The sequence below is a fragment of the Ornithorhynchus anatinus genome, chromosome 11 (assembly GCF_004115215.2).
Source record: "Ornithorhynchus anatinus isolate Pmale09 chromosome 11, mOrnAna1.pri.v4, whole genome shotgun sequence".
Taxonomy (NCBI): Eukaryota; Metazoa; Chordata; class Mammalia; order Monotremata; family Ornithorhynchidae; genus Ornithorhynchus; species Ornithorhynchus anatinus.
Genome location: NC_041738.1, coordinates 37,971,698 through 38,258,228, shown reverse-complemented (window position 1 = coordinate 38,258,228; position 286,531 = coordinate 37,971,698). Strand labels below are relative to the sequence as shown.

Here is a 286,531-nt window from a genome sequence, read left to right as displayed (position 1 = left end):
CCCCCTCTCCCTCTTTTTCTCATCCATACAGACGCACCACACGCATGTGGATCTGCCTTCGTATAGACACATATACAACCGTACACATATCACATAGCTACATCAATATTCAAATATGTGCAGAAGTATGTCTGAGACGCCGGGTGTATATACACACACATAGCCAGGCATGTGTGTCTATATGCAAAGATAGATAGATAGATAGATGCCTATCTCTTAATTTATACCTATCTACATCTCCATATAAACATTCACTCTCTTCTTCCAGCAGAGGCTGTGTGCAACTACAATCCTGGGCTAAGAGAGCTGTATTCCTTCCTTAGGATTTCTATCTGTAGACCTTTACGTTCCCTTCTCTGTAGCTTTTTCGAGCTGTAGAATTGGCATCTCTCCCTGAGGTTTTCCGAATGGCAAGTGGCACCGGCTGTGGCATGCATTCACGCGGCTTCCTATGGCATTTCTCTTCCGATGTCGGCTTCTCTCTTTTGTTTGTTGTTGACTGGACTGGTTTTTTTTTTTGGAGTTAATTATAAACGAACTTGAATAGCAAACAAGCCAACAGCTTGCAAAAAAAAAAAAAAAGCCCCACACGAGCGCCTTCTGCTGCGACAGATGCCCAGATTGCCCCTGGCATGGGGAAACGGGCACAAGGTTTTTGTTGTTGTTGGTTATTTTTTTCGCTGTTGCTGTTTCTGTTGTTCTCTTTCCATGTTTCCTTTGATTTTTTTTTTTTTAAAGACTCCAGGATCCTGGCCTCGGCTTGGAACGGAGCGGTGTCATGGCGGAGACGACGGCCTTTGTCTTGCAGGGTGTGAAAGCATCCGCTGTGCTGGCTCCACTGCGGCAGAATGAACTTTAAAGGGAAAAAAAGTGATTAAAGTCAGCTCTGTGCCTCGTTGGTGGGGAAGTCCCCCAAACCCCAAGTAGCAGAGTCCCTGTGTCCGAGGAAGGGCTTGGAGTGGAGGCACCTAGTCTGTAATCCTGGCACTCGCGCCTTCGGTCGCTGCTTGCTGTTTGCTCCTGGGGGTCTGGATAATCTCCCTTAGCTTTACCGCACTGTCTGGCCCGCATACAGGGCCCCCGTAACATATACCCGCTGCTGTTATCACACGAAACTGTGGCGTTGCCACTGAATGGATGGCACCGTGCCAACTCCTCTGCCATCCGCCCTTGCAGCTTTTTTCTTTCCTCCCTCCCCTCCTCCTCCTCCTCCTCCTCCCGTCGACTTGACGTTAATTAACACACGGGTTAATTGATTTTAAAAGCCGAAGAATTACAGTTAACTTTTCCCACAGGGTAAAGACGCCAGCCGCTTGGCACGACTCTGCCTTTCGCACTGGTGCAGGGGGGCAGGGAAAAGCCCGCAGCAAAACTAGCAACTGCTGAGGGAACGATGCCTGCTTATTGGAGTAGAGCTGATAGAAGTCGACGTGGTACTGTCTCATCCTTTACAATATGTTGCCATTAGATTTTGTTATAAATAATCAAAGCCCACCCCCTCCTTTCTTCCCATGCTCCAAATTCCCTCCCTCCTGATTCTCTCCCCCCCCCCACCCCACCCAAACCCCCGCCCAACCTTTAAAAAATCAAGCCTTTTCCGAAGTTCTTCCAGGAGGAGGGAGGGGAATATCCCTCCCTTCATCCCACTTGCTTCCCCTCCAACCAGCCTGATTATAATAGAAAAAAATGAACTGGCACTGCTTGTTTTATGAAGTGGTTCCAACAGATGAGGGTCACCCCCATCTCAAACTACCCAGGCAGAGGGGAAGTTTTGAAAAGAATTCGTTTCTGATATTTTTCCCCCTGTAGCGCTGTGGGTTTTTTTTTTCCTAATTGGCTCAGATGTGTTGCTTGTGGTGAAGGATCTCAAGAAGGAGAAAGTTGGTTCATCGTAATTAAGAGCGAAATTTACCATGTGAAAGCTCTTTGTTTTTTTTTTACTTGTTTTTTGTGGGGGTTTTTTTCTTTCTCTCTCCTTCACCCCCATTCCCCTGCTGTAAATGAAGGCAATTGATAGTGCAGTTGGGGAGGAGACATGGCAAGGCTGGGAACTTACTGCTTTCACCTTTTCGTGCTTTCATTTTATTTCGTTTTGTTTTTTAAAAGCACGTAGCAAGTGAAGCGACAAGAGGAATCCATTATGCAAATCGTGTCACATTTGCATAATGTCTCATGACTGGAATATGCAAATGAGCTGTATAATTTATGAGTGCCAGTGTCTGTCTAAAAGTGTTTCCCATAATTTACAAAGTGAGCCTGGGAGACGTGAGGAAGGCAGCTCTTTCCCAGCCACCACTGCCAGGGAAGCTCCGTAAATTTTCCTCAAAGTGCTCCCTGGTAGCATCATCAGTTGCTATCAAAGAGAAATTAGAGTTCCAAATGCTCATTAACCCGTGAGGGGCAAAGCCTCTCTCTCTCTCTCTCTCCCTCGGGTTTCTCTCCATTGCTGCAAACTTCGCAGCCAACCATTTTGACGAGGGCGGAAGATTCCGTGACCAGTTCGGAAAAAGGAAGCTGTTTCTTGGCAAGCTTCTTATTCCCTTGTTTGCATTTTTGAAAACGAGGGGTGTCTCGGGGACAGTAAAGTGCAGATAGTCCTAAATTCCCATCTGTGGGTGTCTTTATCGGCGGGGGTTGGGGGGAAGGTAGGGTTGAATTTTGGGCGGGTGGTATTAACACCCACTGGGGGTCTGCTATGGAAATTTATCTGCTATTCCCTGCACATGTAAAGAGTTGAACACTACGTGCCTGGTGGATGTGTGTTGTATCTGACCCGTGCTTTCAGGAAGCATGAGCTGCTTTAGGTCTTCTGAAGAACTGTACAGGCCTGGAGGAGGGTTATATTGTCCAGGGCGAACTGGCATTTGGGGCTAGAGCTAGCAGGCTCCGTCGATAACGCCCGAGACCCCTCAGTGAGCCTTTTAAATACTGGAAAATGGTGGAATTTTTCATTTTTGTTTTTCATGTATTCTGAGGTAGAGGGCAAGTACTATTTAAAGTGTAGAATGACTGTGTTTGGAGATTATATTTTTCATTTTGATTGACTAAAACCTTTTGGAATGATCATTCAGAAGACATAAGGACCTTGTTTCGGATGTTAATCTATTCTTCAGGGGTTACTTCTGAACCGAAGTATACGCCGAGGAAATACCCCGAAGATTAATGTTAGGAAGACTTGCTATGCCGAGCCTGGAAAAAGTCATGAAATATGCTGCTGCAACTTTTGCCACAAAAATACAAATTGTCAACTCTATGGTGTTTCCAGTGACAACCTAGGGGTCCGAAAGCTGGATAGTGAAAAAACTGGATAGAAAGAACATCGACTCTTTTGAAACGTGGTGTTGGAGAAGGCTTTTGTGAATACCACGGACGGCCTGAAAGACAAACAAATGGATTTTGGAGCAAATTAAACCAAAGTGGTCTTTGGAAGACCACATGACTCCACTTAGATTAGCATATTTTGGACACATAATCGGGAGGGCTAATTCGCTGGAGAAGACACTAATACTAGGAAAAGTCCAGAGAAAATGTCGAAGAGGCAAACCAACACCTAGATGGCAAGAGACCCTAACAACGGTAACGGAAGAACCATTAGAAAGGTTGCAGATTATGGCAGAGGACAGGATGTTCTGGAGAAAGTATATCCATGGAGTCGCTATGAATCGGAAATGATTCGGTGGGGTTTAATAATAATAATAATGCGTTTGAGCCCAGGTTATCTAGCTTGATGGTCCATTTTGTACATTTATTTTGAAAGTATTGATCACAGGGCTTGAATAATGATATATTCAATGTTTCTAGTACCTGGAGCTTTTTCTTCTGATATTTATAAGATTATATTAGCTTCTTGGGAAGTAGTAAAATGGCCCTCCAATGACTGCTCTTGAGACTCACCTGAGCCGTAGTGTAGCCTCACTTCAAGGATACAGGGAAGAGGAATCTGCCTTTCCTGGAATGCTGGAATGGGGAACTAGATAACCCCCCATGTTGGGAAGAACAAAGTTATTTAAAAATACCAGGACAAGAAGCATAATACCATTCTGAGGAACCAATATTGGTAGAACAGAGGTAGCAAGGGGAAAGGAAGCCAGGGATGATGAAGAGACGAAAACTGCCTCAGAGATTATGATGAGTCTTCCATTATTCCAAGGTTTATATAAACGATTCTGGATGATAATAAGGTACGAGATGTAGCAGACCCCCTCTCAGGGTCGCACTTGGAGAGTTTCCAGTACTCTACCGGTCTCGGCTACGAGAGGCAGAGTCAAGCAGAGGCCTACCCATTCCGTTCCTAGCTTGGGCAGTGGCTAGAGAGTGAAAGGCAATCTGCTACAAGGCAAAACTCACCCACGCTGTGCAGCAGCGGCAGGAAGAAAGAGGCAGAAGATGGCAATGGTAAACCACTTCCGTACTTTCACCAAGAAAACTATGGATACACTACCAGGACGTCTGCAGATGATAGAGCGGAGCGTTCTGGGAGTGATGTGTCAGTGGTGTCTCTATGGGTCGGAAACAACTCGACGGCATAAGACAAGATGTAGCAGAGTCTCTACACTTGCTCATGAGGAAGGAGGTGATTTTGTCTTAGGGATTTGTGACTCCTTCTAAAGTCACTACTCTTTCCTCACTGGCTGTTGGAGCTCCTCAGCACTGCCCCGGAATCCACCGAAGAGGACGCTATAGACGTAAAGTCTTTTCTGTGAAACGAGATGAGGGACCTACCAGTGCAAGTCCGTATGAAATCCTGCAGTGAACCCCATCTAGCTGTTACGTCTCCAGGACAGATCAACTGAATAAGCAGGGATTAGGTAGAGCATTTCATCTTCTGTGTTGTGTGATCTTTTTATAGATATAAAACGATTGAAAGGCAAAGTGAATGATGAAACCGTAATTAGGACATTGCTCCTCTAGCACGGAGTCCTGTTTCTCAGACTGTGAATTCACATGCTTGACTCCAGGGTGGTTGAGAGACCTGATGGAGGAATACCAAGATTTTATATGTATTACTGTCATGCCATTAACTGAATTTTGGTAAAAAAATCTTTACTCCTGCCAAAGATATGCTCATCTTTCTTGAATTTCATATCCTGGAGAAATTTCACTGACTTTTCAAAATCATGTGGTGAAAGAGTGATGAAAATTTCCGAGGTGTGTCACATTATGAAAGTGTGAATAGCCTCATATTATTCACTACCACAGTTTTCCTTTTACAATACAGTAGAATGGAGTGAAACCACCTCTCTCACTGTGACTTATTTTTTATCGTATTTCTAAAACCATCAAATGCTAGAAATCTCCTTGTCAGGCTCCTGGGTCGTTACTTTGGTTGGTGGTGGATGTGGATGCGTGTGTACGTATGCGTGGGTGGATGTGTATTTGCTTTATTTGCAGATTATTAAACTGGTGAACTGATTGTAATTGAACCAAGAAAATCTTGGCCCTCTAAGGTTCTTTGAAATTGGGGAGTGAGAAAGAGTGTTTTTGACACATTGCCAGTGTGGGTGCAATATTTTTCAATAAGGCCATCTTCTCTGTTTCTGATATGAAGAGTATGAGGTTCAAATGATAATGCTTTGATTTCCCCTCTTCACCTATCTTCCTGACCTGAAGGAGTTAAACATTAGGATTGCCTTAAGTCACCCTATAGTGACCGTCCATTCTTCCCTTTCTTTTTTTTAAAAATTTCAATCCTGCTGAAACAAGACAATAAGGTGTGATTAAAAATATAATTTCTATGAATCAAGAATCACATTCTTCAACAATTAATTACTTTTTGAAAAGTTGATTCAGTTCACTGTCAAGTGACACATGCCATTCAGTTTGCAGTAGAAAGCAACCTAAGTTAAAGTTGCAGAAGCTGGTTTTGATTACTTGGACTTCCTGAAAACATTTCCCTGTGTAAGATCATATCTGGTTTTACCCTCTATGGTATTCTGAGTTTGGCTAAAAGAAAAACCACTGGATTAGAAATCAATTGGCCATTTTCATAAGTAAAAAGGCCGAAAACTATTTTACATTCTTTGAGATTCTGCAAGCGTTTTTTGACCTTAAATGAAAAATAGCTTGCATTAGAAAGAGAGGCTTGTTATAGAGGTAAACCAAAAGCAAGAAGCTGCAGGCTGAAAAAATTTTAAGCGTGATGTACCCTTGAAAATACAACATGAGCATAGTTCTTTACAGTATTTGGGTGGATTCTTCTAGAGATTTGCCCAGTGCATCAGTTATAGATAATTACCAAGAGAATATCTATTAACTTCTTTGGCATTTAGCTCCTTTTTCAGCAATCAAATGTTGGGAAATACAACACAGGAATATTATCAAAGTGCAATATTTATATCTACAATTTAGCAAGATAAGTCAAATGAAAAAGGGAAGGTTTTTTTCCAACAACTTTGAGTCAATGTCCTTGAACTATTAAGTGGTCAAGAATTCTATAATTTTATTCCCATTCATTCTCCCTGTGTTTGAGTGACCTTCGGTAAGGAACCATTCTCTTGTTGGTAGACCATATAATGATGGTATTTGTTAAGTGCTTGCCATGTGCCAAGCACTGTGGTAAGCTGCTTCAGCAGATGAAATTAAGCTCGTTATAGGCAGGGAATGTGTCTGTTTATTGTTGTACTCTCCCAACCTCTTAGTACAGTGCTTTGCACACAGTAAGCACTCAATAAATATGATTTAATGAATGAATAATCTCACCCAGGGAGTCTCTGTCTCACAAGGGGCTCACAAACTAAGCTTCATTTTCTCCATTTCACTTTTACGTTCATACCTAATAATAATAATAACTATAATTGTGGTATTTGTTAAGTGCTTACTATGTGTCAGGCACTGTACTAAACACTGAGGTGGATACAGCCAAATTGAGTTGGACACAGTCCCTGTTCCACGTAGGGCCCCCAGTTTCAATCCCCATTTTACAGATGAAGTAACTGAGGCACAGAGAAGTAAAGCGACTTGCCCAAGGTCACAGAGCAGACAAGTGGCAAAGACGGGGCTAGAACTCATGACCTCTGACGCCCAGGCCTGTGCTCTATCCACTACGCCATGTTGCTCTCTTAACCCCATTTTCCGTCACTCCAGTATTTCAATGAAAGAAAGGAAATTGGGGAATTATCATCTCTAATTCTCTCCATCGGGACTGTAAACTGGCTGTGGGCAGGGCAGAAGTCTGAGCAAATTCCTGGCTCCCCTAAACTGTAAGCCCCGGTAGTTTATAAGATCCTCTACACTATAAACTCACTGGGGGGAGGGAAGGGCAGAGCAGGGAAGCAGCATGGACTACTGGATAGAGCTTTGGACCGGGAGTCAGAAGGACCTGGGTTCTAATCCTAGCTTCGCCACTTGTCTGCTGGGTGACCTAGGGCAAGCCACTTCATTTCTCTATGCTCGGTTCCCTCATCTGTAAAATGGGGATTGAGTCTGTGAGCTCCATGTGGGACAGGGACTGTGTCCAACCTGCTTACCTTGTATCTACCCCAGCGCTTAGAACAGTGCTTAATGCATAGTAAGTGCTTAACAAACACCATCATCATCATCATCAGGATACATGTCTACCAACTCTGTTGTATCGTGCTCTCCGAAGTGCTTAGTACAGTGCTCAGTAAATACCACTGATTGAGTGATTGATGATCTTGTGATTATTAAGGCACAAGCTGGAAAGTGCTTTGCACATTTGGTATTTAGAAATATATAATTCTTTAATACTAAAAGCAGCACTTTGTAAAACTCATGCAAAATGGAAAATAATTGCAACTTTGGAAATCCTGAAATATCCTTTTCTTTGCTTTTATTTTAAACATGTATGTTTTATTTTGTTTTAGTTTAGTTCGTACTTGTTATAATTAAGCCTGCCAGATAAATGAAAAGTTTTATCTCATAGGATTCTCTGTCCAACCTGGGCCACCTGGAGCCCGGGTATTTCATATTTTTAAAGCACAGCAGATCTCCGCTGTATGTGCTTCAGTACCAAGGTAAATAGTAGTCTCAGAATCATATCATAGTGCTTCTTTTAAAATGGAATTGCAATGGGAAACTAGTGGTTTGTATATTTTGATTTATATTTTCTGTCTACTTTTAAATGATTGGGTAGTGTTCTGTGGTATTTTTGCTGACAAATGATTTATAAGAACCAAAGTTGACTCAAATTAAAAATGTTTTTTCAAAGTTTAAGAAAACTCTGGAGGCAGATATTCTGGCTTGAGAACATTAAAAGGCCCCAAACTCTGCTTTCCAAATTTCTTTTTAGAAACATGTAAAATTCTTACTTTTCTCTCCATTAGCAACTTGTACCAACACTCGTCATTTCCCTCGTCCTGACTTAGCCTAGCTACCTCAGTATACCAACTGACCATGAAACCTGATTGAAAGAGACAACTGGCTTACTTCCAAACCATCTTACTATGATTCAAAATGCTGGATCATCATTTCCATTTCCTCCTTCCTGAAGGTCACAAAATCAAAATGACTTACACGTTTTCACTGTCTTTTTCCCATCCCATTCGTGACTCTGCAGCTTTCCAGCTACCCTTCATCCTGTTTCAAAAAGGTTCCAGCTCTAATTCTTGTCCCAACTTCATTCAATCATTTTCTGAGTGTTTACTGTATGCTTAGAAAAGTGCAATACAATCAAATTGGTAGACACAATCCCTGGCCACAAGAAGCTTACAGTCGACAGGCAGAGATGGACATTAAAATAAATTATAGATAAGGGAAGTAGTAGAGTATAAGGATATGTATATAAGTGCTGTGAGGCTGGGGTGACTATCCCAGTACTCAAGAGGTTCACAGCTAAATCGGCTGGAGATGCAGAGGGGAGGGTGGAGAGGGGAAATGGGGGCTTAGAAAGGGAAGGCTTCTTGGAAGCATAATTTTAGGAGGATTTTGAAGGTAGGGAAGGTGGTGGACTGTCGGGTATGAAAGGGGAGTGAGTTCCAAGCTAGAGGGAGGATATGGGCAAGAAGTCAGCAACAGGATAGATGGGAATAATAATAATGTTGGTATTTGTTAAGCGCTTACTACGTGCAGAGCACTGTTCTAAGCGCTGGAGTAGATACAGGGTAATCAGGTTGTCCCACATGAGGCTCACAGTTAATCCCCATTTTACAGATGAGGGAACTGAAGCACAGAGAAGTTAAATGACTTGCCTACAGTCACACAGCTGACAAGTGGCAGAGCCAGGACTCGAACCCATCACCTCTGATGCCCAAGTCTGGGCCCTTTCCACTGAGCCCACGCTGCTTCAGAGAGTAGTAGGTTGGTGTGAGAGGAGCGAAGTACGCAGATGGCATTGTAGTAAGGAGATCAGTGTGGTAAGGTAGGGATTGGACTTTCCAAGCGCTTAGTACAGTGCTCTGCACACAGTAAGTGCTCAATAAATATGATTGAATGAATGAATGAACCAGGGGTGAGATGATTGAGTGCTTTAAAGCTAATGATAGGGAGTTTCTGTTGGATCTAGAGATGGATGAGCAAGCACTGGAGGTTCCTGAGGAGTAAGGACATGTTGTTGGGTAAGGATTGTCTCTGTTGCCCAACTGTACTTTCCAAATGCTCGGGACAGGGCTCTGCACACAGTAAGAGCTCAATAAATATGACCGAATGAATGAACTGAATGATTTTCCAGAAAAATGATCTCGTCAGCAGAGTCAAGTAGGGAGAGAAAGGAGTCAGAGAGGTCAGAGAGGTGACTGATGCAGTAGGCAAGGCAAGAAATAAGTGTTTGGATCAGCATGGTAGCAGTTTGAATGGAAAGAAAGGAGCAGAATCTCGAGATGTTGTGAAGGTAGGACCCACAGGATTTCGTGACAAATTGAATGAGAGAGGTGACTCTAGAATAAGGTACAGGCTTGTGAGACAGGTAGATGGTGGTGTCGTCTACAGTGATGGGGAAGTCAGGGTTTGGGAGAGAAGATGAGGAGTTCAAGTCCCTTCCCACCAACTTCCCCGCTTTGCCTGATAACCCCAGTCGAATACCGGGCCCAGGATAACACCAGACCAGACTCCACATAGCCTTAGTGATGATTCTGGTTTCAAATACATGAGGACAGGTAAGAGTCGTTCCCATTTTGCTACAGGCTTATCATTCTCCATATTAAAGAAGCAAAAGGGCTGATTCCTCCTGTTCACTCACCAGCAGTCAGGGCTGTATTATGGTTTAGAGTCATTGGAAGGGAGCGGTGGTCCTTAAGGAGCAGTTAATTAATCCAACAGTGGAATTTATTGAGCACTTACTGTGTGCAGAGCACTGTAGTAAACACTTGGGAGAATACAATACAACAGACTTGGTGGACACATTCTCTGCCCACAACAACCTTACGGTCTAGAAGCAGTGGCAGACAGTAATACAAATAAATAATTTATAATGATAATAATATTGGTATTTGCTAAGTGCTTACTATGTGCAGATCACCGTTCTAAGCGCTGGGGTAGATACAGGGTAATCAGGTTGTCCCATGTGAGGCTCACAGTCTTCATCCCCATTTTACAAATGCGGTAACTGAGGCACAGAGAAGTGAAGTGACTTGCCCACAGTCACACAACTGACAAGGGGCAGAGCTGGGATTTGAACCCATGACCTCGGACTCCCAAGCCCGGGCTCTTTCCACTGAGCCACGCTAATTTATGGATGGTCACGCTTAATGTCCAATGATGCCAGGCTCTTTCCATCAATTTTATCACTCTGGGGAAAAAAACCCCCACAGACTTCACTCCTTTAATTCTAGCTCCTTAACTACAGTGCGGCATTTGACACAATCCTCCTTCGGTAGAGAACTTGATGTTTTTCTATTTTGTGTCACCAGCAGTGAGTACGACATCCTTCAGGCACACCGATACTTGGCTTCAGTTCTCTTCAAGCTGATTTTCAATCAGCCAGTCAGTCAATGATATCTCTTGAACACATGCTGTGTGTGGAGCACTGTACTCAATGATTGGGAGCGTTCAATACAGTGTAGTTAGCGGACATACCGTGGGACAACTATCCGTTTCGCCCTACCTGAGCTGAATCGACCTTAGTGTCATCTCCGTCGCCAGTTAGGTCAGTCGATACTGTATTGCTCGAAATAACCAACCTTGTTAATTGAGAGTATCATCTCGAGAGATAAAAGATAACTGGCTGCCTATCTGTCCCCCATCCCCCCTCTCCAACCCACCCCCGATCCCATCAGTGGAGCTCAGACACTGAGTCATAGTTCTGCTCCAAATTCTGTTCTTGATTACTCTTATCCCACCCTTAAGCTCTAGCTCAGTTTCTACTCCTTCTCTCTGAGGGGTGAGATAAGGCTGACATCTTAATGGGGATTCGAGAGGTCTGCCCACATGCCGTGAAGCTATCCACCAATGAATCAGTGGTATTTATTGAGCGCTTACGGTGTACAGAGCGCTATATTAAGTGCCGGGAAGAGTACAATATAATAGAGTTGGTAGACTCCCTGCCCAAAACGAGTTTACAGTCTAGAGTCATCACCTGGCTCCTTCCTCTAGGATTGGCTGTCCATCTGGGACCAACCGCAGGCCGGTGAATGGGAAGCCTAGAGTCTCGGTCTCTCAAGCCATCTTACCATTTTCCACCAGTCTAAGGCTGTTTTGGCTTTTTTATTGTTTACTCCGGAGCACGGACCTGGAAGTCAGAAGGACCTCTGTTCTAATCCTGACTCCGCCACTTGTCTGCCGTGTGGATCTTGGACAAGTCACTCATGGGTTCGAATCCCAGCTCTGCCACTTGTCAGCTGTGTGACTGTGGGCAAGTCTCTTCACTTGTCTGTGCCTCAGTTACCTCATCTGGAAAATGGGGATTAACTCTGAGCCTCACGTGAGACAACCCGATCACCCTGTATCTCCTCCAGCGTTTAGAACAGTGCTCTGCACATAGTAAGCGCTTAACAAATACTAACATTATTATTATTAACTTCTCTGTGCCTCAGTTACCTCATCTGCAAAATGGGGATTAGGACCATGAGCCCCATGTGGGACATGGACTATGTCGAAGCTGATTAGCTTGTACCTACCCCAGCGCCTAGTTCAGTGCCTGGAATGTAGTAAGCACAAATACCATTTTTAAAAAAACTGTTGCACCCCAGTTCTCAGCTGTTTTTAGAGCTCAGTCTACAAGCTTCTTGTGGATGGGGATCGTGTCAACCAATTCTTTTGTATTGTGCCTAGTTTAGTGCTTGGTGCACAGTAAACGTTCAATAAATACCATCAATGGATTAAACTTTAAATTGTATTCAAAACACTTCACAAGATGGATATATCAAACTTAACATAACTGAGAGCGGAGCAAAGTTGGAATAAGAAGTATAGCTAGCAAGCCAGCAGCACTGAATTTATTTTCATTTTAAAGGTAACAATCAGTGGTATTCACTGACCACTTACTGTAAGTACAGCACTTGTACTCACCCTTGGGTGAGTCTTTGGTTGACACAATCCCTGCCCTCTAGGAACTTACAACCTAGAGGAAGCCAAAGAGCCCTTTCCACTCAGGACATAGTTCTAAAATGCAGGAGATGTGACCTCTATGAACCCCTCACTAAGGAAAAGTCATGTTATATGTGTCTTCCCTGATGCCAAACACATCCCAACACTTCCTTCTAACATCACGTGAAATTTTTTACAGACAGACTTGGGTTATCATAACTATTCCTAATTTCCCAACAGCATTCTATCCAAAATGCTTAATGGAAACAGTCATTGTGGAAGAAGTGAAATCTTGCTATGGGCAGGGAAAAGATCTACCAATTCTGTTTATTATACTCTCCCAAGTGCTTAGTACAGTTCTTTGCACAACTCAAGCACTGAATAAATACCAGTGATGATGATAACTGAGTATACATTTAAGGATTGTGCTCCGCCTCCGCTAATTTCAACATACACATTCATTCATATGCACCCGAACACATGAACATGCAATCCACACCTTCTGAGATCTGTAGCAAAAGACTAGTAAGTACAACTTTGTTTTGCGTGTTTATTTTAGCTCTACTTTTGGTCTCCTAAGCCTCCCGTCATGAAGCTAACCTCACCTTCCCCAGGTCTGCTCCTACAAGTGCCTCAGCTAATAAAGTGGCCTCTCTTCTAACTCCTGACATCCCAATAACTTCCAGAGGAAACTCAAGTTTCTTCCATTTAGGGAAGAAGCAGGAGTATAAGGAGCTCTCCTCTGCTGATAGCTATAACAAACTACTGTAACCTTACACATAACTGACGAGTAAGAAAGCTGGCTAGCTGGCTCTTAATCTTTATTACAATTTTTCAAGTGTCACTCTTGACCATCTTTAAGACTGCTGAAAATGGGAGTTTGGAGGACAGCACAAAGGAAAGCATATACAATTCTAGCAGTAGCTTCTCGGGTAAAGAGGGCAATTCAAGGACCTTGGTGGAGATTCCATTCACTACTGTGGATTTGCTGGAACCCTAAAATAAAATAAAATAAAATAAAAATAAACCCTAAATTCTTTCAAAAAGGTAATCCTGATTCTCTTTCATTCTGTGCACAAGTCCATAAAGGAGCCAGAGTCCCTCTGAACATTACAGATGCTTTAGAGTATTCTTCATTGTTATTCCATGGCAGGACTCTCACTGGAGGGTCAAATTAAAGCTTATTCAATCAGAACTCCAGAAACCAGTCGAGCTCGCCTGATGTTAGCCCTGTGAGAGGCTCAATTTTCCCGGCTAGGATATTGCATTGGTCGATCTTTTGTTCTCTGACTCTGCCTCATCCCAATCTGCCATCCCAGGTCTCTGTGTATTAATCATTTTTACAAGCCTTCGTCATACACGGGACGGTCCTGTAAAACACACTGGGAAATAGCGGATCTCCAAATAATGAAATTTCAGTTTCTGGGAGGGGAACTCGAGCTCCAGTGAGAACTTAAGCCCTAGCCATCAGCTTGCATGCGATCTGATAGCAGGGAATGCGGAAGCAGTTGATGGAATGTAAGACCTGGGTAGTCATTTGCTTGAAGCCCGGCTTGTGACCTTCACGTGATAATCAGCGGCTGTTTTTTTTACATCTGCCCTCTTTGGTGAGAATAACTGAGCTTAGAAACAGCTGTACTTGGTCATCAGTAACAACTACTGTAACTGTCAGTCAGTCAATGGTATTGGTTGAGTGCTTACTGTTTGATGAGCACTGTACTAAGCACTGGGGAGAATACAATTCAACAGATTCTCCAAATAGCTTGCACAGTTCAGAACTCTGGAAACCCACCCTGAAGAAGGCATGCACGCATACATGAAGGAGCGTATCCTAGTGGATTGAGCACAGGCCTGGGAATCAGAAGGATTTGGGAGTCTAATCCTGGCTCCACCACTTGTCTGCTGGGTGACCTTGGGCTAGTCACTTCACTTCTCTGCCTCAGCTCCCTCATCTGTGAAATGGGGATCAAAACCGTGAACACCATGTGGGACATGGACTGTGTCCAACCTGACAAGCTTGTATCTACCCCAGCATTTAGTACAGTGACTGGCACATAGCGCTTAACAAATACCACCCGCATAAAAAAATCATGAACCCCACATTGGCCTTTTTAACCGCACACGCAGCCATCTGGATTGTACTGTCAGTGAGGTCTTCTTGGAGGAAGAGTGACAACTATAAATATGCAAGCATCTTCTGAACTGTTTTTATCCAGTAAGGAATTTCACATTGATTAGCAAGACAAATTATGTTTTTTTTAAATTTTCAAACTTTAAAATTTTGGTTTGAGTTGTGTATTTTTTTATAAAATTGTAGAAATAGTATTCATTTGAAGTATGCCTTGTTCTTGAATACTTGTTAAAAATATATGTATATATACAATTATGAAGAATATGAGACCTTAAGAACCTAATCACCTAATTCATATTGATTGAAATTCTTATTAAAAAATGCAATTTTACATAGCAGTGTTTCTGAGAATAGAGCTATTGTTTTATTCAAAGGTAGAGTATATGGCTGTACATTAGAACCTCATCAATCACTAGCCAGAAATAGAGAGCCAGGCACAGATCACAATGTTTAAGAGCCAAGTCAGGCAGCAAGTGAGTCTGAACTGATATGAAATTAGTCCCGACACCCAGGGGACCACCTCACTCATGCCAGTTGGCTCATTTCTAATTACACAGTGTGCTAGGTCCCACATTAAGGAGGCCCTCTCATAATAATAATATTGGTATTTGTTGTTAAGTGCTTACTATGTGCAGAGCACTGTTCTAAGCGCTGGGGTATACAGGGTAATCAGGTTGTCCCACATAAGGCTCACAGTCTTAATCCTCATTTTACAGATGAGGTAACTGAGGCACAGAGAAGTTAAGTGACTTGCCCACAGTCAAACAGCTGCCAAGTGGCAGAGCTGGGATCCAACAGGAGGGGTGAACTTGGCCGGATCTTTGCCAAGTTCAACTTTGGGCCGACCTAGCCCTACGACCTAGGAATCTACATATCTAGCCAAGCCTGAGTAGTACTCTCCTGTGGACCTATACTCCTCCAGTGAAATTCCATCCAAGAAGGAATTCCACTGCGATTCCTCGAGATTGTAAGCTCCCCCTCTAGCCTGTAAGCTGCTGGTAGGCAGAGAACAGGTCTGCCAACTCTGTTGTATTCTACTCTCCCAAAGGACTTAGTACAGCGCTCAATAAATACCAAAGATTGGTTGTTGTGGGGCAGCAGTTGAAAGGACAGGCAAAGTGTATCATTTCAAAACTCGATTCGGGCCTTACCTATTAACTGGCCCAAACTCCTGGGTTTGGAAAGTTTTAATCTGTATGAGGTTCATTTTTTTCATCCAGTTTATCTTCCACCAACAGGAAAGGGTGTAAAATGTCTAACAAATCTCTGATTAATCCCAGCTAAGAAGATTACAGACTACTGCAGGTTTTATGTGACAGCAAGCTGTTCACTTATGGGGGCTGCTTGCATATTCAAAAACAACTTCTATTAAAATCACACTTACCGTGTCCAGGAGAATATCACTTGTTTATAACACAAATTTTCTTGCCAGTAAGCAAGACAGACAGCACTGGCAAGACAAATTGCATTTGGACCTAAACTGGATTTCCAGATAACTATGATTGAGATGATTTCACCTGGTTACGGACATGAGGAATGCCATGACTGGATCAAACCAATCATATATCCAGCCCAATATTTTCTCTTCAACAGTAACAACAGGATACTAAGGAGAAGCTTGTGGTGTTTCTCTTCTTGACATTGGTACCTGGCTCAGTGGAAAGACCACGGGCTGGGGAGTCCGAGATCATGGGTTCAAATCCCGGCTCCGCTGCTTGTCTGCTGTGTGACTTTGGGCAAGTCATTTAACTTCTCTGGGCCTCAGTTACCTCATCTGTAAAATGGGGATTAAGACTCTGAGCCCCATGTGGGACAACCTGATCACCTTGTATCCTCCCCAGCGCTTAGAACAGTGCTTTGCACATAGTAAGCGCTTAACAAATGCCAACATTATTATTATTACTAATGTTTACAGATGGAGCACTTAACATCCCTACCCATGTGTGTGGGTGCAACTTAAAATCCCATGTGCAATTTATAATCCATTCTCCATTGTGATCAAGTAAAAAAAAAAACTTTACCATAGAGCCACTTGCAAGAACTGACCGTATGTGCTTATGATGTGCTTTTCGTTTCCTGCATTTGATGTCATTTTTGCTTCTGCCTCCTTGTCTCACAATCCTTATGAAGCTTCTGCTCAAAGAGAATTGCTTCTTTCTTGCTCTATCTGGTGGATAGAGCATGGGTCTGGGAGTCAGAAGGACCTGGGTTCTAATTCCACTCCACCCCACTTGTCTGCTGGGTGGAGTCACTTCATTTCTCTAGCGTCAGTTACAGCATCTGTAAACCGGGGATTAAGACTGTGAGCCCCATGTGGGACATATACTGTATCCAACCTGATTAGCTTCTATCTACCCAGTACTTAGTACAGTGTCTGGCACATAGTAAGTGTATAACAAATGCCATTTAAACATAAACTCAGTGTCCCATGCTGGACTGTCTATGATAATTGACTCCCAATTGATTTTTCTTCAACCTCCATGTCCCTCAACTGGCTAAATAGAAACAATAAAGACCGTATTTAAGGATTAAAGTGGCAGGAAATGGAACTGGCACAGGAGCGAAGTTGCAAGAAAACAAGGACAAGAGTAAACCTTATGTATCCAGGGCAGAAAGCATCAAACTTATGTCATATATGCCAGAAAAGTCATTTGGACTCAAGTCTTTAAAGTAAAACCTTTCACCATTTTTTCATTTTTGCCTTTTAGTACCCTCCTCTCCAAAAGTATGCTACTCCTTTGGGATTTTAGGTTGGATCGTTGATTATCTGGGCTTCTGGAAAGCTGGAATCCAAAATTACTCTATCATGTTGAATTGTGATTGCTGCTGGCATTCCATCTTCATGGCAGAAAATAATGTTCCTTACCAGAAAAGCAATAAGGATGTGGCACTAGCTCGCCAATAGCTTCACATTTTTTCATATATAACTAAACAATGAGAAATATTACAAATCAAAGGCCTTAATACTGGCACTAAATCTATTTCCGTGTCCATTAAAAAACTGTAAAACCCAGTCAGCAGGCAAAACTGGGAGGCCTGAAAAATAAGCGGTGGGGGGTCGAGGGGAATAAATGTACCCGGCACCTTTCTTGGAGTAGTAAATAATTCTCACGGTCTTCCTGTAGTCACTGCAGGTTAGTAGTTAAATGCTGAGATCGGCCTCACAGCCTCCCCCAAATACCCAACTTTCTGGCCTTGCATACTGCCTAAGGGTTCAGTAAGTAGGTTAATGCTCGCTTTATGGTTAGCCTCAGGGTTAAAGTTCCAAAAGAGCAGAGGAGAGTTTTGCTTGGAGTGGAGGGAGTGTGGATTGGATTGTGTGTGCACGTGTTTGTGTGTGGTACCTCAAGAACAGCAGCGGTCACGAGACGATCTTCTCTGTGCTTCTTGCCTCTCCATTTTCCTACCTCTTTAATTGTTTTGGTTTTCCTCCCTAGCTATTTGTACTTTTTGTCGTTATAGCCAAACTCCTACCTACACAGAGCAGGAGGATGATTATTCAAAGATCCTAAGGTATTTTCCTTCCATTTTATCTAATAGGAGCTTTTGGCCTAATGTATTTTTCTCTCTTGCATCAGTTCCTAGTCTGAAAAAAAAAAGCATAGTGTTTATAAATGAAAGAAGAGGTGGTGGGAAGAATCAAGCTTGGGCGAAAAGGGTAAAATAATTTCTAACTTGTTACTTATGCTAAATGTATGAGGTAAAATATATCGTTATGCTGTTCCTCCCAAATTGTAAGGATATAGTCGAATAGAATGGACTTTTAAATAACACCAGTGATCTAACTGTGCTTGTCTTCTCTTCCAAGAACCCAGCTTTGATTTTCACTATGTCACTAGGATTTTCCCTGCCTCTGGGTTCGCTTTGATTGGTGTATTCTCTTGTTTCAGTGTGGCACTGCAGGGATAGAAAATAGAACAAGAAAACAGTGCTCAGATGGTATCCAAAGAACAGCTAATTCAGTAGTGCCCGATGCCCAGCTGAGGAAGACCAAAGACAATCAAGAAAAATCTAGATGAGAGGTTGGTTTCAACCCGATTACAAAAAACATTGGATTTGGTCCCAGTAAAATGGTGACAGCCCAGCTGATTGCAGCTTAATTCCATGAACTTTTATAGAGAAATCCTATTTTAGGTGGCCTGGAAGAATCCTCCTGTGCTAATTTGGGGGGGCTGCAACTAGTTTAAGAATTATCAGTGGAGGCAGAGGGGCATCTCCAGCCACCAAATTCTGAATGGTATTTGCCGGATGGTAAAGGGATTGTACAATTGGTTAACTCTGCCCCGGGTCCATTCCTTGGAGAATTTCTCATTACCAGGGTTCTCTGGCCTGAGATCTGCTGATAAAATGTGAGGTTGAACCAAAGTAGCTCTAGAAGAGTTGTCAGTGGGGTTGGTAATCAGAGGATGAAGGTGATCTGACTGTCAATGATGCTATGTAATAACAATAGAAAAATAGCATGGATTTTTGAATTTTGATTCAGCATAAACTAAAATGGATTTCACAATTGTCTTCTAGGTAAAGCCAATTATAGTTTTGTAGATAATTCTTTTTATAAATTAGATTGTATTCCCCTCAAGGACCAGGACTATGCCTTCTACTTTTATTGTATGCTACCAAGCGTGCTCGAAATACAGGCGGAGCTCAATGAATACTGATGATAAATCCGTCGAAATTCACCATCTCTCAGTAAATTAAAGCCTAATCTAAAATCAATCAATCAATTGCATTTACTGAGCACTTAATGTGTGCAGAGCACTGAACTGAAAGCTTGGGAGAGAACAATTGAGTAAATAAAAATTTCCTTGCTCTCTAAGACTTTACAATCTTACCAGGAAGACAAGGCATTACAATAAATTGCAGATACAGGAAACATTCATTCAATAGTATTTATTGAGCGCTTACTATGTGCAGAGCACTGTACTAAGCGCTTGGAATGTACAAATCGGCAACAGAGACGGTCCAGGCCCATTGATGGACTTACAGTCTAAACAACAGATTATAAGGATACGTACATAAACGCTGTGGGGGTGGAGGTGAGTACCTAAGTGCTTAAGGGGAAATTGGACTCAAGTGCATAGGAGACACAGAAGTTAGGGAAAATAGGGGAAAGAACAGTACAGAAAAGCCCTAAGTGCCCAGAACAAAAATCAGTTGTATTCATCGAGTACTTACTGTGTACAGAGCATGCTATTAAGTGTTTGGAAGAGTACAGTATGATAAAGTTGGTAGACACATTCCCTGCCCACGAGGAACTTTGTTTTTGAGTAGAAGAAACCTCCAGACTCTAAACCCCACAAGCTTTTTCTACAGATAGAGCACGGGCCTGGGACCCCGTCCTCTCCTGGTTCTCCTCTTACCTCTCTGGCCGGTCATTCTTGGTCTCCTTTGCTGGCGCCTCCTCCCCCTCCCATCCTTTAACTGTTGGAGTTCCTCAAGGGTCAGTTCTCGGCCCTCTTCTGTTCTCCATTTACACTCACTCCCTCGGTGAACTCGTTCGCTCTCACGGCTTCGACTACCATCTCTGCGCAGACGACACGCAGATCTACATCTCCGCCCCTGTCCTCTCCCCCTCCCTTCGGGCTCGCATCTCCTCCCGCCTCCGGGACGTCTCCACCTGGATGTCGGCCCGCCACCTAAAACTTGACGTGAGCGAGACCGAGCTCCTCATCTTCCCTCCCGAACCCGGTCCTCTCCCAGACTTCTCTATCACCGTGGATAGCACGACCGTCCTTCCCGTCTCTCGGGCCTGCAATCTCGGTGTCATCCTTGACTCGTCTCTCTCGTTCACCCCACACATCCCATCCGTTACCGAGACCTGCCGGTTTCACCTCTACAATATTGCCAAGATCCGCCCTTTCCTCTCCACCCAAACGGCTACCTTACTGCTACGGGCTCTCGTTATATCCCGGCTAGACTACTGTGTCAGCCTTCTCTCTGACCTCCCTTCCTCCTCTCTCGCCCCGCTCCGGTCTATTCTTCACTCCGCCGCCCAGCTCATCTTCCCGCAGAAACGATCTGGGCGTGTCACTCCCCTTCTTAAACAACTCCAGTGGTTGCCTATCGACCTCCGCTCCAAACAAAAACTCCTCACTCTAGGCTTCGAGGCTCTCCATCACCTTGCCCCTTCCTACCTCTCCTCCCTTCTCTCTTTCTACCGCCCACCCCGCACGCTCCGCTCCTCCGCCGCCCACCTCCTCACCGTCCCTCGGTCTCGCCCATCCCGCCATCGACCCCTGGGCCACGTCCTCCCGCGGTCCCGGAACGCCCTCCCTCCTCACCTCCGCCAAACTGATTCTCTTTCCCTCTTCAAAACCCTACTTAAAACTCACCTCCTCCAAGAGGCCTTCCCAGACTGAGCTCCTCTTCTCCCTCTACTCCCTCTGCCACCCCCCTTTACCTCTCCGCAGCTAAAGACTCATTTTCCCCTTTCCCTCTGCTCCTCCACCTCTCCCTTCCCATCCCCACAGCACTGTACTCGTCCGCTCGACTGTATATATTTCCATTACCCTATTTATTTTGTTAATGAATTGTACATCGCCTCGATTCTATTTAGTTGCCATTGTTTTTACGAGATGTTCTTCCCCTTGACTCTATTTATTGCCATTGTTCTCGTCTGTCCGTCTCCCCCGATTAGACCGTAAGCCCGTCAAACGGCAGGGACTGTCTCTATCTGTTGCTGACTTGTTCATTCCAAGCGCTTAGTACAGTGCTCTGCACATAGTAAGCGCTCAATAAATACTATTGAATGAATGAATGAAAAGGTAATGGGTTCTAATCCCAGCTCTGCCACTTGTCTGCTTAGTGACCTGGGGCAAGTCACTTCACTTCTCTGTGCTCAGTTACCTCATTTCTCAAATGGGGATTGAGACTGGGAGCACCACGTGGGACAAGTTGCTTGTATCCAACCCCAGGATTTAGTACAGTACCTGGCACATAGTAAGTGCTTAACAAATACCATAATTTCCCCTCAGTAAATGACTGATGCTAAGGTCATTCTCCTTTATTCTTCTATCAGTCTATCCATCAATCTAGCTAGCTAGCTAGCTAGCCACCTATCCATCTATCTCTACTCTATCTCCCTTCAGACACCAACCCTCAGCCATGAACAATTTCCAGTTTTTGCTTCCTTAACTTCCAGTCTCATGCAGTGAGCCTTCAAAAGCCATGTTGACTTACTCCATTATAAATTGTCACTATCTTCTTAAAACTCCTCTTTAATCATGACTAGAGTATTATTTCACTGAACCCACTGCCTTGAATTCACACTCCCTGTTTCAGTCTTTCAACTCCCTTGCTAAACATTTTGGCAACTCCTCCTCTAATTCCTCTATCTCTATTCTCTGTGTAATTACTAACAACTCTGAAACCTACCTAATTTAAAACTTAGACTTATGCCAGGAGCTTCCCAAGATGCCCTCTTCTCCACATCCATGCTTTACTTCCCCTATATCCACGCTTTGTATAGGGTGGAGGAGTTATCATTTAAGAGAAGATATCCTTTTTATTCCTGAAAGCTAAACCCCTCTAACTGAAGTTCAGAGCCCCAACTCCCTTCTCTGCATGAAAAGTCTTTCTTCCATAGTTCTACCTTCTCATTGGCTAGTTCCCCTTGGCCATTAAACATCCTTAAATCCCCTTGATCTCCTGACCCCCTCGAACTATTGACCATCTCTGCTTTCCTTCTCGTGTCCCAACTCCTCCGGTGTAAATCTACATCTGCCGGCTCCATTTCCTCTGTGGATTCTTTCCTTGATTTATAATCTGAAGCTGCTCTCGTTAAGGTCTCCAATGACCTCCTTCTCTACAAATTTCTCCAGCCATACTCAATATCAAAGTGACAAGACAGGATCACAAACAACAAGGTCAGCATAGTATTGTTGAAGCTCACCTCCCCACAATAGGATGGGCTATCTGAAGAGATAGATGGCTGTCAGATACCCAAACAGCTGAAAAGGAATAGCCCAAAACAGGGGATGATGGAGGAAGCATTTTAAAGAGGTGGTACAGTGAAGCCTTTATGAATAAATAAAAAACCCCTGATGTCAGTTTACAGCAGAAAAACTAATATGGCCACTTTGCAATCAAGAAAGCCGTGTGAGTACAAGTTTACCAGTTATAACCCTCTTCCTTCGGTGCTCTTTTGGGAGAATGTTGTTATACATTAATGCTCATCATACTTCTGTTCGTATAACTTATATTACTTTCACTCTTTCATTTCAAGTTAATCTGGCAAAATGAATCCTGTAGTAAACATTTTCCTTTCCTCTCTTTTTCTTTTAATGGTATTTTGTTAATTGCTTATTATGTGCCTAGTTCCTTACTAACAGACTTAATCCCCATTTTACAGATGAGAGAACTGAGGCACAGAGAAGTGACTTCCCCAAGGTCACACAACATACAAGAGAAGGAGCTGGAATTAGAACCCAGATCCTATGACTCCTAAACCCATTCTCTTTCAGCTAGAAAGTATTTGGCCAACTTGAATAGAGCGATTAAAGCCCATTTAAAATTAGCATTTGATGACACCTTTTTAGCCTACAAGGAATGTCTTTTTGCTGAATAAGATGTGAATGATAGTGCTTTGAAGTTAAGTGCTGTATTTACATATGTGGGCTAACAATCTAATTCAAAATCTTTCAGTTTTGATGTGTATCTTCATTGTTATTTAATCGAATAACTATATTTACCACATTTACATCACAGTTTTTAGTATGTTTAAATTGTTTTAGCCAAGTTTTTGGATCTTGGGAACATTAATGTTCTTTCTCAGGAAACCATTTTTGATTGAGCATGATTTTACTCAGTACTTTTTCTTGGGACAAATTAAAAGTGGTAACTAGGGTATAGCAGTACCACAAACAACTTCACTCACTGTAGAATGAGAAGAGGCTGTCGGGAAGGAAGTTAGTGGTGACAGCTACAAAGCAGGGGAAACAGCTTTGCTGCTAATCTATTAGTGGCCTTCAGTCAGTTAAGAATTTGTCAAAAATCTCAGTCTGCAAAGGGAACAGCCAGGCTTTAATGGAGTTACACTGTACCACTGAATTAAACTACAAATGTAATTTCACTGCTGGCGTCTGCATTTCCGCCATTGGCTAGAGTCACATATAACTAATGAGTGGTGAAAATGATCAGAAAGAAGTCACTACCCCAGGGTATGTACCAGACTGGAATGATGCCCCCACCTGGGTGACTTTCAATTGCATTTCAATCGTATTTATGGAGCACTTACTGTGTGCGGAGTTCTGTATTAAGCACTTGGGAGAGTACAATTTAACAATAAACAGACATATTCCCTGCCCACAACAAGCTTACTCTTTGGGAAGATAGTCCCGGAGCTACCATTCTTCCAGCATAACCCATTGTAAACTCATTCCTCACTGGATTGCAGCCTCCTTGAGGGCAGACACCGTGTCTTTTATCTCTATTGTACTCTCCCTAGCTCCTATTACAGTGTTCTGCAAACAGGAGCTCAATAAACACTATCGAATGAGTGACTGTAGATTTTTTAGGGCTTGGAAACCTCAGCTCTCCTACAGTGAGTCACAGTAGCTCACCTCAAGAACACCCAGGGGCAGCCTCATTTGCAGGTAAGACTGAAGAGTTGGCATATTAATCTTTCTCTGAAACTCCAGTTTTATTTACTAAGTTGTATTTTTATTTTATTATCCTCCTGGAAAATAAATGTAGTTTTATGTTTCAGCATTAAAAATCCAATGCGTTTTCTTCCGTGTGTATTTCTCATTTCAACTAATGAGAGCTGTCCTGGCTAAGCCCCTTGAAAGCATCTCTCAGTAGTTAATGTTAATAGAGGCACCAGAGCATTCTCTCAACTATTAATCTGTGGATAATAGAAAGCCCATTTCTTAAGTACACACAGAAGAAAGAACCGAAGAAATACCGACTATGACACCAAATGAATTGTCTTCCTCCCTCTTCTCCATGCCCTTGTAACCTAGGGCATGTAGTGCAGGCTGGCAGCCATTGCGTTACAAATTTGAAAGTGCTGGAATCTCTCAGTTCCTTAGTAGGTTGCCTGATAGATTGGTGAGTAATGTACTCGAAGAGTGCATTACTGAGCCCCAGACTAATGGCTACCTCTTGCCCATGGCCTTTCCTGTAGATCATTCATTGTGCTGCCTCATCAGCTTCCTTCCAGTCTGTGTCTGGCATGTGTACTAGCTGTTCCTAGCCTGATTAATCCCCAGGGGGTTTGCCCCTCTAATGGTCTCATAGACACAGAGGGAGCAAGTACTAGGGCTGGTGGGATGATGTCGTTAGCCTTTGATCTCCAGAATCCCCCTTTTAATAAGACGAGGAGATAAACTCACAATTTGGCTAATCTTCTCTGTGGACAAACCACTTGCTATGCCATCCTAGCCTTAAGGGACATTTATTGGTTGTTGCCAAGTCTCCGTTCTCAAAAGGGCTGAAAATCCCAAAGGGAATATCAATTATATTCAGTGTGTTGATATAACATCATCTCAGGATCCATTTTATCAGATCAGATCAGGCAATAGCTAGTTGTTGCATTTTCAGATAACTATCATCTTTTGCAGATGTTTTTTCTGATTCTAGAACCGATAAAAATCAAATACCTGGGTCTGGAATTGGCAGCTGGACAGCATTGGAGGCCCTATCCTGGCAAAGGAGAGCTATACCGTAACAAAAGGAGCAATCAGCCAGTAAAAGAACTCGATTTCTCTATTTATATGCAACAGGCTTTTAAGATACTGTTTTTATGGACCAAGTAAAGACATCATTGGAAAGTATTTTTCTGAATGGGTTCATACAGAGAGCGATATTATATATAGTAGTCCTTCGTATGCGAAGAAATCACGGCTGAGGGTGAAATTCACCTATGTGAGCACGCGTGACTGAAATGGCCAATTCGTCACCAGATGTGCATGAAAAAAGCTGTTTTTGTGTTTGGTGTGTGCAGTACCTGGCACTGGTTTTGCTTTTCCCTTTTTGTCTCCCTTTAAGGAGATTTTGATCTAAAAAGAGCTGCTCCTTTTTTTATTGCAATATGCCATAATGGTCTATCTCTGCCAGTTGACTCCCAGTTTTCAACTGGGTTATATCTTCATTTGAGGTTTTTTGTTTACTGTGTCCTTAAAATATTTCCTCTGTCCTCCTTGATTTCAGCTTCCTAAGTTCATCTCCTGGTATACCACTTGTTTGCATAACTGGTTGTTCTTCATTTCCCTTGTGTGTCCTTCGCAGTGTAGCTGTTGAGTTGAGCTTAGTTTTGATTGTAGAAGACTAACTTTGTTTTGGGGTTTTTTAGTGGTATTTGTTAAGCGTCAGGATGTACGTGCCAGGCACTGTTCTAAACACTGGAGTAGATACAAGGTAATCAAGTTAGACATAGTCCATGTCCCATGCGGGGCTCACAGACTTCATCCCCATTTTACAGACGAGATAACTGAAGCACAAAGTCATGAGGTTTGCCCAAGGTCTCAGAGCAGACTAGTGGCCAAACTGGGATTAGAACCCAGGATCTTCTGACTCCCAATCCCATGCTCTATCCACTAGGTCACGCTGCTTCTCTCTATTCCAGGGCTCTATTGTTGGTGACGCTGTCTTGCCATTTGATTTTGAGCATAATCCATAAATAACACTGATGGCACTGCTCAAGTAATTAGATGTGTTGCCTCTGGATGGTCCAGCTCTCACAGCTGCAGGAAGGTCAGAGAGCACTCTAGCTCTGTAGGTCATTAGTTTGGTCTGGAGCCTGATGGAACACTGCTTTCAAACTCTGTGTAACTGTCTTCTAAAAGATGGGCTGGTCTTCTTGACTGATTCTCCACTTCCTAGTCTATCGTTGCATCATTGGTCAGTGGGCCACCTAGTTAGCAAAATTCTGTAATAGCCTTGCCTATATAAATTTTTGGTTGTGTGTACTGCTTCAAGGGTGCAGACTGATCCATCACCTCGGTTTTCTTTGGATATGAAATAGTTTCAATTTCAATAATTTTTACGTCTTTCTGGAGGTATGCCTTTAGGGCACCATCTTCTGCCTACAGCAGCTCTTGAATGACTGTCTCTGGGACTTGGGATAATGCTTGAAGTCTCTTAAATTGAGAGATTTTCCCAGAGATGCAAAATCGTATTCTGACACTTGCACCCAGGTCTCTTATTGTATCTTCCAGCGTGGCTGAGTACATATATGTACATACAGCTGTCAGTCAATCGGTGGTATCTACTGGACCCGTGCAAGGTGTGGATCATTCTACTAAATATTTGGGTCATTAGAAGGAACAACAGAAGGAAGCACAAGTTTCCTTCCCTGAAGGGACTTATAAATCAAAGTGGGGGGAGGGGAGTAAAGTATAAAGAGGGGGAGCAGAAGGAAGAGTGGTGATATACAGGAAGTACTACAATTAATCAAGATGAAATGGCTGAATAAATAATAGCCACCCTTTTCAAACAATGACACTACTGATGGAAGGATTTTTACAGGTGTATGTGTGTGTTGTGTGTGTGTGTGTGTGAGAGAGAGAGAGAGAGAGAGAGAGAGAGAGAAAGAGACACCCGTAGGATCAATTTATTTTACATTGGGTACATGCAAAGATCGTTGCATATATCATTACAGTGCCTAGCACTATTTTCATTCTCCCTCTTGGCGTCATGACCTACTAGAAGTCTCTGTTCTAAGACAGTCATCTTCTAGTTACTGTGTCCCAAGGTGATCCGGCTTCTGCTTCTCTCTCCCAACTGTCCCCTTTGTCATTCTTTGTTTAAGGTTTTGGTTATTCGAGCAAGACTAGTAACAAAATTAAAAGGTGAGGCACCTTTTGAATTTGGAAAGTTTCAAACGGGACTAGAACTTTAACACTAATAATGGCAAGCGGATGGAGGGGGAAATAGTCATTTAAGCTTGACTAAGATTTGCCTACATATAGTCAATTTGGTTTGTCAGTCAGTTGGTGGTATTTATTGAGAGCTAATTGTGTGTAGAACGCTACCAAACAGTTGGGAGAGTAAAATATAATCACTGCCCTCAAGGAGCTAACAATCTAGTGGGGAGATGGATATTAAAGTAAATTACAGAAAGTGGAAGCAGCAGAGTAGGATATGTACATATATGCTTTGGGGATGGGGTGAATATCAAAGTGCTTTAGAGGTACTGACCCAGATGCTTTTGCAATGCAGAAGGGAGACTGACCAAGGTGGGGAAATGAGAGGTTAGTCAGGGAAGGAGGAGATATGATTTTAATGGGACTTTGAAGATGGGAAGAATGGTGGTCTGTTGGATATGAACGGCGAGGGATTCCAGGTCAGAGGGAGGATGTGGCCAAGGGTTTGGTGGCAAGAGAGATGAGAGTGGGGTAAAATAAGTGGGTTGACATTAAAGGAGTGAGGTGTGCATGCTGGATTGTAGTGGAAGAGTCACCTTAGAGTATCTCTGAATGACCCCAAAAGTCTCTCACTGAACTGATCCTCTGGTCTTTCTCTAAGACATTCCTGAACTTGTAGTTTGCCTTTGGAATAAACTCCACAATTTAGCCCCAAATTGCCCTGATTTCCCTAGTATCCTAAATGCCAGGAATGAGCTCTAGCCCCTAAGTTCCTTGTGGGCAGGGAACGTATCTACCGACTCTGATGTTTTGTATTCTCCCAAGCGTTTAGCACAGAACTCTGCAAACAGCAAGTGCTCAATAAATACCATTGATTGATTGATTGATTGACCTCGAATAAGGCGGAACGTCATGTGCGTGTTCCAATCTGGAACTTCAACCCGGAGTCAGCACGTGGAATGACTCTGGCAGCGTGAGGGCAGAGCGCGGGTAGAGCAGCTGTTCTCACTAGACTGTCGCTTCGAATGCCTGCCAGTGGAGGCTTTGCTGAAAAGATTGAGCCAGGGCTGCTGAAAAAAAATTTCAGTGGCCAGTACTCTTCATCCCATTTGCCCTACCTTTTTGGACTAAGATCCCAGGAATAAAAAGTCATCTCAGTCTATATAACCTGTACTGCCTACTCCCCTCCCCACTACTTTCCATCTAAACTTGCCCGGCCACAAACCTTCCCTTAAAAATGAGAAATTTTCTTCGCCGGCTTTGCCGTCACCTTGCTTGGGTTTTCTTTCTTTAACGAGCACAACAGCATGCGACTGCATCTTCAAAGGGGAAATTAATTCCGTCCGCAAAAGGGTCAAGTGCTAGAAAGTGCAGAGCCACGCAGTTTGCATGGCAGGATACAGAAGGGATGATGCTAATAAGATTCGAAGATGAGAACAGCAGACTGTCTCTGGGGATTCAGATGAAGGGATCTGTAAATTTTAAAAGAAATGGACTCCCAAAACTAATGATGTCTGCTTGCCAATTCATTAATAATGTGGAATGGGAAGATGGAAGCGAGATCCAGGCCATGCTTTGAAATATCAAAATGTAACTAGGAGAAAACAGTGAGAGCTCATCTCGATGGGGTCATAATGCTAGGGAAGGAGGCAAGCCAGACGGAGATGTAGTGTTAGTGCATGGGGGAAAGGAATTATTCCACCCGCGTGTGTCTATTAATGTGCGTATAGTACCTTTATCTATACCCAAATTGTTAAAAGATCAGTTCTCAGGCTTAAAAGAATGCTGCGGCACTGATTGGGCTTTTGCCATTTTCATATTTTAGGGGCATGAAATGTTTCAAGAAACGTAAAAACACATCAGAGTTGTCTTGTCCTATTTCCCCGTGGCTCTCGGTAAAGCCTGCCCTTCGCCTTTTTGTATTGCGTGCACGGAACTGAGTAACAAGAACCTGGACCTTGTTTGTAGTTAATAGTGGAAGCAAAAAAGCCTCAGGCAAAGCCTAATCAACCAAGAGCAATTCTGAGCTCTCCTCTAGAATATCTGCAGAGACAGTGCCTTTCCAAGGGCTGGCTGGACACATCGTGTGACCTTGCTGCTTTACATCATTAAAATTTCCCATTACTAGGATGGTGTTTGCATGGAGGGGCTGTCGTGTAGATATTATGCCCGGGTTTCTCCCTCCTGCGTTCCTAGTTTGCCGCTAATAGAAAATGCCTCTCTGCTTGAACAGTTCCCAGAGCTGGGAGGTGTGCAACAGCAGGAGAGTTTAGCTTTGGCTTTTATTTTGACAAAGCTATTACATTTTGCAGATTGAGGTTATGGTCTCTCCTCCTATCTTCGTATTTTATCTGCATGATATTTTCTCATCTCCCCTTTAAACCTCCATTAGTTACAACGATGGAGGTGCCAGTGAGGCAGCTTGCTTGTGAGTCTCCGCGTCGTCAGACGTTCTTTCAAGCCGATAAATAAACTGACCGAAGCGGAAGCGCTCTGTCCCACGGAAACTTTCCCGGGAGCAGCATCTCATAAAGGCCCCTCCTCGGGTGCCGGACTGAGGACTGAGCACTTGCTGCTTCCATGAAACTGGGGATCGGAACGCACTTTCGTTGTGGCGGGCCGGAGCTCCCACACCCCCACTGTTCTGGTTTCACCGGGGCTACAGGTAGCTGACCACTGTGAGAAAACCGCCCTCAACTGCTCTGGAGACATTTCTAAACCCACCATCCAAATTCCATTCTGACCTGCTGAACGCCCAGGGAGCCGCAGCTGCTGAATTTTCATGTTGAAAGTACCTACTTGATCCAACTGCAGTCATGTAGTCACTTTTCAGCGCAACTTTGATCACGTGATCTTGGTAGCTAGGCAGTTTGGCAGTAATGAATTTTTTTGGCCGGGAAAGAAAAAAAGAAAAAGCCAGATTTCAAAGGAGCGCTTATACATGCCGTAAATTGTTTGAAACAGACTGAAAATGAAGTGTCCCCTGGATTGCTATCCTCAGTCCCTAAAGCAAGCCCACGGCTGACTGGCAGGTTCTGTAGCTAAAGGAAGAGCCCCAACATCAAAGGCCAGATAGCGTGACCATTATTTTCTCCATTGGTTCCCCTACTTTAAGTGACTACAGTAAATCCTTCTCTATAAAAATCTCCTCTGAAGCTGGAGGGGTAACGTGGTCACATCCCTCAAATACTCGACTTTGTTAGCCTTCTCTTCACTACTGCCTGGCATGCTCTGGGCGCACAGGGGAGGGGAGGAGAGTGTGGTTCCCCAGGAAATCTCATTACAGATAGAGCGTCTGGTTTCTGTTTGATGTTCCGGCTTTTTACCTTGTTTTCGACTGAGGCAGAAGGAAGTCCAGCGACTCGCTTAAGGTCACACACGGTGGTGAGTCAGGAGTAGCGACCAGAGGACGCTGCCCACTGGCGATTGATGTACGTGGTAGCTGCCATGTACTGCTCACAAACACAGCAAGATTTCTCTTCTCGTTTCATCATTGCTCTTGACCAAGACTTGATTTACTGTTTTGAAATCAGTCGCTACTTCAGACCTCCAGAAGAGCTTCTTTAATAGCTTGTCATAAGAGTTGACATCCATTTGGAAGAGCTCAAATATTCAATCTCCTCTTAAAACTGCCTCTGCACTGCTCCAGAGTGCTTCGGTTTATAAACAGTCGAATTGTTTCTTGAGTGTTTGCAGAGCACTGGACTCAGCACTTGGGAGTATACAATGGAGTTAATAGACACAATGCCCCCGATGGAACTTACAGTCTTACAGGGAAACTGATCTCGTGGCCTAAAATGGATTGGGGCTTGGGGCGTGGGAGTCAGAAGGACCTGGGTTCTAATCCCGGCTCCCGGCTCCACTTCTTTGCTGTGTGACCTTGGACATTTCTCTGTGCCTCAGTTACCTCATCTGTAAAATGGGGATTGATTGGGAGCCCTATGTGGAACATGGACTGTGTTTAACCTAATTAGCTTGTATCTGTCTTACTACTTACTACAGTATCTGGCACAGAGTAAGCACTTTATACCATTAAAGAAAAAATACTAATAATTTACAGGTGGGTGAAGAAGGAAAGTGGATATGTAGCTGAGTGAGGGCCCGCGGGCAGTGGATTAAGTGCAAAAATGCTGCAGGTGGTTGCAAGAACATGAAAGGAGAGTTAGCATAGAAGTGGGAAGCATCAAGGCCTAATGGGAAGAGCACGGATCTGGGAGTCAGAGGACCCGGGTTCTAATCCCGGTTCTGACACTTGCCTGCTGTGTGACCTTGGGGAAGTGACTTGACTTCTCTGGGCCTCAATTTCCTCATCTGTAAAATGAGGATTAAAATACCGTTCTCCCTCTTACTTAGACTGTGAGTCCATATGGGACGGGCAATGTGTATGCTATAATTATCTTGTACCTCCCCAGCTATTAGAATAGATCTTGGTACTTAATAATTAAAATAGTCATTATTAAGTGCTGAGGTGGTACTTGTGTGGATAAAACTGGGAATTAACCAGGGAAAACCTGCTGGAGGAGATGTCATTTCCGTAGGTTTTGGAGATGGGGAAAACTGGATTCCGGCTGATATGAAAAAGTAGGGAGTTTCGGGTCAGAGGGAAAGGCTGCAAGTCAGAGACGGGAAAGACGAGAATGAGACGCAGTGAGCAGATATGCTTATGAGGAAGGAAAAGTGTGCACTGGGATATATTGGGAAAAGAAAGTGGAGAAGTAAGTAGAAAAAGCTGAATCAGTATCTTAAAGCCAAGGGTCAGGAGTTTCTGTTTAATGCAGAGAGAAAGGATAACCACTGAAGGTTTTTGTGGAGTTGGGGGACAAGCAGAATGGCATTTTAGGAAAATTCATTCATTCATTCAATCGCATTAATTGTGCGCTTACTATGTGCAGAGCACTGAACTAAGCGCTTGGAAAGTACAATTCAGCAATAAAGAGAGATAATCCCTGCCCATACTGGGTTTAAGGTCTAGAAGGAGGGTGATAGACATCAAAGCAAGTAAGCAGGCATCAATATAAATAAATAGAATTAAAGATATGTACATATCAAAATAAGTAAATAGGCATAAATATAAATAAATAGAATTATAGATATATGCACATCAAAACAAGTAAATAGGCATTACTATAAATAAATAGAATTATAGGTATGTTACATATATACCCAAGTGCTGTGGAGGGGGGACTGAGGGTAGAGCAAAGGGAGCGAGTCAGGGTGACGTGGATGGGAGGGGGAACTGAGGAAAAAGGGGCTTAGTCTGGGAAGACCTTTTGGAGGAGGCGAGCCTTCAGTAGGGCTTGGAAGAGAGGAAGTGTGATTGTTTCGTGGATTTGAGGAGGGAGGGCATTCCTGGCCAGAGGTAGGACGTGGGCCAGGGGTCGACGGCAGGTCAGGCGAGAACGAGGCACAGTGAGAAGGTTAGCACCAGAGCAGCAAAGTGTGCAGACTGGAATGTAGGAGAGAAGGGAGGTGAAGTGATAGCTTTGAAGCCGATAATGAGGAGTTTTGCTTGATACGGAGGTTGATAGGCAACCACAGGAGACTTTTGAGGAGGGGGGTGACATGCCCAGAACATTTCTATAGAAAAATAATCCGGGTAGCAAACAGAGTGAAGTATGGACTGAACTGGGGACAGACAGGAGGTTGGGAAGTCAGAAAGGAGGCTGATGCAGTAATCCAGTTGGGAGAGGATGTGGTAAATGATCTGGGAAGCAGGGTGAAGTGTGGACTGAAAAGAGGAGAGAGTAGATGTGAGAGACCAGCAAGGAGGCTGGGAAGTCAGAAAGGAGGCTGATGCAGTAATCCAGTTGGGATAGGATGTGGTAAATGATCTGGGAAGCAGGGTGAAGTGTGGACTGAAAAGAGGAGAGAGTAGATGTGAGAGACCAGCAAGGAGGCCGATTGAGGAGTCAAGCCTGGATATGACATCCACCTGGGCCAGGGCAGTGCCTTTTTATATGGAAAGGTAGGAGTAGATCCCAGAAATGCTATGGCCCTTCCTCAGCATCTCACCCCCTAACTGTGAGTGTCACTCAAAGCTCGGTTCTAGGCCCCCTTCTCTTCTCACTTTACAGGGAACTCATCCCTACCCGTGGCTTCAGCTACTACCTCTCTGCCAGTGACTCCCAAATCTATCTACCTCACCTGCCCGATCTCACCCCTCTGTAATTTCACACTTTCTCTTGACTCCAAAACATCCCTGATTGGATGTCCCACGAACACCTCAAGCTCAAATCCTCTCTTCCGCCTTTATGACATTTGTCAACGCTGCCATCCATCCCAACTATGAAACGAGCTACCTTGCCGTAATCCTTCACTCCTCCCTCTCTTTCAACTCCCATAGTCTGTCTCTTACCAAATCTGTCACTTTTTCTTCTGCAATCTTTCCAGGTTCCACCTCTTCCTCTCCACCCAAATGACCACCACAGTGGACCAGGAATGCATCGTTTCCCAGCTTGACTACTGCATTTGCCTTTCTCCAGGTTTCCCCTCACTAGTACAAACTCACTCTGTCAGGTTCATTTTCCCAAAACGTCATTCTGTGTTCATCTCCCAACATTTTAGGTTACCCGTTGCCCTCTGCATCAACTAGAAACTCCTGACCGTAGACTTGAAGGCACTCTCTCAGCTCTCTCCACCTCCTGCTTGTCTACCCCCTTCTCTCATTACTCCCCAGCCTTCTACCCTTCTCAAACTCGTCTTCTCACTGTGTCTTGTTTTCATCTTTTCCACCTTTGACCTCTTGCTTACACCTTTCCCCTTTCCTGGAACTCCCTTCCTCTTCAAATCTGTGAGCCCACGGCTCTCCCCATTGCAGAGCTCTTTCTAATCACCTCTCCTCAGTGAGACCATCCCCAGGTAATTTCTAGTGTCCCCACTTAATCCCTGCAAGTACCATCTCACAGCAGTGTTGTGCAAACTGTGCACTTGTGTATTCACAACCCCAGGTAGCAGTTTCTGTGAATGTATCTAATCCACCCTGTTACTTGAACATTAACTCATATACATAGCCATTTCCCTTCTTCCGCCTATCAATACATCATTTTAGTATCTGACTCCCCCTAGATTGTACACTCTTTGAGAGCAGGGATATGTCTATTATTTATATCTCACTCCCCCCAGAATTTGGTGTGTTGTTCTAGCTAGAATAAATGCAATTGATTATAGAAAGAAAAAAAAATCACAAGCATTGTCAAAGTACCAGTGAACAGATCTTTGTGCTTAGTTTTTATTGTCTGTCTTTTATATGCATATGCCTTAATGCTGTTTTTCTGAGTTACCCCTCCAAAGACAAAAGGTTAGGCCTTATTTTAACTGCACTTCTTGCAGCTTTCTCAACTCACTGTAAAGAGTACTGTGAACCTGGTGGTTGTTCAGAGAATAAAGGCATTGATGATATTTTGAGGAAAAACATACCATTTTATGTAAATCCTTTTTCTGAGCTCTTCAGGGGATCCTGCTAGTTAACATGTAGCCTTGACATTAACACTCTGTTGTATAGTTTTAGGGGCTTTGTTAAGCCTCAACATTGATATATTGATATGTTAATTTTTTCAATGGTATTTATCAAGCACCTACTGTGGACAGACCACTCTACTGTACCCAGTGGTGGGGAAAGGTACGAGGAGGATAGTCATATAGGATTCCTGGCCCCAGAGTCTCACACTCTAAGAAAAGCAGCAGCAGAGGAGAAGCAAAGATGGACACAAATGGGAAGATTAGAACAGGAAATCCAACAGAAACAACTAAGAAACAAAGACAAGATTAAAAACAATAGTCACAGTACGTTATGGCTAAGGGAGCTGTTTCCAGGCTCTTCACCTCTGCGGCCAGGCTATCCGTAGGAAGCCCAAGAGCCACTATCCTCCCAGTGTTGTAAATGTTAGGGCAAAACGCTGCAAGAGACCCATGGCTGCAGCTGTCGCTCCAGCCTCCGCCTCGTCCTTCTGGTGCGAGACAGACCTCGACCCCCAAGGAGGCAGAGGGGGCGGAGGGAGTAATGACCGTGTTCATTTAGACGTGATTACAACTCTTATAATGAGGTGATGACTGGTCATTGATGCCCCAATTGTGGAATTTTCCCCCTTCGTGAACAACAACGGGACTTGATGAATGAAAAGCACTTATTTGGAGAGATCAGTGATATGTCCTCATTTCCAAATAAGTGACAGTTCTGTCTGTCTCATGCCACCACTTGGCCAGGGGTCTGATTCTGGGTCAAGTCTACTGGCTATTGTCAGGTGGGGGCAGTATGGTATAACCCAACATTTTGAATGATGGCTTTCTTGATTACTTTTGAGCTCTGAACTATTTGTGCTGCCCTCTCTCCCACCAAGGCACCTTGGGGATTTTGAAATTGTTCCTGTCATAGTCCTTCATAAGGAACACTAGGTGCTAATTTCCTGTTGTTTCATTTATTCTGATAGCAATCAAGAGAAAAAGAAATCTCATTTCATTGTTTGGCCTCTCTTTTGTTCAACAAAGGTGAAGGAGTGAAGAAGGGCTTCCTGGCATTTTAAATGCATAGTCCCCTCTTGAGCTGATTCTTTATCTTGCTGGCCATTTCTCTGGGAAATGTGAAATAAATAAATACATAAAAATGCTTCTTTGCTAATTTCAAACGCGCTGCTATAAATTGCAGGGCTTTGCTCACACGAGGCTGTCTAGAATCCCTGGAATTGCTTGAAAACCACGTGTGGTGTCCCAGGTTGCTTTTATGCCTCTTCTTTTTAAAATTCATCTGGAGAGTATCCTTTGTGGCCCCCTTCCCATTCTTTTGGAAATATCAGGAATCCTCGTTGGTGCACTGCTTCCCTCTCTGGTCATACCGCCGTCCAGCTACGATGGACTACACATATCATTCTCCTAGTTAACATACATGTACAGATACATGTAAAAATACACTTGCATACGCAGGGCTCCCAGCTTCAACCGCAGATCTTGTCCAGATACTAATTGCTTGACCTTGAGTTTTACTAACCGACAACCTTTCAGTGACTGCTGAGTGTTTCAACTCACTGACCCATGGACGAGGAAGTGCCTTCTGGGAGTAAGTAGCGCTCTTCGGAATCAGACCTCCGCTCCGCTGCTCCCTTTCTCCTTAATTTGACAACCCGGGATTGAACCAAGAGGGTGAACAAGGAAGAGTGAGGGAATGGGAAAAGCACCAGCCTATTAGCGTTAGCATAAAATATAATAATAATGGTGGAGATGATGATAACAAAGGGCTGAGAGAGAATGGACATCTGGGCATTCAAGCTCTTGACGGCCTCCTAGCCCACTTCAGATTCAAGTGTAAGAGTATTAATAGGCTTCCAGCAGGGTGAGAATAAAGGTATGGAGAGGAAACAGCCATTGACATGCCCCTGTGCACGCTGGAAGGTAACTAACCAATCTCCAGACTCATCTTTGTATCCTAAGACAAATCTTTCCCAGCATAAGTGATCTGAAAAAGCTGGTCACAGAAGGCAAGCGTTGTTTACATGTTCTTTCATCCCACAAATGCTAAAAAGAAGGACTGAGCTCCCTCTGTCAATAGTCAAATATCAATTAGTCTTCCTATGCCATTATTTGTAGCCTGAGATTGAAGAGGATAATTGAGGGCAAAGATTAGGTAGAGTACCTTCTCTGAGTCTCATCTGATGGCTGCGTATCCAAAAAACAAGCAAGATCTTCCCCAGTGCCAAGTCATTTCCTGGTATTTTTGAAGGAATGTGAATTCTTTCAAGATCCCGGAGAACTATTTAGTGCTCTACAACCAAACAGTACACTAAAATGGCTTCTAGTGGCCTTGTTGTGCGCAGGGAATGTATCTGTCAACTCTGTTATATCATACTCTCCCAAGCGCTTAGTACAGTGCTCTGCACACAGTCAATAAACACAGTTGATTCATTGATTGGCCTAAGAGAGTCAACACACTGTCCTAATAACTACATATTTGTGAGATCCAGAAGCAGACAGCCGACAGCGAGGAAGGGAAATTCCTTCTCTCTGTCCTTTTTCTTTAATCCCCATGTCCCTGCACTGGCTTAGCCCAGGAGCGTGGGTTTGGCAGGTGGCAGGAGGATAATGGGGGTCCGTAGTTCCTCTGCCCCATATCTCCTAGCTAACACGATGAAGACCGTGACACTGCACTCCACTCCAAGTATCTTAAATTCCCTTTTTCCCTTTCCCTACTCTTTCAATATCTACAACTGTAACCTCCATTATCAAACCCCTTGTGGAGGCCAATATTATATATATTGGAAGTGAGAGTCAGTCATTCCGTCAGTCATATTTATTGAGCACTTACTGTGTGCAGAACACTTTATTGAGCTCTTGGGAGAGAACAATAAAGCAACATAACAGACACATCCCCTGCCCACAGCTGGCTTACAGGCTAGAGGGGGAGAAAGGCATTTAATATACATAAATAAATTACAGATATGTTCATAAGTGCATATACGACCGTGTGGCCTAATGGATAAGGCGTCTGATTCCGGATCAGAAGATTGAGGGTTTGAGTCCCTTCGCGGTTGCTAGAATTATTTTAGAGAAGCAGCGTGGCTCAGTGGAAAGAGCCCGGGCTTGGAAGTCAGAGGTCATTGGTTCAAATCTCGGCTCTGCCACTAATCAGCTGTGTGACTGTGGGCAAGTCACTTTACTTCTCTGTGCCTCAGTTACCTCATCTGTAAAATGGGGATTAAGACTGTGAGCCCCACGTGGGACAACCTGATTACCCTGTATCTACCCCAGCACTTAGAACAGTGCTCTGCACATAGTAAGCGCTTAACAAATACCAACATTATTATTATGATAAGTGCTGTGGGGCTGGGAGGGGTGATGAATGAAGGGAGCTAATCAGGGCAAAGCAGAAGGGAGAGGGAAAAGAGGAAAGGAGGGCTTAGTCTGGGAAGATTTCTTGGAGGAGACCCTTCAATAAGGCTTTGACATCAGGGAGAGTAATTGTCAGATTTGAGGAAGGAGGGCGTTTCAGGCCCAGAGGCAGGATGTGGGTGAGAGATCAGTGGAGAGAGAGATGAGTTCGAGGTACAGTGAGAAGATTAGCATAAGAGGAGTGAAGGGTGAGGGTTGGGTCGTAGTAGGGGAGTAGTGAGGTGAGGTAGGAGGGGGCAAGGGGATTGACCGCTTTAAAGTCAATGGTGAGGAGTTTCTGTTTGATGCGGAGGCGGATGAATACACAGTGGAGGTTCTTGAGGTGTGGGGAAACATGGACTGAATGGTTTTGTAGAGGCAGAGTGGCCTAGTGGATAGAGCACGGACCTGGGAGTCAGAAGGACCTGGGATCTAGTCCTGGCTCCACGATTTGTCTGCTTTGTGACCTTAGGCAAATCACTTAACTTCTTTGTGTCTCAGCTACATCATCTGTAAAATGGAGATTAAGATTGAGCACCCTGCGGGACATGGACTGTGTCCCACCCAATTAGATTGTATCTACCCCAGTGCTTAGAACAGTGCCTGACACATAGTAAGCACTTAACCAATGCCATTTAAAAAGCAGTGATCCAGGCAGCAGAGTGAAGTGTGGACTGAAGTGGGGAGAGACAAGAGGCACGAAGATCAGCAGGTGGCCGATGCAGTAATCAAGGCAGGATAGGATAAGTGTTTGGGCCAATGTGGTAACAGTTTGGATGGAGAAGAAAGGGTGGATTTTAGTGACGTCGTTAAGGTTATATGTTATATTGTTATACGTTATGTCGTACTCACCCAAGTGTGCTGTGCGTGCAGTCTCAGTGAATACGATTGAGTGATTGAATGAACGGTTGAACCGAATGGTGGAAGTTTGAATATGTGGGTCAAATCAAAGAAATGAGTCAAGGAGAGTGGCAAGATTATGGGCTCACGAGACGGGGAGGATGGTGGTGCCATCCCCAGTGATGGGAAGATGAGGCGTTCCGAGTTAAGTTTGAGGTGTCAGTGGGTCATCCAAATAGAGACATCTGGAAGGCAGGAGGAAATAGGAGGAGATGTGAACTTCCGGTATATTAATATACAAATAAATTCCCACATCTGTAGTGATTTACTTAGAAGATCGGTGCTACAGATGGTGGGATTTCATCCGTGTGCCTTAGGTGGTAAAAAAGATCGTCTCTTTCCCATTGTACACATGAAAAATAGAAGTGGAATTTTCTAGCCCCTTAACCATTCGGGATGAGCACTGCTTTCCGATATAGAGCTGCTAGACATCCTTGGTGTTGCCAAGAGGCACTTCTTTCTCTTCAGCAATCAGGAACCAATATTGAGCTGCCTACTTCTATAGAGCTCTAGTTTAGAGTTGCAGGGGAATGGAGAGTGAGGAAAAGGAGCATCTTGACAGCAGACTGTGCAGTTGATTGGCTTTACCTGAAGTGGCATGGGGTTTTGCTAAACCATCTGACTCTTTCGTTGGGCATGGCCTAGTGGAAAGAGCTTGGGACCGGAAGTCAGGAGACCTGGATTCTAGTCCTGTTCTGCCTCTTGCCCACTTTGGGACCTTAGAAAGTCACTTAACTTCTCCGTGCTTCAGTCCCTTCTACTTTACCCCCCCGGCTCTGCCGCTTATCAGCTTTGTGACTTTGAGCAGGTCACTTGACTTCTCTATAACTCAGTTACCTCATCTGTAAAATGGACATTAAAACTGTGAGCCCCACGTGGGACAACCTGCTCACCTTGTATCCTCCCCAGAGCTTAGAATAGTGCTTTGCACATAGTAAGCGCTTAGTAAATGCCATTATTACTATTATTATTATTACTAGGCTGAAAGTAGTATGTGGAACGGGGCCTTTATCCAATCTGATTACCTCGCACCTACTCCAATGCTTAACACAGTGCTTAACACATAGTAAATGTTTAATGAAGCCATTATTATGATGTTAATATTAATAATATGAATTCCTTCATTATAATCCCCACTAAGTGTTATTTAGAAATCCTTTTTTTTTAATGCAAGTAAGTTATCCTTGTTTCCTATAGCTCACATTCACATTGCTACTCCGTATTTTCATTCTATTTTACTGGCAACTTCAAGAAAACACTAGGGAAAGATTTTTCCCTAAATGCATTTTTTTCCCCTGTTTGAATTACAAAGAGAAATCAGGGATCTGAATATACTTTTTCTTTCTGTGTTCTGTTTGCTTTTGAGGAAAAGAGAAGGTTGCCCGAGCCCTTAAACAGTTGTCTTTGTAGATGTTGTAAGGCTCAGTGGACTTAAAGCTGGGCTTAAGTCTGGAAGGCTCAAGAATTGAGCAAGGACTTTTAGGGGTCAAAGAATCCCATATAGGCAAATGTCTCTGTTCCCACCTGGAGCTGGGGTGTTAATGTTAGTAGACAGGATGCTGTAGAAATGGGAAGAAGAAAACTACGAAAAAAGCGATATTTAAATTTCTGTGAAGCTTGAGCCCTTGTCCATCATTCTGGAATCATTACTAATATAAAGGAAACAGAAAGAGACCAGAATCCAATGAAAAGCAGTAGGAAATTGCAGAACCCGTGAAAATCCCAGCTGGTGAATACAGCGTATCCCATTGGCAAAACAGTGTGAGTGAAAATCTTTTAAACATGTATCAGCTGCAGGGGCTAAAAGTCTACAAATGTCAGATTGAGGTGCTGCTGCGGAGAACTGGGGAGCACTCTCTCTCGTCCCTCTGAGGAAAGCCTGCCTATGCTCCACTGATTCATACACCATTAGGGATGTTCAGAAAATCTCTTCTGCTATAGACTTGCTTTCCAATGATGTATGCATCTCAAAACTGGGTAGAAACATTACACTCCAGTTCCTCTCTGCCCTTCTTTGAGAAAAGAAATAGCACATCTTTGAAATTGATATACCTCAAATGGTACATTAATAACTGGCTCTATCCAAACTAATTTTGACTTTATCTTAAAGCACTAGATTCCTTCCGTGTATAGCTAACTGTATCTCAGAGGACAGCTTTATTGACTGATAACTTAAAGAAGAATAGCTTTAAGATGTCATAGTTAGAATTGGGAAAGATAATTTGTATCCAATTCATATAGCAGAGTGTCAAGGGCAAGATTTTTTTCCTACAATATACTTCTATCATTTTGTCTAGTCTAGTTTTAAAATGTCCCAAGTTATAGGTTGCTTCCACTTTCTTTGAACGTATATTTCCTTTTCTTGAAATAGATATATACGGGTCCATTTTTGGTGACACAAGGCCATCTTTCATGAGGTCTTCTAGTAACTTTTCACCGATGATTTTTATTTTAGGCCGACTAACCGTCCTGCTTTAGATACTGGGGGAGAGGGGCCGGTCCTTCCTCACAAAAATGGGATGAGGAGGATCCGAATTACTGACCCGTTTTGGCTGGGAGGGTAGAGGCGGCCCGACAGCTGTCGTGGTAAACGACAGCAGAAGGAAGGAAGAAGGAGAGGAGTGGGGGAGGTTTACCAACTAACTACTGTGCCCATTACTACAGCTGAAGTAGCCCATACTGGGAGTTTCTGCAGTGGCCAGTGGTCTTTAATTCCAGCCACATTGGAAAAAATTCCCACATACTTCTCAGCAAGATGGCAGTTGGCAGAAAAGAGTGGCTCTCTGAGTACCATATTTCCATTTATATGACTGTGAAAAACAGAAGTTTTTGCTTTCAGCCCATTTAACATTTTAATAAAAGCCTGAGCATTTAAGCATACTGAGTCTTTTAATAAAAGCATGATTGCAATATGCTTTGAGCCCCTAGCAAAGGACTAGAGGGATGAAGACTACATTCTGTGAGGGGAAATTAAAGGGCTTTTGTTTAGCCTGAAAAGGAGGAGACAGAGTGAACTTCCAGAGGGACGGGGACCATATCTAATTCTCACCTGCACATAATTTCCCAGTGCTTAGAAGAGTGCTCTGTACACAGTAAGCATTTAATAAATACAATCACCTCAATGACTACTTAACTGATTTCAGATATATGAAGGGTTCTTAGGAGGAATTCCTAGCTATATGTCCAGTAATAATAATAATGTGATATTTAAGTGGTTCCTATGGGCCAAGTGCTGTGCTAATAGCTGGGGTAGATACATCACAATAAGTTTGGCACGGCCCCTGTCCCGCATGGAGATCACAGTCACTGGGGAGGGAGAAAAGGTATTTCATCCCAATTTTACTTATAAGGAAACTGAGGCATAGAGGATTTAAGTGATTTGCTCAAGGTCACACAGCAGGCAAGTGGCAGAGCTAGGATTAGAACCCAGGTCTCCTGACACCCAATCCTGTCTCTTCTAGACCGTACTGCTCTCTTCATCAGTAATTCTTTACCTCCACCAAACTCCTTGGAAGATAAGCACAACAAAAGTTCTATTATTGCTAATAATCATCTTGGATCATTTCCCCCAGTTTGAATCTACATGATAATATCAAATATGAAATGTTTTCTAAATTCCAAATCTAGAATCCAGAAATAATAGGGCTAAAAGAGACCTTGACAAATCATCTGATAAGTACTTCTTCTCCAGAAACATGATTGACTGTGCAATCCAGGGATAGGTGCCAATTTGAGGTAGGAAGGGAAAGTGATGAAAACCCTCATTTTCCCCCTCCCCACCAACCCCGAACACAAACACCCCAAATTTGTCCTGTGGGGCCGGCCTGCAAAAGAACCAACCCTGCATTCAAAATGAAAAGTTGGGAACTGTGAATTCAAGACAGCCTAGTCCTCTTTTTAGAATACCCAAGATTGGAAAGCCTTGGTAACCTAGACTTGTGTTTTATTCTTCTGCTAGGCAAAAAGGTTTTCCCTTCAATTTCTTTATTTTTAATTTTAACTCATTTCTTCTTGTTTAGACCTCTCTGGAGATGGAGGACAACTGGTTGGGGTTCTACTAATGAAAATCTTTCGCATGCCTGCAGACAGTTGAGATGTCCATAGCCTTCTCGTCAGGCTAAACAACTATTTTAATTTTCTCTCTCCCAGGAATTAATTTCATCCCTTTAATCATTTCTATCATTTCTCTGGACTGTCTCGAGTTTCTCCTCATCTTTTTAAAGTGCAAAAGAGTAAGTCTGGACAATACTCTTGTAAGTGTCTTGCCAGTGCAGATTATGGCAGAATGTTTATTTCCCAGCTATTATAAGTCATATACATATCTATATATACATATGTGCGTGTGTGTGTATATTTACTTATATGATATGCCATGTCTATGTATGTGTATTTGTGTGTCCCAAAACTAGAATGGCGTTTTTGCTAACACATATTAATCAATCTACTCTCCCAAAAGCTTAGTAAAGGGCCCCACCCGCAGTAAGTGCTCAATAAATACCACTGATAATATTACTGACAGCATTCTGACTCCCGGTCATTTTTAACCCCAGGTCACTTTCTGCCTTATATGGCCATTCTTTGCCCATTTTATAGTCATGCCATTTGCTTTTTTCTCTTGTTCCTCTGCAATTTTATCCTGTTCTGTTCCTGTTTTTTTTTTTAATCTGTATAATGGTCAATTTGAATTTCATCCAAATTAGTAGCACTGGCAAAGCTAATAAGGATATTCTCGATTCTTTCCAGAAGATTCCTTTTATTGTATTCCTCTCACTTATTAATTTTCTATTTCTGTGGAAAACATACTAAATATATGTGCCTTGATTTCTCTTGTTTAATGCTGTCATTGTCAACTAGACACTTCCAGATCCTTTTACTCTCGACAATTTTTCCTTTATTTTAATAAGATATGATAAAAGGCAAATTTCCAGTATCACTTTATTGCAGATTTTAACCACGCTTGCTTTTTTTTTCTATTTCATGGCTTTTGAATAATAATTGGTTCTGTTAATATACCAATCACTTCATCATTCAGAGGTGAATGTCATTCATACCTGTTGATTTGACTCTGCTCATATTTTTCACAAATCTTTATAGGAAATGCCTGTCAGAAAATGACAGAGCTAGAAAAAAATTGATATGGAAAATATCTATTAGGCTATGCTGTCTTCTCTCCATTCTGAAGAAAAAATTTTTAAAAAATGAGCATCACTCTGCACATATAATCCTGAAGTCCACTGAGGCTGTGGAAGACACCTGTCCTCTTTGAAGTCTTCTTGACAACAGGAACCTTCTCTCTGATTTGGTTTCTGTAGAGTTGTCCCTTATGATTTCCCCTCACTCAACATTCCCCCTTCCTTTCTTTCCATATTCAAGGGGTTATTTATCAAGGTTCCAATGCTATTTTTCTTTTTCTTTTTTCCCCCCAAACCTAACTTGCTGTTCTAGTAGGTGATTGATTGCACTGGATCCGCTGAGGTTTATTTAGCATGCAAGGAAGCAGTTTGAGTTCAGAGTAGCAAGTGCATTAATGTAGAAACTTATTTAAAGGGACTAGGAAAAGCCTCTTGGAAACTTTAGGTTGTTTCATGTATGCCATTAAAAAAAAATTATATGTTCTTTGTGGATGAACGTGATAGTTGTGGATACTAACAGTTGCTTTTTCTCTAAATCTGAATGCTAGCCCAACCTCATACCATCATGACCGTTTTGACTTTCCTCACCTTTGCTAGGATGGTTTTAACAACTGGGTAGAATAGTCAGGGGTCCCACCAGACCCTCAGAGAATCTCTCTGACCATCCCATAGATCCCTCCTTCTCCCCTCCCCCTCTTCCACCAGATTTTCCCCCCACTGGCTACCCCAGTGAGTTTAAAAATAGCCCAGGAGGAGAAGAAGAGTTTATGCCCGCAAAAGAAGACAAATGCTTTCATCAAGGGAGGGCATTTGAGGACCAACTTAGGCCTACGAAAGAGCCCAAAAGGTTTTCCAGAGACTCACCAGGGGCCTCATCTGACCCTTCCCTCTGCATATTCTTTTCATTAAAAACTCGAAGTAGCCTCTTACTTTCTCAGGAAAGAAATAAACTGAGGGCTTCAAACCATCAATTGTGTTTCCTCAACCTTTTCTTCCTCATCCCCCACTACTCAAAATAGGACTAAAAGGAGAAAAATCAATTCTGGGAGCTCCGTGGATGTCCTGGAGGTGAAATTATTGGTGAAGGAATCACTGGGGATTAATCCCCTGGGTTCTGTCTCACCCACCTTCCTTGTTTTAACTCCTGACTTTATTGGACTTTTACCTTCCAGAAACAGATACACTTTGGATGAACTAGCCAAGTCAATTTTTAATTAAGTGGAATATCTCTAAAGGTCCCCAAAGCTTGAAAAACAAGGCAGGATGGAAAAAGTAAATCTGAGAAAAATTGGCTGTACAGGAGTAAGTGGAATAGGAAGCCAGGACCACTGGCAAAGGAATAAAGAATACCTCATATTGGAAGCTCCTGATTTTATTGGTATAGATTTGTGTAGATGTTGTTGCTAACTTCGGAAAGTTGTCGGGTAAAGCAGGGAATCAGCGAAGAACCAGAAGTAGAGACGCAGCGTGACCGAACGGAAAGAGCACAGGTCTGGAAGTCAGAGGACCTGGGTTCTAATTCTGACTCCGCCACTTGTCTGCTGTGTTACCTCGGACAAATCACTTAACTTCTCTGGGCCTCAGTTACCTCATCTGTAAAATGAGGATTAAGACTGTGAGCCCCATATGGGATATGGACTGTGTCCAACCTGATTAGCTTATATCTACCCCAGTGCTTAGTACAGTGTCTGACTCATAATAAGCACTTAGTACCATAAAAAAGCACTTAGTACAGTGCTGTTCACTCAGCAGGCAATAAATGTCATTGATTGATTGCTGTGCATAATGATTCAGGGATTTGGATATCGGCTGCTCAGGAATTAGACTAGTATTGCTCAATCATTCAATCAGTGCTATTTATTGAGCGCTTACTGTGTTGAGAGCACTGTACTAAGCACTTGGGAGAGTGCAATATACAGGGTTGGTAGACTCTGGCTACCCCAGGGAGTTTAGAAATAGCCCAGGAGGAGAAGAAAGAGTTTATGCCCACAAAAGAAGACAAATGCTTTCATCAAGGGAGGGCACTGAGGACAAACTTTGGCCTATGAAAGAATCCAAAAAGTTTTCTCTGACACAGACTCACCAGAGGCCTAATGTGACCCTTCCCTCTGCATATTCCTTGCATTAAAAACTCGAAGTAGCCTCTCGCTTTCTCAGGAAAGAAATGAACTGAGGACTCCAAACCATCAATTGCGTTTCCTCAACCTCTTCTTCCGCATCCCCCACTACTCAAAATAGGACTAAATGGAGAAAAATCAATTCCGGGAGCTCTGTGGATGTCCTGGAGGTGGATTCCTTGCCTACCAGGATCTTTCAGTCTAGGGGTTGATACAGACATTAAAATAAGTTGTGGCTATGTATGTAAGTGCTGTGGGACTGAGAAGGGGGTGCTTAAAGGATAACCGTTGTTGGACAGGGCTTGTCTCTGTCTGTTGCCGAATTGTACATTCCAAACATTTACTACAGTGCTCTGCACACAGTAAGAGCTCAATAAATACAATTGAATGAATGAATGAATGCAGCTCTAACTACATAGGCAATGGAGAAGGGAGAGCGAGAAGAGGAATTGAGGGCTTAATCAGGTAAAGTTTTTTGGAGCAGGTGTGATTTTAGGAGTGGTGGTCTGTCATAAATGAAGCGGAAGGGAGTTTCAGGCCAGAGGGAAGAAGTGGGCAAGGGTTCGGCATAAGATAGACAAGATCTAGGTACCATGAGTAGGTTGGCATCGGGGGAGCTCAGGTATGGCGGATAAAATCGAAAGGCCAGTATATTCTCTAAACTGAATACGCTATACACCAGGCTTCCGAATGTTGAAAGCGACTTTATATTTCCATCGATGAAAGTTGGAGTTTGTATTGGAATAGCAGAAGCTAATAAAGTGCCCAAAGCGAATTCACTATTTATACTGAAAATCTAGTGGCTATAGACTCTGTCTCTACAGAAGAAAAATCATTCTGGGAAGTGGCATGTAGTCAATCGCTAACTGGAGGGCAAGGATTCACAAAGTGCTCATGCTCTCTCAAACATAATACAAAGAGATGTAAGCGTAAAGCTAAGGGGATTTTGTTTAACTTGAGGTGCCACAACAGATTCATCTGTTGCAATAAATAATTCTTACACCGTTTCTTTTTGTTCATTGAAAAGCAAGTAGTACCTGTAAGTAGAAAAGATTATATCAGTTAATATCGGCTGTATTTATACTTTTATAGAGTAAATATAAAATCAGTGCCGCACAGAACATGCCATTATTTTTGGGTTTGTCTGTTTTATAAGCCGCATTCACAGTTACTTGATTTCACAACAGTGCCGGGACTTTTTTCAATTTCTTAGCTTTTGGCCAGACAGCATCTGAAATAATGATTTGCATTAATTTGGATTTCTAACTTTTGCCAGCAGGGCTCAGTTTGGCGTTAGTATTGCCTAGCCAAGGCTTACAACTCGTGATTGTACTAATTATGTTGGATATTGACCTAATCCTAGGCTCGATTTGATCGTGACCAGCTGTTATAAATACTGGATAGACTTACAACATTGGCTTCAGCGAACAAATAAAAAGCCTGCTGCTTTCCATTTGAAAGAAAGCATCTTTCCTTTGTGCTCTGGAGGTTCTTGAGAAGGAAGCAAAGCGTTTTTTTGGTTTTTATTTTTAATGGTATTTAAGCACTTACTATGTATCGGGGAATGCTGGGGTAGATACAAGCTAATCATGTTACACTCAATCCATGTCCCACATGGGGCTCATGGTCTTAATCCCCATTTTACAGATGAGGTATCTGAGGTGAAGAAAAGTGAAGTGACTTGCCCATGGTCACACAGCAGGCAAGTGGCAGAGCCAGGATTAGAACCCAGGTCCTTCTGACTCCCGGGCCCGGGACCTTTCCACCAGGTCAAGCTGCTTCCTAGATGTCAATCACCCTTCTTCACTCTGAAATAGTCCCAAGGGACTCGAAATCAGCAAATCAACTCCACCAAAGGCACCTTCTGCAATCCAGAGTGAGATCTCTCAGAAGATATTAATTACCATTCATAGTTGGAAACTGTTTTTTCTTGCGGCTGTTGTTGGCATAGGACTCCCTTGCGGTTGTAATCTGAGCCCTATCACTTTTGGGTACAGCTCCTGCATTTCAGTCTTTTCCAGATGCAGCCACACTAATCCTAGGAGATTTTGGATTCTGCGGCCGGTGTCCTCGATAGTCTCTGACCGGTCTCTCCCTTTCAGCAAACCCCCCCCTTATGTCACTTTGCTACTGCATTTCATAGACTGAGCATAGGCAGAGACTAGATACTTTAGAAGCTAGTGGAGCAGGTTTACGTAATCTGGCCATGAATCATGATGAAAACATGATGAGAGAGTGACTATCCTGAGATACGTTACATCGAGAAGGGATTTTCCAGTGCTTTTCACCATGATATCCCATTGCCTTACCGCAGCTTGAACTTCGAGAACTGAATTGGAGCCTGAGAGCCAAGTGTTGGCATATCATGGTGAGGTTTGTGTGATAAGAAGGGTATTTATAATAGGCTTTGGGGAAGTCAGGAACTGGTACACAGCCTGTATCAGAGGAAGCTCCATGATAGAAAACCCCATACAGAGGGCGAGTTCTAATTTAAGAGGATAAGAACCTCGTCTCCTGTAGAGTTCTCAGTTGGAACTATCGATTACATGATAGAACAGGGGGAGATTGACAGGACTAAAGCCACCAGTCTTGAAATCCCGTGCGGGGAAATCTCTGTCGACTAGCCGTAGCGATACGCCCTCTTTCCTAGCCTATGTTTTAATTGTGGACCTGATATAGCACCTCCAAGCTATTGATTATTTCCTGGTTTTCCATCTGCCCTCATTTTTGGATCCTGTTGTGTAGCTGCTTTGGAGGAGCTTCCACAAATTAACAGCTCAGTGGCATTCCTCCATCGCCTACCGAGTCCTAGGCACCGGACTGAGTTCTTGCCAGAGCTCAGAAATAACAAGACACATTTTCCCTGCCCTCAAGGAGATTACAGTTTGACAGGAAAGAAAGACCAAAATAATTTACAGATAGTGAAAGCAGGAAGAAGAATGAGGATTAAGCAGGGAGCGGTAGAAACACATGGGGTCGAAAGTACCGAACAAATAATTGAATATACAGCTGAATATATACATAAAGTATAGAAATAAAGCACAGGGGTACACAGGTATATCATTTTGTCACCGAGGCCTGTCAGTTTTCCTTTCACAGTATCCAAACTGCTGCTACATTCATTCATTCATTCAATAGTATTTATTGAGAGCTTACTATGTGCAGAGCACTGTACTAAGCGCTTGGAATGAACAAGTCGGCAACAGATAGAAACGGTCCCTGCCGTCTGACGGGCTTACGGTCTAATCGGGGGAGACGGACAGACGAGAACGATGGCAATAAATAGAGTCGAGGGGAAGAACATCTCGTAAAAACCGATGGCAACTAAATAGAATCGAGGCGATGTACATTTCATTAACAAAATAAATAGGGTAATGAAAATATATACAGTCGAGCGGACGAGTACAGTGCTGAGGGGATGGGAAGGGAGAGGGGGAGGAGCAGAGGGAAATGGGGGGAAAAGAGGGTTAAGCTGCGGAGAGGTGAAGGGGGGGTGGTAGAGGGAGTAGAGGGAGAAGAGGAGCCCAGTCTGGGAAGGCCTCTTGGAGGAGGTGAGTTTTAAGTAGGGTTTTGAAGAGGGGAAGAGAATCAGTTTGGCGGAGGTGAGGAGGGAGGGCGTTCCGGGACCGCGGGAGGACGTGGCCCGGGGGTCGACGGCGGGATAGGCGAGACCGAGGGACGGTGAGGAGGTGGGCGGCGGAGGAGCGGAGCGTGCGGGGTGGGCGGTAGAAAGAGAGAAGGGAGGAGAGGTAGGAAGGGGCAAGGTGATGTAGAGCCTTGAAGCCTAGAGTGAGGAGTTAATCTTGTCATCCCCTGCCTCGAATGCAGGCCTCCTCACTGATCTCCCTGCTTCCACTCTCTCCCTACTCCGGTCCATACTTCACTCGGCTGCCCCGATGAGTTTTCTGAAAACAATTCGGTCCCTGCTTCCCCATTCTTAAAAAAACCTCCAATGGTTGCATCAATCAGAAACTCCTCATCATCAGCTTTAAGGCACTCAATCACCTGTCTCCTTCCTACCTCTCCTCACTCATCTCCCACTACAATCCAACCAGCACACTTCACTCCGTTAATGCCCAACTACTTATTGTTCCTCTGTCTTGTCTCTTTTGCCATCAATCCCTTGCTCACATCCTGCCTCTGGCCTAGAACTCCCTCCCCCTTCATATCCGACAGATCTCCACTGTCTCCATCTTTATAGCCCAACTTGAATCGTATCTCTTCCAGGAAGCCTTCTCTATCTAAGCCCTCACTTCCCTGTCTTAGGTCTCGCTTCTGTGCTGCCTTTTCACTTGGGTCTAAACCCCTTAAGCACTTGGATACTCTCCCCACAGCACTTACGTACAAATCATTATACTCTGCTGATTCCCCTATCTTAATTTATTTCAATATCTTTCTCCACAACTAGACTGAAAGCTCCTGGAAGGCAGAGACCTTGTCTCCCAATTCTATCCCTCAGTGCTCCGCATACAGTAAGTGCTCAATAGATACCATACAATGATCGATTGTTTGATGTGTACCACCTTTCTGGAACATTTATTTTGATATCTGTCTCTACCTGTAGTCTGTAAACTCCTTGGGGACAGGGATCCTGTCTACCGATTCTGTTGTATTGTACTTTCCCCAGTGCTTAGTACAATGCTCTGCAAACAGTAAGCGTTCAATAAATACCTTTTTTTTCAGTATTTGCTCAGCACTTACCATGTGCCAGACACTGTACTAAGCACTTGGGTAAATACAAGATAATCAAATTGGGCATATCTATGTCCCACATGAGGCTCACAGTCTTAATCCCCATTTTACAGGTGAAATAACAGAGGCACAGAGAAGTAAAATGACTTGCTCTAGGTCCTACAGCAGACAAGTGGTGGATAGATATCAGAGGTAGGATTAGAACTCAGGCCCACTGACTCCCAGGCCCTCGCTCTTCCATTAGGCCACGCCGCTTCCCACTGATGGATGCATATTTTAGGGAGAGTAAGCAAGTAGTGATTCTTAATAATAATGTTGGTATTTGTTAAGCGCTTACTATGTTCACAGCACTGTTCTAAGCGCTGGGGTAGATACAGGTTAATCAGGTTGTCCCACATGAGGCTTACAGTCCTAATCCCCATTTTACAGGTGAGGTAACTGAGGCACAGAGAAGTTAAGTGACTTGCCCACAGTCACACAGCTGACAAGTGGCGGAGCTGGGATTCGAACCCATGACCTCTGACTCCCAACTCGTGCTCTTTCCACTGAGCCACACTGCTTTACTAAAGCAACATTTGAATCCTGTTCATGTTACTGTCTTCTCCTTCTAAACCTGGTGGTCTGATGGCTGGGTAGACAGGACGAATAACATCCTTGGCATATTAGTTTTCAGCTTTTGATGATCCTTCAGTACTGCCACAGCTGAGTATGATTTGCCATGTTCATATGAAAAAGAGGAGCGTCATCTAGAGACAAATCAAAGTTCTTCCTCATTGACCCCTAGTAGCCAGGGCACATCATAACAGGATAATTACTCAACATCTTATCTAAATGATTGCCCCGGCACGCCTGACTGTTTGCCCTTTTAGGTTTGTAACCTATTAGATGCTTTGCAAACCAATGAGGCCAGGCTAACGCAGATCTGCTTTCTCTTCATCCCCACCCTTCTCTCTCCCCCTCCCAAGAATGTGTTTTTCCACTAGAATTTGAACTGTTTGGGCAAAAGCATCAGAATATGCATTTTGATGTCCATGAAATGGACTTAACTTGCCCATTTCAGTGAAATGGTCGTAACGAAAATGTAGAGCACTAATAAATGCAAAAGTAATATGGCTTTAAACCCCATAATTTCTTATTCTGACAGTTTTATAGTAGATTGTTTATATGAATCTGTAGCTCTTTACAGGCTTTTTCAAATTTCTCCAACAGCCAGTTCTTTAGAGACTATTTAGCATATAATCATATGAAATTTTAATGAACTTGATTCTTTCATCCTTATAGAGGAGAGTGGACTCATAAATGCATGTAGGCGTGGAGGAGGAAAAAAAAAGGCTAACTCTAAGATATATCCCAAGAGGACAAAGGCTAGAGCAGGGGCAAAGAGGACACTAATCCCAGAGTCTCCCAAGACCATTCTATCTTTGTCTGGGTAGGAGACTTATGAAGGAAAACCCCATTGCTTGATGTGCCTTTGCCGCCAGGATCAACACTCCCAGGCGGTGCCAATATTTCCTGCCCTCTGCTTGGGCATAAGTCTGGCCAAAGAGAAATCAAGGAGGGGGCTCTTCTCAAAGTCCTCACTGCGAAGCGAAGGATTAAACCTGAGGAACCAACATCAAGAAGCAAACAGAAGCATGCCCTAGAGCAAGGGTCTGGAAATAAGAGGACCCGAGATCTAATTCCAACTCCTCTTGCCTCCTGGGTGACCTGGGATAAGTCTCTTAACTTCTCTGAGACTCAGTTTCCTATATTTACACTAGGGATAGATAATCCATTTCCTCCCCCACTCCTTTTTCTCCCCCCACACCCCCCACCGCCACCACTAAGCTGTGAGCTCCATAATAATAATAATCATGCTTTTGGTTAAGCACTTACTATGTGCCAAGCTCTAATCTAAGCGCTGGAATAGGTACAAGTTAATCAGATTGGACACAGTCCTTATTCCTCATGGGGTTCACACTCTTATCCCCATTTTACAGGTGAAGTAACCGAGGCACAGAGAAGCTAAGTGACTCGCCCATGGTCACACAGCAGACATATGGCAGACCTGGGATTAGAACCCAGGTCCTTCTGATTCCCAGACCTGCGCTCTATCCACTAAGGCACGCTGCTTCTTGCTTCCTCAAGTTTGCTCCTCAGGCCTAATCCTCCCCTTCACATCAGGGACCTTAAGAAGAGCCTGTTTCATGTGCAACAGGTACTTTTTCTGATCTTCTTCTCTTATATCTACCCTGATCCTTAGCACATAATTGCTTACCACAATTATTTTTGATATTATTTTCTTATTATTCGCAACACCCCCTCCCTGGACACAGAAAGGAGAAAGCTCTCCTTCTGCCCGCTCCTGAATCGTCTCCTCAGCTTCTCAGAATTACTTCCCAACAATCTCTGGAGCTACAGCAGAGGAACATTGAATAATTTTTCAAAAACAGAATGCTCCTGATGGGGAGTAGAGTATCAAACTCTGCAGGTGCCACTTAAGCATGAATGCTATTCTTGCCATGCCCCATCCCTCAACCCCTTTTCCAAGGATATATGTCTAGGACAGGACACGAGGACCATGGAAGTGTTGTATCCCAGTGACACTCATGGATGGAGAGAAGAAAGCTCCCTCTCTCAGATAAAGCCACAGAGGGACCTTGAAGTCTTCCTACTTCTGATTTCCAGGAGCTCATTCTCCCATTAATGGGTTGGAGAAGTGGCCAAATGGCATTAATATCAACCATTCTCACTGAGCCATGAGCATTACTGACTCCTTATCAGCTCTGAACCAAACCGAAATTTGGCCAGACAAAATGGCATCAGCTCTTGGGATGAAGAAAAATTTGCCCCCCGATGCACCCCATGTTCCTCAGAGTCCTCCACCAACCACCAGAGCCAAAATGCTCAGTCTCTTCCCTTGTTCCTAGGAGTGTCTTAGGCCACTGAGGCCAGCCAGGTCTGGCCAGACTTTAAGGGCTGATCTGATTAGGAACGGGCCTCCTCAACCCATACTGCCTGAGTACAGCCTCCAGAGGCCCCTCAAACTTTTCTGGGATCTCACCGGTTCAGATTGGATTTATTATGCACTTGTTATGTGCCAAGCACTGTCCTAAGCCCTTGGGTAGATACAACTACAACAGAACGTACACAGTCCCCGTCTCACAGAGAGCTCAAAAATCTACTTTGAGGTAGACAGATTAAAAGCAGCTTTAAGCAAGAGAGTCAACAAGCCACGACAGCAATATCAAGATGGGTAAATGAATAGTCCTTGGAGATGGTAGTGCTCAGATTATTATTATTATAATTATTGTTCTCCATGACTGCAAGGTAACAGTCTTTAGTTACCAACCATATCACTATCTCCAGTGTTCTGAAGATGGTATAGATAGGCTTTGGATCAGTACCCTCCTGGTTCTGCAAATCCAGTCTAAAGAAGGATCAGGGTCACGTGGGACTCACCATCGTAATCCCCGTTTTACACATGAGGGAACTGAGGCCCAGAGAAGTGAAGTGACTTCCCCAAGGTCACCCAGCAGACGAAGCGGCAGAGGCGGAATTAGAACCCAAGACCCTCTGACACCCATGCCCCTGCTCTATCCACTACGCCATGCTGCTTCTCATGAATTACTCCTGAATTACACAGTGGCTTTCATACATAAAAATCCCTTGTTTAGATCCATTACCTTGTGAAGTTTAAATTCATATGCCGTTGCTGGGAAAGAAAGGAGTATAGACTTTTAAAATTCCCAAGGGTTAATTTATTAACTCAGGGCCTACAAAGAACAAATTTTGTATCAGTGTCAAGCCAAAACTGCCAAGCATCTGCTTCAGAAATGTATGGTACTCTGATGCACTACTCATCCACTCCAATCGTTGACTTAAAAGTGGAGAATCATTGGCAGACATGAATCTATTAAGAAATCATCCTGAATGATGTAAGAATAAGACCCTTAGGACTAAATTTATTGCTAAGGGGAAAAAATGTTGCCTATGTACTTAATTATTTCAGCTTAAAAAAGAGGAAGTAGCTACAGCTACAATAAGAGGGTTTTGGGGGGTTTTAGTTTTTGACTTTTTTTAAAGAAGAAAAGCGCTAACTACTATCAGAACTTGGTGGAATTGATTCTCTTAGTAATAATAATGGTATTTTTAAGCACTTACTATGTGTCAAGGCCTGCTCTAAGCACCGGGATAGATAAAAGTTAATCAGGTTGAACGCAGTCCCCAGAAAGGCTCACAATCTCTTGTAACTTTTTCTCTAGCCACTGTCAAATAATGTCCATTTTTGACCCTAGTTTTCAGTCTCTTAGCATTTCCGGTACACTTTTCTTTTTAGACTGAAGCATTGTGTCTTTGGACTTTGCCCAAGCGTGGGGGAAGTTTAGTTTAGTACTTACTTCATTATCCCAATTTCTTGGGATACTTAGTTGTGGAGCCTACAAAAAAATGCCCATTGCTCAAGCCCCTTGACGTACTGAACTCTGGAAGTGGAATAAAAATTGGAAACCCCCTTCATAAAGAGAATTACTGCCTTGTGATTTATCTCAAATAGTACAAAATACCTAACGTTAAATGTAGTTTTAAAGTTGTCTTCAGAGACTTGAGGACTATGAAAATAATGGGAAGGAAATCAAAGCCCTTAGCATTTAGAGTGTTGTTCTTAGTAAAGGGAGTAGATGATTCTTCTAATTTGTACCATGTGTGACTGAAGACTAGATCAGTATGTCCTGCTCTGGAAGTGATAAATGTAAGAACTGGCTGAAAAGTCTGTTGGCTTTTCTCCAAAATTGTGGTGGTGTCTATGGACTAAATGTGATGTTCCAGGACTTCACTCCAAAACGAGTCATTCCTGCAAAATTTCCCTAATCCAGAGAAATTCCTTTAAATGGATATGTCCTTATATAAAAATATGAATTTTAAACATTTACATCAGTACAACTCTAAGCAGAGAGAAAATGAGAAATTAACTGCCAATACCGACTCCCTCCAGTTGTTTATTTAGATATTCTAGATTTTAAACTCATTACTGAACGGGGAACATGTCTACCAACTCTGTTATATTGTACTCTCTCGAGCGTTCAGTCCGGCACCCTGTACATTAAGTGCTCAATAAATATGATATTCATGAGGATCACTAATTGGACTGGTAAGCTCTGTTCCTTTAACAAAGGTTGGGTGAAAATATTTGTACAGTTCCAAAATGAGGACGTGTCCTGGCTTTTCATAGCATAATTAAGAACCTTTTGTGCTAAATTCTAAAAATGATAAATTTGAATGTAAACCTCCAATGACCCTCTTCTTCCCAAGTCAACAGACTCTACTCCAGTCTAATCCTCCTTGGCCTCTCAGCTGTCTTCAGCACTGTGGACCATCCCCTTCTCTCTCTCATTCACCCCACATATCCAATCTGTCACCAACACCTGCCGGTCTCACCTTCACAGTATCACCAAGATCCGCCCTTTCCTCTCCATCCAAACTGCTTTCATGCTGGTACAGACTCTCATAATATCCCCGCTGGATTGTTGTGTCAGCCTCCTCTTGGATCTCCCATCCTCCTGTCTCTCCCCACTCCAGTCTATTCTTCATTCCGCTGCCCGGATCATCTTCCTACAGAAACGCTCTGGGCATGTCACTCCCCTCCTCAAAAACCTCCAGTGGTTGCCTATCAACCTCCGCACGAAACAAAAACTCCGCACTCTTGGATTCAAAGCTCTCCATCACCTCGCCCCCTCCTACCTCACCTCCCTTCCCTCCTTCTACTGCCCATCCCGGACACTCCGCTCCTCTGCCACTTACCTCCTCGCCGTCCCCCGTTCACGCCTATCCCGCCGTCGACCCCTGGCCCACATCCTACCCCTGTCCTGGAATGCCCTCCCTCCTCACCTCCACCAAACTATCTTCCCCTATTCAAGGCTCTACTGAGAGCTCACCTCTTCCAGGAGGCCTTCCCAGACTGAGCCCCCCTCCTTCCCTCTGCCCCCACTCCTTTCCCCCCCACCCTCTGTTCTTCCCCCTTCCCCTCCCCTCAGCACTGTGCTCATTTGTATATATCATTTATTACCCTATTTATTTTGTTAATAAGATGTATATCTCCTTGATTCTATTTATCTTGATGTTGTCTTGCTTTTGTTTTGTTCTGTTTTGCTTTGCTGTCTGTCTCCCCCGTTTAGACTGTGAGCCCGTCATTGGGTAGGGATTGTCTCTATCTGTTCCCGAATTGTACATTCCAAGCGGCTAGTACAGTGTTCTGCACATAGTAAGAGCTCAATAAATACTACTGAATGAACAAATGAATGAAACATTACCTAATCTTAGCTTCACTGACACTCTCTTCCCCCAGTTTTCCTCCTACTCCTTCTCAATCTCTTTCATAATCTCCTCCTCTGCTTCCCACCCCCTAACAATGGGTGTCCCTTTACGGCTCAATTCTGGGTCCCCTTCTATTCTCCATCATACTCACCTTCTTGGAGAACTTCTTCAGCCTCCTCCCTGGCCCCTCTGCCTCCTGTTTCTCCCTTCTCTAGTCCATACTTCACTCTGTTTCCTGGGTCATTTTTCTGTTAAGTGTCTGCCTCCCGACTCCTATAAAACCTCCAGTGGTTGAGCATTCATCTCTACATTAAACAGAAAATCATTTCCATTGGCTGTAAGGCACTCAGTCAGCTCTCCCCATCCTATCTTACCTCACTGATTGCTACTCCAACCCAACACACTCACTTTGATCCTCTAACCCCAACCCACTCACTGTACCTTGATCTCATCTGTCTTGCTGTCAACCCTTGCTCATGTCCTCCCTCCAGCCTGGAGCTTCCTCGCACTTCATAGCTGATAGACCACCACTCTGCCCATCTTCAAAGCCCCTACAAAAAATTATGTCTCCTTCATGTGTCCCTGACTAAGCCCTTATTTCTTCTAGCATCACCTAGACACTCAAGTCCCTACCTCTTAAGCACATGTATCTACCCCAGCGCTTAGAACAGTGCTCTGCACATAGTAAGCGCTTAACAAACACCAATATTATTATTAATGTTCAGGCCATCCCCAGATCCATACCACTTACGTACCTCTCCTTAACGCTCTGCCTTTTCCTTCATCTGTAATTTATTTTAGTGTCTGTTTCCCCCTCTAGACTATAAGTTCCTTGTGGGCAAGGATCTTGTCTACTAACTCATATTGTACTCTCACAAGAGATTAATACATTGCTCTGCACCCAATAAACACTAAATACATACCGTTGATTGACTGATTAAACACTGAGAAATAGTTTTTGCCAAGAATTTAATTGATATTTTCTTCTAGGTATTTGCTACAAAAGAGGATGCCATCCAGCTGCAACAGGAGTTAAAAGTGCTTTGCTCTAGAATCATCCCAGAAATATTTGGAAGTAAAGAAAATCTAAGGAATGATGCTAACAATGTGTTTGATGGAAGTTATCATCAAATGTTATTTGGTGAGTTATTCTATATGTCACTTTTAGAGCAAAGTTCTGCACAAGCACCACCGACTTAGTATCTCAACTGTTTCTTTGCCTTAAATTAATTTCCTGTGGGGAGGAACATGTCTACCAACTCAATCAAATAATCATATCTATAGAGTGCTCACTGTGTGCAGAGCACTGTACTAAGCTCTTGGGAGTGTGTAATATAGCAGAATTGGTAGAGATGTTCCCTACCCACAATAAGCTAGCAGCATGGCTCAGTGGAAAGAGCACGGGCTTGGGAGTCAGAGGTCAAGGGTTCGAATCCCTGCTCTGCCGCTTGCCAGCTGTGTGACTGGAGGCAAGTCAATTAACTTCTCGGTGCCTCAGTTACCTCATCTGTAAAATGGGGATTAAGACTGTGAGCCCACCGTGGGACAACCTGATTACCCTGTATCGACCCCAGCGCTTAGAACAGTGCTCTGCACATAGCAAGCGCTTAACAAATTCCAACATTATTATTAATAAGCTTACAGCCTAGAGGGTACTGTACTCTGTTGTATTGTGCAATCCCAAGAGTTTGGTACAGTGCTCGGCATACAAGAAGCACTCAATAAATATCACTGATTAATTAAGTTGATCCTAGTCTCAGAACCCTTCGGTCTCTCCCACCAACAACATTTTTTTGGTGGTACTTGATCAGAGTTTACCATATGCCAAGCACTCTTCTGAGTGCTGAAGTTGATGAAGTTATTCAGGTTGGACAGTCCCCCTTCCACATGGGGTTCACAGTCTAAGTAGGAGGGAGTCGGATTTAATCCCCATTTTAAAGATGAGGAAATTGAGGCAGTGAGAAATAAAGTGATTTGCCCAAGATCACATAGCTGGTAAGTGGCAGAGCTGGGTTGAGAACCCAGGTCCTCTGACTTTCAGAACTGTGCTCTTTCCACTAGAGCAAGTTGTTTCTATTTATTATCCACCGTCTGCTCCCCTCTCAGCTTCACTGCTTAATTATTTAAACCTACCATTTATTCTCACCATTTCTGATTTCTCTCCTCCAATTCTTTCTAGTTTCCCCTGTCATCATTCTACATTCTTTCTAATGCATTTCCTCTAATGGCTTCCTCTTGGCTAAATCCAAAGACATTTTCTTTTGTCCTATTCTCATCCTTTCTGCCGTATTTTACTGTGTCATAAGTTCTTAGAAACTTAGAGCTGGAAAGGCATCTCAAGGGAATGTTCCATCCACACTCCTCCCCCTCTCCCCAATTCCACAGTCCCTTTCTCTTGAACTCATTCATTGGAGTAATATGTCAGATCCATTCCTTCCTCTCCTTCCCAGTGCCAAAACTCTTTTTGACCATTTGGCTTGACTGAATTTCCTCTGGCCCAGAGCCAAAAGGAGAATAGTGATGTTCCAGAGTCAGAATAGTATCTGAAACATAGCATTACTATCACCCCATTATTTTTATTACCCTATTTACTTTGTTAATGAGATGTACATCCCCTTGATTCTATTTATTGCTATTGTTTTTCTCTGTCTGGTTCCCCCGATTAGACCGTAAGCCCGTCAACGGGCAGAGATTGTCTCTATCTGTTGCCGAATTGTACATTCCAAGCGCTCAGTACAGTGCTCTGCACCCAGTAAGCGCTCAATAAATACTACTGAATGAATGAATGAATGAACCCCAGCTAGTGGTAAACATGTGGAATTCTTGATCACGGAATGTTGTGAGAACAGAGACAATCAATTGATTAATTTAAAGTATAGCAAAATCCAGACGTGAGAGGATCATAATTGCCTGCTAGGAGATGCAAAAGGGAAAAGGTTAAAGATGGGCTTAGATAGATTCATAAACAGTAAGCCCAGACTGAGGAAATGAGGGATGTTGGACTGTCCATCGCTAGCCATGAGAGGTTGGATAATAATAATAATAATTGTGGCATTTGTTAAGTGCTTACTATGTACCAAGCACTGTACTAAGCACTGGGGTAGATACAAGCAAATCGGGTTGGACACAGTCCCCGTCCCACGTGGGACTCACGGTCTCAATCCCCATTTTACAGATGAGATAACTGAGGTGCAAAGAAGTGAAGTGACTTGCCCAAGGTCACACAGAGCAGACACGTGGCAAAGTCAGGATTAGAACCAATGATCTCCTGACTCCTAGGCCCGTGCTCTATCCATTACACTATGCTGCTTCCTGGATGCCTAGGAGATACTGCATTCAGAGACAGAATAATGATGGAATTTGTTGAGCGTTTACTATGTGTCAAGCACTGTCCTAAGCACTGGGATAGATACAAACTAATCGAGTTGGACACAGTCCCTGTCCCACATGGGGTTCACAGTCTCAGTCTCCATTTTACAGATGAGGTAACTGAGGCAGAGAGAAGTGAAGATCTCTCACTTGCCCAAGGTCACACAGCAGACAAGTGGTGGAGCCTGGATTAGAACCCAGGTCCTTCTGACCCCCAGGCCTGGGCTATATCCACTAGGCCACGCCGTTTCCCATAGCAGAATACCAGTTTGTGTAGATGTTTGGTCTGATCGGCCTTTGTCATTCTTAATATCATTCATTCATTCATTCAATCATATTTATTGAGCGCTTACTACGTGCAGAGCACTGTACTAGAAGAACTTGGAGTGTAAAATTCAGCAGCAGATAGAGACAATCCCTGCCCAACAACAGGCTCATAGTCTAAACAGGGGGAGACAGACAACAAAACAAAACAAAACAAGTAGTCTGGCGCCAATATCATCAAGATAAATAGAATCATAGATATAACTCATCATTAACAAAATAAATAGAGTAATAAATAATATATACAAATATACACAAGTGCTGTGGGGAGGGGAAGGGGGAAGAGCAGAGGGAGGGAGTAGGAGGAATGAGGAGGGAAGGAGGAGCAGAGGGAAGGCCTCCTGGAGGGCATGAGCTCTACTAAATAATTTAGCTTTCGAAAGTCAGGTTTCTTCTGGAAGAGTTGAAAGCACCTCCCCAAATATTCAAAAATGTGACCAAAAACAACTTAAACATTAGGTGAATCAAGCTCAAATTATCCCACACTTGAAGCTAACTCATTGTGGGCCTCTGCCGCACAAATGAACATCTACTAATAATTATGATATCTGTTAAGTGCTTACTATGTACTAAGTACTAGGGCGGATACCAGCAAATTCAGCTGGACACATTCCCTGTCCCACATAGGGCTTGCAGTTTTAATCCCCATTTTACAGATGAGGTAACTGAGGCACAGGGAAGTGAAGTGACTTGCCCAAGGCCACAGAACAGGCAAGTGACGGAGCTAGGATTAGAACTCATGACCTTCCATGATTTCCAAGCTCGTGCTCTATCCACTAGGCCATGATGCCTCTAGCCATTTACTTCCTCTTGTTCTAAGGGAAAATGTGTTGTTTTGGAAATAAAATTGTGTACGCTCTAAGCAACTGGGCATGAGTGGGTAGGAACCCTGCTGAGTGGAACAGAAATATATTTTAAAAATGGAAAATAAATGTCATAGCTCAAGGTCGTTTAGTCCTTTGACCTGTCAGAATCCTGAAGGATGTGGGTTTTGGGGTAATGTTTGTGAGAAAAGATGCCCAGGCTATGGAATCCAGGCCGGCTCAGGCCCTCTGAGCCTTTAATTCCTTCACGTCTCCCAGCTCCTTCCCCTCCCTCCTCCTTGCCTTGTTATTTTCCTTTTGACCATTTTTCTATGCTCACAGGTCAAGGGCTTGCCCCGCAGAAAGAAAGAGCTTAGCCGAAAATTAGGAGGTTTAATCAAAGCTTTTCCAGACGGCATGAACAATCAGCAAACATTGAACTGGACAAAATGAAATGCCATTCAAATGGAAACAGCAGGAGCTTGCAGATTTCCCCAAACAAAGAACTTGACTCCAACCCATATACCACTGCCCTGCTCCACGCCCCCCCACCACCCCCCCCGGCTCCCCCCCAACCCACACCCGCTCCCACCCGCTCCCACCCCCGACCACCACCTCCTGCAACTCCCCGTTTCCCAGTCTTTCCTGTAGAGGTTGTGAATGAACTGGGGGGGGGGGGGGGGGGGGAGGGCAAAGTCACACAACATTACTTCGCTGTGCAGCCCAGATTACAAGTCATTATTCTTCAGTGACAGTATCCAGAGACCATTTGAATTCGCATAGGTTCCCCACCCTCCGTTTCTTTTTGGCAACGGTTTTCAACTCTCAGAAATTGGTTCATACTTCAGGCTACAGACGTGTCGTAATGTGTCATTTTCAGCCACGGACCGTGGGAGGGACAGAATGTGCCTCTAGCAGAGAAAAGGAGACTAGTGGTGTGTGTGTGGTGTGTGTGCCCTTTAAAGAGTTGTGGGATCCCAATCTCTTAATGTATCAATGACCAGGGTTTAGTACCGTGCCCAGAGGGCTCCCGTGTCCTGACACTGTCAGCACTATGGTTTCCTCATTAACTGTCAGAGATGGGTAATATGTGACTAAAAGATGCTGAAGGGGGAGAGATGGAATTGGCCCGGGAGCCAGAGGTTTAACCACGCTGGCCAGCGACTCTCCCGACATTTTACAGACACCCGGTGGGAACCCAGCAAGAACGTGGGCCGTTTCTTCTCCGGACAATAGAATACTCACCAATTTTTCCCTTTCAGAGCCAGGGCTGAAGAAATACACTCTCCCCCTGGAATAGAGCGTAATTCCCACTGGAATAAAAACCTATTTCCCCTCCTGAATGAAGTAGTATTTTTAGACTTTGAGCCTTTGGCTCAAGTTAAGGAACTAACGGAGACGGAACGAGTCCCCATCCCTACCCATTCACTCTCTGAAGCGGAGGCGGGCCCCACCTCTTACCAAAATGCAACAATTCTATGGATACTTTAACCTTTCATTAGAGAGAGCAGCTTTTCCTCAGTGTACTTACCCCCTCTAGACTGTAAGCGCGCCGTGGGTATTCATTCAATAGTATTTATTGAGCGCTTACTATGTGCAGAGCACTGTACTAAGCGCTTGGAATGAACAAGTCGGCAACAGATTGAGACAGTCGCTGCCGTTTGACGGGCTTACAGTCATGTCTACCAACTCTGTTAGAATGGACTCTCCCAAGTGTTTAGCACACTGTCCTGCGCCCAGTAAGCGTTCAATAAATACGATTGACGGGTTGACTGATGAGGAGCTGGGCTGCCCTCGGGATAGTTGGGGAGGAGGAAAAGAGTGCCTGAGGCCAATCCAACAATAGTTAATAATAATAATAATAATAATGCTGGTATTTGTTAAGCACTTACTATGTGCAGAGCACTGTTCTAAGCGCTGGGGTAGATACAGGGTAATCAGATTGTCCCACGTGAGGCTCACAGTTTTCATCCCCATTTTACAGATGAGCTACCTGAGGCACGGAGAAGTGAAGTGACTTGCCCACCGTCACACAGCTGACAAGTGGCAGAGCCAGGATTCAAACCGACGACCTCTGACTCCCAAGTCCATGCTCTTTCCACTCCCCTTTGACTCCTAACTCTGCTGTGCTGCTAAAGGGCTAAATCCCTACATTGTATGGGAAAAGGCACAAATTCCTGGAGTTGTGGATGCGTTTTCCAGAAGGGTGGGATGGAGTAAATTTTGGCCTAGGAGCCCGAATGGGGTTTGGCTTATTTAACCAGACCTTAAACTGAACCTATTAGATCCATCTAGTTGTATAGTGATAACTAAGATTATAAATGACAACATTTTGCACTCCAAAGATCTTCAGTAAAATATAACAACAATAATAATAATGATAATGTTGGTATTTGTTAAGCACTTACTACGTGCAGAGCACTGTTCTAAGCACTGGGATTGATAAAGAGTAATCAGGTTGTCCCTCGTGAGGCTCCCAGTCTTAATCCCCATTTTACAGATGAGGTCACTGAGGCCCAGAGAAGTGAAGTGACTTGCCCACAGTCACACAGCTGACAAGTGGCAGAGTGGGATTAGAACCCATGACCTCTGACTCCCAAGCCGGTGCTCATATAACCAGGCTTTAAATGCCTTTTTTCTCCATCCATCATAAAGAACTCTAAACACCTATTCCCTGTGCCTCTAACTAATAATAATAATAACCGTAGCATTTTCTAAGTGCTCACGGTGTGCCAAGCACTGTACTAAGCACTGGGGTAGATGCAACATCATCAGGTCCCACATGGGGTTCTTATTGTAAGTAGAAGGGAGAACAGGAGTTGAATCCCCATTTTACAGATGACACCTCTGAGGCCCAGAGAAATTGTGACTTGCCCATGGTCATTATTTAATAATACAAAATGTATTAGGTAAATTAGTTACATTTGCATAAAATGTTATTAATATGATCTTCCATAAAATAAACATCCTCAACCCTGTGTAGCATATCTCTCTTAAATTTTGCCCCCCAAGTATAATAAACACCACAAAACACCAAAGGAAAAACTTACATGATTTAGAGCTCAGGTCATAATAATGTTGGTATTTGTTAAGCGGTTATTGTGTGCAGAGCACTGTTCTAAGCGCTGGGGGAGATACAGGGGAATCAGGTTGTCCCACATGAGGCTCACAGTCATGGGTTCTAATCCCAGTTTCTCCATTTCTCTGCTGTGTGACCTTGGGCAAGTCACTTCACTTCTCCATGCCTCCGTTACCTCCTCTGTAAAATGGGGATTGAGAATGTGAGTCCCACATGGGAAGGGGACTGTGTCCACCCCGATTTGCTTGTATCTACTCCACCATTCATTCATTCATTCAATAGTATTTATTGAGTGCTTACTATGTGCAGAGCACTGTACTAAGCGCTTGGGATGAACAAGTCGGCAACAGATAGAGACAGTCCCTGCCGTTTGACGGGCTTACGGTCTAATCGGGGGAGATGGCCAGACAAGAACAATGGCAATAAAAGAACAATGGCAATAAAAGCCACTTAGTACAGTGCCTGGCACATAGTAAGCACTTAATAAATACCAAAATTATTATTATCTGACATCTCGTGGTTAGGGTTGGATATTCCAACATCCCTTACAACCTCAGCCTGGGCTTACTGACTCTACCCACCGCAATGTATAGTACAGAGAAGCAGCGTGGCTCAGTGGAAAGAGCCCGGGCTTGGGAGTCAGCGGTCATGGGTTCGAATCCTGGCTCCGCCACTTGCCAGCTGTGTGACTTTGGGCAAGTCACTTAACTTCTCTGTGCCTCAGTTACCTCATCTGTAAAATGGGGATGAAGACTGTGAGCCCCACGCAAGACGATGTGATCACCTTGTATCCCCCAGTGCTTAGAACAGTGCTTTGCACATAGCAAGAATTTAACAAATGCCACCATTTTTTTTTACTTTTACAATGCCTAGCACATAGTAAGTGCTTAACAAATATTGTTTCTATTGATAATAATAATTATTATTATAAAAGTATTTCTATTGATAATAATTATTATTATAATAAAAGTAAGCTCCTCACTAGACTGCAAGCTCCTTGAGGGTAAGTATAGTGTTTACCCACTCGACTGTGTTGTCTTCTCCCAAGTGTTTAATATGGTGCTCTGCACACAGGAAGCACTCAATAAATACTCAATAATACTTGAATGAAGTAAGTGCTCAATAAATACCAAGGGATTGTTCCATCCACACTCCTCCCCCCTCCCCAATTCCACAATCTCTTTCTCTTGAACTCGTTTATTAGCATAATACGTCAGATCCATTCCTTCCTCTCCTTTCCAGTGCCAAAACCCTTTTTGTCCATTTGGCTTGACTGAATTTCCTCTGGCCCAGAGCCAAAAGGAGAATAGTGATGTTCCAGAGTCAGAATGGTATCTGAAACATAACATTACTATCACCCCATTATTTTTATTACCCTATTTATTTTGTTAATGAGGTGTACATCCCCTTGATTCTATTTATTGTTATTGTTTTTGTCTGTCTCCCCCACTTAGACTGTAAGCCCATCAACGGGCAGGGATTGTCTCTATCTGTTGCCGAATTGTACATTCCAAGCGCTTAGTACAGTGCTCTGCACATAGTAAGTGCTCAATTAATTCTATTGAATGAATGAATGAAATACCATTGATAGATTGATGTGAAGGGTTTTCTTTTAGTTTAGAGGTGCAGACCAGCGTGCAAGCAGGGAAGCAGTGCAGCCTAGTAGTTAGAGCACTGGCCTGGCAAGTCAGAAGGATCTAGGTTCTGAACTTCGTTCTGACACTTGACTACTGTGTGACCTTGGACAAATCACTTCATGTCTCTGGGCCCCATCTGTCAAATGGGGATTAAAACTGTGAGCCCATGTGGGACATGGACTGTGTCCAACCCGATTACTGTATCTATTCCAGTGCTAATACAGTTCCTGGCACATAATAGGTCCTTAACAACTACCATTTTAACAAAATATTTATTGTACATTTGCTCGCTCTCTCTCTCTCTCTCTCTCTCTCTCTCTCTCTCTCTCTCTCTCTATATATATATATATTTATATATGCTGCCAAGGGAACACTCCTTCTTTCTTTAGCCTTTGATGTGTAAGGTAATTCTTTCACGGGGGTGCCATGCAGCATTTTAAGGTATTTGAGATCCTCTCCCTTCTCTATTCCTCATGACTCAGGTATGAAAGTAGAGTATTCTTATCGGTTTCACCGCCACTAATCATCGTCTACTTCCTTCACGCGTGCTCATTTCCCCTTATCTCAGCAGTGCACCCTTTCTCTCCCATGGGCATGTACTCCAGTAGTTATGCCCACCCCCAAATTTGTATTCCCAAGCTCCTTATTTTGTTGTGCAATTTTAGAATTGAATCTCGTGCATCTCCGGTATGGCTGAACCAGAAAGACAGAGACAGAGGAGTTGTAGCTCGGGACTCGGATTCAAAAAAGTGTGGGTGGAGGAGGGGGAGGTTAGAAAATAGGTTGTTATATCTATTGCTGGCAATTTAGATTCGCAGGCATTTCATCTGCAGTTCCCTCAAGTGTTGAATTGAATAAAAGCAGTAGCAGAAACAGAGGAGGGGGGAGTTCGGAGGAGGGGCTCCAAACACCTCCAGCTAAACGAAAAGAGACAGGCAGCTTGTAAACGAGAATCACGTACTAGGCTCAGAATCAAAACCACAAGAAACCTCGAGATCCTGTCTACATCAGGACGATACGATGCTGGCGTGAAACAAACATAACTCAAAAATCTACCCAGTGTGGGCCTGGGTAGAAGAGTGGCTAGGAAATGTCCACCTGTACCAAAAATGATTAAGGGGTTGTGTGTGTGCGTGCGGATTTGTGTGCGTGCACCCGCACGCATGCATAAATGTGAAAGAGTGCGTGCATGTGAGAGCCACACGCGACAGAATGAGGCTGGAACACATTGCCTTCTCTCAGACATGTAGTATATATGGATGAAATACGCTGAAAAAGAGAATGGCTCATTTGGATCTTTGATGGGGTTATGTCCGAGGGTATAATCCTTATTTTTCAGGCACCTAATGGTACCTGATCTGAATCCTCAAAAAGGGACTGGCAACTCAGACTCCTTTGTATACCTTTCGCTCGGATGGTGCTCAGCAGCTGCCTCCCCCAGGGTTTAAAGTGAAAAATCTAATAGATCTGAAAGATCTAATTCTTATTTAACAGTTCAAGGCAGTGGGACTCTATGTTCCAGCAAGTCTGACATAGCCGAGGTATCAAATGTTCAGGAGGAGATTCAAGATCTATATCTTCGCACTGGCCCTTTGTCCAATCTTTAGCAAATCGCACTCCAGAGGTCTAGTCCCTGAGACTGCTAACATTTGGGCAAAATAGGATATCTGATTTTCTTATTCTTTTGGGCTGGGAGGGCAGAGTTGCCCAAATCCCAGGGTATTTCAGTAAGTGGTCCTAACTAAATAGATGCTCTATTGTTGGGAATGAGATATTGATATCCATCCTCAGGGAAGGGCGGGGGTAGGGGGAAGTGTGTGTAAGTGTGTGTGTTGTGTGTGGGCATGCACGTGTTTCGGAATACTAGTCACATGCTTTCTCTGCTCACGGGGATCCATTAACGCGTAAGAGAACAATAGGCGTCGTCTCTGCCATTGGCAAACGAAGCCTCATCCCCCATTCCTCATTTAGATACCGGCCCTCTCTGTCAGTGTCTGGAATGCTGGTGCGGAAGAAAAGCTCCCATGAACGGAGCCCTCTGTGATTCCTAAATGTCAGTCATTTCAGAAAGGTCTATTTCCATAAGGTGGTAGAAAAATGGTAAACAGCTCATTTTTGCGAAAAGGGCTTCTCCCATCCATCAGGCCCTCTTTGCTTCTAACCTGGGGGTGGCAGTGGTGTATTAGCTGCCGAAGAACCTGAACGCAAGTGGCATATTGGGTGATGGACCCGTGGCAGTTCTCGATGCCTTTTGAGATCGAGGCCGTGCTTGTCAGGGCCCAGTTGGCCACTCCGCTCACGCTTGATCTTCAGGATTTGAATGCTATCGACGAGGGCCCGTTGGTTCTTAAAACACGTTACTGTTATGCCTACGGGAAGGAGTCAATTGGTAAACCATGGGAAGTGCCCTAATAATGCACTATTCAATATATCTTCCTCTGTGGATCCTGCTAATTTGCTTTTGTTCCTGGTGAAAAGCATAATCCTCACACATACAGGAGTCAGCCAAAACCCTCTCTGAACCTGGAAGCCTTATAGGTGGATTAGTACAGTATTCTTAAAGGGACACTTTCTCCCCATTTATTGGGGGTTATTATCCTTTTTTTATCTTTGATATGCACTTACTAAGTACCAGGTACTGTACTAAGCGCTGAGATGGATGGAACCAGGGCAAGCTAATCAGGTTGGACGCAGTCTCTGTCCCACCTTGGGCTCACAGTCTCAATCCCCATTTTACACTTGAGGTAGCTGAGGCACAGAGAAGTGAGGTGACCATTCATTCAATAGCATTTATTGAGCGCTTACTTTGTGCAGAGCACTGTACTAAGAGCTTGGAATGTACAATTCGGCAACAGATAGAGACAATCTCTGCCCAATGACGGGCTCACAGTCTAATCGGGAGAGACAGACGGCAGAGCAAAACAGCGAAACATGCACATGCACATCCGCTTTGCACATGCACACCCGCCTTGCACACGCACATTCACGCACGCTGGCCTCAGCAAGGACCAGGCCGCCCACCGGCCCCAATCCTCACCTAGCCCAAAGTCACACAGCAGACAAGTGATGGAGCCAGGATTAGAATCCAGGTCTTTCTGACTCCCAGCCCCGGGTTCTATGCACTAGAGAATAGTGCTTATTACAGTGTTCTGCACACAGTAAGTGCTCAATAAATACAATCGACAGATTGATTAGTTGCATCCCTCTCTTCTATTCCTAGGAAAAGAAAGGTAGGTGACTATATGGATGTTAGATGTTGCATGGGCATGTTTTATTTCACTTACCCAAATTATTTTTTCTATAATGACAGTTTCACCCCATCATCATAGGGAAGTGACTCATTAAATCAGTAGCCAGTAGCCCCCTTTCGTGCAAAGTGAAGCTCCAAAAAGAAGAGAAAGGAAATGAAGTCATGACCAGGAAACAGGTGAACTTGACCCGATGAACAACCAAAATCCATGAGCAACAGTCCTAACCGAAAATGAATAAATATGGCAAAAACAAGCCCTCTCCCCTTGTAGAGTTGCATTGGCCCTTTTTAACAAGAGATTAGACCACTTCCCCATCACTCAGAGTAAGATCCGTATGCCCCCTCCCTCCTGTACTTTTCACTCTTTACTTTTGCTTGTTATCCCTTTTGTAGGGACTGATTTTGCCTATTCTCTTGCTTTCCTTTAGGGAATTAGCCTCAAGGATGTCCCTTCCAGGAATATCCCATAATAATAATAATAATGGGATTTGTTAAGCGCTTACTATGTGCAGAGCACTGTTTTAAGCGCTGGGGTAGATATAGGGTAATCAGGTTGTCCCACGTGAGCCTCACAGTTAATCCCCATTTTACAGATGAGGTAACTGAGGCACAGAGAGGTTAAGTGACTTGCCCAGTCACACAGCTGACAAGTGGCAGAGCTGGGATAATTCAAGGAGGTCAAACTCATGACCCATATGGACCTCCTGAGAGGTTGTCTGCAGCCCATAGAAACTCTGGTGAGTGGGAGAAAAAAGAAGCAACAGAGACACTGGGCAGATGAGTAGCTTGAGTGGGATTTGGGCTGGTCTGAGTTACCTCTGCCTGCTACAGCGGCTTCTACCTCACCGTATTCCAGCCTCAGATACAGGAAGCGGTCTCTTAGCTTGTCACAATCCATCAATCGTTGGTATTTACTGAGGGCTTACCGTGTGCAGAAAGAACACTGTCTTAAGCACTCGGGAGACTATAGTATAACAGCGTTGGTAGGCCGTTCCCTGCCTACAAGAAGCTCACAGTCTAGCTTACAAGACCGGAGGTATTTGGGGGTTATGACCCAAAAGCCCAGCCTGCTTGGAACCAGGATGGACCCGTTGAAGGTCAAAGTGTCTCCGCTTCCAGGGAACCCTCCCTTCCCTGCTCCTCGTAAGGCTGGCTTGTGGCCACTTACAAATTGGGTAAGTAGCCCCCAGGCCAAAATAATTGCCTGCCCCTGATATAGATAAGCACAACAGCAGCATTAAATTCTAGTTTTTCTGTCATTGGTTTTTGTATAACATTTTTTATAAATATAGTGATTATGATTGTTTATACAATCCCCTGACCTTTCTGGCATTTTTCTACTATTATTATGATTTTATTACAATTATTCACTGCAATTCTGTCATCATCACTCTCTGAATGCACAAGCAATCTCATTCTCACACCTAGCAGGGAGAAATTAGTCCTCCATCCCCTTAAGATTTTTTTTTTCTTTGAGCCAGCTCTGGCTGCTGGCAATACAGATCTTCTGCTGCCTTACATGTTGGTGCAGGGAAGCTGCCCTAAGCCTGCTCTTTGTTTAGTAGACTCTCCAGAGACCCAAATAATTCTGGGAACAGGTTTGGGCTTCTGGTGACAAGTGGGAGAGCTATTTCTCCATAAACTAGGCCAGGAGTGAGCAAAGTACAACCCAGAAATTGCATCTCGCTTGCCAATCGATTGTATCCACCCCACCACTGTGTTCAGCCAAAGTAAAAATCAGTGTATCATCCTTGCACTGAGAATTCTTCAACCCCAAATCATTGGTTATTTAGCCCTCAACAGCTTACCAAGACATTTAAGAGGTCCCCCACGCCCAAATAATTGCACTTCTCTAAGGTAGGTATCAATGGACTGAAAGAAGATTTTCTCTTCTAATAGTAAGTGTGGTTTTTGTTAAGTGCATACTACGTGTCCAGCCCTGAATATGTAATGGGGTATTTACGGTAGAGTCAGGTCAGACCTATTTCCTGTCCCACATTGGGTTCACGGTCAGTGGGAGTAGGAGATCAGATATTTCATTCCCATTTTACAGGTGAGGAAACTGAGGTTAAGTCACCCAAAGTTACACAGTAGGAAAGTGACGGAAGTAGACTTCGATTCCCAAGCCCATACTCTTTCCTCTAGGCCACGCTGCTTCCCTTTCAGGAGAAGTGAAACTGATCTGAGAATTATCATTTTCCAGGGGCCTGGCAACCCCCAAGATCCTGCTCGTTCCGACCAAGAATTCATTTCAAACTCCCAGGAATGCAGTTCAGTTCAGGTTAACCAAGATGCCCTTCTGGTTTAGTCATACTCATATAGGCACATCCCAAATAACATGGTTTGGGATCTTTGTTTTTGTTCAAACCAGATTCCTGTTCTCACTGTATTTATAAGAGAACTTCGAGAATCACCAGGGTGAAAATTCGGGATGGAATTCCCCCTCCACTTTAGAGATGCCTACTCTGAGTTCTCACCAAATGCTAATCAAGCAATCCTCCCTCCAGGTTGAGCCTCCTCCAGAAAGAACACGAGAAAAGAATGGCTTAGAATTAAAATGGAAAGCATCATGTTTACCACATGTCTCTGTGCGTGTTGACGACAGTTTTCGAGCTTGCTTTCACATCCTTGCTCCCAAACAGCAGCCAATTAAAGCATATAAACCCTTATTACTGTAATATTAAAACTCTGACATTATCTTTCCCAGCCCAAAAGGAAGCCTTAAACTTTGTACTTAATTGATGGTTTTTACTGCAGCACAGCCAGTGGAGCCTTCCCTTCCCCTCCCCACCTCCCGGATACTGAAGCCCAGTACACTATTGATACGGTGGTTTAGTGGAACTAATTATATAGAGAACTTGAATTTTCTAGGTGTCAGAGTTACTCCTTGGTATTGTTAGAGCCACTTAAATATCCTCCTTTAAAGCATATGTCATAAGGGAGTGCCAAGACCTAGCCTGCAAAAATACTAATGGATAGTACTAGAGCCGTCCCAGTAATTACCTGCGTCAAAAGAAAAACAGCCAGGAAGAGTGTGTGATATTGGAAGTGTTTGCAAGGAGGATGGTGAGGATTTTTTGATTTTTGACTGTAGAATTGGGATAATTTTTTGGTAGCAATGTCTCTTCTCCCCTGCAATTTTTTTTTTGTAGTTTTAGTTGTCTATTTTGATTTATGGAGATTTAATGCTTTTAAACATTTGCTTTTTTTTTAGCATCTAGTGTGATATTAACTGCTTTGGGTGAATTATGCAGAAAATGCAGTAATTTTCCAATTCATATGCCATAAGCACCTTTATGCACTCATGTACACCAGAAGAAATACATGTACGTGAATATATTCCAATCCATGCTTGTCTGGATGCAGAGAAGAATCTGCAGCTCTAGTTACACCAAGCAATTAAACTCCCGACAGTACATGGGTGAAGGGGCGGCCTTGATTTTCTTTCCCTCTGCAGTAATTGCCTCAGCAATCAGCTTTGATCACCCAAAAGCAGAGGAGAGGAGAGCTGCAAGTTGACATCAGTGCTTTAAATATATATATTTACATATACAGGAGTAGAGCCAGCTTATAGCTTTTTACATAACGGGTTCTGACCTGAAACCACTGTGGCTCCATTGACACCTCATTTAATTTAATCCTTCACTACCAATGCAGAAGGCAGAGGCTTTGGAGCGGTGGGGGGAGGGAAAGAGAGGGAGGGAAGGGGGCTGGAAGGGATGGATAATAAAGCAAACTCGCTCGCTCTGTGTGAATGTCTAGAAATGACATGGAAGTAATTGCTTTTGAAAAGCAAAGCAGAAATGGCATAATTGATTCCATTTAGAGAAATGCTTAAGGGGATGGGGATGGGGATGGGAGCATTTACCCTAAACATACCATATTCTGTGCAAGAAAACCCTATTCCTTACAAGAAGAAAACTCATTTTGGTTTCTGCGCAAAGGAGGGGAAATGGGGTATGCATATTGGCGTGTGTGCTGCAAAATGGCAGGAAACAAAGGGGAAGATGATTCTCCATGCCTGGTTCGTCACAGCTTCAAACCAGCATGTCAGAAGCTGAATCAGTTTAACCTGCCCCGACACATCACCCACCAGCCTGGCCTGATAACTTGCCTTATTTTTATTGATGCAGAAGCTTACATCGTAATTCATTCCATGACACACTCCACTCATTCAGTTCATCTGCTTTCCTCCACAAAGGTACACGAAGCTTCCTTGTTTTTGCACAGATGAAATGCCAGCATTTCCCATTTTGCACAAGGCTGGAGTTGGTCTTAGCCTCCTAACTTCGTCGGTGTTTTAATTTGATCAACCATGCAAATCAGCATGTGCCCTTTAGCCCGAGGGGTGAAAGAAATCATCATCGTATCCCTGAAGGAAATCCGGCATCAGGAAAGAAACCAGGCAGCTGGATTAAAGAAAATGACATTTCATACACTCTGCTTCTCCTTTCATTTCTATTTCTTATGTTTTCCTGAGAATACGCATTGACAAAGGGTGTCTTTTTCTCAGGAAGATGTTTGGGTTCTTTTTGTCTCCTGACAGGCACTAGTAGACAGCAAAGTGAGTGGTATCAGTGATTATCGGTCACACGTCAAACATTTCGATTATTCTCGTACATGGCTAATGTCAATAGTGTCATCTTCGAACCTGAGTAACAGTTTTAGAGGAATCAATTAAAGGGCTAGTTGAACATTTTTGCAAGGCCCAAGTTTTTCGTGAACTGTTAATGTGCCCCAAATTCCTTTACCTTACCCCCTTCAAAGGGTTAAACAATTTTTTTTGAGCAGGCCTCCGAGATGACAGCAACAAATCCAGAAGAAGGTATTAAAGACTCAAGTTTTTGGATTTGTGGGAATAGCTAAGTGTACTAAAATCCACATATTTCAGCTCTGTTGAGTTTTACAGATGAACAAATAACTCATTTTTTATCAGTGCATTAAACTGGGCCTTTGATAAATTACTTTTTCCACTGGATAATGGTGCCTTACTATCTTGAAAGCGACTCCCATCTCACCAGCAGCATTACAACTACTTTGTTATTCTAGCTAATGAACAAATGATTTAGATATCTAACTTCTGCAGGACAGTTCATTCAGAGATGGTGTCCCACTGAAAAGGAATTGGAAAAATAAGCATTCTCGCTTCTGTGCCTCAGTCTCCAATTTCTGCCATGGAACTGTGGGACCATCCTGCTGGAACCTCTTGCTTATGTCAGTTTTTCTTCTACCCACCCATGCTTTCAACCGATCAGGGAACAGTCTTCCAGACCTAGTACTCTTTTTTTAGCACCATTGCCTTGACACCTGACCCTGGCCACAAAAAGCCACTCTGTTCTCTACGGTATGTTCTACTGGTAAGGGCATGGTTCTGGGAATTCATGGTTTAGGGCTAATCCCTATTACGTGAGTGACAGGTTTTAACAGTAAATCAAACTAAAAAAAAAAAGTTCTATTCCTTGAATCAACCAAACAAATCCAGTGGAAATTATCAGCTCTCCGATCTCCCCATCACCCAAGACTTGCATTCAGGATATATGAGTTGAGAATTAGTATTTTCCCCACTGGATACACCCCTTCTTGAGTAACCCTTCCTTCTCCAGAAATATGGATGAGTCTGGAGGAGGCGGGAGAGGGGAGGGGAATGGCACCCTGATACACTGGCTGATCCAGATATCCCAATGGCTCTGAGTCATGAACTATGTACTGTAAAGGTCGTGGGAATATCTATAGATATGTGCTTCTATCTGTGTGATATATTTAATAGTATGTATTTTACAGTTCAAAGAAAATTTCATGGTTAAGTGTTAATGGTTCACCAGCTCTTTTGAGGAATTAACAAAAAGGAAATAGAAATTATTGACCAAGTGAAAGGCACATTTACAGCCAACCACAGCAATACTTTTGTAACCATAAGTTTTGAGGCAGTGAAATAAAGATGAGACAGATCCCCAAGTTGCTATCATTATAGATAGTCGAGGCCAATTAAATGAGGAAAAAGTAATTCTCTGAAAATATTGACTTCTCTTTTGCAAGGATGCAGGAAAATGGAATAGATGGCCTGAAGGTGGTGATTTTTTTGGGTTTTTTTTAACTTTAGTAACTTTGACCATAATATGTGGCCACATAGGTACTTATGGACTATGACTGTTGGTAACAGATACTATTTAAATAATCACCTAGAAAGCAGTACATGTGCCAAAATGGAATAATCTAGAAATGCTTGAAGTAGACTATAATCAAGAGAAGCTAAGACCACCCTTCTTGCCATAAATTCTTTGTTGTGGGATAAGCAAGAATTTCACCATAAAATTATTTGTTGATCACCTCTTTTGTGCTGAGCACCACATGGGGTGCTTGGGAACACTTAATAGAAATAAACAGTGCGGTCTCCACCCATGCTGAGTTTTCAGCCAAATGGGAAAAGCAAACATACAATAGGGAAGAGAAAGACTATAGATACAAATGATTAAAAACAAATTCAGGAATTAGAAAAATAAGCAATAAGCAGCTGTTCATATGAGTGTTCAGGTGGCTAATGGGAAGACCGGAACAATGTAGATTAATCTGGAAAGGCCTCTTGGAGGAGATAGCATTTTGGGAGGGCTTTGAAAGAGGGGAGAGATTTGGTTTTGCAGATCTGAAGGAGAGAGTTCTGTGCAGAGATAAGACTTGAAGCACGGGTCAGTCATGAGAGAGCTGCAAGTGAGATTCTGCTAGGTTATCTTGGGAGAAACAAATACAGTGCGCTCCACTGCAGCGGGGGGAAGAGAACAGACAGGTAAGAGGGAGAGAGGTTGTGGAAAGCCTTAAATCCACAGGCTAGAAAGTTCTAATTGATGCAGATAAATGGGTAGCCATTGAAGGTTTCTGAGGAGAGGAATAATGTGTTCTGAACGGAATTTAAGGAAGATGACCTGAGCAAGTTGTTTGTAGAATAGACAGAACACCCTGTTAAAGAAAATCTAGTCATTACTATCTGGGGGAAATGTTTTGTCAGCTATTATGCCAGAGGTACTAGTGGTGATGTCAAGAGTCACCAGACACCAGTAAATAGAAGAGATGGGAAGGGGGAAAAAAAAAACAAAAACAGGTTCAGCTCTTCTCTAAAAGGGAGCTGCAGAGTCCAAAGGCTGGTGGGAAAGAAAGGTCTTTGCCACTGGATCCTTCTGATTTGTGATCCAGTCTTCTGACTTTCCAAACACATGAGACCCCAGAAACGTCCCCCTTATGACCAGTTAAAAGTTCCCATTCTTCCTAGACTCTAATGGATTGCAATCTTGTTACCGATTACAAAAAGTTCTCCGTCCTGCAAAAGTAGATATTTTACCAAGTACTATATGAATGAAAATCTGCATTCTCTTTCACTCACTGACATATAAATTGTTGTCTTGTACAGATAGGCAAAAGGTGATTGTCAAGATTTCTCTATTGCTTAGAAGTGGACTACTGTGCTGTTTACTGTTTTATAACTATCCTCTTGTTCCCTTCCTCTTTGCAAGCCACCTATTGTCAGCCTAAACCAATGATCTCCTGAAGAAAAAGGTGAAGACCTAAAATAACTTCACTTTGGCTACACAATTAATACGATTGATTGAATGAATGAATGACTACTTTAAATGTCCCTGATTCAATTCACCTTATTTATCCCCAATTAAATTATTTGTAAGCTCCTTGACAGCAGGGACCATATCTTGACTTCTCCTTTCTAACGTTCCTCAATGCTGGTACAGTGTTCTACCCACTGTAGAACTCATCCCCAGAGACCTGGATAACAAAAAAGAAAAATGCTGGATGGTGTATGTGGTAATTTAGATGAAACCTGCTAATGGAAAATATAGCGTATTGTGAGAACCCTATTCAAATGATGAGAGAAAACAAAGTTGGTGTTATAGAACATGGACATGTGGTATTCTTTGGATGGGAGTATTTGTTACAACCAGTTCTGGTGGATTTTCCCTCCTTCCAAAGGTATATCCTACAGTTCTGACTGAAATTTAGCACCAGATCATGCTGACTTGTTAAATCTCTTTATATTATTACAATCATTTACTGATATGAGAATCAAGATAGAAAGAGTACCAAGAAAAAAACTTTATTCTTGATAAAATAATGAGCCTTCCTTATTTTCAGCTCTCCTTCCCCCTTGACTTTGGTGCTTGGCCCCCTGTTATGTTTCTTTGTCCACCACTGAAAAGGCCAGTGTCCTCAATTTGTGCTCAGCTGGAGGGGGAACACTGGGCTAAAGAGGACAGGGAAGCAAAGAAATCACACTGAGCTGATATTTTCCATTATGAGGCATTTAACTGCTGTTATGGAGAAGTTATTGTGAACAGCACCTGAGTTTTAAATATGGAAAATATTCCCTGACTTTGGGACTGTCACTATTCCCAGGTATGTTAGGAGTCACCAGTATAGCAAGAAAAGTGGGAGTTTTGTCCTACTCAGTAGTTGAATTGGAAATACCCAGCTAGTCAAGGACTGAAAAATGGTAAATTTCAAAATACCTGCAATAAAAGACTCATTTGACCATTTCCCAGAAGTTCAGAAATCTGATCTGAGACTTTCATCTCTTGATTTCTGGGATGGTTGTTACCAATGAAAGAAAATATCACTTCATTCAGGACATATTTAGCCTGGGAAATGTGCTGCTATGGATTGATTCACAGTTTCGGGATAATCATTCACAATGATCAGCCCTCTTTTAAAACAGTGGCATTAACCCATCTAGAGTCATTGCTAAAATCAAAATAATTCAATGTCCTTGGGTTCATGGAGAAATTCTCACCCATCTCATGAGTTAGAGTGTTCTTTGTTTTACCTGGTGTTTTGGATTTGATTCTTAATTCAAGGGAGTGGATATCAAGATACCTGACTTCTTTTCTCAACTTTGACATTTGGGCTCTTCATGTTACCTTCGATAAATTCCTAAACTTTTCTATAGCTTAGCTGTACTTCCTAAAAGACAGGGGAAAAGGGATAAAAGGCCTCTCTTTAGGATGGTCCCCCAGAGATCAGCACTCTTCATAGGTGATCTGGAAGAGGGTTTGTGCCATAAAATCTCCAAGTTAGCAGATAACTGTAACTCATTTTAGATAGTGAAATGCCATGTAGATGGGAATAAACTGCAACAGGCCTCATAAAAGTGAGTGAGGGATTGGAAAATGGCAGATAAAATTCCATGTGAGCAGTGCAAATAATGCATCAAGGGAAAATGAATCCAAATTACTGCTATATTACTAAATCTGAACTATTAGTCATTCAGAAAAAAAGATCACAGGCACATTGTTGACTTGTTCAAAAAATAACAAAAAGTGAGGCAGAAGCCAAAAAGGCCACCGAAATGCTGGATATGATCAGAAAAGGGATAGAAAACTAAGGAAAAGGCTAAATTTTGTCACTGTATAAAGCCATGGTTTTCCCAAAATGGAATCCAGTTACCAAATTTTAGGAACGACAGAATAGAACTGGAAAAAGTATTAGGGAAGGGCAATCAGGATGATCAGGGAAATGGAGAAACTTCCTCAAGCGGATAGACTGAAAAGGTTAGGCCTCATCAGCCTAGGAAGATGTAATGCTGAAAGGGGACATGATTGAAATCCACAAAATTATGAAGGGTGTGGACAAGGTGAACGGAGAATTGCAACTCGCTTAGTTCTCCAACAGGAGAACTAGAGGACACACATGGAAGCTTGACTGTGGTGGGAAAAAAACAAACTGAAAGAAACACTTGTTCAACCAGCAGGAAGTACCCAGATGAAATTCATTACTACAGTAAGTCGTGCAACTAAGTATGTTGGAGAGATTTGGATAAATTCATGGGTAAGCAGCGCAGAACGGACTACCACATAGCAGGTTAAGAGCAGATATAGAAGGTATGTTTGATTGAACCCCTAGATTCGATGTTGAGGAGGGCAACTCCCTCACCATTCCTCCAAGCTTTCTGCTGCCACTGTTTGTCTCCACACTATCCTCACCCTCCTAAGGCTTTTTCTCATTATTCAGTGCTGTTGCAATGATGATGATGGTATTTGTTAAGCGCTTACTATGTGCAAAGCACTGTTCTAAGCGCTGGGAGGGATACAAGGTGATCAGGTTGTCCGACGTGGGGCTCATAGTCTTCATCCCCCATTTTACAGATGAGGAAACTGAGGCACAGAGAAGTTAAGTGACTTGCCCAAAGTCACACAGCTGGCAAGCGGCAGAGCCGGGATTAGAACCCATGACCTCTGACTCCCAAGCCCGGGCTCTTTCCACTGAGCCACGCTGCTAGCCCTGTCTTCCTGAACAGGCTCCCTTGGATTTTTGGTGTGGTCAGTTGTTGGTTCTCCCTCACTTCCAGAATCTCCTCCATTGGCAGGTTCTCTCCCTTCTCTCCCCTGCCTCAGTCTCCCCATTTAAGCATCCCTCAACGTTCTGTTGTGCCCTCTCTCTTCTCCTGACCTGGTTTCCCAGAGAACTCATTCACTCTCACGTTTCCTAATATTGTTGTATTGTGATTCTGACCTCTCTCTCTCTCACACAGTCCTATCCAAGATCTCCTCTGCTTTCAACTCCGATTCAGTATGCAGAGGTGCATCTAATTGGTTTCCCCACTGTAGAACTAAGACTAAAGGGCTAATCAGTGGTAAACATCGAGTGCTTTCTGTGGGCAGAACACTATACTAAGTGCTCAGGAGAATATAATATGACAGAATTGGGAGGTAGGTTCCCTGTCTATAAGGAGCTCACAGTCTAGAGGACTACCTCCAGGAGACAAGATCACTGCGGGCAGAGACTGTGTCTGTTTATTGTTATTTTGTACTCTCCCAAGCACTTAGTACAGTACTCTACACGGTACTTACTCTACTCTTACTCTACCTGTAAGCGCTCGATAAATATGATTGAATGAATGAATGAGAATGGGCCAAGAGACAGGCCCATGAACTGGGGCCCTCGACCAAGTTGTTTCGATCGTCTCATTATGGCGAAATTAGAAATCCGTGTCTTCAGCCTGACGCTCTCCCTCTTATCCTACTTCCCCATCAGTGCTTCTCTGCTGCTTCTCTGCATTTCACCCCCACCCCACCCACAAAGTTCAGGTGCCTCATTTTTTTCAACTCCCAAGCACTTTCTTATGGTATGTGTTAAGTGCTGATTATGTGCCAGGCACCGTATTAAGCACTGGGGTAGATACAAGCTACTCAGGTTGGGTCACTCCAAGGTCTGCCATGGGGCTTACGGTCTTAATCCCCATTTTAGAGATCAGGTAATTGAGCCACAGGGAAGTTAAGTGACTTGCAAAGGGTCAGAGAGCAGACAAACAGTGGAGCCGGGATTAGAACCTAGGTCCTTCTGACTCCCAGGCCAATGTTCTAACCACTAAGCAATGCTGCTTCCCAAGGTAGCCTCAGAGTAGAGCTTGTAGTGGACCAGCAGTAAATTAAACCTAGTCAGATTCAGGCCAGGCTCAGGCAGTTCCTCACAAATTTCTCAAATCGATTATTCACATACAATAATTATAATATTTATTAAGCGCTTACTATTCATTCAATCAGTCAGTCGTTTTTACTGAGCGCCTACTGTGTGCAGAGCACTGTACTAAGCACTTGGAAATACAGCAACAAATAGGCACAGTCCCTGCCCGCAATGTGCTCACAGTCTAGAAGGGGGGAGTTAGACACCAAAACGATACAAGTGGACCGGCATCAATAGCGTCAAAATAGATAAATAGAACCATAGATATATTCATGAATCTATGAATGAATAGAACTATATGCTGAGCACTTGATGAGGACAGTAGCAGACCTGTGAACACTCATGGGGCCACTTGTCATTATTCAAAAGAGATACCCCTCTTAAGAAATCAGCCATGCTGTGCCTGAAAATCTTTGAGAGATTTAGTGTTTGGGTGATCTGGACTCAAATTTTGTAAAGAATCTCAGGTTCAGGCCAGATTAGGGTCAGGGAGGACTTAGATAGGATGGGGTCAGGCCTGAATATCTTGTCTGCTCAAAGTGCTATGCCCTGAGTGGTTCTAATTCCAATTCTACCACTGACTTATTGGGTGACCTTGGGCAAGTCACTTAACCTTTCTGGCCCTTGTTTTCCTCATCTGTAGGAAGGGTATAATATGCGTATGCATGTGGTATCGTCTACCATGACTTCTCACATTTTAGGAGATCTGGGTTCAGCTTGGAAGCAGCGTGGTCTAAAGGAAAGAGCACAGGATGGAGAGGCAGAGGTCCTGAGTTCTAATCCCAGCTCCACCACTTGTCTGCTGTGTCACCTTGGGCAAGTTACTTCATTTCTCTGTGCCTCAGTTACCTCATTTGTAAAATGCGGATTAAATATTACTCCCTCCTACTTAGACTGCGAGCCCCAGGTGGGTCAGGGACTGTGTCTAATCCAATTATCTTGTATCTGCCTCAGGGCTTAGTACAAAGTCTGATTCATTCATTCATTCAATAGTATTAACTGAGCGCTTACTATGTGCAGAGCACTGTACTAAGCGCTTGGAATGTACAATTTGGCAACAGATAGAGACAATCCTGCCCACTGATGGGCTTACCATCTAACTGGGGGAGACAGACAAAAAGTAAAGTAAAGTAATGTATAGTAAAGCACTAAAGTACCATTAAGAATTATTAATTTTCAACTAAGCCTTTTCAGGAAGGCCAACTTAATATAGACCACATTTAGAAGCTTTAAATTACTCTCAGATGAAGCTGAAGAGGTGCAAGAGCTCATATCAGGAGAATGTGTTATCTGTAGCTCATTGTCACCCAAGTAGTATTTAATTTTATGTACTTGGCTCTGTATTGGATGCTACCCAGGCAGAATAAAAGACCTGGTCCCTGCCTTCCAGAGTTTATAATACAAACCATATTCAGGGCAGGTATATAGAAGAAATAATAAACGAAACCAACCTAAAGAGTATACGCTCCTTGAGGGTAGGGAATATGTCTACCAACACTGCTGTGCTGCACTCGCCCAAGCATTTAGTACAGTGCTCTGGATACAGTAAATGCTCATATATAATCGACTGATTGATGGATTGATAAAGACCATCCAGAAGGGTTTAATCCATAAGTAAATGTTTACCTTATGAGCAAGGTTCAGATTCCATGTTTTTGTGATACGCTGCTGCTTTTGTGGTTATTGATTTATTGGGTTCTTTTTTTTCTTCTTTTTTATATTTATCCCATTATTTCCTTCTCTGTGTGCCTACCTGCAATTCTTCCACTTTGAGACTGAGCCCCCTTGGGGCCAAGAACCATATCTAATTAACAACCAGGTACCTTTCCCGGGGACTTTATACAGTAGGTGCTAAACCAAGACAACCAAATAGTGATATTAGTAAGAAGGGTGAGTGAGGTCACTGGATTCCAAAAGAAGAATCATCATCTTCTGATCAGTTATGGAAAAAAACAGAGCTCCTGAAATAGGGAAGTTAGTCTGATGAACCAAAGGTTGTTTCATATCTCAGCCTTAAAGGAGTGGTTAATACATGGAGTCAAGAATGGAAAACCAGAAGAAATGGTTGGTGAGAAGCCCATTGTGAGCAGGGCAGAGTGGAAGGATAAGGAGAGATTAAATTTGCTATTTCAGGCCTAATGCCGTGAAAATCTTGCGTTTGTGTTACTAACCCAATTTTCTCTCTTACTTTACCTTCGTGGATCTGGGATTACTGCTTTTAGCGATTCAGCCTATCTGTAATTAACAGGACCCATTTCTACATTGTTCCAGACCCCTTTCGACAAACCACGAAGCCAGCCACATACAACTCTCAAGTAGAGCCCATAAAATGTCATTGAGAAATCATATTCTGATTAGCCAAAAAATCAAATTACCGAAGCCCCAATGGATATGCGTTTCAGATCAGTAAGCAAAAGATAGTCTGGCCCTAGCTGCCAGGCCGGGATTTTGCCATAGCCATTCGCCAATCAATATATAGAATTTCTTGCTGCTATTTTGCGGTACTGTTGCTGAGATTATCTTCAACTCCAAAACAAAGGAAGGAAAAAGGAGAGCAGTCCAGTCTGTAGACTTAATTCTCCTTTCTCCTCCTTTCTGTCCAGGCACGAGAACCATCTGGTCACTGCAAACGGGGTAACAGTATAGCTTATGCTGCTATTGCTGCTGCTGTGTCTGCTGCTTGCTGTTGCTGTGGTCTAGCTGTGTCTTCTCTTCCCTGCTCAGAGACAGTCATCGGGAGCTTTAGAAGTGGCCCGTCACACGGGCTTCCAAAATGAACTGTCGGGGTTAGTGACGGGGGAGCTACTCCACCTCTGGGGTTATAACAGCGCAGTTAGCTTTGGTGGATCAATACTTTAGTCTTGTCATGCTAATTGCTCATTGGTTGACATTCATGATCCTTCCTTGCTCCCTCCCTATGTAAACTCTTTACAGCTGGAACACCGAGAGGCGAAAATCCTGAATCTTCGAAGCGAGATCGAGCTTTCTGCGGGGGAAGAGGGATGGCCTGCCATCTGAGGTATCGTGGTTCCCCATTTTCTTTTCAGCCCCAGAGGTTCCGTTGGTGTCCGCGTGCAACAGGAAGAGGCCGCTGAGTCTCCCCAGTCAGCCTCTAGTAGCAACATGTAGATTGTAGAGAGGGTTACCTTTTTTTAAAAAAAAAAATGACTCGTAGCGGTTAAATTGTTCCAGCCTCCCCACCTTCTGCCCATCGGGTCTAAGGTGGCGTTGTAGCGGCTACTCTGTTTCCTCAGCAGCCTCCTCACTGCCTACCTGCAGACGGTCTTCCGTACACCCCAGCCTGCGGCAGGTCAGAGGTGCCAGGGGTGTTTCAGATCACGCCTACCATATTGGCATCCTGTCCCTGGGCTATGAGGCTTTCTCGTCTGGCTGGGGCTATCCCCCTCCGGCACCGTCGCCACTGCTAACCCCCATTCCCACCCCAGGTAGCTTCAGGCCTGTGCTAGTCAGGGTTTTGTTAAGCCGTTTAGTATTAATTGATTTTTTTTTCATTTTTTTCTTTCTTTCCCTGGGCGGGTCAATAGCTGGATGCTCAGGAGCAGAGGATCTATCAACTGCAGACCAGGCACGGGGAGACGCAGGCAGAACTGGAGCAGAAATGCAGCCGGATCTGGCAGCTTCGGGTAGGAGCTGGAGGCCACTACCAGGCTGCAGGAAGAGCACCACAAACAGGTAAGTGAAGAAGTCACTCGAGTCCGGCTCCCGAGGCCCGGCTCGGGTCACTTTCCTCATTTAAAACGGACGCTGATGAAAACAGAACCCTTCTTTTCTTAGTTGGAAGATTCAGCATGATTTCAGCTCATTCCAAAGAAAGAACTAGAGACTGGAAATGGGAACCGCAGCTTTCTCAGAAGAGCAGAGGCACTGTGGGAAACTCGGGGGCTTGGAGGTACAAAGCGGGAGAAGAAAATTGCACCGCTACCGATCGCAGACAAGGCTGCCGGTCAAACCCCGATCCGAACGGGGGAAGCTTCCAAATCCACGCCGATTCCCCGGGATGTCGATCCCCTTATCCTGTTTTCCTCGTGGGGCTGAGAATGGGGTGGCCCCGTGGAAGAGCGGAGGGGAAATCACCACCCTCCCAAAGGACAGAGCGGTCCTAATCAGTGATAACAGTGTTAAGTGGTCAGCCAGGAGATGAGGTTTGCTCCGATCTATTGATCTGTCCTCCCCTGGGATATAAATCCTTCTGAATTTGCTTTGGCGGATATAAATATTTATAATTAAAATAGCCCGGGAACCTCGTGCAGAAACAGGGAAGTGACTTACACCTTGGGCAGGCTTCAGAGCACCCTCCTTCTGAGCCCCACTTCCCCGTTTTTAGCATCCTCTCCTCCCTCTCCTCTGTTTCTGCTCCTTCCTTTTGTGCCCCATTTATAGAACCCTCTGTTCAGCCGGCGCAGCACTTCAGTCTCTATCAGAAGCTAGAAAAATCCATTCTTTCTGAATGCCGATTCCAGCTGGGGAAGGAGTGCCGCTCCCACCAACGCCTCTTCCATGGCGGTTACACAGCCCAGTGTGCGCTCCAGAGCCCAAGCTCATAAAGGGATTGCACAGGGGAGTTTGTTCTTGTGGCAGTTTGGATCCAGAAGCAAACGGGCTGCTTGGCGTGACTGGGGCGATCAGTGCTGAACCTCTGTAGGCAAATATGGGGATTTGCATATTTAAATCAAGGGGAAAATCCACAGTGCCCAGCACCAATCTAAGGGAATATCTAGTCCCTTGACAAAGCCAGAAAGAGCCCCACCCTGAAAGGATGGATCTTTGGGATCAATTTGGTAGAATCGGGGTCCACGAAGACGAAAGACAGAAATGGGGTCTCCGACGAAAGACGAGTCCAGAGTCCAGGATGACCTTTCAATGGCTTTTTTTTTTCAATTTTTACAAATTGTATTCGAAAATAAAAGGGATGGGAAAGGCATCTGGGGAAACGTTCATTGGTGCTGGGATTCTATACTTTCAGTCTACGGTGGTCATGCTACTGACACTTTCAAGTAACTGGATGGTTTGACATCTTGGGTGTGACTCTTTGTGTCCATGGATTTTTAGATTACTCCTCCTGTTGTGAGGTGATGCTCAGATGAGTGTCTTTAAATGCAGAGTGTGTGTGTGTGTTTGTGTGTGTGTGTGCGTTTGCACACCCGTGCCATGGCACTGCTACCGGACTTGGGTTTTTCATTCACATGGAATTCATGCCCGAGGAATCATTTAGTGAGCCCCGGACTTAGGCTAGCTCAAGGTGTGTGTTGGTCAGATCGTGTACGGGATGTGGCCGGAACTCATGTTTTGGTTTTCCAGATGAAGGTCTGTGCATCTGGGAGCAGGCACCTGGGTGTCTGTACGTCAATGGGAATGTACCTCGGTGCCTATGCTGAAGTGTCTCTAAATAGAGAGAAGGTTTAGAGAAGTAGAGCTGAGTGTTTCCACTCCCATTTGTTTTAACTATCCCATTCCCTCCTACACATTAAGGTTTGCCTTTTTGCTAATTTTATGGTAGGCTTGGAGCTCAAGCCAAGCTCATTTGTCTGTTTTAATGAGATTGAGGCTTAGGGGACTATTCCAATATATAGTCAAGGTTTGGCATTTTGGACTGTGCTTGCTCTGATGGTTTATATAGAGTATAAATCAAGCAGATATAATCACAATAGTCTTGGTTTAAAAATGTTTCCAGACTGCACAGCATGAGGTATAAAGCACACTGAGAGCAAAAATGGAAGAATGTTCTGGTTGGTAACTTGTATGCTCCTGCAGTTTCATGTAGAATTGGAATGCAATTCTCTTTGTTTGATTTATATGGTGACATCTAGTGACATCCAATATGCGAACAGTTTCGTTTTCTGTCTGAATAAACTTTTGACTTTAGGGGAACAAAGAAGGTAATAAGGCCATGTTCTTCCATGGTTAAGAAGAGCCCATATAATCAGAGGAATATCTATTTAGGAAGGAAAATTCTGATATTTGCATTTTTTCTGGTATTTAACAATGGAGAAGCAGCGTGGCTCAGTGGAAAGAGCACGGGCTTTGGAGTCAGGGCTCATGAGTTCGAATCCCAGCTCTGCCACTTGTCGGCTGTGTGACTGTGGGCGAGTCACTTAACTTCTCTGTGCCTCAGTTCCCTCATCTGTAAAATGGGGATTAAGATTGTGAGCCCCACGTGGGACAACCTGATTCCCCTATGTCTACCCCAGCGCTTAGAACAGTGCTCGGCACATAGTAAGTGCTTAACAAATACCAACATTATTATTATTACATTTGTCAATAATGGCACCCTTCTGAGAAATACCTATTTTTTTCCAAGATAAACTGCATTTTAGAAATCTATTTCTTTTATTTTCCTAAATATGATCTTTCTAGAGAGCATTAATAAGTTGGGTTGTTAATGTTATGGGTTAAGTCCCACAGCAGATTTCTAATCTAGGGGAAGTGACCCACTTAATACATATGGCAACAATCTCTGGCACCTTCTAGTCAAGCAGAATTTGGGCTGTTCTTGCCTCTAATCAAAGATATAAACTATTTCCTTTCTATTTCTCCAAAAACTTCTCAGGGAAATTTTGAAATGAATTCCAAAGGAGCACCCTTTCTCTCCCACTCATTTCTGCCCTCATAGGTGTCTAAGTACCCCGTGGTTACCAGCACCTTCAAAGTGGATGGATAAACAGAAGGGTCTCTGTGCATTATTTATATGTTGATTGGTCAATAAAGTACCTTCAACTCTGCTAGATCAGAGAAGAAGAAAAGGGGCTCTAAAGTCAGACTGTGATCTTTTATTTGGCTCTGCTGAACCCCTGTTAGCAGAATATCATGATGAAACCTTGAGGAAAAACTTGACAATGAACCATCACGAGAGGGGGCCTTATGCCTTCAAACAATTGATCTTGGAAAATCTGTGTATGTCATTTTGAAAGACATGGAAAAGTTCTCAATGTACAGGAAAAGCAAAGACCTTCAGTTTACAAATTATGGAAATTAAAAATTATTTTCAAGAATGGGTCCTGAATTTCTTCTAGAAGCAAGTGTAAGTTTAATGAAATCTTCATATCAATCCTGAAGGAAAGTGGCCAAATAATTTTTGGGCACTGCTTCTCTCCAACTCCCATTTCTCCATCTACTACCTTCTGGGAAATCATGATCCTGGGTCCCTTGACATGGAAATAACTGTGTTGTCACAGCTTCAGCCCTGTGACTTCTATGTAGGGTCTCTTTGGTACATGAAGATGGAAGGCCAATAGGAGCATCAAGATAAAAGAGCTTGGTTCACACATAAGGACTTTGGTAATAGCACAAACACAGTAAGAATAGCCATCCAAAACCTGCCAGGGAGAATGACTTTTTTTTTAAGGTGGAAGGGACAGAATTTAGAAGTTATCCTCAAATTGAAAGTTCCTGGATAATAGATCTGATATTCACCCAAAAACCACTGGACCCAATGGGAGGCAAAAATCTCTCAGTCTTCAGCACAAACGTTTTACTTTTCTTGAGTCAGATCAGGAACGCTATCAATGATGAAAACCCAAAGGGTCCTGTTTTCCGAGACCAGATCAGTTTTTTAGACTTGCAAAAAAGCATTTGAGCCCAGTGCAACCTCAAACCTCCCTCATTTGCACATATAAATAAACATCTATTCATGCAAATTGACTTAATTATTCATGCAACTCTTCACTCCAACTATTTAAGGCTTGCTTCTCCTGCACGAAAGCATAGGAGTCCACATAATAATGTGGCGGCTGAGCATTGGATATTCTAAATACCCTAGGTTTTCCATTGACTCTCAAATGTTTTCTGAGATTGTACAGAGAAGAACGGGACAGAGGTGAAACTGATATTAAAAGAGCAAGAACTTCTTGTTTCTAAAGACCTGTCCTGATTGTCTTCCTTTTGAGAGTATCCTCAAGGTTTGACTGCACAAAGAAGCCCGGGATGAGAAAAGCAGTCCTAGCTTTATTGGGTAACGAGTAATCAAAACCTGTTTGTGTAATGGCCCAGTTGATACCTCTGAATTCTTGGGCTCCTGCTACATGGGAAGAAAGTTAAATGGTTCAAGATTCCAAAGGTCTTGAGTACTAAGCTCGATATGGGTAGGGAATGTGTCTGTTTACTGTTATTTCGTAGTCTCCCAAGTGTTTAGTACGGTGCTGTGCACACAGTAAGCGCTCAATAAATATGATTAAATTAAATGACAGAGTGCAAACGCAATCCCATTATTTCACATTATATCGACCCTTTTACAGAAGCAGTATGGCTTAGTGGGAAAGATCCCGGGCTTGGGAGTCAGAGGATGTGGGTTCTAATCCAGGCTCTGCCACTTGTCTGCTGTATGACTTTGGGCGAGGCACTTCACTTCTCTGTGCCTCAGTTACCTCATCTGGAAAATGGGGATTAAGACTGTGAGCCTCATGTGGGTCAACCTGATGACCTTGTATCTACCCCAGCACCTAGAAGAGTGCTCGGCACATAGTAAAAGCTTAACAAATGCCATCATCATTATCATTTTGCTCTCTGTCACACTGCTTGTTAATGGCCCATGAGCCGCCAGTATTTCTGAAGCAGGCAGTGAGAGAAGGCCCTTTGCATTATCAATCTATCAACAGCAGGTGCACACCCCATTGAGACAGAAAAACTGACAGCCTCGTGGCCCTTTAACCTCCTACCCACTGGAGACCCACAGACAAAGCTGCAGGTGAGAAAAGCCTACCATGGGGTCAAGAAAATTCATTCATTCAGTCAGCCATATTTACTGAGGGCTTTACTGTGTGCAGAGCACTGTACTAAGTGCTTGGGAGAGTAAAATATAACAATAAACAGACACATTCCCTGCCCATAATGAATTTACAGTCTAGAGGGGGTGACACAACTTGATTATAATAATAATAATAATAATGTTGGTATTTGTTAAGCGCTTACTATGCGCCGAGCACTGTTCTAAGCGCTGGGGTAGACATAGGGGAATCAGGTTGTCCCACATGGGGATCACAGTCTTCATCCCCATTTTACAGATGAGGTAACTGAGGCCCAGAGAAGTTAAGTGACTTGCCCACAGTCACACAGCTGACAAGTGGCCGAGCCGGGATTTGAACTCATGACCTCTGACTCCAAAGCCCGTGCTCTTTCCACTGAGCCACGCTGCTTCTCATGATTATGTGGGCCACAGGCCTCAACTAGAGGAGAGGTTTTCATGCACCTAACCCACCCTCACTTCCTGAATTATCATCATCAACAAGATCAAAGAAGTATAAGCTCCTTGTCCTTTATAGTTATAATAATAATGATAATGGGTATTTGTTAATCGCTTACCATGTGCAAAGCACTGTTTTAAGCACTGGGGGGGATACAAGGTGATCAGGTTGTCCCACGTGGGGCTCACAGTTTTAATCCCCATTTTACAGATGAGGTAACTGAGGCACAGATAAGTTAAGAGTCTTGCCCACAGTCACACAGCTGGCAAGCGGCAGAGCCAGGATTAGAACCCAGGACCTCTGACTCCCAAACCCGTGCTCTTTCCACTGAGCCACACTGCTTCATTATCTCCTGGGGGACAGGGAATGAGGTTTGTGCTTCTGTTGTACTTCCCTATGCTTAGTACACTAAGTATGCTTAGGATTTAGCACAGTTCACTGCACTCAATATCAATGAAGCAGTGTGGCCTAGTGGATTGAGCATGGACCTGGGAGTCAGAAAGACCTGGGTTCTAATCCCGGCTCTCTGCCATTTGTCTGCCAGGTGACCTTGGGTAAATCACCTCACTTCTCTGTGCCTCAAGTCACTTAACTTCTCTGTGCCTCAGTTACCTCATCTGTAAAATGGGGATTAACTGTGAGCCTCATGTGGGACAACCTGATTACCCTGTATCTACCCCAGCGCTTAGAACAGTGCTCGGCACATAGTAAGCGCTTAACAAATGCCAACATTATTATTATTATTATTATTATTACTTCATCTGTAAAATGGGGATTAAGACCGTGAGCCCCACGTGGGACAAGGACTGTGTCCAACCTGATTATCTTATGTCTACCCAAGAGCTTAGAACAGTGCCTAGAACATAGTAAGTACTTAAGAAATACCATAATAAAAAAAAAGGTGCTCACAACTTTTGCCTCCTACAACTTCCCCTTCCAATTTTCTTTTGTGTCAATCAATCAATCGCATTTACTGAGCTCCTACTGTGTGCAGAGCATTGTACTAAGCGCTTGGGAGTGTAGGATATAGCAGAGTTGGTGGACACATTCCCTGCCGTCCCACTTTCCTACCTGTCTTCGCCCCTCGCCTCTACTTGCTCCCTCTCTCCCTACTACTTTTCACCATTTTGTTATTTTAAAATTCTTATGGTTGGAAAGTTATTTATGCAGATTGAAAGTTCAGGGTTTAGTGACTTGAGTTTTTTCAGGGAAGGTGATGTGTAAATTCCAAAATGAGGAGTCAGTATATAAAGAGAATAGACATTTGGGAAGACACAAGGAAGGAGCATGGTCCAGAGAAAAGAGCACAGGACCCGGGAGTCAGGGGACTTAGGTTCTAATTCTGGCTCTGCCATTTTCCTGCTATATGACCTTGGGCAAGTCACTTAACTTATCTGTGCCTTGGTTTTTCTCATCTGTAAAATGGGGATTCAATACCTGGTCACCCTCCTACTTTGATTGTGTCTGACCTGATTATCTACTCCAGTGATTAGTAAAGTCTTGGGAGACAGTGAGCACTTAATACCACATTATTTTTATTTGCCAAGTGGTTTTGTCGATTACTTTGTGGAGCGATTACTTTAATAGTCAAATGCTTATTCCATGGCTTTCCTCCCCAGCTTGTGGAGTATAAATTGCACCTTGCCCGGGTAGAAGGAGAAAATGAGGCTTTGAAATCCCAGAAATTTGAGCAAACAGTACAGGTAAGGTAATAAAGATATTATATTTTGTAAAACAAACTTGATTTCTAAAACTTGTGATTAGTAAAATAACACAGTGTTCCAAGGAAGAGAAAACATACACAGATCAATAGGAGTATGATTAATTGGACAAGAGTATCTCTAGATTATTAAGAGAATTTTCTTCTGAACTTATTATGCAATGGTTACTATTTTAAAATCATGTGATTTTTAACAGGGGGCTTAGAAATGTGGCACAAATTTTCAAAACAGAAAAAAGTGGACCTGGCAATTATCATTTGTTAAATGTAACCTTAGTCTGTAATAAAATAATGAATCAGCTATTAAGAGAGAAAAACTGAAAGTATGTAGAAGATAATGGAGCCAAGAGCAATAAGCAGCATTAGGAATGTATAAAGGACAAATCATTCCAGACAAATGTGATCACTCTTTTAAATCGCATTACAAGATTAATGGATGAAGGGAATGCACTAGAAGTAATATATATGGATTTTAGTAAAGCATTTGATACGCCATTGCATGAATTCCTTCTTGCAAAATTAATTCAAATTGGCAAGAAAATGTGCATGGTCACATAGACTGAAAATTGGCTGAAGGACCAGAAACCTAGAGAAATGACAAATGGCGGTTCATGGGGTTGAGACAGGAGATGGTGTCCAGAAAAGTCCCAAGGATTTATGTGCCATTTGGGATTATTTAACAACTTCACTAATAATCTGGAAGGGAGAAGGAATATTGATAGTAAGATTAAATGCTTCCAGTTCTCCTTTAATGCACGGGTTGCATTCTTGCAAAACCCCACATTAAGGGAAATTCTCATTGTAATACTCATCCTGTTTGACTTTGCTGACAGGTGCTGATACCTCAGCACATCATACCCAAATGGACTCGTGCCTGTCAGCCGGGCATTCCCTAATTTCTTATCAGTGTTCTAGCCAAATAGCGTAGTGAAAGCATGCCTTGTGACGGAACTCAATTCTCCCAAAATGTCAGGGCTAGATACCTGATGAACCCTAATTTAAGGAAAAATTGCACTGTGGTATAAATATGCAAACATGAAACCCTTTCTTCTGACATCACAGTTGCATTCTATCCAGAGGGGATTCTATTGTCAGAAGAAGGTTTCATAATTCCCCACCATCATTCTGCCCAAAACGTGTAATTAAAGTAATTTCTTGTGGAAGAACTGGGTGTCTGCAGATATTTTTAAAAATATCTTTTATTTTTAATATTTTAAATTTTATTTTCAATATTTTCAATATCTAATATTTTAAATAATGGCTCATCAGAAATATTTATTCAGCTTCATACTGAATCCAGTGGAAATCATAAAAGAAGACAGTGTTGAAAGGACAAACACGATTACACAAAATGCAAATCAACATAAAACATGCAAAACTTAGCATACTGCTCTTCATTTTTACCTCTACTGGCAACGGTATTTGTGACTTTCCACAGAATTTAGTATGGTCCTCAGTAAATACTGTTGGTTGAATGAAACAGTCATTCAGTGTAACATACCTAAGAACATAAAAATATAAAATTTGCAAAGACAAACGAAAGGACTAAGGGGATACTGGAGTGATTAGAGTAAGAGAAGCCATCAGAAGTAAGTGAGATTAATTGAGGAAGCCATCAGTCAATCAGTGGTATTTATTGAGCACTTACTGTGTGCATAGCGTTGTACTAAGTACTTGGGAGAGTACAATATAACAGTACAATATAACAATTTTCATCATGGAAGAAAAGTGTTTGACTTTGCAAGAGGGAAGGGACATGACTTGGTGAGCAGGAGAGAGAAGGCATTCTAGGCATAGAATAATGTAGAATAGATAGATAGGTTAAGATAGATCCAAGGTAGTCACGTGAGGGATACAATAAGTAAACTTGCTTGATTGGAGCAGAGAGCACAAATGTGGTGTAGCTGGGGGTGAGATCGGTTAGGCAAAAGGGAGCCCATGCCTAGGAGATTAATTTGACAGAAGGGGCAACACGGAGTCACAGAGGCTTTTGAGAAGGACAATGACCCGCTTACAGTGATATGTTTGTGCAAGTCCTATGTTGGGTGGGGGAAAGGGAGAAAATGTCAGGGAAGTTCAGGAAATCTTACTGAGGTTGCTGGACAAGACACTCAAGCCCAGGCCCTCCAAGGTAGCATTCTCTGAAATTCTGTTGACTCTGCGTGGAGGGCTCCAGAGGCAGGCAGAGATCCAAAATCTCTCAGTGCATGGATACATTTGGAACAAAGAGGTCTTTCAGGACAGTTGGACATAAACAAATGGGATGGATTCTACCCAAACCAAAATGGCATCCGACAGCTGACGAGAAAAATCCAGAAGGTGTGAGACCACTGTTTTTACTAAAAACAGTTGGAAAGCCAGTGAGTATCGACAAGCACACAAGTTATATTGACACAATCTCAGGGGAGATCGTGACTCATGGTTCAGTGAGTACTGGAAGGGTTCAGAGGGAATCGAACAGGGCATTTGAAGGAAACGGTAAGGGCAGATTAGATTACTGAGCAAATGGGAGAAGCTGGCAGATGTGGAAACTGGCAAAAAAACAAAACCAAATATGCAAATGTTTCTACACTAAAGCTAGAAGCTTAAAAGCCAGAAACAAGCAAGCTATGAAAAATTGGAGGAATTGGAACATATAGCAGCGGAGAGGTCCTTGGCATAACTTGAATCTCTGACCCTTGCTGAAGGAAGGAAAGCCATTTAGATCAAGGATTTCCAGGCCATAACCTCTGTATAAAAAGACCAAAATGTACACTATATAAGAGAAGGAATAGAAATTCCAAATCTAAACAAAAATACCATCATAAAAGTGTTTTTCAGATCCCCTAACTTGGATGAGAAAAGTCTCAGGATTGTTTAGATGAGATGGGGGAAACTTTAAAACTAGGGCAGATAGTAATAGTGGAAGACTTCAATTATCCTCTCTTAGATTGACTCAGTAACTCATCAGGGAAAGAAGTGAAGGTAAGGTTTTTGGAAGGATAAATGGCTGTTTTTCTGGAATAGCTAGTCATAGAACCCACAAGGAAAGAAAATATATTGAATTTAAAACTGAATCGAGGACAGGACATGCTGTAGGACGTATATATTAGAGCTGCAGTGCATTAATGTCCACAGCTTGATCAAATTCAACATTCTTGCTGAGGGAAGATAAAAAAAAAACCCAACAAGGATATTTAAGAAGGATGTAATTAAAAATTGGGGATCTGGGTTAGAAAAAGGCTGGAAGTGTTACTAAGAAATCAGGTGGCTTACTAGAAACCCGGAGGCTGTGAAAAGCCTGCCCCGACTAATCTCTCATTTCCTCACCCTGCTTTCCTTCCCTACTGGATCTCCTGTGTGCTTGAGTCCATACCTCCAAAACATTTTGTTACTCACTCCACCCCTTCTCCCGGCACAGCGCTGATGTACACATCCTTACACTCAGTTTCTTCCCATGACTGCAATTTATTTTCATATCTGTCTCCTGTGCTAGGAGATTGAGGAGAAGGCCCTTGAACAAGGCCCTGAAGGACAAGGATTATGTCTGCTTACTGTATTTTGTTCTTTCAAGCTTTTTGGATAGTGTACAAAGGTACAAGTCCAGGTAAAATATATGCTCCAAGACAGGTAAAAAGGCAACCCCACTAGATTATGAGATTGTTGTGTTCAGGGAATGTGTCTGTTGTTGTATTTTATTCTCCCAAGTGCTTGGTACAGTGTATTGCACACAGTAAGCGCTCAATAAATACGAGTGAATGAATTAATGAACCGAAAGGGTGGCTAACTGGCAATGTAGAAGGGGTTTGGGGAAGGCAAAAAGAGGTAATGTTCGCCTGAGAGGAGAACAGGAAAGTTCATCAAGTAGGGGAGGTGCAAAGCGGAAATTAGGTGAACTAAAAAGGTGTTTGATGAGCATATGCCAAGGTATGCCAAACCTAATAATAATGAGAAATTAATTATTTGCTCCAGTTTTTACTGAGAGCTTGGCTAGGTAACCTAAAGCCTAGCTATCCAGAAGCTTTGTGGGTGGTTTGGGATAGGAATCTGGGCCCGGCCCCTGCGGTCACTTGCCTGGTGGGGCCACCTCTACAGCAACCCCCATGACTCTACCTCCCAAGAGTAGAATAGAGGGAAGGAAAGATGTCCTGGCTGGAATACTTTCCTCCCTGGGCTGAGCACTGAGGAGAAGGCCTTCACAAGCTGGTCTGACTGAACTAAACATCCCCAAGGATGGCCCAGGTTCTAAGAAAGGCGGCCAGAGTTGTGTAGGACTTCTCCATTGCTGAATAGCTCAAGGAAAGGGGTGGGAACCCGCCACATTCATGTTAAGAAATGGCCCTGTCCTTGTCTCAAGGGATGAACTAGATCATTTGACCTCGAGCTAGTCATTTACCCTTGAGTGGCTATAAAATGGAAATCATCTTTTTTGTTGTCGTTTTTTGTTTTTATAGTACTTATTAAGCACTTGCTTTGTGCCAGGCACTGTACTAGGTGTTGGGGTAGTTCTGAGATAATCAGGTTGGACACAGTCCCTGTCCCGCATGGGGCTCGTAGTCTAAGTAGGAGGGAGTAAGGCTTAATTCCCATTTATACAGCTGAGGTAACTGAGGCACAGAGAAGTTAAGTGCCAGCCTAAGGTCATACAGCCGAAAAGAGACAGGGACAGGATTAGAACCCAGTTCCTCTGACTCCCAGGCCTGTGCTCTTTCCACAGAGCCACTCTACTTCTCCATGTACTCACCTATAAGGTGGCTGTATGGGTTGGTAGGTGTTCCAGGTCAGGAAACTGCAGAACATGGAGGCCAGAAAATTCCATGTTATGATGCCAGCTTTCTGAGACTAATTCAAACTGGGGAGGAAGGTATAAGCAGATGTAGAAATAGGGTGCTAACACGGTAGGGGAAGGCTAACGGGCTACTGATACCTTCTGGAAAAATCAACCCTTTAATAATTGTGGTATTTGTTAAGCACCTACTATGTGCCGGGCAGTGTATTAAGCACTGGGGTGGATACAAGGAAGTCGGGTTGGACACAATCCCTGTTCCACATAGGGTAAGTACAGTGCTTATTATAGTCCTCTGCATACAGTAAGCGCTCAATAAATACGATTGAATGAATGCATAGGGCTCACAGTCTTAATCTCCATTTTACAGATGAGGTAACTGAGGCACTGAGAAGTGAAATGACTTGCCCAAGGTCTCACAGAAGGCAAATGGCAGAGCCAGGATTAGAACACAGGTCCTTCTGATTCCTGGGCCCGTGCTCTAGCCACAGGGCCACATGGCTTCTCTCCCTGGTCAATACAAAACTTCCAGTGCCCGAGTGTCTCCCCCAAGCTTCTCTCACAGCTCCATTGACCCTCTGGGGATTTCCAGGGGATGCAATGACTTCTCACTAGGACTTCAGGGTGTCTTTGTTAGGGAAAGACGCATACTCTTATACTCTACATCGCTAATAATGGCAATGCCTTAAATTTGAGTAGTATTTTTTAATTTTTTTAAATGGCTTTTATGTCAGTTATCTATCTGATTTGAGCTTCGCAATATTCCTTTGAGTTGGGCAAAGCAGACCATTATCATCCTCATTCTGCAGTTAAGGAAACCGAGGGTCTTTGTTAAGAAAAATGACTTGCTACTCAGATTAAATTTGTTAGGGAAATAAGGTATTGGTGGCCGAAATAAAATCATGAAATATCTAATGCAGAGAATTTGAGCACAAGGTCCACTTCGATATAAGCCTTCTGACCGGCAATAGTCAAGAGAAGAACCTATTTCTGTTGTGAATATGGACCTAGGTATTAAAATGTGCCAAACCATCTCTTAACCTGCCCTAAACTCAGCACCTGAACCGGCTCTGTTAATAAAACAAATAGAATTAAGCTGCTCAAGTGTGGGGGCTTTGAGGATACTCCGTTCATTTCCCAAACCCCTCCGTCTGCACTGGGCTTATTGCAGTTGGGTGGTGAATGGACCTGAAGTCGCCAATGAAGTGTCAGGTGTAATTTAGCACCGGGGGATGAATTATGAGATTGCCCTTTAGGAAAAGGCTGGGAGCTCAGCCCCGCCTGTCAGATGGGGTCCCTGCCTTAGAGCAGGCTCTGCAGGTGAATGAATCAGTATTTGGCATATCAGCATTTAATACAGCCCCCATGCTAATATCTTTCTGAAATGAAACCGAGAAAGCTGTTAACCTCAGTTAGCCGGGTGTCCCCTCTGTGACCTGGATAAATCATCAGTGCAGAGGCTGCAAAGCGCTCCAGTCTCATTGCTTTGGGGAATGGATGACTGGGCGGTGAAGGGGCCAGGAGGAGGGCAGACCCTTCAACCTAGGCAGGCTAAGGCCTTTTTGGCTTTGCTTAACTGTAAGAAGAGTGTCACTCCTCCCAGTTTTCTGGTTTGACTTCTTAAAATGGGCTTTAACGATTACTAAAAAATTAAATAATAGCAGTAATGGTAATAGTATTTCTTAAGCGGTTACAAAAAAATGATTTGGAATTGAGAGCCCGTGGAATCGTAGCCAAGTAGACTTCTAATCCTCAGTGCCTTTCACTGCTATTGGCAATTTATAAGTGGATTCTGAGCAGGAACCCAACTTTCCTGATAGGTCTGACCCTGAACATGCCATTTTTTCCTCATCTTTAAGAAAGTAACTCTCAAGCGGAGAATGGAGGCTGGGCTAGGGGCAATGAGAAGGGCAACTGGAAAAATGGCCACTGGAAGCCAAGTGGAATGAAGGAAAAAGGTATGCTGTATTTTAAGATGTGTGAATGGAATGTTATTTTGGGAACTAATTTTATGAAGGAAAGCTTCTCTGAGTCCATGCCGCTGTGAGTCTCCATTTGCCAGAAATCTCCCTATGTTCTGTAAGATTCTGTGGTGGAAAGATTTCTTTTTCACTGTTTGCTCCCTCTGCTGCTTCCCCTGATGCTTATATCTTAACATTGCTAATAATGGCAATGCCTAGAATTTGTGTAGCACTTATTTAATTTTTTCTAAATTGCTTTTATATCAGTTATCTGATTTGAGCTTTCCAACATTCCTTTGAGTTGGGTGAAGCAGACTATTATTATCCTCCTACTGCAAATGAGGAAACTGAGGAACAGAGTGGCTGGGAGACTTGCCTAAGGTCACTCAGGCTAGTGATGGGGCTGGGACTTGAACACAGATTCTCTTGGCTCTCTGACCTATGCTTTTCCTCTAGATCTTACATGTTTATAATATGACTGCCCTTAGCATGTCCATAGAGCTTTACAATTATTTTCATTATGCAAACGTTTAAACAACTATTTTAACTATCGCTACAATGTGATCTCCTAACAGGCCAGGACTAGCAATAGAGGCTAGCAGACAAACAATTAGGGCCAGAATTGGTGAGTGGGAGAAGCTCTATAGGGTAAAAACAGGTGTAGAGTAACTTAAAGGGGCTATATCTTCATCTGGCAGTTCCCTTCATCCCCTTATAGTCTACAAGTTGTCACAGGGGCAGGAAAGAGAAGGCGTCCATCCATCAAAGGCATCTCTTCCTTGCAACTTTTGTCTTCACGCTTGTATTAAACACAGAAATCCACTTAATGGGTCAAGTTGACTCTCCCCAAGTTCTGCACGTGGCCTTTTGGAAGGAGAATGACCTAGTACGGCTCTGCTAGGTGACCCTGGGCAAGTCACTTAACTGCGTTGCATCTCAGTTTCCTTGCCTTTAAAAAGGGGATTCAGTACCTGTTCTTCCTTCCTCGTAAACTCTGAGCCCCATGTGGGACAGGGACTGTGTCCAACCTGATCGTTTGTATCTACCCCAGTGCTAAGTACAGTGCTTGGCAAAGAGCACGGATTTAACAAATACCAAAATTATTGGCAAAAGATCATTCAGGTAACTCACCAACCTTGCCACAAAATCAGCCACTGACTCAGAGAGAGAATTAGACCCCCTCAGGCCTGTGTCCCTTTCCAGAAGGTAAAGGTCCATGATTGCTTCCTTCTTCCTCCTCCTCCTTCTTACTTCTGCCTAATCATTCAATCCATCAGTAGAATTTACTGAGCGTCTCTATGTGCTGAGCACTATAATAGCATTTGGGTGAATATAAAAGAGTTAGAAGGAACAACTCTTGTCTTTAAAGACGTAGAGTCTAACTGGGAGACACAAATAAATTACAGATAGGGGAACTCCTCATTCTCCTACCCAAAACCCCTCCTCCCACAATGTTCTCATCCCTACAGACATCACCATCCTCCTGGTCTCAGAAGCCCACAATCTTGGCATTATCCTTGACTCCCCTCTCTTCTTCAACCTGCATATTCAGTCAGTCATCACACCTTGTCGGTTTTATCCCTACAACGTCTCTAAAATCTGCCCCTTCCGCACCATCCAAACTGCTACCCCACTGGTCCAAACACTTGACATATCCCATCTCAAAATACTGCATCAGCCTCCTTGCTGATCTCCCTTCCTCCAGCCTCTTACCCCTTCAGGCCATACCTCATTTTGCCATTGTTTTTCTAAAAAATTGTTTTGTGTATATCTCGCTACTCAAAAACCTCCATCGGTTGACCATCCATCCCATCAAGCAGGAAGTCCTTACCACCGGCTTTAAAACAGTCAATCAGCTCTCTCTCTCCCCTCTACTTATCACTGCTCCTTTTCCACTATAACACAGCCCACATGCTTCCATCACTACTTATTGTGCCTCAAAGTCATCTCTCTCACCATCGAGACCTTGTTCTTACCCTCAGCCCTGCCTGGAATTCCCTCTCCCTTTATATTTGGTAGGCCACCACTCTTCCCATCTTCAAAGCCCTACAAAAATCATATCTCCTCCAGGAAGCCTTCCCTGACTATTCTCTCATCTCCCCACCCTGTGTTCCTTCCATACTGGATCACCTATGCCCTTGATTCCATACCCCACAAGATTTTGTTACTCTCTCCACCACCTCCCTGCACACAACACTGATGTGTATTTGCTACCTTCAGTTTCTTCCCATAACTGTAATTTATTTTGATATCCATCTCCCGTGCTAGATTTTAAGATGCTTGAGGACAAGGATTATGTCTCTTTATTTTGCTCTCTCAAGATTTTAGCATAGTGCTTCCTATTGATTGATGGGGGAGTAACAGAGTATATAAAGCTAAATACATAAGTGCCGTGGAGTTGTTGTGGGGAAGGTGGTAACTGAAGTGCATAAGTGACTCTGAAGGACTGAAGTGGCAGTTGGGGGATATCAAGTGGGGAGATTAGAGATTACTCAGGGAAAGCTTCCTGGAGGAAATGTAATTTCCAAAGGCTTTGAAGTTGGGCAATGCTGTGGTCCCTTGGATAGAAAAGGGAGGAAGTCCCAGGCAAGGGGAGAGCATGAGCAAGAAAGATGAGAATGAAACACGGTGACTGTGTTAGCTCGAGAGGAATGAAGATTGAGAGCTGTGGTGTAGTGGGGGAAGAGAGTGGATAAATAGTACTGATTGAGTGCTTTGAAGCTAATGGACAGGATTTCCTGCTTGATGTGGGGAAGAATGGACAACCATTGGAGGCTTTTGAGGAGAGGGGAGACATGTGCAGATTTCTTGAAATGACTGATCTGGAAGGAACCTTGAAAGATCATTTGGTCCAGTCCCTTGTCTCTTAGGCAGGTGAATTGATCCCATCCAGATGAGTTGACTGTCTGTTCTTACCTTAAAAATAGCCAGGAATGGAGACTTCCCAATCCCCTTGGTGCCTATTTCAGTGTTTCAGACTCTAATAATCTTTCCTTGTGTCCAGTTAAATCAGCCCTCTCTTAATTCAGACCCATTTCTCTTTGTTCAAGCCTGTTTTGAGAACAGCTGGTCAGCATACTTCCCATAAAAACTTTTCATTTTCTTGGAGACAGTTGAGTCACACCTTAGCATTCATTTCTCTAGGCTAAAAAGTCCCAATTCTCACGTAGTTTGAGAGCCCTCTGAGTAAGGGATTCCCTTCGCAGGCATCCAAATGTGCTGGAATCTGAATTGCATTCACCACGGACCTCTTGTGATGAGCATGAATCAGACCTTCGTTCACATGGCAGCAGTGAACTCTTCTTGTACTTCCAGTGATCTGTGAAGTAGGCAAGGACAGAGCAAAATATTTCAGTTAGAATGATGCAGGCAGGAATATAAACTCCATGAAGAAGTTTGGCTCCCCTCCTAGAAAGGCTGTCCTAAGTGTGGACAATGATTTACTATAAAAATTGTCAATCCAAAGAAGAGCCCATTTTTAAAATTTGAACATTCAAATTAAAACCAGAAGGATTTCTGCTTGTAATTTCAATAACCCAAGTTTAACTAGACTCCTGGTACTTTTCAAGGGGGATAGTCCCCAGGACTCAGGGTTAAAAAAAGGGATTCTCCAAGAGAAAACTGCCAAATTATTCTCAGATCCAACCCACTTCATATGGGCTTTTTAGAAAAGGAATGTGGTCAACTGTAGCTTATTCGTGGTAATGGGGACAGGAATATAATACTAATACTACTGCTAATAATAATAAAAATAATCAGAATTGTGATATTTCTTAAGTGCTTACTATATACCAAGTACTGTTCTAAGTGCTGGAGTAGATACAAGATAACCAGGTCCCATATGGGGAGCACAGTCGAAGTATTGAATCCCCATTTTGCACATGAGAGAACAGAGGATCAGAGAAGTAAAGTGACTTGCCCAAGGTCACACAGCAGACAGGTGGTGGAGCTGGGACTAGAACCCAGGTCCTCTGACTCCCAGGCCCATGCTCTTTTCACTAGGTGAAATCAAAAGAAAATCCAAGAAGCCTTATATTAGACTGTAGGCTATCTAAACTGTAAGGCACTAGACTGTAAGCTCGTTGTGGGCAGGGAATGTGTCTACCAATCTTGCCATATTGTACTCTCCCAAGTACTTAATACAGTGCCCTGCACGCAGTAAGAGCTCAATAAATAAATTGATCAATTGAACTAATGGTTAAAATGGTTTCTCCTTTTGCCAGAACTTCCATACCACGTAATATATTTGCTAGATTTGAATTCCATCTCCTCTCATTTCCCTGACCATCCCTTTGATGCAGGAACTAATGAACAGTGAAATAGTCGAAAGGCCAGCAACAGGAATAAAAGGGAAGAGAAGGAGAGCATGGCTAATACACAAATTGGATGACCAAATCGTGAACAGGATCGATAACTATCAAGAGTTCCCTAAAAGAAATCCCTGGCAATGAGGCACGTGAGAAGCGGACACTCTACTCTCCCCAGATGAAAATGAATGCAGAGGGGATGGCCTGGCTTTCCACCACTTTTTTCTAAAGCAAGAAGTGTTTCTCGAGGATTTTTCACACAGAATCACCTCCCCAGGATAAGTCACTGCTGCTGGCCACAGGTCCTCGATCCCTGGGTCCCTGTTGTGGCTGCCCCACCCCACTAAAATCACCAGGGAAGAAGGGGACAGGGAGGCTCTAATTCTTGATTATTATACCTGTTCCTTCCACTCTTTATCAGCTCCGTCTTAAAGGAAATTTATTGAGCCCATCCTATGCGCAAAGTACTATATACTTTGGAGGCATTCGCAAGAAAAAGAAGATGATGTGCCCTCTAATAGGGAAGGTAAGACTACAGAAGTAGATAATTATTCAAGTTGAGTATAAAAATAGATATAAATTAAAAAACAAGTTGATCTATAAATTAATCAAAAATGAATAGAGCAATATATGAGATTGCTGAAGTGACTTAGGGGATGTCATGACTGGCAAGATTGGGGGAATAATCAGGGAATGGCTGTTTAGAAGGGCCTTGAAGATGGGAGGGCGGGTGGTTTGGTGCTGCGGGGAAGCCAAGGCCATGCACAAGTAGGATTTTAAGTAGTTTCACTCTTGTGGCTGAGATTAATAGCACTCACCAGGGAAGCCCAGGCAAAATGTCAGTGAAATTTTCAGTTTGAGTGGAATTATCATGACCAAGTGTGCAATTAGAATTGTATTAGAATTAAAACACCTTCAAAAAAAGTTACTCTGTCCTTTCTGCTTTCCTATTTTCAATGTGGGAATTTTTGTTCCCCACCAGATTGAGAGTCTTATATCCAGTCTCAGGAAAATGAAGCCTCTTCCAAAGATATCATCAGTGATCTCTCCAAGGGGATAGAGGCCCAGCTGAGGAAGGAGCTGGAGGGAGATCAGGCTGAATCGGAGAAGAGTCTGGCAGATTCTCAGGATGAACTGCAGAGGAAAAAACTCAGCAATGCATTAAGTGATGCACCATTCCATGTGGCTATGATGGTAAGTCGACCCCTGGCCCACGTCCTTCCACTGGCCTGGAATGCCCTCCCTTCTCACATCTGCCAAACTAGCTCTCTTCCCCTCTGCAAAGCCCTACTGAGAGCTCACCTCCTCCAGGAGGTCTTCTCAGACTGAGCCCCTGCTTTTCCTCTGCTCCTCCTCCCTTCCCCATGCCCCTACTCCCTCCCCCGATCTGCCCCCTTTCCCTTCCCACACTTGTGCATGTTTGTAAATATTTATTACTCTATTTTATTAATGATGTGTATATGTCTATAATTCTATTTATCTATTTTGACGGTACTGATGCCTGTCTACTTGTTTTGTTTTGTTGTCTGTCTCTCCCTTCTAGACTGTGAGCCCGTTGTTGGGTAGGGATTGTCTCTCTCTGTTGCCTAATTGTATTTTCCAAGCGTTTAGTACAGTGATCTGCACACAGTAAGCACTCAATAAATACGAATGAATGAATGAATGAATGAATGAATGAATGAATGAATGAATGAATGAATGAATGAAGTCCTTAGAAGTCCTGAGAAGCCACTCCCTTCTCATTGTTTTAGCTGATAATCCCCACTGAATAGTTTGTTTTATGGTATTAGTTAAGCACTTACAGTACAATTCTAAGCCGTGAGTGTAGGTTCAAGTTTATATCAGGTTGGAAAAAGTCTCTGCTCCATATGACGCTCACGGTCTAAGTAAGAGGGAGAAGGATTGACACTCCATGTTACAGTTGAGGAAAATGAGGCACAGAGAAGTTAAGTGACTTGCCCTAGGTCACACAGCAGGCACAGGATTAGAACCCAGGTCCTCTGATTTCCAGGTCCATGCTCTTTACACTAGGCCAGGCTGCTTCTCAATTTGAATCCACTTAACACAGCAACTCCACCCCCTGGTTCCACATCATCCTTTCACCTTTCCCTGAACCATCAAAAGGTCAGGCTCACTGGCGGCTTCTCCGAGATTCTGTTTGGAGCATTGCAAAAAAGGTAACTCCTTTCTTTCTGCAGCTCTATCGGCCCAAGGATTTCTTAAGAATTTTATCAGATTGATTTACAGTAGCTCACATGACGAAGGTCTGCAAGGAATTATCCTTTGGTCTCCAGTAAGAGTTGTTTCCCATCCTATACTGCAGCTAATTTTGAGTTCTGTCCGATGAAATGCCACTCGTGCTGTTGATTTTAAGATGGTGAGATTATTATGCCCTTTGTACCATCAACAAATAGTTATAATAATGACAATAGTACTTGTTAAGCATTTAGTAAGCACCAGGCACTGTACTGTGTGTTAGAGAAGATAAGAGATCGTCAGGTGTGACATGGGACTCACAGTTTAAGAAGGAGGAAGTAGGATTTAATTCCCCTTTTACAGATGACGAACTGAGCTTTGGCTCAGAGAAGTTAATTGACTTGCCCAAGAGCGCACAGCATTCGAGTGGCGGAGCCAGAATTAGAACCCAGGGCCTGTGACTCCCAGTCCTAAGTCTGCTTCCCCTTAAACAAATCAGAATCACCCAGAATAATAAAGAGCTCGCGACCGAGGAAAAAATGAATGGTCCTCGGTATGATGCTGCATGCCTTGGACTGTAAATATGTCTCTATTTTTTCTATCAGGTTGATGAGTTAATCCTTTACTAGCCTTGGTCTTGGCACTTCCGTAATTTTAGAAAGAAGCAGCATTTAATGAATTTAGCATTTAGGAATAAGACTGAATTGCAGAGAAGTAAATTCCTGTCATCAGTGAGGATTAGAAGACTAAGTGATACATTTTTTAAGTCATCCAAAGGGATTTATATGCATGGGTCTCAATCTTCCAAGTGGGGCAATTTGTTGAGAACAGTATATTTTCTTGAGGCTCGAGATCCATGACAATGGTTCCAATTTCCTTGTTTCCCAGTGGGTGTTGAAGACAATGGGGAAGTATAATCGAGAAATAAAGACATAACCAAAGCCACGTAATAACCAAAATCTCTTTAAATTGGGTGGCTTCAGCCAAATACCAGCTTCAGAGCATGACCGCATCTGCCGAACATGTGGGTTTTATGCATCGGTTTTGGAGTGAAGAGTAGAGCGCTGGCCTGAGGGTGGAGCTGAAGGAAGGAGATGAAGCAAAGATGATATAATAATAATGTTGGTATTTGTTAAGCGCTTACTATGTGCAGAGCACTGTTCTAAGCGCTGGGGTAAACACAGGGGAATCAGGTTGTCCCACGTGGGGCTCACAGTCTTAATCCCCATTTTACAGATGAGGTAACTGAGGCCCAGAGAAGTTAAGTGACTTGCCCACAGTCACACAGCTGACAAGTGGCAGAGCTGGGATTCGAACTCATGAGCCCTGACTCCAAAGCCCATGCTCTTTCCACTGCGCCACGCTGCTTCTCAATATCTGCACAGATATGCAGATCTGTGGTCGAAATTTTGAGTTCAATTGTCATTACATCTTCAAAATTGTGTTCAACATTCTATGTGTCCCACCGTGTGTTAGCTTCCCTGTTTTGTTTTTTTTATTGAAGACAATGAGGTCAGAGCATGTGAAGGAGAGGAGTCACAAAGAGAATGAGAATACCAGAGAAGGCTGGAGTCCTTCCACTAGGAGGTAGGAATGGAATTTGAGGAAATTGAGGTCGATGTCGTAGTGAGGAATAACAATTTCATTTATTTTCCTTAACTTTCTTTACACAGAGCTCATCATCTAAGAAGCTCAGAGAGCATAAGTAGCAAAAATTCAGCCCATCAGTCAATCAAGCGGTGGTATTTATTTAACACCGTGTGTAGAGGACTGTACTAAGCACTTGGGAGAGTACGGTAGAAAACAGTTGGTAAACATGGGGAAACAGAGATTAAAATATATTATGGATATCAAGTGCTCAGAGAGTACAAATCCCAAGGACAAGGGTGACAGAAGAGAGGAGGAGTAGGGGAAATGAGTGCTTAATCAGGAAAGCTTCTTGGAGAAGATGTGATTTTAATAATTCTTTGAAGGTGGGGAGAACATTGCAAGCGCTTAGTTCAGTGCTCTGCACATAGTAAGCGCTCAGTAAATACTACTGAATGAATTGGTGGTCTGTCAGACATGAAGGAAAAGGGAGTTCCAGGCCAGAGGGTGGACACAGGGCAGGAGTCAGCAGTGAAGACAGATGAGATAGAGGAAAGGTGAGTAGGTTGGCATTAGAGGAGCAAAGAGAGCCGACTGAGTCGTAGTAGGAAATCAACGAGATAATAGAAGAGGCAGGCAAAGTGAGTGGGTGTTTTAAAGCCAATGAAAAGGAGCTTCTGTTTAATGCAGAGGTGAATGGGAAACTGCTGGAGGTTCTTGAGGAGTCGGGAGACAAGGCCTGAACTAGAGAAATGATCCAGGCAGCAGAATGAAGCATAGACTGGAGAGGCAATAGAAAGGAGGTAGGAAGGTCAGCCAGGAGGCTGACGCAGTAGTCAAGGCAGATCACGATGAGTGTTTGTAGTGACGTAGTAGCAATTTGGATACAGAGGAAAGGGTGGATCTTAGCACCGTTGTGAAGGTAGAACCGATAGAATTTGGTGACAGACAAAATGTGGGGGTTAAATGAGAGAAATGAATCAAGGATAATGCCAATGCTACGGGTTTGGGAGACAGGGTGGCTAGTAGTGCCGTCCACAGTGTTGGAAAAGTCAGGGGAGGACACTTAGCAACAGAGTATAGCAATCACTTTCAAATCCTATTTTACCCTCTTCTGGACCTCTCCAACATTCATTTTTTCTTTTACAGAGATATGTAATGTTTTTCTCCATTTTTCTATTATTTCCCTTCTGTTTTTTTCCCGATGCCCAAATTACATTTTCTCAATCTACCCATGCCAACGTTCAGCCTTAATACATTAATTGGTTGTTCCAGACTTTAGCTTTATTAAGACTACCACTAAATTATGATTGTGATAATAATAATAATTGTGGTATTTGTTGAGCGCTTACTTTGCGCCAAGCACCGTATTAAGTGCTAGAGTAGATACAAGATGATCATTTTGGACACAGTCCCTTCTCCACATGGGGTTTAGAATCTAAGAGGAAGGGAGAACAGGTTTTGACTCTCCATTTTACAGTTGACTCTCCATTTTACAGATGAGGAAACTTAGGAACAGAGCAGTTAAGTGATTTGCCCAGGTTACACAGCAGGTAAGTCGCAGAGGTGGGGTTAGAACCCAGGTCCTCTGACTCCCAAGCCCTTGCTCTTTCCGCTAGGCCATGTGTTTCACTAATGAACAAATGAACTAATTTGGGTCTCTGAAGGTCTAAACAGACACAGTGCATATTTGTTTGGGACTCAAAATCCTAACCCTATCTTTTCTTGTCATAATGAATTGTCAGGATCCTCACCCTCTGAAGGTTTCTTTGGAAACATAGAGAAGCAGCGTGACGTAGTAGATAGATCATAGGCCCGTGAGTCTGAAGGTCATGGGTTGTAATCCCAGCTCCTGCACTTGACTGTGTGACCTTGGGCAAGCCACTTCACTCTTCTGGTCCTCAGTTACCTCATCTGTAAAATGAGGATTGAGACTGTGATCCTCACATTGGACAGGATCTGTTTCCAACCCGATTTGCTTGTATCCACCCCAGCGGTTAGTACAGTGCCTGGCACATAGAAAGCATTTAATACCACAGTCATTATTATTTGCTAATACCCCATTGTCACAAGCATAAATTTAGGACCATCTCTAATTTTCTGTGTCAAACCTCCCCTTTGTTCAGTTCCAAACATTCCAATTGGAACCTATTTCTGAACTACATACATGTTTCCCTTATTAATAACACTTTGCCAACTTCTGAATGGAGCAAAAATATTTTTTGTTTTGAAAGAAAATAGCAGGCTCCACTTTTTCTTAAAAGAACAAAAGGTTTGAATTCACATTTTCCACCAACAAAAGGACTGTTTGTCGTAAATTAGCCAGAAATAACTGAAAACCGTTAGGTTGAAGTCACACAGGCAGGTTTAATTTTGGGGGAGGATTGCATCCTCAAGGGTAACTTCTGAGTATCCATCCCCCAAGTCTGCCATAATTGACAACTGGGCTAATTTTTTTGCTCCCGATCAGATTTGTAGGGATTTGCAATTAGATTTTGTATATGCAGCAGGTAAGAATAGGAGAAAGTTTAGGGGGAGAAGAAACCTGTTTTGGCAGTAGCAGACAGCCAGTCTCTCATTTTGCCTTTTCTCTCCTAATTTGGGCAGCATTCCTGTCAGTCCCCTCGTCACACCACTAACCTTCCTGGACTCCGGGAAGTGCCCGGAGCACTCCCTAGGTCACAGTGGAGTAAGAGGACTAGCCTTTGGAAGAGCTAACATTCAGGTCCAAGTTCTGCCTTCAGGGGTCCCCGGGTGGGTGGCCTTGGACTCGCAGACTCAAAGACCCTGGGATCACGGTTATAGCGAAGCTCTGTCCCAAGCCCCCAAAGAGATTGCTTTTGACTCATTGAGTTTTAATTTAAAAAAATCAAGCCCCTCTGGCTTAGCCTCTCAGGGCTTTTGGAGAGGTAGGCAGAGCTCAGATAGGGTTTTGTATTTTGTTATTTGGGTTTTTTTTTGTGGCTACTCATGATTTCCTTGAGGGTGAGTGTGTATATTTATATGTATTACGGTACCTGGTTAATCCTGGCACCTGGTGTGTTACGGCGTCTGTGGTGCAGGGTTAATCCTCTGAACAAAATGGTTCACGCTGTGGTAGTGAATATCTATAGCCGGTTTTCGTCAAGGACGCGGATCTATTCTAATGCATGTTTGGGGGTGACATTATCGCTAAGGATAGGCAGTCGTGGGCAGGAAAGGTAGAACAAGTGGATCTGCAGATTGAAACGGTGTTTAGGGCTGGTTTCACTGCATGTGATCTCGATAAAGAAAGGGTCCTCGGGGCTGTGGGGAAATGGGCAGCCTACAGGCTGTGAGCCTAATGGACTACCAATGCTGTTTGCATAGCTTCAGAGCTCTTAGGAGAGGCGAGGACAGCTAGCTTGAATTCCAATGAATATTTACAATTACCCCGCTCCGAAGCTGAATCCAATCATTGCGCTGCAGTCTACAGGTTTTTATGCATCAAAAGAAAATGAGAGGAGAGCAGCAAAAATGGAGTTGCCTTTGGAGAGACTTATAAACACAGATCTCGACGCTTATGGCAGAACTAAAATGTTTCATTTCTGATAGGAGCAATTTATTCTTCAGGCACTCTCCTTGATATTAGAAAGTACCTGACTGGATTCTGAAGTGAAAGTGTGTTCGCGAGGTAGGTAAGTTTTAATTTGGAGCCAAAATAAAGCCATAGGAAGAATTGAATTTCATAATTTTGTTTTTCGTCTGCAAACCCCAGAGAGTTATAGGGGAAAGAACGTCTAAAGTCAGTCTGCAGACTCCTTCTTTTAGGTTTCATTTTCATCTGCTATCAAATAATTTCAGCAGAGTGTAGTTTGGGGAGAAAGCTACTGATATTTCATACCTCCAGTTTAAAGCCGCTGTATAATTGATTAGCTCTAATATATGTAATTCAGTTGTTCGTTTTTTACCATAGTTGTACATGAACCTTTCTTCGACATATGGATCGCAACACTTCAGAGATGCCATGGTAATCACCATCTTCAAGGAAAAAGGAGAGCAAACTGACTGATTGGGAAAACCAGAGGGAGGGGGAAGTCGCCCCATTGCGGTTATGATTTCTTTCATCCATTCATTCATTCAATTGTATTTACTGATGCTTACTGTGTGCAGAGCACTGTACTAAGCACTTGGGAGAACACAATAGGACAATAAACAGACACATTCCCTGCCCACAACAAGCTTACAGTCGAGAGGGGGACACAAAACCAAAGCCTTATTGAACTGACTGAGGAACATAATCAGTTGAGTGTCTACCTGGATACCAGCATGGCTGCAAAAAAAGACCTTTTTAGGGCAACAAATACAGGAAAGTATGGAGAACAACCTCAAGAGCTTTATATCACATTTATTGGCCCTCCAAAACCTTCTGATGCCATTGGCAGACCAGGGCTCTTTAAACTGTTAAACAGACATAGCTGTTTGAGGAATTCACCAAGACTCTTAATCCACTTAACTACAAGTGATTAAAATTATATAGATATATTCACAAAGAACTGGATAGAAAGATTATTTGGGGCTCTTTTGGCCCAGTGAGGTTACTTTTAACTTTCTGTAATGTCAGAGCTGGTCTGGTTAAATGCTATTAAAAAAAGAATTTGGTTGTTGCGGACGGACCTACCTGACTCTACAGATTATTTTTTCTGTTGAATTATTGGATGGATCCAGGTATTTCTACAGTGCAGAACCTCAGAGGAGATTATGATACTGCCCTGAGGAAATTAGTCAGTGGTTGTTTTAATCGATTGATGGTGTTTTTTGAGCTCTTACTGTGTGCAGACAACTGCCCTAAGCTCTTGGGAGAGTAAAAGACAACAGCATTGGTAGACTTGATCCCTGTCTTCAAGGAGCTTACAAGTGAATAAAACCGGGAAACTGCCACTGAAGGATAACAAAGCCAAAGAAACTGTGACCGTTGTGTCAATACCCGAGTATTAAATACCTTACAAAAGCCTCAGGAACCCTATGTCTCACCTTTTTATTCATCTTTGGATATCAGATGGTAAGTACCCTCTGATGTTTTCAAGTGAGGTAGTACGCATTGTACTGTTAACCTCCTGATTATACTGAAGCAGGAAGTGGGGGAACCTACTGAAACAGCTGTTTGGGAACACGTCTACCGTGGTTACTGATCCTTGGGTGAAAGTCCTGTGCATTTCTATAGAAATATTTTTGGTCCTTTTCATATTTTCTCCTGTTAAAAATCTGCTAAGTGAAGTCATAATAACTGTCCGACTAATTGCCTGCCCTACTGATCTTGGACTTCAACAGGAACTGGGTCTAAGCAGAACTTTAGCCAGAAACCCATTTTGTGAACCCGTGAGATTCTAAAGTTACCATAACATAAGAGGAAAATGGCAACCATGATGTAAGAAAAAGTTAAAGTCGTGCAGATTGATATCTGAAAGAGAAGCCCTTTAAACTCCACAGGCTATGGTATTTTCAAAAGTTTGCAAGCAGATCACTTCGACCGATATTGTTTGAATGTTCAAATATTTCCCACATGAGTAGAGGTTGCGTTATTTTAAAACTTCAAAATAATCATTCGGTGGCTTTGGAAATCACTGAAATTTGCCTTGATACATGTAAGAAGAACATAAATTTGGTTTCTCAAAGAAAGTATCTGTCCATATTTGTAATGGTAACTTCATAAAAGAAGAATGCCTGTCCACTTCCCAGGAGCTAGGATTCTTTCTGGTTCTGGCTAATGGTTTCCTATTTCCTTTAGGGCCAGTCTCTTTGTTTCCTAGGATTTTCCTCTGCTTACCTATCTGTAGAGTAGCCCAAATACTTCAGTAGCTGTTTCACAGGGATGTGTTAATAGTAGTTCCCATCGATCGGCTAATTTGTTTTTTAATCTTTCAGTTCTGGGCTTCTTAGGGGTCTTTTCATCTGAAAACATGTCATATCACAAGAATTGAAGTGTGTTTCATTTTCACCCCAGCTCCACAGCACTAATTTACCTATCCTTTACGCTCTCCTATTGCCCCTGTCTATAATGTCTGACTCCCTTCTAGACTATAAGCTCCTTTTTTTTTTAATGGTGAAACCTGTGGGGTAGATAGAAGATAATCAGGTTGGACACAGTTGTGTCCCACATCAGGTTCACTGTCTTAACCCCCATTTTACAGATGAGGTAACAGGCATAGAGAAGTTGTTATATTCAGGATTAGAACCCAGGTTCTCTGGTTCCCAAGCCCGTGCTCTTTCTAATGAGCCATGCTTCTCCTTGTAGTCAGAGTCCACGTCTACCCACTCTATGGTCTTGTACTCTCCCAAGGACTTAGGACAGTGGTCCACACACGGTAAGTGCTCAATAAATACGCCCAATTTATTGATTTTACATTCTGAGCTTGTCACCTAGCCCTGTTTGATATAATAGCTAGCTAGATAGCCGTTCATTCCTTCAATAGTATTTATTGAGCGCTTACTATTGCAGAGCACTGTACTAAGTGCCTGGAATGTACAATACGGCAACAGGTAGAGACAATCCCTGCCCAATAGCGGGCTCACGGTCTAAACAGATAAGTAGAGAGAAGCAGCGTGGCTCAGTGGAAAGACCACGGGCTTGGGAATCAGAGGTCATGGGTTCAAATTCTGGCTCTGCCACTTGGCAGCTGTGTGACTGTGGGCAAGTCACTTAACTTCTCTGTGCCTCAATTACATCATCTAGAAAATGGGGGTTAAGACTGTGAGCCTCACTTGGGACAACCTGATGACCCTGTATCTACCTCAGCACTTAGAACAGTGCTCTGCACATAGTAAGCGCTTAACAAATACCAACATCATCATCATCATCATAGATAGATAGTCCTTTCAACTAGAGAAGCAGTCTGGCCTAGAGGGAATAATAATAATAATAATAATGGTATTTGTTAAGTACTTACTATGTGCCAAGCACTGTTCTAAGCTCTAGGGTGGATACAGGGTAAACAGGTTGTCCCACGTGGGGCTCACATTTTTAATCCTCATTTTACAAATGAGGTAACTGAGGCACAGAGAAGTGAAGTGACTTGCCCAAAGTCACACAGCTGACAAGCGGCGGAGTGAGGATTAGAACCCACGTCCTCTGACTCCCAAGCCCTTGCTCTTTCCACTAAACCAAGCTGCTTTTCTGCTGCCTCTCTGCCCCCCCTTCACCTCCCCTCAGCTAAACCCCCTTTCCCCCCTTTCCCTCTGCTCCTCCCCCTCTCCCTTCCTCTCCCCTCAGCACTGTGCTCATTTGATCATGTGTATATATTTTTATTACCCTATTTATTTTGTTAATGAGATGTACATCTCCTTGATTCTATTTATTGCTATTGTTTTTGTCTGTCTCCCCCGATTAGACTGTGAGCCCATCAATGGGCAGGGATTGTCTCTATCTGTTGCCGACTTGCGACTCAGTTATCTCACCTGTAAAATGGGGATTAAATCCCCCTTCTTCCCACTTAACTGTGAGCCCCATGTGGGACGGGGATTTGTCCACCCTGATAAACTTGTTCCTATCCCATCGCTTATAACAGACCTTGATGTAGTAAAGGTTTAACAAACACTATCAAAAAAAAGACTAGAACAACACATTGCTGACAATGAAATTCACCTGTGTGTGATTGGCTGAAAAGACCAAAGCAGGACCTGCAGTCTCAACCACACTGTGCATCCACACAATGGATAGAGCCCGGGTCTAGGAGTCAGAAGGCCGTGGGTTCTAATGCCAACTCTGCCACATGTCTGCTGCGTGACCTTGGGTAAGTCACTTCACTTCTCTGGGCCTCATCTGTAAAATGGGGAATAAGAGTGTGAGCCCTACGTGGAACAGGGACTGTGTCCAACCTAACCTGACCTACCCCAGAGCTTAGAACAGTGCTTGGCACATAGTAAGCACTTAACAAGTACCATAATTATTCAATATTATTATTATTATTAATAAAGACTGTGCTGTCCTGTCTTGTTATTTGCAGAATCTGGCAATATTTTCACTTCTGCCTCCTCATTTCCTCATCTTTATAAAGCTTGTAAAGGGAGCATTGTTTGAGGGTTTATTTTACTGAAAACTTGAAATATGTCCCCGGCCTTCCTTCCTTTCAGTTTCCCAGTTTCAGTTCACCTGGGGCCTGCTTTTTGGGTTTCCTCCTGTCATCTGTTTCTTCACGTGCCCCAGCCGGCACGGTTTTATTGAGCTGAGTACGTCTTCAGGGGTAGGAAACCGATTTCGTCCCAAGAAATCACTGTTTAGTGAGCCAGTCTTGCCATTTGACACTGGGCATAGTCAGTAAGGAGCGCCGGTTGAACTGCTCAAGGAGTCGAATGTAAGGTCTGAAGGGAGCGGGGGGCCTCACAGCCGTAGAAAAAGTTAGACAACACGACAGCTCCGTAGACCTTGAGTTGGGTCTGGAGCTTGATATTATGCTGATGCCTCATTCTGTTTGACAGACTCCCAGAGGATGTGCTGGCCTTCTTAATTTGATTTTCTACTTCCTTATCTAGCGTTGCTTTGTTTGTCACTGTGCTGTGACAGCGTTTAGCTTTGGATTGCCAATCTAGATTTCTGGTTGTTTGTACAGCTTGCCTGACGCTAGCTAATACGTTATTGTGGTTTTCTTTAGACTTTTTGGCAGGCTTCAATCACTCACATGTCTTTTTAAGGTCACATCTCCTCCAAGAGGCCTGCTCCGATTAAGCCATCTTTTCCCTGCCGCCCTCCCCCTACTGAGTCGCCTATGTGCTTGGATCTGTGCCCTTTGGGCATTTGCTATTTGCTCCACCCTCAACCTCACAGCACTTATGTGCATCTCTTTAATATGTACATTATATATATAAAAATAATAAATATAGATTTAACCCCTTGACTCTATTTATTGTCATCGTTCTTGTCTGCCTGTCTCCCTCGATTAGACTGTAAGCCCGTCAAAGGGCAGGGACTGTCTCTATCTGTTGCCGATTTGTACATTCCAAGCGCTTAGTACAGTGCTCTGCACATAGTAAGCGCTCAATAAATACTATTGAATGAATGAATATGCAACATTATATTTTATACTTATATTAATGTTAGCCTCCCCTTCTAGACTGTAAGTTCACTGGGGGCAGGGAGCGAGTCTGCTAACTCTGTTGAGTTGTGCTCTCCCAAGCGCTTAGTACAGTGCTCTTGAACATAGTAAGCACTCAGTAAATCCTATTGGTTGATTGATTATTGGATGTGTATCTCTAGGGCTCAGTCACTTATAGTCATTTTTGTATTACTGTTTATAGGATTTGGAATGACGCTTGAAGCAATTTTAGTTAGAAGACTTCCCCAGCGGAACAGAAATGTGCTTAAATTCATGCTCTCGAGTTCCCTATGGCATCCTTCATCATAAACTGCTGAGTAGAGACCCTTTGAGGGCAGGGATCATGTCTACTGTGCTCTCCCAAGTGCTTAGTATAGTGGCCTGCACATCAATATATATCATTGATTGACTGATGGAATCTGACCCACGATATATCTCTGCTTTAGCCCTTGGGTGATGGGAAATTGATTGCACAAGGAACAGTGAGTTCCTTCCCTGCCAATTAAGCTGTCATGAACCAGTCTCAGAATCTTAATGGACTTTTCAGGGCAGCAAAATTCACTGAACAGTTTCCAGAGTTCAGCTAATAATAATAGCTAAGGTATTTGTTAGCGCTTACGAGGTGCCAGGCCCCGTACTAAGCGCTGGGGTAGATACAGGCAAATCCGGTTGGACACAGACCCTGTCCTACGTGGGGCTCATGGTCTCAATCCCCATTTTACAGAGGAGGTAACTGAGGCCCAGAGAAGTAAAGTGATTTGCCCCAGGGCACACGGGCGGAGCTGGGATTAGAACCCACGGCCTTCTGACTCCCAGGCCCGTGTTCTATCCACTATCCCATGCTGCTTCCCTTATCTACTACTAATAGTAGTGCTAGTTGCTGAAATAATAATAGTGGTAGTAATAGAAATAGAAGTAATAATATTTTTTAAGCACTTACTGTGTGCAAAGCACTCTACTAACTACCGGGAAAAAACACTTGGGTGGAAATTGACTTTTCATTCATTCATTCAATAGTATTTATTGAGTGCTTACTATGTGCAGAGCACTGTACTAAGCGCTTGGAATGGACAAGTCGGCAACAGATAGAGACAGTCCCTGCCATTTGACGGGCTTACAGTCTAATCGGGGGAGACGGACAGACAAGAACAATGGCAATAAACAGAGTCAAGGGGAAGAACATCTCGTAAAAACAATGGCAACTAAATAGAATCAGGGCGATGTACAATTCATTAACAAAATAAATAGGGTAACGAAAATATATACAGTCGAGCGGACGAGTACAGTGCTGTGGGGATGGGAAGGGAGAGGTGGAGGAGCAGAGGGAAAAGGGGAAAATGAGGCTTTAGCTGTGGAGAGGTAAAGGGGGGATGGCAGAGGGAGTAGAGGGGGAAGAGGAGCTCAGTCTGGGAACGCCTCTTGGAGGAGGTGATTTTTAAGTAAGGTTTTGAAGAGGGAAAGAGAATCAGTTTGGCGGAAGTGAGGAGGGAGGGCGTTCCGGGACCGCGGGAGGACGTGACCCGGGGGTCGACGGCGGGATGGGCGAGACCGAGGGACGGTGAGGAGGTGGGCGGCAGAGGAGCGGAGCGTGCGGGGTGGGCGGTAGAAAGAGAGAAGGGAGGAGAGGTAGGAAGGGGCAAGGTGATGGAGAGCCTCGAAGCCTAGAGTGAGGAGTTTTTGTTTGGAGCGGAGGTTGATAGGCAACCACTGGAGTTGTTTAAGAAGGGGAGTGACACGCCCAGATCGTTTCTGCGGGAAGATGAGCCAGGCGGCGGAGTGAAGAATAGACCGGAGCGGGGCGAGAGAGGAGGAAGGGAGGTCAGAGAGAAGGCCGACACGGTAGTCTAGCCGGGATATGACGAGAGCCCGTAGCAGTAAGGTAGCCGTCTGGGTGGAGAGGAAAGGGCGGATCTCGACGATATTGTAGAGGTGAAACCGGCAGGTCTCGGTAACGGATAGGATGTGTGGGGTGAACGAGAGAGACGAGTCAAGGATGACACCGAGATCACGGGCCCGAGAGACGGGAAGGATGGTCGTGCCATCCACAGTGATAGAGAAGTCTGGGAGAGGACTGGGTTCGGGAGGGAAGATGAGGAGCTCAGTCTCGCTCACGTTGAGTTTTAGGTGGCAGGCCGACATCCAGGTGGAGACGTCCCGGAGGCAGGAGGAGATGCGAGCCCGAAGGGAGGGGGAGAGGACAGGGGCGGAGATGTAGATCTGCGTGTCGTCTGCGTAGAGATGGTAGTCAAAGCCGTGAGAGCGAATGAGTTCACCGAGGAAGTGAGTGTAAATGGAGAACAGAGAGAGAGTGTAAATGGAGAACTGACCCTGGAGGAACTCCAACAGTTAAAGGATGGGAGGGGGAGGAGGCTCCGGCGAAAGAGACCGAGAATGACCGGCCAGAGAGGTAAGAGGAGAACCGGGAGAGGACAGAGTCCGTGAAGCCAAGGTGAGATGAGGTATGGAGGAGGAGGGGATGGTCGACGGTGTCAAAGGCAGCAGAGAGGTCAAGGAGGATCAGAATGGAGTAGGAGCCATCGGATTTGGCAAGAAGGAGGTCACGGGTGACCTTAGAGAGAGCAGTCTCGGTAGAGTGGAGGGGACGGAAGCCAGATCGGAGGGGGTCTAGGAGAGAATGGGAGTTAAGGAATTCTAAGCATCGATTGTAGACGACTCGTTCTAGGATTTTGGAAAGGAAGGGTAGTAGGGAGATAGGACGATAACTGGAGGGGGAAGTGGGGTCAAGAGCGGGTTTTTTTAGGATGGGGGAGACGTGGGCATGTTTGAAGGCAGAGGGGAAGGAGCCCTTGGAGATTGAGTGGTTAAAAATAGAAGTTAAGGAAGGTAGGAGGGCAGGGGCGATGGTTTTAAGAAGGTGAGAGGGAATGGGGTCCGAGGCGCAGGTGGAGGGGGTGGCACTTGCGAGGAGGGAGGAGATCTCCTCTGAGGATACTGCAGGGAAGGATGGGAAAGTAGGGGAGGGGGTCGGTGGGGGGGAGGGGAGAGGCGGAGGGGTGACTTTGGGGAGCTCAGACCTGATCGTGTTGATTTTCGTGAGGAAATAGGTGGCCAGATCATTGGGGGTGAGAGATGGGGGAGGGGGAGGAACAGGGGGCCTAAGGAGAGAGTTAAAGGTCCGGAACAATCGGCGGGGGTGACGGGCATGGGTGTCGATGAGGGAGGAGAAGAAGCTTTGCCTGGCGGAGGAGAGGGCAGAGTTAAGGCAGGAAAGGATAAATTTGAAGTGTGTGAGGTCGGCTTGGTGCTTGGACTTTCGCCAGCAGCGCTCAGCAGCTCGAGCATAGGAGCGTAGGAGGCGGACGGAGGAGGTGATCCGGGGCTGTGGGTTAGTGGAGCGAGAGCGGCGGAGGGAAAGGGGGGCGAGAGAGTCGAGATGAGTAGAGAGGGTGGAGTTGAGAGCGGAGACCTGATCGTCGAGAGTGGGAAGAGAGGACAGGGCGGCAAGGTGAGGAGAGATGCTATTGGAAAGACGGATGCTCAGGGGCTCACAACTGAAGAATATAAGATGGAGAGTACTGGCTACAAACACATAAGGAGCATTGAAAAAAGTAATATTCATTCAATCGTATTTATTGAACGCTTACCATATGCAGAAAACAACTTCAAAGATAAGTACAGAAAAATAAAAAATATTTATGTAAGGCCCATGAAAACCCAATACAGTACTTGGTGATTCTCCCTGCATTTTTCCTCTTTCGATATGCCACAAAGCTCCCGTCCACTGTGCCACCCTGTGATCTGAAGGCACGCTGTGATTTGGCGGGTGTTCATTCAGTGATATTTTTCAGTAGTCGCTCCAGGAGGAGTAGGATCTTGCCGATAACAAAGATTAATGAGATGCCTCAGTTATTGCCACAATCTGATCTTTCGCCTTTTTTGGGAAGTTGATGCTGATGATGGCATTCTTGATTCTCCCATGTGCTTCTGGAAGGAAGAAATCAAATCAAGTCCCTCCTCAAGTTCAGAATCTTCCCAAGTCACATTTAGACTGCGAGCCCTAAGTGGGATGGGGACTGTGCCAGACTTGATTATCTTAATAATAATAATTAATGGTATTTGTTAAGCACTTACTATGTGCAAAGCACTGTTTTAAGCACTGGGGTTAATACAAGGTAATTCCAAGTAGGGCTCACAGTCTTAATCCCCATTTTCCAAATGAGGTAACTGAGGCCCAGAGAGGTTAAGTGACTTGCCCAAAGTCACACAGCTGACAAGTGGCAGAGCGGGGATTAGAACCCATGACCTCTGACTCCCAAGCCCGGGTTCTTTCCACTAAGCCACGCTGATTCTTGTATCTATCCCAGTGCTTAGTTTGGTGCTTATCAAATATGATTATTGTTATTATTATCATTATTATCAAAAGTGCTCCATGTCTACTTGCTTTGTTTTGTTGTCTTGCCACCACTTCTAGACCATGAACCCGTTGTCGAGTAGGGATTGTTTCTATTTGTTACCGAATTGTACTTTCCAAGCACTTAGCACAGTGCTCTGCACACAGTAAATGCTCAATAAATACAATTGAATGAATGAATGAATGATTTCTTAAAATCACAAAGTTTACTTTGAATGAAACAAATAATTACATTCCTTTAGTAAATGGGGAGACTATTATTTGAAAGATGGCATGAGTTTAGACAAATTCCTTGCCCTCAAGAAGTTTACAGCCTAGCAAAATAAAATGCCTAATGCGGAATCTGTGGAGGTTTGGGTGAGATAAGATATTTTATTGACTTGTATCAAATTCCAAAATAACTGGGGTCTTATGGAGGAAATGTGTTTTCAGTTGCATCATAAATGATAGGAGAAGTACAAGAAGGTGGATAGAGAATGAAAAACTATTTCCAACATTGAGAAAATGTGTATTTTGTCTGCTGTTTCTGCAAACTATCCCTCACTATGTTCTCCTCAGAATAATATCTTGCTAATGGGCATCCATCACCTTTCCACTATACACAAAGTATTATTGAAGCATTTAGTACAGTGCTCTGCACACAGTAAGTGCTCAATAAATACGATTGAATGATTGAAGGATGTTTATTGTTGTATTGTACTCTCCCAAGTGCTTAGCACAGTACTCTGCACACAGTAAGCATTCAGTAAATACAGTTGCATGAATATGAATATCTCCATCCCGCTCCTGTGGGAATTCTTATCCCCAAAAGACCAAATATAAAACCCAATGCCTATATATTTTAAGGTTGTAAAAGAGGGCTTTATTAGACTCAGTCTACATAGTCTGGCGTGAATATATCTAAAAGCTTCAAGTTTGTCCCTCCTGGATTTTGTAACTTTTTTTTTCCAAAAGCACAATGAAATAACATTCTTTTGAATTGAGGCAGAGATGTGTTCAGCCATTATAAGCACACTAAAAAGATGAAAAGACATGTGCTTTAAGTCCATCTTTCTTCCCGTCAACCCTAGCTTCTCATTTTCGCTGTTTTTCTCTTCATTCCATACTATGAAATTTCTTCTTCATGTCTTCCTACCCTGTTTCCAGCTTCCTCTTTCTATTTCTCTCTTTATTTATCCACCGAATTTCAACAGGCTACTCCCCCTCCCCTACTACTTATTCTTTTCCTTTCTGTTGTTCCAAGCATTTTTCCATATTTTTTTTCTAGCAATCAACCCATCAATCAGTGGCATTATTGAGTGTTGACTGGTTGCAGAGCACTGTTACAAGCCCTTAGGAGAGTACACTACAGTAAGTAGATCTGCTCCCTGCCCCCAAGGAGTTTATGAGTTAATCAGGGAGAGGAACATTACAGTAAATTACAGGTATGGCTGGCAATGGAGTATAAAAATATGTACATAAGGGCTTGAGCAGTGGGGTAAGTGCCTAAATGCTTAGGGGAAAAGGACTCAAGTACGTAGGTGATTTAAAAGGGAAGGAAAATAGGGAAGGCTGATGAGAGATTAGTCAGAGAAGGTTTAGGAGGGAAGATGAGTTCAGTGTTAATTTGAGGTGACACTGGGATATCCAGGTAGAGATGTTCTAAAGCCAAGAGGAAATGCAAGATTGCAAGAAAAGAGGCATGGGCTGGAGATTTTTTTTCTATTTTTTTCCACTCTGTTATTAGTGTCCTTATTACTGTTGTTACTGTTATTATTGTATTTGTTAAACGCTAATTATGGGTCAAGCATTGTTCTAAGTCCCCTCTCAGGATCGCACCTGGAGAGTTTCCAGGCCTCTACCAGTCCCCACCGTGGGAGGGAGAATCAGGCAGAGGCCTACCCATTCCCTTCCTAGGTTGGGCAGTGGCTAGCGAGTGGCAGGCAATCTGCTACAAGTCAAAACTTACCAGTGCTGGGCAGGAGCAGCGTGGGAGAGATTCAAGGGCGGAGACTCAAGTTGACTGCGTGGAAGAAGGCGCTGGTAAACCACTTCCGGATTTTTACCCAGAAAGGTCTATGGATCCACTGCCAGAACAATTGGAGACGAAAGTGGGGCGTTCTGGGAGAGATGTATCCGTGGCGTCGCTGGGGGTCGGAGACGACTCGACGGCATAAGACGACTACAACATCTGTTCTAAGTGCTGGTGTAGATAGAAGTTAATCAGGTTGGACACAGTCCCTGTCCCGCAAAGGATTCACAGTCTAAGTAGGAGGGAGAACAGGCATTTAATCCCCATTTTATAATTGAGGAAACAGGCACAGAAAAGTGGAGTGTCTTGCCCTAGGTCACACAGCAAGCGATTGGCAGAGCTAGGATTAGAACCCAGGTCCTCTGACTCCCAAGTCTGTGCTCTCTCCACTAGGCCATGCTGCTTAACTTTTCCACACCCCTAATTATGCCCCATATCTACACCAGAGAATCATAAAAAGTTCCATTCATTCATTCAGTAGTATTTATTGAGCGCTTACTATGTGCAGAGCACTGTACTAAGCGCTTGGAATGTACAAATCGGTAACAGAGACAGTCCCTGCCCTTTGACGGGCTTACGGTCTAATCGGGGGAGACGGACAGACAAGAACAATGGCAATAAATAGAATCAATAGAATCCATGTGCCACTGTGTCTACCAAGTCTGTTATCATCTACTCTCCCAAGCTGTTAGTACAGTGCTCTGCACACAGTATGCGTTTAATAAATAAGACTGACTGATTGATTGCCCCACGTGTTTTCACTGCCATTTCATATTGGTTGGTAATACGGCCGTTAAGAATAATGGTGGAAAGGAAATGCTCAAAAGAATGGCCTCTTTCACTCCTCCCTTTCTCCCCGGTCCAAACATTTTGTTGATATCAAGTGCACTACTGAATGAGTTCTGCAAAGCTCGAATGAGGCGGAGGATTGGGCAATAACCTGGTTTATTTATTGCATGTAGATGGGGCAACTGGGTAATTCAGGCAGAGAACTCCTTCATGGAGCTAAAATAATCCATCTGGGCTGTCTCTGTGGAGCAGACAAGCTAGATACTGCTCGATCCTTCACTTCGTGTGGGCTGGGCAGACCCTGCCGTGATTCTTTTTGAGGAATAATAATAATAATGTTGGTATTTGTTAAGCGAGTACTATGTGCAGAGCACTGTTCTAAGCGCTGGGATAGATACAGGGTAATCAGGTTGTCCCTCGTGAGGCTCACAGTCTTCATCCCCATTTTACAGACGAGGTCGCTGAGGCACAGAGAAGTAAAGTGACTTGCCCACAGTCACGCAGCTGCCAAGTGGCAGAGCTGGGATTCAAACCCATGACTTCTGACTCCCAAGCCCATGCCCTTACCACTGAGCCACGCTGCTTCTCTACAGTAACTAAGCGACTGTGTATTTTCTTGACTCGCAGACTGGAGAAACGAAGACTCAGCTTAATAGAGTTGAAGGGGAAGCAGCTACTCCGCAAACCAAATACAGATTGACTCTAAAAGAGGTATGACCCGCAGAAAATGTTTCTTAATGGAGACCAGAAAAAAAGGGAATGAACCTTCCTTTTCCCTCTACATAATTTTCATACTTTCACCTTTTATAACCATAAGTTACGATTTAAAGAAACAATGCTAATCACCTTCCCAGTGCACCATTCTGTTAGTATGACTGCTATGCTGGGGTAGGCTGTTTTGAAAGATCAAACTTCAGAAGATAATTGGCCTAAATTTTCATCCCCTCACTGCACTCCAGTGAATCTCCTCCATGTGTAGCCCTCCCATTAATTTCAAAGAGAGTGTCACACATGGAAAAGATACACTGGGGTGCTGAGGGGCATGAGAATCGGGGCCAGTGTGATTAAAACTAATTCAAACATTACCTTAATATCTATATTTAGCTTACTAAAATTCTCTGTTTGAATGAGCACGTAAGCACTAACAGCTCCATGCTATAATAAATCAGGGATTGGTTTATAGATAAGAGCACTTTAAATGATTATGGCCACTCTGGTTCTGAAGGGTGGACTTGTGATGAAAGAGAGTTTAGTGTTTCTGCTTACAACGGAGTTATGCCAACCACATTGGCGTTTAAGCATGCACAACTAGAAGAAGCCATGCGAAGTACTAATTTCCTTTGATAATCCCTCAAGTGCCTGTAATGTAGGGACTACTTTCTGGGCAGAACCACTAAAGGGCATTCAGAGAGATCGCACTGAATCTGTCAGTGCAACGCTGCCTGATTTCTTTTTCTTTCCAGAAAGATGTCTTAACATATCAAGTGGATTTATCAAGTGATGATATCCTAATCTTAATATTAACAGGGTGATATGCCATCCTAGTTTTTAGAATCTGAAGGTACTTAAACCCGCAGATGCTAGCGTTTAACTTGTCCTCTGTATTTCCTGCTAGTAGAAATCATGTCGATAACTGTCCGGGCACAGGTTTAGCAAAATGGCTTTGGTGATAAATTGAAGAAGAAATACAAAATCTTCCCAGAGAAACGACCATGCTTTTATTGCTTTATACCATTATTTTGGAACGGTATCATTTTAGAGTACTTCCAGAAACATTCTTGGCAGCGCTCTCTAGAAACGTACAAAGCCCAATCTTGGTGCTAAATGTGGTCTGTGGCCACCAGAAGATCTCCACGTAACCTCAGTGGCCGCTCCTTCCAACGATATCTTGCTGCTATTACCTCCCCCACTTTACGGAAGAGAATGGTTCGTTCTCTAAACTATAGTAGCAAAGGTTTGGAGGAACTAACAGACATAAATAGACCCAAAAGAGAGGCAGGAAATGAATTTTAAAATATTTTGAATGTGTCCTGGTAGTTTTGCATTATTAGTCTGGTTTTAAAAAGGTGCAGCTGCTCAAATGTTGCAACTCCCCAGGCTGTTGGGGTCTAATAAACTTTGTGGGGTGCCCACAGGTGACAAGTGGTGGAAAGAGCCTGGGCTTGGGAGTCAGAGGTCATGGGTTCAAATCCTGGCTCTGCCACTTGGCAGCTGTGTGACTGTGGGCAAGTCACTTAACTTCTCTGTGCCTCAGTTACCTCATCTGTACAATGGGGATTAATAATAATAATAATGTTGGTATTTGTTAAGCGCTTACTATGTGCCGAGCACTGTTCTAAGCGCTGGGGTAGACACAGGGAAATCAGGTTGTCCCACGTGGGGCTCACAGTCTTAATCCCCATTTTACAGATGAGGGAACTGAGGCACCGAGAAGTTAAGTGACTTGCCCAAAGTCACACAGCTGGCAAGTGGCAGAGCCGGGGTTCGAACCCATGACCTCTCACTCCAAAGCCCATGCTCTTTCCAGTGAGCCACGCTGATTAAGACTGTGCGCCTCACTTAGGACAAGCTGATTACCCTGTATCTACTCCAGCGCTTAGAACAGTGCTCTGCACATAGTAAGCGCTTGACAAATACCAACGTTATTATTATTATAACATCACATGACCTACAATGACATTGGACCAATCTTTTCAGGATCCCTCCGCCGCTCTACTTCTGCAGGCTTCTCCCAACCCAGCTGGAACTGATCACCTGTGAATTTATCAGGGTGGGGCTCCCACTAGCAATCACTAATTCCCCTTCAGTTTGCACTTGAGTAACTGATGAGGCTGTTCCATATTGCTAGAGGGGTTGTTTCTAACCCAGGTAGGGGGTTTCTCTTGGCTGGAAGCTGGTTTAGTTCCCTTTGGTTCATTGACTTTTTTAATGGAATTTGTAAGCATTTACTGTGTATCAAACATTGTTAATTAGGTTGGTCCTTGGTCCTCATGGGGCTGTCAGTCTAAGTAGGAGGGAGAACAGGAGAACTGAGGCAAAGAGAAATGAAACGACTTGCCCGAGGTCACAGAGCAAGCAACTGGCAGAGCAGGGCTTAGAACTCGGGTCTTCTGATTCCCTAGTCCGTGCTCTTTCAACTAGGCCATGCTGCTTCTTGAAGCCACGGGCTTGGGTTAGAGGGGGAGGAGAGGAAAGGGGCAGATGAGAGGGTGGTCAACACCTGCTTCTCACCTTGTGGGTCGGGGGCTCCCCTTCTTGTTTTACTGAAGCTGATCTGGGATCTTCTGATCGGAGTTGGCGGAGGACTGTGGCTCTTACACACCTGCTGTCCCAGGAAAGAGGCCAGAGCTGCAAAGAAGGTAGGGAGTTCCATCGCAGTGGGGGATATAATCATGTGAAAAAAGAGGGTTTCTTCTAGCTGCACCTGAGGGTGGCAATGGGTCACATTGTGGGGTGTTTGAGGAGAGGGAGGGATCCCTTTACCCAGGCTTCAGCCACTGTGTTACTCTGACCTTGCCGCAGGAGAATTCCTAGGTACCTGAGCTTGAAAATAATCAGTGAAACTTCTGATACATTTGTTTTTTCATGATTTATCGTCAATTAAGAGTGCACAGAGTTCTGCTCCTGGCTCTTGCCAGCTCCCTCAGAAAGTATGAGAGAGAGTTGATTAAGCCTGTAGTAAGTGCTTAATAAACCCCACAATTATTATTATTGTAACTCCTCAGCCACACTCCTTTCCATTCCCAACTTTCACCCAGTGTCCCAAACTTCTGGCCACAGGGCAAATTATCAAGATGGTGAGTGCAAAGCTAGTTAGAAAAGAAGCCACATTGAATTTGGGGCAGGTGAAGAACGCACATTCCCTTCCTGGTGCTATTGGTCTCCCTGAGAGTTGGGAATCAGTCATTCGATCAGTCAGTGCTGAATTGCACATTCCAAGTGCTTAGTACAGTGCTCTGCACATAGCAAGCGCTCAATAAATACTATTGAATGAAAGAATGAATGGTATTCAGTGAATACTTGCTCTACTAAGCACTGGGGAGAGTACAGAACAATAGAATCGGTAGACAGGTTCCCTTGCCTCAAGAAGCTATGTTCAGGTCTAATGAATTATGAATCCCAATCTTTTTTTACCAGAAAAGAGGGTTTAGTTTTCTTTGGAGAAATACCGAGTCTTTGGATATGGTATTTTGGGAGCCACTTCAAGTCATCTTCTTTTTAATGGTATTTATTAAATGCTTAACATATTGAGAAGCAGCGTGGCTCAGTGGAAAGAGCCCAGGCTTGGGAGTCAGAGGTCATGGGTTCTAATCTCCATTCTGCCACTTGTCAGCTGTGTGACTTGGGGCAACTCACTTAACTTCTCTGTGCCTCAATGACCTCATCTGTAAAATGGGGATAAAGACTGTCAGCCCCATGTGGGACAACTTAATAACCTTGTATCTACCACAGTGCTTAAAACAGTGCTTGGCACATAGTAAGTGCTTAACCAATACTGTCATCATTAACATATGTCAAGCACTGTTCTAAGCACTGGAGTAGATACAAGTTAATCAGAAGGGTTATAGTCCCTGTCCCCCATGGGGCTGATGTAGAAGGGAGAACGAGGACCGGATCCCCCCCTTTTGCAGTTGAGGAAACTGAGGTACTGAAAAGTTCAGTGACTTGTCCAAGGTCAAACCGCAGGCAAGTGGTGGAGCTGAGATTAGAACCCCGGTCCTCTGGCTCCTAGGACCGTACTTTATCCCCTAGGCCATTTAGACTATAATTGCCAGCTATAGATATATTTCCCAGCTGTGCAAATTCTGCCAGGACCTTAAATGTAGGAGGGGGACACTGCTACCCAGCACATCCTCTGTTTGGTGCTGTGTGGTGGCAAGAGCTTTAGAAATTCATTCGCACGTACAAGAATCTGACCGCCAGCTCTTGATGGGGCTCTGCTTTTTCCCTTTCATTTATCGCGTCCTCTCTTTCTTTCTTTCTTTCTTTCCGTTTTAAATTGAAGTGATTATTGCCACCTGAAGAGCTGCAATATTTCGATGTTGTTTTTTTAATGAGTATTTTGCAGGTGACTGAGCTGGTTTCATGATATGAGGTTAATGTGCTTGCTATAATTTGTAGAATTTCTTTCTGTCATTTCCTCCACATTAGAATTTGGACATCCATTTAATCTCTGGAGGTTGATATTTCAGTATCAGCTGGACATGCAAAATGTGCTCTAGACAGACTCAGAATTTGATTATAACTGAGGAGCCAGTTCCCCATAAACCCTGAAAATTGGAAATTATCTCTAGAGCTGTTTGTTAAGGAAGTGGAAGGATAACCTTTAGGGCTCATTAAAATTCTACAGACGAAAACTCTCACACTGTTTTCCCTTTCATGAATCCTACCCTGGATTGCCAGTGCTGTGGGTGGAAATTGGTTCAGGCCCTCCCTTTTTGCCCTCCCCTTTAATCTCTTGGTCAGGTTTAGGCAGAGGTTTTACAGCCTGCAGATTTCTATTTCTCTCCTCAGGCTATGTGTTGCAAATCTAAACAAAAGCTAGTGGGACTCCAAATCTGTCACTCCCACCCGCATCACCCTCACCCCATGCACTTCCCCCGAATCAGCTTCTATCACTGGAAGGAATGAAGTCATTTGTCCCTAGGGCAGTTCGGGGATGGGGGGTTTGGGGGGGGGAGAATAGAAAGGGGGACTAATCTTGTGTTAATGTGTCTCTGTGGCAGGCAATGAAAGTCAAAATAAGAGAAAAGATGAACTCCATGTTTTATAGGCACCTGCTGAAATGCTATTATTTTTTATAAATTTATAGAACTATGTGCTCCTAATTAATTTAGAATCTGCCTGATTTATGAGATCAATTTCCTGGGGCTGTGCTGGGCAATAGGGCCTTTTCTGGGTCTCATTGGGCTATGTGGGGTGATAATGTCATGAGTAGGCTATTTGCAGAAAGTCATTTGAATTCATATGAATGCTGATTGAACCTTAAGGAGGGAATGAAGCTACTGATAGCACATAACATCAGTGTTGTTATTTCTAAACAGATGGAAAATAGTGTTTTTATGGAATTAGTATTTTAATCATATTAAAATATTTGTCCGGGAAATCTGTTTCAATACATAATACAGATCCTGCCTGTGATCAATGGTGTTGTTTCCCTCTGGGGTGTTTTCCATGCCCGATAAACTGTTCAATCACAAATCCATAGATGAATGATCAAATTATTATTATTATTTGGGTTTTTTTTAGAACACTGAAACCTCCTGTTCAGGCATTTTGTCTCTGGAGGTTCAGGTAAGCTTCAGTCCTGCTGAAGATTCAGTATGCATCTCACCCGATTATACATCCACCCAGGACTTAATATACCCGAACACTCTCATCCTTCGTGCTCTCTCTCTCTCTCTCTCTCTCTCTCAGCTCTCTCTCTTTCTTTCTCCAACACTCACGCTGCAGGAATTCAAACCACACTCACTGCAAAGAGTCTTCCTCCTCTTCATATGGGAAGCCCTAGCTGCTTATAAAATATTTATCGATGGTGACATTTACGCCCTCTTTCACACCCGGCATTTCTCGGTGGTCAATGCAATGAGGTGGGATGGCTGTTGGGTATAAATTTAAAACATGCAAAGCTTCCAAGTGTGAAATGCATCATTTTCTCACCAATCTTTCCATTTCAAGTAAAAATCAGGCATGGCTAGGAAAGAGTTGTGGGAAAGGCTAGAGCGGTCTGTTTGCCAATCTCCCTGCTGATGAGTTTCCAGTGAGCAAAATCGAGCATAATAATTTGAGAGCAAATAAGAACAGAATGGTACTATAGGTTTCCTTTGCCACAGTCGGGGCTGGGGCCCTGGTGAACCTATGCCCCATTCTTGTGACTGAGGCTGGAGCATTAAAGAAACGTGTCCCTCCCTCCTGGAATAAAGCAATCTGAAGGGCTTTTAAATTCTTGGGCTGGTATTTTTGTTTGTTTGTTGGCATTTTTTTTTCCTTCGTTTTTCTCCTCGGCCGAACACAACTAGCAAATGATTGGATCTTTGACAGAACAAAGGTATTTTTGATGGGCTCTGTAATCTGGCGCGCTAATGCGTCCAGTTCCTCATTGTCTTGCTGTCTGATCCCATCCCTTCTGCCAGACAGTCACTGCGGGATGAGTCACTTTTAATGTCTGATAATCAAGGTGAATTTTCAAAAAGCTGCCATTTTGGAATTATGCACTATATCACAGTGTCAGGGAAAAGGAGGGAAGGACGATGAAGGAAAGGCTAAGATAGACACCTACTGCTCTTTCCGCGTACTGCAAGGCCTAACAAACACCGCGCCAGAGATGTGTGTCTGGAGGGTCTGAGTCCATCAAAGCTTGCATAATGAGAAAAAGACTCCGTTAATTACAAATTAAAAATAACTTCTATGATAATGAAGATTATATGCACAGGAGAAAATGTCTTAGTTAAAACAGACCGGAGAGATGGAATTAAGCACCAGCCGCGTGGGGGTGGGATGCTGTTCCGACCGAATATATCGTGGGCCGACTACGCGCTTACATCGAAAAAGAATAGATGAAGGTTGTAGCTATCTCTGCAGATGCTGTATTGCCAGTCATTCCTATTTAAAGCAACATCAGCTAAGGGACGTTACCTGTCAGATGAATAGCAGCCCCCATCCCCCCAACCAGGGGACCTGGATGTTTCTGGAGTCGGTTAAAGGAATACGTCTCTTTGCTGAATTAGACTGTGCTATGTATATTATTATCCAAGTTAGATCCTGGAATATAAAGTAAACAAAGGAAGACGAAGTGTTCTCCACGGCCTTGACTCTTCAGAGATGCGGTTGGTCAGGGTCCACGCGTGTGAGGAGAGATGCCGAATGCTTAGTTGTAGCTAACAACATTCACAGAGAGGGATTTTTATTCTTGGGTGATTTTTTTTTTCCTTTTATAGATTGGACCTTGCATTAAATAATAACACAGTGGAGAATAAAATGATACAATATAAAATGGCCTGCTAGTTCACTGTTTATTATTCAGGGAAACGTTCGCCCCATAAATAGAATCAGGATGTTTTGACTAGGAAAATGCCGGCCTCATTACCAGCTGGGAGATGCTGGGGCGATTTAAAGCTGAAGCTTCAAAGCTTTGTCCCGCTTTATAGGAACACAGGCATTTTCATGGCCATGGCTGTTTCAGTGGCAGGTCAGGATTTCTAGGAGCTCTGCCTTCTCTTTGCAGAAAAAATAACAATTCAGAGAACTAGCCATCATGAATACTTAGGCTTTTCTCTAATAGTGAGATTTAAATACTTGCATGTCTTCTTTATCCGGAATGATGTTTACAACTGATTGTACCTTGTTAACATCCACTGAAATTATACTTTCTCAATCTCCCCTTTTTCTAACCACCCTCTCTTTAAAAAAAAAAGAGAGAGAGAGAGAACTGTAGCCAGGAGAGCATTGCAGTAGAACCAGAATACAGGGAATAACAGCCAAGCTGTTCCAGCCCTGTTTTTTGCAGGAGATTAAAAGAAATAGACCTGCGTAGCCTGGCTACGGGAGGGCACATCATCTCTGAGGAAGGGAGGAGAGTTCTTCAAATCAAACATAACAGAAACGGATAAAATGAAGAAAAATGAGAGGACATTAGGAAAAGTAAAATTTAAACTATCTGAATAATGTTCCTGGTAGTAAAAGCTCTTAGTGGGTAGAATTACCCCTCCACAAGAAAGAATTTAGGACTAATTGAAACGCATCATTCAAAAATCTGTTCAGTTATCACAATATTTTATTTTTCTATAGCACCTGTGAAAATACTTAATAATCGTCTCGAAGCACTTTATTGCCGTTTTTAAGCAATAGAAACCTGAGCACTGAATGATTAATTAGAATTTACCCAAGATATAATTGCACAAGACAAGCATGTTTTGGAAAGGTAATTTTTTCTATCCATTTTTTGGCTAGATTCTACATAGGGCAAGTCTCAATGCACAGTGCCTCCCTGACATTACAGAGATCTCCCCCTGCAAAGAAAAGCATCTCCTGCCCCAGGAACCCGACTACCATTGAGCTTACGATCTGGTGTATTTCTGGGATCTCCGGTCCCCTTCTGACAACCCAGTGGACACCCTAGGATGTCTCAGGGCAGTTCCCAGAATCCATCCAGGCTGACGGTGAGATACAGTTGGGAACACGGTACTACCGCACCTCCGGGCAGCAGCTGTCAATCAGGAGGATTCCTGGACCAACCTGTAGATCGTATCTTGACCATTAACTGCTGCCCAAATCCGCCTCGGTTTTCATCCTCAAAAACAACTATTCAACAGCTACTCTGTGAAGAGCACTGACCTAGGTGCTTGGGAGCATATAATAGCAGGGAGCATGTGTATCAGTTCTGTTATATCGTACTCTCCCAAGTACTTATAGTACAGTGCTCTGCAACACCATAAGAGCTCAATAAATATAACTGAGTAATGAATGAAAGTTACTACCCCAGCCTTTGGGGCATTTACAGTCCAATTGAATGTGAACCTATCCTAGCATTTTTAACTTGATCATGCTTGAAGACTGTAAGCCCGTCAAACGGCAGGGACCGTCTCTATCTATTGCCGACTTGTTCATCCCAAGCGCTTAGTACAGTGCTCTGCACATAGTAAGCGCTCAATAAATACTATTGAATGAATGAATGAATGAATGGTAAGAAGTTCAAGAAACAAATTCCCTTTTCATTAGCAAATGTATAAATCTACTGTACAAGTTTACTGTTCTAAGTGCTGAGGTAGATTCAAGATATTCAGGTCGTTTGCAATCCCTGTGCCATATAAAGCTCAAAATCTAAATTGGAAAGAGGAGGATTTAATCCCCAGGTGAGGTAACTGAGGCACAGAGAAATTAAGGGAATGTGTCTACCAACTCAGAGAAGCAGCGTGGCTCAGTGAAAAAAGCACGGGCTTGGGAGTCAGAGGTATTGGGTTTGAATCCCAGCTCTGCCACTCGCCAGCTGTGTGACTGAGGGCAAGTCACTTAACTTCTCTGTGCCTCAGTTACCTCATCTGTAAATTGGGGATGAAAACTGTGAGCCTCCCGTGGGACAACCTGATTACCCTGTATCTACCCCAGCACTTAGAACAGTGCTCTGCACATAGTAAGCACTTAACAAATACCAACATTATTATTATTATTAACTCTGTTATATTGTTCCCTCCCAAGAACTCAGTAGAGTGCTGTGCACTCATGAAGTCCTCAGTAAATACAAGTGATTGATTGATTAAGTGACTTGCCCAAGGTGGCACTGCAGACAGGTGTCAGAGTTAGAATTAGAACCCAGGTCCTGAAACTCCCAGACCTGTGCTCTTTCTACTAGACCAAACTGCTTCCCTGTTAAGAAACCAGTGAATTCTATGCATCTGCCATTATCTGCCATGTGGAAGATACATCATGTCCAAGGAAATCCAAGTTGAGATTGAAATGAGCTGGAAGTCATTCATCTCTTCCAAAATCCATCTGTTGCCCCTTTTTCCCAGTACTGCCTAATCAAAGTTGTCAGTGGCTCTACCCTCTGCATCTTTTCCATGGAAGGGATGCTTGTTTTTCATTTTATTTTTTGGTGGGCTATATGAGGGATTTTTAGTAAGAAGGTCAGAGCTACTTGGGAAATGAATGTTTCTTTCCTTTAGATGAGCACACCTGTCATTCCATTGCTGAACCTTCACTGCAGTTGTGCTTATTTAGTATATGCAGGTAATCTTTGAAGGTACTGTATTAAGTGATTTACAATTGTTTTCACTTGTTTTTCCCTTTGGTAAGGCCTTGGAAGAAGACTAATGTCATTAGACCCATTTTCCACATGAAGAAACTAAGGCTCAGACAGGAAGGCAGTATGTCTTCCTCAGAGTCACAAAATCATAAAATCAGCGTCATTAAATGTAATTTGAGTACGTCCTTCCTATTCCCACCTTCACCCACATTTCTCAACCCCTCTTTACCTGAAAAATTCCAGATTTGAAACACTCTGACTTAAACATCTGCTTCTGCATCCCTCTGCTTCAGCTTCCTCTTTAATGATATAGTTGCCCTTCACAATATATTCCACAATTGACTTTAAGACGTTCTCCCTTTGCCCACCTGGATTTACATATTTTCCATTGAGATATATTTAATTCAAGGTGATTCTCTATATGGATAGATATGGGGAGTTCATCATTTGTTGTCTAATGACTGACCTCAAATTCACTTGTGCTAACAGGCATTTCTTAGTGGAGGTAGGATGGAGGAAGCAGATTAGAAGTGTCAAGGTATTAAGTTCCAGATAAACAAGCGGGAAAAAGTACTCATTTTTTGAAAAGTACTGGAGCAGATGGTATTACCCCAGAGGATAGCCCTATCTTAAGCAGATTATAGATTTTCTAAGGCATTTCAGTTACTTCCTGGCCCAGTACCATCACTCAACCTCAGGCCAAAGCTTCTGAACATCCTCACCTGCATGTCCAAGTGCCTCATGCCATGAAATTGGCAGTTCCGTCTAATTCAGGGTTCTCTGAACACGCTGAAGGCTCTGTTTTTTCTCTCTAACTTCTAGTCATTAGATTTATAAAAGAGTTGAGACATTTGAAAGCCCTCATTTAAAAAGCCCCTGGTGTCGAGGGGCCCATGGTTATTATAAAGCTAAAGAAACAAGCACTCTACTGAACCACCTGATTATTTCCTGTTGTTGCTTAAATGAAGAGATTTGTCCTAATTTCAGCTTACAGAATAAGCGAGTGATGTTCAGGCTTTAGGGACCTGCCTCTCTATACTAAATTCACAAAGATAGCATGACATTAAAAGCTTGTCCTAAATTATTCCAGAAGATGGAATAAGAGTTCATCTTAATCCACGTCTTCCTGGGCTTACCCCATATCTGCATTGCTATTCTTGTGACATTAACGTTCCCAAGCATAATGTGAAAAGATTCTCCAGTTCTTGTTTCAGATGTTTTAACGCATCTGGAATGTTCACTGTTAGTTTATTTGATTCTCACACCAGAAAGTCTCCCTGTCTTCAGAAGAACCATATTAAAATAACTGTTTCTTAACCAAAGGACTGTGAAAGTCCTTATGTCATAAGTTATATTAGTTTATTTTGCCAACAATTCTTTTTCATCAAGGAAATGTATTTTGTGGTTATATCGCCCCATAAATCCTGGTATACTTTGTCATAAGTCTATTGCCTAGATTCTATTGCCTTGAGCCTCCTTTCAGTTTTGTCCCCACAAAATGACAGAATTCAACACCTAGCCTGATAGCTGGGTGGAATAGTTCAAAAACTTTAACTTCAACTGCTTCTGGTCTGAAGTATTTTATCGTATTTGTTATTCTTGTATAGAGGCATTTCATTTTTGGCCATTGTGACCTGTTTTGAGTGTGACCACTATTAACTGAGTTTTCTTCTTTGTAGAGACTCCTTGATGCTAATTTCCCATCTTCGAGGATTTATTAGGCATAATCTTCTTTGGAAAAGAGAAAAATGACAAAAAAGCAATTTCTGGAAAAGTGTCGAACCTCCTAACTGACCTGTAGAGTTGGAAATTTTTATAATTATTGTTGCTATTCCCTTTCATCTTCTGTATAATAACCCTAATTGATCTTCCAGTCATGCTCTTTGAGACATTTTGAGTCAGGATCTGCTGTATTAAAGATACAGAAGCTTCGATTTGCCCAGACAGATTTCTGCCACTCTCGCCCTGACTCAAAAATGAATTACAATTCTCTTAAACAACTTTTGAAATATCCCTGAAAATAAACATGGGCCCAGGACCTTCAAAAAATTAGGTTACCCTAAATTAAATCAAGAGCAGCCTAAATGAAATACAACAAACTCTATTTCTTCATTTTATTATCTTTTTATTTCATTTTCATGAAAATTAATATCTGAGGGGTAGATTCTGATTTTGGCTGTTGAAATGCTCTTTTATTCTCTTAGTCTGGAAATATGGTGATATGTGAGGATGTCTTTAGGAAATACAAGCAGGGCTGATGCAGTCTTTTACTCTTTTGGGAGCCTACATTTTTAATCTCTCTGAAAGCTGTTTTAAAATAAAAATTATTCCGACTCTTAAGGCATCATAAGGGCAATTTAAACTTTCCCACCTACGCACAGGTTTAATGGAAGAACAAATCCAAAGCACCATGTTAATTTCTCTAATTTCATCACAAAGTACAATGAATTACACTTGAAACTGTCCCATCGAAAGACGATGAAAAACTGAGTAAATCAGGAAAAGAACTCCTAGAGCAGTTCTCACATATTTTCAAAGCTGGATCTGCCCAACTAGATAATAAAACATTATTATAAGTAGTTTGATAGTACAGATGGGATCCTCTTACTAGATTGTAAGCTCCTGGCTGGCAGGGATCATGTCAGCACTATTATATTGTACCCTCTCCAGTGTTTAGCCCAATTCTGTGCACATATTAAGTAATAAATACCATTGATTAATTCATTGATTCCAACTGAGTTCCACTATTCCCAATCCTGGAATTACAGGTGTGGATGTGATGGAATTTTCTAATGTAAATTTCAGACAAGCCTAGACTACAAGCTCATTTTGGGCAGGGAATGTGTGAATTTCTCTTCTACTGTACTCTCCCAAGTGCTTAGAATAGTACACGTAGTAAGCGCTCAATAAACATCATTGATTGATTGTCCGGTCACAGAGATTTAGAGACGGAGAGCCTACATGAAGTGTCACTCGCACACTCTCATCCTGCCTGCCAAGCTTCCGCTGGAACAGTGGTACAACTAGAAAGGCAGGCAAAATGCCCTGAGTTAAAGCTATTTCTACTGGAGTGACCATAGCACAGTGACTGTAACATAGTGTAATCATGAATGGAATTCAATGAGAACGTACTATGTTCAGAGCACTTTCTAAGCATTTGGAAGAGTACAGTGCAGTCGAGTTGGTAGGCATGCTCCCTGCCCTCAAGACACAGTCCAGTGGGGGAGACCTACATTAAAATAAATTAGAGACAGGAAGAAGCTGCAGAGTATAAGGACATAGATATACATGCTTTGGGACTGGGGTTGAGGGGAGTATCAAAGTGCCTAGGCAGTGTAGAAGGGAGGGAAAATCGGAGAGGGTAAATGAGGGGCTAGGCAGGGAAGGGTCTTGGCGGAGATGTGATCTTAGTAGAGCTCTGAAGATAGGGAGAGTGGTGGTCTATCAGATATGAAGGGGGAGGGAGATTAATTAATGTTGGTATTTGTTATTTGTTAAGTGCTTACTACGTGCCAAGCACTGTTCTAAACACTGGGGTAGATACAAGGTCACCAGGTTGTCCCACGTGGGGCTCATAGTCTTAATCCCCATTTTACAGATGAGGAAACTGAGGCCCCGAGAAGTGAAGTGAGTTGCCCAAAGTCACACAGCTGACAAGTGGAGCAGCTGGGATTAGAACCCACGACCTGTGACTCCCAAGCCCGGGCTCTTTCCACTAAGCCACGCTGCTTCTCTAGAAGCAGATCTAGAAGGGAGATCTAGGCCAGAAGGAAAATATGAGCAAAGGGGTCTGCAGTGAGACGGGCGGGATCAAGGTACAATGTGTAGGTTGGCATTAAAGGAGCAAAGTGTGTCAGCCGGGTTGTAATGGGAACTTGGTGAGGTAGGAGGGGTAGAGCCGACTGAGTGCCTTAAAACTACTGTTCGATGTGGAAAGGAATGGGCAACCAGTAAAGGTGTTTTGAGGAGAGAGGAGACATGCATCAAACAAATGATCAGGGCAACAGAGTGATGTAAGGGCCGGAATGAGGAGAGACAGGAGGCAGGGAGATAAGCGAGGAGGCCGATGCTGTAGTCGAGGCGGATATAAGTGCTCAGACTATCATGGTAGCAGGTTGTATGGAGAGGAAAGGATGGATTCTAGAAACGTGAAGGTAGCACCAGCCGAGATTAGATGACAGACTGAATATGTGGGTTGAATGACAGATGAATCGAGGATAACACCATGGTTATGGCCTTGTAAGAAAGGGAGGACAGGTGGTGTTGTCTAGGGTGATGGGAAAGTCCAGGGCCATTGTCCCATAAACCAGCATGGGGCTTCCAGATTAGCTCCTTAGTAGCTTGTGCAATCTCTAACACAAGTTAGCCAGCTCTTTTCAGGTTTCCTTTTGAGCCTGTCCCCCATATGAGATGCCATAGGTTGTTCTGTGGTGCGAAACCTTCACTACTTAACAGTATTGGCCCTGCAGGCAATTCAAAACCTGCAAGGAGATGTAAATTAGGTCATCTCCAAGGGGACTCCCTTGATAGTGAAGAGACTAATGCCCCTTCTAGTCTCATTGCTCTTCATGGTGGTATTTGGTAGACTTTCATTTCTTTTCACCTCCAGGATGAAATGTGGTGTTTTTTGTTATTTTTACAATTGATTTTTTGTTGTTGTTGTGCATCTACCTATAGTGGGTTAGGAAGAAGACGACAGAACATTTGAGACAGAAACAGAAATGAGTCTTAATCAGAATTTCTGGTTAGATGTTATTTAAGAGGTCCTATGAGAGATTACAGTGCCCCTTTTAAAGACAGTAGAATGAAGATTAAGAACTGGGTTGAAAACTAGGTATTCTACAAACTTTCATAACTCTGAGTATGTGTTTTATACCCTCATTTTGCCTCTCTTCCTCAGTTCCCAAAATACGGTTAATAATTCTTCCTCCCTACTTCACAAGAACGATGCGAGCGTTTTTAAGAAGATGCATGTAAGATGTGCCCTGAGTTCCTTAGGGATAGGTGGCACACAAATCAAAGGCAGCATAATCTCATAGAAAGATTAGTAGGTTAGAAGTTAGGAGATCTAAGTTTGAGTTCCTATTTTGCCACCAATTTAATGTCAAAAAGATTATTCTGTTGCTACCAGTGTCCTATTTTTGTTTCCTACTAATAGGTGCAACAAAGAGCTTGAGAAAACCCTAGGCGTCGGTAGGTTTTTGCACGGAGATGTGACATGACATGTCACTTAATAATAATTGTGGTTTTTGTTAAGCGTTAACTTCATACCAAGGGCTGGGGTAAGATTCAGCATATGCAGATCAGACAGCTACTGTTTCACAAGGGGCTCACAGTCCAAGTAAGGGGGAAGCTACTTGAATTTAAAATCTATTGTTATTTATGGATAATGGTTCATTGTACTTGAAGGTGACATTCTTGGGCACTCCAACCTCAAGTGCATGGTGTGAACTGTTATTTGTAAAAATCAGCACCTTTTTTCACTCTGCCTCTTAAAGTGATCCAAATCTTTAGCTCAAGCAGAGCAACTTCATTCGTGCTCTGCACATAGCAAGCGCTCAATAAATCCCACTGATTGATTGATTCCTGCCCTTCCCCATCCCGCCCCCCTGACAGGCATATGCACAGTGGTATGTCGGTAACTATTGTTTTCTAATAGGCTTTAGTTCATCGTCATTATTAACAAAATTTATTTTGTGTCCTCTTTGTAGAGGGCATTGTACTAGGTGCTGAGAGTAAGTATAAGAGAAGCATCATCATAATAATAGTATTTGTCAAATGCTTACAATGTGTCAAGAACTGGGTAGATATAAGATAATCAGTTTGGACACAATCCCTGTCCCACATAGAGCTCAAAGTCAAAGGAGTTGGGGGGAGAACTGGTACCGAACTCTATTTTTCAAATGAAGAAACTGAGGACCAGAGAAGTTAGATGACTTGCCCAAGGTCACGCAGCAAGGCAAATGGCGAAGCTAGGGTTGGAACCCAGGTTCTCTGACTCCCAGGTCCATGCTCTTTCCACTAAGCCACACAAGGATGCAGGAAGACATCAACATGGAATAAATACACAGACTTAGAGACCTGCACATAAGTCCTGAGAAGCAGTGGTTGTTGGATGATTAAAATAGCAAAGCGTGATTCAGGGATTGTTTTTACAGTAAGTTTTTATTAGTAATCGGAAGGAAGGGAGAGACGCTGTTTGACTAAGAGCGATTAGGAGGGCATGCAAGGAAAAGAAATTGATGTGAGCAATAGCTTGCGAGTGAGAAATACGATGATGAGGATAGTTGGGCAGAGCATATAGCATGAGTTGATGTGTAGTGTGGGGAGAGGTCTTCCAGCTTCGAGGGAGCCAGCTGGTGGAGAGCCTTGAGTGCAGGAGTCGAGAGCTTAGTCAGATGGGAAAGGCAAATAGGAGCCATGGCAGGCTTTTAAGGAGACAACAGACCTTCCTCACCCAATCCACTTCTCAGAAAGATGATTTATACAGACTGAAGCTGGAGAGCCCAGCAAGGCATTTGGTACAGTAGCCTAAACACGAGGTGATGAGGGCTTGTTTTCTAGTTACTGTGACAGTGGAGAGGAGTGGTGGGCATCTGCAAATTACGCCATAGGAAAAGTCAGAAGGACTTGTGAATTAGCAAACATGGGGGTGGTGAAAGAGAGGGAGAAATGAGCCAAAAACAGCTCCCAATTACAAACATGTGGGAAGACGGTGGAGTTGTCAGAAGCATTAAGAAAATTAGGACAAGGAGAAAGTTTAGTAGCAGGGATGAGCTACTCTATTATAGATAAGACAAGCTTGAAATGGCAGTGGGGCAGGTAAATGGAAATGCCATACCCACAGAAGGACCTGTGAGACTGGCCAGATAACCTTCATTCCCAGGAGACCAGAATTATGCCACGTGCTGATTATTACAGCTCTGCCATTTAACATGGGCCTTCAGGCCCAAGCCTGAAAGAAATTAAGCCATGTCTTTAAAAAACACGAAATTCAAAATAAAACCTACAGCACTGACAGAACCACTGGGTATTTTGAAACACCAAAACGAGAAGAACAGTTATTACCCAGAAAGACCAGTGGCACTTATTGCCCACTAAATGGCCAGAGAGTTGACATCTTGTAGCACTAAGCAAAACCAAACTACCTGTCGGAGAGCAGCGTGCGGAGACAGTTGCAGGATATACTTTTTAATGGTATTTGTCAAGTGCCAACTATGTACCGGACCCCGTACTAAACGCTGGGGTAGATACAAGTTAATCAGTTTGGACACGGTCCCTGTCCCTCATGGGGCTCACAGTCTAAGTAGGAGGGAGAACAGGTTTAATAGAAGATACACATTCTTCTTGAGAGGACTGCCCTCATCAGAGAGGTGGCTTTCAAAGGTCGGATTCACACACCAGTATTACAGCAACCCTGTTGGAACATGGAACCCCATCTTCAAGCTTCCACATAAAGAGCGAATGGAACATTCTTATCTGGAATCGTACTGGAGCTGGATAGTTGAAACAGCCAGGATTGATTTGCTTGATATGAGTTTAAGGACCATTTGCAGCAAAACAGGCAAAGTCTCAATGATATCTTGAAGTTCTTCAGAAAGCTGACAAAAGAGAGACTTTGCCCAGAATGTCTGTGCTTCCTCCTTTCCTGCCACACGTTCAGCTTGTGAACCCTCTCCTTCATTGCATAAAGAAGGTGCTTAACAAATGCCTGAGATAATGATAACTTCCTTTGGGAAACCCATGCCTTGGCGTGCAAATCAAGCTAAGGGATACTCAAGCCGGAAAGATCCAAGGTTAAGAGTGAAGAAAACAAGCCAAGGGCTTCTGCACACCGTTAAGAAGCTTATCTGGTCCTGTCCATACAAGTACAGCACTTTCAAAGTGATGACGACTTCAGCCTCTTGGCAACAAGTCCTGCAGAAATACAAGGCATTTCAATATTCTCTTGAACATAACCTTCTACTATCAAAGACGAGGCCCTACAAAGCCTAGAAATGTATCAAAATGAGAGGATTTAACACACGTTCAAGCTATTGAAGTCACCAGTTGCAGGCAGAGCCTGGAAAGATAGATTACCTGTACAAGATGGTATAAGTCACGCAAGCTTTTTCTCAATACGAGATGCCAAAGGATCAAAAATGTCGCCTTCACCATCTTCAATAGGAAAGGTAAAAGATCAGACTGGCAACTCACGAGGCATCTCCCTATTCTCCACTCCTGTCAAGATCTTTTCTGGGGCCTTTCCGGACTGGTACTGAACCCACACTCCGTGGAAGCATTGGGAATCAATCAATCTTATTTATTAGGTGCTTACAGTGTGCAGAGCACTCTTCTAGTACAGTACAACAGAGTTGGTAGGCACGTTCCCTGCCCACAGAGAGTTTACGGTCTAGAGAAAGGAAATGGAAAGGCAGACATGTGTTTTTCCTGCACACCAGATGCTGTTGGAGGGGCGTTGAGACTGCCTCGCAGTTTTCGTAGACTCTTTAAAAGCATCTGACATCATCAGTACCTCTGGGCTCTGGCCATTATTCAGTACATTGTCATTCCAGGGAAGCCCATTGAAATTTTGAGTTTGCTCCAAAATGGAGCATCGTAAATCAGAGCAAAAGTGTTCTGTCTCATCTGTTTCCGATCTCTAGTGGGATAAAGCAGGGTTAGGTGTGGTGGGAACAATCCTCATAATAAAAGTAATAGTTTGGTATTTGTTAAGCATTTACTATGTGTCAGGTACTGTACGGATACAAAATTATTGGGTTCAACACAGTCTGTGTTCTACATAGGGCTCACAGCCTTAATTTCCATTTTACAGATGAGGAAACTGAGGCACAGAGAAGTTAAGTGACTTGCTCAAGGTCACGCAGCAGAAAAGGGATGGAGTGGGGATTAGAACCCAAGACCTCTGACTCCCAGGCCCATGCTCTTTCTACATGGCCTTTCTGGAGGATGCAACGAGATTTCTCTATACTGTGGTTTATTCATGCCTTCAGAGCTCTAGAAAACAACCAGCTTTGAACTCGGCAGGATATGAGGATCAATGAAAGTTCTATAAGTAGTCATTCAGTAGTTGGTTTGAATGGATGAACACACCCCAGAGGCATGTATCTGAATCATGCAGGTGAGGGTGAACAGATTTTCACAGTCAGCCCTGAGTTACGGGCTGGAAATCAGTCTGAAGAAAACCAAGGTCAAGCAAGTTTATCTGCACTAGAAGAACCCTGGACTCCGCTCAGCGTGGTCAGTGAATTCTGTTACCTCGACAGCACATTCACAATGAATGCAGTGGTAGGTAGAGAAATCAAAAAAGAGATCAAGAAAGCCATTGTATCTTTTGGAAGACTGGCAGAGTACGACAGAAACATGCCATCAGACCTCTGGCTAAACTTAAAGAACTGTAATGATATTCAATTTTCTATATTTAATCATAATCGACACCAAGTCTCCAGCTCCGCTGGCAGTTCCATCAGCCTCACTTACTGTCCCTACTCAACTGCAGGATCTCAAACAATGAAACTGTGGATTAAAGACTTCCATCGACCCCTGAAGCTGTGCTCTGAGAAGAATGGATGACAGACGACCGCCACAACATCTCGAAAAAGGGCAAATGAAAGGAAGAGGGATGGAGGAAACCATTTAAAGGCAAAATAAAGCATAGCATCAGACAATTCAGCATCACAGCTGAAATCTGGGAGACAGTTATACTGGAGAGATTAGCTTGGCCACTGCCATCAAGAAAGAAGTGGCTCTGTTTGTGCAGAATCTTCAAGAGGATCACAAAGCAAAGTGGTGAAAGTGAAAACAGCATTAGGTGTTGCAAACAGAAAACTCATCAACTGCCATGGAATGGTCTTTATCGGGCCATGATGAGAGGAAGACTGCCAGACCTACCATTTTCCAGCCGTATCCCCAGCACCGATCAATTTTCCCATCCACGGAAAAATCTTTGGAAAACAGTCAGCATGGCTGAATGGAGAGCACATGGGCCCCGAAGTCAGAGGACATGGGTTCTAATCCTGGCTCCGCCACTTATCTGCTGTGTAAGCAAATCACTTCACTTACCTGTACCTTAGTTACCTTATCTATAAAATGGGAATTAAATTCTACTCCCTCCTACTTTGACTCTGTAAGCCCCATGTGGGACAGGGATTCTGTCCAAAGTGATTATCCTTCATCTACTTCAGTGTTTAGTTCAGTGGTTGGCACATAGTAAGTACGTAATGTGGCACAGTGGATAAAGCGAGGGCCTGGGAGTCAGAAGGTCGTGGGTTCTAATTCCGGCTCTGCCACTTGTTTGCTGTGTGGCCTTGGGCAAGTCACTTCACTTCTCTGTGCCTCAGTTACCTCATCTGTAAAATGGGGGTTAAGACTGTGAGCCCCGTGCAGGACAGGGACTGTGTCCAACCTGATTTGCTTCTATCCACCCCAGCGCTTAGTACAGTCCCTGACACATAGTGCTTAACGATTACCATAATTACCATAATAATAATGGTGGTATTTGTTAAGCGCTTACTATGTGCAGAGCACTGTTCTAAGCGCTGGGGGAATACAAGGTGATCAGGTTGTCCCACGTGGGGCTCACATTTTTAATCCCCATTTTACAGATGAGGTAACTGAGGTACAGAGAAGTGCAGTGACTGGCCCAAAGTCACACAGCTGGCAAGCGGTGGAGTACCATTTACCAGGAGAAAAAAAAGAAAGGAGCTATCCATGTGTTTGACTGTTCAACAGAAGAAACAACGCCTGGCTGACTTTGATTTTGTGTGCCTGTAAACACTGTTTCTTACTGCTCTGATGTTTTGACGTTGTGCTGCACTGACCCTGTTTTCAACTCTTAGTATTCCTTTCTTGGCAAAGCTTCTTCTCAAAGAGAGCGACCCCTCCTCTATTTGTTTTCTGCTGCAGTGGTCTCTCAGCTGCTCTATCACCCCCTTTGAAACTCCTTCACCTAGTCCCCCTGCATCTCCTCACCCCTTACATGAGCCCCATTTTGGCTCACTTGGCTGCTTGGGTATCCTGCTAGCATATGTTCTCCACACCCTCATCATTTTCCTGCCTTTTACGGCACACACTAAGCCTATAAAAAAAACAAAACAACTTTGCCACCATACACATACACCACCAGTCACTGACATTTTTAAATGTCATTATTATTTTAATCTAAGCAGGCTGGGTCTTCTCTCTATTCGGGCTAGGGACCCCCTAAAGGGCTATCTGTATTCCAGATGACCCCCTTCTGCCTGTATTAGGAAAATTGGCCTAAGCAGACACACCCACAAGAACCACTGGATGAAGCTGTGTCTCCTGTCTGAGTGGTCAAACTACCTATGGCAAAGCCCGTTTCCCTAGAACCCAGGTTTAATAATCCGCCACCTCTAGCGTTGGGTTATTGTTTGTCGATTCAAGGATGCAGTAAATATTTATGAAAGGGTGGTTTGGATAGATGAGTAGACACAGGGTCCAGTATCTATTTCTATCCCATAAAACAGATGTGGAGCCATCATCGAGGATCACAGTGTAGAAGACTGATGAGCGTATTGGAACAATTAGACAGGATAGCTAAATATTCAAACAACGTGTGCCCACATGTAGAAGTTCATGCATTTTATATATCAACGCTGCCTTGATAGATCTCACAGCACGTATACATATATTAGTGACTGTATAATCGATATGTACAGTGCTGTTTATAGACAAGATAATTTTAAAAACGAGTCCTTTTCTCTCTTCGTTTCCCCCTCCAACATCACTCCCTGACAAAAGTCTGTATCTTCCCCACCCCACAGATGTCTGTCACTTCTCAAAGGCAAGCTTCTCGGAGTGAAATCTCGGCTTTCTTTGTTTTCCCGGTTTCCATTTTGTATCCTAAAATATTCACTCCAAGTTCCGCTTGACAGACGTCCCTAATCTAATCTCCACGTCTGCTTTCTAATTTTCGCAGTCAGGATAAAACAAATAGGCTGGAGTTAATTGCCGGAGCAGCGGGCCGGAGCTTTGAGCTGTGATTTATGAGCTGAGTGCAGGCGCTCTGCAACACATTTTTCTTAATTTATTTTTAATGAGTCTCTCAATTAATTTTCTTGGAAACATCTTAATGATGTTGGAGGCGGGTGTTAATGAGGTCTGCACCAGATCCTAATTTTGCATATTTTAAAGTGCCGAATGTCATCCTACACCCTCTCTTCATTTTAAGAAAAGAAATTGCTTATTGGTGAATGGAGAATTTTTTGCTCTTTATGCCTCTGTCTTTGCTTAACCTTTCAGTCTTTATGGGCTTATTGGTGTGTCGCAGAGCAAACCACAGTCTCTGGGATAACTCTCCTTCCCTCTCCTCCCCCTCCCCCCCTCAACCCCACCACCACCCCCGGTCAGCCGGCTTTTCTGAAAGCTCTGATTCTGCCAAGCTGCTCAAAGAAAAGGAAGGGGACATGCAGGGCATGAACCACAGCAAATAGGGGGGTTGCCCAAAGGAGACATTAGGACCAAAGCTGTGATCAGACATCAAGGATACAGAAGAGGTCATTTAACCCTTCCTACTCTAGACGGCAAATGCCAGGGGAAAATCAATGTTATTGAGCGCTTACTACATGCAGAGCACCATTCTTAAGTGCTCGGGAGAGTACCGTACAACAGAGTTGGCAGATATGTTCCCTGCCTACAGTGAGCTTGCGGTCTAGACGGGGAGACAGACATTAATGTAATAATTTATCATTCGTAATCTAAAGCTACGTTCATAAGTGCTATAGGGTTGCAGGTGGGGGGAATATCAAATGCCCTAAGGTCACAGATCCAAATGCATAGATGACACAGAAGGGAGAGGGAGCCGGGGAAAAGAGGGCTTAATCGGGGAAGGCTTCTTGGAGGAGGTTTAGCCTTAATAATGCTTTGAAGGTGGGGAAAGTGATGGTCTGCTGTATATGGAGGGGGAGGGAGTTCCAGCCTAAGGGGAGGATTTGGGAAAGGGGTCAGCAAATTGAGATAGACAAGATTGGGTAACGGTGCTAGAGGAACAAAATGTGTGGGCTGGGCTGTAGTGGGAGATCAGTGAGGTCAGATGTGGGGGTGCTGGTGATCCGATTGAGTGCTTTAAAGCCGATGGTTAGGATTTCTGTTTGATGTGGAGGTGGATGGGTAGCCACTGGAAGTTCTTGAGGAGTGGGGAGACACAGACTGAACATTTTGGGGTTTTTTTAGAAAAATGTTCCATGCCACAGAGTGAAGTATGGATTGGAGTGGGGATAGACAGGAGGCAGGGACATCAACTAGAAAGCAGGTGCAGTAGCCAAGGTGGGCTAGGCTAACTGCTTGGAGCAACTTGATAGCAGTTTGGATGGAGAGGAAAAGGCAGATTTTAGCATTGTTGTTGGGTGACGGTGACTGTGTGGGTTGAATGAGAGAGATGAGTCGAAGGACAACACTAAAGTTAAGGACTTGTGAGACAGGGAGGATAGTGATCTTGTTTACAGTGATGGGGAAGGACAGGGTTTGGGTGGGAAGATGAATTCAGTTTTGAATGTGTTTAGCTTGAGACGTTGGCAGGACATCAAGGTAAAGGTGTCCTGAAGGCAGGAGGAAATGTGAGTTTGCAGAGAAGGAGTTAAGTTAGGACTGGAGATGTGGATTTGGAAATCATCCATATAGAGACAGTAGTTGAAGCCACGGGAATGAATGTGTTCTCCAAGGAAGTAGGTGTGGGTGGAGAATAGAAGGGAACCTAGAACTGAGCCTTGAGGGACTCCCACTATTAAAGGGTGGGAGGCAGAGGAGGAGCCAGCAAGAGACTTGTCAGAAAGAGAGGGCAGTGTCAGTGAAGCCAAGGTTGGAAAAGTTTCAAGGAGAAGGGGGTGGTCTACAGTGTTGAAGGCTAATGAGAGGTCTAGGAGGATTAGGAAAGTGTAGTGGCCATCAGATTTAGTGAGAAGAAGGTCATAATTTCCTTAAAGAGGGCTGTTTCCACGGAATAAAGGGGGCCAAAGCCAGATTGGAGGGGATCAAGGAAAGAATGGAAAGAGAAGGAGTGGAGACAGTGGGTGTAAATGACTTTCTCAGGAAGTTTGGAGAGGAATGGTAGGAGGGAGATGGGGTGATAACTGGAGGGTGCTGTGGGATAAAGGGAAATTTTTTTTTAGGATAGGGAATACATAAGTATGTTTGAAAGCAGTGGGGAAGAAGCCACTGGAAAGTGAACACTTGAAGATGATAGTCAAGGGGGGAAGAAGGGAGCTGGGGTGGAGGGGTGCGATTTATTTAAGAAAATAATAATAATAATGTTGGTATTTGTTAAGCGCTTACTATGTGCCAAGCACTGTTCTAAGCACTACAGTAGATAAAAGGTAATCAGGTTGTGCCACGTAGGGCTCACAGTCTTCATCCCCATTTTACAGATGAGGGAACTGAGGCACAGAGAAGTAAAGTGACTTGCCTAGGATCACGCAGGAGCCGGGATTAGAACCCATGACCTCTGACTCCCAAGCCCGGGCTCTTTCCACTGAGCCACGCTGTATAAAGGGTTGGGGTCAGAAGCACAGAAGGAAGGTGTAGATTTAGAGAGGAAGTGAGATATCTCTTCTTGAGTTACTACAGGGAATATAGGGAGCATCGAAGAGGGTGGAGGGTGGGAGAATGGGGAAAAGCAAGGGAGATTTTAGGGGGATCACGCCTGAGGCTTGAAGTATGTGGGAAAGAGTACTGAGCAGGGTTTCTTGGGTCTCACTTGCTATTGAACCAGAGCTCTGGATGCCATAGTTAGCTCCTCAGAGCCCTAGACCACAAGGAACACCACCTCAGTCGAGCATTTACTGATGCCTCTGTGTGCAAAATACTATCCAAACACCTCTATGGGCTGCAAGGGGTCTCTTCCAAACTGAAAGTGCCCGTAGGCATTTCTTCTGCGTCCCCTCACCCCCTGGCCAGCTTTGGTGGCTTTAATACCACAAGTTGTTTTAACCAGACTTGTGCTGGTTTGTACTTCTTTAGACTGGGGCTTTGAGATGTCTTTGCTAGAGCCTTGCATTAACAGTATTTCATCATTAACGGTTTGTAGTGAATGCCTGTTTTGCGTGGAGGACTGTATTAGAAATATGGGCAAATAAGGAATGAACCTTGCCCTCAAGAAATTTACAGTCTAAGAGGAAAGGCAGGACAAATGCAGTAATACACCCAAACGATTAGATCTCAAGTGCAAGCGTCACGGGTATAAAACTTGTGTACAAATATATCCAAAAGACTTACTCGGGTATAAAATACATCCTGGAATAGTTAGAATGGCCAGATGGCAGGAATCATGACTACCCACTCTAATCGTAAGCTTCCGAATGCTCAGTACAGTGCTCTGCACACAGTAGGCATTCAATAACTACTATACATCGACAATGGTATGGGAAATTGGTGTAGAGGAGGGAGCCCTGCTAGGCTTTTGAGGTGGGAGGTTGATATTTTGTTCACATTCAATTTGTTTTTAAAATCCATTAAGTGGGAGATTTCTTTCTGAAGTAGAGTTCCCTAAAGTACTCCCCAGTTCTGTCTGCTAGATGTAAAGAGCAATAATGTGGGTAAAGGCAACTTAGGCAGGTACCACACTTCCCACTAGGTTTGGGAGGAAAAAACGAAGAGGGAAGGCAGTGGACTGTAGGTAGCAGTGAAAATGACTATCGCCACCCCCGCCCCCCACCAATATCTTTCTCCTCGACGTCCTCCGCTATCTGCCACGCAGTTGAACTCTTTGGAAGAGATCGGGAAGAGACCAGGTGTGAAGAACGGGGTGACAATGCCCAGCATCTTTCACTTTAACACCCAACTCTGCCCCTTGGATTGGGTAACAGCAGTGTAAAAATTGGCAGAAATGAGCTCGGAAACAGGATTATACCACAGGCAGGGGAAGTGTAGACATAATCTTGCACTGCAATGTTTGACAATAGCCTATAAGGGCATTTTATACAATTTTCAACCGGTGCCTTGAGCCTTGGGGTCAATCTGACCAGTCCTCTAACCAGCAAAGGGAAGAGACATCCGCTTCTTGAAAGAACCTGGTTCAAGCAGAGTTCCGAGATTGTGCTTTTGTGTATCGTCAGAGCCAGGTCTTTCTGGCATTATTTTTTAAAGCTTTGATTTCAGATTCTTTTCAGATTAATGCCAAAGTTCATCTAAACCGTAGAGCCCACCTCTGGCCTTCTGCTCTTTGGCCCCAACTGTGAATGATAACCTGACTTTACGTCGATAGACGTTTTTATGAACGTCTTTTAAGAACGTTAGCCTAGGGTTCCTCTGAAGTAAACCCTGAGACCCTTACCTATTATTTGCTGGACAAGAAGGGAAGGGTGGGGTAGACATCACTGGTTTGAAACTACTAATAAATACAGGGGGGGTTTAATGGTATTTTTTAATTGCTTACTATGTGACAGGCACTGTTGTGAGCACTGAGGTAGATACAAGCTAATCAGGATGGATGCAGTCTATAACCCATATGGGATTCACAGTATTATTCCCCATTTTACAGCTGAGGTAACTGAAGCACAGACAAGTGACTTTTCCAAGGCCACACAACAGGCAAGCGTTGGAGCGGGAATTAGAACTTAGGTCCTTCTAACTCCCAGGCCCATGTTTTATCCACTAGACAGTGGTGCTTCTCAGTTGATGGAATATTTCATTTTTAACCTCCTTAAATTTGAAAAATGCTTTACGATCATTTTTACAGTCATACCTGAATAGCCTCAGAAGGAAAAAAATGTCAACAATTTGCAGAAGTTGGGAGGTTTCCTACTATCTTGCAAAAATATTATCTAGGGAGGCAGTGAAGGCTGGAAGAAAGAGCATGGGACTGGAAGTCAGGAGGCCTTGGTTCAAGTCCCACCTCTGTGATGCTCTATCCTATGAACTTGGCAAGTCACAGCCTCTCAGAGTCTCAGTTTCTTCATCCATAAATGGATAAGAAAAATTGTGAGCCCTGTGTGCGAAAGGCACTATGTCTCATCTCATAACCTTGTATCTCCCTCAGCGCTTAGTACAGAGGGCTTAATAAATGCCATAAATATTATTATTATGATCATTCTTTTGTATGAAAGCTTTTTCTCTCTGAAATCAAAACTTTCATCCCATTTTTAAGAGTCACAATATGGAATTTATTTTGTTCGTAAAGGATTTTTAGTCCATTATTGAGTCTGCCTTAGATTCCATCAGTAACAAATTGTTGCCCCATTATTAACTTTGCTTTGGGGTTGAATTTACTTTTATCTCTGCTGCTCCATAAAATTCCGTTTCTGGCAGAGAGGCAGAGTACCCTATATTTGTGTGTGCACAAAAACCTATTATATTTTGCCTGCCTTCAGTCTGTTTGTTTGCTAATAAATCATTAATCAGGCACCCTATCCCTTCCCTTTATTACCTAAAAAATTTCATACTGTTGCCTTCTAGTGTAGTGAGCTATATATATATATAGAATATATATATATATACATACATATATGTACACATTTATATATTGTTATTATCTGCAGTAATATGTCCTGCTCCTGTTTTACTGTGATGTATCACTTGCCAATAAATCAATGGCATTTACTGAGCAACGTTGAATGCTAAACATTGCATTGAGCACTTTGGAGAGTACAACAGAAGCAAGATGTTTCTTTCTTCAAAGGAGCTTACAAGTTAATGGGAGAGACAGGCAGAATTTATTTACAAAAAGTGGGATCAGAAGGAAGAGCAAGGTTATAGTAGGTTATAATACAAAGTTAGCAGGATGAAATAGCTGAATCAATAACTGAATGTACAAATAAAGGTGTAAATAAATATGCATACCTACATATAGGTGGAGGACAGGCAGAAAATACATAACTGCTAACAGTGTTGGGTTGGAGCAGTTGGGGCCATATTATTCAGCAAAATAATTTTAATGTAACTACAAATATTAATAATTAGACTAGTTTGGATAGCCTTTTCTTTCAGTGGGCTCAAAGCACCTCACATTATCTCAGCTATGCTCAGCAATGAACTAGCTCAGCCGTCGTTCCCATTTTCTAGGTTAAGAGCCTGAACTGAGGACAAATTCTTCCAGCCCCATGGACAGCTAGCAAATCTGACAGATAGGAATGGAACTTGAGCCTCTTAGGTTTGGGCGGGGGGGGGTATTTAAGTACTTACTATGTGCCAGGCACTGTTCTAAACACTGGGGTAGATGAAAGATCATCAGTTTGGTCACAGTCCATGTCCCACATGGGGCTTACAGTCTTAATCCCCATTTTACAGATGAGGTAAATGAAGTGACTTGCCCCAAGTCACAGAGCAGACAAGTGGCGGAGTTGGGATTAAGACCCGGGTCCTTCTGACTCCCAGGCCTGTGCTCTATCCACTAGGCCATCCTGCTTCTCATCCCTTGGTTCTCATCTCAGTTCTCCACCCCCGTCTGCTCTTCCTGTCGGATTACCCCACTTCTAGCAGTCTCCTCTCCCTCCTCCCATGGCGAGGACAAACTCTCATTCCTTACCAAGAGATACCAGCAAACTGTTGGGTGGGAGTTTGCCCACCCGTAATTCTCTTGTTGATTTCTATCTCTGCATGTGAAAGACTTTTAGGGCTAGAAATTAACCCTGAGCACTGGGAAAGGTTAGCTATTTATTTAGGCCTGTTTTGTCACTGAGGTCATGGGACCGGTTGGACTTACTCCATCAGTCTCGATAGCTCAAAATCTGATGGTGAAGTTTGATCTTGAAATTGCCCTGCGTACTCTGAACCCTGGTCTGGGTACCACTGCCCCTGCTTCAAAGGCTAGCCTCTGCCCTACTCAACTGTACGATCTGTTGGCTCTGAGTAAGGTTACGGTAGGTTATAATACAAAGTTAGCAGGATGAAATACCTGAATCAATAACTGAACGTACAAACGAAGGGGTAAATAAATATGTATATCTAGGAACTGTTTGTTTTGAGTAAGGGATTATGTCTCTCCATGGCCAAAGCAGTTGAATGGCCACTGGTTTCCTGACAGTCTTCATTAATAATAATAATAATAATAATGTTGGTATTTGTTAAGCGCTTACTATGTGCAGAGCACTGTTCTAAGCACTGGGGTAATAATAATAATAATAATAATGTTGGTATTTGTTAAGTGCTTACTATGTGCCAAGCACTGTTCTAAGCGCTGGGGTAGACACAGGGGAATCAGGTTGTCCCACGTGGGGCTCACAGTCTTAATCCCCATTTTACAGATGAGGTAACTGAGGCACAGAGAAGTGAAGTGACTTGCCCACAGTCACATAGCTGACAAGTGGCAGAGCTGGGATTCGAACTCATGACCCCTGACTCCAAAGCCCGTGCTCTTTCCACTGAGCCACGCTGCTTCTCTGGCTGGTCATTAACCAATGACCACTAAATTCAAGAGGAATGAAAAAGTGAAAAATTTGTGCCAGTCCAAATAATGGCAGTGTTTTAATTTCCATTAGCACAGTTCTGGGGAAAAAATCTTACACCAAGAATAATTAGACCAAGGCAGAGCTCCTCTTTCAACTCCTGTGGATCCGCATTGCCTTAAAATAGAGAAGTTGGGTTTGGGTTCTAGTCTCCTCTCCCAGTAGTCTAGGGAAAGTGCAGTGGCTCCTCCTGCAGCTGCTAAATGTGTTTGCTCCTTCCCCTCCAAACATTCTCCTGGGGCACAGATCTGATGCCGTGTGAGGAAATGGAGTGAATGAAGAAGTGGGGCAATATCATAAGGGACAGTCGAGGGAATAATGTAGTGACTGTGACATAATAAATAGGATTGCCTTAGTTATTATCCCTGAAGGGGGTCGTTTGAGGTAGTGACTGCGACCCTCAAATTGGTAATTCCAAGGTGTCCTCGCTCTAAGGAAAAGGACAGAATCTGCAGTCAGTCAGTTGGTATTTACTGAGCAGCTGAGTGCTTTGAGATTGTGAGCCCCCAAGGAATAGGGACCATGTCTAATTCTCACTTGTGTATTCTTTCCCAGTGCTTAGTACAGTGCTCTGCACTCAGTAAAGGCTCAGTAAATACTATTACAACTTCTAGGCATTGTACTCGGCTGGGGGAAAAATGTCAGGTGTCTCGTTTCATACTCTCCCAAGCGTTCAGTACAGCGTTCTGCACATAGAGGGGCTCAATAAGTACAAGTGATTGTACAGATCTTCCCTGCCCTGAAACAGCCTACAGTTTAATGGAGGAAGCAGGGAAAAATCATTTACAGAGAGTGAAAGCTGGAGGATGAACAAGTATAAAACAGAAAGCAGCACCAATGCATCAGAATAAATAGGTGAAAAAATAATCTATAAACAGATATATAAGTAATATCTATAAATAAAAATACCAGGTAAATTAGGAAATGAGAGACATTTTAGCAATGGACAGGATTGGCAGCAACACAGTGATTCTGCAAGGGCAAAAAGACAGGATGTTGACCGAACGCAGCATGGGAACACTTGAAGTGAAGACAAAGATAGAAATGGGTTCTAGAAATTATTGTGAATAGCTAGATATAATAGTAATAAGAATAATAATGACAGTAATGGTAATAATATTTGTCAAATATTTACTAAATGCCAAGCCCTGTACCAAAGTACTGGGGTATTATCAGGTCGGACATGGTATCTGTTCCTCATTTGGCTCACAGCCTAAGTAGTAGGGATTCCAGGGATTTCCCATTTTATAGATTAAGAAAATGAGGCCCAGAGAAGTTGTGATTTACTTGCCCACGGTCAGACAGTGATAAGTGGCAGAGCCGGGGATAGAACGCAAGTCCTGTGACTCCCAGGCCTAGGTTCTTTCCACTAGGTCGTGCTACTAACAGCCTGCAGAAATAAATGAATGCTACGGACCCAAATGAATCCACAGAAGTCACAGGGTAAATAAGGAGTGAGAGACCCTGTTAATTTATTGTCAAGTGTTTGTGAAGGTGAACTCAAAGGAGATCAGGGAATTACAGAATTGCTTGCTTAGCTCAGTAATCTGGAACTGAATCGACAGTTAATGCTCATACACAGTTGTCCTTTGCGTTCAAAAAAGACGCTACCGACAGTGAAGTTCACCTTCGCATGTATGTGTGGTTGAAAGGCCAATGCGAACCCTCAGCCCTGGCTGCAGTTTGCACCCTGAAAGGTTAACCCTTGTATTGTCATGCTTACTGTTTGCAGTGCCTGGCACTCTTTTCTCTTTTTCCTCCTTGTTTCTTAATAAGCTTTTGCTCAATGAGAGCCGCTCCTTTCTTGATCACAGTGTGACATGCTGGCCTATCCTGAACAGTCGACTGCTCGGTTACAGATGGGATGCAGCATCGGCTGAGGCTTTGCTTTACTGTGTCCTTAAATGGTTCCCTCTGCCCTCTTGGCTTTTAGCTTCCCTATTCAGCTCTCCGTACAGAAGTTGTTTGAATATACTGCTGTCACTCATTCTCATAGGTCCCATCCAGTATAGCAATGTTTTGGTGAGCCGAATGTTGTTGTTAGGAAACTGACTTCATTCCAGAACTTCACTGTTTGTGATTTTAATTTTTTTTTAAAAAAAAGTCACTTACTATGTCCCAGGCCCTGTACTAGACTCTGGGGTAGATACGAGACAAGCAGGTTGGACATAGTCCCTGACCCACTTGGGGCTCATTCGTTCATTCACTCAGTCATATTTATTGAGCGCTTACTGTGTGCAGAGCATATTGAATATAGCCCCACCATTGGTGCTGATGGAACTGCCCAAGGAGTCGGGTGTCTTGTTTCGTACTCTCCCAAGCGATCAGCACAGCACTCTCTACGTAGGGGCTCAGTAAATATGATGGATTGATTGATAAATTGTCAGTGTGAACTCCAGATGCCAAAGCCGTAGAGAAGATTGGACACCACAACAGCACTATGGGCATTTAATTCAGCTTTGAGCTTTTGATACCATGCTATTGCCAAGATCTTCCAAAGGATGTGCTGGCCTTCTTAATTTTGTTTTCTACTTTCTTTTCTATTTTTGTGTCATTTATTAGTGTGATAACTTAGTTAACAGAATCTTGTCACAGCTTTTAGTTCTGCATTGCCAATATGAAGTTTCGGTTGGATGGGAGGCTTACCCTAGTGCGGGCCGATATATCACCTCAGTTGTCTCTAGACTTACTGTGGCGCCTTCGATTCAGGGAAGTGGTTTACGATCGCTCACCTGTGGCGTGGCTCAGCGGAAAGAGCCCGGGCTTGGGGGTAAGAGGTCTTGGGTTCGAATCCCAGCTCTGCCACTTGTCAGCTGTGTGACTGTGGGCAAGTCACTTAACTTCTCTGTGCCTCAGTTACCTCATCTGTAAAATGGGGATGAAGACTGTGAGCCTCATGTGGGACAACCTGATTACCCTGTGATCAGTGCTTAGAACAGTGCTGTACACATAGCTTAACAAATACCAACATTATTATTATTTTGGGGAGTGGCCATCTGGAATACAGTCATGTGCACACTGTAACTCGTGAATGACTCTTCTTAGGAGTTTGGATGATGCTCAAAGTATGTTGATTTGAAATGTTCATAGATCAGACACAAACTCAGGAAAACAGAGACAAATCTGGAAGAAAGATAGGAGAATGGAAAACTGAATTAATATCATTTAACAATTTGTAGTTGAATTTGTGATTCTCCTCTAACCTCTCCTGCAATATTTTTTGAGTATTCCCCTTCTTAAAGGCATGCCAACCCATTAGGAAACAAAGAATTCACTGATAGCCTTGAACATTTGATCTTGATTCTAATTCCAGTCTTATCTGAGAGTCCAAAGATGGTTCTTGTGCTTCTGAAAAGAGCAGGTTTTGAGGAGTCACTTAAAGGAATAAAAAGTGAGTCCTGAAAAGTTGTTTCATATTTGGTCCCTTGTTCGGTCAATATTTGGGGATCTCAGCAGTGTATTCTTTTAAGAACGTGGGAGAAATTGGTCCAAAATCATGAATTACACCAAGAGAAAAGCCGGGGATGGAGAAGGCTAAGGCTGCATAGCTTCTCCTCTAGACTTTAAGCTCGCTGTGGGCAGGTAATGTGTCTAGCAACTCGGTCTACACTGTACTCTCCTGAGTGCTTACTGTCCTGCACAAAGTAAGCACTTGATAAACGCCACTGATGATGATAGCTGCTCTCAGGAGAGCTCACCTGAGCTTGGTGCTCCAGGACAACTACCCCAGATACAGCCCATATGGAAGTGTAGGTTATGTAGTATAAAAGGGGAATTTGGAGGAGAGGCAAAATGAAAGGGAGATCAGAGGAAAGACCTGCAACCTTGAAAAGATTGTGATTCTTTCCTTTTGTCACACATTATTGAACCCCCTCAGGGTATTGCAGAATTCCTACTTCTCATTTATGGTCTTTGCCGCCTCCCTCTCACTGGAGCCTAATTAGATGGTAACTGGTGCTAGGGACTGTCATTCTGCCCTGAGGTCAGGTAGCTCAAAACTGACTGTTCACCTGATAGATAATACTGCACTTTCAGTCGTTGCTTCTGACACCAATACAGGAGAGCTCTTTTCTTGTATTCCTTCTTGTGAGAAGGAAAGCAACTGAAATGACACTGGTACTAATAATATCGCAAAGGAGGAAGTTGTTAATGAATTGCATAGTTTTGGATTTGTTTCCGCAGAGCCATAGGTGTATCTGATATTCCGCAACAGATAGGACATGACACAGAACAACCCAAAAAGTCAGTCCTAGAGGACAGAAGTGTTAGAAGACCCACTTCAACTAACAAGGGAAAATGATGACTAATATGATAAAAGCAAAGGGGGAGGATGGAAGTTCATCATCAGTGTGGATTAGAGAGGGGCAACAGAGAACCGAGGAGATATACAGATGGAAATAATGATTTGGGAGTCACTTGGTTAGGAATGATATAGCTGAACTGGGAATAAATAAAGTCACACTGGGAAAGAATTAAGATAGAGGGAGATCTGGGTGGTAATGGGAGAAGAGAAGAAACTTCCCAGAGGAGTATCAAGCGGGCAATCACAGTTGAGAAGATCCAGAGGAAATTTTATCCAAAGAGGAAAAGGATGCTCAGCATTTTGAAGAGCAATCAATCAGATATTTATTGAGCACTTACTGTGCTAAGCAGTTGGGAGAGTACAATACAAAAGAGTGGGTAAACACGTTCCCAGAACACTGCATTTTATCAGCATCGAAAGTATTAAGCACTTACTGTGGAAAGAGCACTATTCTAGGAGCTTGAGGAATGTACAAAAAAAGGAAAGGACTTGACCCCTATTCTTGAAGAATTTATAATCTAATGGGGAGATTGATGTAAATTAATGAACATATAAGATGCTGAAGGGGAACAATTTCAATGCTAGAGGGTAGAGTGGGGTAGAAAGTCGACTCTGAAAAATGAACCAGAAAAGATTTAGACTTGTCCGTGTCAAGAGTCCACAGGTGATTTTAATAAGGGCAATTTTCAAGAGCAAAGTGAGCAAAAACCTCATTTCAAGGGATGAAAGCAAGGGTCAGCATTAATTTAGGCCATTCTCCCCAGTTCAGTTTTAGGAAGAAAGGGAACTACTGGTGAGGCTGAGATCATTTTTGTCTGAATAGAGTCTACAACGGAATCTTTGGACAAACAGTAGAGTTAAACGAGGACAGAGGGAAAGGGGGAAAAAAGAGATCTTCCAGGAAAGTAGACCTAGAATTTGAGGGACAATGAGTGTTAGAGGCCAGTTCAAGAAAGGATGAAGCGGGAAGAAAACGCATGATGACAAATCATGGGGGGGGTATCGAAAACAAACATAACCATCAAGTACTGACAAGTACGTTTCGTCAATAATGTCAACAATCGATGTCCAATCATGAAAGAAAATCAACGCCCTCAAAACGCATTACATCAAAGGTTAGGACAGAGGTTTAAGGTTAAGAATAGTTGTTAGAAATAAGGCAAGAGATAGAGCTAGTAGGCCTTAGATAGGGCAAGGGAGAGGTTCAGGAAAATGGTTAAGATTAGAGTGTGTGGTTTGGGATAGTGCATAAACCACTCCTAGTTTAATTATCAGTGTTTATTAGATTTAGAAAATGAGGGAACTGGTCACAGAAACCAAGGAGGTTTTGTAGATACTCTCCTGTTCCGTGCTATGGACTTTGCATTTGAAGTAGGTAAAGAAGGTGGAGAAAAGAGAAATGAGTTGATTTTATTCTGGATTCACACCAGTGATTTCAGATCCTCAGAGGAAGATAAACCTCAAAAAAGAACATACTTTTAAACATCAAAACTAACTCTAGCCCTCCCCAGTCCTTGAACAGCAAAGTCTGTTCTAAATATTTCTAGAGGTGCCAGCCTGGCTCCATCAACCCTCCATTCCAGTAGAGAGCGGGGCTCAGGCTCTATGAAATGATAATGGCGGGTGGGAGGGGGCGTCTGGCTCCATTTTCCTGAGTTGCCCCACTCTGAAGGCCCATCTGTGGTACAGGTGCAATTGTAGGACCTAATCATCTCTTCGAAGCATAGGGAAGGGTAGTCCAGAATCCCCATCGATCTGTCACCCCAACACGCTTCCTTCACCGTGGCCTATCCGCAACGAGCCCGGAAGTACCCCTTCCACCCAAACTGCATCCTATCAGCAACCACGCAGAGGGTGGGTAAGACGGACAACTTCCCTAAAGTTAGCCTGAACCTAGCCTTTCTCAACTACATCCGGGGGTTGCCGATCCTCTCCGAAGGAGTTAAATGTATACCTTCTCTCCCCACGGTACATGCTTTCGATGGTATGGTCCCTTCCAGGGTAAGACATAAGCATTCAGAACGGCCTGTACGAGTATTCAGGAAGCTCCCCAAGTCACTAGTCAATACACTAGTGATATACTAGTCGATCAGGCAGTCAGTTGTATTTATTGAGAGCTTACTGAGCGCAGAGCACTCTACCAAGTGCTTGGGAGAGTACAATATAACAATATAAATAGACACATTCCCTGCTCACAGTGAGCTTACAGTTTAATGGGAGAGGCAGGCATTATATAAATAAATAAAATTACAGATATTTGCATACTTTCTGTGGGGCTGGGAGGCCCGTCAGTGGGCAGAGATTGTCTCTATCTGTTGCCGAATTGTACATTCCAAGTGTTTAGTATAGTGCTCTGCACATAGTAAGCGCTCGATAAATACAGTTGAATGAATGAATGAAGGGAGGAAGTTAAGGCGACCCAGAAGGGAGTGGTAGAAGGGGAAAGGAAGGCTTAGTCAGGAAAGGCCTCTTGGAGGAGATGTGCCTTCAGTAAGGCTTTGAAGGTGGGGAGAGTAATTTTCTGTTGGATATGAGGAGGAAGGGCATTCCGGGCCAGAGGCAGGACATGGACGAAAGGTCGGTGGTGAGATAGAAGAGACTGTAGTACGGTGAGAAGGTTTTTGAGGAGTGGAGAAATATGACCTGATTGTTTTTGCAGAAAAATGATCCGGGCAGCAGAGTAACGTATGGACCGGAGTGGGGAGAGACAGGAGGCAGGGAGGTCCGCAAGGAGGCTGATACAGTAATAGTAGGATAAATGCTTGGATTAGAATAATAGAACAACAATAATAACAATAATGATAATATGAGTCAGTCCTTGGAGAACTCACCCAGCCAAAGGACCCGGAGAGGGATAAATGTAGCCTTCTGAGCCTATTTCCTCCTCTTCGTTTAATCTGCAAGAGCGAGGACTGAAAGGCCAACCAAAAATCATATAGCGTAAGCTTTACGAGTTCTTTTTTTTAAAAAAAAAACAAACACAACCCACCACAATGAGAGAAAGGCCACTACAAAATGGATGTCCTAATCAGGTTCCGGGATTTGGGGAGCTAATTTAAGATGGAAGCTGAGGATGCTTTGAAGACTGCAGAAGGCAGTGCTTCCTATGATAGCACTCTTGAGAGTCCTATCAGCTTCGAAACCAGTAGAGGAACTGTCAATAAAGTGCTAAAACTGGCCCCAGATGTTCTCTAATGAGGATGTGTTCAGATGTTAGAGATTCCCGATGCATGTTTGATAAGGCACATCAGCCTGTCTATTAAAAAGAATGTGTATCCTTTTAAGTAGCTACAGAATTCAGGGAATTTCTTTAATGAGCCTATGTCCCTTAAAAAGGAGTTTCAGAAATGTGGAGTTCAGGCAGCAGGAAGGGTAGTTTTCCTCCACTGCAGATCCTCATGCCGGAGAGATTTGTGTTTCTGTTTCCAAAGCATTATTAGGAGCTGGCGGTGGCGTCTCTAGCCCACTCATAAGCCGTGTGCCCCAGCGCTGACTGCCAAGGGATTCGGTTCTTGGGGTGAATCTCCAAGCTTGGGGTGGCCCCGAAGGAAATTGGCAAGTCACCCTGTTTCCTTCTGTCATCTCTGTCTCTACGGCTACAAGCAAGCAGCTGCTGGTAAGAGAGAGCGCACCTGTCTGTGGAAGCCGTTTGATGTTAGGAAGCTCTGATTGTCAACAGAGCAATTTGCTTAGGATTTGGAAACAAAGGAAAGGGACTGCGCCAGTTGGAGAAGCAGTTGACACGAGGCCTGCCTGCTAGCTCCCAGCAGTCAGGAGGAGAATGAGGAAGCGAGAGATTGGCAACAGAGGTGGCTGAATTTCAGGGGAAATGACAGCCTCCTGCAGGGAAGTAATGGGATCTCTGAGACAGAATGCCAAGTCCCTACCCAAATAAACCCTTGATGTTGCTAAAGACCCCACAGCTAGTAAATGATTCTAACGTGTGTCAGTGGGGTCGGACTTAAGAAAAAGAGGAACAAAAAACCACGCTCAGTACTTAGCATGGATGAGAAAAACATTAGATAAGATTATATGAAAGCGTTTCCTGGGAGAGGGACCGTAGGTAGACTGTACCTTTTCAAGGGTCGCTCTTCTATAAATACCAATTTTTGAAGAGCGTCAGGGTTGTAACTATGGGAGATATTCATGACACCGTAAGAAGGGAGACTAAACAAAGCCTAGGAAATATTATGTATACACAGGATGCCCCGGAAATGGCTATGGTTAGTCGTCGTTGCAGTGGTTGTGATGTTGTTTACTGCTACTTGAGCAACTGGCTGGAGCAGAGATGGTTGGTTGGGCAGATGTAGATAGCATACACCTGCAGGCAGAGACTGAAGAAGGGGGACTGACTAAAAGCTCCTTGAGGACAGGGAATGTGTCTCCAACTCTGTTGTATGGTATTCTTCCAAGCGCTCAGTACAGTGGTCTGAACATAGTAAGTGCTCAGTAAATACGACTGATTGATTGCTTGATTGATCCGGGGAGGGCAGGCGCCCTAGGTTTCAATCCAGACCACACTGTTTCCTGCCAGGAACACCAGCCCGGACTAGGGCCATCTGAGGGTGCATTGGCCCAGCGCTGGAGTTTAAAATCAACCCACTCCAGAGTTATGAAGCATCATGACTTTTCAGGATCCTCTCCTCTCCCGCTTCCACCAAGCCCCGTACGTAACCTCAGATAATAATAATATTGGTATTTGTTAAGCGCTTACTATGTGCAGAGCACTGTTCTAAGTGCTGGGGTAGATACAGTGTAATCAGGTTGTCCCACGTGAGGCTCACAGTTAATCTCCATTTACAGATGAAGTAACTGAAGCACAGAGAAGTGAAGTGACTTGCCCGCAGTCACACAGCTGACAAGTGGCAGAGCCGGGAGTCGAACCCATGACCTCTGACTCCGAAGCCCAGGCTCTTTCCGCTGAGCCACGCTGCTTCTCCTAGGTAGACCCTGCTCACAGCACCGTCACATATCCACAGGGGGAACAAAAATATGCTGGTGAGAGATAGAGGAGAAATTCATTCCGCATTCTGAAAGCATCAGTGAAAATGTGCAACAGCTTTAAGCAAAAGCCTTTGAGGAACATCCATGAAATATTATAAATGTTCAGTGAGAACCATAGTCTTCGGAACCCAAGCAAGTTGGTGACTGAAGCAAGCAACCCGAGCACTGAGGGTTGAGGATGAAATAGGCTTACAAGAAAAGTTTGGTGTGTGAATGCATTTAAAGGCGCAATGTGGTTCCAAAGAACGTCCCCAACAACATTTCTGACACCTGCGGCTTGCTCCAACCAATTCTTTTCTATGGTCAATATTAAAACCGCGCCACTTTGAAAATGGAGAATTCCATTTTAAAGTTTGAGAAGAGTTTTCCTTGGCATCTATCCAGTGGATTTACAGGAAAAGGAAGGAAAGAAAACTTCCTATTTATATATACCGTGCACATGTGATTTTGACTGAACAGATAACAAGGCTAAGAAGGAAGGGTTCAAGCTTATGCAAGCGATCCTGTTGGCCAGGAGGAGGTTGTGCTCATTGGAATAGTCCGGTAAAGAGTATGAGATGGCTGGAGCCACTGATCAACGTTACTTGGGCTAAAAAACAATGCAGGAAGACGGGGTCTTTGGATAAGAATCAGTCATTCAGTGGCATTTATTAAATGTTTGCAGTGTGTGGAAAATTGCACTAAGCGTTTGGGAGAAAATAACACAGCAGAGGTGGTAGACATTTTCCCTGGCCACAAGGAACTTAGAGTCCTGAGGAGGAGATGGACATGTAAATAAATTATGGGTATGTATTTAAGTGCTGGAGGGCTGAAAGCAGGGTGAATATCAAGTGCTGAGAAGGTACAGATCCAAGTGCGAAGCCAATTCAGAAGGGAGAGGGAGTAGGGGAAATAAGGGCTTAGTCTGGGAGATACCCAGGGAGACGGCGTGATTTCGATAAGGCTTTGAAAGCGGGAGAGTTGTGGTCTGTCATATATGAAAGGAGAGGGAATTACAGGCCAGAGGAAGGATGTGGGCAAGAGGGTCAGCAGTGAGATAAACAAGATCAAGGCACAGAGAGTAGGTTGGCACTGGAGAAGCAAAGTGTGCGGTCTGGTTTGTAGTAGATCAGCGAGGTAAGGAAGAAGAGGGAGAGCTGATTGAGTGCCTTAAAGCTGATGGCAAGGAGTTTCTGTTTGATGAGGAGGAAGACAAGTAATGCTTGTTCTTAAGGACTGGGGAGATGTGGACTGAACTTCTTTTTCGAAAAATGATCTGGGCATTTACAACCAGAAAGCCTCAACACAGGAAGGATTTATTGCACTGCTAACCCAGGCTCAGAGTCAAGATCCACTAGACCTGAGACTAAAAGTTCAAAAGAACCCTCCAATAGGCCACTCCCATCTTGTGGGAGAAAATTACCAGAAACGAAGACACTTGATGATTTTGCCCTGGAACTCTCTCAGCCGCCTCAAGCAGGAGGATGTAAATATCAGGGATTCCTGAGCGTGCTTCAGCTGGAAGAGTAAAGGTTTGAGAACTCCACCGTCTATCGAAAGGGACATTTCCCAGATATGGATTAGTCATTCTCTGTACACTTTCCAGGACGCTAATTACCTGAATAACTCTAGCGGTAGGGTCAGAAGTATTTTAGAGTCGTGAGCGTCGAAATGACACTCTGGTATAAATCAAGCCAGGTTTGATTAGAAAACATATTCAGTTCCAGCCAGCAAAGTATAATTTCCCCGTCAGAAGAGCAACCCCTTCCGCAACATAATCAGAGAGAAACTGCGGTGGTTTCCAATCATGCGCCTTCCCTGAAAGAGAATGTGTGATGGCTTTTATATTAATATCCTCTTGCTCTGCAGAGAAGCGGGAGTGGTGATGAGTCTGACTGGCAAGAAGCGAGCTTTGGACTCTAAGAAAGCAAGAGTGTCATAGAGCCTCAAACCTCTCTGGCAGATTTCCTCTTTCCCCTTTCAATCTCATTCTCACTCCTAATATTTAGCTCAGAATTTTTCATTTTCTACCTGGCTGTTTGCTTTACCATGGGCATCACAAAGATTGGGAGTCCGAGAAGAAAGTCACGTGGACTCCAGCGTGGCCCTGGACTGTAATCTACGATGAGAATGCTGGGTCCTGGCACAATTTTTTTCACTTGAGACAATCACGTAACCATAATTAATGATGAAAAAGCCCAGGAACTCACATTCCCACCGTAAATTGCAGCTCAGAGCAACACCATGATCCGTGTAATTGCACTCCGAGAGACCAAGTATAAGACTCTCCTAGCTGTGAGCCCTGACTTGGCCTTTGGAGTTTGGCGGTGAGCATTGTGTGGAGAGGGCAGAGGGGAGATTTGTTGTCAAAAATCTCCTCTGACACCCTTCTCCCCTTGCTCTGAGGTTGCATTCACCCCACTTGAATACTTCCTTCTTGACTTAAGAACCCTCTACCAGTTTGTTGGGGGCACGAAATGGTCTTCCTCCTCCTCCTCCTCCTCCGCAAAGCTTCTAGGTCTAATGACATCTGTTCCTAGAATCTAGCTAAGCAGCAGCGCAGTCAGAGTGGCCTAATGGGACGAAGACGAGCCTAGACGTCAGAGGACCTGGGTTCTAATCTCGGCTCCACCATTTGCCTGCTGTGGGACCTTAGGCAAGTCACTTACCTTCTCTGTGCTTCAATTTTCTCCTCTGTAAAATGGGGACTAAATACCTGCACTCCCTCCTACTTAGACTGTGTGCCCCCCGTGGGGAGAGACTGTCCAACCTGATTCTCTTGTATCTACCTCAGTGCTGAGGACAGTGCTTGTCACAGAGTAAGTACTTAATGAATACCATTATTATTATCAAAGTGGTCACAGAATTTTAAAATATGCACCTGAGATGAGGATGCTGGTTAAGGGCCCCACTGGCAAGAAAAGAGCACAAGAAGCCAAAGTGGGGTGAAATGATACTTTCTTCACTAACCAGTGGCCTTGGAAATAATCACATTCATCACTCATGGAGTCAGCAGCCGTTACTGCCAGGCTTTTTTGTTTTCTTATGGTATCTGTTAAGCCCTTACTCTGTGTCATGCACTGTTCTGAGCACTGGGATAGATGCAACTTAATCAGATCAGGTACCGTCCCCGCCCTACGTGGGTGTCACAGTTTAAGTAGGAGAGAGAACAGGTATTGAATTCCCATTCTGCGGCTGAGGAAACTGAGGCACAGAGAAGTTAATGACTTGCCCAAGGTCACGCAGCAGCCAAGTAGTAGAACTTTATATTCTACCTATCGAACAGACTATATGGGCTGACAGATGTGTTTTTTATTCCCCTTTCTGGCAGTCCAACTTTTCTTCATCTCTATTTCCCATCAATCAATCAATCGTACTTATTGAGTGCTTACTGTGTGCAGAGCACTCTACTAAGCTCTTGGGAGAGTACAAAATAACAGAGCTGGTAGCCCACAAGGAGCACTGGAGAGGGACCTAGTCCCAGACAAATGAAATGAAATACTCTACGGTGATTTGGTATCCAGATTTTTGACCGTTAAGGGGGTCTACAACCTAAAGAAAAATCCTCAGAGGAATTAGTTTTCCTCTCTCTTCAAGAGTTTGCTCCAGAGAGCTCTCTCTCTTCCAAGTTCCAGTTGCTTGTCCTTGTCCCGCCATCCGGACAAAGCATTCTGAGAGACCTGTGCTCTGCCTTGTCTTGGATTTGGGTCGCTATTAAAGTAGGCTTCCGGGGCCTTGGAAGTGACACTAATAAGGGGAGGTCAGTGAAGAGTCAACATCGTGTAAAGCCTGTCAGCTAAGAAGGCGTCGCCTGTGCACAGGCTGACCACTGACAGCACCTGAACAGAAGCAGAGAGGTGACCTTGGATCAGAAACAAAGGGCCACTTCACGTAAACAGTGCCTGCGGCTTCCCTGAAACATCCCTCCTCCCTTCTCCCCCCTGCTCCCCCCCCCCACACCCACGAGGAGCAGGAACACAGCAAACAAAGACTCATTTGGCATTTCTGATATCATCTTTGGACGTGAAAAAGACAAATAACTTAAAAGGGGGCAGGGGAGATCGATGAAGCTGCTGGCTTGAGACTGTCCATATGAGAACTCCTGATTTATCAGCTTCATAAACACTGATAAGCTTTTGCAAGGAGTGTCATGTGGTCACCGGGCAGGAAGGCTGCTTTGGGGGAGGCTCGACGTTTGAAGGAGGTAGACATTTTGATTTCAGAAGCCTCTAATCAACTGAATAACTAGGGTTTGCTTTGTTATTACAGCGATGCTAATTGGAGTCCCAAGTTAGAGCCCCAGAGCTCTTTCTGGTGGGAATTACATATCAGCATATGCAAATTCAGAAAACTCAGTGGTAATTATCGTAGGTATTAGAACTCTGTCTTTTCTATTATTATTATTATAAAACTAGACTCCTGGTACTACAGGAGTCGTGGAGTCAGCACAGCTGTGCAGCCATTCTGGGTTGAGAAGGGCAGTCCTCCCCAGGGCAGAGGGACGTGCGGACTTCAGTGGGGGGAGGGAAGCTATTATTCTAAAAATAAGAATAATAAAGCACTCGATCAGCTCGCCCCATCCTACCTCACCTCACTGATCTCCTACTACAGCCCAGCCGGCTCTCTCCATTCCTCCAGCTCCAGCTCGCCCTCCGTGCCCCGATCTCACCTGGCTCCCCGCCGACCCCTTTCCCACATCCTCCAGCTAGTCTGGAACTCCCTCCCTCTCCCTATGTGCCAGCCCACCCTTCTCCCCACCTTCAAAGCGTTTTTAAGGTCTCATCTCCTCCAAAGGGCCTTCCTCGATTAAGCCCTCTTTTTCCCCAGCTCCTTCTTTCGGAGCCGTCTGCGACCTTCGGACATTTGATCTTTGCCCCACTCCCGACCCCAATAGCACATTCGTACGTACCTTTATACTACATTTATATAAATTTATTGTATTTATATAATTACAATAAGTATATTGTATTTATATAATATACAATAAGTATATTGTAGTTTATACTACATTTTATAAATTACGTATTCATATTGTTTGTCTCCCCCTCTAGACTGTAAGCTGGCTATGGGCAGGGAATGTGTCTGCTACTTGCGTTGCGTTGTACCCTCCCAAACGCTTAGTACAGTGCCCTGCGTATTGTAAGTGCTCAATAAATACAATCGATCGATCGATCGGTCGGTTGGCTGGCGGGTAATAAAATGGTGGGGACTCGGGTGAGTAGCTGGCCGGAATATTGGTGCTGAACGAGGCCAGATCACTGGCTGTGACTGCCTGAGTAAGATTAGAATCTGCAGGGAAATTTTATTCCTTAGCCCTGGCAGAAATTAGGAATAAATTCAATTGCATTCTGCACAATAGCTGGAAGCGATTGAGGTTAAGTGGCTTCGCTCTCTGATGTGTTAGTATTACTGAGCTCGCTCTCTGCTCATGTGACTGTGTGCAATCTGTTCTTGGAACAAGTCGTCATGGCAACTGATGATTTCTATTACAGTACATTCGAGTTCACATTCTAGGCCTGTCATATGCTTGGAAATTTCCAGTTAAAATATTTATTTATGAAAAGTAACAAAAAAAAAAACCCCTTCAAAGATGGAAAAAGAAAGAGGCTCAAAAACAGGATCGCTGCGTGTCTACAGAGGGGAAGGGAGCATTGCATGACCGTTTAGCTGTTTGCCCAAAACAACACTCCACAGGGAAAGGAAGCTAGAGAAGCAGACTTTGTTCTGGTGTCGTGAATAGGCAAAGTTAAGTTGATGTTTTGCCTGTTGCAACCTGGTTCACTGAGAGTTAGCACGTCTGAAAGCTCAGTGTCTTAAGCGACCTGGAAAAGCTGAATGTTGGCTTTTCAGCTCAGCTCACTGCCGCATATGGTTCCAATTTCATCTGGCCACATGAGGATGAACAACCCGCTGTCTAAACGAGGAAACTCCAGGAAAGGAGGGAGCAAAATTTACACTCACGGCACGAGAGAGACAGAGTGTGGGTGTGGTGTGGATGTGTCTGGGTACAGAGCTGGCAGGTGAGCTGTCTTATGGGTTTCTCAGCTGGGAGGTAAGCACTTACAACTGCTGGATTCTTCCCACTGGGGTTTGTAATCCTTCATCTAAATGGCAGGCTCCTCTCTCAGATGAAATGTGGGCGCTCTCAGGGAGAGAGGGGTGGGGACCTTGGCAACTCCAGAGAGACGTAACTGGTTTTCCAGGGACCGACCCCATAGGGAGGCCGGGACTCAATATCTACGTTACTCTTTGGGGTCCTTCACTGTGAAATGCAGTCCGGGATTTAGCAGGATTTGACAAAGGAACTCGCTGGTTCTCCTGCTTATGGAAACTGCATAGGTGAATGCCAGTTGGACAAGTATGGTGGTTTTCAAATATTTATTGAGCACTCACTGTATGAGACACCAAACTACGTCCTCGGAGGGGCCGAAATTCAGGTAGGAAAAATGAAGGCGGGAATGATTCCCTAGGAATGCTGGGAGCTTCCAAGTACACTAATAATAATAATATTAATAAGGATGGCATTTGTTAAGCACCTACTATGTGCAAAGCTCTGTTCTATGCGCGGGGGTTGATTCAAGGCAATCAGGGTGTCCCAGGTAGGGCTCCCAGACTTCATCCATATTTTACAGATGAGGGAACTGAGACCCAGAGAAGTTAAGTGACTTGCCCAAAATCACACAGCTGACAAGCGGCAGAAGGGGGATTAGAACCCACAACCTCCGACTCCCAAGCCCGGGCTCTTTCCACTAAGCCAAGCTGCTTCTCCACTACCTAACGTGGAAACCGATTACGTTTACGCGGAAAGGAAAGATTAGGAAACTTAAAAAGCAACTGAAAACAAACGAAGACGAGGCCGAGACAGAGGATCTTGGAGATCTTTGGAATGCCAAGTGAAAAAAAGAAAAGAACGACCGGTTGGCGTAGTCAGCACGATGATACTCTAGAAGTCTCTCGAAGGAAACTTCTGATTCTGGATTTTTAAGGGCAGTCTATTCTCACCATTACGGTTTGATTTTCTAATCGTGCTCAACATAATGAAGCTTGAACATGAGTCCTTTTCTGGTATTGCTATCTGCTTTGTCCACAGAGGAAGAAATGCAGATGGTGAAAGAAAGATTAAAATGGGTTTGTGAAAAACTGGGAATGAGACTCCCCTTTGCCCATAGGGATACTCAGTACTAGCTCTACAAATTAGCTTTTGTTTTGGGAATGCAGCTTTTGCGCTCACTCTTTTCTGGGTTAGTATGCGTTTCCAATGTAGGTTGAAAATAATATGCGTACGTGCATGTGTTGTTAAATAATTGTTTTTTAGAATTCAGAGTTAGCCAACCGACAAACCCAGATGTTCCTGGAAGAGAATAATGTGCATGCAGAAATCACACGTGCAACTGATTACAGGGGGAAAATTGCAGGATCATATTTTCAGAACCACATTTAGCAGTTACATCCATGTGGATCTACTGTGCAATTGTTATGCTCGCAGACGAATGTTTGCACGTGTAAAAAAGATGGGCTAAAAGATCCACATTTTAAGCTGGAGATCCAACTGCCGAAGAGTGTTTGAGTGTTTGTTTGTACAGGCTGTCGGGATTGTTCGACCTAAGAGAAAAAAGCTCTGCATGCATTAGTCGAAGCTAACAAAAACTCCCCTGTTAAGATGGAAGTTGTACCCCCAGATGTATCTAGAGTGGAGAGCTCCATGTACAGTTTGATTTTCCAAGTGTACCGGTACAAATGAGCCCCTCGTCCTTCCCTTCCATCATCCTTCATCAGGCCAATCAGCCTCACCCGCTGCTGTGATATCGACTCTACATCTGGCCAACCCACGTGCTACGAATGATGCTATCCTTTCCGGGCAACGACTGTTCTCGTCGTCCCTCAGCGCCCTGATCGCTTCCCAGCTGGCACATCTGTGATGAGGAAAGACTGCTCCTTCATCAGGCAGTACATTCTTGCCTGACGCTGGGATATCACCTTGAAATCCGGCCAGTCCTTGTGCCAAAAGTGATGCCGAGCTTTCTGGGCAAAGACAGATCTCACAGTCAGCCAGCATCACAACCGGATGGGAGACGATAAGAAAAAGGCACTTACAGACCATAAAGGCGCACACCCTCCACTCTGCCCGCCAGGAAGCCAAGATCAGGGGGTCCTCACTTCACCAGAAAGCCACTTTTCTGGATCAGGCCAAGGGAAGAACACATTATCGCCTGGATCTAGTTTGGGAGCTATCTAGTCTGTGGGCTATTGCTGAATGAGATTCACACTACCGATGTGGAAAGTCCTGACAATAAGAAAGCGTTCGGAAACAAGACTCACGGGCTCAGCGTGCAGAAGATTCACATCGCCTTCAAACCAAAGGACAACTCAACTAGAGCAAATGTCCGTACATTGCCAGGAGCTGGGGAAATCTGGCTCAACTTTCTGCTACTCCATCAATCAAGGGAGGCTCATAAACATCTTTCTGGCAACAAGTGAAATGGTCAGAGTTTTCAGCAATCCAATCAGTCTATTTTGATCGAAATGCTCCGTTCACCCCTAAATTCAAGAGGGGCCTCTGAGAACTCGCCCATCTTTCAGTGCCCAGGAATTTTCATCCGTTCTTCAAGATCCTGTATTTTCAGATCTTAAAGTTACTCTTCTACTTAGTGGAGTTGACTACAGTCCCGCTGACCTTCTAGCACAGAAAAGGTGCAATAATCTCAGAGTCCAGTATTTCTCTGGCAGACCAATGCTGTGGCTACTGCCTTTAGATAGAACAGCAGTGTCACCTAGTGATAACTCAGTTTAAATTCAGGTTGTCTTCCTGAGGGCATCCGATCTTAACGTTGGAAAACCTGGGCCGGTCAATATCGAAAATGTCATGCGGTCCGTGTAGAAAGATGTTATAAATTAAGCTACCCATCTCTGAACTACAAATCTGTCCCAGTCAGTCCAATTGAATATTCACTTAACCAAAATAAAACAATCACTATTATCTCTTCCCAGGCAGATATTAATTCTGAGGTGTTATTTTGAAGTGTCTGTTGAATGCTGCCTGGAATGGAGATTGAAACAAAAGATTACTTTTCCCAGTTGGGTCCCTGGGTTCAAACAGGTATGAATTGAAATCAGACTTCAGGAACAGCTAAACCCAATCTGTAAATGAACCAGAAAGTTAACTCCTTTTTATCCTGCGTCATAGTTTCATAATTAAGGACTTGACTCTCCTTACCTAGACAATCTTACCAGTCAAATTTCTTATTCCCCTCCACCAAGCAAACCCTGAAATTTCTCCATTTCATTCCAAAGCTTTTATGGTTGTAAAATAATTTTGAACACTTCAGTCCATATTAGACATTTCAATTCCTGCCATCCATTATTCCTTTCTCACCCACTTTCCATTTTACCTACATATAGTGTCTTTCACACTCAAAGAAGATGGCACTGCCAGTGAAATGTACCCAGAAGGTCAAGCGAGGGTGAAAAGGCCAAAACAGAGTCCAAAATCCCAGATACACCATGCTCACATTGTCTGCCCTTTGTAGTAACAGTTGCTTGCAGTGCAGTTTTCATTTTCGCCTCTTTATCTTGTGATTCTTGCAGAGCTTCTTCTTGAACTATGGGCATATCTGTTGTAATTGATAATAAAAATAATAATTGAGAATAAACTGTGACCCACACTGTGCTAAGTGCTGGGGTAGATACAGAATGTGGGTAGATACAGGCGCCTGACTGTGTCAGGAGCCAGTTGTCTAAAATTACCCAAACTAGAGGAATGGAACCTGGTACTATAATAAGAGCATAAGAACATGGGAAATATTGTCAAACCAATTTAGCCCAGTATTCTGTGTCCAACAGTAGCTTTAAAATGTCAGGAGAAACTGTGTGCTGGTTGCCCTGAATATCGAACCCAGTGATTAGAGTTGGACCATCTAACATCCCTAACTTTTTCCTTTCCATCTAGGAACCCATTATGGATTGTTTGTCTCTACAAGCTCCTCTTGAATCTGCTGATCAAACAAACAGTGGGATTTATCGAGTGCTTACTTTGTGAAGAACGCTGTACTAAGCAAAATATAGCAGAATTGGTAGATACTATTCCTGCCCTCAGGGAAATTATAATCTAGTGTTATTTTCAGGCTGCCCAACTTCCTGGGTTAATGAATTCCATCTCCTTACCACCCTCTGTGAGAAGTGTTCCCTAGTAACAGGAGACTGTCCTGGTCTGTGGGTTTGGTGAGCCAAACTTCACCCTGACCTCAACCTTCAAGATTTAGTAGATTTTAGCCCGTCCCCTCTCAACCATGCCAACACTACTGTATTGTTCTTTCCATTGTTGGGTAGGGATTGTCTCTGTCACTGAATTGTACTTTCCAAGCATTTAGGACAGTGCTCTGCACACAGTAAGCACTCAATAAACGTGACAATGAATCCCAAGAGCCAGTTCAGGGCTCAGCATACAGTAAGCGCTTATTACCATCAATTGATTCACCTCTCCCTGATGAAAAATACTAATATTTTCAACCTGCTTGTACCCAACTGTCACTTCTCTGCACTAAAGTCTATTCCCTCTTCACTGACACTTCCAGCCTCTATAACAGACTGACCCCTAATATATACATATCTCATTATCCTGCCCCCATTTATAGAATAAACATTTCACGATTTTTTAATTCACCCCCAAAGCCCCCACTCCTCCCCAAGAAATAAAACTACTTTTCAAACCATAGAAAGTAGTGTGCTTTTCTTAATAATGCGTATATACTTAACTTCAGAGTAAGGGCACCTTCTGCCTCTTCCCTTCAACCTTGTCCTATAGCTTCGATAAGATCAAGCCAAATTTTGCAGATCAAATCAGACCCACCAGCAATCACTTTTCCTAAAATCTAGAGGGGATTGGACAGTGCCCCTGAAGATGTCAACAGATTTGATCCACCACTTGTAACTTGGTCCTAATTCCTAGGACTAGTATTTTTAATGTTACAGTATTTTTTAATATATCCTTCAGAGCTAGGGGTAGCGTGCCTCATGTTTGGGTAATCAATTCTCAGAGCCAGAAACCTGGGAAACCATAAGGATTCTGAGTCCTTTTCTGAATGGGCATGGAGTAGAAAATATCAACTAGACTCCTCGGAGCGTGGACTTCAGGCCACAAACCTGTAATTGGCCTTGGACACGGTTGGACATGAAGCACTATTTCCCTGATGGTGTGACCTGATTGGAATCGAAATAATAAGGAGCCTGCACCCAAGCAGTACAAGGATTTTAAGAAATTGAATTTGAGTGAATTAAGAAACCTAGATAACAAGGCATGCAAAGGCAAAAAGTTTTCAGATCTCCAGCTGAGGTGCAGCAGTCAACACTGCCTTCCAGAAAACATGCAAGGAACAAGAAGTAGCTTGACATGGAACATGGAAGCTGGTTGTGAAAATGGAGGGGGGATAGAGAGAGACCAAAAAAAGAACCTGCGAAAGCTTCTCAGGGTTGTGAGGGAAAGAAAGGCACAATGAGTTAACAATGCCAAACAGGTTAAGGGGAATAAAAAGAGTCCAGGGAAAAAGAAACAACAGCAATAAAATAGCCCAACTAATAAATGAGGAAGGGAGTGAAATTAATGATGACTCTGAATGGCAGAGATACTGAACACCTTCTTTAAATTGGTCTTTAACAAGAAAAATAAAGAAAAGGAGCCTAGATAATTAGTGAATAATGAAGACCTTTAAATATAGATGTTGAAGTAAACCAGGTAAGGGAATACTTGAAAACATTGCACATATGCAAATCAGCGAGTCCAGATGATAAACATCCTGAGGCCTTGAGGGATTTCATTAATGAACTTACTGAACTTCTGGTCATTATTTTTGAAGAATCGCAGAGACCAGGGATTGGAAAATGAAAATATTTGACCGGTCTTTTAAAAAATAAAGGGAAGAAATCCTGATAATTGCTGTGGCTGCCTCTCCCTCCTTCCCTCCCTAGCTCACAGGGATTTGTGGGGACCAATAAGAGGATAAATGTGAAAGTGCTTTGAGCTCTTTGGAAGAAAAGTACTTAATAAATCCATAACATTATTATCTGAAAAATCTGGTATCCATCCTTAATAAGAACAATCCAAAAAGATTTAAGAGAAAACATCTGTAAGCTATTAAAAGATAATGAGCCCATAGTGATTGAGTTTACGATAGATAGTATACGAGCAGGGTACGTACTTTTTTCCCATTGACCTCCAATTTTCTGAAGAATTATCAGCATCATAGACCTGGATAGAGCGTCCAAATGTTTTTAGAACTCTGTGAACAGCTCAAGCAAAGTACACTTTAATTAGCAATGTGAGTGCAGTCTTCCCAAGGAGTTATCCGGTGTCCAGAAAGTGTCACCACTCCTCCTCTCTGATAAAATCAGGCCCCAAATTTTCTATTTCTCCAGGTGACGGGTATATTACTGAGGTGCTCTGAATGATCCAGCAATTCTCCAACTAATTCAGTTGCCTTCTAACCACTCCACTAAAATATTCATTTGATGATAGAGTCCCGCTAGTCTGCAAGCTTCTTTATTTGTTTCTAAACGGCATTTGCTAAACTCTAATCTGCCAGGCCCTGTACTGGTGGGCAGGGAACATATCTACCGACTCTGCTACGTTGTCCTCTCCCTCGTGCTTAGTTGGGTGCCCTGTTCGCAGTAAGTGCTTGATAAATTCCTCTGACTGATTGATTGATATTGAATTAGAAGAGTAAATTTATCCTGAGCTTCAGCTAAGGCAGTTTCTGGGAGGTAATGTCACCTGTGTAAAGAGCATGGGCCTGCGAGTCAGGAAACCTGGGTTCTATTCCTCAAGACATTGTCAAGTATTCAGTGCAGTGCTCCGCACCCAGTAAATACTCAATCAATACCAGTGATCAGTTGATTAGCTCTGCCACCTGCCTACCACATGGCCTTGGGCGAGTCACAGTTTCTCTGTGCCTCGAATTCCTCATCTGTAAAATGGGGGTTAAATATCTATTCTCTCTCCCACTTAGACCATGAGCCCCATGTGAAACAAGGGACAGTGACTGATCTGACTGCAGTGTAGTGTAGTTCTGAGCCCACTGCTCAGAACTGTGCTTGGCAGAGAGCCGACGCTTAACAAATGCCTCAGTTATTCTTATGGACTAAAGATGAACTTTCTAGATCCACACACTCTCTCTCTCCCCCTAGATAAGTTTTTAATTAGATAAAAATGTCATTCATGGGAAAAGCCCAAGTTTTTACCAAACTGGGGGAATAACATGAGGTTAAATTTGAATATTTAAAGGATGTTGTTCTATCAATAAGCCTGGTAACTTCTAAGCCCTTGCTAGACTTGTGGACTTGCTCGAAATCTGGGCCTAAAAGGTGCAATTTTTAAATCCAATCATTTGTTCTAAAAATATTTCCTTGTGCAGTAAACTGAGGAACAGTTATTCATACCTAAACTCTCTGGCAACGGAGACAAAATGAATAAACATTTGAAGATCTATATTTTTCCAAAATGATAGGAGAAATCGCCGTAATCACAAATACGATTACAAATGTCTTTAGTGCCTTTATCAATAAAGCAATCAATATTATCCTCTAGACTGTAAGCTCGCTGTGGGCAGGGAAAGTGTCTACTAATTCTGTTGTGCTATACTCTCCAAAGCACTTAGTAAAGTACTCTGCACACAGTAAGCACTCAATAAATGCTATTGATTGATTTATTGAGCACTTACTGTGTGCAGGGCAGTATACTAAGTGCTTGAAAGAGTACAGTATCCACGGTTAATGTTTTTCGAAGAGATTCCTAACGGGCAGCAGAAAAACACAAATAAGAACGAGGGCAGAACTGACTCAGGACCAAAGGCAATGTATGACGACCCAATAAGAAATAATATAATACCTCTGTAAGAGGAAGGCCTCGGGCAGGATGGTTATCTCGGGGGACTTCTATCAAATTAGCTGTGATCCATAAAATATCTCAGCTTTATAGGAGTTTATTTTCAAAACTAAGGAACAAGTTATCACAGTTAACTGGAAAAATAATCATGTCATGAATTTGCTTCCCCACTAGTCTTAAAGACATCAAAATGGAGGTTTCTTCCAGAGGTGCAACTCCCTGACATGATTATGTCAGTTCTCAGGATGCTGGGAAAGACTTGACCGGGTGGTGTGGGCCTTCAAAGGACTCTTCAAACCCGTAGAACAAAGCATTAGGGGGAAATGTACGGTGACAGGCCAACAGGCATTTTCATGGTAACGGTTTCTGTAAGCTACTTAAGAGATGGAGTGTTTTGGGTTTTGTGTTTTTTTTTTTATCTTCCTCTCTTCTTTAAAGTAATCCGGAAGAAACCTCCCTCTTGACTGTTAAACCACCATCCCTCTCCCTTCTCCGGTTGTCTCTACAGACCCAGCTCCTTCAGGGAGCGTTCCCTGATTAACTCTCCCTAATTTCAAGCTGCCAGTGCAATCAAATTTCTTGAGAGACTCCCAAGGGCCAAGGGGCCGAACAACACACGAGGTGCTCTGCACGCAGTAAGGGGACAATGCATGAAGAAGCCCGGGTCCCTGCACCCCCCCCACCCCACCCCACCCCAGGGAATTGACTATAAACACAGAAGGGCTAGTGATTCTCCATCACTCAGGCAAACAGATGATTGTCAGAAATCGAAGATAATCACAATGTGTCTAAATATTTCATTAGGTCAGCTGGGTATATATTGAACAAAATATCGCTCATTTGACTCTCCACTAATTCCTATCTTTTAGTAATGTGGGAAGCCTTTACCCTTTAGCTATATGACAACTCTTAATGAAATGACCAAAGCTAGCCATTCGTTAAGTCAACTCAGCAGCCAGGCTATTGACTTTCCCTATCTTGGGCTGCAAATGACCAGATCTTGAAATGAAAATTAAAATCAAACTATGAATATTTTACATTTGGCAAATGAGGCCATTCTGGTACCTATGAGGAGGGAAGAAAATTTATGAAAATAATGTAATGGAGCGGTGTTCTCAGCATTTCCCATGCCCTGCCAAATTGTCAAGGGGAGGCAAATTTCCCAACATCAAATGCTGTTCTTGGGCCCCAATGGCAGGAAGCTCTCTGATTGGCTCTTCCCCAAATATAACTTAAATTGGCTCAAAATAGAACAATCACATGCTAACCCGGTAACATTAGCAACTCTATTAAGAGCCAATTTCCAATCCACACCAGAGGGAGTAAAAGGTAATTTGCTCATTATCAACACCCTCCGGCTGTGGAGGGAAATGACTGTTCATCAGAAGGATTTTCCAACATAACAATACTAGAACCCATACATAACAACCATAGTCTTCCTTTATTTCAATGACAGGACCACTAAAGAATGAATGTTAAATGGACTTGAAATTCTAACAGGCTTTTATGTAGTTGGCCTGTTCAAAAACACGCTTACTTTACCTACTCCCTCCCTACTTCCTTACTTCATACCACCTCCCCGTTCTCTGATAATTACACATAAAACGTCCTAAAAACAATCTCATAATTTCATGAACTCAGCGACTGTCAGCACCGCCTAAAAGTCATTCAGAAATAGCAGTAATTGCTATGTGTCTCCTAACTAGGGGGACTGCGCTCTAATTTCAGGTCTTCCACTTGCCTGCTGTGTGACCTTGGGCAAGTCACTTAACTTCTCTGTGTCTCAGTTTCCTCATCTGTAAAACGAGGGTTACATACTTATTGTCCTAGTCCCATAGACAAAAGTTCCGTGAAAGCAGGGACTGTGTCCGATTTGATTATCTTGTATCTACAGTACAGTAATAAGGTGCTTGGAGGATAAAAGCTTAACAAATACCACAAATATTATTATATCATCAATCCTCAATCCTCAGAAAACCAGTTCTAACTCTTATTCAGGGTTTGATGCATCTTCATTTTGTTTTATTTTTAAATATGAGTATGATCATTATGCCTCTTGTTCTTGCCTGTCTCCCCCGATTAGACTGTAAGCCTGTCAAAGGGCAGGGACTGTCTCTATCTGTTACTGATTTGTATATTCCAAGTGCTTAGTACAGTGCTCTGCACATAGTAAGCACTCAATAAATACTATTGAATGAATGAATGAACTACCGTGTTTAAGGAATCACTATATAACCCTTTTTTAACCCAATTTAATCCAATCTCATTCATTTATTTTCCCTCCTTTTCCTACTAGTGATCAGGCAACAATGAAGAGTTATTTTTCACTCTCTTAGCATCTCAGCTTCAAAGGTGGTTAAGATGCAGTCTTTTTGCTCCCATTTTTGAGATGCCTTGTCTTATGTACCTCAGAATGAAGAGACACTCATTTCACCCAAAGACAAAATTTATTCCTAAACAATGGAATCTCTGAGTAAAGTAGTGTCTTAATGGCACTAGAGGTGTAGGTCTGCCTCTTTCCATTGTAACTTGAACGTCTTAATCAATTAAAATGGAAACTTATGGAGAATGGGGGTGATTCAGCCCAACCCATCAACACACCTGCAAAAACAAATTAGGGACTCTGGTTTCCTAAACCTTAAACTAAAGACAAATTAAACAGAGCCAGCCCTGGTGTAGAGATGGACAGAGTGTCATTTGAAGCCCACTTGGTATCTGAGCAACTCTCCTTAAGGGTGCAATGTCCACCCTGAATATCAGAGGCCTAGAAAAGGGAACTCTACTGTATTTTCTCAGGCACCGGCACCATGTGTAAGAGATTGACACCCGATAACACACACATCTGCAATCTCACCAAAAGGATTGTCATCTTCAAAGTCAGAGGTAGACACTACACACAACACACAAAATTAAAAATACTCCAAAATTAATTGTTTGTGACCAGTGTGTATTGAAAATATTGCTCCATTTAAGCACACATTTCCTTACCTATTAAACAGTCAAGCAACTTCCCTTTTATATAATATTTATAAGACCACTTACACACAACTATGTACTGTGATGTAACAGAGATGAAAAATGAACATAAAACAGGATTAGGGTAAAATTGGCTTAGCACAAGGACAGCAGAAAGGACCTGGGGGTCATATTCAACCCCAGTTGAATATGAGGCTGCCATGTAAAGATCATTATTAAAATAGCAAACATGTACCTGGGATGTATAAACTGGAGTATGATGAAGCCTGGGATGTAATCCTTCTGCTGTGCTCTGCATCGGCAGATCCTTATTAGAATACTGTCCCCAGTATTTGCCATCTCACTTTAAAAAGGGTGTGGAGAACCTAGATTAAAGGGATGGAAAAATGATTAAAGGGAAGAAAAATAAACTCTACAAGATAAAAGGAATTGAGGTGGTTGAGTCTGGAGAGGACAAGTTTAATGGATGAGTTAATAATTGTCTATGTTTGATAAGGGCTTTTTAAGAATGCTGACCAGTTCTCCATAAACAGGGAAGACCAATCCAGAGAAAAGAGCATAAATTAAAGCAGAAAAGATTTGGGTTAGACTTAAGGAAGGACTTTGAGTTAAGCCGGGTGGTATGCCTATGAAAAAGACTTCCAAGGGAAGTTGAGGAGCCTCCATCCCTGGAGAGCTTTAGTAGTAGTGTCTACTGTGTGCAAAACGCTGTACTGAGTGCTGGAAAACAATGCACGGTGGAGAATTAGACGTGGTCCCTGATCCCTAGAGGGTTCACAATCAAAGTCTAAGGTGACGGGGAGGGTGTAGGCAGCGGAGATGTAAGGAAAGATGAAATAATAAAACCCCCCAAAAATATAAAAATATTTTTTAAAATGAGGCATTGTGTTAGAACAGAGTTTTGGGCTCTTTCTGGCTCGGAGGCCAGTAGACCCAACCACCACCTTGCAAACATTCGAAAAGTTGAGACAACCTCAATTTCTTTGCTGGAGTCCCCTCGCTCTCCTGGCTGGAGAAGAAGGGGTCAGTGGCGTGGAGGTGGGCAGACTCTCTCCCGCCCAGACAGCCCCAGCGAGCCGGTGTAAAGGGGTCAGCGGTAAGCTCACGCTGCCGGAGTTTTCGGACCCTCGTGTATAGGTGTAGAAAGGCAGCCATTTGGACTTAAAGAAGGCACCACTGACCCTTAAAAGTTCACCTCTGGGTGCAGTGGGTGGCCGAACTGGCCGTTGAGGGGCCCACGCTCCCGACCACGCTGTGCCCGCACAGAGATCGTCCCTAGTTGTCAAGGGTGTGGTTGGCAGCATCGAGCGCTGGTTCCTTTCCCTCCTCGTCTCTCGGTTCTTACAGAGCTCCTGCTTGAAAGGAGCCTCTCAATCCTTCCTTGATCGCTGGACACCATCCTCTCTCTGCCCGGAGGCAGGGGACTGGACCACACGACCTCTCCAGGCCCCGTGACTCGGTTCCGTTCATTCCCTCCATCCGTTCTGGGGCCAGGAATTCCTCGGGCGTCTCCCTAGTTATCCAACCCCCAGCCTGCTGGAGGGGGATGTGCAGCAGTTTCGCCCAGGCAGGTTTCCTCCCCAGTCACCACTTGCTCAGCTGATGGGCTCTTACTTACAAAGCACTGGACTGCCGCTGCCTTCAGTCAATCCGTTTAGCCGAAGGCCTCTGATTTGTTCACATTTACTACAACACATACAGAGGGCTGGAGGATTTTTTTTATTTTTTTTTTTTTTTACTATTGATCTGGTGCTTTAAGAGGGGAAAAAAATCTCCTTGGCTGTCTAAACACTATTGATCCCTGCTTGGGAGTCGCAGCAGAAGTGTAGAAAGGGCGTGGATGAATTGAAATTTCATTTCCGACAACTTGTTCCTGTTATTTTTACCCTTTTGGACGGGGAGAAACACGGAGCGGCGGCTTCAGTCAATGTGGTCGATAGCTCCACTGAGAAACTCAACACGGCTTCTGCCAGGGGTTTGGCAATGAGACATGATGTTGGATTTAGTCTGTGTAAGGTTGAGGACTGGAGGTGAAAAGCCAGGCGGGTTTAGCATCAAGCCAAAGACAGAGTATGTGACCTCACTGGTCAGTTTCTCCAACCGGTGACCCTTCCTAATGAGGGATGCTGGGATGTACTCCGCATCGAGGGCTCAGTCCAGAGGGTGCCCTACATCCGGGAGGGTCCCCTAACCACCCTGGAACCTTCCCTTTGTTTCTTGCTGTCCGTAGGGAGAGCAAAAATCACCCAAATCTAGTGGGTGTCTTCAGAAAAGGAGCCCGATCCTACTCGAGAGGTTTTGACTTGAGAGCCTCAGAGATTTTCTGCTTTCTTGGCAGCCAGAGGAAAGACCTCCCCCACCCCGCTCTGCCAAACCCCCACCGAAAGAAACTTGTTCAGTCCTTAGAGACAAATGATTTGCTGCCAAAAGTCCAGGAGACCCACCAAGAGCGGCAATTGAGGATAACCAACTAAGAAAGCACCATCCGCGAACAAGAGAGAAGCAGCGTGGCCTAGCGGATAGGGCGCGGGCCTTGGAGCCAGAGGACCTGGGTTCTAATCCCGGCTCCGCCACTTACCTGCTGTGCAACCTTGGGTGAGTCACTTAGCTCCTCTGGACCTCAGTTATCTGTAAAATGGGGATTAAAAGTGGGAGGCCCAGGTGAGACGTGGACTGTGTCCAACCTGATTAGCTCTGCACGCAGTAAGCACTCAATAAATACGACTGAATGATTTAGCTGGTCTCTGCCCCAGTGCTTAGAACGGTGCCTAACACATAGTAAGTGCCTAACAAATGCCATTTTAAAAAAAAGGAGAAGAAGGTGGAGGCCCTGAAGGGCATCAAAGACTAGGCACCAGACCTTTCAATCAGTCAGTGGTTATTGAGGGCTTACTAAGGGCAGAGCACCGTACTAAGCGTTTGGGAGAGTGAAATGGTGATATGCAGTCGTGGCTTCGCGGCGTCATGAAGGGGTCACTGATCTTCAAGACCGGGCAAAAGGGAGGCTGGGTTTGGCTCCAAAAGCCCTGCCTTTGTTCTCGTTTTTATTAGATGTTCAAAGAACACGGGAAAGAAACAGGCCCGCTCTCACTAATGCAAACATCTGGCATTTATGTGGCTGAACACCTTTGATCCCAAAGGATTCCAAAGCACTTTACAACCTGTTTCAGTGCACACGGCTGGTGCTGCACGTTCCGTAGTTAACTTTACCAAATACTTTCCACATTTGCTTCCTTTTTGCAATACTACGGTGTTTAGAAACATTCTCTTTGGGAGTAAAATGTTCTTCTATTTTAAGTCGCCGCCTCCTTTTCCATTTTCGTGGTTTACGAAAATCTAGGAGTAGAAGTCAGGGCTACCACTGTGCCCAGCAAGAACTCCCTGGCGAGGAAATCCTTTTCTTATTGTCCATTTTCACTTTGCATCCCTTGAAAGGCCCGATTTAAGTCTCGCATCTCCTCCCTCCTGCATCCATCCCAGAGAGAGACATGAACCCTCTCTCCTCTCGGGAGCCGAGAATCTGCATTGCGGATGAGGTTGCAAATTCAGTCACAATAAACAGAATTAAGAAAAACCGTGCTGGCGTTTGACAGAAATTGTGAAATGACATTCAGAAATGTTGCTCTTGTGGAAATTACCGATATTAAAATATAAATCAGTGTCTTGTGTTTCCCGTAGCACCAGGGGCTCTATTAGGTTATGCAGTTTGATAGCTGAGCTGAACCTCAGAGACTTGACAGTTCGGTGCTGAAGTTATCACAAAGTATTTAACCCCGACCCTGCTGGAGACCACGCACCTAGCCTAATGCTGAACGGCAGCATCTGTCCCGACGGGCTCTGCTGTTCCGGTTCGGGCTCCGGCCTCCGTCGGGGACGCCGGTGGCGAGGTGGAATAGGGCTGAAGCCAATGGGTTTGAAAAGGAAGGCTCTTAGAGACGGCTCATGACTTAAAGATGCCCTTCTGGAGGAGAGAATAATACGGGTGGATTGCAAGTGACTGAGTTGCTGAGATTAGCCGCCCGGGGTCTGAGTCGAGGGCTCTTGTTACCTTCTTATCGCCCTAGGTGAGCCAGCGGGGACAGGAGTTGGAAGCAGAGCGCATTCCACTCTAGGACCGTTGACACCATCTGGAGGAAGAAACTGGCTATTTGCTTGAAAAAACGGAGCCTCGGAGCCTGGTACCGGACAATGAGCAGATGGTGGGGGTGAGTGAGAAGCCCCGGAGTCCAGAAGGATCAGAGCTGAAGTTCGGAGTGAATTTGATAAATGTCCATTCAGGGCTTTACTCCGACGAACCGTATCTTTGACATCCCAGAATTTCTCTCCTCTCCGCCTCTTCGTCTGAGTTATGGCATTCCAGTTTTAGATTTCCTCGAGCATTAGACACAGCGTACGGCCCACAATCCCGGCAGGATTAAGCTCCTGTGGGTTCCTTGTCGGCGAGGCAGGGGAAGAGGTCTGGTAAAAGTAATAAACTCAAAGCAGGCAATTTCTTTCGGAGTTCTTCCTAAAGCCTCCATCTTTATATTTGTGTGTGTAGCGGGGGTTGGCTGAGAGAAATACAAATGGACATTCAACTTTATAATAGACACCAGACAAACTAGCGCAGCTCTGTGAGCAGAGCACTTTTACGGAGCTCCTAGGAGAGTAGCATGGATTTAGTAGGCATGCTACCAACCCTCAAGGAACTTACAGTCTGGGGGGGGGAGACGGGCATTAAAAAAACTGCAGGTAGGAAGAAGCAATAAAATATAGATGAGGACATAAAGGTAACGGGAAGGCTGAATACCCAAGTCTCAAGAGCTGTACAAGTGTTAGAGTGGTAGAGAAGCAGCGTGGCTCAGTGGAAAGAGCCCGGGCTTGGGAGTCAGAGGTCGTGGGTTCTAATCCCAGCTCCACCACTTGTCAGCTATGTGACCTTGGGCAAGTCACAACTTCTCTGTGTCTCAGTTACCTCATCTGTAAAAATGGGGATTAAAAAATGTGGGCCCCATGTGGGACAATCTGATGACCCTGTATCTACCCCAGCGCTTAGAACAGTGCTCTGCACATAGTAAGTGCTTAACAAATACCAACATTATTATTATTATTATTAGTTGGATGGGGTTAGAAGGTGGGACGGTGAGAGATTAGTCAGGAAAGGCCTCCTGGACGAAATGGGATTTCAAAAGAGCAGCAAACTGGGCTCCCAGCTAAGTGGGAGGCCGGGCGGGTGGGCAGCTGCACCAGAGCGAGCAGACAGGAACGAGGAGGAGGCCACTGGACTTTATCAAGTGTTTGAGCAAGCTGGACTCATCATGAATGTGGACACGTGTGTCAGTAGATCACAAGTTCCTATAAATGAAAGAAAGTCCCAGCTTCCAACCTTAGCCAGATACCAACAGAGCCGGGGAAGGGAATCGAAATCTTGGCCGTGCGTGCCAGAGCCGCCGTGATCCAACCCGATTGGCCTAGTTCAGAGGATGCTCCTTGATCCCCCGCAGGTCCTGGTCAGGCTGTGGAGTGAATGAGGGCAGACTGGTCCATCGGGACCACCCCGGCACGAGACAGCTGACGGCAACTTCCCCACCACGAACCGTCGCCGGGATCTGTTACGATCCTAGAGTCCCGCTCAAGGCTCCCCGTGGGTCTGCACTGAGCTGCCCCGGGAGGTATCTCGACGAGATGCACAAAGCCTTCTCCCGACCCACCTGCAGCCGGGCTGCTGGCCTGGGAATGGAGTGTGGGCTAATGGGCAAATCTGGACCCATACCGCTGGACACCCAGGTGGGAATGTCAGTTTCCCAACCGGGCAGTCACTGGCATGACCGTTTCTGCACCTTCCTCAGTCCTCTCCCACCAACCGTTCTTCCGGAGGAGAGATCAACCGGGCCACAGGGGAATCCCCACACCTACCCTAGTACACAACAGCCTCGGGCACCTGGGCACCCGGCACCTGAGCCCACTGTCAGAGCAGCCCCACCAGTGACTGGGTCAGGGAGGGAGCTAGGAAGGGGGTGAGGGAGTGAGCAAGAGACCTATCTCCTAGGGCAGGAGGGTGCTGGGGGACAGACAGGCACCACTCAGTCCCGTCGGGACGTGTTACTCTGCTCCCCCTAACTCTGGTTGGCTCCCAGTGACCCCAGACCAGCACCAAACCACTCGCCGCTCCGAATGGCCTGGCCGGTTGGCCGGCCAACCGGCCAAACACTAGCAGGGCAGCCCAGCCCAGCACAGGTCAGTCCAGATCTGCAGCCTGACAAGATGGGCTGCGTGAGTCCAGCTGACCCCGGCCTTTCCAGTTGCAACCGCACTTCCATGACAGGGGTGGAATCTTCCAGCCCAGAGGGCGACAAGCATACATCCCCTTAGGGGCCCCGCTGCGCCCTCAAACTTAATGGGGGACAGAAATAACCCCCATTGCTTTGGCTCCAATGGGTATAACCTGCTTCCTTGCTACCTCGCCGCAACCAATTCAGTCACAGTAGCAGGGTCTGAGGTCTGACCCCTCGCTCAGCTCACAGTGGGCCCTCAGTAACGGCATCGAGGACTGAGGAACCGACTCTTCCCTCGGTAACAGCACCAGGGTCCGGGGACCGACTCCTCAGTAACGGCAGCAGGGACTGAGCCTCAAGAGGCCCATGGTGGCACCCTGAAGTCCTTAAAGAACCTCTCTCTCTCTCCCTTCCCAGTCTCCAAAGCCCAGCTCCAGCTCTCCCCGCAGCTAGAGTAGTCTTGGTCAGGCTAACGAGGTGGTGCCAGCCACGGACACCTAGGAAACATTTAAGACCCTGCCCGGGTACAGTGCCCACAGCATTCTGAGGCAGGGACACCCGGAGTGAGTCCTCCAAAATGACACATGTCCCTCCCCCCCTGCCTGGAACAAATATAGTACCACACTCTCTCCCGATGAGGCAGGAGCCCCGAGTCCACCTAAACCAAAATGAAAACCACCACTGGCCAGATCCAGACCCTCTGAGCCCTAGTGAGCAGAAATACAACTGTGCCCTAAGCCGGCACCTGCTTCCAAAACCACCAGCACCAACAGACTCATCACGTTCTCTCTACAGTCCCCCCAAGGCCCACACAGTTTCCTCCGCAGGCTCCAAGAGACCCATCAGCATCCCCTCCACCGTTCCCAGAAGCCGCCGGCATCTCCTCACACGGCCCCCAGAGCCCCCAAAGACCGATCGTATCTCCACACAGACACGAAACGGAGAGCGACAGGCCGCTCCGCTGACTCGCCCTGAGGCCCTGGGCTCCGCCGTGGTGGAGATGGATGCCCCGAAGCCCGCGGTGAGCCAGCTGGCCTGGGCATCCCTCCCCCCATACAGAGAGGGAGACGCTCATCTCTCGGGGGCAGGTCCGTCAGCCCCGGGCCGGCGAATTCGTTCAATAATTTTTACCAGCGGTTGGAATCGGTTCCCGTCCTCAAGGTTTCCGTGTCCTTCGCGATCCCTCGGGCCAGCGGAGCTCCCTGAACTCTTGACCTGAGCCCCTTCGCCGGACTCTGAAGGGAGGCATGAGAGTTCGAACTGTTTCTCAAGCAAACAATGGTCAGTCAGTGACTGTGCGGTGCGAAGACCTCACCTGTCGGCTCCATTCAGCGGCCGGTGCCCTCGTCCCTCTCTCCCGGGGAACGGAGGCCGTGTGGTAGTTTGCCCGGTCCTTTCTGGCCAGCATTCTTCTTTCGGCAGCAGCCAGTTCTATACACGGGCCCGGTATCCCACTGGCTAGAGCCTGAAAGCCCTGCCAGGCTGGAGTCTCACAGATATCTTCAGGATCTGGGTCAGGGTCACAAGGGAGCTCCTATACCCTTTCCTGGTGGGCAGACAGACACCCGCCACCATTCACGGCACCTCGGTTAGTCTCTGCCGGCCTCTACCCTCTTATGGCACGGACCCCCTTCCCCAAATCTCCGTAATCATCTATGATCACAAATGTCACCACCTCTGCCCAGGCCCAAATACCCCCTCCTAGGGGAGTTCCCCGGGGACCTGCTGCCTCAAAAACACCCACCCATTCCCACCAGGGCCCCCAGCCCCTGGATGGCCCTAGATGCCCCTGGGTAAGTGGGCGACTGGGGGAGGCGGCGGGGAGAAAAAGAACGAGAAGGGATGGAGTTCAGGAGGGGGAGATGGGGAAGGTCAGGAGGTGGTCGAGGCCGCCCCTGGGCCCCTTCTCCACACTCTCCCATATATACACGTGAAGAACGTTAGCATGTGCGTATCATTAAACTTTTCTGAAGGTGTGACTTTAGAGGATGGAAAAGTATTAAACTAGCATATCTGGTAGAGTTTATGGTTCATTTTGGTCCCCGTTTCCACAGCTAACCCTTAAAGAGGAACAGGTGGGGCAGCTCACAAAAGACTCTGTGGAAGACAAAAGCTGAAGCCCATGCCGCCGAGCTGAGGGTGCCCGTGGAACGAGGATCAGATCGCAACCCTTAACTTCATATGGTTGTTGGGTGGTGGATCAGAGACAGTTTTTTGGTTAATAGAGTCACTCTGTGTCTCAGGATTATATCACTAGGCACCCTGCTGCTCTCAGACTTCACCCATATAATAATAATAATTGTGGTATCTGTTAGGCGCTTACTATGTGTCGAGTACTGGGGGGCAGGTACAGGATATTCAGGCCGGGCATAGTCCCTGTCCCCTACGGGGCTCAGAGTCCAAATAGGAGGGAGAACAAGTATTTAGTCATCTAAGATATTTAGTCAGCTGAGGCACCGAGAAGTGAAGTGACTTGCCCAAGTCACACATCAGGCAAGTGGAGGAGCTGAGATCTAGACGCCAGGTCCTCTGACTCCCTGGCCCGTGCTCCTTCCATGAGACAACCCAGAATCTCATAAACCTTTGCTGAGTCGGCTACTCCCTCAGCACTGTGCTCGTCCGCTCATTCGTATATATTTTTATTACCCCATTTATTTTGTTAATGAGATGTACATCCCCTCGATTCTATTTATTGCTATTGTTTTTGTCCGTCCGTCTCCCCCGATTAGACTGTAAGCCCGTCAATGGGCAGGGACTGTCTCTGTTGCCGATCTGTTCGTTCCAAGCGCTTAGCACAGTGCTCTGCACATAGTAAGCGCTCAATAAATACTATTGAATGAATGAATACTCCAAGTGGTTTAGGAGGGGTCGGAGGCCTGGGAGAAGCAGGAATGATCAATCTGGATTCCCCTGTGGGTCCCTGCCACCTGGCGCAGCTTCCCCAAGGAGATCGTGGCTCAGTGGAAAGAGCCCGGGCTTCGGAGTCAGAGGTCATGGGTTCGATTCCCGACTCTGCCACCTTGTCAGCTGTGTGACTGTGGGCGAGTCACTTCACTTCTCTGTGCCTCAGTTACCTCATCTGGAAAATGGGGATTAACTGTGAGCCTCACGTGGGACAACCTGATCACCCTGTATCTCCCCCAGCGCTTAGAACAGTGCTCGGCACATAGGCAGCGCTTAACAAATACCAACATTATTGTCTCGCCCGTCGTTTGCCTTCCTCTCTGACCGTCATCTTTCATTTGCCGAGCACACTGTCGTGTTTCTTGGGATTTCTGGAGCTGCTAGGGAAGCTGTAGTTTTTATTTTTTAATGGTATTTGTTAAGAGCTTACTATTTACCAGGCACTGTGCTCACTGCCGGGGTAGATATAGGCCAAACAGGTTGGACACAGTCCCCGTCTCCTATGGGGCTCACAGTCTTAATCTCCATTTTACAGATGAGGTACCTGAGGCACAGAGAAGTTAAGCGACTTGCCCAAGGTCACAGAGCAGACAAGTGGCAAAAAACTATCTACAGATGGGGAGAAATAAGAGAGCGACAGATGAAAAACACCGTCTCAGCACAGATGCAGAGGAAATAGATGCTAAGAAATTCTTTCTTCCAGCAACTCAGAGTGCGGCGAGTGCAAGATTAAGGTCTACAGCGGAGAGGCAGCCGGTGGGGGACAGCGGGTTAAGCAGTTAGTACAGTGCTCTGCACGCAGGAAGCACTCATTAAACACCATTCATTGATTGACTGGTACCTCTCTCTCCTTTGGTGGAGTAACTCTCCTTCCCTTTGTAAATCCTGGTACTTTCTCTTCTTCGGCGGGAATAGTGACTTTAGTTGACTGCTGGGAAACCTGCAATGCGACCATGTCTTCCTTTAGCTTCTTGGCAGTCTTTCTTTCCTTTCTCGGGCAGGGTCATCCTACCTGAAATGGGAACCAGAGGGAGTTAGAGAAAACTCGGGCGATAGACTGCTCAGACTGTCCCGGAGACAATAATGTTGCTATTTGTTAAGCGCTTACTATGTGCAGAGCACTGTTCTAGGCACTGGGGTAGATACAGGGTAATCAGGTCGTCCCACGTGAGGCTCACAGTTAATCCCCATTTTCCAGATGAGGTAACCGAGGCCCAGAGAAGTGAAGTGACTCGCCCCCAGTCACCCAGCTGACAAGTGGCAGAGCCGGGAGTCGAACCCATGACCTCTGACTCCGAAGCCCAGGCTCTTTCCACCGAGATGGTTGTTCTTCCAAAGCAGGGCTTTGGGGAAACTGTCAGAGACAGACAGGGGGCTCCTTAGACCATAGGCCTGATCTAGAATTGATAATTTTTCCATTATTAATAATAATAATGGTATTTGTTAAGCGTTTACTATGATCCAAGCACTGGTCCAAGAGCTTAAGCACTGGGATAGATACAAGGTTATCTTTCATCTCCTCGACCGCAAACTATCCCCATTAACACCACTTCGGACTTCTTTCAGACATAGGAAATCGCTCTTCAACGGATCGCACCTGTCCCAAAGTTGTCCTTTGGCTCCAAGATGATGAATGATGGAGTTGTTTCCATAGGTTTGAGCGTCATACTGAGAGTGGTTAAAAAGAGAAAAGTACGTGGTACTGCTAGCGAGATGGTCTCACGGTCTTAATCCCCATTTTACAGACGAGGTGACTGAGACACCAAGAAGTTAAGTCACTTGCCCAAAGTCACACAACTGGCAAGAGGTGGAGCCGAGATTAGAACCCACGACCTCTGCCTCCCAAGGATGTGCTCTTTCCAAGAAGCCAGGCCGCTTCTCTGTTCTGGTTCGAGTTAAAGTTAATGGGGAGGGAAGCCCAAAAGGTGAAAGAGGAGCCCTGACTAAGTTTCTCCAAAAGGTAAGGAGACTGAAGGCTGGAACCCCCAAGATCGATCAGGCTGTGTTTAATAATGTTACTATGTGCAGAGCACTGTTCTAAGCGCCGGGGTAATCAGGTCGTCCCACGTGTCCCACGTGAGGCTCACAGTTAATCCCCATTTTCCAGATGAGAGTAACTGAGGCACCGAGAAGCTAAGTGACTTGCCCACAGTCACACAGCTGACAAGTGGCAGAGCCGGGATTCGAACTCATGACCTCTGACTCCCAAGCCCGGGCTCTTTCCACTGAGCCACGCTGCTTCTCTAAGCGGGCCATGTGTTTAGAGAAGCAGCATGGCCTAGTATTCGCTTGTCTAATGGCATTTATTAAATACTTACTACTCGTCGAGCGCCGTTCTAAGTGCTGGGGTACATACAAGTTTATCAGGTTGGACATAGTCCCCGTCCTAGACTTAGCTCGAGGTCTAAGTCTGGTGGAAAGAACAGGGGACTGGGAGTCAGAGGACCTAGGTTCTAATAATAGTAATGTTGGTATCTGTTAAGCGCTTACTATGTGCAGAGCACTGTTCTAAGCGCCGGGGTAATCAGGTTGTCCCACGTGAGGCTCACAGTCTTCATCCCCATTTTACAGATGAGGTAACGGAGGCACAGAGAAACTAAGTGACTTGCCCACAGTCACACAGCTGACAAGCGGCGGAGCCGGGATTCGAACCCGTGACCTCCGACTCCCAAGGCCGGGCTCTTTCCACTGAGCCACGCTGCTTCTCTTCCCAGCTGGGCCACGTACCTGCTGCGTGACCCTGGGCAAGTCAATCAACTTCTCTGTGCCTCAGTTCCTTCATCTGCAAAAAGGGGATTCAATACCCGTTCTCCCTCCTACTTAGACTGAGAGTCCTAGATGGGGACCTGATTATCTTGTTCCTATCCCAGGTCTTAGTACAGTGCTTGGCACAGAATAAGCCCTTAACAAATACTGCAATTATTGTTATTACTAGTATTATTATTATTATCGAAATCATCAAAGGTCATCATTTAGAAATATCAACACTTTCTCCCCTTCTTCTATCTCTCCTTTTCCTTCCCTTCCTTTCTGTATCTACCTCTTTCCACTTTGCTTGGTTTTTCTCTCCTAGGAGGGAAGAAGCTCCTTTAGAGAAGAGATTCTGTTTTGGCGCCAAATCAGTAGGCTATGGATGTTTTAGGGTTTTACCCAATTTAACCCAATTTCTACCTCCCAAATCGTTTTTTTAAATTAAACTACACAATCAAAATTTATTCTTTTCTGAACATTTTCCCTGGCAAAATAGACTTCAGTCGATAGTCAAATCCATCCTATTTCTACAACTTAACACATCTGTGTAATGAATTATCAATATCCCACTGTCATCAATAGAATTGATTTTTAAATGTGATTTCTGGAAGGTTTGGTCATTTTTAAATGCGTCGAATGCCCTTTTTTCTGGGGGATTTCCCTTTTCTTCAGTTTGTGAAGTCCTCGAGGTTTCCTTAGGTACCTGGGCGTGGGGGATCCGTTTTAGTTTATCTCTTGTGCCAGTGGAATCATTCTTCTCTATCCTTCCTATAGCTCTCAACTCAGAACCAAGATTGGGTTATTGTTAGACATTGGATTGAAACTAGAGTTCAGTATCCCAAATTACGTGAAGTTGCTTTACCGGTGCTCGGAGTATCCCCAGGTAGCTGAGATGCTGACCGTTCACTTAGCCATTCTGATCATTTGCAAATGCCAGATGGGAATAATATTACTAAAGAAACTTTTGCCACGCAGATAGCACCGCAGGGGAATCCCCAAAATGAAAGCTAAACCTTTCTTGAGATTTAAACCTGATTTTTATCTGCATCAAGAGTACGAAACCCAGCAATTACCTCCAGAATTCATGTCTTTTAGACCTAAGAAAAATCTTTAGCCTCTATCTCCACTCTAAAAGACATTCATCAAAAAATCCATTTTCTAATATTTAGTCACAGATGGTCCAGTTGTGGGAAACTCAGTTGTAAACTAACTCTAATTCCTACATTAACCCTTGATCTAACCTTAGTGGGGTTTTTAGTGATAGGCACTCTAACCGTCTGATAGCAATTTTTGGAGGGGTCAGTGATCAGACTTTGTCATCCTTTAGACTTTAGGCATTGAATTTTTTGTAACGTGTCATTTCCACTTGGAAGGGGGACAGGAATTCATGTCATTCATGGGAATAAAGGGAGTTTAGGGCTGGAAGAAAACAAGCACGGCTGTGCCTGGGCTTAATAACCAGTAACAACTCAAGTTTTAAACATTACCTTATATCTCCCCCCAGAACTTAGAACAGTGCTTGACACATAGTAAGTGCTTAACACATGCCGCAATTATTATTATAACACCCTTAGACTATGAGTCCCGAATGTCACAGAGTGGTAGTTTAATAAATACAACTATTATTATTATTAAAAACTTCATGTTGTATCCTTAGCTCCCTTGTTGACTCCTGCCCATTCTCGATGGCTCCGTGACTCTTACCCTTACTCCATAATGTACTTCCTTGGCCCAAAGCTTTCGTTGGGCAAACAATGCACCCCATCAGAATCCAACTTGAGGGAACATTCCAAATTCTGGACATTGAGCACAGAACCCCCAATATTCTTTTTTTCTCTTCGCCTGTGTGTGCTGGGGATGTGTGTTTTGTTACAAAAGGTGAGTATTTTAATATCCTCTCACTCCTGGGACTGTCCTGCTGGTAAGTGACTGGTGGGAATTTCAAGTAATCTCATAATTCGAAACCCTTTTTATGAAACAGGTGGCTTATTTGTAACACATCCCTCGCGGTGTGGTTTTAAATGGCGCCTGTTTAAATCGATCTCCCCTAACGTTTGCTTACAGAAATAACGATTCCGCCATTTTTATTTCTGAAGTCCCTTTCGTCTAGTATTTCACGAAGGCCGTCAGATCCTTTTCAATCGCTAATAACGGTGAACTCCCAGGAGATGGTTGGAGCTTTAGAAACCCAAGAGATAGTAGAGTATACAGTCTCAGCTTGATCTTCCTCCTTCCAAATCAGGCATAGGCGAGCACCGTTCGGTTTATTATCCTAAGATCCTTTGAACATTTGAAAATTGAGGATCCCAGTGGCGGTGGATGGCGTGGGCGATAGGCCAACGGTGGGAGAGGAGAGGAACAAAAAGTGCAAGCTGGGGTATAGTGGGAGAAGAGAGTGAATGAGTAAGAGGGACAGAGCTGAGTGAATGCCGTCAAGTCGACTGTCAGGAGCTTCTGCTTGAGAACAGAAATGGGTAACCATTGGAGGATGGACTCGAAACGGGAGAGACTGGAGACAGGGAGACAGAAGTGGGCTCGGTTTAAAGCGCTGTGGCCTAGTGGAAAGAGCACGGGCCCGGGAGTCAGAAGACCCGCGTTCTAATTCCGGCTCCGCCGCTCACCTGCTGTGTGACCTTGGGTAAGTCACTTAGCTCCTCTGTGCCTCGGTTCCCTCATCTGTAAAATGGGGACTCGCTGTTCTCCTTCCTACTTCGACTGTGAGCCCCAAGTGGGATAGGGACCGGGTCCAACCTGATTATCTTCTATCTTCCACAGCACTTAGTACAGTGTCTGGCACATAACTAGTACCATTAAAAAAAATCCTCTTGGAAGCCACTCGTGCTGGTTTTACAGGTTGAGGAGAGAGGATAGAACAGAGCAATCCATGTCAATAAAAGTATATATGTATATTAATATATATAAATTAAATCATGGACTATTCCAGGTGTGTGATCAGGCCCAGACAATGCTGCAGATGAGAAGAGAATTAAAGATTGCAGAGGAAGATCTAAGGAAAGTGAAAGATGAGGTGAGAGCGAGAACCTTACTCGAACATCGATGACTTGTTTTAGCAACATGATTCAGACTGCCAGGAACAAGCGGAAATGTACGGAGCGCAAATGAACACTCCAGTTTCTAGGCTTCCGCTCTTCCAGCATCTTCAGCCTGACTTGGTGGAAAGAGCACAAGCCTGGGAATCAGAGGCTCCAATCCTGGTTCTGCCACTTGTCTGCTGTGTGACCTTGGGCAAGTCACTTGACTTTTCTCTGCCTCAGTTTCCTCATCTGTAAAAATGGGGATTAAATCCTACTCCCTCCCACCTAGACTGTGAGCCCCTGTGCAGGACAGGGAATGCGTCCAACCTGATAAACTTGTATCTATCCCAGCACTTACAACACCGCCTGGCACATAGCAAGCGTTTAACAAATATAAAAATAATACTAATAACCCTCAGCTCCTTCATCACGTAGATTTAACCGAACGGCTCCGCCAGAGCCGCTAGCAATTAATGAGATTTTAAGAAGCAGTAACGTTGGAGGGGGTATGGTGGGCTTCAAAGCTAGCAGCCAACAGGGTCCTTGAAATCTGCCTGACCGCTTGCTGGTTTTGCGCTCTGTGAAATCAATCAATCAGTAGTATTTACTGGGCACTTACTGTGCGCAGAGCACGGTACTAACCATTTAGGAGAGTACGGTACACTAGAGTTGGTAGATATGATCCCTGCTCATATCCCGATGCTTAAAAGCAGAGAGCTCTGCTTTTATTCATAAAGGTCTTTGGAAACAAGTTTGGTATCAAGGTAGGGCAGAAGTGGAAATAACCAAAGACGCATTCTCCAGTTGGTTAAAAAGACAACCTCGACCACGCAAATGCTCGCAACCAACCGTCTGCTGAGTTGTTCCTTTATGACCAAGCTTGAGTTATATATAAACCCTCAACTCAGAAAGCTTCTTCACCCTGACCAGATTTCCAGGGGTTTAGGCCCTCATAAAATTGGATTTAGAGTATATCCAAAGCGGCACGATAACTGCTCTTCTTCAAGATTTCTTAGTTGGACTGTCCAGTCTCAACTCAGACATACTGAGAAAATATTTAACTTTTTCGGCTAAGGATGAGAGTATTTTTGTTTGTTTTTGAAATCACGCATACACTGAAGGTGTCAAGAAGCAAGCAAATGCATAACGATCTTTTTATGGTGAGCTGTAACTTTTTGTTTTTATTTTCAGAATCAGATAAGTACGGTTGCGCTCTGTTTTTATTTTTCATTTTTCTTAATTGTTAGACAGATATGGATATCGTCAGGAAAGAGTTATTAAGTCATAGCCCTGGGCAGGGCAGAGGGGAAAAAAGAAGAGCTTGTGTAATTGAACACTTCCCTGAGTTATTTGGCATTCAGAAGGTTTCCCAGAAATACTGCCAGCCCAACTGATTTATTCCTTTGTTGCCTTTTAGTACCTGGATTTTTTTTCCCACTTTACAGTTTAATTAGGTTAACACATTGCACTGTCATTAAAGGGATTTCATTATCTCAGGATCTCTCTCCTCCTCTGTTTCCCCTGTCCCTCGCTCCTCACATCCAAAGGGATTTTACCGGATGGTAACCGCTGATGCCCTAGCCCCAAGCATGTAATTACCATCAAGACAATTTCCAGATGCTAACTTAGAAGGCCTGTGCGCGAAGCTACCGCGGGGAACGGAGCGCAGAGCTGCTCTATCGTCTCTGAAACCAAGACCTTCATTCATTCATTCAGTCATTCAATAGTATTTATTGAGCGCTTACTATGTGCAGAGCACTGTACTAAGCGCTTGGGATGAACAAGTCGGCAACAGATAGAGACGGTCCCTGCCGTCTGACGGGCTCACGGTCTAATCGGGGGAGACGGACAGACGAGAAGGATGGCGATAAACAGAGTCGAGGGGAAGAACATCTCGTAAGAACCGATGGCGACTAAATAGAATCGAGGCGATGTACAATTCATTAACGAAATAAATAGGGTAACGAAAATATATACAGTCGAGCGGACGAGTACGGTGCTGTGGGGATGGGACGGGAGAGGTGGAGGAGCAGAGGGAGAAGGGGAAAATGAGGGTTTAGCTGCGGAGAGGTAAAGGGGGGATGGCAGAGGGAGTAGAGGGAGAAGAGGAGCTCACTCGACCTCACTAGTGGCAGCATCTTGATTCTGGCCCGAAAGACCCTTGGAGCTTAAGTTATTTGAGACCTCAAACACCAGGTCATTAGAACAAACAAACCACCAACCCAGTCCTGGTCCGGTTCCTCGGGTTATAAAGACCCTGGTTAACGATCAGGCTCACAAAAGGCTGGGCCATCGTCGGTAATAATAATAATGTTGGTATTTGTTAAGCGTTTACTACGTGCAGAGCGCTGTTCGAAGCGCTGGGGGAGATACAGGGTAATCAGGTTGTCCCAAGTGAGGCTCACAGTCGTCATCCCCATTTTACAGACGAGATAACTGAGGCCCAGTGAAGTGACTTGCCCACAGTCACACAGCTGACAAGTGGCAGAGCTGGGATTCGAACCCATGACCTCTGACTCCCAAGCCCGGGCTCTTTCCACTGAGCCACGCTGCTTCTCTGAAGTAAATTACCAACCTCTCCCATTTTGCCTCTTACCTCTCTGGCCACTCTTCTCGAACACTGGCAAGAGAGGCTGGTAAGTTTTCCTTAAACCGCGCCCACCCCTTTCTTCCTTTTTCCAGTCTTTCCCCTCTCTGGCCCATACTTCACTCTGACCCCGGGGTCATTTTCCTAAAACATCGTTCTGCACGTGTCACCCCTCTCCTCAAAAACCTACGGTGGTTGTCCATTTCCACATCGAGCACAGACCCCTGTCCATTGGCCTTAAGGGTCTCGGCTTCGCTTCATTTCTCTGTGCCTCAGTTACCTCATCTGTAAATTAAGACTATGAGCCTGATGTGGGACAGGGACTGTGTCCAACCTGATTAGCTGGTATCTACCCCAGTGCTCAGTACAATGCCTGGCGCAGAATAAGCCCTTAAATATTCATTTATTTGAGTGCTTACTTTGGGCAAAGCACTGTACTAAGCACTTGGAAAAGTACAATCCAACAGACGCATTCCCTCCCCACAATGAGCAAACGCCACAGTTTTATTATTATTATGCCGCTTCAGCTCTTGATTGACTCTCGGCACCTCTGCGTTTCGCCATCAGCAAATCGATATTGGTTTGAGTATTTGGCTAAGCGCTCTCCCTTCTGTAAAATGGGGTTAACACCCCAATATCTCTACAGCGAAGATGAACTGATTGCAGGAATTAAGCCCTCAAGGACTTCAGCGGTAGACACTCTTACTTGGGTGACAAAACGCACGTAGGAATTTTAGTTGTTGACAAGCTAAATCAGTCAATCAATGGTATATTTTGAGTGCTTCCTGTTCTCAGAGCACCGTATCGAGTGCTTGAGAGAGTACGATACAACGAAGTCGGAGAGAAGCAGGATGGCCCAGCGGCTAGAGCGTGGGCCTGGGAGTCGGAATGACGTGGATTCTAATTCCGGCTCCGCCATTTGTCTGCTGTGTGTCTTCGGGCAGGTCACTTGACTTTTCTGGGCCTCAGTTACCTCATCTGTAAAATGGGGATTAAGACTATGAGCTCCATGTGGGATATGGACGCTTTCCAACAGTGATGATCTCGTACCTACCTCAGCACTTAGTACAGTGCCTGTCATAGAGTAAGCACTTAAAAAAATACCATTTAAAAATAATAATCTTTAAAAAAAAAAAGCAAGCTTACCGTCTAGAGAAGGTAAAGTTCTGCTTTGTCTTTCTGCTTTGTCTTTTAACACTCAGGGTCACAGGTCCCCATGTATCGGTACGAGTTCTTGACTAACAGCTCTCCATGTAACCACTGCAAGGGCAGAAAATCAGGAGTTAGTCTCTTCTTGCAGCTGCGCAAATCAGGGGTAAAGGGATCTGTGAAAGATCCCATAAAGCCAGAGTTGCCAAACCAACCAGGATGTTTTTTTGACAATTTGTACCCACGCGCTATTCTGCCCGCTGCCTGTCTAGCTGACGGAGAGAGACAGAGAGGTGAGCAGCCTGAACGGAGAGCTCCAGAACCTGCAGGAAGGTCTAAGAAACCTGCAAGCCCTCAGGAACAAGCAGGAGAGAACTGTGGAGGAGCTCCAGAATGAGAGGGAGAAGAACGAAGCTCAGGTGAGGAGACCAGCCGGATCACCAGCGGGGCCCCTCCTCCCCTCTTGTCTTCTTCTAACGGCAATAATCCTCCCTCCCAGCATCTCCGTCTGTTGTAGCTGATTTTGCCGCCTGATCCCTCCCCATTCGCACTGATGAAACCGAACTGCCAGACCCCGGGATCAAGATAGGTATTCCCCTAGACCAATATCGCACTTATGGGCCCTCTCTGTCCTTCTGCCAGTGCTCTCAGAGCACATTTCATCCTAAAAGGGTCTCACGCCTTCTTACAAAACAGCTGTAACATCAGGCTCCACAGGCCGAATAAAAGGACAGTGTAATTTTTTTTAAAAAAAACCTTTTGGGATGCTCCTGGGATGTATTAACTGGAGATTGACCCCGGGAGTGCCGGGAAGTAATACTTCCCCTGTGACGGACGGTAGTCGGGTCACTGTTAAGAAGGTTCGGTTTAGCACATTTTAATAGAGATGAAAAAGCTGGAGAAGATCCGGGGAAGAACTGCATTGGATTAATCAGCATTATTTATTTAGCACCTGTGTGCGGAGAGACCACTTGGGAGACTATTGTAGACACGAGCCTTGCCCTCAAATCTGAGGCGCGGAGAAAGACGCTAAATGCAATGAACGGGTTGGCGGGAGAATGAAAAGTGGATAGGTAGATTAGAAAGTGCTAAGTTAATAGGCACTGAAGTGGTACAGGTGAACATGAGCACGCTAGTTGGTTCAGAGGAACTGAGGGGGCAGCTGGGATGAAACCGACAGAGGAGATAAATTAATCAGATTTTATTTGAGAAGTGCTTTGATGATGGGGAGAACCGTGGTCTGGCGGAAATGAAGGGGGCGGAGCGGGGAGTTCCAGGTAGAAGGAAGGAGCCAGGCCTAATGGGTGCGGCACAGGCCTCCCTCAAGTGCTTAGTACAGTGCTCTGAACATAGTAAGTGCTCAGTAAATACCATTGATGATAGTGAATCAAAAGGGCCTGGGTTTGTTTGTTTTACGCTTAAGAGAAGCAGCGTGGCTCAGTGGAAAGAGCCCGGGCTTGGGAGTCGGTGGTCATGGGTTCGAATCCCGGCTCCGCCGCTTGGCAGCTGGGTGACTGTGGGCAAGTCACTTCCCTTCCTCTGTGCCTCAGTGACCTCATCCGTAAAATGGGGATGAAGACTGTGAGCCTCACGTGGGACAAGCCGATTACCCTGTAAATCTACCCCGGCGCTTAGAACGGCGCTCGGCACATAGTGAGCGCGTAACAAATACCAACGTTATCGTTATGCTATTTGTTAAGTGCTCACTTTGTGTCGAGCACCGTTCTAAGCACTGGGGTAGATACAGATCAATTAGGTTGGACACAATCCCTGTCCCGTATGGGGGTCACAGTCTATGTAGGAGGGAGAACTGAGGCACAGAGAAGCTAAGTGACTTGCCTAAGGTGACACAGCAAGCAACTGGCAAATGCGGAGTTAGAATCCAGGTCCTCTGACTCCCAGGCCTGTGCTCTTTCCACTAGGCCAGGCTGTACTAAGTTCTCGGGAGAATACGAGGTTCAGAGAAGCCGTGTGGCCCAGTGGATAGAGCACGGCCCTGGCAGTCAGAAGAACCTGGCTTCTAATCCCAGCTTTGCCACTTGTCTGTTGTGCGACCTGCAGCAAGCCGCTTAAATTCTCCGAGCCTCCGTTACCTTATCTGCGAAATGGGGATGAAGACGGCGAGGCCCATGTGGGACAAGGACTGTATTCCATCCGATTAGCCTGTGACTACTCCAGCGTCTAGAACAGTGCTTGGCACATTGGGAAGCAGCGCGGCTCGGTGGAAAGAGCCTGGGCTTCGGAGTCAGAGATCCTGGGTTCGACTCCCGGCTCTGCCACTTGTCAGCTGTGTGACTGTGGGCGAGTCACTTCACTTCTCTGGGCCTCAGTTCCCTCATCTGTAAAATGGGGATTAACCGTGAGCCTCACGTGGGACGACCCGATGACCCTGTATCTCCCCCAGCGCTTAACATAGTAAGCGCTTAACAAATACCAATATTATTATTATTATAGTAAAGCACTCAAAAAATGCCGTATTTAAAAAAGAGAGTGTGAGCAAGGCGGTAGAGGTGGGAGAAATGAGAGAAGGGCACAGCGAATAGAGAGGAATAAAGAGTGGGAGTTGGGTGAATTGAGAGTCGGTAAGTAAGGAAGAAGCTGAAGGAGTATTTTAAATCCTAATTAGATTGCAAATGATTAGATTTTGGTCTCCTGGTCTTTCTCCATTAGATTGCAAGAGATTATGCCTTTCTTCTTCTGTCCCCAAGTACTTAGTGTACTGCTCTGCACAGTGTAGGTGTTTAACAAATTCTGCTGATGATTAAAGAGATTAAAAAAAAAACCAAACAGTAAAGGAGTTCATTTTGTTTAGCCAAGAAAATAGGAGGTTGAAAGGGGCCAGCTTCCCCTAGTAAGAACTGAACAGATTCCATTTTAAAAAAAATGTAAAGCGAAAGATTATCGCAGAGAAGATACCCATCGACGTATTAACGAAATGACCACACCGAGAACAAAACGAGAGGAAATGGGCTTAAGTTGTAATCAAAGACCCAACAAGGAATTTATTGACTCCCCTGTATCTACCTCATTCCCCTGTATCTCCCCCAGCGCTTAGAACAGTGGTCTAAACATAGTAAGCGCTTAACAAATACCAACATTATTATTACTATTATTGAACACCCGAATAGGCTACCAAGGAAGGCTTTGGAATCTTCAGCTCTAGAGAGGTTTCATAACATGATTGACTCAAACCCGTCTCTGGTGTTTTAGGTACAGACTAGCCAGAGGCAGGGGGTTGGGCCTAGAGACTTCTGGAGAGGGCTTCTTGCCCCCCGATTCTCTGATTCTTTGTCCAACCACTAATCACGTGACCGTCAATTTATCTCCAACTTGTTTGATTTCCCTTAACTCCACAGTGAGGTCGCAGTAGAGGCCGATGAAATATTCATGCTTCCGTGGAACGGAATGAAACTCCTCGCTGAAAGGGCAACGGGAAATGGAGTGATGCCTTTGGGTTACTTTCCTTTGGCAAATATGCAAATGAAAGAGACAGGATCCGTAGCAGAGGTTAAAAAAAAAAATAACGGCCTTTTTGGAAAAGATAAGAATAAATAAGTGGAAAGGAATCAGGCCCAGAGAGATGGGTCTAGGCGTTCACCCGAGTCTCCCAAATCCGACTCGAAATAGAACTGTCACGGGGCAAGGGAGGAGGAGAAGTTGCGGGACATGGGAAACCCATCTCCAGCCTTCTCTATATTACTCCATTACTAGCTGTAGACTTGCAGCAAGAAAGCTCTTCGTGTTGACCCTGGAGGCAGGTTTTCTCTTTTCCCAACAGAGATAGACTCAGAATGTCTATCAGTCGATGGTATTTATTGAGCATTTACTACGTGCAGAGCACTGAGAGTAAGAGAGACGATATAGAATGGCTTGTTCGGATACGCAGAAGAGGGAAGGATTGAACTCACGTGGAACCATTCCGAAAGACGCAATTATGATAATAATAATAACGGTATTAAGCGCTTACTATGTACCGAGCACTGTGCTATAGGCGCTGGGGTTCGTACAAGGTAATCAGGTCGTCCCACGTGGGGCTCACACTTTTAATCCCCATTTGACAGATGAGGTAACCGAGGCAAAGAGAAGTTAAGCTACTTGCCCAAGGTCACACAGCGGACGAGCGGCAGAGTGGGGGTTAGAACCCGTGTCCTCTGACTCCCAAGCCCGTGCTCTTTCCACTAAACCATGCCGCTGGAAAGATTTCGAAGGTAGCTTTTACTAATCAGTTAATCAGTGGCAGTGTGGCTCAGTGGAAAGAGAGCGGGCTTGGGAGTCAGAGATCATGGGTTCTAATCCCGGCCCAGCCGCTAGTCAGCTGTGTGACCTTGGGCAAGTCACTTAACTTGTCTGGGCCTCAGTTACCTCGTCTGTCAAATGGGGATTAAAACCGTGAGCCCCACGTGGGACGACCTGATCACCTTGTATCCCCCAGCGCTCAGAACAGTGCTTTGCACATAGTAAGCGCTTAACAAATACCACAATTTATTTATTTATTTATTTATTTACTGAGCCCTTACTATGTACAGAGCACTGTATTAAGTGCTTGGGAGAGAACAGTACAGCAGAATTAGCATAAACGTTCCCTGCCTAGCGGGTGTTCACAGTCTATTAAAGGCTTGCGTTGCTGAACGCGAGGCTCAGCGTCTAAGCAGACATGTGTTCCCGGGGCTTACTTTGTGCCAGGGTTGCCGGCTGGGATCATTGCCGCTCCAGCTGACCTTTCAACTGTAAAAGTTGAAAAGTCTGTGTTGGAAATCGGTAACATTTGCCAAACTGACCGCTCTCTGGGATATTTTTCCCCTCGATTGAATAGCGTCGATTCAGTAAAATATATCATCTAGTGGAGAGGGCCCAAGACTCGGCGACGGGAGACCCTGGTTTGAGTCCCAGCTCCACCACTGGCCAACTGTGTGACCTTGGGCAAGTGGCTTAACCTCTCTGGGCCTCTGTTTCCTCATTACAAAATGAGGAGGGGATAGAAAAATGTAAGAATGGTGGTATTTGTTAAGCGCTTACTATGTGCAGGGCACTGTTCTAAGCGCCGGGGGAAAAAAGGTGATCAGGTTGTCCCACGTGGGGCTCACGGTTTTAATCCCCATTTGACAGATGAGGTCACTGAGGCACAGAGAAGTGAAGTGAGTTGCCCAAAGTCACACAGCTGGCAAGCGGCGGAGTCGGGATTCGAACCCATGCACTCCGACTCCCGAGCCCGGGCTCTTTCCGCTGTACCACGCTGCCTCTCTTTCTAGATTATGAATCCTGGTGGCGCTGGGTCCAATCTCATAACCTCGTATCTACCTCAGCACTTAGCACGTAGTAAGCGCTTAACAGACGACATAACACTGGGTTTGTATTACTGCAGAACGCTGCATTCGAGAAAACTCTCACTGTTGCGCTCTGCACACGGTGAGCGCTCAATAAATACGATCGGTTGAATATTTGCCCGGTGTCCACCGCCCCATGCAGGTCCGCGACCGCTTCTTGTGAGACTGCTTCTCGCCGTATCCCGACAAGCGCGCTCTGTCGGAAGAAAATTCCCCGATGATGTTGTTGCTTTCTATCCAAAACATGGAGCGAACAAATTAGCTCTGGCAGAGCTGAGTGTTTTATTGTCAGGATGTCAGTAACGGCACAGTGAAACAAAACCATCACACGTTCGAAGTCATTCCAAATTTAAATTGCGGAACAACCGTGCTACCTGTCTTTCATTACTCTACTTTCATGAGCAGCAGCGTGGCTCGGTGGAAAGAGCCCGGGCTTGGGAGTCGGAGGTCATAGGTTCGAATCCGGGCTCTGCCGCTTGTCAGCTGTGTGACTGTGGGCGAGTCACTTCACTTCTCTGACCGCTCATCTCCTCCAAGAGGCCTTCCCAGACCGAGCTCCCCTTCTCCCTCTACTCCCTCTACCACCCCCCCTTCACCTCTCCGCAGCTTAACCCTCTTTTCCCCCCATTTCCCTCTGCTCCTCCCCCTCTCCCTTCCCCTCCCCTCAGCACTGTGCTCCTCCTCTCATTTGTATATATTTTTATTACCCTATTTATTTTGTTAATGAGATGTCCATCCCCTTGATTCTATTCATTGCCATTGTTTTTGTCCGTCTGCTCCCCCGATTAGACCGTGAGCCCGTCAATTGGGCAGGGACGGTCTCTATCTGTTGCTGATTTGTCCATTCCAAGCGCTTAGTACACTGCTCTGCACATAGTAAGCGCTCAATAAATGCTATTGAATGAAATGAATGAATAAAATGGGGATTAACTGTGAGCCTCACGTGGGACAACCTGATCACCTTGAATCTACCCCAGCGCTTAGAACAGTGCTCTGCACATAGTAAGCGCTTAACAAATACCAACATCATTATTATTATAATGAGGAGCCGCACGGCTCAATGGATACAACACAGGCCTGGGAGTCCGAAAAACCTGGGTTCTAATCCCTGCTCTGCCACTTGTCTGCTGGGTGATCTTGTGCAAGTCACTTAACTTCTCTGGGCCTCTGTTACCTCATCTGGAAAATGGGGATTAAGACCGTGAGCCCCGTGTGGGACAGGGATTGTGTCCAACCTGATTAACCTGCATCACTTAGAACAGTGCCTGGCACCAAATAAGCGCTTCACGCATACAATTTAGAAAAAAGTATGAGTTAAGCGGCGTACGTGTCCCGGATTCAGAGAGCTCCCAAGCTAATGAAGCCAAGCGGTTAACACCCCGGTGACGGGGAAGTTGTCAGAAACTAGTTTTGCAGTTTTTTAAGTGCTACCTCCTGTCTTTCTTTAAGTGATAGAACAGTAGTGATTCTGTGGTCCATGCTAATGTGTCACCAAAACAGAAAATGAGAAGCAGCGTGGCACAGTGGGAAGAGCCCGGGCTTGGGAGTCACAGGCTGTGGGTTCTAATTCCTGCTCCACCGCTTGTCAGCTGGGGGACTTCGGGCAAGTCGCGTAAGTTCTCTGTGACTCAGTTACCCCATCTGGAAAATGGGGATTAAGACCGTGAACCCCACGTGGGACAACCTGATCACCTTGTAGCCCCCCCCCCCAGCGCTTAGAACAGTGCTTCACACATAGTGAGCGCTTAACAAACACCATCATCGTTATTATTAAAATCCCTCTATTGACACCTTTTTCTCCAACTACTCATTCAACCATTCGATCGTATTCGGTAAGCACTTACTGTGTGCAGAGCACCGTCCCAAATGGCGTAAAGTCATACGATTAATCATCCATTTTCCTGTAACACATGTTTCTCCCTCTACCTTTTGGATAGAATTCTTTGGGTGAATTTGGGAATTTTTTTTTCCAACAACGCCTCGGCAGGTAAGGCGATGCGATGTCGGGAGGAACGGTACGTACGTGGCATCGATCGACGCGTGAGACTGTATCACAAGTCTTCCTTAATCTGAGGTTCCTCGGGAATGTGATTGTCACATTATAGGAGATCTGGCCAGGCACAGATCTGGAACTGAACTCAGCATCGTGCGATTGAAGAATCCCAGGTGAAGGCCACTGGGCCGACCCCGGTCCCTGACTCCCCACAGCTAAGTCTGGTGCCGGTTTTTTTGTAATGGTATTTGTTAAGTGCTTACTCTATGCCAAGCACTGTATTAAGCACCTAGGGCAGATACAAGTTACTTGGGTTGGACATAGTCCACGTTCCACAGGGGGCACGCAGTCTTAATCCCCATTTAACCGATGGGGTAAGCGAGGCCCGGAGAATAATAATAATTATGGTATTTGTTAAGCGCTTACTATGTGCTGAGCACCGTTCTAAGAGCCGGGTAATCAGATTGTCCCAGTGGGGTTCACATTTTTTAATCCCCATTTTTCCAGATGAGGTAACTGAGGCCCAGAGAAGTTAAATGACTTGCCCAAGGTCACACAGCAGACAAGTGGCGGAGCCGGGGTTAGAACCCACCACCTCTGACTCCCAAGCCCGGGCTCTTTCCACTAAGCGAGAGAGAAGTTGAGTGACTTGCCCGAGATAATAAGAAAAATGTCGATATTTGTTAAGCGCTTACTATGTGCCGAGCACCGTTCTAAGCGCTGGGGGAGATACAGGGTGATCGGGTTGTCCCACACGAGGCTCCCAGTTAATCCCCATTTTCCAGATGAGGTCACTGAGGCCCAGAGAAGTGAAGTGACTTGCCCACAGTCACACAGCTGACAAGGGGCAGAGCCGGGATTCGAACCCACGACCTCTGCCTCCCAAGCCCGGGCTCTTTCCACTGAGCCACGCTCGAGATCGCCCCGCAGACGCGTGGCAGAGCCGGGATTAGAACCCAGGACCTTCTGACCCTCGGACCCGAGCTCTACGCACTAGACCGCCCTGCTTCTCAATCGGAGAGAACGCTCACTCTCGAAAACGGGTGGAACGGGCAAGGGGAGGGGCTCCGGGTTCGACTCGCGCCCATGGAGGAGTAGGTGACGGAGGGAGCCGGGGACAGGAGACGTGACCCAAATGTAGATGGTCACACTCTGGGGACCGGGGAGAGAGGAGGGAAGGAGAAGACAAAGTAGAGAACAGAGAAATATCAGACATGGATGACAAAGAGGAACGCACAACAGAGATCGGTTGAGGCCTGGACAAAGACTCTTCACTCCTATTTTCCGCTGCCAGGCTGCAGTTGAAGAGGGGCGGGAGAAAAGCCCCAATTAAGCGAAGGTGAGAAAGCCCAAGAATCCAAGGTCAGGTAGAGACCCCGGCCTCTGGCAAGGCCGGGCACCGTCCCCGGCTCTCCGGGCCACTTCAGGGCGGAGTCCGAAAGCCGGGACTGAGCCCAGGAGTTAGTCAGATCCACAGGGACGCAACCGAAAAGCTTCAAACTACCCGAAAAGAAGGATCCGGTAGCCAGCGCGGACCTCTAGGTCTCCACCGGGCAGTAGGTGAGTTACCACCGGGCGCAAGAACAAGCAGCCGTCAGATGCGATCGAACCCTGCCACGTAACCAGCCCGATTCCAATTCCTCGCGGGTCGCGGGTCCGGGTGGTTCCGAAGGAAACGAGCCGGAGCCCGGTGCAGCCGAAAGGCGACGCGTGTTTTGCGGACGGCGGTTCGTCTGTGAGAGTCTCCGCAGAAGGATCTCATTGCCGCGCTCAGATTCTGTGAATGATTTCAATGGCGACATCTTCAAAGCCTTTTTGATTTGCTGTTTTGTATTCTAGTGTCAGGAGCGAAGGGCAGGATTCCAACTGCTGCAAGAAGAACTCAGTTCCTCTAAGCAGGCCCACCAAGCGCACCTCAATGAGCTGAGAGAGAAAATGCTACACCTTCAGCGGAAACTGGCGCTGTGCACAGAGGAGTTTCAGACTTCTTACTACTCACTCCTGCAGTACAGATCCATCCTGGAGAAGCAGACCTGTGACCTGCAACTCCTTCACCGGCGTTGTCTGATGAAAGAAGAGGAGGTAAGGGTTTACATCCGCCCTGAAACGCACACCAGCCCGACCCCCAGAGCGGGCGCGCGTCGACCGGAGAGAAAATCGAGCATCGCGACCAGTGAGAAATACGATACGTCCGGCCTCCTCTCTTTTCCGCTCCTTGGGGTTTGGTTTTCGTGGGAACCCGCTCCGACAGGAAACTCCGCGTGTACGTGGCGGGGACGGGGCCCGGCATTTTCTGAGCTTGGTGGCTCGGTGAGCTAGAGCGAGGGAAGGAGAGAGTTGATGTGAGTGGATGGAGCCAGTGCGAATTTTCTAAGATCGAATGGCAGTTCCACGGGCCCCGGGGCTTTTCTAGAATAATAATGTTGGTATTGGTTAAGCGCTTACTATGTGCAGAGCGCTGTTCTAAGCGCTGGGGGAGATACAAGGTGATCGGGTCGTCCCGCGTGAGGCTCACAGTCTTCATCCCCATTTTCCAGATGAGGTCACTGAGGCCCAGAGAAGTGAAGTGACTTGCCCGCAGTCACACCGCTGACAAGCGGCAGAGCCGGGAATCGAACCCATGACCTCTGTCTCCCAAGCCTGGGCTCTTGCCACTGAGCTATGCTGCTTCTCTGGAATGATTCAGAAAGGATGGAGCTCACCTCCTCCAAGAGGCCTTCCCAGACTGAGCTCCCCCTTTTCCCTCTGCTCCCTCTGCTCCCCCTCCACCCCCCGCTTCCCCTCCCCTCAGCTAAGCCCTCTTTCCCCCCCTTTCCCTCCGCTCCTCCCCCTCTCCCTTCCCCTCCCCTCAGCACCGTACTCGTCCGCTCGACTGTATGTGCTTTCGTTACCCTATTAATTTTGCTCGTGAGATGTACGTCGCCTTGATTCTATTTATTTGCTCTTGTTTTAATGAGATGTTCATCCTCTCGATTCTATTTACTGCCATCGTTCTCGTCTGTCCGTCTCCCCCGATTCGACCGCGAGCCCGTCGAAGGGCGGGGACCGTCTCTATCTGTTGCCGGTTTGTCCATTCCAAGCGCTTAGTACAGTGCTCGGCACATAGTAAGCGCTCAATAAATACTACTGAGTGAATGAATGGAGAGGTCTGCTACTCGATCCAGAAATCCAAATCAGACAGGGTGGGCATGAGAATGGATTATGCTTCCAGATGGTAGGCATCCTACAGAGAAGCAGCGTGGCCTAGCGGCAAGAGCGCGGGCTTGGGAGTCCGATGACGTGGGTTTTAACCCCGGTTCCGCACTTGTCTGCTGTGAGACCTTGGGCAAGTCACTTCTCTGTGCCTCAGTTCCCTCACCTGTAAAATGGGGATGAAGACCGTGAGCCCTACGTGGGACAACCTATTTACCTTATATCTACCCCAGCGCTTAGAAGAGTGCTTGGCGCGTTGTAAGCACTTAACAAATACCATCATTATTATTATAATAGATTCCCAAACTGGGCTTCCCTGAGCACAGAGAGGCAGAGGCATAAGAATTGGAAATTCTCCTCCCTGCTTGGAACGAGGGGAATGGATGACTCTAAAGTCAGACCTCAACTCGGTGAGATTTCAGTCACTCAGGTGACAAAGTCTACTGTACAGAGAACCAGTTTAGACCAATGGACGTTGACCAGCAGATTCCCCATTTGGATGCAGAAAACGGGGGACTCCTAATGTTAATGTTGGTATTTGTTAAGCGCTTCCTATGTGCAGAGCACCGTTCTAAGCGCTGGGGTAGATACAGGGTAATCAGGTTGCCCCACGTGAGGCTCACAATCTTAATCCCCATTTTACAGATGAGGTCGCTGAGGCACAGAGAAGTGAAGTGACCTGCGCACAGTCACACAGCTGACAAGTGGCAGAACGGGGAACAGGTAGAAAAAGGCACCACGTCCACTGGGAACTAAGCTCCTGCGCTCTCCGAATTCAGGGGGAGTCACATGATTAGACTGTGAGCCCGTCGCTGGGCAGGGATTTTCTCTATCTGTTGCCGAAATGTACATTCCAAGCGCTCAGTACAGTGCTCTCATTTTAATGAGATGTTCATCCCCTAGATTCTATTTACTGCTATTGTTCTCGTCCGTCCGTCTCCCCCGATTAGACCGTGAGCCCGTCAGAGGGCAGGGACCGTCTCTATCTGTTACCGATCTGTCCATTCCAAGCGCTTAGTACAGTGCTCTGCACATAGTAAGAGCTCAATAAATACTATTGAATGAATGAATGCTCTGCACATAGTAAGCGCTTAAGAAATACGATTGAATGAATGAATGGATGCCCTTAAGTGGGGCTGGCGGACGGAGATGTCATAGGTTGGTTTACATTCCATCTCTGGAACGTGGAATTACATTCCATCCCAGGAAGACGGAATTACATTCCATCCCAGGAAGACAAGAGTATTTGTATTTCGTGCTTCCTGAAGAAAGTTGTCACGGAAACCCAAGGTACTGTTCCTCCTCCCTGATAGACTCTAGATTCCTTGATCGGTTTCTAGGTTAATGAGGGTTAATATCATCCAGTCAGTAGTTGTTTTTTTTATGGAATTTGTTAGGCGCTTACTCTGTTCCAGGTACTGTACTAAGCGCTGGAGTAGATACAAGCTAATCGGGTCGGACACAGTCCATGCCCCACATTGGACTCACAGTCTTAATCCCCATTTTACAGAAGAGGTAACTGAGGCGCAGAGAAGAGAAGTGACTTGCCCAAGGTCACCCAGCAGACAAGCGGCAGAGTCAGGATTAGAACTCGGGTCTTCTGACTCCCAGCCCCGGGGCCTATCCACTAGGCCTCAATAAAGCGCCAACTGTGTGCCGAGTGCTGCGCTAAGCACTTGGGGAACCTTTTCCCAGTCTTGCCTAACTGGTGTTCATTCATTCATTCAGTAGTATCTACTGAGCGCTTAGTACGTGCAGAGCACCGTATTAAGCGCTTGGAACGGACAATTCGGCAACGGAGGCAACCCCCGCCCGGTGACGGGCTCACGGTCTGCTGTCGCCAACCTAACAGGTGACATTTTATGAAGAAATGATGGAGAATCCTAAGGAAGAGCCCGGCGAGCTGCGGGGGAAGCCACAAGAATCGCAGGGGCAACTCGGGGGAGCAGAGAGCAGCAAGATCTGCTCCTTGGAGGACAGCGTGGTTCTGTACAAGAAGAAGTATCAGACGGCTCTGACCAGAACAGGGCTGCTGGAAGGCAAGATTAAGAGCTTGGAGGAGGAGCTCATGGACGTAACTGGCCAGGTAGGATTCATTCATTCACTCCACAGTACTCATTGAGCGCTCACTATGTGCAGAGCACTGTACTAAGCGCTCAGAATGTACAAATCGGTAACGGAGACAGTCCCTGCCCTTTGACGGGCTTACAGTCTAATCGGGAAGAAATGTTGTATTTGTTAAGCGCTTACTCTGTGCAGAGCACTGTTCTAAGCGCTGGGGGAGATACAGGGTCATCAGGTTGCCCCATGTGAGGCTCACAGTTCATCCCCATTGTACAGATGAGGTCACTGGGGCACAGAGAAGTGAAATGACTCGCCCACAGTCACGCAGCTGACAAGCGGCAGAGCCGGGATTCGAACCCATGACCTCCGACTCCCAGGCCCGGGCTCTTTCCACTGAGCCACGCTGCTTCTCTAATAATAATAATAATAATTTTAGTATTTGTTAAGCGCTTACTATGTGCAGAGCACAGGTCTAAGCGCTGGGGTAGATCCAGGGCCATCAGATTGTCCCACGAGAGGCTCACGGTCTTAATCCCCCTTTTCCGGATGAGGTCACTGAGGCCCAGAGAAGTTAAAAGTGACTTGCCCACAGTCACACAGCTGACAAGGGGCAGAGCCGGGATTCGAACCCAGGACCCCTGACTCCCAAGCCCGTGCCCTCTCCACTGAGCCACGCTGCTTCTTATGGGCATACCCATTCCCACCCTTCCCCCTACGAGCTTGAGGTCGGCCAGGGGAGGCTTTGGAATCGTCTCTCTCCGTTCCGGAGGTCTGAGTGCATACGGACTGGGGGAAGCAGCGGGGCTCAGTGGAAAGAGCCCGGGCTTCGGAGTCAGGGGTCATGGGTCCGACCCCCGGCTCTGCCACTTGGCGGCTGTGTGACTGTGGGCGAGTCACTTCGCTTCTCTGGGCCTCAGTTCCCTCCTCTGGAAAATGGGGACGAACTGTGAGCCTCACGTGGGACGACCTGATGACCCTGGATCTAGCCCAGCGCTTAGAACAGCGCTCCGCACATAGTAAGCGCTTAACAAATACCAACATCATTATTATTATTATTATTATTAAAAATCCGAGAAGAATCTCCTCTTCCGCGTTTGAGAAAACCTGGGGTTCCCGAAGCCTCTCACAGCTAATCTGGGGCAGAACAGGGGTGGGGGAAGGAGGTGAGAGATGAAGAGAAATTAGTTTCTAAAACCCCACGCCGGATCTGTATTCCCCCCACCCCTTCTCCCTCAAGTCCCTTCTGAGGGTGTCCCTATACGACTGTCCCACTATACCTCTCCATCTTAGAGAAGCAGCGTGGCTCAGTGGAAAGAGCCCGGGCTTGGGAGTCGGAGGCCATGGGTTCGAATCCCCGCTCTGCCGCTTGTCAGCTGTGCCACTTTGGGCCAGTCCCTTCACTTCTCTGTGCCTCGTCTGGAAAACGGGGATTAAGACTGTGAGCCCCACATGGGGCGACCTGATCACCTTGTATCTCCCCAGCACTTAGAACGGTGCTTTGCACATAGGAAGCGCTTAACAAATGCCATCCTTAGTAGTATCTCCCTAGCATGAGAAGAGCAGGCAGGTGAGTGCAATCCTATGCAGATGGATATATTGTTCATTTTTAAATGCCAAGGTGGACGCACAGCGTTCCCGGCACGGAACTATCTCACAGCCTCTGGGCTTTAATTTTTCAAGTGGTAAAACCGGGGATGATAACGTTTCCGGTAAAGCATCTCAGGTGATCTGAGGAAAGGCGCAGTCGCTCTTCAACTTATACGCAGGACCAACCGAGGTGGGTTGATTTTTTCCCTCTTAAGTTTGCGAGCCTAAAGGAAACGGGTAAGAACGTGGTCCCGGATGCCCTGACTTCGGATCGATTCCGGGATGGGAGGCGGGAGAGAGTGGGGCGGAAGGGCCCCCCAGCTGTGGCCGTTCCGTCTGCTCTCCGGCCCAGGGGAGCCTCCGGAACGGCACCGTCGCCCGGCTGCGCCGGGAGCTGGACGGCAAGAGCGACCAGCTGAAGAGAAGCGAGGAGGCCGCGGACCACCTCACCCAGGAGCTCCACGCGACCCTGAAGCACCTGGCCGTCAGCCGGCAGAGCGAGGCCGAAAAGACAGAGATCATCCAGGGACTTCAGAATCAGCTAGCGGCCTCCGACGCTACGGTAGACGGGCAGACGGGACATGGTCCCGTGAGAAAAGCTCCGCTCCCCCAGAAATCCTCCCACTTTTACACGGCACCCTTCTTCTGGATGCCCTCTCCCTCCCAACCGTGGTCTTCCGGCCACTTGGAGTTCAAGTCTTTCCAGAGGTTTTCATCTCACAGCTCAGAACCCCGGGTTGGACCGTCCGGCCCGGTCCCTCATCCACGGCTTTCTAGTCCGAGAGGAACCGGAACCCCACCCGGCCCATTCGGGTGGAGAATGGGGAGGCTTCGGGCGGCCCTGACTCGCTCCGAAGCGGTAGACGAGAAACCTAGTTGCTCTCAGCTCCAGTTTACCCAGTTATAATAATAATGAGGTTGGCGTTTGTTGAGCGCTTACTATGTGCAGAGCACTGTTCTAAGCGCTGGGGGGGGATACAAGGTGATCAGGTTGTCCCCCTCGTGGGGCTCCCGGTTTTAATCCCCACTTTAATAATCATGTTGGTATTCGTTAAGCGCTTACTATGTGCAGAGCACTGTTCTAAGCGCTGGGGTAGATCCAGGGTCATCGGGTCGTCCCACGTGAGGCTCACGGTTAATCCCCGTTTTACAGATGAGGGAACTGGAGGCACAGAGAAGTGAAGTGACTTGCCCAAAGTCACACAGCCGGCAAGCGGCGGAGCCGGGATTAGAACCCCTGACCTCGGACTCCCCAGCCCGGCCTCTTTCCACTGAGCCACGCTGCTTCTCTACTTATAGGGTAGAGGCCGTCCGCCTCCTCTCCGACACCCCCTTAGGAGGGATGTGAGGAAGAGGGAGAGCTCCGAACTCCTTAAAGTACAACTCCGCGTGAGGGACAGGGACCGTGTCTAATTCCCACCCCGGGTATCTTCACCCAGCCCTTAGCGGAACGGTGCTCGATAAACGCTATTACTGCCGCTACTAAAAGGCGTACTATCCAGCGTGATGTGACTGAACTTATTTTCAGACTTGGGAGTTTGAGAAGAGGCTGTTACAACTGCAAGTGGACTTTGCCTCCTACAGAGTCACCCACAGATTCTTCGAACGCAGCCCTGGCAACCAGACAGAAGAAGAGTCAGAGGAACTCCAGAAAGTGAGATCTGTCTTCTCCCGTGAGACCTAGCCCGTGTTGTTTGTTTCCCGACGATTCCCACCCTCCGCAGCACTTTATTCCCTCGGCTGTCTGTAACCTTCCCGTCCCAACCTCACCTGCCAGCCTCCACTGCATCCCAACCTTTCTCCCCTTCAGCCAGTGATCAAAATAAATCGTGGTATTTGTCGAGCGCCGACTATGTGCAAAGCACCGTTCTAAACGCTGGGGGATACAAGGTGATCAGGTTGTCCCACGTGGGGCTCACAGTTTGAATCCCCATTGTCCAGATGAGGTAACTGAGGCACAGAGAAGTGAAGTGACTTGTCCAAAGTCACACAGCCGGCAGGCGGCGGAGCCGGGATTAGAACCCACGGCCTCGGACTCCCAAGCCCGGGCTCTCGCCGCTGAGCCACGCTGTCCCTCCCCCACTGCCTTCTTGGACGCGGAGTTGGTTGTATGGCCGCTCTCCGGTACCTTTCGTTACTCGGGGCCCCTTGCAACTCGTCGTGGTTTTCTTCGGTTGGTATTTGTTAAGCGCTTACTATGCGCAGAGCACTGTTCTGAGCGCTGGGGTAGACGCAGGTAATGAGGCCGACCCACGCGAGGCTCGCGGTCCTCATCCCCATTTTCCAGATGAGGGAACTGAGGCACGGAGAAGTGAAGCGACTCGCCCACGGCCCCACAGCTGACAAGCGGCAGGGCCGGGATTCAAACCCATGACCTCCGACTCCCAAGCCCGGGGCTCCTTCCGCTGCGCCACGCCGCTTCCCGTAACTCTTTCTCACCCACCGCCACATTGCTGGCTTTTTCTACGCCCTCTCATCCCATCAGTAGCCCTCCCTTCACCCCTCTGCTCCTCTTCCCAACAGAGCGGCGTTTAATTTGCCCCGAAGCCTGAGGAAGAGTCATTTTCCCCTCTCTGCTGCATCCCAGGCCTGGGGACCGGTCCCTCCTGCCAACTTGCTTTTCAGAGTCCTCGTAGAAAACGCCTTCTTCACCACCTCCCGCTCACTAGGCCGCTGTGCTTCTGTTGCGCGTCTAGCTCATGAAGGACATACGGGAGGAGCTCACCAGGCAGAGCCAGCGGGCGGAAGGATACCAGAGCTTAGTGCGGGACCTCAGAACGGAACTGGACAGAGCGACGGAACAGAAGAGAAACATCGTGAAGGGTAAGCCACGGGGCAGCCGACGAGGAGATTAGGACAAGGAGGCAGAAGCAGCGTGGCTCAGTGGATAGAGCGCGGGCCTGGGAGTCGGAAGGAACTGGGTTCTGTTCCCGGCTCTGCCCCTTATCCGCTGAATGAACGCGGGTGAGTTACTTAACTTCTCTGGGCCTCAGCGACCTCGACTGTAAAATGGGAATTAAGACCTCAAACGCCACGGAGACACGGGCCGTGTCCGACCTGGTCGCCTTACGTCTACCCCGCCGCTCAGTACAGCACCCGGAACACGTTAAGGGCTTAACGGATACCATTTAAAAAGAAAAAAAAGCTCCCCCTCTCACCCAGAGGGACCTCTGGTTTCCCTACCAGCTAGGATTTTCTTCCGCTCCTAAGTAACCCTCTGCTCCGTCCTCACTCGGTCAAGACTTGCAGATTCCCAGACACGGGAAAACTGCAGCCAAAGGAAGGCGGCAGCTGCCGACTCAGATCGCCGAGCGAACGTTGCTTCCAAACAGTTTCCGGGAACCAAATCTATAACCAGATAGGAGGTTCCAGCGGCCGGCGGCAATAAGTTGGGCTTCTCCGCTCCGCGGCCGGAAGGCGGGGGAACTTCTTTCGCATCCGGCGGACTTCGCTGAGCAGCCTTGGGCCGGGCCAGGACGACGCTGCCCCTCCCTCTTGCCCCTGTGGGTTCGGGGGAGGTGGTAGGGCAGGGGATATGGTATTTGTTAAGCGCCAGGCACCGTGCTAAGCGCTGGGGTAGATAGAAGCTAATCAGGTCGGGCACGGTCCGTGCCCCATATGATAACGATTACGAGGGTATTTGTTAAGCGCTTACTATGTGCCGAGCACCGTTCTAAGCACTGGGGTAGATGCGAGGTAATCAGGTTGTCCCACGTGGGCTTCACAGTCTTAATTCACTGAACAGATGAGGTCACTGAAGCACAGAAAAGTTGTGACCTGCCCAAGATCACGTCCCCGACGGGTGGCGGAGGCGGGATTAGAACCTACGGCCTCTGCCTCCCGAGCCTCTGTTTTTTCTAATTAAGCCACGCTGCTTCTGAGCTCCCAGCCTTACTCCCCCTTTTACAGAGGAGGTAACCGAGGCCCCAGAGAAGTGAAGTGACTCACCCGAGGTCACGTCGCAGAGCCGAGACTAGAACCCGGGTCCTTCCGACTCACGGGCCCGCGCTCTATCCACTGGGCCGGGCCGCTCCTCGCCGGGACCAGGTCGGCCCCGGAGGGAGGGGCCGGGCACGGGAGTGGAGGTAGCAGGGCACGGGGCCGGGTTTCCCTGTCGCAGACATAACGAAACAGGAGCTGGAGCTGCACGAGGTGCGAGAGAAGCTAGCGGCCCAGACGGAGAGGAAGCGGCTAGACCTGAGCCACCTCGAGCTGCACATCCAGCAGCTGGCCCGCCGGCTCGGTGAGGTCCAGGAGCTCTGCCTGGAGAAGGATCAGGTGAGTCGAGGGGCACCTGGGGAGGCGGAAAGGGCGGCAGGTGGAGCAGGGAGGCCGCGGAAGGAATTCGGAGGGTCCGACGGACGGAGGTTCATTCATTCAGTAGTATCTATTGAGCGCTTACTACGGGCAGAGCACTGTACTAAGCGCTTGGAACGAACAAGTCGGCCACAGATCGAGACGGTCCCTGCCGTTCGACGGGCTCACGGTCTAATCGGGGGAGACGGACGGACGAGAACGATGGCAGTGAATAGAGTCAGGTACGGAGTTTCTCTCCGGTTTGGAGAACGGTCCCAGTTTGAGAGGCAGCGTGATCTAGTGGGCAGAGCACAGGTCTGGAGTCAGAGGACCTGGGTTTTAACCCCACCGCTTAAGAATAATAACAATAAAATGGCATCTGTTAAGCGCTCACTACGTGCCAAGCACTGTTCTAAGCACTCTGGGGGTAACAAGGTAATCAGGTCATCCCACGTGGGGCTCACCGTCTTAATCCCCATTTTCCAGATGAGGTAACTGAGGCACCGAGAAGTGAAGTGACTTGCCCGAAGTCACCCAGCTGACAAGTGGAAGAGCCGGGATTAAAACCCACGACCTCTGACACCCAAGCCCGGGCTCCTTCCACGGGGCCACGCCGCTTCTCGTCTGCCGTGTGGACCTTGGGCGAGTCATCTCTGTGCCTCGGTTACCGCATCTGGAAGACGGGGATTAAGATCGTGACCCTCACGTGGGACACGGACCGTATCCAACCCGATTAGTTTATATCAACCCCAGTGCTTAGTACAGTGTGTATATGTACGTGTAATAAAAGTGTTTAACAAATACCGTTAAAAAAAAAAAAAAAACCCACGAGGCAAATTTGACCGACCGGACAAGGCGATGTGGCTTCTGGGGACCTTGGCGTGGACACCGGGGCCCCGAATCTTCGGTCCCATCCTCCCTTTACTCTTTCTCTTACCTTACCCCGACCCGCCCTCCCAGCCCGAAGGGATTCAAAGGGAGGAAATGCCGGCCGCCTCCACCTTTTAGATGTTGGAGGAGCTCACGGGTGTCCAGAGGTCGGATGGCCCTGCGTAGCTAACGGGCCATCTCCTCCCCCGCTACCTCGAATGCAGAGCTGCTAACAAGTAGTGAAACGGATCGATTTCTGATTTCGGAGTCACCTCCTCACCCTGCCCGTCCTCTGAGAGAGGGGCTGATGAGCAGAGAGGTGGCCAGAGGCTGGCCGGGGGAGAGCGGATGAGCTCCGGCCCGGATGACAGGCACTCGATTGATCGGTCGTCGACTGTACGTCCGAAGGCCGGCCGGGGGAGGACGGGGCTGACCCTTTGATCCGCTCAGGCTCTTCGGAAGAGAAACGATTCCCTCCGAAAGGCCGAGAGCGAAGTGCGGCGGCTCCAGGGTGACCTCCGGAAAAAGGAGCTGGAAGTGAAGAGGGAGCGGTCGCGGGCCAGAGACCTCGAAGCGGCCCTCCAGGAGGCGCAGGAGGAGAAGGAGAAGCGAGAGACGGAAAACTCTTCTCGGATATCGGAGATCCAGCTGCTGAAGGAAGACCTGCAGGAGGCTCTCCGGAGCCACCAGCTAACCAGTGAGTCATCCACACCTCAATAACGACAATAATAATAATAACGTTGGTATTCGTCAAGCGCTTACTATGCGCACGGCACTGTTCTAAGCGCTGCAGTGATACAGGGTCATCAGGTTGTCCCACGTGAGGCGCACAGTTCATCCCCGTTTTACAGATGAGGTCACCGAGGCACAGGGAAGTGAAGCGACTTGCCCACGGTCACACAGCCGACGGGTGGCGGAGCCGGGATTCGAACCCTTGCCCTCTGACTCCTAAGCCCGGGCTGTTTCCATTGCTTCTCCAAGCAGCATGGCGGGGCGGAGAGAACACAGGCCTGGGAGTCAGAAGATTGCGGGTTCCAATCCCCGCTCCGCCGCTCGTCCGCCGTGCGACCTTGGGCAGGTCACTTCATTTCTCCCGGCCTCAGCTACCTCACCTGTAAAATGGGGATTGAGACTGTGAGCCCCGTGTGGGACAGGGACTGTGTCCAACCTGATTTGCTCGGATCCACCCCAGCGCTTGATACGGGGCCGGCCACGTGGTGGGTGTTTAATAAGTACCGTAATTATTTTCATCATTTATTAATAATAATAATAATAATAATGTTGGTATTCGTTAAGCGCTTACTATGTGCCGAGCACTGTTCTAAGCGCTAGGGTAGGCCCAGGGGAATCAGGTTGTCCCACGTGGGGCTCACGGTCTTAATCCCCATTTTACAGATGAAGTAACTGAGGCACCGAGAAGTGAAGTGACTTGCCCACAGTCACACAGCTGACAAGTGGCCGAGCTGGGATTTGAACCCATGACCTCTGACTCCAAAGCCCACGCTCTTTCCACTGAGCCACGGGATCGGTCGATGTCACCGAGTGCTTACTGGGTGCAGAACGCTGTGCTAAGGGCTTGAGAGAGTACAATAAAACGGAGTTGGTAGACACGTTCCCTTCCCACAAGGAGACAGACATTAATACAAGTAAGTGACGGACAGGTACGCCCTCCCTACGTAGCGTAGCGGATAGAATAAGGGTCTGGAAGTCAGAAGGCCGTGGGTTCCGATCCCAGCTCCGCCACTTGTCTGCTCTGTGACCTTGGGCAAGTCACTTTGCTCGTCTGTGCCTCAGTTACCTCATCCGTACAGTGGAGCCCCACGTGGGACAAGGGACTGTCTCCCACCTGATTTGCTTGTAACCACCTCGGGGCCGACTACAGTGCCCGGCACAAAGTGAGCACTCCACAGATACCAGGATTATTATTATTTGAGACAAGCAGCGTGGCTCAGTGGAAAGGGCGTGGGCTTTGGAGTCAGAGGTCATGGGTTCAAATCCCGCTCTGCCACTTGACTGTGGGCGAGTCACTTCTGTGTGCCTCAGTGACCTCATCTGTAAAATGGGGATGAACTGCGAGCCTCACATGGGACAACCTGATGACCCTGGATCTCCCCCAGCGCTTAGAACGGTGCTCTGCACAGAGTCGGCGCTTAACAAAATACCAACGTTATTATTATTACCTGAGCGCTGCAGGGCCGAAGGTGGGATGAATAAATCCAAGTACAAGGGTGATGCAGAAGGGGGAGATGAGGGCTCCGTCGGGGAAGGCCTCTTGGAGAAGATGCGCTTTTAATTAGGCGTTGAAGGTGGGGAGAGCGATCGTCCGTTGGACGTGAAGGGGGAGTGGGTTCCAGGCCGGAGGCGGGGTGTGGGCGAAGGCTCGGCGGCGAGATGGAGGAGATCGAAATACGGTGAGAAGGTTGGCATTGGATGAGTGAAGCGTGCGGGATAAATGGTAGTAGGAAATCGGAGAGGCGAGACAGGAGGGAGCAAGGTGATCGAGTGCTTTAAAGCCAGTGGTAAGGAGTTTCCACTTGATGCGGAGGCGGATGGGCAACCACCGGAGGTCCTTGAGTGGGGAAAAATAGACTGAATAGTTTTATAGAAAAACGATCCGGGCAACAGAGTGAAATTTGGAGAGACAGGAGGCAGGGAGGTCAACAGGGGAGCTGCAAGGTCGGATCGTGTTGCCAAGGAGAAGGAAGGGCTCCTCGGCATCAAAGGCAGCTGAGAGCTGGAGGAAAATTAGGATGAGTTTTTTGGGGTTTTTTTTTTTGGCAAATAGGCAGTCAGTGGTGACCTTGGTGACAGCAGTTTCGGTAGAGTGCAGAGGACCAAGAAGGGAATTGCAGGAGAGGAAGTGGAGGCAGTGAGTGTATCCAACCCATCTGGGGAGTTTTGTCCAGAATGGGAGAACAGAGATGGGACAGTAGCTGAGGGGGCAGTGGGATCAGACAGAGAAGATGTGGGCAAAGGGGAAGGAGTCATTAGGTTAAAAATGCAGACAGGGAGGGAAGAAGAGTGGGCTGAGATGCTTTTAGAAGACGAAAAGGGATGAGATTGAAGGCACGGGTTAACGGGGTAGATTTTGAAAGGAAGCAGGAGCTCTCCTCATGAAGGATGACCAAAAAGAATACAAAAGTGGATGTGGGATATGTAGACCGGAAGCTCCTCTCGTAGTGCTTATCTTATATCTACCCCACTGCTTGGAACAGTGCTTCCACACAGTGAGAGCTTAACAAATACCACCATCATCATTATTATTATTTAAGCTCCTTGTTGGGCAGGGATGGTATTTACCAACTCGAACTGTATTGTGCTTCCCCAAGCGATTAAGTGCAGTGTTCTGCATACAGTAAGCGCTCAATAAATACCACTGATTAATTGATTGGGAGGAAGTTAGGGAGGTCGGGAGGAGACTTGGGGAGTTCACACCTGAAAGTCTCGGTTTGGTCAATGAAGTTAGTTGGCAAGACCATCGGGGCGAGAGTGGAGAGGTGGGGCTACCGGAGGTTTCAGGAGGAAGCTAAAGGTCTGAAATAAGCTAAAAGGTCTGAAGTCACAGGTTAGGGAAGTAGGCAAGGGAACCGAGTCAAAGGTAATGATGCTCCGCGGGAGAGCGGGCAGTAATTTTAGTAAGTAACGATGTCTGAGGTGGCCGAGGTTGACCTGGTGCCCGGATTTCCGCCCGAAGAGCTCCGTGTCGCGAGCGTACGGGTGGAGGGAGCGATTCAGGAAGCGGAGGTTGGCTGTGCGAGATCAAGGGAGTTGATTTTCGTGGAGAGGGCAGAGCTGAGTGTGTGGATTTCTGCACCAAAAGCAGGATGATTGAGTAGGGAGTCCGAGTGGGCCATTTCTGTAAGAAATGGTTTGGGAAGGGAGCAGCAATGAGGTAGGGGAAAATAAAATGGCGATAGAGAAGAATAGGGGAGCGTTGAAAATGAGGGCCCAGGAGCTATTATCAACCACTCAATGGTATTTACCGAGTGCTTACCGCATGCTCTATAGCCTCTTACGGGGGCTGCCTGCCTCAAATCCAGAGAGCTGTGGATTGGGAGGAAAGACAGGGGTTCCTCCTTCCTCAAAATTGGTCCTTTCCCCATCTTCTGCAGGTCAGCAGCTGGCCAAACAAAAAGAGGGGGCCCCGTTGGCAGAACAGAACTGGCAGACTCTGCAGAAACAGCTGAGAGATCGCACTGAAGAGGGACTGCAGCTGGAGCAGGCCGTGGACAGGCTGGAGGCCGAGGGCCGGACGCTCCGGGAAAAGATGGCTAACAGAGAGGAAGAGTCGGAGCAAAACAGGTAGCCGGGACAGCCGCGGGCGAGGTTCGGCTCCAGCCTCAGACTTGGTATCGAGAGGCAGCAGGCTGCGGGAGGTCTCCGGGGCTGGGGAGCTGGGTGGATTTGGGCAGACTCGAGGCTTTAGTACAGCAGGGGAGGGAGAAGAATTCAGAGCGGCCAGGTTTTCCATCTCCCTCATCGTCTCTATCCCATAGTGAAGGGCCAGGATTTCTCCCTTCCGGGACAGGCTAAATGGGCTCACCTGATCCTGCCTCTGTCTCTAATGAGTCTCCAGGAAGCTGATTGAGCTCCTGAAGTCAGACCTGTCCCAGGCCAGACAGAAACATCAGAGCGCAATGCAGGAGTCAATCCAGCACCAGCAGTCAGTGGCCACACTGCAGATGGAGCTGGGGAGCAGCCAGGAGCAGATGAAAATCATCCGGCAGCAGGTAGGGAGGGGGGGGCCGGGATGCCGGCCTTCTCCTCTTTCCTACGAACGAGGGGCAAAGACCGAAAGGAGAAGAGATTAAAAAGAAGAAGGGACCCAGACCGGAGTGGGGTCAGGGTGCCGGGGCTAACATTTCCTAGTCTTCTGGAACCGTACAAGGAGGTGATGACTAAAAGGAATCGAACAAGAGAAAGTACTGTGGCCTAGTGGTTGGAGCACAGGCCTGGGAGTCAGAAAGACCTGGGTTCTGATTCGGGCTCTGCCACTTGTCGGCTGGGTGACTGTGGGCAAGTCACTTAACTTCTCTGTGACCTCATCTGTAAAATGGGGATTAAGACTGCGAGCCTCGGGTGGGACAACCTGATTACCCTGTATCCACCCCAGCGCTTAGAACGGTGCCCTGCACGTAGAAAGCGCTTAACAAATACCAACAAACACTTGTTTGCTGTGAGACCTTAAGCAAGTCACTTAACTGCTCTATGCCTCGGTCACCTCATCTGTAAATGGGGATTAAGACCGTGAGCCCCATGTGAGCCACGGACTGTGTCCACCCTGATTAGCTTGTAATAATAATATAATCACGATACTTGTTAAGCCCTTACTATGTGCCAAGCACTGGGGTAAATACAAGCTACCTACCCTAGCATTTAATACGGTGCTTGGCACATAGTAAGGGCTTAAAAAATACCATTTAAAAAAAAAAAAAAGGGGGAAACAGGCTGAAGGGGTGGGAACGTTTTGTGAGAGCCATGAATGTGAAGCAGCAGCCCAGAGCCTGGGAACGGTTTGGGCAGCTGCCTTTGAGGCCCCAGGCCAGGCACATCTGCTGAAACCTAGGGCCCCTGTTTCTTCAGCTTCAGGAACAAGAAGCCGCCAAAAAGAACCTTCAGTGGGAGCTGGAGCAGGAGCGGACTCAGCAGAAGGCACTGCAGAGGACCCGAGACAGGGAGAAGGACCTGGGAAGAGAACTAGAAACCCTCCAGCTGAAGCTGCGAGAAAGTGAACAGACGGTGAGTCGGTTCCCGGGGGGAGAGAGGGGCGTGACTGTCGGTGGGGCGGGAATGCCGCCCTAGGTCCGGCGGGCTAGAGGCCTAAGGAGTATCAAGCCCACAGACAAGTGGGAGAGGTGGGGGAGGGAGGCTGGAGAGAAGGGTCAGGACGCTAAAATGGAGGAGTGGGTTTCCCTGTGGGAGCTAGGTAAGCTCCCGAGCTGAGCATCGCTCCTAGTTGAAGGAAGAGGAGAGTCCAGAGCCTAGGTCTGTTAGAGATGGAGAAGCCTTCGTTCATCGCAGTTGAAGCCCGCTTCCAACGACTTTAGATTTGCTCTGCAGAAGACCCATCAGAAGGGGTGGGAGCCGAGTGATTCTCACTCAGTGTCTTGCCATGTTGAGGGCCCTGCCCAGCCCAGAACCCAATGCCGCGGTCTCTAAAATTTACCCCCTGCTGCCTCCGTCACCCACACCGTAACCCACGGTATTTTTTTTACCCCAGCTAACCTCCCCGTAATTCCCGACTAAGCAACGCGCCCTCCAGAATTTCCAGCTTTCTTTGAATTCAAATCATCCACCAGTCCTCCGTTGTGCCTGCTCAGTCAGTGTTGAGGACATGAGGACCTCGCCCAAGTTTCCAGTGCCAGGGACCTCTCTGATCACCACACCTAAAGCGGATCGTGTCGGGCGGCTGTCCTAAATCTTCTGGCCCCTAATCTCTCCCAAGATATCAACTGCTCTTGCCTGCCTCGATCCGGGGTGGTAAACTCTGAGCTGAGCCTCCCGAACACTTAGCTGGCAGGAAGCAAAGGGACAAAAAGGCCATGCACGGGTAGCCAATAGCGACTCAAAGAGTCCCCCCCGCCAAGGCCACTTGGGAAGTGTCCAGGTGAATTCTCTCCCGAACGTTTTGCTTCTGAGAATTGAGAACTTTTTAGGTGATTATTTCTTTCCGGTGGCCAGTGGACTGCTGCCGAGCTGGCCCACAAAGGGAGGGTCGACGATGCTGGCCCTTTACCTCTCCTTCACTGACGGTTAAGAGGAGGAGGCAGAAATGAAAAAGAAAAGCGAAAACTAGTGTTGACTCCTTGGTTTTTCCCTAAAGTTTCCTTTGCCAGTTGGAGAAAGACGAAAGGCCCGGGGGATTGGGGGGCGAGTATGAAAAAGGAAACAGCCCTAAGGGGCAGGATGGTTTTCTTTGGCCCCTTAAGAGGAGAACTACAGCTGTCTGAGGAGTTGACGCTTCGAGGCCTCTCTATCTGAACAAGGGGTGATGGAAATCTAGGGCACTCCCCTCTCCCTCCCCGGGATGCTGCGATGACACTTTACTGGACCGTGGAAATGGAGGTGTTGCCCATCTCAGGGTCCTGTTCCCCAAGAATCCTTCTGCCCTTGTAATCTCAGGGTGCTATTCCATCTTCTTCCCCAGCCTTGAAAGCACAGCATCTGCAGAAACTTTGGCACACGGTTAAGCGTGACATGAAAGCGTGGGAGCACAAACATTCACTTCAGAATTCCTTCCCTGACAGTGTTATCATTACTACTAATAATCGTGGTATTTGTTATACGCTTACTATGTGCCACGCGCTCTACCAGGCAGTGGGGCAGATACAAGATAATCAGATTCCACATGGGGCTTAAGAGGGAGGGAGAACAGGTATCGAGTTCTTATTTTACAGACGAGGGAACTGAGGCACAGCGATATTAAGTGACCTGCCCAAGGACACACAACACACAAGTGGGATTAGAACCCGGGTCCTCTGACTCCCAGGCCTGTGCTCTTTCCCGCCGGGCCACACTCCTTCACTGTGGCAAACAAGACAGGCCTGCTTGAGGGTAGATTTCCCTTTAATTAGAGCAGCATATTAACGCAGGCCCCTTCGGGTTACGGAGAGCCGCCTGTCAGGCCGGCCTTGTTCTGAAGCACGTTCTTTCCTGCGAGCTCTTCTCGGGCAGAGAAGTTGAGAGAACAGTATTGCACCGAGGTGCCCGTGCTAAGGAAACTGTCTTCCGTGCCTTCCTCGTTTCTCACCTCCCGTTTGAGTGTCCCTCCTTACACTCTGGGCAGCAGAGAGGCTCCCTTCAGTTCACTGGCTGAAGGATCGGTGTCCTTCGGTCTTCTCCAGAAGTAAACGTCTCTTCTGACAGAAGATAAAATTATTTCATTTAAGAAATAGTCTTCCCCTGGGGCATTTGTACTGAGGGTTTAGAAATTATCCAATTTAAAGTTTCTCATCTCACCAACTCCTGAGGTCATACGTCTCCAGGTTCCTACGGAATAAAGTAATAAAGTCAGAGCTATTGCTGAGGAGAGAAAATCAAGCCGGGTGGGTGGGGGGGGGTGTCCCCAAGCTGATGAAGGAAAGTCAGACGCCAATTCCCCAAACTCCCTCTGGCCGGGCTCACCTCCACACAGTTTGAACGGTCACCCCGAGAACCAAGGCCAAGTCCAGTCTCCGCCTTCAATCCAGTCCCCATTTCATCCTTAAAGAGGAAACCCTTCTCCAGGAAGTAACTGTCTCCAGCGCAGGTAAAATGCAGCCCTCGAAGGATCCAAGTGAAAGATGACAACTTGACAGCTACCCCGGAGTGAGGGTCTCTCATCCTCACAACCCAACCTGCCAGTCTGCATTTTAGGGTACCCTGGGCCCAAACCCCACCCCGTTTCTGAATAATAATAATGATAATGATAATAAAAAAATGTAAGTGCTCACTATGTGCCAAGCACTGTTCTAAGCAGTGGTGTAAATACAGGTTAGTCAAGTCAGATAATAATAATAGTGTTGGTATTTGTTAAGCGCTTCCTATGTGCCGAGCACCGTTCTAAGCGCTGGGGGCGATGCAGGGGAATCAGGTTGTCCCACGTGGGGCTCACAGTCTTCATCCCCATTTTACAGATGAGGTAACTGAGGCACCGAGAAGTGAAGTGACTCGCCCAAAGTCACACAGCTGACCAGTGGCCGAGCCGGGATTCGAACCCCTGACCTCTGACTCCAAAGCCCGTGCTCTTTCCACTGGGCCAGATGCAGTCCCTGGCCACGTGAGGTTCAAAGTCTAAGTAGGAGGGAGGATAAGTATTGAATCCCCATTTTACAGATGAGGAACTGAGGCACAGAAAAATGCAGTGACTTTGGCCCAGGTCTTCCAGCAGGCAAGCGGCGGAGCCGGGATTAGAACCCAGGTCCTCTGACTCTCAGGCCCGTGCTCTGGTCCTTTAGGCCACGTTGCCTCCTCCGGAAAGTGAGGCTGGTAGAAGAGGGAGAACGGCACAAGGTCGGGCGGAATGACTTTGCAGCTGGGGGCGGGGAGGAACGGGGCGGGGGGGGAGCAGGCCCTCCGGCTCTAGCTCAGAGTTGAGCTGGTGCGTGAGAGGTGCCCCGGGCAGAGAAGGCAGCACCAAAGCGGCTCTGCCCGGGGCGGTGATCGCAACGCTTTCTTCTCTGAAGGTGACCCAACGGGAGAAGGCCTTGCTCCGGCTCCAGGCCGAACTGAATGAGGCCCGGGGACGAGAGAGGCAGAGCCTACAGAATGTGGTGGGCGCCAAAGAGGCCATCCAAGACATAGCCAAGAAGGCAGCGTCTTACCAGGACAATCTGAAGGGAGCCCTGGAGCAGGTAGGCGAGGAACCTCATCTCACCCCGCCCACAGAGCCTGCCTTTGGAGAGATGTAGCCGATCAGACCGTAAGCCCGTCAGTGGGCAGGGACCGTCTCTATCTGTTGCCGCTTTGTACATTCCAAGCGCTTAGTACAGTGCTCTGCACGTAGTAAGCGCTCAGTAAATACTACTGAATGAATGAACGTAGCCCAAGGCCCCGACGGCCATCATTTGTATGCGAGGCTAGGCCCCGCAGGAGACAAGGCTGCTTTTCAATCTGTCGGTGGTATTTCTTGAGCTCCTGCTCGGTGAAGAGCTCTGTACCGATTCCTGGAAAGTAGAATACAGATAGAAGACCCAGTCCCTGCACACGAGGACCTTAGAATGTGACAGGGGAAAGAGAGAGAGATGTCAGATATTTTACCAGTAGGAGGAAAATGTGCTCAAACAGTAGAGTGTGCAAACTGGTACGACGAGTGACAAAGAAGTGCCCAAAGAAAGTATTCAGGTGGTACCAAAGGACTGAGATGATAGTTGGTAGGATATGAGCTAGGAGGAAGGAAAATAAATTGGGGGAAGCTTCCCGGAGGAGGTAGGATTGCAAGAAGGGTGGTGAAGACATTCTGGTGGATTTAAAGGGGGAAGGAGTGAGTCCGAGGTTGGAGGCAGGAGAGTCAAGAACGAGGCACAACAAAATGAGGGTGGGAAGAACGGACAGTGCGAGCCGGAGCGTGGAAGGAGAAGAGCGTGGCTAGGTGAAAGGGAAGAAGCCGATGGAATTCCTAAAAGTCGGTGATGGGGAATCTCTGTTGATGCGGAGAGGTGCAGGCGGTCGGTGGAAGCTTTTGAAGAGTAGCGAGAAGGGCGCGGAATGACTTAGGTGATCCAAGAAGCAGAGTAAACTACAGGTCGGAGGTTGGGAGACCGGCGGGGAGGTTGAGGCGATAATCAAGTTGGCACGTGACAAGTGTCTGGACCAGGACGGTGGCCGTTGGGACGGAGAGGATCTGAGAAATGCTACAGAGGAAACGTTGACAGGATTTAGCAGCCAACTGGCTGAGTGTGGAACGAGGCTGAAGAATCAAGGATGTTAACAATAACAATAAGTAAAAATAGTAATTGTGGTATTTAAGTGCTTTCTGTGCTCCAAGTACTATTATACTAAGCCACCAGATGATCACTCAGCACACGGTCCCTGTCCCAAATGGGGTTCACAGTTTAAGTGGGGAAAACAGGTATTGAATTTCCATTTTACAGGTGAGGAAACTGAGCCACGGGGAAGCGAAGTGACCTGACCACGGTCACACAGCGGCCAAATGGCAGAGCCAGAATTAGAATCTGGGTCCTCCGACTCTCAAGGCCACGCTCTCTCTATTAGGCCACGCACCGCTTCTCAGCGTCAAGGGTTTTGGAGACAGGGAAGATGGTGGCGTCGGCCGGGATAGAAAGAGAGGATCGGAGACGAAAAGGAAAGGAATTCAGTTTTCAAAACATGAAGACGCCCTGCAGGCGTGAGGAAATGTGAGACTTGCAGGTGGGGAGGGTTGAGGGTAGCAAGACAGAGTTGGGAGTCATTCTGTTTAGGGATGGTAGCCGAAGCCCTGACTGAGAATAACGTGAGAAGAACGGGGCATTTTGGACAGGAATGAGAGCAGGGAATTGGTCGGGAGACGGTGGGTGCAGTGGGATCAAGAGGAGGCTTTTGTAGTAGGGGGAAACATGATCATGTTTGAAGGAAGAGGTAAAGAAACCGTCAGAGCGAGCGAAGATGCTGCTGGGAGGGAGGGAAGAAAAGTTGGAACAAGTGTTTTCAGAAGGCGAGAGGCGATGAGGTCAGAGGTACGGGTAGAGGGCGCAGATCTGAAAAGGACGAGAGTAGCGTTTAGGGATGGGAGGGAGTTGGGGACACGAGAGGAAAACTTTGGAATGCTTGTGCTTACTGATTTCACTTTTACTAACGATATGAACAAAATGTGAGAAACAGCATGGCCTAGGGCAAAGAGCCCTGGACTGGAAGTCAGGTGACCTGGCTTCTAATCCCAGCTCATCTGCCTCCTACCTGACCACTTACCTTCTCTGTACCTCGGTTTCCTCATCTTTAGAATGGGGCTAAATACCTGTTCTCCTCCCTTAGAGAGTAAACCCCATGCAGGCCCAGTATATATGTGATTGTGGAATATATCTTACCCCAGTACTAAGTACGGTGCATGAAGTAGTAAGAGCTTAACAAATATCACTGTTATTTGGTAAAAGTAGTTAAGTACGTAAGGGACAAGAGGCGGGGGAACGAGAACTGGGGGCTGCAGGAGGGACTTAAAAGCCGGGAATAATCGGGGCAGACCCGGCCAGAGGAATCTCTGAGGGAGAAGCGATAGGGCTGAGATGAAGAAAGGGCGGAGTTCTGGCACCCAAGGGTGAATCAGAAATGGCCAAAGTCAGGCTGGTGCCCGGATTTTCCCAGCAACAGCACCTCAGCATGAGCTCAGGAGCGGAGGCAGCGTATGCTACGGAGGTGATCCGGGGCTGGGCTTGCTTTTTCGAAACGGATGGAGGAAAAGGGGGATAAAAGCAACGAGTTCAGGGGCGAGGGGAATGTGAAGGGTGCGGATCCGTGCACCGAGGCAGGGCGGGGGAGGTGGCCCGTTCCCCTGGGGGGTCAGCACCCCCGGATGGTGGGGTAGAGCCGACAAATGGGCCTCCTTAAAGACCAATAACGGGATTTAGCAAGTACCTGGACGGAAGTCAGGAGAAGGCAGAGAGTGCCACCCCACCCAAGAAGAAAGAAGAAAAAAAGAAAGTGGTGAACCAGTCACGGAAGGGTGGGAAGACGAGGGTTCATTTCATAAGGACAGTAAAGCCTTCAGGGACAGGAGGGAGAAGGAAAGGGCAAGCCGCGTGGCTCAGTGGAAATAGCCCGGGCTTGGGAGCCGGAGGTCATGGGTTCGAATCCCGGCTCTGCCACGTCACTTCACTTCTCTGCGCCTCAGTTCCCTCATCTGTAAAATGAAGACTGCGAGCCTCACGTGGGACGACCTGGCTACCCTGTATCTACCCCAGCTCTGCACATAGTTAAGTGCTTAACAGATACCAGAATTATCATTATTAAAAGAAGAAAACAGATTCAGTGCCTTGGCCAAGTCTCTCTCACTTAGTGCTCCGGGGACCACAGCTCCGTCCTCGGGGCGCAAGTCCCTGCCGCCCCAACTTCTCCGACGGGATCTCCTCGCAGGCCTCTCTGAGAATCCTCGAGGTTAGTTCGCAGAAGGTGCTGAAGAGAGGGAAGGTGGTGATCCTCGAAGGCCAGGGGGAAGGAAGGAGGGAAGGGGAGAGGAGAGAGCCAGGGTGGCGGCGAGGGAAAGGCAGACACCCTTGCCAGGCGGTCTTCTCTGGCTTTGCCGTGAGACGATTTCTTTTCCAAATCGTAAGCCAAGTCAGCTCAGCTCCGGCGGAACACATTTTGGATCGAGCGCAGCGGCGGGCTAGGGGGCTTCCTCGGGGCAACACAGGTGTGGACGTGGCAAGGTAGGGCGTCCGAAGAACGGTCCCGGGCACGCACACCATGCTGGACGTGGGCTGAGAATTATAAACCAGGGTTTTCATAAACCAGGGTCCCGCCAGAATGAAGCTCCCACGTTGTAGAAGAACTGGGGGAGCAGGCCGGGGGCCGACGAGCCGCGGGAAGCGGAGCTTCCGGGCCTGGCCTCGGGCCGTTGGGCCACCTCGAATCCACCTGTACCCTTCCCTTCCTCCGCCCTGCTTCCGACTCCCCGGGCAGCTCACGGGGACGACGACCCAGACGTGAGGAGCCCGTCTCCCTAGGGGCAAGAGCCCGGGATTTGGGGGACGCCCGGGGCGGAGGGGAGGCTGTTCACGGTTCCTTCTCCTCTCTGGCCTTCAGCTGGAGGAGAAGGTCCGGGAGGCGGCTGAGCTGCGGGCGGAGCTGTTGCAGACCCGGCACGGGAAAGCGCGGCTGGAGGAGGAGACGGCGGCTTACGAGGAGCGGATGAGAAGGCTCAACGGGGAGCTGAAAAAACTCCAAAGCGTCCACGAGCGGAGCGAGCACGAGGTGAGGGAGATGCCGGAGGTCGGTCGGGACACGCTAGATGATTCTGGGGGGCGCGGTCGGGGGGCAGCCGTCATCTGACCCAACGGGACGTGGGGCCGCGCTCCATCCCACCAGGTCATTCTCCCACCCCACCTGTCCCTCGCTAAGGGCTACCTTCCTCCCATCTATCTTCTTCCTCCCTCGCCCTCTTCTTCCAGGTGCCCGCTCAGTTGCCCACCTACTCCTGGAAGCAGCAGACGGCTGGCGCCCTCTGCTGCTGCCTAGATATCGAATATTATTTCAGAAACCCGGGGATCTAACGGGTGCCGGGGGGGGGGCGGGGGGACCCCGATACCGACATGAGCCGTTAGGGCCTTTAGGAATACCTCATTACGGATCCTCGCTCCTCAGGCTCGCTCTGGGCCAGAGACCTCGGGGGCCCTGGGACGACCGGGTCCTTCTCGTCACCTTCTCCCCCGGGGCAGGTCCAGGCCTTTGACAAGAGGATGGGGGTGATAAACACTCAGATGCTGCACTGGCAGAAGTTGCACGGGGAAGACCTGCAGAATCTGGCGGATAAGGAGGAGGAAATTGTCGTGTGCAAGGTGGAAATGGCCTCCTTGAAAGAGAAGCTACACGCTAGAGAGGAAGAGGTAATGGGGACTTCCTGCCCGTCTCTCCACCCCGTTCCATCCCCGCCTTCCTTGATAGAAATCACTCGTTTATGCATTCAGTGGTATTTACTGAGCACTGAACAATACAGCCATAAAGAGAGACAGTCCCCGCCCTCGACAGGCCCGATGTCTGCCTTCCCCTCTAGACTGTAAACTCACTGCGGGCAGAGAACGTGTCTGTCGACCGTCGTCCGCTCTCACGCACTCAGTACAGTGCTCTACACTCGGGAGATGTACAGTAAATATCGCCGATTGAAAACGGGGGTGGTGTTTAACTGTAGAGAAGCAGCGCGGCTCAGTGGAAAGGGCCCGGGCTTGGGAGTCGGAGGTCAGGGGTTCGAATGGCGGCTCTGCCACTCGTCAGCTGGGTGACTGTGGGCGAGTCACTTCGCTTCTCTGGGCCTCAGTGACCTCATCTGTAAAATGGGGATAAAGACTGGGAGCCTCACGGGGGACAACCTGATGACCCTGTATCTACCCCAGCGCTTAGAACAGGGCTCTGCACGTAGTAAGTGCTTAACAAATGCCCACGTTCTTACTAAGCGCTTGGGAGAGCACAATATAAAAATATAGCAGACACAGTCCCCGCCCACAACGAGCTCAGTCTACCGTGACAAGCGCTAAGTGGCCGGGCAGGTACAAATTAATCAGATCAAACAAACTCCAAACCCCCACCCACCCGCCACCAAACTTCAGTTTCTGCTCCCAAACCTCAGGCCCCTCAGACAGTCTTCCTCGGTGGCCCCAGATAATAAGGGTGATGATGATGACGGCATCTGTTAAGCACTTACTATGTGCAAAGCACTGTTCTAAGCAGTGGGGAGGATGCAAGGTGAGCAGGTTGCCCCACGTGGGGCTCACAGTCTTAATGCCCGTTTTACTTGAGGTCACTGAGGCCCAGGGAAGTGAAGCGAGTTGCCCGAAGTCACACAGCTGCCAAGCGGCGGAGCCGGGATTTGAACCCACGACCTCTGACTCCCCAACCCGTGCTCTTTCCGCTGAGCCACGCTGCTCCCGAAGAGGGACCTCCGGGAAGACTCCACTGAGGGCTGAGTTTGAGCTCCACTGATGTGCCCCACCGCCTTCTAGTAACAGCTTTTTCGGACAGAGCTCTATCCCGCGGAACCAAGTCAACGTTTTCAAACGGCCATTTGTGGCTCACGAGAATCAGCGTGGCCTAGCGGAAAAAGCACGGGCCCGCAAGTCAGAGGACCTGGGTTCTACTCCCGACTCTGCCACCTGTCTGTTGTGGGACCTTGGGCAAATCACTTAACTTCTCTGCGTCTCAGTTACCTCATCTGTGAAACGGGGATGAAGACTGGGAGCCCCATGTGGGACATGGACTGTGTCAGCCCGATTATCCAGAGCCTAGTACGGGGCCTGAGCTTATGATAAACATTTTAACAGATTCCATTTTAAAAAAGAATAATAACGTTGGTATTTGTTAAGCGCTTACTCTGTGCAGAGCACCGTTCTAAGCGCTGGGGGAGATCCAGGGTCATCAGGTTGTCCCGCGTGAGGCTCACGGTCTTAATCCCCGTTTTCCAGATGAGGTAACTGAGGCACAGAGAAGCGAAGTGACCCGCCCACGGTCTCAGAGCTGACGAGTGGCTGAGGCGGGATGCGAACCCATGACCCCGAACTGCCAGGCCCGGGCTCTTTCCACTAAGCCACACCGCTTCCCTAAATCACGCCGTGAGATACGTTTTCCCCTCTCCAACCACGGGCCTCCCGATGGTCTTATTCCGGGCCGCCTCCTGGCCCTCCGCATCTCCTTCCACGGGTCCGCAAACACCGAATGAGCGTAGGGATCGAGGATGGAAACTGGCTTGCTTCCTGAGGGTCCCGTCGGCTAGGAGATCTCCTCGTGAGCATTTTCCTCGTCGCGGGCCTCACTCGAGCTCAGCCCTACCCATCCGCTCCTCTAGACGCGCCCTTGCCTAGTAGGACCGCGTTGCCCCGGGGAGAAATCCTGGCGCGCCGCGCCTCACCGGCGCCGGGCGAACCCCGGAAGGCCCGGCTGGCGGCTCCGGGGCTGCGTCCGGTTCCGCCGCCACCCTCTCACCCTCTCGGGCCTCTCCCGCCGTCACGTGAGCCCCGTTCTTTCTCCTAGGTGAAAGCGCTGACGACCTCTCTAGGGACCGCGCGGACAGACAGCCAGAGGCTTCATCGGGAGATCGGGCTGGTGGTGACCAACGTCTATCAGTGGGCGAAAGGACAGAAGTGAGTGGGCAGGGAATTGTCTGGAGTGAGCGCGGGACCCCTCCGCTCGGATCCCTAGCGTTCCCGGCCCGGGGCCCAACCTCCCCAAGGTAAACGTTGTCCCCCTCCCCGGCCCCGAGGTCCAGGATGGCTCTGGTTATCCCCAGCCTAGAGGACCCCAAGGGGGAGGCGGTCTGATCGCAGGCCGGCCCCCTTCCAGGCCCACCTTTGGCCCGGATGCGTCTCCCTGCGGGTCGGTCGTCCCGGCCGGCCGAGATGATGATGATAACGTTGGCGTTTAAGCGCTTACTAGGTGCAGGGCACCGTTCTAAGCGCTGGGGTAGATAAAGGGTGAGCAGGTCGTCCCACGTGAGGCTCACGGTCTCAATCCCCATCGTCCAGATGAGGGAACCGAGGCACAGAGGAGTGACTTGCCCACAGTCACCCAGCTGACAGGTGGCAGGTCCGGGATTCGAACCCATGCCCTCTGACCCCCAAGCCCGGCCTCTCTCCACTGAGCCATGCCGCTTCTCTAAGACGAAGACGGCTCCTGCTCATCTTCACCGTCCCCCTCGGTTCGGCCAACCACGCCTCCGAGGCCTCCTTGGCTTAGCCACGTCCACGCCGAGCAGCCGGGATCTCCTTTCCGAACGCACCCGGGCCCCTGGGCCGAACCAGAGCCCCCTCCCCGTTGGCGGCCGAGAGCTGCCCTCCGGCAGGACCCTCGGCGGCGTGGCTCGGTGGAAAGAGCCCGGGCTTCGGAGTCCGAGGTCATGGGTTCGACTCCCGGCTCTGCCACTCGGCAGCTGTGTGACTCTGGCCAAGTCTCCTTCGCTTCTCTGCGCCTCAGTGACCTCATCTGGAAAACGGGGATAAAGACTGGGAGCCTCACGGGGGACGACCTGATGACCCTTGTATCTCCCCCGGCGCTTAGAACGGTGCTCTGCACATAGTAAGCGCTTAACAAATACCCACACTATTAACCCTTGAACCCTCAGACTGGCCTCACGTGGCCTTTTCGTTACAGAGAGGCCAATGAAAACCTGGGTCAGAAGGTCCTCACGCAAACCGAACACATCGCCCAGCTGTCCCGTGAAAAGGAGTAAGTGAGAACGGCCCCATCCGAAAAAAACGACGGTATCTAAGAGCTTACCGTGGGCCGAGCGCCGTGTACCGAGGCCCGGGTTAGATTCGGGATAATCTGGTCCAGCGGTCCCTACCCGACGGGCGGCTCCCTGTGACAGCGGGAGTGGGATTTGATCCACAGGAAGCTTAGGCGCGGAGAGGCGAAGTGACTCACCCAAGGTCGTGCAGCAAATGGGGGTGCTCGTAAAGCAGGGCACCCCAAGGGCTTAGCCGGGGTCAGACTCGGCCAAAAAAAAACCTACCTAGCCTCTACCGTGGCCAGCTTTTTCCACTTACTGGGTCAGCGGAGGACTCACTGGCCTGGCCTCAGTCGCCCAAACCCGCCACTCGCTCTGGAGGAAAGTTGCCCAAACTGCTCGGCCAGCCACCCCCGACAGGACTGGGGAGTGGGGCAGCCCGGGCCGGCAGATATAGGTGAGGCCACGAAGGGCCGGCCAAGCGTTTTTGGAATCGGGTCCCTTGGCCCGGGCTTGCTTTTCCCCTAAAGGTTCTTTTTCCAGGTAGAATATTCTACTCAGAGGGAGCATTCGGGAGGAAACGGAGGCCAACGCAACGGGCCCCACCCATCCTTTGGCTGCGGGATCCCAGAAGCCCCCTCCAGGGGAAGCGGGTGGTCTCCGCCTCGTTGAATTCCCCCAGCGGCTGGACACAGGGTCCCTCGCAGGCCTGAAGCGGAAGGTGGAGGGCCGCGGGACGGCCGAGAGGAGATAGACGGGAGTATCGGCCAATCTGGCGTGGCTGATGTTCCTCCAGAGGTTACGCCCGCCGCCTGGCTCTTCTGTCACGACACCGTAAAACTCCAAGGCCCACAGAGTCACCGCCCAGGCGGGAATCCAGAAAACTGTAATCTTTTGGTCAGTCTGGTTGTTTCCGTCCGCAGAAGCAGCGTGGCCTAGTGAAAAGAGCAGCACAGGCCCGGGAGTCAGGAGGGCCTGGGTTCTAATCCCAGCTCCGCCACCTGGCTGCCGCGTGACCTCGAGCAAGTCGTTTAACTTCTCCGTGCCCGAGATACCTCACCTGTAAAATGGGGATCAAGACTGTGAGCTCCATGTGGGACTTGGGCTTTGTCCAACCCGATCATCTTGCATCTCTCCCAGCCCCGAGTACGGTGCCAGGCACGTAGTAAGCACTCAATACCATCAAAAAAGAATAAACGTGGGCCCGGGAGTCAGATGACCCGGGTCCCAATCTCAGCCGCACCATTTGTCTGCTGGGTGACCGATGCAAGCTACTTCACTTCTCTGGGACTTGGTTTCCTCACTTGTACACGTGGGGAAGGGATAAACACCTGTTCGACCCCACCCTTAGTCTGTGAGCCGGGGACTGTGTGTAACAGGGACAGTGTCCGAACTATCTTGTGTCTACCCCAAGTGCTTAGTACTGTACTTAATAAATACCACAATCATTAGTATATTATACTGATATATAAGTTTTATTAGCATAATATATAATTACTTAACACTTACTATAATAACGATAATGTTGGTATCTGTTAAGCACTTACTATGTGCAGAGCGCTGTTCTAAGCGCTGCGGTAGATCCAGGGTCATCAGGTTGTCCCCCGTGAGGCTCACGGTCTTAATCCCCCTTTTACAGATGAGGGAACTGAGGCATAGAGAAGTGACGTGACTTGCCCACAGTCACATAGCTGCCAAGTGGCAGAGTGGGGATTCGAACCCATGACCTCTGACTCCCAAGCCCGTGCTCTTTCCCCTGAGCTACGCCGCTGCTCTGAGCTACCATGTGCCAAGCCCCGTTCTGAGCCCTGTGATAGTTACACCTCAGCTTGGACGCAGTCCCCGTCCCACGGGGGGCTCACGGCCTTAGTCCCCGTTTTCCAGATGAGGGAACTGAGGCCCGGAGAAGTTAAAGTGACTTGCCCGAGGTCACCCAGCAGACGAGCGGCAGGGCCGGGATTAGAACCCAGGTCCTTCTGCCTCCTAGGCCCGTGCTCTATCCCCTAAGTAACGTCGCTTCTCAAATCGACAGAATGGTAGTAATAGAAAATGATAGAGTACTAGGACAGTAGAATCCAACCAAGGGAACGTCTCCTTGGAAAAATCAAGCAAACCCTCTGAAAGCGAACAGGGGCCTCAGGAACAGACCCAGGGCTAATTCTTCGGCCCGGGGACGAGAGAGCTCGATAAAGAACTCGAGTTAGGAAGGTAACTGAGCCCCGCGTCCACACCCTCTACCTCCCAGCCGCAAATCCTCCCCCTCTCTCGCTCTGCCGTCCTTCCCGAGCGAACGCATCCGTGACCCGGCTTCCCTCTGCCCCCCCCCCCCCCCCCCGGCCCAGCCATCTCCTCGGGACGATGACCCAGCTGCGGCACGAGAACAAGACGTTGAGGAGCGAAGTGGAAGAGAAGCGGATGGAGGCTGAACGGTCGAGGGTAGGCAGCCGCAGATCTCGGTCCGGGCGGGAGGAGGGTCTCGGTGGGATCGCGGCGGGAAACGATGACCTGGGTCCAAGCCGACAGCTCCCGGACGACCACCTGTGGGCAGGAACGGGCCGGCCCTCCTCCGTATGAGATCCCCACGGGCACTGGGCTAGCCCAGACCAAATGCTTCCTGAAGCGAGGCCTCGCCCCGCCCTGCTCATTCGCGTCGAATAACGTCCGAGATCCCCGCTCAGCGCGGCAGAGGTTAACTCGGAGGTTGGCCGTTCTTTAAATAACAACGTTGGTGTCCGTTAAGCGCTTACTACGTGCGGAGCACCGTTCTAAGCGCCGGGGGAGATACGGGGTGATCAGGTGGTCCCACGTGAGGCTCACGGTCTTCATCCCCATTTTACAGATGAGGTCACTGAGGCCCAGGGAAGTGACTTGCCCACAGTCACGCAGCTGACAAGTGGCAGGGTTTAAGTGGTATTTAGCACTTACTACGCACCAGCCACTGAAGCAAGCGCCGGAGTAGATACGGGCTGATCAGGTTGGGCACCGTCCGTGTCCTACGTTAGGCTCACGCTCTTAATCCCCATCTTACAGGTGAGGCACGGAGAAGTTAAGCGGCTTTCCCACGATCACCCGGCAGACAAGTGGCCTGGCTGGGATTAGAAACCAGGCCCTTGTGACTGCCAGGCCGGGGCTCTAGCCCCTAGGCCGCACGGCTGCTCATCTCGGAAAAAGCACGCCACCCGCCAAACCTCCACGATTCAACTTCCGTCCCTCTTCTCGTTTCCGAGGCAGGGAACTCCTACAAGGAGCACATCCCATCCCGCGGTGACTAGCGCGCCGCCTCGGCCCATCGACTGGCGTTCCCCAGGAGCTGGGGGCAAGGTGGCCTTCTTGGCCGAGCAAGCGCGTTCCTTTGGGATGAGCGTCGCCCTCGGCGGATTCCCGACCGGCCTCGTGAACCTCCCGGCCCGGCTCCGACTCCTAGCGTTTGATTGCTTTTGCCCTAAGGCCAAAACTGTCTTTTTTTTTTTTTTGCCTCCTGCCAGGTTCTCCGCTATAGCGACTTGGCTCCCTGCCCGGAGCAGCAGCATCAGCCCCAACTCCTAGGAGAGGAATGAGCGCCCACGGCCTCGTCTGGCCTTCAATCGGACCGTTCACCCAAACCCGGCGCCGGCCAAGGACCCGGCCTACTCTGTGCTCCCTCCACGGTGCGGTCCGGTCCCGTCCGCGCACCACGGCCAAGGAAGGAGCCTCGGGACCGCCCCGGCGGCCCCGGAGCTGGCTCTGTGGGGCCCGAACTTTTCCATTAAAGCAATATTTAGGAGGGCCGGGTCCCGCGTTCCCGATTACCCGCGCCCGAAGCCGCTCCTCGGGATTGCACCCAATCCCCGTATGTTTCTAGCACCTCCGATTCCCAAAAGGAAGGGCTTCGGTCTGTTTCGGGAGTTTAACATCCTGTGGTAAAACCTCTGAGTCTTTTACCAATAGGAAGGTAATGAAGAAAGTCCCAGGGAGAGGAGGGAGGACGGCTTTAAACTCTTTCACGAAGACGCTGGGACGGGAGAGGGCGGCCGCCTCCCTTCCTTAGCCCGGTGTCCGCGATCTCCCCCCCCGCTGCACTCTCCTCCCTCGTCACAGACCCAAGAAGGCTGCTCGGTTTCTTGTGTGTCAGAGACAGCAGCGTACGAGGGCCCGAAAACGTCCCCTACTCGACGTCCCCGGACCTTTCAGAGCAGGCCGAGGGCAGTTGGTCCTTTAACGGCCTCTGAGAGACCAGCAGCAAGCGCGCCACGCGCGTCTTGGAAACGGGAGGGAGGAGAAGCGATGGGCAAAGCCCACCCCGGGGCGGGCAGGTAAGAGAGGTACCCGGCTGCCACCGGGATCCGGGAAAGCTCCCGAAATGAAGACGCCGTCTTAAGGCGTGGTTTAGAGGAAGAAGGGCAGGGTTCAGCCCGAGGCAGAGCGACGAAGAACAAGAGAGCTCTCGGCAGGGGCACGAGGGCTGCGACTCCCTACTACCCTTCCTTTCCAAAATCCTAGAACGAGTCGTCTACAATCGATGCTTAGAATTCCTTAACTCCCATTCTCTCCCGGACCCCCTCCGATCTGGCTTCCGTCCCCTCCGCTCTACCGAGACCGCTCTCTCTAAGGTCACCCGTGACCTCCTTCTTGCCAGATCCGATGGCTCCTACTCCATTCTGATCCTCCTCGACCTCTCTGCTGCCTTTGACACCGTCGACCGTCCCCTCCTCCTCCATACCTCATCTCACCTTGGCTTCACGGACTCCGTCCTCTCCCGGTTCTCCTCTCACCTCTCCGGCCGGTCATTCTGGGTCTCCTTCGCCGGAGCCTCCTCCCCCTCCCATCCTTTAACTGTTGGAGTTCCTCGAGGGTCGGTTCTCGGCCCTCTTCTGTTCTCCGTTTACACTCACTCCCTCGGTGAACTCGTCCGCTCTCACGGCTTCGACTACCATCTCTACGCAGACGACACGCAGATCTACATCTCCGCCCCCGTCCTCTCCCCCTCCCTTCGGGCTCGCATCTCCTCCCGCCTCCGGGACGTCTCCGCCCGGATGTCGGCCCGCCACCTAAAACTCGACGGGAGCGAGACCGAGCTCCTCGTCTTCCCTCCCGAACCCGGTCCTCTCCCAGACTTCTCTATCACCGTCGACGGCACGCCCGTCCTTCCCGTCTCTCGGGCCCGCGATCTCGGTGTCGTCCTCGACTCGTCTCTCTCGTTCAACCCACGCGTCCCATCCGTTGCCGAGACCTGCCGGTTTCGCCTCTACAATATCGCCGAGATCCGCCCTTTCCTCTCCACCCGGACGGCTACCTTACCGTTACGGGCTCTCGTCATATCCCGGCTAGACTACCGTGTCGGCCTTCTCTCTGACCTCCCTTCCTCCTCTCTCGCCCCGCTCCGGTCTATTCTTCACTCCGCCGCCCGGCTCATCTTCCCGCAGAGACGATCTGGGCGTGTCACTCCCCTTCTTAAACAACTCCAGTGGTTGCCTATCGACCTCCGCTCCAAACAGAAACTCCTCACTCTAGGCTTCGAGGCTGTCCATCACCTCGCCCCTTCCTACCTCTCCTCCCTACTCTCTCTCCACCGCCCACCCCGCACGCTCCGCTCCCCCGCCGCCCACCTCGTCGCCGTCCCGCCGTCGACCCCCGGGTCGCGTCCTCCCGCGGTCCCGGAACGCCCTCCCTCCTCACCTCCGCCAAACCGATTCTCTCTCCCTCTTCAAAACCCTACTTAAAACTCACCTCCTCCAAGGGGCCTTCCCAGACCGAGCTCCCCTTCTCCCTCTACTCCCTCTGCCATCCCCCCTTCAACTCTCCGCAGCTTAACCCTCTTTTTCCCCTTCTCCCTCTGCTCCTCCACCTCCCCCTTCCCATCCCCACAGCACCGTACTCGTCCGCTCGACTGTATATATTTTCGTCACCCTATTTATTTCGTTAATGAATTGTACATCGCCTCGATTCTATTTAGTCGCCATCGGTTCTTACGAGACGTTCTTCCCCTCGACTCTCTTTATCGCCATCGTTCTCGCCCGTCCGTCTCCCCCGATTAGACCGTGAGCCCGTCAGACGGCAGGGACCGTCTCTATCCGTTGCCGACTTGTTCATCCCAAGCGCTTAGTACAGCGCTCTGCACATAGTAAGCGCTCAATAAATACTACCATTGAATTGACTAGACGGGACGCGAACGGGACGGAGGAGAGCTCGGATCCCGGCCGCGGAGCCCTCCGCGTTGGGGTTGGTGGAAGGGGGAGCGTCAGTGGAACGGGTCCGTGGCCACCAGAAGTGGAGAGATGCCCTCCCCCGCCGCAGCGCGAAGCTTCCCGAGCATCCGCCCGCCCGCCCCGCCGCCCTCGCTCCCACGTCCTTGTCTCTCTCCCGGTTAGGTCCTGCTTCCGTCCTCCCTCCCAGTGGGAAACGGTGGCCTTCGTGGGCCCTTCTCCACGGCATCCGGCCGAGAGGGCCTACACCCCTCCGAGGAAGGCCGGGTGGGGGGGGGGGGGGGGGGGGGGCGAACCGCCTGCTGCCGCCCGGGCCGTGTGATGCGCCGCCGAGGAGACCGACGGCGTGAGGCTCGAGGCGGCGAGCCGGCCCGCCCGCCCCCGTGCACCGAACACTAAGGCGGCGGCGGATCGCCGGGGAGGGCCGCGTCGGCCGTCGACGCGGCGTTCTCCGCTCCCCGTTCTGACGGAATCTCACCGGGGCGGGGGAAGGGAGAAGACCCGCCAGGAAGCCGGCGCCTGTGCTAGCCTCACGTTCTCCTCGCCCCCGGCTCCTGGAGATTCAGCAGAGGTGACTCTGGTCTCCCGAAGGGTATATTTTCGTCCCTGCTTTGGAGATCGGTAGGACTGAAATTCACAGAAATCGTTTTTAAACCTCTCCTGTGGGCGTGGCAGTCAAATAATAATAATAATAATAATCATCATGTTGGTATTTAAGCGCTTACTACTACTACTACTAATAACGTTGGTTATTTGTTGAGCGCTTACTACGGGCAGAGCACTGTTCTAAGCGCCGGGGTAGACACAAGGGAATCAGGTCGTCCCACGTGGGGCTCGCAGTCTTCATCCCCATTTTACAGACGAGGTGACTGAGGCACAGAGAAGTGACTTGCCCACAGTCACAGGGCCGACAAGTGGCGGAGCCCGGATCCGGACCCGTGACCTCCGACTCCAAAGCCCGGGCTCTTCCCACTGAGCCTACTACGTGCAGCGCACCGTTCTAAGCGCCGGGGTAGATACAGGCTAGTCAGGTCGTCCCACGTGAGGCTCACGGTCTTCATCTCCCCATCTTCCAGATGAGGGAACTGAGGCCCAGAGAGGTCAAGTGACTTGCCTGAGGTCGCACAGCTGACGAGCGGCGGAGCTACAGCTGGGAGGGACGAGAGGCGAGACGGCAAAGCAGCGGGTCTCCCCCACCCCGGCACGAGACGGTGACCGTGGTGTACGTTAAGCGCTTATTACGTGCCAAGCGCCGGGGTGGGCACAGACAAATCGGGTTGGCTACAGTCCCCGTCCCACGTGGAGCTCACGGTCTCAATCCCCATTTCACAGACGAGGTGAGTCCCGGAGACGTGAAGTGACTTGGCCGAGGTCACACAGCAGACCGGGGGGGGGGGGGGGGGGGGGGGGCAGAGCCGGGATTAGAACCCACGACCGCCCGACTCCCAGGCCCGGGCTCTATCCGCCACACCACGCCGCTCCTCCATCTCCGGGGGGCTGCGGGCACTGAGACCCCAGACCCGGGTACGTCGCTTCCCGTCTCCGAGGGTCCGGTCGTCCACCGTTCACGGATCGCGCAGGGCAAGACGGCGGCTCCTCCCCGCCGACTTACCCTCCGTCCTGCCCAGCCCCAAACCTTGGGAATCCGAGCTTCCCACCGCCTCTCCGTCCCGGACGCCAGTCCTTCGCTCCCCCGCGGCACCCCTCCCCGCGGCGCCACGGCGGGCGAGAGCCGACGGAGGCGTCGCCGCCGACGCCCAGCCGCAACTCACTCGACGCGCAAAGCGGACGGGGGCGGATCCGGCCGAGGGACGGCGGCTAAGAGGGCGCGCCGCCCTCGGACGGGCCGGCGCCGCCGGAGCCGAGGGCTCGTTAAAAAAGCCCGGCTGCCCGGTGACGCTTCTCACGCGGCGCCCGCTCCCCCTGCCCGACGCGCGCGCTCTCCCGCCTCGAGGCCGGCCCCCGCCTCGGCCCGCCGTCCGCTCGTGCTGCCCTCGCGGCGAAGCCCGGCCCCCGGCGGGCCGACGTTCCGCCTTCCCCTCGGACGCCTCCCTCGCCACAGCCTCCGGGGCGAGGAGGAAAGGGGCGGTTCCCGGGACGGAGAAACGAAAGCGGGGCCGGAGCTCAGCGGCAGGCCCCCGGGCGAGGCGGCCGGAGGCGGGGACTCCCCCCCCCGCCCCCCCCCACCACCCCCCCCCGAAAAAGCAACAGGCGGCAATGCGGTAAGGTTTTTACAAACAATAAAGTCATTTGTAAAGCTGTGGGTTGCGAGCAGGTTACGGTCCCGCCCGCCCCCGCCCCGTCCATTCTACCGCTCTGCGCGAGGATTAAAAAACGAGCCACGGCGGGCACGGCGCGGTGACGTTTCTACGCCGGACCGCCCGGGGTCGGCCTGCCGGGCCCGGGCCGGTCCTCGTGCCGCCCGGTGGCTCTGGCGGCGGGTCAGTCCCCCGTCGGGCCGGAGAGAAGGCCCGTCCCCGAAGCGCCCCGGGCCGGGGGGGGCTCCCGGGGCGCCGGGAGCCGGCCGCGGCCGGCACAGTCCGGGGTGGGGGGGAGAGGGGCCTCGGCCGGAGCGCCTCCCGCTAGGATCCGGGGACGGAAGACGTCCGGCGAGCGCCGGCCGGAGGCTCCCGGCGGGGCCCGGCGGCCCGGCTCCGCGCTCCTCTCCCTCGGCGGGGGGGGGGGGGGGCGGACGCCCCCCTACAGACCAAAGCGGGCTGGGGTCCGGCGGGGAGTCACGGGCTCCCCTTGCTCCTTCCGGCCAGGGGTGTAGATCTTCACGGACCTGGACGGACAGAGCGGGGGTGGGTCACTCATTCATCCATCCGCTCGGGCACTCCAACGTATTCGGTGAGCCCCTACTGTGTGCAAAGCCCCGTCCTACGCTCTGGGAAGAGTATCGTATGACGACAGAGGCCCCGCCCACCACGGGCTTACAGTCCAGGGGGAATGAGAAGAACGACGATAACGTCGGTGTCCGTTCAGCGCTCCCTACGCGCAGAGCGCCGTTCTAAGCGCCGGGGGAGACGCGGGGCGATCCGGCGGGCCCCCGCGAGGCTCACGCTCTTCATCCCCATCTTACGGACGAGGGAGCGGAGGCCCAGAGAAGTAAAGCGACTCGCCCACCGTCCCCCGGCCCCCGAGCGGCGGAGTCGGGATTTGAACCCCTGACCTCCGACTCCCAAGCCCGGCCTCTCTCCGCGTGAGCCGCGCTGCTTCTCCTACTCTCCCCAGCGCTCGGGACACAGCGCTCTGAACACGGTGAGCGCCCAACACGCAGCAGTGACCGACTGGAACCGCTGACCGAGAAGCGGCGTGGCTTGGCGGAAAGAGCCCGGGGCTGGGAGTCCGACCGAGGTCGTGGGTTCCCATCCCGGCTCCGCCGCCCGTCCGCTGTGTGACCCTGGGCAAGTCACAACTTCTCTGTGCCTCGGTCCCCTCATCCGTAAAAACGGGGATCGAAAAGAGCGAGCCCCACGTGGGACAATCCGATTATCCCCCCCCCCGAGCGCTCAGAACAGTGCTCTGCACAGGGCAAGCGCTTAGCGAATACCCTAATTATTATTATTGTCAGAAAAGCCGGCGGAGGGAAAGTCTGCCTCGCAAAGAACCAAAGAAACGGGTGAGAGTCTAGCGAGGTGAGGCTCTGCCCGCCTCCGGAGCCCCCACCCCGGGGGCCTCGGGCCATCATCTGCCCCGCTCTCCCTCCTGGGCCACTCGAGGCCCCAAACCCGGCCGAGTCCAGGGAGGGGAGGAGGGCCCCCGCCCCCGCCTCGGCCAGACCTCGGGCCCGCGCCTCACCTCACGCTCCCCAGAGGGTTCCGCTTCTCCTGCTCCTGCCGGCGGGCGCGCAGCTGCTCCTCCGCCAGAGCCATCTCCTCCTCCATGGCAGAAGCCTCCTCTTTGGCCCGCCGGCGATTCTCCTGCGAGACGGGAAGAGGAGCGGAGGCCGAGGCGGCCGGGAACCCGCGCGGTGTCCGGGCCCGCTCCCGAGGGCGGGGACCCCGCTTCCCACCCTCACCTCCGCCCTCTCCCGACAGGCCGGCTGAGTCAAGCCGAGCCCCCTCTCTGCCACCAGGGGCCTCTGGGTCACGTTCTCGCGGGCTCATGAGCTCGGGCCCGCTCATTTTCTCAGATCAGAGGTGCTCACCGAGCCCCGCTTCCTTTTCCGCGCGCTAACCCCTCAGAGATCTTATCCGTCGCGGAGGAGGGAGGCGATTCTCGGACCGAGGAGCTCTGACTCGGAACCGCGTCGCGATCGCGCGTGAAAGAAAAATCGCCGCCCGCCCGCTCCCCCGACGCCGGCCGGGACCGCTTCTCTACCAACCCACGGCTAGGTTTCAGCCCGGGACGGTGGCCGGCGGAGGGCAACCTCCGTGCCTTTCCCCCCTATCCCGTCTCTATCCCGCCTCCCTCGGGGGGGCCATCCCGGCCGAGCCCAGCGGGCGAGAGCCTTACCTGGCGTGACTTCCCCGCGTGCTTGATGCTGTAGAACATGGGTCCGAGCTCGGCCAGCCACTCTCCGTCCACAGCCGTCACGCACTGCATGTACTCCTGCGGGGGGGGGGGGGGGTGTCGGGGGAGGAGGGGTGCGGACGGGGGGAGAGTTGGGGTCCAGGCGGTCCGAAGGCGGCCGCGGGGCCACATCCTCCAGCGAGGAGGACGCGCCTACCGGCCGTCGGACCCTCCCGAGCGCCCCTCGGGGCGCTCCGCTCACGACGAGCGCCCGATACGCGCCGCCCATCGACGGATCGAGGACGGACGCCGACTCCGGGACCGCGTTCTCGTTCCGGCTCCCGCCCCCGTTTCTCGACCCCATTCCGTCACCCTCACGTGGAAGCAGCCCGCTCCCGGGGCACGGCCCGCTGGGCTCCTTCCCCCGAGCGAGGCACGGCCCGATCCGCTCGTCCTGGGACGGCGGGCTTCTCACGGATGAACCTCTCTGTTCAAAGCTCCCTCTCCCCGTTCCCAACCCACCCTCCGAGGGCCTCCCCGCTAAGACCGGGCAGGACCGCCCAGGCCCCAGAGCGGCGCGGAGAAGTCCGAGGCCCGCGGGGGCGGGGGCGGGGGCGGGGGGGGGGGCGGGCCCCCCGGCCCGGGAGACGAGAAGGGCGCGCTCACCTTGGTGGTCATGACCAACTCGTGGTACACGATGTAGTCCGGCGTGTAGCCCATTCCGAAGAGGGAACTGGTCGGGTGCAGGTGGCAGGGCATCCCCGTCCGGATGTTCACGTACTCCCCGATCCCCTAGGGAAGACCGAGCCGGTCGGGGACCCTCCACGCTGACGGTGCAACCGCACTCCTCGAAGATGCCCGTGAGATACCCAACCGGACCTCAAACCGCCCGGCTGTCATAAACACGGGGCAACCAGCTGTAGGCCCACGCTGGACGCCCGCACGAACCCGGGGGAAACGGGAGGTTCCCGGCCCCGGCAGCAACGTCCCCCTGCCTCCCCTTTGCTAACCTGTGAATTAACGAGAATCCGGAGGCAGACCACCGGTCTCCCCAGCTTTCAGTACCCCCACTGAAACCCCATCCCGTTCATTCGGTGGGATTTACCGAGCGCTCGCTAAGGTGCAGAGCACCGGACTAAGCCCTTGGAATGTACGACTCCGCAACAGACAGAGACCATCCCTGCCCGGTGACGGGCTCGCTGCCCAGGCGGGGGAGACGGACGGCAGAGCGAAACAGAACGAGACAAAAACGAGACGACGTTATCACGACGAGTAGAATCAAGGGGAGGTACGCCTCTAACAAAATAAAGGGGGTGATAGATCATCTATACAGATGAGCACGGCGTTGAGGGGAGGGGGAGGAGCAGTGGGGAGGGCCAGAGGGCGGGGGAGGACCTCATCTCCTCCAGGCGGCCTTCCCCGACCGTCGCCTCCTCCGTTCACCCTCCCTTCTACGTCACCTACGCGCTCGGGCCGGTGACCCTCGACCACGTTGATCTCCATCCCGCCCCCGGCCCCTCAGCGCCTATGTACCCGTCCATCTGAAATTCCTTTTCCCGTCGGTCGTCTCCTCTGGTCTACTTTCAAGCTCCTTGTGGGCAGCGATCACATCTATCCCCTCAATTGTAAGTGCTCTCCCGGGCACTCGGTACGATCCTCCGCGCACGGTAAATACCGGCGACCGACTAGCTTTCCCCTCTCTCCGAGCTCAAGGGAGAGAACCTCACCTACTCCGGGGAGTCTTCCCACACTAACTCCCTAAGTCCACCGCGCCTCCCTCGCGCTTGCTCATTTCCCGCCACGGCACGTTCTCGTTCGCGGCCTCCGACCGACCCGTTCCCCCGTCTTCTCTCGGCCGGGGTACCGGGCGGCCCTCCCCCCCGTCCTCCTCTACGCCGCCAACTCCCCGCCGAGGGGAACGGGACCACCCGCTTTCCCTCTGACACCGCCGAACCCCGACACGACCCCCCGCCCCCCGCCGTAGGGGCCGAAGCCAGGCCGCTGACCGACGGCTCCGTCCCGCCCTCCCGGCCTCACCTTCAGCTTGGCCGCCTGGTGGAAATAAGCGGCGCAGATGCACTTCCTGACGACGTCCCAGTCCGTGCCACACGACGCCATGCTCATCCGCTGCTGCACCATGATGTCCTTCAGTTGGGCCCGCACCTCCCGCACCTGCAGTGGGGCAAGGCGGCCTCAGGCCCCGGCCAAACGCCCCCTCCCCTCCCCGGGCCGGGGCCCCGTCGGACTCACCTCCCGCTCCCTTCCGCGTCGCCCTGACTCGCTCCCTTCGCTCTTGTCCCTTCTCCCGGCCCCCCGGCACCTACGCGCATTCCCGTAACTGCGTTTATCTGTACCGGTCCACGCGCGCCTCCCCCCGCTCCAGACCGCGAGCTTGTCGTGGGATGGGATCTTCACCGTCGACCGTCGCACTGCGCTCTCCCGGGCGCCCGGTCCGGCGCTCGGCACACGGCAGGCGCTTGATAGACGCGACCCAATCAACGGCCCGGGCGGAGCCAACGCTCCGACGCCTACCTTCCGCATGGCCTTGGCATGGATGAAGTGATCGTTGCACCACAGGGTGGAGTAGCTGTTCTTCTTCCACTGCAGGTACACGTTCAGATAGGTCAGGTGGTCGCTTTCGGGGACGGCAAATTTCTCTCGGATCTGATCGCTCTCCTCCTCTCGGCCCTGGGGGACGGCGAAGGGAGACGAGACGGCGGGGGGCTCGAGACCGGCCCGCGCGGGCGTCCGGCCCGACGGCGGCCTCCCTCCGCCCGGCCCGGCGGTCCCGGGGGACTCCCCTCCCCCTCCCCCGGCCCCCCCGGGGGAAGGGAGCCCGGCCCGACCCGGAGGAGCCCGCTGCCGTGGCTGCGGAGGAGAAACGGGGGGGGGGGGGGGGGCGGGAAGAGACCTCCCCCCTCCGCACCTTAGGCCTGTAGAAGATGGCCGGGACGGAGAGCACGGAGACGATGAGCAAGATCTCCGAGCTGCAGCCCATGTCGCACGACACGATCAGCATCTTGGAGAGGGCGGGGTCCAGGGGGAACTCCACCATCAGCCGGCCCGTGGAGGTCAGCCCGCCTAGGGGAGAACGGCGCGGCGCACGGTTCGGCGACGCGGAGGGGCGGGAGGGAAGGAGGGGAGGGGGCTCGGGGTGCCCGGTCGGGTACCTGTATTATCCATGGCCCCGAGGATCCAAAGCTGGTACATAGAGTTGAGCATGTTGTCCTCGGGGGGCGGGTCCATGAAGTGGAACTGCAGCAGGTCCTGGACCCCGAGGGACTTGAGCAGCAGCACCACGTTGGCCAGGTTCGTCCGCTGGATCTCGGGCACCGTCGTGGTCAGGAGCTCGTTCTTGTAGGCGCTCTGGGTGTACAGCCTGCAGGGGGCCCGACGCGGACGGGACGGTCAAGGATCGTCCCTCCCGCCTCCGCCGCGTCGGACCCCGCCGAGGGCCTGAGGCGGCGCTCCGCCCACGGGAAGCGCTCAACGGCTACCGGGGGACCGAGGGACGGACGAGCTCCGCTCCTCGGGCTTGGGCCGACCGCCCCTCTCGGCACCCCGCCGAGGAACGCGCGCTCCAGATCCCGGAGCGGCGGCGGGAGGAGCCATCTTTAAGGACTCCCCTCCCGCTTCAACGCTTCGAATCTCTCCGATTCCACGGTCGGCCTGCCTCGCTGCCTTAGAGGCAAACCGCGGAGGTGACAGACCATTCCCTCGGCACCCGGGAGACCGGTGGGGGGGGGGGGGGGGGGGGGGAGGCGGTGGGAGATCCCTACCGAGAGTCTAGAGGGTCCCGACCCAGGAGGCCCTGTCCAAACAAGTCCAAATACTCCTTAGAGCCTCTCTCGGCACCGGGCGGTCCCGAAAGCCGCCGGTCTTCCACGCGCAGCTCGTGGAGCCTATGCGCGTTAAAGGTCTGGGGAGTACTCCACGAGTATCCGGGACCCCCACCTCGCCCCTCCGCGGCGCTCGCCCCGACCGCGGGAAGGAGGCGGTCGACCCCCGCCTCGGGACGCTGAGACCGTTCGCTCCCCTGCCGCCGTACGCTTGGTTCGTTTGATGAAAGTGACGCCCGGCTAAGGGCAGCGAGGGGAGACGTCCTGACCGATGAGCGCCCGAACCCGACGAGCGACAGAACCGTCTCCTCCACTTGGGGGCACGGACAGAGGGGCTTCCCGACGGACGGCTGGACCCTCACTGAGAATGACGGCATCCGCCGAGCGCTTCCTACCGTGCCAGGCCCCGTTCTGAGCGCCGGGGTAGGCACGAGATAATCGGGTGGGACGCCGTCCCCCGTCTCCCACGGGGATCGGCCTTAATCCCTATCTTACAGATGAGGGAACTGAGGCGCAGAGAAGGCGCTCGAGGCCACACGGGGGCCAAGCGGCGGAGCCGGGATCGGAACTCGAATCCTTCCGACCCCCAGGCCCGTGCTCCGTCCGCTGGGCCGTGCTGCTTCTCTAGACTCTGGGTTCGCCGCGGGCGGGGGACGTGTCTGTCATACCGTACTCTGCCGAGCGCCCGATACGGAGTAAAACCTCCATCGGTCGGACCGAGGGGCAAACTCCCGCTGAGCTCTGAACGGGGGCACCAGAGGGGCCGCTCTCCTCCTGCCCACCAGGGAAGCGGGCTCCTCTCGCCCGGGGGGGTCCTGGGCAACCGCCCGGCCGCCGGCCAACCGGCCGCCTCGTCGGAGCGCCCCCCCCCCCGAGACGCCAGCCTTCCGGCGGGACTCCTACCTGAAGCACTGACCTGGGCCCGTCCTGCCGGCTCGCCCCGACCGCTGGTTGGCGTTGGCCTGGCTGATCGGGTAGATCTGCAGGGCGTCCATCCCGATCCTGGGATTGAAGACCTGGGAGAAGGGCGGCGGGGGATCGGCCGACGGCGCGGCCCGCCGCCGCGGGGCGAAGCCCGGAAGCCACCCGGTCACCTCCCGCCGCACCGCGGCGGGCCGAGGCGGCAGCCGCGTCGCGCGGACGAGCCGGACGAGCCGCAACCTCGGGGGCGTCGTCCGTCGTGCCGTTCCAGCGCACGTCGACGCCGTCTGGCTCACGGCGGATCCGACTGCCTCCAACGCCTCACCCCCCGGCTCGCCCCCTCGGACTGCCCGCGGGGCGGCGGCTGAAGACCATCGGCTTCCACCGTCCCCCATCCCTCCCGTCCCGCCGCCGGCCCGGCCGTTTCTACGGGGCCCTCGCACGACACCATCGGGTCACCCTACACGCGGCACGGCGTTGACGGCGCCGCTCCGCCAGAGGCGGCCGCCCGCTGGGGAAGGGAGGGGGGGAAAGAGGAAAAGGGCAGGGAGGAAGAAGAAGGAAGGGCAGGGAAGGGAGAGGAAGCGAGGCGGAGACACAGCGCAGAGGGGTGCCGCATCGGGCTGGCACCGGCAGACGTGCGTCTCTTCCTCTCTCTTTCCCTCCTGTCCCCTCCCCGGATGCAAGAGGGCGGCGCCCAACCGGCCGGGCTCGGGCGGCGGCAGCCCCCACCCGCCTCCGAGTGGGGGGCGGGAACCCCCCAAGCCTCCCTCTACCCCCGGGGGACGTGGAGGGGCCGGCGGGGACGGGTGGGTTCCGCCCTCCGAGGCCGAGAACGGAGAGCCGTCCCACCAACTCGCCCACCCCGGGACCGGCGGCGGGTTCGGCTGGGTGGGCTAGCCCAGACCCGCTCCCGCCCACGACCCCTCGACGCCCACCCCGCCCCCCCCCCCCCCGACTCCGAGCCCACGGGAGCTTCCCGGTCGGGCGGAAGGGCAGAGGAACCCCCGCCCTCGGGACAACGGGACGAGGACTCCCCGGTCTGTACGGCGCAGGGAGAGGGACCCGAGCCAAGCGGGTGCCGGCTCCGGGGGCCCGCGCGGTGGGGACCGGGCCGGCGGCCCTCTGGGGAGGGGCCCCCACCGGCCCCGACCGGGGTGGGGGGGCGGGGGTTGCCGGAGGGAGGGCCCCCCCGAGCCGACTCCCGCCGAGCCCCGGCAGCGGGAGGCCGGGAGGAGCCCGGCGTCCCGGCGCCGTCCGCCGGGGCCCTCACGTGGCGGGCCGGAGTACCGCGGGGGCGTTCGGCTGGGGGTCCCCGCTTAGCCTCGGGCCCCGCCCGGAAGACGCCCGGCTTCCCGAGCGGAGCCGCCTCCGGGCCCTCGGAGGCCCTTCCTCCCGTTCCCCTCTCTCACCTTAAGCTTGCAGTAACCCGAATCGATGACAAACATGATGCCGTCCACAGTCAGCGAGGTCTCGGCAATGTTGGTGGCAACGATGCACTTCCTGACGCCGTCCGGAGCCTGGAAGCGACGAAGGGGAGAGGGGCGGTCCGAACGTCACGGGGGGGACGGAGGCCGCGGGACGGGACGGGACGGGACGGGACGGGGCGGGGGGACTCCCGGAGAAGCGGAAACGACAGCTCCCGGGAAGACCGGCCTTCGGCTCCGCTCCCCGGGGCGGGGGCTCGGCCCAGACTCCGCGGCCGCGGCGAGGCGGGGTACCTTCTGGAAGATTTTGGCCTGAAGGTCGGAGGGCAACTGGGAGTAGATGGGCAGCACGGCCAGGGCGGGGGCGTTCTCCAGCTCCTCCAGATGCTCCACGATCTGATCCGAGGTCACCTGCGGACGAGGAAGCGCGGTGAGGCCGGCACCGTCCCCACGGCGCGGGGGGCCGGGCCGGCCGAATCGGCGGGGGCGCCCCTCACCTCGATGTCCTCCTGGCCGGGCATGAAAATGAGGATGTCTCCCGGGGCTCCGGACAGGTGCACCTGTAAGGACTGCTTCACCGCGGCCTCGACGTAGTCCTCCTGGGGGGTCTGCGGCACGGACGGGTCGGGTGGGGACGGACCCACCGCCGCCCCGCCCCGCCCCGCCCCGCCGCCGACCGAGCGTCCCGGATGCTCTGGCTCGGAGGTCGGGTGCCGAACTGCCCCGATCCGGTGAGGCCCTCAGCCGAACCACGCCGGATCACGGCCGAGGGCTTCCGCTCCTCGGCTGCCCCCGCGACCGCACGACCCTCCCTCCCTCTTAGGCGAGCGGAGGCGGCCACCCCGGTCCGCACGGGCGAGAGGCGCCCGGACCCCGATACCTTGCTGAAGAGGATGTCGACGGGGAAGGTGCGGCCGGGGATGTGGAAGATGGGAACGTTCCCGAAGAAGGAGGCGAACTTCTCGGCATCCATGGTGGCCGAGGTGACGATGAGCTTCAGGTCCGAGCGCCGAGCCACCACCTAATAACGTTGGTATTCGTCAAGCGCTTACTACGTGCAGGGCACCGTTCTAAGCGCCGGGGCGGACGCGGGGGAATCAGGTCGTCCCACGTGGGGCTCACGGTCTAAATCCCCGTTTTACGGACGAGGGAACTGAGGCACCGAGAAGCGGAGTGACTCGCCCACAGTCACCCCGCTGACAAGGGGCGGAGCCGGGATTCGAACTCACGACCTCTGACTCCAAAGCCCGTGCTCTTTCCACCGAGCCACGCTGCTTCTCGAGAGAGAGAGAGAGAGGGAGGAGGCGGGAAGGTCCCCCGGGGTCAGCCCGTCAGCGAGTGGAGCGTCGCCGCCGGGCCGGCGGAGGGCCGTCTTTGGCTGCGGGACTCCCGGCCGTCTTGGGGTCATCGCCCACCGGACCGGAACCCGCAGCGAGGACCGAGAGTCAGAGGCCACGGGCCGGTCGTGAGAAGCGGACTCTCCCATCACGCCGCCCGGGGAGTTCGGCCCGGACCCCAGGCCGGCACCTCCCGGGACCGGGTGACGAAATCCCCCCGGGCCCAGCCGACCCTTCCCTTCGGAGGCCGGCGGTCCGCAAGCGCTCGGAGCAACGCGGCGGGAGATGGCAGTAGAAGGGGAGACCCGACTCGACCCCGGGTCCCAAAGGGCCCGAAACCGCCCCTCCTTGGCCCGACCTCCCGGAGGAGCCCGAAGAGCACATCCGTGTTGAGCGAACGCTCGTGGGCTTCGTCCATGATGATGGCGCTGTAGTGATCCAGGTCGGCTTCCCGCAGGGACTCCCGGAGCAAGATCCCGTCGGTCATGTACTTGATCACTGTGTTTTCTGAGGTGCAGTCTTCGAAACGGATGGCGTAGCCCACCTGGAAGATCGGGGAGGGAGGGGCTCTAGGGGCTCCGGCGGGCGGGGGGTCGGAGGGCGACCCCCCCCCCCCGGGCCGGCAGGCAGCCTGCCCCCCCTCGCCGGTGGCCCGGAACGTCGCCCCGGCTCTGCTCCGGCGCCGTTCCGCCGAGCTAACGAGCCCGCTCCCCGCCGCCGCCGGACCCCAGTCCAAACCGCCCCCCCCCCCGCCCCCGCCCCCGTCACCTCCTCCCCCAGGCTTCCTCCCATCTCTTCGCTGACTCGCTTGGCCACCGACATGGCGGCCACGCGCCGGGGCTGGGTGCAGCCGATCAGGCCGTAGTCCGTGTAGCCGTCCTCGTGCAGGTACTGGGTCAGCTGAGTGGTCTTGCCGCTCCCCGTCTCCCCCACCACGATCACGATGCTGTTGTCCCTAGGAAGAGGAAGAAGACCAGGAAGTGGAGGGGAGGGCCGCTTAAACTCGACCGTGGAGAAGAACCCGAACCGGCCCCCAGAAACTTTAAAAAGGCTAACCGGTCCCCCGTTCCGGCAGCCGTACCACCCCTAGCCATCGGTTTTTCCGACGGTCCCCGCGGAAAAGGCCACCCATCCCCTCACCCCAAGGACGGTTCTCGCTCGGGAAACGGGGCGAAGGCAAGAGAGAGAAAGAAAGAACGGAGCCCCGGCTTCAGGGGAAAGAGCCCGGGCTTGGGAGTCGGAGGTCATGGGTTCGAATCCCGGCTTCAGCTGTGTGACTGTGGGCGAGTCACTTCACCTGGCCTCAGTTCCCTCATCTGTAAAATGGGGATTAAGACCGGGAGCCCCACGTGGGACGACCTGATCACCCTGCATCTACCCCAGTGCTTGGAACAGTGCTCTGCACATAATGAGCGCCTAAACAAACGCTAACGTTATCATCGTCACTCTGAGCCCAGCGAGCCCTCGGGTCGGAGGCGAGTGAGAGGGGCCAGAGACGAGTCAGAGGGACTGGGCAGGGCGGAGCTACCCAACGGTCCAGACAGGAAGGCCGCCGTCAGGGGGACGAGCGAAAACTCTCATCAACAAACCAAAGAGGCCAGTCAACCTGCCAGCTTTGGCTTTTTGATCCTGGACCCCTGCGGAAATAGCTAACTTTAAGATCGGTTTCAGCTGGAGGAAGAGGGACAGAATAAACGGTGAGTCCGGGCCATCAGCGGGGGGCTGAGGTAAGGGAGCCCACCCGGGGCAGCGCGCAGAGGCCGGAAGGAGACCCCAAGGACTCTCCTTCCCTTCCCGAGCGGAGGCTCCGGCCGAACGAACGGCGGGGGGGGGAGCCCCGACGCCCCGAACGCCGAAAACCTCCTCCCTGCCCGACGGGAATACCTGATGATGGTGAGGAGCTCCTGTTGAACGGCGAAGATAGGCAGGTACTGTCTCTGCTCCAAGATCGACTTCTTCTTGGCAAATTCACTGCTGGCTTCGCTCTTCTTCTTCATGTGGTCCGCAAACTTCTGCTCGGTCCTGGGAACGCACCACCGGCAGGCTGAGGCCCCGATGCCCCGTCCGGCCTCCCGGCCTCTTCCCTGCTCCCACGCTCACGGTTGCTCTCGAGAGGCCCGTGACTAGCAACGCGACCTCGTCCGCACCGGCCTCCTCCCAGGTGAAGGAGAACGGGAATCTTGTCCCGACCGTCTAAAAACCGGCTCCCCTGGGATTACTACTTTCCTGGGAACAAATGGAACAAAACAGTTCCACGGACGGCGCTAGATTAAATACCCAGAACGGAGGCGGGTCGCAGCTGCCGACGGCCACCACGATGAGCGCTTATTCACCAGAGATGAATGGGGGTGGGGGCGGAACTCTGAAATACACCTACTGGGGCCCCAGGAACGGAGCGGGGGGCCCGCGCCCAAATTTCAACCAAGTCGGAAGTAGGGATGCCACTTTTCCAAGGAGAGTCAGGGAACCGCACATCCTTCCATACCTCCTCACGGCCCGTCTGTCGGGGGCCGTGACAAGCGTCCAGCGGGTGACGGAGGCTCCGGTTTACCGGCGGGCCAGCGGGCGCCGCGGGACCGGGGCGGGTCAGCACGGAGCCAGACCCAGATGGTTTGGGCCAGGCTCCGGCAGCAAACCCCCTCCCCACCTCCCACCCGTGGCCCGCTCGCCACTCTGCTACGAAGCAAGGCAGGGGAAAGCAGGGGAACACACCCTTCGACGTCTCCTTCGATTGGGTTCCGTCTCCCCAGCAGACGGGGGACGGAAGCCGGAGTTCAGGTTTCAAGGACTCGGCTTCCCCCTCCTGCGGGACCTGGAAGCGAGACCCCCGGGCCACCTGCAGCCGGAGCCGACGGCACCCGTTTAAGCGGGCTTCTCTGCGGGTTGGGCCCGCTGGCCGGGGCGATCGTTTTGCACCTGTAGACTTAGGCACCCAAGATTGCAGTGCCTGCCAGACTGGGGACAGGCTTGCATTTAGCCCCAACGCCTCTAAGTTAATCGATCGATTGCTATTTGTTGATCGCTTACGCCAGATCATTAGCCGCAGAATAGACTTCAGGGGATAAGCCGCGGTGAGATTCTTCACGGAGAAGAGAACGCTCTTCAAATGAACAGCTCAGACAGCACGGTCCAGGACACTTCCCGGGGCCCAGCCTGTCCCCTCACGTCACCCTCGCGAGACCTCACTCCGAGGCCACCGGCGATCCCCTCACAGCCAAGACCAACGCGCTCTACCCCATCCTCCTCCCTCTGGACCTCTTGGCCGCCTTCGACGCGCGACGCGCCCCCCCCCCCCCCCCGCTCTGCTACGTGCACTTCTAGACTGTGGGCCCGCTGCGGGCAGGGATTGTCTCCCTCTGTTGCTGAGCTGCACTTTCCAAACGCTCAGTACAGTGCTCTGCACACGGCAAGCGCTCAACGGATACGACCGAAGGAACGAACGAGCATTATCAATCCCGAGCCAGACTTCTGGGAGGCGGGGCCGGAAAAAGGAAGCTCAAGAGGACCTGAAAGACCTCTCACCCGGCCGGTCTGGAGCCCCGCTAGAGTCCTGCCAATTCCCGGAAGCAGGGCCCCAGACGCCGCCGAGATCGTTCCCGGAAATGAGACCTTTACTCGCACTCACTTGTAATCCACTTTGCCATCTTCGGTCAAGGGTTTGTCCGGTTCTTCCTCTTTCTTGAGGCCCATAATGTCTCCCAGTTTGGTCCCAGCCAGCTCCCAGTGCTTGTGTTGAGCCTTAAAAGATCATGAAGAGAGGGCAGGGTCAGGCAGGTAAGGACGCTGGGGAACTCCCAGATGCATTACAGTCGAGGGAAAAATCTGCCCTTCGGGAGCCGAGGAGAAATATCCACGGGAGCACTAAATATCCGCACAGAGTGGGAATGCTGAACCCCACGCTCTAATACCAAGAGTCTGAGGAAAACAGAGAACGTAAACATCAAGGGGAGCTCGCGAAATTGGCGAGGTGGGCTCTCTGAGGAAAGGGACCCTGCTAGATTCCCACCCGCGAATCCCTTCTCGGCGCTTCAACCCGTTGTGGGCAGGTAACGTACCTACCGGCTCTGTTACAGTGTGCTCTGCACACAGTGAGCGCTCGATAGATAAATACCGCTGACTGAACGATACAGTGCTCTGCACACACTAAGCACTTAACACTCTTAGTACTGGGCTGGGTGAAGAGAGGCGCTGGCCTGTCCTCCATCGTTCCCGATGGCAATCGCATCACAGCCGATCCTCTGTCCCCGCAAGAGAGTTTCCCGAGGGGCCAGTGAAGACGAGTAGCGCCGCGGTCCCGCTAACTCTGCCCCGACGGCGCAGGGTTGGGTCTCCCCCGTCCCGGAGGGAGGCAGCGAGGCTCAGTGATAGACCACGGCCCGGGGAGTCGGAGGGACCTGGTTTCCGATCCCCTCTCTATCACCTTTCTGCTGTGTGACTTCGAGCAGGTCACTTCGCCGTGGCTCGGTCACCTCGCCAATTAGCTCGCATCTACCCCAGCGCTGGCGATGGACGAACGCTAAAGATACCACCACCAAGAGCCAGTGGACGAGGCAGGAGACCGACCTTTTTCCGCTCCTTTTGCTCCCTGTGCTTGCGCACCGTCTGGCTGCCTTTCCGAGCGATGATGGCCAAGTCCGACGTGGCATCCTTGACCGGAACGACCGGCTCCGGCTGCGAGAGGGCAACGGCGATTCCAAGTCAGTCCCCTGCGTCTGCTGAAAGCCGACGGCCCGGCCCGCGCCCGGCCCCCGGCGGCTACGGTCTGCCTCTCCGCGAGGTTCTCCGCCCTCTCCCGCTCCTCCCTCCCGCCGGAGAGGAGCCCTCACCTGCTTGGTGAAGACGATCCGTCCGTCCAGGAACGGGGGCACCAGATTGTGCACCAGCAAATGCACCTTGGCCGCGTTATCCTCCTCGAAGTCTTCGTCCACCTCTAGCCGATGGACCACGCCGCTGGTCAGCATCCGGTTGGTCTCCCAGCGCTCGTTGTCCTGCGGGGAGGAAAGGGCTTCACGTCGGGCGGCGACGGCTCAGGGCGAGCCGGCCAACTCCCCGCGGGCCCCGTCGGAGGGCCGCGGCGGGCGGCGCCGCCAGACGAGGCCTCCGAGAGGCGGCAGAGGAGGGTCACCACCTCAGCCCGGCCTCTCGACCGTCGGGCGGAGAAAGGAGTCGTGGCCGCCGAGTGCCGGAAACCCGCGGGCGGGCCCTTCTGACCCCTCGTTAATCCGACGGCCTCGAAACCCCAGAGACGCTCATCCAGCCCAACTGAGGAGTCGAATCGTCGGCATCCGAGAGACGAAGCCACCGGTGCCTCTCTGCCTGGCCGCTCCCAGGATCCCCCGGTATTTCCGGAGAAGGGAGAGGCCCGGAGCCCGAGACCGACTGAGCTTAATCAGCGGTCCCCGAGAAACAGATCTTGGAACGTCATGAGCCCCGGGTAGGGACGGGGACCGTGTCCAACTCGGTTATCTTGTATCTACCCCAGCGCTGGCTACGGTGCTTGGCACAGAGTATTCACTTAGTATCCCAATTATAATAATGTTGGTATCTGTTAAGCGCTTACTGTGTGCAGAGCACTGTTCTAAGCGCCGGGTAGATACAGGGGAAGCAGGTGGTCCCACGAGAGGCTCACAGTTAATCCCATTTTACAGATGTCACTGAGGCACAGAGAAGTGAAGTGACTTGCCCGCAGTCACACAGCTGACAAGGGGCAGAGCCGGGATTCGAACCCATGGCCTCCGACTCCCAAGCCCGGGCTCTTTCCACTGAGCCACGCCGCTTCTCCGGTGATTATGAAATGATGATGATTTCCATCGTCATTATTAATCACGCGAGCCGGGAACGTGTCTACCAACTCTCTCAAACTGTACTCTCCCAAGCGTTCAGCACGGTGCCCTGCACGCAGCGAGTGCTCAATAAATACGACCGGCTGGTCGACTGAAGCTATCCCGAGGGAGGGGCTGCGGGGTGAGGGAGATGAGAGATGTCCCATTTGGAGGAGCGGGAGAGATTTCCCATTCGGAGAAACGAGAGATGGACTGCAAAGGTACTATAGTGCTCAAGGTCATCGGGCTCAATCCGCACTCGTCCCCCGCGGCCGCCCTCCCGGCGGGGTGGCGGCCGGCTGGGGCGATCCGCGCCGGCTGGGATTCCCCCCTCCCGCCCCACCTCGTTGATCTGTCTCCGCTGAGCGGAGATGCGCTTCTGCTTCTGCTTGTGCAGGTGCTGCTCTCGTTTCTTCACGTAGTCCTCCGAGGAGTAGGCGAGGGGGTTGTGGAATTCGTCGTACCCCTCGTCCATCATGTACCAGTCCCGGTCGGCTTGCTGCGGGGAAGAGACGAGGGGCGGTCCGAGGGGGAGGCCGACGGAGGCGCCGGAGACGAGACGGCCGCCCCGCTCTCCCCCGCCCCTCTAGCCCGAAAGGCGGGCGGCCGCGGCTTAAATGAGAAGCACGGGCCGGAGATCCTCCGGGGGAACGCCGGTTAGCTGCGGGGCGGGACGGTTATACGCGAAGGGGGAAGGGCCGCACGGAATCGGCCCGTCACGGCCAACGCGCGGGACGACGGGGCCGCCCGACGGTAGGATCCGGAGGCTCTCACGCGCTACTGACCCTTCGCAAATTCCCCGCACGGCGAGGCCGACGGCCGCGGGGGGAGTCCGACCGGGGGGGGGGGGGGGACGGGACCGGCCCCGCCCCGGGATCCGCAGCGCGGGCGACGTCGACTCCACGCCGTCATTCCCGGTCCCGGGCAGATTCCTCCGCGGGCAATCCGGTCCCGCACCTCAGCCGGGCGACCGCGAGCCCACGGGCCACCCACCCGAGCCCCTCACCTCTCCCTCCGGAAAGCCCACACGACACACGTGCTCCCCAAAGGATCGGGCTGCTCCGTTCCAGTCGCCTTCCTCGATTTCTACGGAGCCTGACTGTCACCGCCTTCTCCCCACGCCCGAGGGATTCGGGGATCTCCAAAAAAGGCCTTTACCCTCTGATCGTCCTCCCACTGTTGCCGCTCCTCCTCCGTGTCGAAGGCGATCCCGCCCTCTCCATCTTCTCGCCTCCCTGAAGGATGAAAGACGCTCGTTCAGCCTGCGCCCACGCCCCGCTACATCCTTCTCGCCGCTCGGTGCCGACCATCTCCTAAACGCTCCGGGGGGAAGGCAGCCCTCGCTCTTTTCTTTCTGATGGTACTGGTTAAGCGTCTACCACGTGCCGGACACCGTACTGGGCGCCGGGGCAGACCCAAGCCGATCAGGATGGACACGGTGCCCGTCCCACTTGGGGCTGGCAGTCTCAATCGCCATTTTACAGACCAAGTAACCGAGGCACGGAGAAGCGAAGCGACTCGGCCGAGGTCACGGCAGACAAGTGGCCGAGCTGGGAGTAGCTCGAGCCCGCTCCGGCCGCCAGGCCACGCTGCCTCTCGCTCGCCTTCCCCCTTTGCTTTTGACCAACGGGGTCAGAACGCACCACCTCCCCCGCCCACCTCCACGCCCCCGCTTCATCACACCTTCCGCCACCTCCGTTACCCTCCTTCCCGCAAGAGAGTTCCTCACCTCGGCCCCTGGACAGTCGAGGAGTGGATCCCAGATGCCTCCGGTCATCGGCCCACTCGTTGAATTTGTAAGATGGGGTGGGTAGAGGGGTATCATCGACGTACTTGCTCCTCACCGACCTGAACGGAGAGGACCGCTGAAATCTACGACCGGCCAGTCTTTCTTCCTAAAGGGAAACGCCTCTTCCCTCCCGACCGCCAAGGCTCTGCCGCCCCCAACGCGGACCAGAGCTTGCCCGCCACTGCCCCAGGGGAAAAGGCGCGAGTCCGGAACTAGAGACAAGAGCGGGTGAGGAAGCGGGTGTCTTTGGGGCTGTCGCGAAGCAACCTCCAGTTTGGAGACCTTCGAAACGCAGTCTCTCCGCAGGTGGGAGGCGGGTCAACGGCTCGAGAGAGAGAGAGGAGGCGACTGCCAGAGGCGTCCGAAATCCCTCGCGAGAGTCCTTTTTCAACCCCGGGCCATCCCAAAGCTCTCCTCCCGAGCTCCCCCGCCGACCCTTAACTCCGGGACCGCCCACCGCCCCCCGAAGAGGCCGGGCCGTTCGGCCCGGGGTTCACCTGTCTCGGTCGCGGGTCGAGGAAGTGCGGTGGCTCCTCTCGGAATCCCGGGAGGAGGGCGTCGGGGACGGCGATTCCCACTGTGAGCGTCGAGAGCTGCTGTAGCCGCTGTCGTCCTCCTCCCAGTTGGAGCGGGAGGGGGTGGCCGCATCTGGGACCAAAGGAAGCAGAACGGGGACGGTCTCCTCCGATTCCACGGCCGCGCCCAGAGGTGCTCCTGGCCGAGCGAGGATGGAGGCCACCGGGCATCCCTGCCTCACCCGCCCGGTGCACGGAGGCACTTTAAAGGCCCACCGCCCACTGTGGAGCTCCACGCCGAGCAGGCGCACGGCCCCGGGACCAGGGAGGGACCCGGTGGAACGGGGCCTCGCCACCCCAGCTTCGGCGGCCCCGGCGCTCGCGCTCAGTGCTCCGCACGCAGGAAGTGCTCGGTGAATGCTTCTGATTGATTGCGGGTGGGGGGCAGGGTAGCGGGCACACCCGCCTCCCCTCGCCCTTCCACGTCCAGGCCCGGCGGACGGCCCGGAAAAAGCAGCGACACGCACCTTTGGGTCGGTGCCGAGGGCTCTCCGGTTCACTCCTCCTGCTGCTCCGCTCGGAAGCGCCATCGCGCTCCGACCTGCCGCCGTGCCGACTCCGGTCGCGCTCATCTGCGGGAAGAGCCGGGGCCGAACCTCAGAGTCCTGGGGTCCGGCCTCGGCCCGCTCCACCCCCCGACCGCAAGGCAGGAGATCCCCGACCACCTTCAGGTGCGAGTGCTGGGTCGGGAGGGCGGGGGACCTGGGGCCGGATTCCGGCTCCGCCATCTGCCTGCCAGGTGACCCTGGACGGGTCACTGCACTTTTCTGTGAAACGGCCGCTCGATACCCGTTCTCTCTCACGGGGCCAGGGACTGGGTCTGATCTGAAGGGACTGGCCCCAGCCCGGCTCTCGGCACAGAGTAAGCACTTATAATAATAATAATAATAATAATAATGATGATGACCGTGGTATTTGCGAAGCGCTTACTACGTACCGAGCACTGAGGTGAAGAAAGATAATTAGATCAGACACAGTCCCCGCCCCACGGGGGGCTCACGGCAGCGTGGCTCAGTGGAAAGAGCACGGGCTTTGGAGTCAGAGGTCATGAGTTCAAATCCCGGCTCGGCCACTTGTCAGCTGTGTGACTGTGGGCAAGTCACTTAACTTCTCTGGGCCTCAGTTCCCTCATCTGTAAAATGGGGATTAAGACTGTGAGCCGCCACGTGGGACAACCCGATTCCCCTCTGTCTACCCCAGCGCTTAGAACAGTGCTCGGCACACGGTAAGCGCTTAACAAATACCAACAAATACCAACATTATTAAGGGGTCAAATGCCACAATGATAACTATCGTCGTCAACACCACCATCTCCGACGGGACCGCTACCTCGGTCCCTCTTCCGATCATGGTCTCGATCCCGACTTCGCTCCTTTTTCCGGTCCTTTTCTTCTTTGGAAGAGGCGTACACTCCGTGCTCCCGCCTATCCCGCTCTCTCTGTCGGCTGCGCTCCCAGAATTCTTCGCTCACCCCGCCAGGGTGGGATGGAGTCTCTACCCGGGCAGCCCGGTACTGCCTGTTACGGGAGGAAGCGGGAAGGAAGGTTTACAAGGTTAGCGGAGGACTCTCGGCTGACCGGCGCATTCCGCGTCTTCTGGGCCCGGGGGAGGCTTCCCGGTCTCCCTCTCCATCCTCCCTACCGGCCCGATCTCCCCGCCGGGGCACTGACTCGAATCGAAGGAGGTCGGGTCTGACACCAGATCCGTCGCCCGTTCGCTGTCCGACTCGGACAGTCCCTTAATGTCTCGCTCCCCGTCTCCGGAGGGAAAACTGAGCGAATTCCTGCCCCCCTCGACCTCTCGGGCACTTCACGCGTTCATTCCATCGGATTTACTGAGCGCTTACTGCGTGCAGAGCACCGTACTGAGCACTCGGGAGGTACGATAACGCAACAGACAGGCGCATTCTCTGACACAGAGCGCTTACAGTCTAGAGGGTGCACTGTGAGGATTAAAGAGTTGAAGGCTAAAAAGGAGATCTGAGTCTCCGAGAGGGGACGAACGCAGGGTATCCCCGGGCCCTGCCGTCCCTCGCTCAGCCTTCTTTCCGATGCATCCCCCGCCAACGGCTCTCACCTGTCTTTCCTACCGCTTCGCCCAGTTCTGTCATCCCCCTCGTCTTCCGAATCTCTCTGGTCATCCTTGTTCTCCTCCCAGTCCTTGTAGGAAGAGACTTTAGACTTCTTCTTGTCTTCCCCGTCGTCTTTCTCTTCCCGTTCCCTCCGTTTCAGCGAAGCCAGCAGGTCCAGCCCCAGCAGGGAGGGCCGCGGTGCCGGGGCTTTGAAAACGTGCTGCTCGCTGGCCGCGCTTTTGGTCTTGCAGATGAGGCCTCCGACTTGAGTCTCCACGTCGACGCCCTCCAGCCGGTGAAGCGAGGCCTCGTCGCCGTTGTCTTCCATCTCAGGGACACCCTGGAGAGACATCCTATCCGTTACCAAGACCTGCCGGTTTCACCTCTACAATATCGCCAAGATCCGCCCTTTCCTCTCCACCCAAACGGCTACCTTACTATTACGGGCTCTCATTATATCCCGGCTAGACTACTGTGTCAGCCTTCTCTCTGACCTCCCTTCCTCCTCTCTCGCCCCGCTCCGGTCTATTCTTCACTCCGCTGCCCGGCTCATCTTCCTGCAGAAACGATCTGGGCATGTCACTCCCCTTCTTAAACAACTCCAGTGGTTGCCTATCGACCTCCGCTCCAAACAAAAACTCCTCACTCTAGGCTTCGAGGCTCTCCATCACCTTGCCCCTTCCTACCTCTCCTCCCTTCTCTCTTTCTACCGCCCACCCCGCACGCTCCGCTCCTCTGCCGCCCACCTCCTCGCCGTCCCTCGGTCTCGCCTATCCCGCCGTCGACCCCTGGGTCACGTCCTCCCGCGGTCCTGGAACGCCCTCCCTCCTCACCTCCGCCAAACTGATTCTCTTTCCCTCTTCAAAACCTTACTTAAAAATCACCTCCTCCAAGAGGCGTTCCCAGACTGAGCTCCTCTTCCCCCTCTACTCCCTCTGCCATCCCCCCTTTACCTCTCCGCAGCTAAAGCCTCATTTTCCCCTTTTCCCTCTGCTCCTCCACCTCTCCCTTCCCATCCCCACAGCACTGTACCCGTCCGCTCAACTGTATATATTTTCGTTACCCTATTTATTTTGTTAATGAATTGTACATCGCCTCGATTCTATTTAGTTGCCATTGTTTTTACGAGATGTTCTTCCCCTTGACGCTGTTTAGTGCCATTGTTCTTGTCTGTCCGTCTCCCCCGATTAGACTGTAAGCCCGTCAAACGGCAGGGACCGTCTCTATCTGTTGCCGACTTGTTCATCCCAAGCGCTTAGTACAGTGCTCTGCACATAGTAAGCGCTCAATAAATACTATTGAATGAATGAACAGTGCTCTAAACATAGTAAGCGCTTCACAAATACCAACATTATTATTACCCCAGCGCTTAGAAGAGTGCTCTGCACAGAGTAAGCGCTTCACAAATACCAACATTATTATTATTACCCCAGAGCTTAGAACAGTGCTCTGCACAGAGTAAGCACTTAAAAAATACCAACATTATTATTACCCCAGCGCTGAGAACAGTGCTCTAAACATAGTAAGCGCTTCACAAATACCAACATTATTATTATTATTACCCCAGCGCTTAGAACAGTGCTCTGCACAGAGTAAGCGCTTCACAAATGCCATCGTTACGATGATGATGAGGGGATCCTTGTTATGATAATAATTACTATGATTATTTGTATTATTATTAGTATTATACTATTGTTATTAGACTGTAAGCCCGTCAAACGGCAGGGACTGTCTCTATCTGTTGCCGACTTGTTCATCCCAAGCGCTTAGTACAGTGCTCTGCACATAGTAAGCGCTCAATAAATACTATTGAATGAATGAATGAATTAATTACAATATAGTAAGGTAATATATACAACAATAATGTGATATAGTATATTATTAGTATTATAATTACTATTATTATAATGATGAGGCGGTCCTTATTATGATCATTACTGTTATTATTATTAGCACTGTTAGTATTACAGTATTATTAGACATTATAATATAGTAATACATATAAAAGTAATATAATGATATAGTACATTATTAATATTATAATTATTATGATGATGACGAGGTGGTCTTATTATAATAATTACTATTAGTAGTGGTAATAGTAGTAGTATTATAGCATTATCAAACATTATAATGTAGTAATATAATACATAAAGCATCATATGATATAGTACATTATTAGCATTATAATTACTATTATAATGAGGCGGTCCTTATTATGATTATTAGTATTATTATTAGCACTATAGCATTATCAGACATTATAATATGGTGATAGGATCTATAAAGCATCATATAATGATATAGTATATTATTAGCATTATAATTACTATTATTATAATGAGGCGGTCCTTATTATGATAATACAAGTAATAGCAATCATCATCACGATAAGGACCGCCTCATCATCATCGTAATGTTGGTATTTATTAAGCGCTTCCTAGGTGCCGAGCACTGTTCTAAGCGCTGGGGGAGAGACAGGGGAATGAGGTTGTCCCACGTGAGCCTCCCAGTCTTCATCCCCATTTGACAGATGAGGGAACTGAGGCGAAGTGAAGTGAGCTGCCCACAGGGCCCCAGCTGCCCAGTGGCGGAGGCGGGATTGGAACCCATGACCTCTGCCTCGTCAGCCCGGGGCTCTTTCCGCTGAGGCGCGCGGCTTCTCTGTGAGGCCCGTGTAGAGAGGAGGGGACGGAGGCCGAGAGGAGTGACCCGTCCGCGGTCACTCCGCCGGAGGGGAGGGGAGGGGAGCGGGCGTCCGCCGGGGCGCGGGGAAAAGACACTCACGGACCCCGAGGGACCCTGCGGGCCGCCGCCGCCGCCGCTCCTCCTTCGCCTCACACGGCGGCCTCCCGCGCCTCAGGCGCCGCCATCGCCGCCCCACAACCCCCCGCGCCGCCCGCTCTCACGGCCCCCCCCTCCCGGCAGCCAATCGCCGAGGCCCGACGGCCGGGGCGTCATCGGAGCGCGCCGGAAGGGCGGGGACCTGACGTCATCCACCCGCGCCGGCCGCCTACTGCGCCGCGGAGGGAGGCAGGGCGGCAGGGTGAGGTTCTGCGCCTGCGCGATGGGGGGGGGGGAGAGCGGAGCGTTGAAGGCCTGGCAGGAGGGGGGTCGGGTAGGGTGAAGGTTAGGGCGGAAGTTGTGGCGTTTCCCCCTTCTAGCTGCTTAATAATAATACTGTTGGTATTTATTAAGCGCTTACTATGTGCAGAGCACTGTTCTAAGCGCTAGGGGGAGATACAGGGTCATCAGGTCGTCCCATGGGAGGCTCACAGTTAATCCCCATTTTCCAGATGAGGTCACTGAGGCCCAGTGAAGTGACTTGCCCACAGTCCCACAGCTGACAAGGGGCAGAGCCGGGATTGGAACCCATGACCTCTGACTCCCCAGCCCGGGCTCTTGCCACTGAGCCACGCTGCTTCTCTAATCACCTTGGCATTTGTTAATAATCATCCTGGTGGTATGTGTGAAGCGCTATGTGCAAAGCACTGTTCTAAGCGCTGGGGGGGGGGGAGGATACACGAGAAGCAGTGTGGCTCAGTGGCAAGAGCCCGGGCTGGGGAGTCAGAGGTCATGGGTTCGAATGATGGCTCTGCCCCTTGTCAGCCGGGAGACTGAGGGCAAGTCACTTCACTGGGCCTCAGAGACCTCATCTGTAAAATGGGATGAAGACTGAGCCTCACGTGGGACCACCTGATGATCCTGCATCTCCCCCAGCGCTTAGAACAGTGCTCTGCACATAGTAAGCGCTTAACAAATACCAACAGTATTATTATTACCTCACGGAATGCCCATGGTCGGTCTTCGACCAGAAGCCTTCGCTGGGTTTTGGGGAACTAAAGACTAAATCTTTCACTGAATCACCACTGAGCTCCACAGACCACCTCAGTTATGTCACTGAAAAGGATCCAAAGGGGCAGATTTCAAAATGACATTTATTTTCCAAGAGAAACCTGCCCTTTGGGATCCCTTTGAATAATGTAACTTAGCTGGTTTGTGGGACTCAGGATTCAGTGAAATATTTGGTCTTTGGTTCATTCAGTAGTATTTATTGAGCACTTACTATGTGCAGGCACTGTACTAAACGCTTGAAATGTACAATACTTTGGCTCCCCCACACCCAATTATCTACTCTGCCAAAGGAAGCGTAAAGTACTGTTTTTGTTTAAAAAAAAAACTTCCCTGCCCCAAATAAAAGTATCATTCCACATTTAGACATTATTTATTTCTCATTTTAGGATAAGCGGAGGGAACCTATTTGGAAATCCAGTTTGGTTCAAGATGAGCTTCCTGTTGCCTAAACTGGTGTGCAAAAAGGATGTCGACCAGGCAATCAAAAGTACAGCCGAAAAGGTTTTGGTGCTCCGATTTGGAAGAGATGAGGATCCCGTTTGTCTGCAGCTGGATGATATTGTAAGTGGATTTTTTCAAGGCTTTGTTTGACGCCTTTTAATTACAGGCTTCCACTTTGGACCTCAGCACCCCTGGAGAAGCAGCGTGGCTTAGTGGAAAGAACCCGGGCTTGGGAGTCGGAGAACGTGGGTTCCAATCCTGGCTCCGCCACTTGTCTGCCGTGTGACCTTGGGCAAGCCGCTTCACTTCTCTGGGCCTCAGTTCCCTCATCTGTAAAACGGGGATTAAAGAGTGTGAGCCCCACGGCGGTCAACCTGATTACCCTGTATCCCCTCAGCATATAGAACAGTGCTTGGCACATAGTAAGCGCTTAACAAATACCATCATCGTCATTAAGATCATGGATTCCAATCCCAGCTCCGCCACACGTCTGCTATGTGACCTTGAGCAAGCCGCTTCACTTAATAATAATAATGCTGGTATTTGTTAAGCGCTTACTATGTGCAGAGCACTGTTCTAAGCGCTGGGGTAGACACAGGGGAATCAGGTTGTCCCACGTGGGGCTCACAGTCTTAATCCCCATTTTACAGATGAGGGAACTGAGGCACAGAGAAGTGAAGTGACTTGCCCACAGTCACACAGCCGACAAGCGGCAGAGCTGGGATTCGAACTCATGAGCCCTGACTCCAAAGCCCGTGCTCTTTCCACTGCGCCACGCTGCTTCTCTTCACTTCGCTTCACTTCTCTGGGCCTCAGTTCCCTCATCTGTAAAATGGGGATTAAGAGTGTGAATAGGTTATTACATTATTACTAATAACCTATTACAGTGAATAGGTTGGCCTTGGAGGAGTGGAATGAACAGGCCGGGCTGTTGTACGAAATCAGGGAGGTGAAGTTGGAGGAAGTAAGGTGATGGAGCGCTTTAAAGCTGATTTCTGTGTGTGGCGGAGCTGGATGGGGGACCACTGGAGGTTACCTCACGTAGACTGTAAACCCAGCAGTGGACAGGGATTATCTCTCTCTGTTGCCGACTTGTACATTCCCCGTGCTTAGTACAGTGCTCTGCACATAGCGAGCGCTCAATAAACACTATTGAATGTAAGAGAGCTGCGACCAGCACCGTTGGGTGGTGCCGACAGAGACCGCTCAGATGTCTCCACGCATCGTCCCTGCGCCAGGGCGTCCCTCCTAAAACCTCAGATGATGATGATAATCCCAGTGAAGTAAAGGTTCAAGTGATTAGCTCAAGCAGAAAGATGGAACTGAGAGGAGAATTTGTTTCTCTGAGCTTCAAGGTTCATTTTAACCTCATTGGTAATAATAATGTTATTATTATTATTATTACTCCTCACTTTGGCTTCAAGGCTTTCCATCACCTTGCCCCTTCCTACCTCTCCTCCCTTCTCTCTTTCTACCGCCCACCCCGCACGCTCAGCTCCTCCACCGCCCACCTCCTCACCGTCCCTCGGTCTCGCCCATCCCGCCGTCGACCCCCGGGCCACGTCCTCCCGCGGTCCCGGAACGCCCTCCCTCCTCACCTCTGCCAAACTGATTCTCTTCCCCTCTTCAAAACCCTACTTAAAACTCACCTCCTCCAAGAGGCCTTCCCAGATTGAGCTCCCCTTCTCCCTCTACTCCCTCTACCGCCCCCCCCTTCACCTCTCCGCAGCTTAACCCTCTTCCCCCCCCTTCCCTCTGCTCCTCCCCCTCTCCCTTCCCATCCCCTCAGCACCGTACTCATCCTCTCAACTGTATATATTTTCATCACCCTATTTATTTTGTTAATGAGATATACATCGCCTCGATTCTATTTAGTTCCCATTGTTTTTACGAGATGTTCTTCCCCTCGACTATTTATTGTCATCGTTCTCGTCTGTCCATCTCCCCCAATTAGACTGTGAGCCCGTCACACGGCAGGGACCGTCTCTGTTGCTGACTTGTTCATTCCAAGCGCTTAGTACAGTGCTCTGCACATAGTAAATGCTCAATAAATACCATTGAATGAATGAATATTTGTTAAGCACTTACTATGTGCCGAGCACCGTTCTAAGCGCTGGGGTAGATACAGGGTCATCAGATTGTCCCACTTGGGGCTCACAGTTTTAATCCCCATTTACAGATGAGGTCACTGAGGCACGGAGAAGTGAAGTGACTTGCCCGAAGTCACACAGCTGACAGGTAGCGGAGCCGGGATTAGAACCCACCACCTCTGAGTCCTAAACCCGTGCTCTTTCCACTGAGCCACACTGCTTCTCACTGCTTTGGTAGTCACAAAAATACTTGACCCCCCCAAAAGGCTGCTTTTTTGTATTGCGATCTGTCTTTCTCAATATCCACAGCTTTCCAAGACCTCCCATGACCTAAGTAAAATGGCTACTATATACCTGGTGGACGTGGACAAGACGCCCGTTTACACTCAGTATTTTGATATCAGCTATATCCCATCCACCGTCTTTTTCTTCAACGGGCAACACATGAAGGTGGATTACGGGTAAGTTGATTGACCCGAAATTGTTTCTGCAAAACTCACAGCAGTTCGGTCACTTGTACAGCAGGCGTAGTTGTATCCTTTCACATGCTACTCGAAGAGGGCAGATGCTCACTACCGCTATCTTCTCCCCAATTTTACCTTACTCTATTTTTGAGAAGGATGGAATTTCTTCTTGCAAAGAGGTAATTGTCGACGCTGAGCACTCCGGCAGGCAATGATGTCGGGGTGCCCCTTATCAGGACACTCAGCACTCAACGGCTTAAAAGACAGCAAATGTTTAAAAATCAGCAGTTTTGTATTGTATTTTCATCATTTGTCCTCCCCACATAATTGACTGGAAAAATATGTGGCTTATGTAGAGTGTAAATTCCTAGGTTTTTTTCCCTTTTTTATATGGTATTTAAGCACTTACTATACGCCAGGCACTGTACTAAGCACTGGGCAGAGAACGTCTACAAACTCTGTTGAATCGTACTCTCCCCAGTGTTTAGTACGTGTGCTCTGCACACAGTAAGCAGAGAAGCAGCGTGGCTCAGTGGAAAGAGCCCGGACATGGGAGTCAGAGGTCGTGGGTTCGAATTCCAGCTCTGCCGCTTGTCAGCTGTGTGACTGTGGGCAAGTCACTTTACTTCTCTGTGCCTGTTACCTCATCTGTAAAATGAGCCTCACAAGGGAGAACCTGATTAGCCTTATCGACCCCCGCGCTTAGAACGGTGCTCGGCACATAGTAAGTGCTTAACAAATACCAACATTATTATTATTAGTAGTAAGCACTCACTAAATAGCACTGATTATACAGTACGAACTATCCTTCATGGGGCAAGACCTCGAATAACCGAATCTTTATTTTTAAACCTTTTACAAAAGAGTGAAATCTGATAAATACTGAAATTCGTACATTTCCAACTGAGCAGCCCGCATTCTTCTAGGTTAAACCCTGAGCCGAGAACACCATCATCCCCCGTCTTCCCTAGTCCTTCTGTCCTATCCCCTCATTTCCACTGCTCTTGAAACTTCACCTCCTCGAGGAAACTTTCCCTGTACAACTGGGCAGCACTTGGCAATTTCCCCACACTAAAATGACTTAATCTGGGACCTACGGTCCGTTCATCTTTGACCAACGTCTCCGATCGTGCTGTTGCCTATTTTAGATAATGATGATGCTCTTTGTTAAGCGCTTACTATGTCCCGAGCACTGTTCTCAGCGCCGGGTGAAACTCACCGACGTCAAAGGCTCGCTTTACGTGCTTAATAACCACGTCGTATCATCTGAAAATACATCACCCTCAAGTAAAATCTAAAATTTAAGTAGAGCCTAGTAATACAGATGATGATTGGGTAAGAGCAATTCTAGCAGCAGTAAGGCCTCCACAGCTTCAGCTAACTTGACTTTCCATTTTGATTTTTCTTCACCGTTTTTTTTTAAATCTCCGAGTATTTCTCCACTGTTTTCTTTAGATCCCCAGATCACACTAAATTTGTGGGAAGCTTCAAAACCAAGCAAGACTTCATAGACCTGATCGAAGTGATCTACCGGGGCGCGATGCGGGGAAAGCTTATCGTCCGAAGTCCCATCGATCCCAAGAACATTCCTAAATATGACCTTCTCTATCAGGACATTTAGCCGGGGACGGTGGTTCAGCCAGCGGTCAGAACTGCGTGTAAAAGAAACTGATGCCCTCCTCCCTGTACGGATCACACAGCAGATGCCGCCATCCTCATATTCGGAAAGAAAGGTGAAAGATCAGTTCGCAGCAGTGATCGCTGGCGCCGAGATCCTAGCCAGAGTCCCCTTGCGTCGCCTACCGAAGACTACCGTGGACGGTGCGATTATGGAATCACAGCGCGGCTTCGGAGCGGAGCAGAGCACGGGAGCCTATCTGATAGACGGAAAGCCCGGGGGGCAGCGCCGGGATCTCTGTGCGATTCCCACAGACCTTACCGACACCTAACAGCAGGCCATCTGGGGTCCGGCAACGAATTTAGGGAAGTGGGTTGCCCTGAGGAGTTCACCGAGATTACTTCGCGACTGGGGAAAACCAGTCGTGTATCAGCCTGCGCCGGGAAAGTCGCACACACAATAAATTTTTCAAAATCTATTATTTTTTTTTTTTTTTTAAATATTTCTGATGTCCATACCGAAAGATGTCGGCATTTGAATCTAGAGTCATGACTGTACTTTATAGGTGGGGCAGATCACAGCTGAAAGATGACTTTAGTTATCCTCATGATTGTCCATCACCGGCCCAAGGAAAGGACTCGATCTGGGGAGGTGGGACGGGGGGAAGGGGGGTCTTGGCTGGCCGTAATCCAAATGGAAAGGCACACAGCGGAAGGTCGCAGGCCGCAGGATAGTATCCTCACTTCCTATGGTCTGCTCCGATAGCATCTGTGACGCTGTTAAAACCCTGCTCTCTGGAGCAAAAAGAAAAAAAGAACGTCAGGACACCCTCTCTTATGAGCCCTCCTCCCAAAGAAAGTCCGTGGCCCAGATCCTCTATCACTGTCTGCAACTAATAGTAGCAGTGTGGTCTCTGCAGCCTCCCTAGCCACAGATAAGCTAAGTAAAAACGTAGAAAGTTTTAAGTTTGAGGTGCTGATGGCTAGAAGCCAATATCCGTGCGAACGAGTGAACTCCTCTGGCTTCCTCTTAGCAGCAGCGGGGCCTAGTGAAAAGAGCCCGGGCCTGGGAGTCAGAGGACCTGGGTTCTAATCCCGGCCCCGCCACTTGCCTGCTGGGACAACTTGGGCAAGCCACTTAACCTCTCCGTGCCTCAGTTCCCCTCACTGGCAGAATGAGGAGCCGACAGACCCGTTCTCCTTCCTACTCAAGACTGAAAGCCCCAGGTTAGGACCTAATTATCTTGTACCTACTCCAGCGCTCGGTGCAGTGCTTGGCACATAGTAAACGCCTGACAAATACCACAGTTATTATGACGTACAGATAACCCGCTAGTCAAAAAATAATGACCTTTAGGGCACCTGTCCCCGGAGGCACTAGAAGATCCCTCCCTTGAATCCACCCCGCATCCGGTTACGCGGTCGGGAAGGTTCTTAACGAACACTACCCTCGGGCCCACTCCGAGCCTCACTCACTTGAGAAGGGCCTCCAGTTCCCGTTTCACTGCCTTGACCACAGGTGGACCCTGATAGGTCAGCGCGGTGTAGATCTGCACCAGGGAGGCGCCCGCACGGATCTTCTCCAACGCATCCCGCCCGCTGCTGATCCCACCGACTCCGATGATGGGGACCTGGCCTGGTGATCACAGAAAAAATGCCCGAGACTTGAGGAGATGACACCCCTGTCCTCGGTTTCACTCCGATCCCGTCGCCCTGCGGCCCAAATCGACGGCCGAAGAGGGCGACGAAGCAACCTGCTCCTCGCGGCCACACGCGGAAGTGAAACTGCAGCAGCGGCGGCGGCGGCGACAGTAACAAGGCCCGAAGCGTTACCTTGCGTGAGAGAATACATCTCACTAACAGTCTGAGTTGCCAGAGCTCGGAGGGGCTTCCCACTCAAGCCTCCGGTTTCGGACCGCAGGGCGCTCTGGAGGCCGGCCGGACGGCTGACTGTGGTGTTGGTGACGATCAACCCGTCAATGCCCAACTGCAGACGGGGGAAGAGAAGGGAGGGTCACTTGTGGATCCCGATCGGAAAGAGCCCGTTATTCCTCGGCCTCGAGGACGCTGAACTACCCTGTCCGCTGTACCTCGGGGAGACACATCCATACAGATGACTCACTCTTCCCCCCTAAACCTCTGCGACCCAAGGGTTTATGTATTTATGCAGGGCACAAGATTTAAGCCTCCACGTGAAACTGAGAACTAGGCAGCTTGGAGGAAAGAACGGCTTGACAAATTCAAGTGCCGTACTGAGAGGGGGGCGCCCCCAGATGAGGAGAGAGGTTCAAGGAGCTGGGAATTAGAAGGAAGGAGCTAGTCAAACACTGGCAAACAACTTTTCCTTAATTATTTCGATGGTATCTGTTAAGTGCTTATTATGAGCCAGGCACCGTACGAAGCACTGGGGCAGACACGAGGTAATCACAAGGAGCACACGGGGCTCGCCGTCATAATCCCCATCTTACAGAAGAGGTAACCGAGGCCCAGAAGTAAGGTGACTCACCCGAGGCCCCGCAGCCGACGAGGGATCGACCCGGGTTTAGAACACGGGTCCCTCTGACTCCCAGGCCCGCGCTCTACCCATTAGCCCAGGCCGCCTATCGACCGTGAGAAGAGACATAAGCGGCTCATCAACCACAGAGAAAAAGGTAGAATGTGGGCAGACGGAAAGAGCACGGGCCAGGGAGGCAGAGGAACTGGGTTCCAATCCTTACTTGTCTGCTGGGGGATGTTGGGCAAATCATTTACACTGCTTTGTGCCTCAGTTTCCTCATCTGTAAAATGAGGATCAAATCCTTCTCCCTCTTACTTAGACCGTGAGCCCTAGGTGGGGACAGGGACTTATCTCCAACCTGATTACCCTATTTCTACCCCACCACTCAGAACAACGCTCAGCACACAGTAAATACGTGCTTAACAAGTCCGGGAATCACCATTACCACCGTGCCAGAAACAGCTTTATCCTGAATTCAATCAGCAGTCCCTATCACCTCGGGCCTCAAATCAGTCCTCCTCACGTAAGGAAGATGTACAGAGGTCGCGGTCGGGATCTGGGGGGCAAAATTCAGCTCGGATAACCACCGATCCAGGCCTTTCTTCTCACCTCTCTTACAACACTAGCGATATCCTTTTTGTCCTGGGCTGACAGGTCTGGGGCAATCTTCACCAGCACAGCCGGCTTACACTTGACCTTTAAGCTGTCCCTCTCCTTCAGCACCTGCAGACAAAACACGACCAGCGTTCTTGACATAAGCAGAAAATCCCCTCTTCGGAGGCTGTATCCAGAGCCCTCCGTTGCTTAGGGGGAGTCCAAACACTTCGAGATTTGCAATTTCAGGCCCGGCACACCTCAGTGCAAATGACCTACCTTAGTCAACAGATTACGCAGCTCGGCTTTACCCTGAAGGTCACGCAACCCAGCTGTATTAGGGCTGGATACGTTCACGACTAAGTAATCCGCTAACGGACCCAGCGCCCGAACCCCTTCTGCATAATCGGATGCGGCATCCTGTGAGCTCTTATTCTTCCCTAAATTTATTCCCAACGGCATGCCATCTGTAAGAGAAACATTAAGGCGTTACAGAACAGGGGTTATTCAGATATGGTATTCAGCCTCCTTTTTTTTTTTTTTGCGCTGCAGCTGAGAGAGCCACCTGTCACCATCAACATCCAACATTCCTAGCGCAAGGAATTACCCATCGTGTATTCGGCTCTGTTGACTCTTGGAAAACTGCCAGCGTACCCAACCGTTGCAGGAATCTCGAAAACGCTAGGTAAGGCCTTGTTTTGAAGCACGTCTTGGGCATCCGCTTCAGTCCCCTGACCGAACTGTACCATATGTGGAGAGCAATTGTTCTCCCCTCACTTTCCATAAGATTCGTTTTAACTTATACTGACATGCCAGATATCCACGTATCATGCACAACGCCGCTTACGAGTAGAGAGAGGGCAGCGACCGGCACCCTTTTGGGATTGATCAAACCCCAGATTTAAAAGTGCCTCTGTTGGTTCTACAAGAGGGAATCTAAAGGATGGGAGTCTAGTTCACCTGATCTTCTGGGAAAATCTGATTTATGTCTAGGGTTTTCCGGGAATTCTGCTGAATGTCTACCCAAGTACCGGTGGTCAGGAGTTGCCCAAGTTGATTTACTTTTCAGCGACTGGACTAACTTTCAGATCACGAGTTCTCTTCCACGGAGTTAGGAGGAATTGGTTTGGGAAGATGAGTCGCTCACCTCGAGAGAAATGAATTGCTCATCAGTATGTCACCTGCCAAGTTGATAGGGGTTGGGATTTTGATGGGAAGAGTTCAGGGACTCCTGACCCAGAGGGCAATATGGCATTTTCCAGGAGTGGTCCTAGAGATCCTGCTACTAAGAGGAAAAAAGTGTCCCAGCAATTCATAACAAGGCACCCGATCGTAACCCAATCCTCCCCGAATATAAAGCGCGTCCAGCTGAACGGCCAGGGAACTAAAGGCATTTCAGTGTATGGATTTCATTTCATTTCCCCAGGAATGCTAACAAGAAGGGACTACAGCAGGAAATAAAGCAGGGTCTTCTGTTCGACGGAAAGAAGAAATTTACAGAGCTCGGGAAGGGAAGGGGCACTGGGGAAGATATCAACCCCGATCTGATTCACTCTAAATCACAAACAAGAAGATTTAGGATTGCACTCCCACGTACTCTAAAGGAGGACAGCTGGTCGTAGTCATAGGAACAGCTGACAGCGTGTTCTCGGCCCATAAGCAGCTCACAATCTAACAGGGGAGAGAGCGTTAAAAAAATGAAAACCAACAACTAGAGGGGCTGAAATGGGTAAATTTAGAGGGCATACATCTATCTAGCCGCAGATTGAGAGACGAGCGCTATGAAGGGTGTTACAAAATTCCTAAGTACAAGGGTTGGCTGAAGGGACGATCGGGTTCAGAGTGCTGGGAAATTAATCCAGGGAAGCTTGTCGAAGAAGGTGGGATTTTAAGAGGGATCTGAACGTGGGGAGAGCCATGGTCGGGCTGCCGTAGGGAGGAAGGGTGTTCCAAGCCAGGGGAAGATCACGGCCGAGGGACCGGAAGCGGGACCGTCGAGCGTGAGGATCAGCTGAAAGGTTGCTTTGGGAGGAATGAAGAGTGATGTGGGGAAGAGCAAGTGAAAAGAGCAGATACATAAAGTGGGGCAGGTTGGTAGAGAGTCTGGAAATCGAATGTCAGGAGCTTTTTGTTCGACGGAAAGAGACGGGGGAAACCACTGGACGGTTTGGAGGAGAGAAGAGATATGGGCTGAGTGAGGTTTTAAGAAGCTGGTTTGTGCAGCGGCGTCTAGTACAGACCGGAAGGGGGGCAGAGGCTGGAGTCAGGGAAACCAGCGAGGACCACGGGTGACATTTAGACAGTTTCCGTCTCCCAGGAGGAGAGGTTCTATTTTATTTCTAGCTTGCCCGTAAAGCTTTACAACTTCCCCAGACGCTTTACCACTAAAAACCCTGATTCGCTATAAGAGGAGGGAGTGACTGATGGATAGGAAGCCTTTTAATTCACCGGCAAAACATTCCTAAGGTTCATTCCAAGTTTTTCTAGACTCGTGTGGGAAACTGGACGTCTGTTCTACCTTCTGTGAGCTTGATCTGTTTTTGCTGCCGGGCCCGTAGCCTGTGCTCCACCACTGAGAGTCCGTGGCTGTTAAATCCATATCTGTACGGTTACAAGAGAATGAGAGAAAGTTCTTGAGGGAACGGGGTTACGGCAATTTCGACAAAGGGTAAATAAAACTGGCTTGGAGTTTTTTTCTTTCTACGGTATTTGCTAAAGCACGTACTGGGTGTCAAGCACTGTTTTAATCATAATCAGGTTGGACACGGTCCCTGTCCCACAGAGGGCTCACAGTCTGAGTCGGAGCGAGGAGGATTTGATCCCCAATTTACAGATGAGGTAATTGAGTCCCAGAATTAAGTGACTTTGACCAAGGTCACAGAGGTGGCGGAGGCAGGATTAAAACCCAGGTCCTCCGACTCCCAGGCCCCCGCTCTTTTCATCAGGCCGCACTGCTTCCCCAGTGAGGACTCTCATTAACACGTCTACCGGAAAAGAATAAGGAACCTCTGAAAATTTTAGGCTCAGGGGAGAAAGAATTTGGTAAAGAGCTGACTCCCTGGGGACAAGGCTCAGGTTTGAACCTAAGAATTATAAAGCGGCACGTTCACATCTGGTTTGGAGAAAAAAGGCTTTACTGATAAACACTCATCTCCTCACCCACCTGTTAATGACAGCCTGGTCCTCTGGGAGCCGGAAGACTCTGGGTCTGGGGTTTCCCTCCTGAGGTTTCGGAGTGACGCTTCCAACCTCCACAAACCCAAAGCCCATTCTGTAAAGCCCATCCACAGCTTCCCCATTTTTGTCGAATCCCGCGGCCATTCCGACTGGATTTCGAAACCTGTGTCCAAAGACACGTACTTCCTGAGGAGACGGAGAAACCCGGGTTTCAGAAAGTCACCAGCGTCAGTCGGCACGGATCACGGCCGATCCGGCACCTCGCTTTCCGCTACCTCCCCTTCCCTTCGCAAAAGGGTCGGGATCCCCTCTGATGCTTCCTTCACAGAGCAAATCAATGCCAGGCCCCGCTTCCTTTCTTTGGGAATATGTGTTTTAGTCCCTATTTTTCTTGTTTCACTCCATTCCTGCCTTTCCTCCGGGAGCATTTTTTGACCCTAACTTCAGAGGTCCCCTAAGAAAGGCTCTCTACGGGATGATGACGGAGTCTCCCGTCGGGAACGACGGCTGAGCCTCGATCCCGCCAGTCACGGTTCTGCCGGAGCCCCCGGGGTGAAAAGAGAAACGGAACCATTAAAGTACATCTTTATCCACTGACAGCAAAGCCCTAATTCAATACTAAATATATACCGTGCTCTTCATTCAGCGGTCTTTGCCCTCCCGTCAGACAAGGCCCTGAGCTACGGAAAAGCCACGGTCAAATAAGACGGATAAGTCAGCCAACAACGAGCCGACTCCTAAAACGACATCAGAATAAATTCTTCTCTTCACGTGGCAAGAAAACACAATATACAAGAATCCCAAGACGAAATCCCGTTTGATAGAATAGAGTATGATTTTCTTTACCTAAGGGGCCTTTTTGTTTTTTTTGTTTTTGCAGAGTACTGTACATGCTAGGGTGGGAACAGACAACGTGAAAGAATCGGTCCCTGCCCTTGAGGTGCCTACTGTCTAACAGATCAGGCAAGCCCAGAGGCGGGCACAGATTACTGGGAGTCAGAAGGTCATGGGTTCTAATCCCCGCTCCACCACTGAATAATAATCACGTTGGTATCTGTTAAGCGCTTACTATGTGCCGAGCACTGTTCTAAGCTCTGGGGTAGATACAGGGTCATCAGGTTGTCCCACGTGAGGCTCGCAGTTAACCCCCGTTTTACAGATGAGGTCACTGAGGCACAGAGAAGTTAAGTGACTTGCCCAAAGTCACACGGCTGCCAAGTGGCAGAGCCGGGATTCGAACCCACGACCTCTGACTCCCAAGCCCGGGCTCTTTCCCACTGAGCCACGCTGCTTCTCTACTTCTCCACTTGTCTGCTGTGTGATCCTGGGCAAATCGCTTCGCTTCCTTACGCCTCAGTTACCTCATCTGTGAAACGGGGATTGAGACCGTGAGCCCCACGGGGGACAGGGACTGTGTGCCACTTAATTTGCTTGCGTCCAGCCCAGCGCCTGGAACATCCTAAGCGCTCAACAGATACCACCATCATCCCCCCGATCCGCCCTCTCCTCGCCACCCAAATCGCTACCACCCTCGTTCAAGCTGTCCTATCGACCAGTGCTTCAGTGACGCTGTCCTCTCCTCGTCGTCCTCCTACCTCTCCGGTCGCTCCTTCTCAAGTCTCTTTGGCGGGCTCGTCCTCTGCCTTCCACCTCCTAACCGTGGGGGTCACTTCTGGGTCCCCTTCTATTCCCCATCTACACCCACTCCCTCGGAGGACTCATTCGCTCCCGTGGCCTCGGCCACCACCTCTACGCAAGTGCTTCCCAAATCTCCATCTCCACCCCTGATCTCTCTCCTCAGAAGAGAAGCAGCGTGGCTCAGTGGAAAGAGCCTGGGCTTGGGAGTCACAGGTCACGGGTTCAAATTCCGGCTCCGCCACTTGTCAGCTGTGTGAGTGTGGGCAAGTCACCTAACCTCTTTGTGCCTCAGTTCCCTCATCTGTAAAACGGAGATTAAAACTGCGAGGCTCACCCGGGACAACCTGATTTCCCTGTATCTCCCCCAGCGCTCAGAACAGTGCTCTGCGCATAGTAAGCGCTTAACAAATACCAACATTATCTCCTCTGGCCTTTGAGACGCCTCCACCTGGATGCCCTGCCTTCACCTCAAATTGAAGACGTCCAAAACGGAGCTCCTTATCTTCCCACCAAAACCCGTCGTTCCCATCACCGTAGACGGCACCACCATCCCTCCTGGCTCGCGAGCCCCTAACCTTTGGCATTACCCTTGACTCCTCTCCCTCATTCCACCTATCGCTAAATCCTGTCGGTTCGACCTTCACGACATCGCTAAGACTCGCCCTTTCCTCTCCGTCCAAACTGTTGCCACGTTAATCCAAGCATTTATCCTCTCCCGCCTTGATTACTCTATCAGCCTCACCGCCGACCTCCCCGCCTCCCGTCCCTACCCACTCCAGTCCGGACTTCACTCTGCCGTCCGGATCATTTCCCTACAAAAAACATTCGGGACACGTCACCCCACTCCTCAAGAACCTCCAGTGGTCGCCCATCCAACTCCTCACCGTCGGCTTTAAAACACTCAATCCCCTTGCCCCCTCACTAGTCTCCTGCTACAACCCGGCCCGAGCACTTCGCTCCTCCGATGCTAAATAGGAGAGCCCTCCCTCTTCATCTCCGACAATTACTCTCCCCCTTTCGAAGGCATACTGAAGGCCCGCCTCTTCCAAGAGGCCTTCCCTGACTCACCCCTCTTTTCCTTTTCTTCCACTCGCTCCGCATCGCCCCGACTTGCTCCGTATTTGCTCTATTAAGCGCTCAATAATTAGGATCGAAAGAATGAATGCTCCGCACACGGTAAGCGCTCAATAAATAGGAGTGAATGAATGGGGGGGAGGCTGGTAGTTTGTCCTCAGTGAGGAGGAAGGGTCTTCCCCCCCGCATCCGGAGAAGCAGCGTGGCTCAGTGGAACGAGCCCGGGCTTGAGAGTCAGAGGTCATGGGTTCGAATCCCAGCTCCGCCACGTGTCAGCTGTGTGACTGTGGGCAAGTCACTTCACTTCTCTGTGACTCAGTTCCCTCACAGCCTCACGTGGGCCAGCCCGATGACCCTGTATCTCCCCCAGCGCTTAGAATGGCGCTCCGCACATAGTAAGCGCTTAACAAATACCAACATTATTATTATTATGATGTATGGGACCACCTGATGACCCTGCATCTCCCCCAGCGCTTAGAAAGGCGCTCTGCACATAGTAAGCGCTTAAATACCAACATTATTACTATTATGATGTGTGGGACCACCTGATGACCCTGCATCTCCCCCAGCGCTTAGAACAGCGCTCTGCGCATAGTAAGCGCTTCACAAATACCAACACTATTATGATGATGATGTGCGGGACCACCTGATGACCCTGTATCTCCCCCAGCGCTTAGAACGGCGCTCTGCGCATAGTAAGCGCTTCATAAATACTAACATTATTATTATATTATGATGTGTGGGACCACCTGATGACCCTGTATCTCCCCCAGTGCTGACACTGCTCTGCACATGGTAAGTGCTTAATAAATGCCAACATTATTATTATTATTGGGGGGGAGGGGGGTCCCGTGGGGGGAAGGGGAGGGGGCCCTGGGGGGGAGGGGAGGGAGTCCTGGGGGGGGGAAGGGGAGGAGGTCCTGGGGGGGGAGGGGAGGGGGCCCTGGGGGGGAAGGGGGAGGGGAGAGGGTCCTGGGGGGGAGGGGAGGGGGTCCTGGGGGGGGAGGGGAGGGGCCCTGGGGGGGAGGGGAGGGGGCCCTGGGGGGAAGGGGGAGGGGGCGGGGGCCCTGGGGGGGATGGGGGAGGGGAGGGGGTCCTGGGGGGGAAGGGGGAGGGAGTCCTGGGGGGGGAGGGGAGGGAGTCCTGGGGGGGAAGGGGAGGAGGTCCTGGGGGAGAGGGGAGGGGGCCCTGGGGGGGAAGGGGAGGGGGCCCCGGGGGGGAGGGGAGGGGATCCCGGGGGGGGGCGGGGGGGAGGGCTCGGACTCACGAGTGTCTGGGGGTCCTGGTGGGGCGCCCGGGGCAGGAGTCCGAGGGCGGCGCAGCGGAGGGCCAGCCCGTGCGCCGCCTCCGCCCCCGCCAGCCGCCGCAGCGCCGGCATCAGCCGCTCCGCGTAGAAGCGCTCGTCCCCCGCCGCCGTCAGGTAGGAGGCCGCCAGCAGCCCGCCGCTCCCCAGCACCAGCAGCGCCTCCCGCGCCCGCTTCTGCACGACACGCACCGCCTCACCCGTCCGTCCGTCCGCCCGTCCGCCCGCCCGACCCGCCGCCCCCGCTCCCGCCTCAGCCCGCTCCCGCTCCCTCACCCTGAGCAGGCGGCCCGCCATCGCGCCCGTCCGCCCCGCCCCGCCACGCCCATTGGCCGAGGCCACCCCGCCGCCCTCCAATCGCAGAGGAGGACGCGCCCGCGCCGCGCCCCCATTGGGCCCCCGGGCCGTCCGTCCCTCAGCCGGCCCCGCCCCCTCCCCTCCGCCGCGCTCGTGACGTCACCCCGTGGCTCTCTAGCTCCCCCGCGAGGGCTGCCCGCCGCGCGCCGCTAAGCGCCTGCCACCTGCCGACACCGCACTGACCGCTTGGGGGCGGGGCGGGGGAGGACTCATTCATTCATCCATCCATTCATTCACTCATCCATTCATCCATTCATTCTTTCTTTCTCTCTTTCTCTTTCTTTCTCTCTCTTTTTCTTTCTCTCTTTCTCCCTCTCTCTCTTTCTCTCTTTCTTGCTCTCTTGCTCTCTCTCTATTTCTTTCTTTCTTGCTTGCTCTCTTCCTCTCTTGCTCTCTCTCTTCCTTTCTCTCTTTCTTTCTCTCTTTCTTTCCTTCTTTCTTTCTTGCTCTCTGTCTTTCTCTCTTTCTCTCTCTCTTTCTTGCTCTCTTGCTCTCTTGCTCTCTGTTTCTTCCTCTCTCTCTCTTTCTTGCTCTCTTGCTCTCTCTTTCTTCCTCTCTCTCCTTCCTTTCTCTTTCTTTCTTTCTCTTTCTTTCTTTCTTTCTTTCTTTCTTTCTTTCTTTCTTTCTTTCTTTCTTACTTTCCTTCCTTCCTTCTTTCTTTCTTTCTTTCTTTCTTTCTTTCTTTCTTTCTTTCTTTCTTTCTTTCTTTCTTCTTTTTCTTTCCTCCCTCCCTCCCTCCCTCCCGCCCTCCCTTCCTTCCTTCCTTCCGTCCTTCCTTCCTTCCTTCCTTCCTTCCTTCCTTCCTTCCTTCCTTCCTTCCTTCCTTCCTTCCTCCCTCCCTTCTTTCTTTTCTTTCTTTCTTGTTTACGGAGAGCTCCCTGTGTGCGAAGCACTGAGCTAAGCGCTTGGGCGACTACACTCTTCACTCCCTCCTTCAGTTGCATTTATGGAGCGCTCCCTTGTGTGCACAGCCCTGGGCTAAGCGCTAAGGTGCAGGCACTTTCATTCATTCAATCGTATTTGCAGAGCGCTCCCTTGTGTGCGGAGCCCTATGCTAAACCCTTGGGCGACTACACTCTTCATTCATTCGATCGTATTTACGGAGCGCTCCCTTGTGTGTGAAGCACTGGGCTAAGCGCTTGGACTAGTACACTCTTCACTCCCTCCCCCATTCAATCCTATTTATGGAGCGCTTCCTGTGTGCAAATCGCTGTACTAAGCGCTTGGGCGAGTACACTATTCACTCCCTCATTCCATCGTATTTATTGAGCGCTTCCTGTGTGCGAAGCACTGTGCTAAGCGCTTGGGCGAGTACACTCTTCATTCGTTCAGTCAGTCGTCTTTATTGAGCACTTCCTGGGTGAGAGTACGATATAACAAGGGACGGGCACATTCCTACCCACAACGAGCTCACAGTCTCGAGGAGACAGACATTACTATGAATAAAGAAAGAAATAAATAAATGACAGAAAGTTGCATATGTGCTGTGGGGATGGGAGGGATGATGAAGGAAGGAGCAAGTAAGAGCGGGGCAGAAGGGAGTGGGAGAAGAGGAGAGGAGGGTTTAGTCGGGGAAGGCTTCTTGGAGGATGTTGTCCACAAGAACCGACCGACTGGCAGCCGGGCCTATGGAGCAGAACCGAGAGGACAAGAGAGACTCCATTTTCGTGAATCCAGGGCTTCCTTCCATTTTACGATCCCCTCCAGTTTGTGAAATTGTCGACCCCCAGACAACAAAGATAACCACAACGTTCTGCCGACTCCCGTGTCAAGAATCCGTGATCGCTTCATGTCGTTGACCCCTGACTGCAGCTGCTAATTGCCGACTGCACATCTGTTCATCTCCGGAAAATAGGAACCGAACCCAGGAACTGATGGCCGACTCCCCCGTTCCTCCCTTCCTCACTGATTGGCCGTACGCTTCAATCAAGGTAATGTTCTGAGGGACGCCCGGGGCTACACGCCACTCGTATCCCGCCGGGATGAACGGACGTGTAGCCACTCTCCTCCTTTCTGCGCTATCCCGACTCCCGTCTCCGAGTCTTTCTGACTCTATCACCACCTGGGGTCATCGAACCCTATGATCGGAATTGCCGATCTTCCCTCTGACACTTTCAGGTTATTTTTCGAGGACAGAGGAGATGGGCCTTCAATAAGGCTTTGGAATGGGAGAGCGATTATCTATCAATACGGGATTATCTATCAATACGGGAGAGCGATTATCCATCAATGCGGGACAGGCCAAGTAGGAGGGAGACCGGAGAGAAAGAGTAGAAGTAGACGGTGATCTGGTTGTAGATAGGGAACGTGTCTACCGACACATACTGTACTCTCCCAAGCGCTTAGTACAGTACTCTGCACACTTCGTAAATACACCTCCGCCAAACTAATTCTCTTCCCCTCTTCAAAACCCTACTTAAAGCTCACCTCCTCCAAGAGGCCTTCCCAGACTGAGCTCCCCCCTTTTCCCTCTGCTCCCTCTACCCCCCTTCACCTCTCCGCAGCTAGACCCTCTTCTCCCTCCTTTCCCTCTGCTCCTCCCCCCTCCCGTCCCATCCCCTCAGCACCGTACTCGTCCGCTCGACTGTACGTATCTTCATTACCCTATTTATTTTGTTAATGAGATGTACATCACCTTGATTCTATTTATTTGCTATTGTTTTAATGAGATGTTCTTCCCCTAGATTCTATTTATTGCCATTGTGCTTGTCTGTCCGTCTCCCCCGATTAGACTGTAAGCCCGTCAAAGGGCGGGGACTGCCTCTATCTGTTACCGATCTGTGCATTCCAAGCGCTTAGTACAGTGCTCTGCACATAGTAAGCGCTCAATAAATACTATTGAATGAATGAATGAAGTGAGGATGTTTATAGAGGTTTACCGTGGGCAGAACGCTGTACCAAGTGGTTGTGAGGGTACAAAAGAGCTGGTGGAAGCGTTTCCCGCCCTCAAGAAGGGTGTGGGAAGAAGGAAGCCAGGAGATTCGCTGAGGGAAGGAGAGGAAAGAAAACGGGAAATGGCAGTGAGTGTCCATCGGGTGCCACGGGAAGCCTTGGAGAGAAAATCTTTGAATTACTTTAAATTTTGGTTGGTATAACTAGAGGTCACTCTTTTTCTCATCCCTTTATTCCCACCTCACTGGGGAGATTTATTCGGTTTGTGCTGCTGCTTTTGGCGCTGAAGATCAGTTGGCCCCTGAAGAAAGCTCAAAGTTCCCGTTGGCCCGGACTCTACTTTGGTGTTTCCTTGTCGGCGAGTCTTGGAAGCGTTTGCTACGGAGATCTTTCTCTCCCGTCGGAGGAAATGGCTGAAAAAGTTGACGCAAGAGTCTCCCTTCTTCACCGCGGATGGGGAAAAAAAAGATTATCCTCTGCTGCCTCCGGCTAAGAACTTCAGTGAACAGTTGGGAGGGCATTGGGAGTTAGAGAGGGAGAGGATGGCAAAACTGGGGTCTTTAAGAGGGGTCACGGGTTCAGAATAGTCAAGGGGGATGACGGGTGAGGGGGATGCTATGGACTTGCACTCCTTCTCTCTCCTTTTTCCAGAAGATTTATCTGGTTCATTTTCTCCCGCAGGCGTAGACTCCAGTCGAACATAATAATAATAATGTTGGTATTTGTTAAGCGCTTACTATGTGCCGAGCGCTGTTCTAAGCGCTGGGGTAGACATAGGGGAATCAGGTTGTCCAGCGTGGGGCTCACAGTCTTAATCCCCATTTTACAGATGAGGGAACTGAGGCACAGAGAAGTTAAGTGACTTGCTCACAGTCACACAGCCGACAAGTGGCAGAGCTGGGATTCGAACTCATGAGCCCTGACTCCAAAGCCCGTGCTCTTTCCACTGAGCCACGCTGCTTCTCTAGGACCTTGAGAATCGGACGAGAAGGTTCTGGCGCGAGTCGTCTCCCACCCAATAGGAGAGGGTTATTATTTGCAGGCTGGGTGCCGGTGTGGAGCGTTCCCTCCCTCTCACCCCCACTGTCTGGACCGAGGGGTTTTGTCAAGGTGGAAGGTTTCGAGAGACCGATGGCAGACTACCGAACCATGATCTAGTCTTGCCGGGGTTCCCAGAGCAAGCTCAGAGGTGTTTGTGACTAAAAAAATATCGTTCCTGCCTGCTGTCTTTGGGTTCAGGGCCTGCTTCTCTTGGGTACAGGTTAAATTAGGGTCATAACGTGTGG

General features: G+C 48.0%; 4 protein-coding genes, 3 long non-coding RNA genes and 2 other non-coding genes across 16 annotated transcripts; 5 read left to right on the top strand and 4 right to left on the bottom strand.

Moving 5' to 3' along the window:
• The first annotated feature begins 4,199 nt into the window (after positions 1-4,199).
• On the top strand, positions 4,200-4,337 carry LOC114815254. The gene has a single exon (XR_003763019.1). It is a non-coding gene; the product is annotated as a small nucleolar RNA SNORA7 (small nucleolar RNA).
• Positions 4,338-37,798: 33,461 nt separating this feature from the next.
• TRNAR-CCG lies at positions 37,799-37,871 on the top strand. Its single transcript has one exon. It is a non-coding gene; the product is annotated as a tRNA-Arg (tRNA).
• An 88,137-nt stretch (positions 37,872-126,008) lies between these two features.
• On the top strand, positions 126,009-184,021 carry LOC120638680. Its single transcript, XR_005660537.1, has 3 exons — positions 126,009-126,079; positions 126,481-126,570; positions 183,549-184,021. It is a non-coding gene; the product is annotated as an uncharacterized LOC120638680 (long non-coding RNA).
• Positions 171,914-198,483, bottom strand: LOC103171283. Of its 3 annotated transcripts, none has more exons than XR_005660534.1 (6): positions 198,410-198,483; positions 198,162-198,275; positions 189,484-189,654; positions 179,720-179,849; positions 174,827-174,907; positions 171,914-172,246 (listed from the first exon to the last, which is right to left on the bottom strand). It is a non-coding gene; the product is annotated as an uncharacterized LOC103171283 (long non-coding RNA). The 3 variants fall into 3 exon arrangements; XR_005660535.1 differs by having other exon boundaries at positions 174,827-174,876; XR_005660533.1 differs by lacking the exon at positions 174,827-174,907.
• PMFBP1 (polyamine modulated factor 1 binding protein 1) lies at positions 193,191-238,599 on the top strand. Of its 3 annotated transcripts, XM_039913465.1 has the most exons (20): positions 193,191-193,271; positions 194,338-194,421; positions 198,437-198,583; positions 207,321-207,563; positions 210,526-210,759; positions 212,677-212,886; positions 213,853-213,978; positions 215,021-215,147; positions 216,445-216,602; positions 217,941-218,187; positions 221,603-221,792; positions 222,067-222,220; positions 223,074-223,229; positions 226,655-226,822; positions 230,703-230,870; positions 231,335-231,502; positions 233,637-233,746; positions 234,753-234,827; positions 237,171-237,264; positions 238,314-238,599. In XM_039913465.1, the coding sequence occupies exons 1-20, from the start codon at positions 193,251-193,253 to the stop codon at positions 238,383-238,385; spliced, it is 2,952 nt and encodes a 983-aa protein (XP_039769399.1). In that variant the 5' UTR covers positions 193,191-193,250; the 3' UTR covers positions 238,386-238,599. The 3 variants fall into 3 exon arrangements, with proteins under 3 accessions (XP_039769399.1, XP_039769401.1, XP_039769400.1); XM_039913467.1 differs by lacking the exon at positions 212,677-212,886; XM_039913466.1 differs by lacking the exon at positions 226,655-226,822.
• On the bottom strand, positions 225,039-231,462 carry LOC114815094. Its single transcript, XR_005660536.1, has 2 exons — positions 231,236-231,462; positions 225,039-225,479 (listed from the first exon to the last, which is right to left on the bottom strand). It is a non-coding gene; the product is annotated as an uncharacterized LOC114815094 (long non-coding RNA).
• Positions 238,600-243,227: 4,628 nt separating the features above from the next.
• On the bottom strand, positions 243,228-266,131 carry DHX38 (DEAH-box helicase 38). 2 transcript variants are annotated; one of them, XM_029076257.2, is made up of 27 exons: positions 266,034-266,131; positions 263,252-263,586; positions 262,505-262,692; positions 261,643-261,747; positions 261,098-261,248; positions 260,541-260,659; positions 259,970-260,046; positions 259,155-259,310; positions 257,816-257,977; positions 257,553-257,660; positions 256,615-256,727; positions 254,874-255,011; positions 253,758-253,944; positions 253,348-253,533; positions 252,533-252,673; positions 252,150-252,260; positions 251,947-252,063; positions 251,638-251,745; positions 250,208-250,320; positions 248,636-248,844; positions 248,392-248,546; positions 247,998-248,153; positions 247,503-247,637; positions 246,132-246,257; positions 245,469-245,564; positions 244,812-244,933; positions 243,228-243,795 (listed from the first exon to the last, which is right to left on the bottom strand). In XM_029076257.2, exons 2-27 carry the CDS (start codon positions 263,572-263,574, stop codon positions 243,711-243,713), a joined length of 3,687 nt encoding a protein of 1,228 aa, XP_028932090.1. In that variant the 5' UTR covers positions 263,575-263,586; positions 266,034-266,131; the 3' UTR covers positions 243,228-243,710. The 2 variants fall into 2 exon arrangements, with proteins under 2 accessions (XP_028932090.1, XP_028932091.1); XM_029076258.2 differs by having other exon boundaries at positions 266,038-266,120.
• A 72-nt stretch (positions 266,132-266,203) lies between these two features.
• On the top strand, positions 266,204-272,192 carry TXNL4B (thioredoxin like 4B). 3 transcript variants are annotated; one of them, XM_029076260.1, is made up of 4 exons: positions 266,204-266,292; positions 267,488-267,662; positions 269,942-270,093; positions 271,552-272,192. In XM_029076260.1, exons 2-4 carry the CDS (start codon positions 267,531-267,533, stop codon positions 271,715-271,717), a joined length of 450 nt encoding a protein of 149 aa, XP_028932093.1. In that variant the 5' UTR covers positions 266,204-266,292; positions 267,488-267,530; the 3' UTR covers positions 271,718-272,192. The 3 variants fall into 3 exon arrangements, with proteins under 3 accessions (XP_028932093.1, XP_028932094.1, XP_039769403.1); XM_029076261.1 differs by lacking the exon at positions 266,204-266,292 and adding an exon at positions 266,336-266,364; XM_039913469.1 differs by lacking the exon at positions 266,204-266,292 and adding an exon at positions 266,357-266,375.
• DHODH (dihydroorotate dehydrogenase (quinone)) lies at positions 272,175-282,300 on the bottom strand. The gene is made up of 9 exons (XM_029076259.2): positions 282,273-282,300; positions 281,961-282,173; positions 277,968-278,167; positions 277,323-277,405; positions 275,084-275,271; positions 274,820-274,933; positions 273,547-273,700; positions 273,190-273,349; positions 272,175-272,508 (listed from the first exon to the last, which is right to left on the bottom strand). Exons 1-9 carry the CDS (start codon positions 282,291-282,293, stop codon positions 272,454-272,456), a joined length of 1,188 nt encoding a protein of 395 aa, XP_028932092.1. The 5' UTR covers positions 282,294-282,300; the 3' UTR covers positions 272,175-272,453.
• Between the last annotated feature and the right edge of the window lie 4,231 nt (positions 282,301-286,531).

Excerpts from the sequence above, each read along its gene's own strand:
- PMFBP1 (XM_039913465.1), top strand. The coding sequence starts at position 193,251 with ATGTGTGTTTTGTTACAAAAG. Across the intron at positions 194,422-198,436 it reads TAAGGAAAGTGAAAGATGAG|CTGACGGAGAGAGACAGAGA; the intron begins GTGAGAGCGAGA and ends CTGCCTGTCTAG. Across the intron at positions 223,230-226,654 it reads TGCGAGAAAGTGAACAGACG|GTGACCCAACGGGAGAAGGC; the intron begins GTGAGTCGGTTC and ends TCTTCTCTGAAG.
- DHX38 (XM_029076257.2), bottom strand. The coding sequence starts at position 263,574 with ATGGAAGACAACGGCGACGAGGCCTCGCTTCACCGGCTGGAGGGCGTC. Across the intron at positions 259,311-259,969 it reads AGTGGGAGGACGATCAGAGG|CAAGCCGACCGGGACTGGTA; the intron begins GTAAAGGCCTTT and ends TCTTCCCCGCAG. Across the intron at positions 250,321-251,637 it reads CGGGTTACTGCAAGCTTAAG|GTCTTCAATCCCAGGATCGG; the intron begins GTGAGAGAGGGG and ends CCCTTCTCCCAG.
- TXNL4B (XM_029076260.1), top strand. The coding sequence starts at position 267,531 with ATGAGCTTCCTGTTGCCTAAACTGGTGTGCAAAAAGGATGTCGACCAG. Across the intron at positions 267,663-269,941 it reads GTCTGCAGCTGGATGATATT|CTTTCCAAGACCTCCCATGA; the intron begins GTAAGTGGATTT and ends CAATATCCACAG. Across the intron at positions 270,094-271,551 it reads CACATGAAGGTGGATTACGG|ATCCCCAGATCACACTAAAT; the intron begins GTAAGTTGATTG and ends TGTTTTCTTTAG.
- DHODH (XM_029076259.2), bottom strand. The coding sequence starts at position 282,293 with ATGGCGGGCCGCCTGCTCAGG. Across the intron at positions 278,168-281,960 it reads ACCAGGACCCCCAGACACTC|GAAGTACGTGTCTTTGGACA; the intron begins GTGAGTCCGAGC and ends CCGTCTCCTCAG. Across the intron at positions 274,934-275,083 it reads TGCGTAATCTGTTGACTAAG|GTGCTGAAGGAGAGGGACAG; the intron begins GTAGGTCATTTG and ends TTTTGTCTGCAG.